The sequence below is a fragment of the Lepidochelys olivacea genome (genome assembly GCF_965140295.1).
Source record: "Lepidochelys olivacea isolate rLepOli2 genome assembly, chromosome: 5".
NCBI classification, from domain to species: Eukaryota; Metazoa; Chordata; order Testudines; family Cheloniidae; genus Lepidochelys; species Lepidochelys olivacea.
Window position 1 is genome coordinate 30,431,190 of NC_140415.1, and position 288,358 is coordinate 30,719,547.

At 43.6% G+C, this 288,358-nt stretch overlaps 6 protein-coding genes and 1 long non-coding RNA gene across 15 annotated transcripts; 3 read left to right on the forward strand and 4 right to left on the reverse strand.

The window, feature by feature from the left end:
• Positions 1-253: 253 nt before the first annotated feature.
• CCDC152 (coiled-coil domain containing 152) lies at positions 254-34,986 on the forward strand (the record flags this gene model as incomplete). Its single annotated transcript, XM_084629598.1, has 9 exons — positions 254-316; positions 2,852-2,957; positions 10,095-10,163; positions 18,786-18,850; positions 19,327-19,429; positions 29,921-30,071; positions 30,321-30,324; positions 31,089-31,175; positions 33,776-34,986. The coding sequence occupies 9 exons, from the start codon at positions 254-256 to the stop codon at positions 33,896-33,898; spliced, it is 771 nt and encodes a 256-aa protein (XP_084485724.1). The 3' UTR covers positions 33,899-34,986.
• SELENOP (selenoprotein P) lies at positions 34,026-46,898 on the reverse strand. Its single transcript, XM_084628218.1, has 5 exons — positions 46,744-46,898; positions 45,005-45,220; positions 40,997-41,209; positions 39,645-39,762; positions 34,026-35,866 (listed from the first exon to the last, which is right to left on the reverse strand). The coding sequence occupies exons 2-5, from the start codon at positions 45,205-45,207 to the stop codon at positions 35,513-35,515; spliced, it is 888 nt and encodes a 295-aa protein (XP_084484344.1). The 5' UTR covers positions 45,208-45,220; positions 46,744-46,898; the 3' UTR covers positions 34,026-35,512.
• Positions 46,899-86,256: 39,358 nt separating this feature from the next.
• Positions 86,257-127,487, forward strand: ZNF131 (zinc finger protein 131). Of its 3 annotated transcripts, none has more exons than XM_084628842.1 (8): positions 86,257-86,899; positions 97,927-98,080; positions 100,840-100,978; positions 101,981-102,082; positions 102,647-102,791; positions 106,591-107,279; positions 116,802-116,932; positions 125,706-127,487. In XM_084628842.1, exons 3-8 carry the CDS (start codon positions 100,855-100,857, stop codon positions 126,372-126,374), a joined length of 1,860 nt encoding a protein of 619 aa, XP_084484968.1. In that variant the 5' UTR covers positions 86,257-86,899; positions 97,927-98,080; positions 100,840-100,854; the 3' UTR covers positions 126,375-127,487. The 3 variants fall into 3 exon arrangements, with proteins under 3 accessions (XP_084484968.1, XP_084484969.1, XP_084484967.1); XM_084628843.1 differs by lacking the exon at positions 97,927-98,080 and having other exon boundaries at positions 86,258-86,899; positions 106,591-106,954; positions 107,057-107,279; XM_084628841.1 differs by lacking the exon at positions 97,927-98,080 and having other exon boundaries at positions 86,258-86,899.
• A 5,644-nt stretch (positions 127,488-133,131) lies between these two features.
• Positions 133,132-220,267, forward strand: NIM1K (NIM1 serine/threonine protein kinase). Of its 3 annotated transcripts, XM_084628593.1 has the most exons (7): positions 133,132-133,237; positions 166,274-166,344; positions 185,036-185,265; positions 202,077-202,212; positions 202,913-203,289; positions 214,588-214,856; positions 216,231-220,267. In XM_084628593.1, the coding sequence occupies exons 5-7, from the start codon at positions 202,998-203,000 to the stop codon at positions 216,978-216,980; spliced, it is 1,311 nt and encodes a 436-aa protein (XP_084484719.1). In that variant the 5' UTR covers positions 133,132-133,237; positions 166,274-166,344; positions 185,036-185,265; positions 202,077-202,212; positions 202,913-202,997; the 3' UTR covers positions 216,981-220,267. The 3 variants fall into 3 exon arrangements, with proteins under 3 accessions (XP_084484719.1, XP_084484717.1, XP_084484718.1); XM_084628591.1 differs by lacking the exons at positions 133,132-133,237; positions 166,274-166,344; positions 185,036-185,265 and adding an exon at positions 201,862-201,919; XM_084628592.1 differs by lacking the exons at positions 133,132-133,237; positions 166,274-166,344; positions 185,036-185,265 and adding an exon at positions 201,862-201,919 and having other exon boundaries at positions 202,938-203,289.
• On the reverse strand, positions 180,102-211,224 carry LOC311520801. Its single transcript, XR_014711700.1, has 5 exons — positions 211,118-211,224; positions 205,756-205,976; positions 191,728-193,923; positions 191,398-191,511; positions 180,102-180,444 (listed from the first exon to the last, which is right to left on the reverse strand). It is a non-coding gene; the product is annotated as an uncharacterized lncRNA (long non-coding RNA).
• A 684-nt stretch (positions 220,268-220,951) lies between the features above and the next one.
• On the reverse strand, positions 220,952-240,221 carry HMGCS1 (3-hydroxy-3-methylglutaryl-CoA synthase 1). Of its 3 annotated transcripts, XM_084628588.1 has the most exons (11): positions 232,363-232,441; positions 231,776-231,974; positions 228,865-229,322; positions 227,696-227,821; positions 225,269-225,433; positions 224,438-224,606; positions 224,131-224,301; positions 222,621-222,727; positions 222,119-222,244; positions 221,647-221,810; positions 220,952-221,241 (listed from the first exon to the last, which is right to left on the reverse strand). In XM_084628588.1, exons 2-11 carry the CDS (start codon positions 231,874-231,876, stop codon positions 221,149-221,151), a joined length of 1,680 nt encoding a protein of 559 aa, XP_084484714.1. In that variant the 5' UTR covers positions 231,877-231,974; positions 232,363-232,441; the 3' UTR covers positions 220,952-221,148. The 3 variants fall into 3 exon arrangements, with proteins under 3 accessions (XP_084484714.1, XP_084484716.1, XP_084484715.1); XM_084628590.1 differs by lacking the exons at positions 231,776-231,974; positions 232,363-232,441 and adding an exon at positions 240,093-240,221; XM_084628589.1 differs by lacking the exon at positions 231,776-231,974 and having other exon boundaries at positions 232,363-232,461.
• Positions 240,222-247,100: 6,879 nt separating this feature from the next.
• On the reverse strand, positions 247,101-265,025 carry CCL28 (C-C motif chemokine ligand 28). 3 transcript variants are annotated; one of them, XR_014711666.1, is made up of 4 exons: positions 264,369-265,025; positions 254,791-254,920; positions 248,810-253,043; positions 247,101-248,023 (listed from the first exon to the last, which is right to left on the reverse strand). XR_014711666.1 is itself a non-coding variant. In XM_084628355.1 (3 exons), exons 1-3 carry the CDS (start codon positions 264,430-264,432, stop codon positions 252,881-252,883), a joined length of 357 nt encoding a protein of 118 aa, XP_084484481.1. In that variant the 5' UTR covers positions 264,433-265,019; the 3' UTR covers positions 250,107-252,880. The 3 variants fall into 3 exon arrangements, 1 of the variants encoding a protein (XP_084484481.1); XR_014711667.1 differs by having other exon boundaries at positions 247,103-247,647; XM_084628355.1 differs by lacking the exon at positions 247,101-248,023 and having other exon boundaries at positions 250,107-253,043; positions 264,369-265,019.
• Positions 265,026-288,358: the final 23,333 nt, after the last annotated feature.

Sequence of the window (288,358 nt, forward strand, 5' to 3'; positions counted from 1 at the left end):
TAGGTGCTGGAACTTGGGGTGTGGGGGGTGCTGCAGCACCCCGTGGCTTGAAGGGGTTTCCATTACATACAGGATTTACAGTTTGGTTCAATGATTCTCAGCACCCCCACTATAAAAATTTATTGCAGAACCCCTGAATGAGGGAAGAATTTGGTTCAAGTAGTACAAATTCTTAAATCAATGTTAATTTTATATATAATAAATACTGGGTGATATTTTCTAGAAACAAATGAATCACACCAGTGAAGCAAATATGAAGAAAATCAGCGTGGCAAATCTTGATAAACTTTTAGATGACTTCTCACAGATAGAAAAGGTAGGTAACAAAATTAAGCTGAAATGGCTCTTTGTTAACACTTTGTGACATCTTTTTAAATGCTTTTTTTAGTGAAATTGTCTTCAGTGTGGCATCTGCAGTTGTCATACTTGTGGAATGCGCCCCCTAGTGCCACAGAACTTCAAAATCTGTTGCAAAGTAGTGCCTATTTGTACCACACAATATCCTCTCTCATCACTGAATGTTTGGAGCCAACGCTGTAAAAAGGCTGTCGTACAAACATAATCCTGGATCTGACAGTGGATCAGACATCTGCCCTGCATAGCAATAGAATGGGCTATCTTCAGCTTTAAACCGAGCAAGTCAGGGATAGCTGGCACCAAAGACTTCAGAGCCAGGTATATCAGATCTATAGCTGTAAGGCCAGATTTCTAAAGATATTTGAAAATCCCACTCGTAGCCTATCTGCATATTCAGGTGCCAAAATACCTTTAAAAGTCTTGTTCATGGTGCTTTATTCACCAATGAGCATCAAGACCTCATTGGCACAGGGAACACCTCAGAGAAGCGGCCCCTCTGGTACCAAAACTTTATCAGTGCTGAGGCCACTTTGGCTTCTAGATAATATGACAGAGCAGCTCTCACCAGCACCAGTTGCTAATATTAAGTAAGCACTTACTGGTGTGTTGGTGCATTGGTGCTAGACTCCTTCAGTACCAAAGAGCTTTTTCCGTTGGAACAAGTCATGCAGATACTTTTTCCGTGCAGGAATTGTCCAAGGAAATTGCAGCAACAGTGAGGACCTCTTTTAAGTATGATCTCCTAAGCATCAAGCAGTTCATTTTAAGGATGTATCACTTCCTCAAAGATTGCACACTTTCAGAGATATTACTGCAATTTTTATTTAATTAGAACGACTCAGCCCAAATTCCTAAGGGATTGTACTGCTCACTAGATTCCCACAGTGGGAATATGCAGAGGCCACCTCAAGAGAAAATAATGATTTTCCATAAAAACTGTGGTTATACAACAGTGTTGTCTCTGCATATTCACACTACCTGCCCACCTTGACTCTTCCTCAGAATTCTACTCATATGGGGCCTTCGTCAACTCCACTGAAATTAAGAGGGATTCCCATTGAGTTCAATGGGAGCTGGATCTGGCCCATAATGTTCTGGAGTTTAGTGGAAGAAATTGAGTCAGTAGAGCTACACTACAGTACAGCCCTTTTATAACGACTGTCATTATCATTACCTTCCTCTCCTCTTTTCCAACACCAAGGTTGGATAGGGCCAAGATTATGAGCAGATGCTGTCCACATCAGTTTTGAGTTACTATTTTAGTCTACTGAGGGGGTTGCCTGGATGGTTTTATATATACCACTCTCTCCTGGGACATCCATGGCTTCTTTCACTATGCACTCTTCCATAGAGAATAATTTTAGGGTGTCAGTATGAGGTTATTTTAGCAACATCTCCAACTATTGTAGTTGGCACCTTCTGATGATTGTATTTAACTACTGCACTTTGAGTCTTCTACAGATGTCATCATTAGGCATGACAAGGTTAAGTAGACAGGTATGGCACAGGCCCCTCATTTTAAATGTGTGCAGCTTTTACTCCAGACACTTAGTCTGTACCCATGTTTCCTAATTGTAAAGTAATGTGGACACATGGGTGTATATAATCTGGTTTTAGCTGTCGTGGACACTGATTTAAGATTCCAATTGTTTTTATTCAGGCACACAAACATTCTGCTGGCGTTAGCAATCCACTTGTTGATGTCATCATCCTAATAGCTGTCATGTATTATGATGGAGATCAAGTAGCAAAAGCTGTCCACTTGGTCGATGTCTACACCAATCATGACTAGTGTAGCCTATTTCTTTGATTTTTTGATGTTACCATTAGTTTGGTCTTTTGTCATTCTTTTTTAATCCCCGTTCTCTGACTGCTGTGTACAGGTTGGTTGCAACTTTTTGGTTGTATTCCTCCAGAGGCATTATCACTACAATATCGCCTACAAGGTCAAGGTGATTGATAATTTCCCCCCATTATCATCCAACTTCCATCAGTACTACCAAGCGTGTTGGACAAGATGTTTTCTAAATATAGAGCAAAAACCTTGGCTTGAATATTTAGTTCTGCAAGAAGGAGCTTACAGAGCCCGAATGGATTCTGCTTCCCAAAGATTCCCACAGCTCTGCAGCTTGGACGGGGACATCCCTAAGCTTGAATATGAAGAAGCAATACTCTGAAAGACCATTTCCATAGTAACCATTATCAGAGAGGAGCCTAAACCTTTAATTATCTACAATGCAAGCCTCTAACACCTAACTTCATTTCTTTACGGCTAAATCATAATGGCAGTATAATAGACCTGGGAGGGAGGCACTGAACTATTCTGTAAACCTCAGCTCAATGTTGTTGGTTTTTTGTTTGGTTTGATTTGGGATTAGTTTTTTGTTTGGTTTTTGTAACTTTCACTTGAAAAACCAGAGATTTAGATTGAAAATTTAGAACAAAAGGATTTAATTTAGCATTAACCTACAGATATTTCAATATTTTTTTGAAGAAAATATGTGAAATTGATGGAAAGAATAGCCTTCTGGATCTTCAGCTGGAAAAATGTAATAGGTTATTAACATTAAGCCAATCGAAGGAAGACTCAATAAAAGAGGGTAAGCATTATTTTAATGCTTAAAAATACAGTTGATTCCATTCTTGTATTTGACAATTCAAAAAATAATTCCACTATCTTCCATCATAAAATGTACAATAATAACTTAGTAAGGAACGTAAGATATCCTATTAATAAAGCAATTTTCTACAAGACTTTGGAGCCAATCCAGTCAGATGTCCTATTTAAATGTATGGTAGACAAGAATGTTGATTAATTCATAACAGACTCAATATGAAAGGTAGAAGGCCAAGGGGAGACGATTACAGTAATCATGCCAAGGCATGGACAAGAGTTTTAGCAGTACAGATAGTCAAGAAAGGTCAGATTTTGGTAATGTTAAAGAAGCGGTGACAGAATTTGGAAAGAGGGTGGATACAGAGGAAGAAGTAAAAAGAAGAGTTGAAGATTACTCCAAGCTTTCAAGCCTGGGAGACTGGAGGGGCTTGTAGCAAAGGAGAAGGATCTGGAAGAAAGGTAATTTCTGGTTAGGAAAAGTTTGAGAAGGTGGTGGGATGTTCAAGAGGAGATTTTCAGAGACATTTGGTAATGGTGAGAGTGGAGAAGGGGAAGATATCAAGGGTATAGACAACAGACGTTAGCTGCTCCCCTGATAACTAGTGAAGCAGCAAACATTTAGCACAATATTGCTTTTTTTATGTAGGCAAAACTCCCAGTGGGCCCACAGTTAATTGTCAAGGTGTTTTGTTTGTTTTTTTTTAAATCAATCACACAGGTATAACCATATGGAAAATTTGTCAAGATATGTCTTACAGACATGGTCACATTAAGGCATAATTCTTGGGATTGGGGATTCTTAATCACAAGTGGTTTACATTCAAATAGGGGTGGAGCAGCAAGCATTGGTTCAGTCTGCAGCTAGTTTCTCTCCACTGCCTTGCCTACTAGGTATACTGACTGGGTTGCCTCATTTGTGAATATCACCAAGGATTCAAAATGAAAGGAAGACAAGAGCCGTCCAGGGGTGTTGGAAAAATATTATTAAAATATAATAAAAATTTCCACAAGATGTATGCAGCAAAGGTTTTCAAAATGTGCTTGGACTAGAGCCCTGCACGGGACTTTTTAAAATCCTACTTCCACCCGCTCCTGCTATTATGGCAGCGAGTCCTGCTGGACCCATGGGATCCCAGTCCCTCTGAGGGCTCTACACTAGTCTTGTGCAGGACTCTACCTTGAACCTAAAGGATGGTATATGGGCAACAAGTTTCCATCATTCTGAGTGGAGAGGCAGAACCAGTCACTGAAAATGGAGGTAGGAGTAAAGATGTGGATGCTCTCCCTCTATGGGTCATATTTGAAGAAAGTTGGTTTTCCTTGGGTCCTAATCATAAAGCATTGAGATGCAGTATGTAATCTATTTTTTAGCATGAATAAACATTATTTCTGAAAATAAGTCTGTAGGACACCCAAATAAGACATAATTTAAGGGACTGGGATTGGAAGTAAGTAAAGAAGAATTACATGATTCCTGAATAAAGAATGCAATTGTGTTCTGTAAATTATAGGTGGAGCTGAGAGCGCCACCTATTGTTAAGATCACTTGACACTAATTATGAGACCCTGTTTTTACTTGCTCTGCCAAACTTACTGTGTGTGTTGAAATTTTCCACGTAGTGTGTCTGCCTCGGGTTGAATTCTTTTAGAAATTTTCAGCAAAAATGGTTGAGCTCCTTCTCAAAATAAGGTGAGGGGAAAACACATAACTTTAGACACATTTAAAAAAATCTTACCACCTTTTTTGGTGAAAAGCTTTGTCGTCTCCATGCTTTGGAGCAGACACTTCAAATTTGGCAGTGGGGGGTATCCTTTAGCATCAGAGGTGTGCCTTTTGTTGTCTCTTTGAAAATTCTCCAAAATTTGGCCAAATTATGAGACTTGGAAGTTTGACAGGTAATTTTTCTGAAGAGTCCTTCTGTACAGAGCATATTCGAGTCTGGTACTGTAGGCGCTGAACAGGACTTTTCCTGCAATTACTGCTTCTGGCTTCTGAGGATGCTGTGGTAATGGGCACAAGAAATGAGAGCAAGGAGATTAGCTGTCTTTCCTGTGCTCTCTATGCTCCCCGTACTGGCCGCCAAGCAGTGTGAAGAGGAGGATGAAGTAGCCTACTGAAATGCAGGGGCTGGAAATTCAGAGGGGTAACGGAGGGAATAGATTGGGTGAAGGAGCCTAGGGGAAGACTGGGAGAGGAAACTGGAAGCTTAATCTAGCTCCTTGTGTACATCGTTGTTAAAGTCTTTGATTTCATGATCACATACTATTTGTTTCCACACGACCCCTACTTCATTCAGTGCAAAGGATGGATGATGCTCTGGAGTTGTATCAGGATTGTACAGTGAATGAGGTTTTGGTCTGTTGGACCCCCTGCCTTATTTGTTGCAGATGTTGGAAGATATACTGCGAATGACAGAGGATTGCAGGAAAAGAAAGGATGGCCTCAGACACAGGCAACCTTTATTCTAGCATTTCCTGACTTCTGAGTGCTTGGTTTTGCAACCTTAATATTCTTTCAATGTAGTTTTCTGTGTGTAGTTTCTAAACAGTATGAGTTTTTTAAAAGAGGCATGCACACAATATCTAATGAGGATTTTATATTTTAACATATTACAGGAGAGCCATCTTGTGTTCACATGTTAATATTGCAAATGTTTGCAAAAACTGAATAATTTTTTGCTTATAAATATGTTCTAGTTTCTGAAATTATTTACCAATAAGAAATGGCCAGTTTCCCAAACAAATACAAATTGTATTTTCATAGTGGTTTTATTTAAGATGCTGTGATGGGGTATTTAAACCTGTACTAGCATGGAAGAGGATAAGGAGCTACTTTGGGCTGGAGTAGCCCTGCCCTGTCACACCTGCAAATGGTGCCAGGACTGGAGGAGGAGTTAAAAAGAGGTAATTCCACTCAGATGGGGAACCCTGGAATGGGAACAGACTGTTGAGCTTTTCCAGCCCAGGAGAGGGGACTGACAGCTTGCAGGGCCCCTGCCCTCCAAGAAGGAGGGTGCAGAAATCCTGAGTTGAAGGAGAAAAGAACTGGAGCCCAGTGAACTCTAAAGTAGATACTGATACTCCAAGGGCCCCTCTGAAGTAAGGGAGGTCCATATGCTGGAGGGAGCTGCTTTACCTTTCTCTTGTTTAACTCCTTTTGCTGGCTATGGGCTGTTTAGTGGCATCACTTGGGACACAGAGAAGGGATCAGACAGTCTCAAGGCCCCAGTAAGAAGGTGAGTGCTGACATGCTAAAAAGATGACCTGCGACACCTGTTGGGATGGGGGTGGAGTAATTGACTTGTGTGTGTGCACTCCCCATGTAGCCTAAAGGGGGTGCTCACCACAGAAAGATTTGTAACAGATGGAAAACTGGAACAAAGTACAGAGCTGCATACTCTTTGAATTTCTCCAACTTTGGTCTGGATTATAAAACACATGTTAATATCTGATATCCAAAAGGGGAAAAGAGAGATTGGACAATAAAAAAACCTTATGTTTATTTAGGAGCTATGTCTAAATTAATCCTCCTTCACCTTCTACTTAATAGCCAAATTTAAATTCAATTAAGAAGAAATGGAAGAATATCAGAAACAATATCTCCATTTAAAATAAATTTGATGAAATTTGAAGATGCATTTAGCCTTCATCTGTTGGTATTTCCAATAAAATGTGAGACTTAGAACACACAAAAACTATATAAATTATCAAGGTACTGGTTCCTCTCGTCCTGTAATCTTCAGAATTAATAATCCCACCAGTGTCATTGTATATTACATTAAAAAAACTATATTAATTAAACATTAAGGTTGCAGAGTCAAACACTAAAAGTTAGGAAATGACAGAATTCGAATAATAGCATCATAGAAGTGTAGGACTAAAAGAGACCTCAATAGGCCATCTAGTCTACTCCCCTGCACTCAAGGCAGGTCTAAATAATAACTAAACCATTCCTGACAGGTGTTTGTCTAACCTGTGTTTAAACATCTCCACTGATGGAGATTCCTCAGCCTCCCTAGGCAATTTGTTTCAGTGCTTAACTATCCTGACCACTGTTCCCTCTAAGCTGTGTGTGTGTACGTGAACACAGATGCTAAACCCCATGCGCACGGCGAAACACCGTGCGCACAAAAATTTGCACAGAAGAAATTTTTTACGCAAATGGTCTGTCAAAAATTTGAGGGAACATTGATCCTGACAGTTAGGAAGTTTTTCCTAATGTCCAACCTAACCTTCTCTTGCTGCAATTTAAGCCCATTGTTTCTTGTCCTATCTTCAGAGAACAGTTTTCACCCTCCTCCTTGTAATAACCTTTTATGTACTTGAAAACTGTTATGACGTACGTACGTCCTGTCCCCCACCCAGTATTCTTTCTTCAGACTAAACAAACCCAATTTTTTCAATCTTTCCTCATAGGTCATTTTTTCTAGACCTTTAATCATTTTTGTTGCTCTTCTCTGCAAAATGGGAATAATAACATCTTACCTCACAGGGGCGTTAATATAAATTAATTAATGTTTGTGAAACACTCAAATGCTACAGTAACGAGTGCCATAGAACAGTCCCTGAGAAACTTAATAATTCTGTACTCATAACAGGGCTTGAATGATGTGCAATAATGCAGAATGGAGCCACAAACTGAATGATGAGAAAATGAAATATTGCATAGCTGCTCCTTCAGTGAGCACCATTCATCCTGTGCACTGAATGAAGGGGCCGCTTTAAAAAAAAATGTGAAAATGTAATTAAAGACTGTATCATAATGCATATGCACAAAGCAACCAAATTAAGATTTTAAGGTTACCTTAATTTTGTCATTGCTTTGCTGTTGGGTGCTTAACTTCACAACCTTAACATTCTTTTAATGCAGTTTTTGTATGTAATTTCCTAGGTTTAAAAAAACCCCTGAAAAAACAGAAATTCTATCATGTTAGCACCATATTTACACCCACTTGGTCCATCAGCAGGCTTGGAACCTTTAGATCTAAAGAAATCTCTGCTGCTTAATCTAACAGAGTAACTGGTAGAAGTAGTAGGTTGTCATTGTTTTATGTGGGTCAAGCACTAGTTAAATGAGGCACACGTTTGCCAGTGGATTTCACAGGTATTTATTGACAGCAGAGGAATGTTGACATTTAAGGAGCCTTGTTCTGTTCAAGAGTTTGAGGGCAGCATACTTTAAGAGTTGTAGGCTCTTCGTCCTTGGCCTTCCATTATGTTTTTGTCCCAGTCTTTGTCCTCCACCCCCACCGCACTTTGGCTCCTCATCTAAGTCTCATTCCCCTTCCACCAGCCCCCTTGATTCTGTGTCCCGGTCCCCTGGTTTAGGGTCCCATTCTTCTCCCAACTGCTGCCTCTTGGTTCACAGTTTCAGTCCCTCCCTGGTTTCTCATCCCACTTCCCCCTCTACCTACCCCCGCCTAAGTCTCCACCATGGCACCATGCCCCAGTTTACCTCCTCCTCTACATTCCAGTCCTCCTCCTCCTTGCTGCCTAGGCTCCAGCAGTTAGAACACAGGACAGACAGCCTTCCTGCTTTCACTTCCTGTGCTTGATGCCCCAAGAAGCCCCTGGTATTGTGAATAGTTCTCTGAAAACATTCAGTCAATGTGCAGCAGCAGTCAAAAAAACTAACAAAATGTTGGGAATAATTAGGAAAGGGATAGATAATAAGACAAAGTATCATATTGCCTATATATAAATTCATAGTATGCCCACATCTTGAATACTGTGTGCAGATCTGGTTGCTGCATTTCAAAAAAGATATCTTGAAATTAGTAAAGGTACAGAAAAGGGCACAAAAATGATTAGGGGCATGGAACAGCTTTCATATGAGGAGAGATTAATAAGACGGGGACTTTTCAGCTTAAAAATGAGACAACTAAGAAGGGATATGATAGAGGTCTATAAAATCATGACTGGTATGGAGACAGTAAATAAGGAAGTGTTATTTACTCCTTCTCATAACACAAGACCTAGGGATCACCAAATGAAATTAATAGGCTGCAGGTTTAAAACGAACAAAAGGAAGTATTTCTTCACACAGTACAGTCAACCTGTGGAACTCTTTGTCAGAGGATGTTGTGAAGGCCAAGACTATAGCTGGTTTCAAAAAATAACTAGATAAGTTCATGGAGGATGGGTCCATCAATAGCTATTAGCCAGGATGGGCAGGGATGCAAAACCATGCTCAGAAGTGTCCCTAGCCTCTGTTTGCCAGAAGCGGGGAAAGGGTGACAGAGGATGGATCACTTGAGGATTACTTGTTCTGTTCATTCTCTCTGGGGCACCTGCCATTGGCCACTGTCAGAAGACAGGATACTGAGCTAAATGGACCATTGGTTTGACCCAGTATGGCCATTCTTATATTCTTATATTGCAAAGAAATTCCTGTTCATCCCTGTTTGGATTATGCCCCATGCAAATAGAATCTTCAGAGAATTTAGCTGCCAAACTCTAAAAGGTCTCTACTGAACATGTGCAAATTAAGATTTTCAGAGGCTCAAAACTTGGCCAAGTTCAGGGAGATTTTCACAGGAATGGCAATAGGCACATCCCTAACATCAGCATGACCCCCCACTTCCTGGCCAAATTACAAGTCTCTGTTCTGAAGTAGGGAGGTGCTAGAGCTTCTCAACAAAAGAGTTGTAAGAATTTTTTTAACATGGCAGAAAACAATGTATTCTTCCCTCATTTTGTTCTGAGAATTGTCTGAACTATTTTTACTGAAGTTTTCATTAAACAGAATCATACTGAGGCAGACACCTAGTGTGGAAAATTTCTGTTCAAACACTTAACATTTGGCAAAGCTTTAAGTGACTGAAAACAGGTTTGTTCTTACAATGGACAGTGTCGGGAAACCTGACTATAGATGTCATTGCCTGTACTACCTCTAATAGGTATAACATGGATTTGTACATTTGGAAAAGTCTGTAACTGAACACTGAAATAGTTGTAAGATTGTTTTTCCTTGAAGTACCTGCTACCTGTTACAAAAGACCACTCATTGTTAAATAAGATATTTATGGTTGTTTTCAGTTCTTAGAGTGGAATCCTAAAATGAAAATAATGAAAAAATTATTGAAAAATAATATATTTATATTTCTTTTTGTTTGTTTAGAATATGCCACTCTCCAGAATGTGATAAAAGGTCTAAGACAAACAATTGAAAATCAGTGTAACCTGAGAGGTAAAAAAAACAAACACACAAAATCCTGTAAAGTATATTGCATTATATTTTAGAACAAATATGCATCTACTGAATAAACAAGGAGATTCCTAATTCACATGTAATCCTTTTGTTAGACCAATCTTTAACTGCCAATCAGAAAACACAACAAAATTAAATTTAAAAAGAAACAAACCTATCATTTCATATGTACCTAAGTTTAAGTGTGTGATACACAATAAAGGTCTTTTCCTGCAGTTCTACACATACAAAAATTGCTTTATCTTCAATGGGAGTTTTGCCTGAATGAGGATTTATATCCTGAATTTGTGGTTTGTTTTTTATTTCTTAGCAGTGCAAGAAATCTTGCAAGAAATCAAGGTAGTGTAAATCACTTTTTTTAAGTGCTCTGTAATCCAGCAAAGCACTTAATCATGTGCTTACACATGCATTAGTGCTTTCCTGGGTCAAGGAAGCCTAGGCTTTAGTTTGATAATGTTCTTAAAATGCAGCTATCATCCAGAAATACTTTGATCTAGGTAGTTATTATTAGATATTATTTTGAAATTAAATGATAAATATATTTGTAATGTTTTGTCTTATTTTTGATACACATCATAATTAGAAGCAGACGGTTATACTCATAAAGATGTTGATTTCTGTGAAATCTCTGCTTCTTCTGAATTGTTACTTGTGAAATTCACCCTTTATGAAGGGCCAGCAGAAACTATGTTCTTGTTAAGTGCTCCTTGAGCCTGTGCATTTAAGTGGTACTTAGGCCTTGTGCTGGGAAGTGAATTTTCCCTAGAATGAATGCCATCTCTCTTTCACTTATTAGTTTCACATTAATAAAAGTATGATATCCAGTTCTAATCAGCTCATCTTGTATTCTGTCAGTTTGCCCAATATTTTGCATTTACAGGTTTAAACTTTGCTTAGTTCTAATTATCTGCTACTGGCTTATAAACCATCTATTCTATGTTAGTACGTCTGAATTGTTCAATACGGTTTTTAATTTTTCTGTGATATTGACAGTCTTAGAGACATTTCCTCCATGCTTTTTTCTCCTTGTGTTTACTTCATGCCCTCTCCCCATATTTACCCTACAACTTTGTTTATCTCTAGAACCTTGATATCATCGGCTATGCCCATTCCAAATACTCCCCCAGCTTCTCATAATGCTAATAAAATATTACACCCCTTCAGGAAAATGCTGATAGAATGTATATCATGTAAATAGACTCCCTGAGGGAGTACTTCTGCTGTCCTTCAGAAATGGTGATTTCTTTCACCCATTTTAGAAATCCTCCTTGTGCTGTTTTAACTAAGACATCCTGCCTAATTCATTTACTGGACAGTGTCAATCTTGAAGAATAGAATGCAGTGAGAGAAAATTGTCCAAATTTGAATTTTTGCCAGTCATACATTAATGTCACAAATTTTACTACATGTGCATAGTCTTAAAAATGATTGTGTGTGTGTATTGAGTTTCTTAGTTTCTTTCTGTGTACTATTTTTATGGAAAGATTTTTTTTGAAAAAAGACTCCACAGTTTTCAAATGTCCTTGTAGTCTTAGTCTCTGGTCTCCAGTTTGATGACCTTGATTTGTTTCCAGTATCAACTTTTAGCAACAAAAATGTCTACAAGTATGAAACCAAAAGCTAGAGAAAAGTATTAGCAGATGATTTAGATCTAACAACCCCTGCCTTCTAAAAGAATCATGACCATCCAAATTTGTGAATTTTTGAATACATAACTCATAATGCAGCGTTTTATGTTGATGACAGCTAAGCAAAATAGATTAAAATATACATATATTATATATATAAAAAAGCTAAGAGTCTGCTCAATGCACATCAACTAATAAGAAAGGATCAAATCCTGCAAGACACTGCGCCATCTAATTTCCATGGGAGTCAGACATTTAAACACCTTTGAGGATCTGGGCCTCTGAGTGTCTCCTGTCAGCTACTGAGCAACCTCAACTCACGTTAGCCTCTATGGGAGCTATGAGCATTCAGCATGTAAAAGGAGGTGCTCTGCACCTCTGCCCTGTTCCTCCATAATTCCTACTGAAATCCATGGGAATTTTGTGTGGGAAACAGCATTAGGACTGGTGGCTTAAAGGGCTTTCATTACCCAAGTGAAAGTGATTCAGCTCCCCTTATTGAAGCTTTACTGTCCCATTTACCATCTGTCTGGGAGGTAGGTTGGCCCTCTTTTTAACAAATGAGCCAGGACTCTAAAGTACTGATTCTCATTTGTTCTAAAGCCACTTTACACCACTCCAGCAGTGTAAAGGACCTTAAAAGGGTGTATATATAATTTACTCCCACTTTATGGCTCCTTTACACTGGTGTAAAGTGGCAATAGTATCTATGAGAATCAGCCTTAAATAAAAAGAAAAGGAGTACTTGTGGCACCTTAGAGACTAACAAATTTATTTGAGCATAAGCTTTCGTGAGCTACAGATCACTTCATCAGGTGCATGCAGTGGAAAATACAGTAGGGGGATTTTATATAACAGAGAACATGAAACAATGGGTATTACCATACATACTGTAACGGGAGTGATCAGGTAAGATGAGCTATTACCAGCAGGAGAGAGGGGGAGAAAAAAAAAACAAGAAAAAAAAACCCTTTTGTAGTGATAATCAAGGTGGGCCATTTCCAGCAGTTGACAAGAACGTGTGAGGAACAGTATGGGGGGAAAATAAACATGGGGAAATAGTTTTACTTTGTGTAATGACACATCCACTCCCAGTCTTTATTCAAGCCTAACTTAATGGTGTCCAGTTTGCAATTAATTCCAATTCAGCAGTCTCTCGTTGGAGTCTGTTTCTGAAGTTTTTTGTTGTTGTAATATTGCCACTTTTAGGTCTGTAATCGAGTGACCAGAGAGATTGAAGTGTTCTCCGACTGGTTTTTGAATGTTATAATTCTTGATGTCTGATTTGTGTCTATTTATTCTTTTACGTAGAGATTGTCCGGTTTGGCCAATGTACATGGCAGAGGGGCATTGCTGGCACATGATGGCATATATGACATTGGTAGATGTGCAGGTGAACTAGCCTCTGATAGTGTGGCTGATGTGATTAGACCCTATGATGGTGTCCCCTGAATAGATATGTGGACACAGTTGGCAATGGGCTTTGTTGCAAGGATAGGTTCCTGGGTTAGTGTTTTTGGTGTGTGGTTGCTGGTGAGTATTTGCTTCAGGTTGGGGGGCTGTCTGTAAGCAAGGACTGGACTGTCTCCCAGGATCTGTGAGAATGATGGGTCGTCCTTGATGATGCATTGTAGATCCTTGATGATGCGTTGGAGAGGTTTTAGTTGGGGGCTGAAGGTGATGGGTAGTGACGTTCTGTTATTTTCTTTGTTGGGCCTGTCCTGTAGTAGGTAACTTCTGGATACTCTTCTGGCTGTGTCAGTCTGTTTTTTCACTTCAGCAGGTGGGTATTGTAGTTGTAAGAACGCTTGATAGAGATCGTGTAGGTGTTTGTCTCTGTCTGAGGGGTTGGAGCAAATGAGGTGGTATCGTAGAAGCCTTAAATAAGAATCAGGTATCTTCTGAGATTCACTGACAGGATATGGGAAGGGAAGGTCATGCCTGACTAATCTAATCGCCTTTTATGATGAGATTACTGGTTCTGTGGATGAAGGGAAAGCAGTGGATGTATTGTTTCTTGACTTTAGCAAAGCTTTTGACATGGTCTCCCATAGTATTCTTGTCTGCAAGTTAAGGAAGTATGGGCTGGATGAATGCACTATAAGGTGGGTAGAAAGCTGGCTAGATTGTCGGGCTCAACGGGTAGTGATCAATGGCTCCATGTCTAGTTGGCAGCCGGTATCAAGTGGAGTGCCCCAAGGGTCGGTCCTGGGGCCGGTTTTATTCAATATCTTCATAAATGATCTGGAGGATGGTGTGGATTGCACTCTCAGCAAATTTGCGGATGATACTAAACTGGGAGGAGTGGTAGATATGCTGGAGGGGAGGGATAGGATACAGAAGGACCTAGACCAATTGGAAGATTGGGCCAAAAGGAATCTGATGAGGTTCAATAAGGATAAGTGCAGGGTCCTGCACTTAGGACGGAAGAACCCAATGCACAGCTACAGACTAGGGACCGAATGGCTAGGCAGCAGTTCTGCGGAAAAGGACCTAGGGGTGACAGTGGACGAGAAGCTGGATATGAGTCAGCAGTGTGCCCTTGTTGCCAAGAAGGCCAATGGCATTTTGGGATGTATAAGTAGGGGCATAGCGAGCAGATCGAGGGACGTGATCGTTCCCCTCTATTTGACATTGGTGAGGCCTCATCTGGAGTACTGTGTCCAGTTTTGGGTCCCACACTTCAAGAAGGATGTGGATAAATTGGAGAGAGTCCAGCGAAGGGCAACAAAAATGATTAGGGGACTGGAACACATGAGTTATGAGGAGAGGCTGAGGGAGCTGGGATTGTTTAGCCTGCAGAAGAGAAGAATGAGGGGGGATTTGATAGCTGCTTTCAACTACCTGAAAGGGGGTTCCAAAGAGGATGGCTCTAGACTGTTCTCAATGGTAGCAGATGACAGAACGAGGAGTAATGGTCTCAAGTTGCAGTGGGGGAGGTTTAGATTGGATATTAGGAAAAACTTTTTCACTAAGAGGGTGGTGAAACACTGGAATGCGTTACCTAGGGAGGTGGTAGAATCTCCTTCCTTAGAGGTTTTTAAGGTCAGGCTTGACAAAGCCCTGGCTGGGATGATTTAACTGGGAATTGGTCCTGCTTTGAGCAGGGGGTTGGACTAGATGACCTTGTGGGGTCCCTTCCAACCCTGATATTCTATGATTCTATGATTCTATGATATAATCTCAAAGCCTTGGTGGCTATCACTAAATTCTTTCTAGGAATTAAGACACTATCCTTAGCTAAGAGATTTGCTGTCTAATTAAAGGCAGACTGAGGGCCAGAGTCCTATTTTGTAAAATGTTCTCTAAGGCTCTAGGATCTGATTGCCCCAAGCAAAAGACATGTTAATTAGCTATCAGGTTTTTCTAATCTTCTGTCATACAGTTCCCACTATAACATCTTTATCCATAAAAATAAGTGTTAACATCCAGAGGCAATGAAACATCTTAGAAGGGCATGACATTTTAGTAAGGTTTGTTTTGCCAAATAAAGTTTAGAAGTCCTTTCAACTTGGCAAGTGTTCACTAATTCCATCAAAAGGGATTAATTCAACAAGATTTACTCAATACTGCTGAAATAAATAAGGCTTAATAACATAATGAACTATTAAATCCATATCAATTATAAGGCTTGAACTCATAAAGTGGACCTAGAAGATCGCTGAATTGATTAATAGGTGATTATAGGGTCTAGAATTTCTGGCAAAATAACATGTATCATCCGTATGAAGAGTCAGTTTGTTATTTCTCTTGCCTGTTGAAACTCTATGAAAATCCTTTGCCTGTATTAGGTTTTTAATAATGGTTTGTGCATAAATCCAATGATACGGGGCATAGACAATCTGAGTTGTGATTTTCCCCAGCCTAAAAAATACTACTGAAAATATTGGGGAAAAAACAAGGTTTTCTGAGGTGAAATATAAATCGCTTACACTATATGATTCACTTCAGAAGCAATCCCTAAGACACAAAAAGGAACACATACTATTCAAAATGCAAAGATTGCATTTCTATAAGTAAAACAAAAGTATGCTATAACTGAGTCCCTAGCCAACTAAGTAGTTAGGCCAATCACTCTTTTGTGTCTGTCCTTAAACATTACTATACTTTTACCAAAATAATTTGCTCTTTCAGCACCTATGCTACTAAGTTTGAAACAAATTTGTTCAAATGGAAAGGTACCATGCACAAGTTCTGAATTTTTCAGTTTTGCCTTTGTGTGGTTCCCGTTCTTTGTTGTTAAGCAAATGAAGCCAGATTTCCAGAGACTGTAATAATAGTGTTCTTTGCCCAGTGGTTCTCAAACTTTTGTACTGGTGACCCCTTCACATAGCAAGCCTCTGAGAGCGACCTCCCTTATATAAAAAAAGTGTTTTTAGTTTATATTTAACACCATTATAAATGCAGGAAACAAAGCAAGGTTTGGGGTGGAGGTGACAGCTCGCGACCCCCCATGTAATAACCTCATGACCCCCTGAGGGGTCATCCCAGTTTGAGATTCTCTGCCTTAGCCTCTCATCTGTCAACTCTCTCCAAAATTTCCAATTGTTTTTGCAAATTTATTCCTTCTTTGTAGAATCCTTTGTTCTGCAGAATGTGTGCTGTATTTTGATCAAAAACCTCTTCTGTTTCATAAAATGTCAACAGACTTACAGTAGTTGGATGCAAGTGTAGAGACACAATATTACTGAGAGTTCCAACAACAGTTATTGGGAAACTCAGTAGTAATCTCCCCTTTTTCAACCAACCAACCACCCACAAAGTTGATGATGGTTGCAGAATTTCTGAACTTCCGCACTGTGCTTTAGGATTGTGTTAGGTGTTACTTCTTTCTCAAGAAGGTTTAAATATTGTGCTGAACATTCATACCTCAGAAGTTTAGGACAATTGTATCTGAGAGGTTCCTTCATTATTTTAATTTTATTTTGTTGTCTGAGCAAATGGCAAAGAGCTTCATGTCGTACTTTTGTTTGTATTCTTGGATGGCATACTCTGCAATTTGGACAATATTCTGCAGTTTTCATTTTAGATGTAGTAGAAACAATAATGTTACATATGAATGCATTTTTCCCTTTATGGATGGTTGAAACCATTGTTGGGTCATTTCCCATATTTGACCAAACTTCCTGTATTAATGTCAATGTTGATTCTTTTAGTTTTCCATTTACTATTTCTTCTAGTTTTTCACCTGCAGCATACAGTAGCAGACCTGTGAGTTCACATCTGTCAGGAGGAATACATTCAGGGTGAAATGCTTCAACCATTTCTTTATACTACTCATTTTGTGCTATGTCGAAAGCAATGTTGTCATAAAAGTGGGTTGCAATTTTCTTTTCTAGTTCAAGTCTTTTCCTTTCTGTTTCCATAGGTGTCCACTAATTGTGTGTTCCTCATTTGCTGCAAACCCAACCTGAGACATATACAGTCTGATTTTCAGAAATTCTGAGCACTCATGATTAAGGCTACAATTTTGTCATTGAGGTCATGGAAGTCATGGAATCCATGAGTTCCAGAGACCGCCGTGACTTCCTTCCCACAGTGGCTGGGAGCTGCAGATTCTCCCCGCTGCCCACTGTGGCCAGGAGATGTGGGGGCCCCCCAGAGCTCCTAGCCACCACGTGTGGTAGGGATACCCCGCAGCCCTCGGCCACCACGGGCAACAGGGGCTCCCGGAAGGTCCAAGCCACCGCGGGCACCAGGAGACCCCACAGCTCCCGGCCTCCACAAGAGGCAGGGGGGACCCTGCAGTTCCCAGCCACTGTAGTCAGCAGGGGGGACCTGGGAGCTCCCAGCTGTGGGCAGCAGGGGGACCCCGGAGCTACGAGCCACAGGCGGGGAGACCCTTTAGCTCCAAGCCCCCATGGGTGGTGGGGGGCCCTGGAACTGCCCAGCCATCACTGGGGACTCTGCAGCTCCCAATTTTCTCATGGATATTTTTAGTAAAAGTGACGGACATGTCACGGGCTTCCGTGAAGTTTTCTTTATTGCCCGTGATCTGTCTGTGACTTTTACTAAAAATATCCATGAGAAAATCTTAGCCATACTCATGATTGCAACTGAACTCGAGGGAACTGCAGATGCTCAGCACCTCTGAAAAATCAGGTCCTGGATGCTTCAAGGCACCCAAAGTTAGTGGGCACTCTCTGTACCTTAGTTTTTCATCTGTAAAACTGGGATAATAATACTTCTCTACCTCACAGGGGTGTTGTGATGATAAATTCATTAATTTTTGAGAGGCTCTGAGATGGAAAACTGTGAGGAAGTTTATAATTCTGTATTCAGTGCAGGATTTGGATGGAGTTTAGTAAGTAAAGAATGAGGCCACACATTGAATAATGCGGGTAAAAAGAAAGCTTGAACAGTTGCTTCAGTTCACTCAGTCCAGTCCAGTCTGTGCACTAAATGACACAAAAATAGGATGAGCACGTGTAATTAATGTTTGTAAATGAATATGTACAAGGGGGCAAAAATAAGGTTACATGGACAACCTTAATTCTGGTATTTCCTAAATGTTGAGTACTTAACTTTGCAACCTTAAAAATGTTCTTTTAATAGTTAATTTTTATATGATTTAATACAGCAGCACCCCAGAGGTCACACTCAGTACTGGGGTCCCACTGTGCTAAGTGCTGTACAAACATCTGTAAAGACTTCATTCCTGATCCAAAGATTTTAGCATCTAAAATTCTGATCAACTAAATCAATTATTATAAGGTTCTTCCAAATTAATAAGACTGAGACAAATACTATAAATAAACAATAATTGTGCTTTTAAAAAAGTTTTAAAATGTATTAGAAACCACAAAGATGTAATAAAGGGTGTGGTAATGGAATCTACTACTAAATAAGAAGTTTTATTTTAAGGTTCAGATGGATAATAAAACTACATACAAAAGTATTTCCTTATTCTGACTGTTGTTCAAAAAAATGAAATCTCATCAATTCCATCTGATGCAATATTTTATTTATACAGATGAAAATGAAAGGCTGAAGAATAATACCCGTCTCTTGGAAGAGAAATTAAAGGTTCATGAACAGGTGAGACATGACTGGGCAGTCTGTATTCAAAGCAATAGGGCTTATATATCTATATTTCCCTTGACTGGAGCATCTCAAGCAATGGTTTACAGGTTTTCATGTTCTCAGGGGCATGGTATTGAACTTTGGGGAAATTCTATGGCCTCTGTTATATGGCAGGTCAGACTAGGTGATCACAATGGTCCCTTTTGACTTTGGAATCTATGAATCATTCCTGAAAGGGCTGTGGCTGAACTGAATTATTCTTTTAATTTATCTTATTATTGCTCTTCTGAAGCTGATCTTGCACATAAAAACAGATGAGCAGCTGTTTAAAGGTCAGATCAGTACAGATAAGAGGTGATGTTTTGGAGAGCCAGGGTAGGTCTTGTAAGGTGCTGAGCACTCTGGCTCAGTCCAGCAAAGTACTTAAATATGTGCTTTCCTTTAAAGGCACTTAACTTTAAATTCAAATACTCACATGTTTAAATTTACAGGAATATAAGAATCAAATTGACAAACTTGTGACAGAAATTAAAAACAAAGAGGAAGAATACAAAATGGAATTAACAAAGGTTCATTGTGACATGAGCAGAAAATGTAAGTTTTCTGAATGCTGCACTAAGTTTTAATGATGCTGAGATATGACATATCCAAATCAAAATCACCAGCTGTTTATATATGTTCTGTATCTCTTTTTCACTGTTTCATATTGTTCAGGAAACTTATAGGTAGCACATTTTGTACCTATTTGAGACCTTTTTGTAGGTAATTTAAAAGCAAAGTTTCTATAGACGTCTAAGACCCTCTGAAAAGATATTCCTGCCTACAATAAGGGATAAGGGTGAGTTCCACTTAACAGATTATATTTATTTGTTTAATTTGAAATGTATTACTTGTAAAATATTGAACTCTGTGTGTGTGTGTGCGTGTATACATGTAACCCTTCTGCCCATCAGAGTTGGCAGCAACAAAGGCTGGGTTCAATATCTAGGGGTTCCATTCCAATAACACAATGCAAAATCGACTTGAGCCCCCACCCAGTGACCTGAGACAAATATATACCACCCCCGCTGGGTGCCTCTAAGAGGCAATACTTCCCCTCTCGCAAGCACAGAGTCTGAGTGTAGCAAAAAGCCTTTTAATAACAGAGAGAAACAATGTGCCATTATATTGGGGAAACACCTCCAACAGGATTCATAACACAACCCATGAGCAAAAACCCACCCCAAGCAAATTGGACCATGTCCTTTCCCTTTGATTCTTGAGTCCAGCAACCCAAGGGACACTCAAGTCCCAAAAGTCCAACAACCCAAAAGTCTGCCCCTAGTCAGTGCAGCCCCAGAGTTCAGAAGTTTATCTGCAGAGTTTTACCTCCCAACCTGGGTGGGGATGAAGAGCTAAGGGGCACCTTACGTGGTCGGAAGCCGACTGCCCCACCTCTCTATGGGGCTCTGCTCCACTCTACCAGCCATCCCACGAATCGCTTTGCTCTGCCAGCCATCCTGTGAGCTGCTCCGCTCCACCAGCCACTCTGCTCTGCCAGCTGTCCCATGAGCCGCTCCAGTTGTCCAAAGAACTGCTCCACAATATATCTTCAGGGCCCCTCCCCACTTAACACAACAATCAGTGATTTCAGCTCTTAGCAATTTTAGCTCTTTTGTAATTTCAGCTTGTAATAGGGGAGCCTCAGCTTGTAGTAGGGTACACCATTAGCCCAAAGTGAATTCAGCTCAGTAGCCTGTAACTAGACTCCTAATAAAATCAAAATTAACTCTGATATTCTACAGTGGAAAGAAGAGAAGATACAACTAGCATACAGAGCCCATACCACAAGATATGAATACCTGTCCCTAGCCTCTGTCAATTCACTGAGTTTTGGAACCCATGTCCCTTGCCTAGCAAGTGCTACTTAGTTGATGGCGAGTCCCTCAATCATAACAAAAGGCCAAGTACAGTTCCACTGTCCTTGATTCACATAATCAGGATAATAACAATTTATTCTTTCTGCCCCAATAACAGAGAAACTGGGGATCCCACAGCAGCCAAAGTGACCATTTGGGCAGCTATGGGCTCATGCGAGACTGGGTGGGTGTGCCTATGCAAATGAGATCAGCCCCTGAAATTATTTTCCACAGCTTGCCACAACTCACCACCAGATGTCAGGGTGGAGCTCATCCTGACTCTGCTTACAAATAGCAGGGGTAGGCAAACTATGGCACGTGTGCTAAAGGTGGCACACAAGCTGATTTTCAGTGGCACTCACGCTGCCTGGGTCCTGGCCACCGGTCCAGGGGGCTCTGCATTTTAATTTAATTTTAAAATGAAGCTTCTTTTAAACATTTTAAAAACCTTACTTACTTTACATACAACAATAGTTTAGTTTATATATTAAAGACTTATAGAAAGACACCTTCTAAAAATGTTAAAATGTATTACTGGCACATGAAACCTTAAATTAGGGTGAAAAATGAAGACTCAGCACACCACTTCTGAAAGGTTGCCAACCCCTGATATATAGCAATGGTAATTATTATCCTTTCTCAAGGTGAGGTTCACAGCTTCTTAGGGTATGTCTACACTATGAAATTAAGTCAAATTTATAGAAGTCGGTTTTTTAGAAATTTTTTTATATAGTCGATTGTGTGTCCCCCCCCACACAAAATGCTCTAAGTACATTAAGTGTATTAACTCGGCAGAGTGCTTCCACAGTACCGAGGCTAGCGTTGACTTCTGGAGCGTTGCACTGTGGGTAGCTATCCCACAGTTCCCACAGTCTCCGCCGCCCATTGGAATTCTGGGTTGAGATCCCAATGCCTAATGGGGCAAAAACATTGTTGCGGGTGGTTCTGGGTACATGTTGTAAGGCCCTCCCTCCCTCCCTCCCTCCCTCCGTGAAAGCAAAGGCAAACCATCGTTTCGCGCCTTTTTTCCTGAGTTACCTGTGCAGACACCATGCCACGGCAAGCACGGAGCCCACTCAGCTCACTGTCAGCATACGTCTCCTGGGTGCTGGCAGATGCAGTACTGCATTGCTACGCAGCAGCAGCAACCCATTGCCTTGTGGCAGCAGACGGTGCAATAGGCCTGATAACCATCGTCGTCATGTCCGAGGTGTTCCTGGATGCCTCGGTAAGGTCAGTCAGGAGCACCTGGGCAGACATGGGCACAGGGACTAAAATAGGAGTGACTCGACCGGGTCATTCTCTTTAGTCCTGCCAGCAGTCCTATTGTACCATCTTATGGTGAACAGGCAGGAGATGAAGATGGTCAGTAGTCCTGTTGCACCATCTTCTGCCAGCCAAAGATGTAAAAGATAGATGGAGTGGATGAAAACAAGAAATACACCAGATTTGTTCTGTATTCATTTGCTTCCCCTCCCTCCCTCCGTGAAATCAACAGCCAACAATCATTTTGGTGATGTCTGTCAGGGGCACCTTGAAAAGTTTAAGGGAGATTCAGTCCTGCCTGAAATACTAGGGGGAGAGATAGCTCAGTGGGCTGAGCATTGGGTTGAGCATTGGCCTGCTAAACCCAGGGTTTTGAGTTCAATCCTTGAGGGGGCCATTCTGTGTGACAGTTGTTTTTGTTTCTCCTTGATGCAAGGCCACTCCCTTTGTTGATTTTAATTCCCTATAAGCCAACCCTGTATGCCATGTCGTCAGTCGCCCCTCCCTCCGTCAGAGCAATAGCAGACAATCATTCCACGCCTTTTTTCTGTGCAGTCGCCATACCATGGCAAGCATGGAGCCCACTCAGATCACTTTGGCAATTAGGAGCACATTAAACACCACGCGCATTATCCAGCAGTATATGCAGCACCAGAACCTGGCAAAGCAAAACCGGGTGAGTGGGCAACATCAGCGCAGTGACGAGAGTGATGAGGACATGGACACAGACTTCTCTCAAAGCACGGGCCCTGGCAATGTGGGCATCGTGGTGCTAATGAGGCGGGTTCATGTGGTGGAATGCCGATTCTGGGCCCAGGAAACAAGCACAGACTGGTGGGACCGCATAGTGTTGCAGGTCTGGGACGATTCCCAGTGGCTGCGAAACTTTCGCATGCATAAGGGCACTTTTATGGAACTTTGTGACTTGCTTTCCCCTGCCCTGAGGTGCAAGAATTCCAACATGAGAGCAGCCCTCACAGTTGAGAAGCGAGTGGCAATAGCCTTGTGGAAGCTTGCAATGCCAGACAGCTACCGGTCAGTTGGGAATCAATTTGGAGTGGGCAAATCTACTATGCGGGCTGCTATGATACAAGTAGCCAACGCAATCAAAGATCTGCTGATATCAAGGGTAGTGACCCTGGGAAATGTGCAGGTCATAGTGGATTGCTTTGCTGCAATGGGATTCCCTAACTGTGGTGGGGCCATAGATGGAACCCATATCCCTATCATGGCACTGGAGCACCAAGCCGGTGAGTACATAAACCGCAAGGGGTACTTTTCAATAATGCTGCAAGCACTGGTGGATCACAAGGGACGTTTCACCAATATCAACGTGGCATGGCCGGGAAAGGTACATAACGTTCGCATCTTCAGGAACTCTGGTCTGTTTCAAAAGCTGCGGGAAGGGACTTTATTCCCAGACCAGAAAATAACTGTTGGGGATATTGAAATGTCTATATGTTTCAGAGTAACAGCCGTGTTAGTCTGTATTCGCAAAAAGAAAAGGAGTACTTGTGGCACCTTAGAGACTAACCAATTTATTTGAGCATGAGCTTTCGTGAGCTACAGCTCACTTCATCGGATGCATACCGTGGAAACTGCAGCAGACTTTATATATACACAGAGAATATGAAACAATACCTCCTCCCACCCCACTGTCCTGCTGGTAATAGCTTATCTAAAGTGATCATCAGGTTGGGCCATTTCCAGCACAAATCCAGGTTTTCTCACCCTCCACCCCCCCACACAAATTCACTCTCCTGCTGGTGATAGCCCATCCAAAGTGACAACTCTTTACACAATGTGCATGATAATCAAGTTGGGCCATTTCCTGCACAAATCCAGGTTTTCTCACATCCCCCCCACCCCCATACACACACAAACTCACTCTCCTGCTGGTAATAGCTCATCCAAACTGACCACTCTCCAAGTTTAAATCCAAGTTAAACCAGAACATCTGGGTGGGGGGTAGGAAAAAACAAGAGGAAATAGGCTACCTTGCATAATGACTCAGCCACTCCCAGTCTCTATTTAAGCCTAAATTAATAGTATTCCATTTGCAAATGAATTCCAATTCAGCAGTTTCTCGCTGGAGTCTGGATTTGAAGTTTTTTTGTTTTAAGATAGCGACCTTCATGTCTGTGATTGCGTGACCAGAGAGATTGAAGTGTTCTCCGACTGGTTTATGAATGTTATAATTCTTGACATCTGATTTGTGTCCATTTATTCTTTTACGTAGAGACTGTCCAGTTTGACCAATGTACATGGCAGAGGGGCATTGCTGGCACATGATGGCATATATCACATTGGTGGATGTGCAGGTGAACGAGCCTCTGATAGTGTGGCTGATGTTATTAGGCCCTGTGATGGTGTCCCCTGAATAGATATGTGGGCACAATTGGCAACGGGCTTTGTTGCAAGGATAAGTTCCTGGGTTAGTGGTTCTGTTGTGTGGTATGTGGTTGTTGGTGAGTATTTGCTTCAGGTTGCGGGGCTGTCTGTAGGCAAGGACTGGCCTGTCTAAGATTTGTGAGAGTGTTGGGTCATCCTTTAGGATAGGTTGTAGATCCTTAATAATGCGTTGGAGGTGTTTTAGTTGGGGGCTGAAGGTGACGGCTAGTGGCGTTCTGTTATTTTCTTTGTTAGGCCTGTCCTGTAGTAGGTAACTTCTGGGAACTCTTCTGGCTCTATCAATCTGTTTCTTTACTTCTGCAGGTGGGTATTGTAGTTGTAAGAAAGCTTGACAGAGATCTTGTAGGTGTTTGTCTCTGTCTGAGGGGTTGGAGCAAATGCGATTGTATCGCAGAGCTTGGCTGTAGACAATGGATCGTGTGGTGTGGTCAGGGTGAAAGCTGGAGGCATGCAGGTAGGAATAGCGGTCAGTAGGTTTCCGGTATAGGGTGGTGTTTATGTGACCATTGTTTATTAGCACTGTAGTGTCCAGGAAGTGGATCTCTTGTGTGGACTGGACCAGGCTGAGGTTGGTGGTGGGGTGGAAATGTCTATAGTTATCCTTGGGGACCCAGCCTAGCCCTTAATGCCATGGCTCATGAAGCCATACACAGGCAGCCTGGACAGTAGTCAGGAGCTGTTCAACTACAGGCTGAGCAAGTGCAGAATGGTGGTAGAATGTGCATTTGGACGTTTAAAAGCGTGCTGGCGCAGTTTACTGACTTGGTTAGACCTCAGGGAAACCAATATTCCTGCTGTTATTACGTCTTGCTGTGCGCTTCACAATATCTGTGAGAGTAAGGGGGAGACGTTTATGGTGGGGTGGGAGGTTGAGGCAAATCGTCTGGCTGCTGGTTACACACAGCCAGACACTAGGGCGCTTAGAAGAGCACAGGAGGGTGCAGTGTGCATCAGAGAAGCTTTGAAAACCAGTTTCATGACTGGCCAGGCTACGGTGTGAAAGTTCTGTTTGTTTCTCCATGATGAAATCCGCCACCCACTTGGTTCACTCTACTTCCCTGTAAGTTAACTACCCTCCCTTCCTCCCTTCAATCACCACTGTCAGAGGCAATAAAGTCATTGTTGCTTCACATTCATGCATTCTTTATTTATTCATCACACAAATAGAGGGATAACTACCAAGGTAGACCGGGAGGGGTGGTGGAGGAGGGAATCACCGGGAGAGGTGGTGGAGGAGGGAAGGACAAGTCCACACAGCATTTTAAAAGTTTAAAACTTATTGAATGCCAGCCTTCTGTTGCTTGGGTAATCCTCTGGGGTGTAGTGACTGGGTGGCCGGAGGCCCCTCCACCGTGTTCTTGGGCGTCTGGGTGAGGAGGCTATGGAACTTGGGGAGGAGGGCTGTTGGTTACACAGGGGCTGTAGTGCCAGTCTGTGCTCCAGCTGCCTTTTCTGCAACTCAACCATATGCTGGAGCATATTAGTTTGATCCTCCAGCAGCCTCAGCATTGAATCCTGCCTCCTCTCATCATGCTGCTGCCATCTTTCAGCTTCAGCCCTCTCTTCAGCCTGCCACTTACTCTCTTCAGCCCACCACCTCTCCTCCCCATCATTTTGTGCTTTCCTGCACTCTGACATTATCTGCCTCCACGCATTCGTCTGTGCTCTGTCAGTGTGGGAGGACAGCATGAGCTCAGAGAACATTTAATCACGAGTGCATTTTTTTCGCCTTCTAATCTTCGCTAGCCTCTGGGAAGGAGAAGATCCTGTGATCCTTGAAACACATGCAGCTGGTGGAGGAAAAGAAAGGGACAGTAGTATTTAAAAAGACACATTTTATAGAACAATGGGTACACTCTTTCATGGTAAACCTTGCTGTTTAACGAAAGCACATGTGCTATGTATGTAATGTTACAAGGTCGCATTTTGCCTCCCCCCACCACGTGGCTAGCCCCTCACCCCTCCCCACTCCCCGTGGCTAACGGCAGGGAACATTTCTGTTCAGCCACAGGCAAACAGCCCAGCAGGAATGGGCACCTCTGAACGTCCCCTTAAGAAAAGCACCCTATTTCAACCAGGTGACCATGAATGATATCACTCTCCTGAGGATAACACAGAGAGATAAAGAACGGATCTTGTTTGAACGCCAGCAAACATACACTGCAATGCTTTGTTCTGCAATGATTTCCGACTACGTGCTACTGGCCTGGCGTGGTAAATTGTCCTACCATGGTGGATGGAATAAGGCTGCCCTCCCCAGAAACCTTTTGCAAAGGCTTTGGGAGTATATCCAGGAGAGCTTTATGGAGATGTCCCTGGAGGATTTCCGCTCCATCCCCAGACACATTAACAGACTTTTCCAGTAGCTCTACTGGCCGCGAATGCCAGGGCAAAAACACGCTTGCTTTTAAACCATGTATACTATTTAAAAAGGTACACTCACCAGAGGTCCCTTCTCTGCCTCGCAGGTCTGGGAGGCAGCCTTGGGTGGGTTCAGGGGGTACTGGCTCCAGGTCCAGGGTGAGAAACAGTTCCTGGCTGTCGGGAAAACCGGTTTCTCCGCTTGCTTGTTGTGAGCTATCTACAACCTCATCATCATCATCTTCCTCGTCCCCAAAACCTGCTTCCGTGTTGCCTCCATCTCCATTGAATGAGTCAAACAACACGGTTGGGGCAGTGGTGGCTGAACCCCCTAAAATGGCATGCAGCTCATCATAGAAGCGGCATGTTTTGGGCTCTGACCCGGAGTGGCCGTTTGCCTCTCTGGTTTTCTGGTAGGCTTGCCTCAGTTCCTTAAGTTTCACGCGGCACTGCTTTGGGTCCCTGTTATGGTCTCTGTTCTTCAGGCCCTGGGAGATTTTGACAAATGTTTTGGCATTTCAAAAACTGGAACGGAGTTCTGATCGCTGTGTGGGGAGAGGAATCCATGCTATCAGATCCTGTACCTCCCTTTTGGTCCATGCTGGAGCTCTTTTGAGATTCTGGGATTCCATCATGGTCACCTCTGCTGATGAGCTCTGCACTCACCTGCAGGTTGCCACGCTGGCCAAACAGAAAATGAAATTCAAAAGTTTGCAGGCCTTTTCCTGTCTACCTGGCAAGTGCAAGTGCAAGAGTTGAGAGTGCTGTCCAGAGCAGTCACAATGGAGCACTCTGGGATAGCTCCCGGAGGCCAATTCCATCTAATTGCGTCCACAGTACCCCAAATGTGACCTGGCAAGGCTGATTTCAGCGCTAATCCCCTGGTCGGGGGTGGCGTAAAGAAATCGATTTTAAGAGCCCTTTAAGTCAAAAAGAAGGATTTCGTCGTGTGGATGGGTGCAGGGTTAAACTGATTTAATGCTGCTAAATTCAACCTCAACTCCTAGTGTAGACCAGGGCTTAGTGTGGGTCAATGCCTGTCTGTAGCTGTAGGGGGCAGAATCAAAGCATTGAACTGGGGACAAGGGACTAGCCCCCACCCCACCTTCCAGAGAGGACCCCCTCAGTTACTCTTTGTCTCCTGTAGCTAGGGGCAGGGCAGGGAATCCAGCACTTGCTGCAAGAGAGAGAATTTTTTTAAAAAACCTGAAGGTGGTGGGTGGCCGCCTGCCTGCAATTAGCACAGTCCCTCCCCCTGCCCTGACTGTTCAGGTTATAGGGTAGGAGGATGGTGGAGGGAGACCAAGGCTATGCTTCTCCTGCGCTGTGCCCCTGCCAGAGGGTACAGAAGAAGAGGGTTGTGCCTTGTGCAACCCAGTCGCCTCATCTTCTCAGAAAGGTTTCACTTTGGCTGACTCCCACAAACCCCTGAGCCAGTTCCCCAGGAGTTCCCCACTAGTGAGGGAGGAGTCTGACAGTCAGAGACCACAAATGTCTCAATGGGTGGTGGAAAAATGAAGAGAGCACTTGAGCCACCAGAAGCAGTTACATCAAAGGGCAGCGGCCCGGCATAGGAAACCATAAGCCAGTTGTCTGAATCCACCACAGACAGAGCCAGGAGCGGCCAGTAAGACCATTTTGGGTGCATGCCGTCCCATGGCTCAGGTCTTACCATCCCTCCCTTGGTTCATTGGGCAATTCAGTCTCCTCTTAGCCTCAGGGAAGTCAGGAATTCTGCATGAAGTGGCGAAGAAGGAAATCAGTCTCCCCCTCAGAAAGAAATTTCCTCTTGGGCTAGGGAGTTCTTGGATTTGGCACAAAAAGCACCTTTACCTCAGAGGCCACCGTCTTGTGAGCCCCAGCCAGAGGCTGCAGTATCCCCTTACGGGCTTTTTATCCACTCTCAAAAGGACAAAGATAAAGAGATACCTGCTAGCAGAAGAGGTTCCCAGGACTCCTCATCTGACTCAGGTCCCCAATCCCCACCTCCTTTAAGAAATCAAATTATAAAAGGGGGAAAGATTCAAGAAATTAATTCAGAAACTTTGAAGAAAACTGCCCTGTTCTTCTTGGGATAGCAGTTCCACTGACACATCACCAGAAGGACCCAGAACTAGAGGCTCTGCTCAAAGTTTTCATACAGGGAAAGAAAAACCATAATAAAGGGAATACATTGTTTAAGCATCTGGTTCTTCATCATTATCATTTAATTAACCAGTTCAAAATCTGAACCACACATTCCCCTTTATATCTTTTTGCAAAAAGTAATAAAGGCTGAATGGGGAACATCAGCAAAGTGTATGAAATTGTCCAGGTGTGCCAAAATATTCTACAACACAAACTGTAGCAAACCAGTTTTTGTCTCTTTTCCCAAAGTGGACGGGGCAGTCTCAGCACTAGTCAAAGACACTGCTACCCCAACTCTCTGAGGGCTTCTGCAGCAATGCATTTTGCAAGAGCAGAACTGGCCTGGACTGACAATTTGGCAGCCAGACTGCCAAGAAAAAGGGCTAAGAAATCATTGAGGTTAGGTTTGGAGTTAAAAGAAAATCCCAGTGGCTTCAGCATTCATAGCCAATGCTACCAAGGATTGCTTTGATGTTTTCAGCACATGCTGTGGCCTCCAATGTGGTGACCAGATTGCACCTCTGATTATGAGTCTGGAACAGTGAAGTACAGGCCAAAATCATGATAGTGGCTTTGAAATAGTCAGTTATTTGGGGAGCCATTAGACCAGTGGTTCCCAAACTTGTTCCGCCACTTGTGCAGGGAAAGCCCCTGGCAGCCAGCTTCCAGCAGCTCCCATTGGCCTGGAGCAGTGAACCGTGGCCACTGGGAGCTGCAATAGGCTGAACCTGCGGACGTGGCAGGAAAACAAACCGGCCCGGCCCAACAGCGGCTTTCCCTGCACAAGCGGCGGAACAAGTTTGGGAACAACTGCTTTAGACATTTAAAATAACCATTTTTTATTCCAAACCAAGAACAATACATTTTTAATATGTTAGTGTTCCCCTTTTTTCAGTTTGTGTTTTTAGTTGGTTCATGAATTTGTCACATTACAGCTTCTGCTGCTTTTGAAGTTTTCTCAGCTAATAAAATTAATTTTCTTGATAATTACAATTTTATATTATTATTTTATTGTTATTAGTTGAACTAAAAGAAGAAGAGCATAAAGAAAAGCTAGAGAAAAAAGAGCTGACAATATTAGACTTAACCAGACAGCTGAGAACTCTAGATAAAGAGAAACAGAATGAGATAATCAAACTGCAGATCGAGGTATGCACTACTGGGAAGAGAGGGTTTCATAAGTTTAAAGACCAAATAGACACGCACCTTGGATAGATTTAGAAGAGTCTATGTAAAGAAAAGGGTTGAGATTAGCATTTACTAATGTAATTTGGATCCTCACAGTTTTAAAATTTAAAGAGGCAGATCCACAGGTGGTGTAAATTGTCATAGCTCAATGAGCTTTTCATCTGAGCTGAGGATAAACCCTCCAAAGTTGGCCAGTACAGAAAATGTTTATAACCTATTATGTTGTTTTTGAGAAAGGTAGAATTGTTTTAAGTACAACTGTTATGCCCTCTTTGAAAATTTTGCCCTATATGTTTTTGAGCACCTAGAGGGATGAAAAAAAAATGCTTTTGTTTTTTGCTTATTTTTTCAAATGTTTATAGTTCCTGTAATGTTTGGAAGATGTCTTTATTTAAAAATGTTGAGAGCTTGAGGCCCTGATCCAGCAATGCACTGGCAGCAGCCCACTGATTTCAGAGGAGCGTTGCATAGGTACTGTAAGCTTCAGGACTGGAGTTTTATTTAACCGCTGAGGTTTTAAAGCCACTGCACTGCTACTGAAAAACTAAGCAAAGATTTCAAATGCTCTAAATGTTAAAAATAATAATAATAATAATAATAATAATAATAAAATAGGGGATGAATCTCTGGTTGGGATGAGCTCTCCTCAGGACCCAAACTTGGGGCTGGTTTAATTAAGAGTATGCAGAGCCTTCTTTTGCCCAGACACACTCCCTACAGTTGGGGAAAATCCTCAGCTGGTTGGCAAACTAATATTATGGCCCCTCTGAACCACAAGAACCAAGGGCCTGGGCCTATATTTTTAAAGGGACACTGTCAACTTGTAATTGTATTAATTTTTAATTTTAAAAAACTAATTGGCTCACCCTGACCATTTTAATTTTAAGGTACAACATTATGGTGCAAAAACATGTGGAAATTATGCCTATTTTTATGAAAATGTTTTCTTCTGTTGGGTCAGTGTAAATATTAGGGATTTTTGTCCTTTCCTTTTGTTTCAGTTCAATGCTAAACTAGCAAGAGTTCAGAATAAAACAACAAAATCATATCCAGATACCACTGTCTTGCCTCAAAATATCTACAGAAGGGTATGTGTTTTAATAGCTTTTTCCTAAAAATGTCTGTGGGTTGCAAATACTGTTGCTATAGAGTACCTAGCTGGTATTTCTGTATGATATGCAAGGTTTTAAAGTGCAGCTTGCTTTGAAAAGTGACTTTGTAAAAATGGTAATGTGCCACTCCTTGTTTATTGTGCCACCATGGCTCCAAACCATATTGCTCATTTACCAAGTAAAACAATTATTTTTCTATGTATCTGAAAGTGAAGCTGTGATCCTTCCAGCTCATGTGTCATCCCCAGCACTAAGGATTCTAGGGAACAGATTCTATCATCAGTTACTCCTATACAACCCCAGTGTGTTTAGCGGAGGCTCCAAAGAGAGGCATAATTTGCCTCAATCACACCACCAGTATCCTGGAAAACTGTCCAGAAGGAGGAAGCAACAACCAGTGGATTTAATTGCAGTGTGCATCCCCCAACAAAGGGCCTGATCCAAAGCCTATTGAAGCCTGCTGACTCTTTCTATTAACTTCAATAGAGTTTGGATTGAGCCCTAAATATTCCTGTATATAGCTGTCACATGTTGGCAGCTATGCATGACATGCAGCCCCACCATGGTCTTCCAGCTTTCATTGATTATGCTCTTTCCAGTATGATGATGTCACGGTTACTACAGAACCATTCTGGTGCCAGCTTATGGAGGTCAGGGGTTAGGGTTGAGGATTTACTATTATTATTATATATCTTAAAGTGTATGTAATAATAATAAACTCTGAAAATTTTAAACATAGCACCAGGTGGATTTTTTTAAGTATATGCATGATCCCTTGCTTCAGGGACTTAATTTTACTGCCATTTGCACATAACCTTCAAATAAGCTTGAATTTTTTTGTAGATGTTTAAATATATTTTGTTAAAATAATACCCATACACAATCAAACATCTACTATTGCTTTCATTCCAGTGTAAAGTGAGGATTGTGGGATTTAAGATTGGCCATGTACCAACAAAGCACTTAAGCACATGTTTAACTTTACCTTGAATAGTCCTATTGACTTCAATGACAGTACTTGTATGCTTAAAGTTAAACTTGTGCATTGTGTACATGCTTTTCTAGATTAGGGCCATTAAGCTGTCAAAGAAAGAGGATTTTGTGAGACTTATCCTTGTAAAATACATATTATTATGTTCTCATTATTGTACTTAGGATAATTTTTCATTAGTAGCATCATGTTGTGTTGATACAGTGGAGTTGCATCATACGCGCATTTAATTTATGTGAATTCAACTATACGCATGTGGCAAAAAAAAAGAAAAACAACAATAACTCACGGCGGTGGAGTACTGTACAGGAGTAGACGGGAGAGCGCTCAGGGGTCTGCCTGCCGGTCCGGTGAGCATCTCGCTGTACTGAGTGTGATTCTAGTGTTTAAAGATACGTATTTTTTTGCACAACATTACCCCTAAACGCAAGCCAACTACTTCATCTGGTACTCAACCAAAGAAACAGCGATCTGTTCCAATGCTGGAGGAAAAACTGGCTGTGTTGGACTTATTGAGAGACGGTATGTTGGTCTCCAACGTGGCGCATAAATATGGCCGCAACAAATCTAGCATCCGTGCCATCAAAATTCGAGAGAGAGAAATTTGTCAAGCCGTGGTATCAAGTGCTCCAGTAACTGCTAAGGTGATGAGCCAGGTGCGTGATAAGACTTCAGTGAAGACTGAAAAGGCATTAAACTTATGGCTGGAAGACATGAACCGTAAACCTGTGCCTATCGATGGCAACATGTTGCGAGAAAAGGCTCTTAGCCTCTACGCGCTGTTCATACCTCCCAACAAAGAGGGACAGCCTTCTGATGAGAAGGAATTCAAAGCCAGCCAAGGTTGGCTTAACAGTTTTAGGAACCGCTTCAACCTCAAAAACGTGCAGACTACTGGTGAAGCTGCATCTGCCAATGAAGAGGCAGCAAAAGCCTACCCCGAACAATTAAAGAAAATCACAGAAGAAAAGGGCTTTCTTCCCAAACAAGTTTTTAATGCTGACGAGACTGGGCTCTTCTGGGAAAAAAATGCCCAACCGCACTTACACTTCGAAATCAGAAAGACAAGCCCCTGGCTTCAAAGCAGTTAAAGACCGTGTGTCTGTGTTGTTTTGTGGCAATGCAGCTGGGCATTTAATAAAGCCAGGCTTGCTTTGGAGGGCTGCAAATCCCCATGCCTTAAAAGGCAAGAACAAAAATCTCCTGTCTGTGTTCTGGCAATCAAATAAAAAGGCTTGGGTGACAGCAGCAGTATTTCTGGATTGGTTCCACAAGTGTTTCATTCCAGAGGTCAAGCGGTACCTTGAAGAGAAAGGACTTGACTTTAAAGTGTTGCTGATCATAGACAATGCTCCTGGCCATCCTGAGGCACTCCGGTTTGTGCATAATGACATTGAAGTCATCTTTCTCCCTTTTTTATTCTTTCATTCTTCCGTCTCTCTCTCTTTTTGACTATACACGATTTTCGCCTTACGTGCTGTCTTTAGAACCTAACCCCCATGTAAGATGCGACTCCACTGTACACCTATGCTGTATTTCACTTCCAAATTTTAATTACCAAAACATTTTATTTATATTTCTATAGAAACTTCAGCATCTCCAGGAAGAAAAAAACAAGGAAATTGAAATTCTCCGTAACACTATTAAAGACTTAGAGCAACGACTCAGCAATGGCCCAGATTCCCTCCTCAAACGGAGGCGGTTTTGAGAGTAACTTTGAACATGCAGTACTGAAATGGTTTCTTGACTTAATACAACTGAAAAATACATTATAAATGCAATAGCACAAGCTATGTACTTGGAAAGTGAAAACAAAATATAAGGCAACGCTGGAATGCCATCTATGTTTTTATTGAAAACTCCCTTATCAAATATACCATACATCTATATTCTCCTTATATTCAGTACTGCTTTCTTGCTTATTAGCATTCACCATAAAAGGATTCAGGTTTTGTAGGAGACACAGTTTCCCTATTAAACCATCATTAACTATGGCATGTACTTTCAAAGCATTCACCTCTATTCTCTTTTCTTTCTTCCATGATCCTTCAAATTAAACACTACGTTGTTTTCAGTTCAGCTAAGATAGTCAAATTGTAAGAATAACTACACCAAGAGAGACATTATACTAGTTTCATTCGTAAGTTACATTAATAATCTATATATGGATAAATTTAACCCTGGCATAAATAGGTGCAATTCAGTGAGAGTTGTATTTGCTTATACCAGGATTGAATTTGATTCATAACCTTGTTTCATGCCCTGATTCCACATCAAGATCTACTAACACTGCCCCCTGTGCCCATGCAGAATCCTATTGTCTTCAGTAGGGCTTCACAAAGGTACAGGAGTCCTTGCTAATGGATCCTGATACAGGATCTGGTCCTTAAACTATAAGACTATCAAAGAGTACAACAATTATTACTTTTGAACAATGCAATTTTTGTCATATAGTTTACAGCTGAAATTAAACATTGTTATGGCAAGTTGCTCTTGAATAAACTTTTCGTGTGCATCAAAAACAATATGGTTGGATCACTTTCATAGCTCCTTTTTTAATTGAGAAAAAAATTAACTTTTTAATATTTCGTGTTCTTCAGAAATAAGTAGTAAAACATTATTAGAATGTCTTTTCTGGCTTTCTTCTATTCTTGGTTGCTAAATATCAAACAGAAGCCCCTAGGTTATAGTTTATGCTTCTGTCCTCATTAATGCAAGCAGAATATTAGGAGAGAAACGAGAAAGACAAATTAACCAAATACTGTAGACACTCTTCAACTAGCACTGAAAAAACAAACTATGGCTTAGGTAATTTTACTTTTTAAAAAACCCAGAAAAATAACCCTCTACTAATGGTATTGTAACACACATCAAATTGTTTTCAGTGTTATATTTTAACTTCTGTACGCTTTTCCATTTCCTGTCTAGGGTATTAATCTGATACGTTTGAAGTTTGTTATTACAAGTTGTATTACAATTAAATGCATTAAAATTGAAGGGCTCTTTCCTGATGTTAAAATGTTTAGTTTGCTTTTCATGCTCAGTTTCCTGTCTTTCCATCTCACTGTCAGGTGTCAGATGTTTCATGCTCACTTGCTGCTGGTGAACGTCAAGCAGCTGTGGGCAGACGTCACTGTCAAGATTCAGTGATGTTCTCTGCTAACAGCTGGCCATGTCACCTGCAGGAAGATGGGAGTTCTTCCTGACAGTGTCAGGTGGCTGCATTTCCTGATTCTTCAAACAACAGGTGTCGGCAGTGTCAACATCAGCTACTAGAAATTGACTGTGACACTTTCTGCCAGTTACAGGTTAACTGATTGTTTCAGCTGGCAGTTCCTTTTTTTCAAGGCCTCTTAATTTGTGTAGGAACCTTCCCCACTTCTCTTTCTGGGGCAGTTTCTACATTTGGTTGATTACCTTTCTGACCCTGTCTATTATGACCCACAACCCTATTATAACGTTGACTGCTCTGGTGGGAATGATGTCTTGGAGCTTGACCAGCATCCTGTTGAGTCTGATCTTCTGAAAGCTGGTCCCCTTCCTGGTGGTGGTGTCCATGATGTCTATGTTGACTGTGGTGGTGTGAATGGTTGTTGTGTGGCTTCAGTGCTTCTTCAGTTGTCTTTTTGTCTGCTGTCTGAGATATGTTTTTGCATATATCTTCAACGACTGGTGTCTGGAAAATATACGTTCATACAATAAAAATGCACTCATCTGAAGTAAACAGGGTTAGTTTTAAAATCTCAATTAACTGATGTCATTATTACAGTAACTGAAAACAAAGGCTTAATCAAATCAACATAAAATATTGTCATTGCTTAGGTATTTTTGTTCAAGTTATCCCTTTTAAATATGTTTTTGAAAGCCATGACTGTAACATGAACAAATTAAAGGCTAGATTTTGATGCAGTAGGGCAACGTGCATTGCAGATCCCAGCACTCATGGGAGTGCTGGAACTATGCAAAAGATGCTCTCACCAGAAGTAAGTTGGCATGGGGAAGGAGAAGCAGGTCAGCTGGCTGGGGGAATTTTTCAGCATCTCAAAGGGTATCATCAAGTGCTGCTCCCCATTGCAGAAGGGGAGCTGGGGAGGAATTGTGCCTCTGAGGGCTTTCTCTGAGGCACAGTGTCTCCCTATGTTCCCCAGGTGCATTATGCGTATACTCTGCCACTTACTTCAGGCTGTGTCTTAATGGCACAATTTAGCCCTAAATAACTATGCCAGCAGAGCAACTATGTACACTAGGCCACATGGCTAAAGTTGTATTTAGATTTCCAGCTAAGCTAAAGAGAAACTCCTTTATTTGTAACCTGCAAAATATTATTTCAGAAATTTGTGAAGGACATGAGGTTTAAGAAAAAAAATCACTTCTGTTATCAAGCTGCTTTGTGCTACCAGGTGCATATTCACATGAAACAGAGTAATTCAGATGTTTAAAAAAATGAAGCTGAGGAAACTGAATGCCTCAACTGACTAGTAACAGAATATGAAAACGCTCTCTTTTTCACAAGGTCATTGATTTCAATCCAGCCCATTTTAGTAATGACTTAATGTCATACTGTTTCAGTGGATTATTAGCAAGACAAGGTGGGTAAGGTAGTATCTGGTACTGGACCAAAGTAGGTTGGTGAAAGAGACAAGCTTTTGAGCTACACAGAGCTCTTCTTCAGGTCTGGGAAAGGTTCACTGGGGGCACATCTACAGTGCAGAGTAAGCCCAGGGTGAGCAGAACTTGAGTAAGCAGCCCTGGGTTTGTTAACATAGGGTTTGAGTATCTACACTCGTTTGTATCCCCAGGTTAGGAATTGTTGAGCCCTGGGTCCCAACCTGGGGCTCCTGCATTTATACTGCATGATGTGGGCCCAAGTCCAACCACCCATATCCCAGACTTCCTAGTGCCCTCCCAAAATGTGGTTGCTCTAACCCTTTGTTCATGGTGCAGTCTCGCAAAACTTGATGGTCCACCAAACTTGTCTTTGTCTGTTGACAAAGAAAGTTGGCCTGGGGGTTGTGGAATACTTTTGGCAGACTCCCAGAGCACTAGTTCAGTGGGACTGAAAAGCAACAGTGCTTGAACCCTGGATCCTGGCTTGATTCAAGCTTGAACCATTCACCCCCTGGAGCCAAGCCCTGGATTAGCAAGAGTTGTGTGTAGATGGAACCGGGGTTAAGCTTGAGCCTGAGTTTGAATCCTGGGCTTACTGTGCAGTGTAGACATACCCAGAGTGTCACAGCTAAACACAAAGTGGAATAGATTGTTTGGCATAAGTAGTTAACACATATTGTATCAGACCATTCAATGTGAAGTGGCCTGTTAACACTTTTGCAGTAATCAGACACAAAAATGAGGGTTAGTGGGTAACAGATTGTTATAATAAGCCATAAATCCAGTATCTTTATTAAGACCATGATTTTTGGTGTCTAGCAAAGTTATAAATTTAAGCATCTAGGTTCATGTTTTGAAGATGTTGTGCAGGTTTCCTTTGAGGACAAGGACAGAGAGATCTGATATGGAGTGATCACTTTGTGAAAAGTGCTTCCCCATTGGTGATATGGTATTTTTTGTCTTTTATTATTTTTCTTGTCTCTCTAATATCCTGGCACCAACATGGCTATAACTACACTGCAAACATCAATGGATTATGTGAAACTTTATGGAATGCTTGTAGGATGCTGCATGTATTAATCCTACTTATAATAATTGTATTCCATGTTATAAGGTAATGTTTAAATGCTTTCTCTGTAATTATACATATGTTTAAGACACTAAATTTCCCACAGTCGGGGAGAAGAATTACCAAGTGTGAAACATTAGTTTACCCCAAGAGGTGTTATCTCCGTCAGGAAGGATTATTGAATCCAAATGGGCTATTGGGGGAACAAAGACTTTGTCAATTGCTCCCCCCCAAGAAGAGGTTATATGCAAGAGTGCTCATCTCATCAGCTTGGATTCTGGGGTGAAGGGGAGAAGGAAGGGTGTGACAAGGAGAAACTGGATCTTTTAGACTCTGGACTCTCAGTGGAAACATTCTTAAACATAAGGGAGAGATCCCCAAGTTGCTTGGCTTGGGTTAGCCCCAAAGGACATAAAAATTTACTTATTTATAGAAGCTTCTATTACCTTTTGAACTTAATATTGTACCTCATTTGTGTGTGTATGTTCATCTGCTTTAATCTTCTATGTAAGAGAGTTATTTCTTTTCTTAGTTAATACATCGTTAGTTAGTTTATTAGAGGATTGGCTTCAGGTGTTGTCCTGTGTCCCTGTACAGTGTGGCCAGGGATTGCTTGAGTACAAACCCGCCCGGACTCCCTGAGTATATACTCAGGCGGCTAGCCCAAGCTGCTGCCCATGCTACCCTTGGCTCCACTGCTATTTTTAGCATGCTAGCTTGAGCAAAACTAGTTTATTTCTGTCTGCCTGAGCTGGGAAGTATTCTCCCAGCTGCGGTGTAGGCATACCTTCAGGGCTCATAAAGTGGACTAGTGAAAAGCTGTAAGATAAGAAAACAAAAGCAGCAAGGGATTTTTGTGGTCAGCACTAGTAAATGCAGTAAGCAGTCTAACGTATTGTAAACTGCTAAATGCTTCCTGTTAGTTAATTTTCCCAATTTTGTGAATTTTTCAAATCCACTATAATTAACTGGTGGCAGTTATTTCACTCTGATACGGCCCAATTGCACAGCCCATTGGTTGGCTTCATATTCCCCAGATGAGAAGAATAGGCACTTGCCCTTCTGCTGCCTATCAACTAGCAGCACGAGCAGTGGTTGTATTATGCATATCAGCAAATCACTAAGGTTAATGGGTAATATCCTGGCCTCATTAAAGTCAATGACTTCACCGAGACCAGGATTTCACCCAGTATGTACAAATTACACATCCAACCTAATTGCCATTGACTTCAATAAAGCTAGGTTTTCACCCATACAATTCAACAGTAAAACTATCATTGGCTTCAGCAGGACCAAGATCAGGCCCAAAGGCAAATTCAGAAGTGCTCAAAATAAGTCAAATGTGACATTTTATAGTTTACAGAGGTATTAATGATCATTTCAAAAGTTAGGAAGTATCTAGAGAATGAGTCACATTAATTAGAAAGACAAGAGACTCAGAACTCTGTTGGTTTTCTGTTTTGCTGATTATACACACAACTAAGTAAACAGAATTGGCAGCCAAGCCAGGATTTAGATTTCTCAAAATGATTCACATTTTTACACAAGGGCAGCAATTTAGCCCTTATATTTCAATCTTTTCTGAGCTCAAGTTGATCCATTTTGAAAAATGTGTAACAAATTACTTAATAATTGAGGAGCCATAAAATGGCCAGGTTGGTGAACAATGGCTTTTGGGATTAATCAGGTAGAAACAGTTCCTTTAAACATCAGTCAATCTCACTTCCCCTCCCAATATATTTATATATATAAAAAAAGAATAAAATTAGGAAAATACCATATAAGAGCAGTTTCCACACTTGTATTCACAGTATGCAGTCTTAATAGATTCTTCCACATATGGGAGAGTCAGGAAGCTATAAGGCAGACCAAGATGATACACCAGACGGCCACACCTAAGAAGAGAATGAGATTTACAGTTATACAAAAAACCCAGAAAATATCTATTACTATTATTCTTTGTGTTAGTGTACTGCCCAGGAGCCCTAGTCACGGACCAGGACCCCACTGTGCTGTACAAGCATAGAACAGAAAGATGCTCCCTGTCCCCAAATGTTTACAATCTAAATATCTATAATGTGCAGTTTCAACATATTGCAAACGTAAACTTAATTCTGTAAAAATAGAACTCTTCCTTACACCCAGCTCTGCCTGAATAAAGACTATGGGCCATATCCTAGGAATGCTGTTTACAACAAGACAAAAGCAGTTGTCAATCTGATACATGGGGGTGGCGAAGCAACAGCAACCGAAACACCATGCACACGTTTCTCTCCAGGAAAAAGATCATTGCACAAAAAGATCATTGCACAACTTCCCAGAGGGAGGGATTGTGGACAAGCTACGGGTGTAGTTGGTGCATCCATGCATTGCACTGGGTGAAAACTCCATATGTAGATAGGAGCTGTGAGCTACACCTGCTTCTTGTTTCCATGCTGCATGAAATGGCACAGACAGGGTACTCAGATGGGGCTGAGGTTTAGTTCATCAAACCTAGGATGTTTTCACATGAGGAAAATATGTTTATTTGGACTTTGCTCTATGCTCCAGGATTTGGCTGTAGATAAGGACATTGACCTTCGATACTGTTAACTCATCTACATAGTTATTTCTTTTTTAAAAAATCCTATTTAAGCAACACAAATATTTTCTTTCTACTCAGTAAACCCACAAATGTCTAAATGGATTTACCCCTCCTTTTCTCACACAAACAGCCTTTTAGGCTCAGATTAAATATGCTAAATAAATTTTCTGTGTAAATCAGACTCAGAATCAGATGTCCTAGTGTTGTGTAAATATAAAAAATGAGCAAGTGTGATTGGAATCCTCGACCAAATTCTGCTCTGTTACTCTGATCTAAATCCAGAGTAACTGCACTGAAAAGAATGAAGCTATTCCAGATTTACACTGATTTAAATAACAGCAAAATTTGGTCCATATTAGTTCTTCTCTGGCTGTAAAAGGTGAAAAAGACTTTGCTTAATGGCATTTAGAAAAGCAGAATATGATGCACTTGTTATGAGATAAAGGGCTTTTGGCAAGCAAATGAGAAAATATTCTGTTGGGTTACAAAATACAACACTGTAAATTAATATAAATCATTTCCTAATTTCTCCTTTATATACAGACCTGTCATAGATAAGAAAATCATCTTTGTTTCCATTTAAGGTAGTCCAGACATCAGTTTGATTCTCATCCTGCTGGTATACAGTAATATTCTCCGATACCTTCTCCTTCAGTGTGTGAATTTTCAGTTGGGAATGGATTCCTTGATGATTAACCACCAAGTATGAGATATTGACCAATCCTTCATTCTCTAACTTTACTCTCAGGTCTTCCAATCTGATGGAGATTTTAAAAGAAAAAGACCATTAATCAGGCAAGAATCAACTTTATTTCTTGATAAATAAAGTATGTTTTTTAAATGGACATTTGCTTTTATGGATCAATGATTTGCCTTGATCTATCTGAGAGCTAATAATTCCAATTCTTCCATTGCAATCATTGATTTCAAGCAGGGTCATTAAAATCAATGGGAGCGTTGACATTGTCATCAGTGTCCTTTGTATTATGCCCAGGATTGGATCCTATAAGAGTACACAGTGTAGCTAAAAAATACAGTATCCTATCCTTTAATATATTTTACATACATAGGTAAAGCAGATTCATTCATTTAATTGATCTTTCCATTTCAATTCCTTTGTTTCTTTTACTGATATAGATTTAGATATTTAATCTAACGGGTGTATTTGAGTGATAATTGATTAATGACCAAATACTGGTGTGACATCTGAGTGCATGTACAGTCCAAACACAGCAGAAACAGTGCCTCACTATAGATGATCAAGAAGGGGTACTTACAACGAAGGGCTGCTAACTCTCCCACTCTTTTGGATGATATAACAGCTACTCAATAAGTCAGAAAAAGGATATGGTAGCCATTGGAATAAAAGGGGGAAATAAAACTTATGCAGTATGAGGTTGTGTTACTAATGATCTTCTTCAAGAATTACAGGATAAGCAAATTCGGTTCCCTAAAATTGGCAATGCAAGAGTTCCGACTTTGATACATAGCAACAGCGTGGTCATACTTTCATACCCTACTGAAGTGTTCTTTAAATGCATTTGCTCTGTAAACTGAATGAATGTATTATTAACTACCATACAGTGAAAATTCTTCATTACCCAGAACTTGAAATCCTCTGGTCCATTATAAAATTTGGTTTTCTAGGGTCAGAGTCTACTCCATTGACGTTAGTGGCACAACTCCCATTGTCTTAAACTGGGCCAGAATCCCATCCCTAGTTTTTCAAATCCAATTACTGAAAAACTCATAAAGACCATTGTAATATTAGCCCAGTGCAACCTCTAGAAGGGGTTTAAAAGAGTCAGGCTGTGAAAGCAGCTCTGTCCGTTTTCAACTCAAAGTGATTTCATAGCTGCAACAGGAATCCAAGTTCTGAGCAGGGGGGAGCAACTGCTGCTTGATTCCATCCAAAAGAATTGTCTGACTCTTGCTGCTGTTGATTTTTTTGTATTCTGGTAGGGTCCACAGGCTCCACCCCATTGTGCTAGGTACTGTATGAACATGTAAAAAGACAGTCTCTGGAATCCTTGGCCTATCTCCTTACTCACAAGTTGACCCTTACTCACATGGGGAAAAATACATTAAAAATACCAGCTTTCATGTGTCTTTTTCCATTAGAATTTGAATAAAGATTATTTATCTTGAATAAAGAATATCCATCCTACTTATGCTTTTACGGACAGTAATTCCTCACTTAAAGTCATCCTGGTTAACGTTGTTTTGTTGTTACATTGCTGATCAATTAGGGAACATGCTCGTTTAAAGTTGTGCAATGCTCCCTTCTAACATTGATGGGCAGCCGCCTGCTTTGTCCACTGCTTGCAGGAAGAGCAGCCCATTGGAGCTAGCTGGTGGGATCTTGGAACCAGGGTGGACCGGCAGCCCCCCATCAGCTCCCTGCTCCCCTAAGTTCCCTGTGCAGCAGCCACCTGGCAAGCTATCAATTACCGGCAGTTCAGCTGTCCCTCCCCCCACTGCCATGTGCTGTTCCTGCCCTCCGCCTTGGAGCTGCTCCCAGGAGCCTCCTGCTTGCTGTGCGGGGGGCCTAATGTCAGGGTGTCCCCCTCCCCGCTGCTCCTGCACCCCATTTATGCCATCTCCATGGGGGTGGGAACGACACAACAGGGCTCAGGACGGAGGGAGCTCCCTGGGAGCAGCTGCTGTCTCAACTTGCTGACCTACTTAAAAAGGCAGTGCACTTAGAGTGGAGTCAGCCTACTTAAAGGGGCAATGCGCTGTGTGTCTCTGTCTGCCATGCTGTCTCCCCTCCCTCAATTCATGCTGCCGTGTAGAGTGTGAGGCTACATTAACAGCAATGGGTTAACCCTTGAGAGCTCAGCCAAAAGTTAGTTCATCATTTAGCAGTAAGGCATTCCCTGGGAAATATCCCACCCTCTTCCACCCTCTGACTTCACCACCTCAACCAAGCTTCACAATCATCATCACTGGGTACAGTATTAAACTGTTTGTTTGTTTAAAACTTATAGTGTGTGTGTATGCCTTGTGAAAAAAATTTTCCTGGAACCTAACCTCCCCATTTATATGAATTCTTATGGGGAAATTGGATTCACTTAACATCATTTCACTTAAAGTTGCATTTTTCAGGAACATAACTACAACGTTAAGCGAGGAGTAACTGTACAGCTTACCTCTGCTGATCACAAAAAAGAGAGTGAAACATATAAAGATCTCTCTATTTCAAGTAGTCTTTTACATATGTGAGAAATATGATTTTACTCAGCTTCAATAGCTCTGCCAAATTACTAACTAAAGAGTCAGAGATAGTGGCAGTTTGAAAGAACTAGCGAATCTCAGGTCATCCCTTTATTTTTTCTTTTATCAACTCAAGAAAACATTCTGTATTTCAACCAGCTGTTTACAATGAAATTCAGCACTGCCTGTGTTCGACCCTGATTTCTAGCAATGAAAGACCTGACCACAGGTGTAAATGATGACTATGCAAGGAGCAAGGCACTGGAGAATGAAGCCCACTGATGATCGCCTTAACACAGACGGAAGGGTATGCTCATAAATGGATGAATCTGAGCATGCATTGCAAATGAAATGGAGACCCTTGAATGTTAGGGCCAGGATTTGCAAAGGAGCCTGAAGGCATAAGCAGCTTTGAAAACCACATCCCACAAGACTCACCTTTAGCTTCATTCTGATTTCAGATGGATCTTTCTCTTAGGGACTGGTTTTGCAGTGAGAATAGGATCAAGCTCTTAAAAAGTAGCGAGTCTGGCTTACAGCTTCCGAATGTATTGCCATTTTCTTTTGTATTAGTTTGTTTACCATTACTGATCTAGGGACTACTCTTGGTAATGAGTAATGCTTGGAAAACTCTGTAGGATCAGGCCCTAAATCACATCTCAGTGCAGTAGGTCTCAAACTTTTGTATTGGTGACCCCTTTCACACAGCAAGCCTATGAGTGTGACCCCCCTAATATATTAAAAACACTTTTTTTATATTTAACACCATTATAAATGCTGGAGGCAAAGCGGGTTTGGGATAGAAGCTGACAACTTGTGACACTGCACACACCCCCCGGTAATAACCTCGCAACCCCCCCCCAAGGGATCACCACCCCCAATTTGAGAAGCCCTGTCTTAGTGGGAGTATAGCTCTGGAGGAACAGTTTCTGCTGGATTTGCTAGGGTTCATTTGCATTTGTGTGGCCTAAGATCTTAAAGGTCTATTTTGGTTTTGGTTTTATTAATGAAGAGTTGGTTGTTGTTTATATTTATATGGTGGTAATTGGAAGATGGCAAGACTTTTAAATGGTTGCTTCATCTACCAATGAATACTGAGGCAGTGATTTAAGAATCTGAGTCACAGGGACGGATTTGTCCATCTAGGAACTCAGTCAATGGAGCTGCACCTGTCACGGGTCCTGTTTGATACACAAGCAGGTGAGGAAGCCATAAATAAGTGACCATATCGATCTATAATATAAAAGCTTTGCATACATGTTGTAATTAAATAGCTGAGTTTTAAAAACTGCTCTGTCCCATTTTCAGATGTACATGGAAGAGACAAATGTCCTTACCTGGAAGCCTGCAGCAGGCACAAATATCAGCTGGCTTGGAGGAGCGCTACCACTGTGACTGAGCCCCTAGAATTCTGCATTGGACTGAGCTCCTGGATTTGCCATTCTGGTGGTTCTTTACAATGGGCTCTTGAACCCTGGCTCTCTGTCCCTCCTCCTGGGAGGAGACAGAGAACCAGGGCCAGACCCAGCACTCCCCACATGGCTGGGCTTCAGCTGCAAATGAGAGAAAACAAAGGAAATGAGATACATGCACAGAGCAGTTCCAGTTGCTGAAATTCTCATAACAAAACCAGCAGGCCGTTAACTCTCTGGGGCTTGCACAGAAAGTAAGCTCAGAATTTGGCCCACTATGTTTATTGCTATTGGCAATATTCCTTTGATTCCATGGAAAGCACTAATGGATAACCTTGATATTTTCTTAATTGAAAACAGGACAATCTAAGTATTCCAACCAGTTGGGTGACCCTTTATATTAACTAAACAAATTGAGTTGTTCCCTACTCCTATTTCTTCTTCTTATCAAACTGCAATTTTAATGACTACAGAACTGACTCCAATTCTGCTGCTTTTGACTTATTTGTGCATTGACGTCAATGGTGCTATGCCAGTTTACACCAGGTAGCGATCTGGATCATTGGTCCAAATCAATCTGGGGTGCAATTCCATTGACTTCAAAGTAGTTGCCCCAGGGGTATATGTTGGCTCATAGCAACTACTATACAAACTGGGAGCAGAATAAAAGAGTCCAGAATTTTTAGAAGATTTTTTTTTTCAAATTTGGACCTTAGCCAGAAAAAGCTCTAAAGAAGGCAGACACCAGAGACAACTGAGTAACAAAGAAAAGGAAATGAAAAATCCAAAATTTCAGGATTCCCTAAATCTCACAAAACCTCTTGCATGCACCCAGGGCATCTTATATTTGTGATCATCATAAAACATAGAAATATTGTAAAACCTCTTTTTCTCCCAATGATACATTAACATAACACCCTTTGGCTTTTTGTGTTTAGAAACCATGCATTATCTAGGAAAGAAACTGAAAAACTACTCTTTTCCCCCTCACAAGCTGCAAGATTGTATTGCATATCCCACAGCCACATTCACAACAGAATCTGATCAGACGCACCGTTGTGCTCTGTGATGTAATAACATACATAATACATGAAACTCATATACATAATATACGTTTTCATCAACCCCAGAGCATTCCAATACAAGGAAAGTTTTGTATTACCGATCTCAGGCAGACAGACGAAATTGCTGCAAGCCAGCCTTATTGTCAGACTCCATATTTCCTGACTTTTCTTTCCTCCAATTCTGTAGAAGCAATCTGGTAAAATACTTTAGGGATGAAATTATGGAACCATTGACTTCAGTGGAGCCAGAATTTCATTCCAGGTCTCTGCACACACTTGGAGAACTGCATTCCGTTCATGTGATTCTCTTGCAGACATGTACAAAACTTCAAGACATGCCAGGATTGTTCCATGACTTTAGCATTCTGCAGTGTTGGCACACAATGCCCAACAACAGTTTGCCAAGCCCCACAGACAGGAAATAAGTTTCGTTCTGAATTACACTTTCTTCTATATTTCAATTTTTTTAAACAGCCATTTGAGTTAGTTTCAAATGGAATTTTCTAGCTCCCCAATCAATCTCTACAACCAAAGAAACAAAGGAACACTTTGCAGAACCAGAAATCAAGATGATATTTTATAGCAAAACAACACACTTACCCTGTTTTCCCCTTTGGTTGGCTGCTCTGCTTAATTCCGCTTTGCAGGAGTAAACAGCCTCAGCAGCTGCTGCTCTCTAGTATTTATACTTGCCTTGTTTATCTCACTTCTCCGATGTGGTTCAAAGTTCGGGGAACTCATTGGAAACGACCTTGCAAGCAAAGCAAAGCCAAGCCTTTTAGCTAAAGCAGCCAAATCCTTTCTTGATTAACTCACTGAAAGTAGCAATCATTTATCATTCAGCAGGGAGGTATTTTTATACAAACATGAATATCAGGTTATGAAGTTTGCCAGCCACCCCAGTGACATGGAGGCAGTGGTACAGTTGAAGAAGGGGAATGGGCTTGAAAGCCACATTCTTTACCTAACAGACTACAGAGGGAAAATATATATACACATTTGCTGAGCCAGCAAGTTTTTGCTCTCATATCCTTTAGCCCTTATTTGTCTTAGACTGTGGTGTACCCTGCCCTAGTATGTGTAGAAAGGTAACCTTCCTTGTGAACAACTGTTGTCAATTACTTCCATTTGCTTTTAAAATTGTGTTTGTGCATATAAACAACACTTTGTGTTGCTTTTATATTTACTCCTGTTGAAGGAGATGGGCCAGATCCTCAGCTGATAGAAATTGTTGTACATCCATTGAAGCCAGTGGACCTATACTGGTTTACAACAGTTTTCTGTTCTATATAGGTTCTTGTACTGCCCTTATCACTTTAGGATCTGAGCACCTTCTGGTAGTGCATTAAGTGGTGTGACTAACAACTGTCACATGTGGTTCTTTCTCTCTCTCATCTTCTCCCCAGGGCAACAGTTGTGTGCACCATTTTGTTTTGGTAGAGTATTGGGTTTGGTTTTTAAATATTTGCATTGTTCTGTGTCTAGGTTAGGGAAGGCAAGGTCAAAGAAATGTGCCTTGAACTTAGCATGGAAGGTGGTGAGGTTTGTGTTGGTCCTTAGTTCCTGGGGGAGTTCATTCCACAACCTCGGACCAGCCCCCAAGAAAGCTCTGTCTCCAACATAAATCAGCTTTACTCTTATGGTAGAAAGTTCCATTGTGCCAGAGGAGCAGCTTTATTGACCACGGTCTTTATCCCCGAGCTTTAGACTCTCTTAGATAGCTTGGGCCCAGGCCACTGAGCACTTCGAAAGTAAGGGCTGAAACCTTGAACTTGACTTGATATTGTCTGGGAAGCAAGGGGAGGAAGAGTCCGATGTGCTCCCAATAGCTTGTGTTGCTGAGTAGATGTTCTGCAGCATTCTGCAGGGAGCTGGCCCCACATACCTGTGATGATATCACTTGGTTGTTATTTCTAGAGACAGTGTATTCACTAAGCTGAATACTTCATCAAAGCTTCCTACCTGGCAGGGGTGTTGTGTGAGGTAATTAGTGTTTGTAAAGCCCTTTGAGGTTCTTGGATGAAAGACACTACAGAAGTTCAATAGTAGGGTTAATATTATGTGCACAGCTGGTCAGTCTGTTGGGTAAATCATAGAATCATAGAATATCAGGGTTGGAAGGGACCTCAGGAGGTCATCTAGTCCAACCCCCTGCTCAAATGAGCACAGCAGCTGCAGAAAGCAGTTCAAACTAGAACTGCTTAGAATCATAGAATCATAGAATATCAGGGTTGAAAGGGACCTCAGGAGGTCATCTAGTCCAACCCCCTGCTCAAAGCAGGACCAAGCCCCAATTAAATCATCCCAGCCAGGGCTTTGTCAAGCCTGACCTTAAAAACTTCTAAGGAAGGAGATTCTACCACCTCCCTAGGTAACGCATTCCAGTGTTTCACACCCTCCTAGTGAAAAAGTTTTTCCTAATATCCAACCGAAACCTCCCCCACTGCAACTTAAGACCATTACTCCTTGTCCTGTCATCTTCTACCACTGAGAATAGTCTAGAACCATCCTCTTTGGAACCACCTGTCAGGTAGTTGAAAGCAGCTATCAAATCCCCCTTCATTCTTCTCTTCTGCAGACTAAACAATCCCAGTTCCCTCAGCCTCTCCTCATAAGTCATGTGTTCCAGACCCCTAATCATTTTTGTTGCCCTCCGCTGGATGTTTTCCAATTTTTCCACATCCTTCTTGTAGTGTGGGGCCCAAAACTGGACACAGTACTCCAGATGAGGCCTCACCAATGTCGAATAGAGGGGAACGATCACGTCCCTCGATCTGCTGGCTATGCCCCTACTTATACAGCCCAAAATGCCATTGGCCTTCTTGGCAACAAGGGCACACTGTTGACTCATATCCAGCTTCTCGTCCACTGTCACCCCTAGGTCCTTTTCCGCAGAACTGCTGCCTAGCCATTCGGTCCCTAGTCTGTAGCGGTGCATTGGGTTCTTCCGTCCTAAGTGCAGGACCCTGCACTTATCCTTGTTGAACCTCATCAGATTTCTTTTGGCCCAATCCTCCAATTTGTCTAGGTCCCTCTGAATCCTATCCCTACCTGCCACCGTATCTACCACTCCTCCTAGTTTAGTATCATCCGCAAATTTGCTGAGAGTGCAATCCACACCATCCTCCAGATCATTTATGAAGATATTGAACAAAAACGGCCCCAGGATGACCCTTGGGGCACTCCACTTGATACCGGCTGCCATCTAGACATGGAGCCATTGATCACTACCCGTTGAGCCCGACAATCTAGCCAACTTTCTACCCACCTTATAGTGCATTCATCCAGCCCATACTTCTTTAACTTGCTGACAAGAATACTGTGGGAGACCGTGTCAAAAGCTTTGCTAAAGTCAAGAAACAATACATCCACTGCTTTCCCTTCATCCACAGAACCAGTAACCTCATCATAGAAGGCGATTAGATTAGTCAGGCATGACCTTCCCTTGGTGAATCCATGCTGACTGTTCCTGATCACTTTCCTCTAGTGTAAGTGCTTCAGGATTGATTCCTTGAGAACCGGTTCCATGATTTTTCCGGGGACTGAGGTGAGGCTGACTGGCCTGTAGTTCCCAGGATCCTTCTTCTTCCCTTTTTTAAAGATGGGCACTACGTTAGCCTTTTTCCAGTCATCCGGGACTTCCCCCGATCGCCATGAGTTTTCAAAGATAATGGCCAATGGCTCTGCAATCACAGCCGCCAACTCCTTTAGCACTCTCGGATGCAACACATCCGGCCCCATGGACTTGTGCACGTCCAGCTTTTCTAAATAGTCCCGAACCACCTCTTTCTCCACAGAGCGCTGGCCACCTACTCCCCATGCTGTGTTGCCCAGTGCAGCAGTCTGGGAGCTGACCTTGTTCGTGAAGACAGAGGCAAAAAAAGCATTGAGTACATTAGCTTTTTCCACATCCTCTGTCACTAGGTTGCCTCCCTCATTCAGTAAGGGGCCCACACTTTCCTTGACTTTCTTCTCGTTGCTAAGATACCTGAAGAAACCCTTCTTGTTACTCTTAACATCTCTTGCTAGCTGCAGCTCCAGGTGCGATTTGGCCCTCCTGATTTCATTCTTACATGCGCGAGCAATATTTTTATACTCTTCCCTGGTCATTTGTCCAATCTTCCACTTCTTGTAAGCTTCTTTTTTATGTTTAAGATCCGCAAGGATTTCACTGTTAAGCCAAGCTGGTCGCCTGCCATATTTACTATTCTTTTGACACATCAGGATGGTTTGTCCCTGTAACCTCAATAGGGATTCTTTGAAATACAGCCAGCTCTCCTGGACTCCTTTCCCCCTCATTTTATTCCTCCAGAGGATCCTACTCATCAGTTCCCTGAGGGAGTCGAAGTCTGCTTTCCTGAAGTCAAGGGTCCGTATTCTGCTGCTTACCTTTCTTCCCTGTGAACTCGACCAACTCATGGTCACTGCCTCCCAGATTCCCATCCACTTTTGTTTCCCCTACTAATTCTTCCCGGCTTGTGAGCAGCAGGTCAAGAAAAGCTCTGCCCCTAGTTGGCTCCTCCAGCACTTGCACCAGGAAATTGTCCCCTACATTTTCCAAAAACTTCCTGGATTGTCTGTGCACCGCTGTATTGCTCTCCCAGCAGATATCAGGATGATTAAAGTCACCCATGAGAACCAGGGCATGCGATCTAGTAGCTTCTGCGAGTTGCCGGAAGAAAGCCTCATCCACCTCAACCCCTGGTCCGGTGGTCTATAGCAGACTCCCACCACTACATCACTCTTGTTGCTCACACTTCTAAACTTAATCCAGAGACACTCAGGTTTTTCTGCAGTTTTGTACCGGAGCTCTGAGCAGTCATACTGCTCCCTTACATACAGTGCAACTTCCCCACCTTTTCTGCCCTGCCTGTCCTTCCTGAACAGTTTATAACCATCCATGACAGTACTCCAGTCATGTGAGTTATCCCACCAAGTCTCTGTTATTTCAATCATGTCATAATTCCTTGCCTTCACCAGGACCTCCAGTTCTCCCTGCTTGTTTCCAAGGCTTTGTGCATTCATATATAGACACTTGAGATAACCCGCTGATCGCCCCTCATTCTCAGTATGAGGTAGGAGCCCTCCCCTCTCAGACGTTCCTACCTGTGCTTCCTCCCGGTATCCTGCTTGCCCACTTACTTCAGGGCTTTGGTCTCCTTCCCCCGGTGAACCTAGTCCAGCTTCACTGGAATGGGAGGGGTTCAAATTAACCCCTCCCCCACCATGAACTGTGCAGGGGAGATGACCCTCCCCCCACTCTAAGAACCCTGCAGCCATGTGGCCTTTGGGAAAGAATTGCAGGGAGAAGCAAGTCACAACCTGACTTGCCATTTGCCATCATCACTTTACATGTATGTTTTGTGCCTTTCCCCTACCATTTTCCCACCTTGTCTGTGTAGACTGTAAGCTCTTCGGGGCAGGGACTGTCTCTCCTTGTGTTTGGACAGTGCCTCGCGCAATGGGACCCCATTCTCAGTTAGCCTCTAGGCACTACTGTAATAAATATGAAGAATAATAACAACAGCAAATGAGCAAATTCGCTCTGTGGAATTTGTGTTTATTTAGTGATATGTAAGTGATATATTTCCAGGAAAATTGACTGGTTGGTTGCCAGTTATTGCAACACAGATTGAGACATCAGATGGCCAACTTTCCATAGCCGTCACTATTTCATTTACCAAGAAAGAAGAGTGGGGTATTGGTTTGGAGGTGTTCAATGTATGAGGCCTGTATATATTGCCACTGAGCATCTAGAGAACAGTAACTCTGGTTTAGGGATGAACACGGAGTCTAGATGAATCAATCTTAGAACTGCAAACTTATCATTCAGCTGTGAACACAAAGACAGGTTTAGAACAGAAAGGCACGGTGGCTTTCGTTAAAAAGTCATCATTTGCCAACAGTTACAATGGAGTGGTATTTGAGATACTAATGATTCTTCCTGTCCTAGGATAGGAAACAATTGTGGTTACTACATTGTATCTGATGGCAAACTTTTATGTATTTGTGACTAAATGTTAAAATGTGGACTTTGGCAATGTCTACAGTTACAATCACAGACATCTTGCTTTAAAGTGTTCACTTTTTCTATCTAAACTACTGCGATCATTACTTTATGCTCCCAAGAGATGTTTTTAAGCTGACCTAAACCCAGTATAGACATCTTGGACCTAGCTGCCGCCTCTTGAGAGGGCAGATTTACTACAGATATGGAAAAACCTCTTCCGTTGCTGTAGCAAGTGTCTGCCCTACAGCAGTGTAACTGCAGTGCTGCAGCTGTGTTGATGTAGAACTTGTAGTGTCGACATACCCTTAGTTTAGGGGGAAAAAACACTCTCAAAGCAACTGACAGAGAAGTACTAGAAAAACAGCTGTGGGAAAGGCTAGACAAACCAGGTTGTATAAAATAAGTATCAACTCCAAGCTTTGCCCAAGGTTCAATCTGAATCTAAACCCTTTTTGGGTAAGAAAATGTTTGGATAAATAGCCTCTACTACTAAACAAATTTACACAACCTTTTATAAAATAAAGATTTATCTAGAATACCCATAAAGTCTCAGTGTTTGCTCTCTGAACACTCCTATTGTATGAATAGCACCATAACCAAACTAATTACAGAAGAATGTCCAGACCATTCTGTTCCCCTCATTCATCCCCCTCAAGCATGCAAAATTGTCCTAGTCTCCCAGTTCCTCTACTGTAGCTTCCTAAGCAGTACTAGCCTTAAACCCTAATTTTGGCCTCTAGAGTAAGTACTTATTAACATCAGGCCATGTTCCTGTTTCACAGCAGGCAGCAGCTGTCAACCCTAATCTGGAAAAGCTTTTATTTTCAGGCAATAATTTTTCTAATTATTGCCCTATTTCCACCCTCTGTATTTGGAGGGGGAGGGTGAAGCCTTTGGTGGATGTCATGGCACCCCACTTATTGGACTTAAAGGTAATCGGTTTTATGAGATGCTTCAGTCAAACCTTCAGCCATGTCATAGCCCTAAAGCTGCCCTTTCCTTAGGAGGGTAATGACTTAGTAGTTAGGAAGAAAGCTTTTGAGCACTAATTGGCTTAATGCCGACGTAAGCAATGGAGGCAAGAGTGTAGGTATCTGACTTTTTCCTTTTCATTGTTTTCTAAATGTATGAATCTTCTAATGACACATTGGAGGGGGAAATGTAAACTACTTCTACACCTTACAGGGTTCTAAATGAACTGTATCAACTCAAGAGAGCAACCTAGGCATCATTGTGGACAGCTCAATGAAGATCTCTGCTCAATGTGCGGCTTCAGTCAAAAAAAACCTCAAAAAACCAAGATATTAGAGTGCATAAAGAACAGTGTGGTGAGCTGGAGACTGTTATCATGCCTTTATATAAATGCCTAATCTGCAATCCTTTGTGCAATACTGGTCCCCCCATCTCAAAAACTAGAGAGAGTTCAGAGAATTGTGGTGAGAATGATCAAAGGACTGGGAAAACTCTCCTCTGAAGAGCGATTGAAAAGACTGGGATTGTTTACTTTAGAAAGGAGACAGATAAGACGGAACATGATAAAAGTATATAAAATAATTACTGGATTAATGAAAGTAGATTGGGAATTTATCTTCTCCCTGTCTGATAACACAAGACCAAAAGGACAAAATTTCAATAAAAGTAAAAGGTATGACATTTAAAACTGATAAAAAGAAATACTCTTTCACACAATGTGGAATTAAACTGCTGAATTTATAGCCACTGTAAGTCCTGGAGGCCAAGAATTTAACAACATTTAAAAAGTGGATATTTCTGTGGATATCAATAGTATCCAGAGTTACTATAAAACAAAACAAATTTTGGGGAAAATATATTAAATCTTATGCTTCAAGTCTTAAGACAATCTCTAAATCTGAGAGATTGGGATGATGATAACTAATGTAGAGGACAAGATTACTACACAACTATCTCCTATTGTGGGTTCTTACATCTTCCTCTGAGGCATTTGGGGCAGGCCATTGATGGAGATGGGATACTGGATTAGATGGACCTTGGGTTTGATCCAGTCTGGCAATTTCTGTGACCCTACAAAGCCAATAATACTTGCCATTTATATAGTACTATGCGTTCAAACTGCCATAAAGGCATCATCTAATTCCTTACTAAGTAAATAGCAGAATGTCTGTGGAACTAAATTCATCTGGGCTGGGAATGATCATTAGGAAGAATCACACTGCAGAGCCAGTTTTCTTACATTTTCAATACCTCTTGGAAATCAGTGCCTTTTTTTAGTCTCTCGTTCAGTTTTACTTATCTCATTGGCCCCAAATCTAGACAGGTGGAAGAATTCAGACCCAGGTGTTTTTAAGACATTTCCATCTGAAGATCGATGCTTTGATAAATCAGGTGGGAGCAAACTTGTGAAACTTACCTCTTGAGTGAATACCTCAGAGGGTCGTGTGCTGGGATCTGAGCCCTGGCTGGGGACGGACTTTTGAAATCAGCTGTTTGTTTGCTGCTATTTTTGTAGCCTGGAGTGCCACATGAACGTTTCTGAAAATTTGATATGAACAAGGAATGGGAGGCTGTCAGCACTTCTGCTTTGGTAAAAGGAGCTAGACTATAGCGATGACTTATAATACACTGGTTCGTGAGATCAATGACGGAGAGGTGTCAAAAGATACTGAAATCTAACAATGGTTTGTGAGAACTGGGATTTAAAATCTATTGGTAAAGTCCTTAAGTAATTCCTCAGAGCCTGAGTCTCCTCTTTATTTAAGATGGTTTTTATATCAGTGTAACCTTTTGACCACAATGGAGTTACTCCTAATTTACTCTAATATAAATTAGAACAGAATCAGACCCTTAGATTTTATTCAGTCCTTAACCAGGTGAACGCCCATTGACTCACGGGGCCTGATTCTCTTTTCTCAGTGGTGTAAATTGAGAGTAACGCCTGTAAAATCAATGGATTTACACCTGTGTAAAACTAGAGTTAGTGAGATCAGACTCAGGACAGTGAGCTCAATAGCTGAAGTAACTCCTGAACAAAGCAAGTGTCAGTGTGATGGAGCAACGACGCTACAGTCCGGGAGATCTCAGCCAGAGGTCTACACCTGGCGAGGTGATAATTAAACCATGGCGTTGAGGCAGCTGCACTTGGAATGCTGCGTGCAGTACAAGAAAGATGTTAAAATACTGGAGGGGATCCAGAGAAGCGTAACAAAGGTAATCCAAGGACTGTAGAAACTGACAACTAAGAAGAGTTAAAAGAACCATAATCCTCAAAAATATTTAGGTGCCTAACTAATGGGGCCTAAACACCTGGGAAGGTCTTGGCCTAAGGACCTGATCTTGCAAGGTTCAGAGAGCTGTACACTGCTGCTACATCTTGCAAGATCAGGCCATGAATGGACCATATTTGTCCACAATTATATGCACACAACTCCCATTGGAGTTCATATACCAGATATTTCTCGTCTCTCACTAGGTTCTCCTTGAAGAAGAGCTGAGCTGTGATGAAATATCAGCCTACCTGGTTTCTGACTCTAAACGACCACAAAAAAAATTTTTTTCTTTATGAATTTATTTGTCTGTTACCTCAGCCCTCATGCTGCTTAACTTTCCTAGGTGCACAACCTCAAACCAAAAGTTCACCCTCTGCAATGCAGACTGCAGACTTTAGGACCAGATCTTCAAAGGGTGCAAACTGGAGCTTACATGTGAAGTTAATGGTGCTCCATTGATTTGACACCAGCTGAGAATCTGCCCCATATGCACTCTCTATTGGATGCTGGTTTTGATGGTGTTTCCCAATTAACTGAATATGTCATCATCTAGAAGGCTGCATTCATGCCAGAAACGAGTTCTGTGTGCCTTTTCATAGGGTAAAGTATGTGCATCCGCAAGCAGCACGAGCGATGAAGCCATAGCCAGAAACAACAGGCCTTTTGGAGTCATCTGTTAGTCATGGGCAGTTCAAGAGTACCTGCTGCTTTGGCATCAAAACACTGTCCAGCAGCAAACTATTTGTGCTGCATCGTGAGCTGCTGAACCGCTTTGTGGATGGAGCACAAAAATAAATAAGCCAAAATTAGCTATCAAAAGCAGCACTCCATGCTAGTGCAATGCTCATCCAACAAGCATGGACCCACAACCACCTATTCCAGCTGTAATTAAGACAGACCTCCTAATACCGTGATGGCCTCTGAACTTAAACCTGACATGAATGGTAGAGTTCTGCTGTGCAGAATCAAGGACAACTCAAAGATTTACTCTACAGTTCAGACTTACAGTGGGAACATTGAACTGTGTGTTAAAGGGAACACTTTTAACCCTTAGACCCCTGCTTTTTAGAGCACACGAGTTCGCAAGCTCACTTCACGGAAGGGTAGAATTTGAGCAGATTGAAAGAGGCTTCTGCTGCCAATAGGCCAGATCTTGAGAGTTGCTGAACACCTGCTGAGCAAACTTGGTTGTGACAGACCCTCAGCTCATGTAAATGAGCATACCTCTACTGCCATCATGGGAGCTATGCTGATTTTCACCAGCTGACTTACAAAACCTCAATCAGAGCTGTGGTGCTTAACATTTCTCTGGATTTGGCCTGTGTTAACAAAATAATCTTGCCTTATACACTTTGCCTCTGATGGCAATACCCTGGCAAAACACAAACAAACCCCAACAATTAAAATATGAATCTTTGACAAGTGGCTGCATGGTGTCTGCATTTTTCACAGCTATCAGCACTTGTAATACAGAATGGGCACCGCTCTAACCAGATAGATAGATAAATATTTAACATTTTTACAAGGTGTGCTATTTATCTGATAGAATGCAATAGCTCTGCCTTTTGGGTACATAATACATATTTGATAAGTTTGTACCAAATAAGTGACTGATCTGAAGCCCAGTAACAAGGCTCCCATGGGCTTCACTGGGCTTTGGAGTAGAGCCTAAATCAACAACTCCAGACGGTGGGTCTCTATTCAATAGCTTGTCCCTGGTCCTACTGGAACTGTTAACTAATGTGTATTTGTTGAAAGCAGTGGATGTATTGTTTCTTGACTTTAGTAAAGCTTTTGACACGTCTCCCACAGTATTCTTATCAGCAAGTTAAAGAAGTATGGGCTGGATGAATGCACTATAAGGTGGGTAGAAAGTTGGCTAGATTGTCGGGCTCAACGGGTAGTGATCAATGGCTCCATGTCTAGTTGGCAGCCGGTATCAAGTGGAGTGCCCCAAGGGTCGGTCCTGGGGCCGTTTTTGTTCAATATCTTCATAAATGATCTGGAGGATGGTGTGGATTGCACTCTCAGCAAATTTGCGGATGATACTAAACTAGGAGGAGTGTAGATATGCTGGAGGGCAGGGATAGGATCAGAGGGACCTAGACAAATTGGAGGATTGGACCAAAAGAAATCTGATGAGGTTCAACAAGGATAAGTGCAGGGTCCTGCACTTAGGACGGAAGAACCCAATGCACCGCTACAGACTAGGGACCGAATGGCTAGCAGCAGTTCTGCGGAAAAGGACCTAGGGGTGACAGTGGACGAGAAGCTGGATATGAGTCAACAGTTTGCCCTTGTTGCCAAGAAGGCCAATGGCATTTTGGGATGTATAAGTAGGGGCATAGCCAGCAGATCGAGGGACGTGATCGTTCCCCTCTATTCGACATTGGTGAGGCCTCATCTGGAGTACTGTGTCCAGTTTTGGGCCCCACACTACAAGAAGGATGTGGAAAAATTGGAAAACATCCAGCGGAGGGCAACAAAAATGATTAGGGGTCTGGAACACATGACTTATGAGGAGAGGCTGAGGGAACTGGGATTGTTTAGTCTGCAGAAGAGAAGAATGAGGGGGGATTTGATAGCTGCTTTCAACTACCTGACAGGTGGTTCCAAAGAGGATGGTTCTAGACTATTCTCAGTGGTAGAAGAGGACAGGACAAGGAGTAATGGTCTTAAGTTGCAGTGGGGGAGGTTTCGGTTGGATATTAGGAAAAACTTTTTCACTAGGAGGGTGGTGAAACACTGGAATGCGTTACCTAGGGAGGTGATAGAATCTCCTTCCTTAGAGGTTTTTAAGGTCAGGCTTGCCAAAGCCCTGACTGGGATGATTTAGTTGGGGATTGGTCCTGCTTTGAGCAGGGGGTTGGACTAGATGACCTCCTGAGGTCCCTTCCAACCCTGTTATTCTATGATTCTATGTTTTGTTTAAGTGTTTAGGATATATAAACTGTAGAGAATGTAGAAATATTAGCCATATTTTGATGGTGCCCCTCTCCCCTATCTTTCACATGTCTCCGATCTCCTGAGACCTGGGGCTGTCCATGGACCAGTCAGAGTAGTTCCCAGTGTGCGTTACAGCAGTTTTACACTTGGTGTCAATGGCTGTCTGTGGGGCTGCAAGAAATTCCAGAAGCAAGGCCATGGTGTGCACATGCCTATATTCAGAGGAAGCAGCTGTGGTACTCCCTGTAGTCAGACAGGGAGGGAGACATTTAACCCCTTCCTGGCAATCTTTGGTTGAGGTGTACACATGCCATCACACTTCCCCATGGGACTCACTAACCACTCCTACACACACACCACTGTGGTGGTTAGTAATCACCAGTGCTCATCACCCCAGGTACATAGCCTTTCTTTAAAATCTTGAAACACGTAAGTGAGCATTTTAACTTTCCTAAGGATTCCGAGTGTGAGACTGTCTCATATCCTCTCCTCTGCCTACAGATGAGTAGGGTGAATGCCTCTGTTAGATCTGCTCACCAACCCATTCCTATGGCATCAGCTCAACTTGAAGAGCTTGAACAGTAGCTGATGTCCTGCCCTGAAGAGGAACAGCAGCAGCATGGAGTACCCTCGCAGAGTCAATGGCTACTTTCATAGCTGCCCACCAATCTTTCCTGACCCAGTCAGACACAGGAGCATTTATAGAGCTGTAGAAGATGCCTGTGTAACTTGCTGGCCTGAAGAAAACAGCAGTGCCATAATAAGCCCTACTCTGCTCATCCCATTCTAGTTTTCCTTCCAAGTACACACAACCAGGAATAGAGTAGGGATGCCAGTTAGAAACATTCACTTGCTATCTCTATAAGTATCAGGCATATAATGTTCTTTAATGTCTCCCAGTCAACTGGTAACCAGCTTGTGTCTGCAAAAAAGCCCCAAGCTCACAGCTGTGGTTTTGAACTAGTTTAAAGCTGCATTTCTCTGAACTTTTGCCAATCAGCAAAGGAAACAAACGGAACACAATTTCTGCTGATCCTGCATCATGGGGTCTTTGCCAAACTTCCTGTCAGGACTTGTGGGAGGGAAATAAAATCTGTCTGTGAAATGAACTGCTTAAACAAACAGTGAGAGTAAAATCACAGGCTGTTTGCGGTACAATTAGCAGCCATCCAAAGGGTGAGATATACCACAAAACTAAGTACATTAGAAATCATATTACTTTATTAATAGTAATAATTGCATTTATATTTCTCCCTTAATTCCAAAAGATCCCAAAGGTCTTGATGCTGAACCCATTGAAGTTAATGATAAAACTCCCATTGATTTTAAGTACAGATCTGGTCCCAAAGTGCATTACAAATGCAAATAATATATTACAAACAGATCATGAGGGAATTCAGATTTCCTGATGCCAAATGTATGGTTAGGTCCTGCAGCCTTTATTCAGGCAAAACTCCCTGTGCAGTCAGAGGGAGATTTGCTTAGTGAAGTCTGCAGGATTGGGTGCATACTTCATGTAGTCAGGAACTAAATTCAGCCCAGGCTTAATATCACAGCTCCCATTGACTTCAATGGATGGTGCATCTCCTTTCACCAGGACTGGACTTGGTTCCCTGGAGTTTACTGTTCCATGGAAAATTCTGACATTTTGAAAAAAAAATTCACTCTGAATTGTAATGAAAGCCCAAAATGTCCTGTGAAACAAAAATTCTGAAAAACTTAATCCAAAACTAAAATTTTTCAGAATCATTTCATTTTGATTTTTTAAAAAAGTGTTGATTTACTAAGGTAAAATGTCTTATTTCAGAGTTGTATCCAGTGTTATTGTAGCCATGTTGGTCCCAGGATATTAGAGAAACAAGGTGGGGGAGGGTAATATTGGACCAACTTCTGTTGGTGAGAGAGACAAGCTTTTGAGCTACACAGAATTCTTCCTCGGGTCTGGGAAATGTACTCAGATTGTCACAAGCTAAATCCAAGGTTGAACAGATGGTTTGGTGTAAGTAGTTAGCACATACAGTAGAACCTCAGAGTTACGAACACCTTGGGAATGGAGGTTGGTTGTAACTCTGAACTGTTTGTAACTGAACAAAAAGTTATGGTTGGTCTTTCAAAAGTTTACAGCTGAAGATTGATTTAACACAGTTTTGAAACTTTAGTATGCAGAAGAAAAATGCTGCTTTTAACCATCTTAATTCAAATGAAACAAGCACAGAAACAGTTTCCTTACTTTGTCAAATCTTTTTTTAAACTTTCCCTTTATTTTTTTATAATTTACATTTAACATGGTACTATACTGTATTTGCTTGGAGGGTGGGCAGCAGAGGTTGTCTTTGCTGCTGCCTGATTGCATACTTCCGGTTCCAAATGAGGTGTGTGGTTGACTGGTCAGTTCATAACTGTGGTGTTCATAAGTCTAAGGTTCTACTGTATTCTAAGGGATCATTCAAAGTGAAGTGGCCCATTAACTACCGTGCAGTCCTAGGATAAAAAGGGAGCCGATAGTGAGTTATAGATTGTTGTAATAAGCCATAAATCCAGTGTCTTTATTAAGACCATGATTCTGAGTGTCTAGCAAAGTCATTAATTTAAGCTCCCAGGCATGACTTTTGAAAGTGTTGTGCAGGTTTTCTTTGAATCAGATATAGAGTGATCACTTTGTGAAAATTATTCACCAACACATGATATGATGTTTTTGTCTTTTATGATTATCCTGTGTGAGTTCATTCGAGAGAGTAGTGATTGTGTGTTTTCACTGACACAGTTATTATTAGCAAAAAGAAAAGGAGTACTTGTGACACCTTAGAGACTAACATTTATTAGAGCATAAGCTTTCGTGAGCTACAGCTCACTTCATCAGATGCATACAGTGGAAAATATAGTGGGGAGATTTTATATACACAGAGAACATGAAACAATGGGTGTTACCATACAGACTGTAACAAGAGTGATCAGGAAAGGTGAGCTATTACCAGCAGGAGAGCGGGGGAGGGGGGTGGGGGAAGAGGAACCTTTTGTAGTGATAATCAAGGCGGGCCATTTCCAGCAGTTGACAAGAACAGTAGGGGGGGAAATAAACAAGGGGAAATAGTTTTACTTTTTGTAATGACACATCCCCTCCCAGTCTTTATTCAAGCCTAAGTTATTGGTGTCCAGTTTGCAAATTAATTCCAATTCAGCAATCTCTCGTTGGAGTCTGGTTTTGAAGTTTTTTGTTGAAAAATTGCCACTTTTAGGTCTGTAATCGAGTGACCAAACAGATTGAAATGTTCTCCAACTGGTTTTTGAATGTTATAATTCTTGACATCTGATTTGTGTCCATTTATTCTTTTACGTAGCGACTGTCCGGTTTGGCCAATGTACATGGCAGAGGGGCATTGCTGGCACATGATGGCATATATGACATTGGTAGATGCGCAGATGAACGAGCCTCTGATAGTGTGGCTGATGTGATTAGGCCCTGTGATGGTGTCCCCTGAATAGATATGTGGACACAGTTGGCAACGGGCTTTGTTGAAAGGATAGGTTCCTGGGTTAGTGTTTTTGGTGTGTGGTGTGTGGTTGCTGGTGAGTATTTGCTTCAGGTTGGGGGGTTGTCTGTAAGCAAGGACTGGCCTGTCTCCCAAGATCTGTGAGAGTGATGGGTCATCCTTCAGGATAGGTTGTAGATCCTTGATGATGCGTTGGAGAGGTTTTAGTTGGGGGCTGAAGGTGATGGCTAGTGGCATTCTGTTATTTTCTTTGTTGGGCCTGTCCTGTAGTAGATAACTTCTGCGTACTCTTCTGGCTCTGTCAATCTGTTTCTTCACTTCAGCAGGTGGGTATTGTAGTTGTAAGAATGCTTGATAGAGATCTTGTAGGTGTTTGTCTCTGGCTGAGGGGTTGGAGCAAATGCGGTTGTATCGTAGAGCTTGGCTGTAGACAATGAATCGTGTGGTGTGGTCTGGATGAAAGCTGGAGGCATGTAAGTAGGAATAGCGGTCAGTAGGTTTCCGGTATAGGGTGGTGTTTATGTGACCATCATTTATTAGCACCGTAGTGTCCAGGAAGTGGATCTCTTGTGTGGACTGGTCCAGGCTGAGGTTGATGGTGGGATGGAAATTGTTGAAATCATGGTGGAATTCCTCAAGGGCTTCTTTTCCTTGGGTCCAGATGATGAAGATGTCATCAATATAGCGCAAGTAGAGTAGGGGCATTAGGGGACGACAGCTGAGGAAGCGTTGTTCTAAGTCAGCCATAAAAATGTTGGCATACTGTGGGACCATGTGGGTACCCATAGCAGTGCCGCTGATTTGAAGGTATACATTGTCCCCAAATGTGAAATAGTTATGGGTGAGGACAAAGTCACAAAGTTCAGCCACCAGGTTTGCCGTGACATTATTGGGGATACTGTTCCTGATAGCTTGTAGTCCATCCTTGTGTGGAATGTTGGTGTAGAGGGCTTCTACATCCATAGTGGCTAGGATGGTGTTTTCAGGAAGATCACTGATGGATTGTAGTTTCCTCAGGAAGTCAGTGGTGTCTCGAAGATAGCAGGGAGTGCTGGTAGCTCCTGAGGAGGGAGTCTACATAGCCAGACAATCCTGCTGTCAGGGTGCCAATGCCTGAGATGATGGGACGTCCAGGATTTCCAGGTTTATGGATCTTGGGTAGCAGATAGTATACCCCGGTCAGGGTTCTAGGGGTGTGTCTGTGCGGATTTGTTCTTGTGCTTTTTCAGGGAGTTTCTTGAGCAGATGGTGTAGTTTCTTTTGGTAACCCTCAGGGGGATCAGTCTGTATGGTAACACCCATTGTTTCATGTTCTCTGTGTATATAAAATCTCCCCACTATATTTTCCACTGTATGCATCCGATGAAGTGAGCTGTAGCTCATGAAAGCTTATGCTCTAATAAATTTGTTAGTCTCTAAGATGCCAAAAGTACTCCTTTTCTTTTTGTGGATACAGACTAACACGGCTGCTATTCTGAAACCAGTTGTTATTAGGGCACTCAGTGCACTGGATGAGGTATACCACATTGTGATAGGCATGTCTTTCTTATTTCATATTTATCATTTTGAATCATTTTGGTTTTGATGTTTATATTATATGAAAATAACAAACATATATGTGAAATATAATATTGATATTTCATAAAATGTAAAAGTCCAAAGGAAATGAATCAAAATGATAAAAATAAACAAAATTGTTTTGACTTTATTGAAACAAACTGAGAAAGATGAAACCATTTGTTTATACTTTTCCCCATCAAAAATGTTGTCAGAATTGACACAGCACCACAATATATAGGTGAAACATCATTTTTCAACAGAAAACTGGTCAGTTGAAATTTTTTCAGCCAGCTGTAGCAGAACCAGCACCAGCAAACAAATATCAGCAGAAGTTTTTGTAATCAGGGCATTCAGGATAGCACTTGCATCACTTGGCAGCAGATGGTACATTGTGTTAGATGAGAAGGGACGCTATGTTCAGACTTGTTTTGTTAGTGCATTTAACTGATATGTAGCACTGTGTTACTGTTGTGCATTGCATGATTGACAGATAACTAAGAAATTAGGAGTAAGAAGCACAGAATGCTAAAATAAATGTAGACACTGCAATTAAGGATCCCAATGTAACTAAATGTGGAGTGTTGCCAAGAAAAATCTATGGAGTAGTTACAAGTCTGATAGTCACTTTACTGACTTCAGTGAAATTAGTCAGAGGGAGTTTTACCTGTGGATTATAAATCCTTTCTTAACATTAATATCATAACCCCTTTGACTCCAGTCGGAGCTGCAAGTGCTCACTATCTTTGAAAATTACACCGGGGATCTTAAGTTGTGCACGCTTAATCAGTGGTCACTTTTGGACCTTAATCTTGCATTGTCTCAGTTTCCCCATTGTAAAATGGAAATAATCATATTTTCCACTCCACTCAGGTGTTGTGAGGCTAAATTTACTAATGTTTGTGAGGTACTATAGAAAAACACCTATAAATTATTACAAAAACAACAAGGTAATTAGATGTTTGCATTTAAGCACAAGGTTAGTACAGTACAAGTCTGAATCTGTGGTCTTTTACATGCAAGGAGCAAATATTAGGCAACAAAGGAAGGGAAGAGAAACAAAACAAAGGGAATCAAGATGAGCAGGACACAGATTAATGCAAAGTGAAGAGAAAGGGACAACAAAAATACAGAGCAAGCTACTTGATGGCTAGACCTTAACTGGATTATAATTTATAATACCTATGATTTAATTTTCTAAAAGTGCAACAACACACTGTCAATAACAGTCATGTTGCATGGAAGAAGGACAATCTAGTGCCCAGGGGTGAGCAAACTTTTTGGCCCAAGGGCCACATCAGGGTTGCGAAACGGTATGGAGGGCTGGGTAGGGAAGGCTGTGCCTCCCCAAACAGTCTGGCCCCCCACCCCTTATCTGTGCCCTACCACTTCCTGCCCCCTGAATGCCCCCCTCAGAACCCTTGACCCCATCCAACCTTCTCTGCTCCCTGTCCCCTGACTTCCCTGACCCCTATCCACACACACACCCTGACAGGCCCCCCGGAGCCCCGACCCATCCAGTGCCCCCTCACTCCTTGTCCCCTGACTGCCCCCTCCCAGGACCCCCATCCCTCACTGCCCCCCCCAGGACCCAACCCCCTATCTAACTCTCCCTGCTCCCTGTCTCCTGACCACTCGCCCCAAACCTCCACCCCATCCAGCCACCCCCTGTCCCCTGACTGCCCCCCCGCCCGGGACCTCCTGCCCTTATCCAAGCCCGCTCCCCCAGCCCCCTTACCATGCTGCTCAGAGGGGCAGGACAGGCGTATTGTAAAGCCTGGGAGGTGGGCAGGCACAAGCTGCACTGCCCACATGGCAAAGTGGCTGCAGGGGAGGGGCCGGGGGCTAGCCTTCCCGGCCGGGAGCTCAGGGGCCAGGCAGGATGGTCCCGCAGGCCGGATGTGGCCCACGAGCCATAGTTTGCCCACCTCTGATCTAGTGGTTAAAGCACAGCATTGGCACTCAGGAGTTAAGGAGTTCCATTTATAGCTCTGCCACTGACTTGCAAATTGACCCTAGGCATGGCAATTAGCTCTCCACCCTGGAACAAAGGGGTAACACCACCTCCCTACTTCAGAAGGTGGGGATTATGAAGCTTAATATTTAATGTTTGTAAAGCACTGTGCTTTTCTAGAGTTTTCCATAAGAAGATCTTAAATATTAATGATCAAAATAGAAATTTATAAATAATTAGAATAATCACTCTGAGGCAAATCTTAGAAACTGCACACAAGCCAGGAACATGGCTGTGTGCAGGAATCCCCCACTTCCTCCAGGGGAAGGAATCCAGCCCTCCAGGCTTGTGAGCAGCAGTGGGTAGTGGGCAGGTATGTCGAGGCTGCAATTAAAAACCCACAGCTAGCCCATGCCAGCTGACTTGAGCTTGCATGGCTCAGGCTAAGGGGCTGTTTAACTGTGGTGTAGATGTTTGGGCTCAGGCTTTAGGACCCTGTGAGGTGGGAGGGTCCCAAAGCTTGGGCCTGAGCCCTGTGAACACAAGTTAGCTGTCACAGGCCAGCTGCAGCGCTTAATCGCAGTGTTGACATATCTGAGGTAGTTAGTTGGCAAGTCATTGAACCAAAACACTTTCCATTCCCCTGGCTTATCAAGTCTCTTCTTATTACTGGGGTGCATGCAGGTGCCCCAGAGCTGTGCTCTGGCAATGTGCATTGGGTGCAGTCCCACTTAGGAGCTCCCCACATCCTCCTTCTCATCCCAGTTCTGTTGCATTCAGGGCTCTCCGCACCAGCAAGTTGTGGGCAAAATTTGCCCATATGGACCTAATCAGTCCTTATTTGAGCAAATCCAAATTGCTTCCAATGTGAATACTCCATTAATATTAGGTCTGGGCCCTGCAACGTTCAATATAATGATGCCATGCCCTCGTGCTTGTTCACAAAGAGCGCACGATACCCACAACCCCTATGGTATGAAGAATATTTCAGCTCTGTCTCCCAGCTCCTCCGCCTCTGTGACCCATGGCTCCAGGAAATGAAAAGTTGTTTTTCTCTGCTGAAAGCAGCTTTTCACTTCTGGCAGCACTGCCCTGGTTGAAAGGTGAATGTTTCCACCTCATAGTGAAAATGGCAACAGTGAAGCCACATTTACTAAATTTCAGATCAGGTGCAAAATATGTCATTTGTTTGAGAAGCAATTATTTCATGAACGTATTCCTCACCTTTTGGCATGATGCTCATTTGCCTCACTCTGCTTTATACTGAAAGTGGAAAATACAAAGGTATTCTGACTCTCACAGGGAAAAGGCATTTCTCAACTACGTCCAGTATCTTTCTCCAAAAGGATTTTCTGACCTTCACCTCCCATGCAGCATTTTGTTTTATAAATGTAAAATTCAATAATGTTGAGAGAAACGTTATACAGCAATACATATGGATTATAGAGGGGTTTCCTGCTGAATAAATTGTGGTTCTGTTGAATTCGCTGTCAAAGCTGCCATTGGTTGGAAATGTTTATTGTTTTGTATGCACTGTTAGGGGGCTTATTCCTTCACCCGCTTACTTTTCTGGTCTTTCTTGCATGAACAGAGAGCAACAATACCTGAAGTCCGAAGGTGGAAACAATTTGATGTTTATTGGGGTGAACTTTTAGTAAGCAATTATTTTAATTTTCTTCCTTAGTATCCCCCTTCCCAGCTTTGACACCACAGAGCCTTGCCTGTGACCCTGTTCCCATTCCCCCCACTTTAGCGAAACATAATTCCAATTCCCCATCCCCATTCCCTGTTCCTATTTCCTCCCCTTACTTTCTGATTGACTGCAGACTATATAGTAAAACTTGAGTTCAGCTTAGCTATACCTTAACCAATCATTTTACTAACATTTAACTAACCAATTCTAACATATTGTGACATAATTTAACCAATTATATTCCACCCTCTTAATTAGTTTACACCCAGCAAAGTTAATTATACAGCAAACAAAAACAATCACAAAACCAAACAATTTATACAAACAAACAATAGGAAAATGAAAACTAAAGTAATAAAACAAAACAAAATAAAAATTTCACATCCCAGCTATTAATGAGTAAGTTTTTGCCAAACAAAATGCTATCAGACTAAGTTTCCTTTTACATCTTCTAGGCTCTTCCCTTTCTCTAAAGGTGATAGGCATTATTAAAACAGAATTGTATTCTTAACAGCCCAATAGCACCTTATTTTAATGTAATTAGTTTAAAATGTAAGAATGTAACCATACACTTCCCAGCTTATGGCTGCTTCTGCTGCTTAGCCTAAGAACAGGGCCTCAAACTGTCACAGTAAAAAAACGCCCTAGAAGCAGGCGAACTATGATTTTAATTCTTTCTTTTATACCTCTATAACTAGCTAAGTAATAAAAATACACCTAAATTCTTAAAGTATAGGCCTTTGCAAACAGACCTGAATATCTACATCCTAATATGCACTGCCTGTGAAAACTGTTTAGGTTTCTAGCGTAAATAAGGTTCTCTGTGAACTGAGTCCCTGAGGCGACATCCTGCTCCCCCAAACCCCTCATGAACAACACCCCAAACACTGAAGAGAACATGGAGAACTCCCCAGTCCCCCATCACCACAAAGCAGTGCCCTGGGAGCACTCTCTCTGTGAACCGGTGGAACGCAAATTTGTGGGCTGGCCAGGGAAAGGGCATGGGCAGTATATCACACAGCACAGATCCACTGGCCTAAAGCCTTACATGTGTGGGAGGAGGCTGTAAATCGCAGCCCACATGTACTGTGGTACAGAGGAGAACTGGGCTCTACTTGAAGCCTTTGGACTGGGGCTTCGGACAGGGAGTTCTGGATTTGTCCTTGAGCTGTATATGTCTACTTCTTATTAATTGCAAGCCAAATCTACTTGTGAAATCTTACTCTGTTGCCTGTCTCCCAAAATTGGAATTCTCAGGTTCCAAAGTCAGAGTTCATCCATAATAGTTATTTTAAAAATGTAGCAGTCAGACTTTATCTCTACTGGTTGATATTAAAGTCCATAGGCCAATGAGTTTCTAGTTAGGTAGTAATGCAGTCACTTGGCCTGAGAGAAAAGGCCGGGATTTAAGATGAACTATTAGGTGTCTGCATGTATAATGTGTGAAATGGCAGAGCTGACAGACAAATACAGTAACTCCTTGCTGAACGTTGTAGTTATGTTCCTGAAAAATGCGACTTTAAGCAAAACGATGTTAAGCAAATTCAGTTTCCCCATAAGAATTAATGTAAATGGCGGGGTTAGGTTCCAGGAAAAAAATTTTCACCAGACAAAAAACATATATATACACACACAGAGTATAAGATTTAAACAATTTAATACTGTACACAGCGATGATGATTGTGAAGCTCGGTTGAGGTTGTGAAGTCAGAGGGTGGAAGAGGGTGGGATATTTCCCAGAGAATGTCTTACTGCTAAATGATGAACTTTTGGCTGAGCCCTCAAGGGTTAACCCATTATTGCTAATGTAGCCCCACACTCTACAAGGCAGCATGAATGGAGAGAGGGGAGACAGCACGGCAGACAGAGACACACACCTTGTGTGTGTGTGTGAGAGAGAGAGAGAGAGAGAGAGAGATGTGCATTGCCCCTTTAAGTACGCTGACACCACGGTAAGTACATTGCCTTTTTAAGTAGATCAGCAAGTTGAGACAGCAGCTGCTCCCAGGAAGCTCCCTCCATCCTGAGCCCTGTCGTGTCATCCCCACCCCCATGGAGATAGGGTAAGTGGGGTGCAGGACCAGGGGGGAGGGGGACACCCTGACATTAGGCCCCCCCCGCACAGCAAGCAGGAGGCTCCTGGGAGCAGCTCCAAAGCAGAGAGCAGGAGCAGCACATGGCAGTGGGGGGAGGGACAGCTTGATAATTGATAGCCTGCTGGGCAGCTGCCGCACAGGGAACTTAGGGGAGTGGGGACCTGACGGGGGGCTGCTGGTCCACTCTGGTTCCAAGCCCCCACCAGCTAGCTCCAACGGGCTGCTCTTCCTGCAAGCAGTGGGCAAAGCAGGCATCTGCCAAACGACGTTAGAAGGGATCATTACACAACTTTAAATGAGCATGTTCTCTAACTGATCAGCAACGAAACAACGTTAACCAGGATGACTTTAAGTGAGGAGTTACTGTAGTCCAAAGCCTTTCCTGCACCCTAACCTTCACATCATAAAATAAAGTAAATATCATAAGGATTAAAATTCCTTGCCCCGTTATTATCTGAAATGACAAAACTGGAAGATATAAATTTCCTAGTTCAACTACCTTTTTGCAGGCAGTGTTTCTGGCTCTGGAAACCTTTGTTCAGAAAGGGGGACAGCATTACAAAAGTTGTGGTGTAGTCTTACTAATGGTAATTTATCACATTTATCACTATCTAGTCAAATTTTAGGATTTAAAACAGTCTTAAGAGAATCACTTATATAATAACTGATGAGGATTCCTCACAAAACTGCAGATTTCTTCAATTCATTGCAGAGAGAACTATAACGAGCTTCATTTCCTAAAATACTTTGTGCAAGCAACCAAGGACAAAACCATTCTGCCATCTCCAAAACTGCAAATCCTGGTGTTGTCAAAGAAGCTCCTTGTGAAAAATCTTATTTACCTCTGAAGATGCAATATTGTATGTTACAATTCATGATCAGGGATTACAAATATACACAAGTATATATTACAGTGAACACACACATAAAAATGCCATGTTATCTATGTATCTTATCTGAATTAGCTATGTCCTTTCTACACTGGGTGGGTTTGCTCTAAAGGTCTACCATCCACACAGTGACCCACCCACTGCCCTCTGAATTTATAAGATGTGTTAATAAAAGTAAATAACATGAAAATGTTTAGCATTTACTTTGACTTCAGCACAGAAGGCTGCAGACAGCCCTTTTCAAACACTAAAACATTGCATTGTTCCTTTTTTAATGGTCTCATGGTTGTACAGTATTTACATTGTTCTTAGCCTTTTTGTCTTTTTCTGGACTGACAAGACAGAAAAAAGGATCGTTTAAAAGACAATACCATCCTCAGGAGAAAAATGCTAGAATTGCTTCCTCCTCCTCCCTGCTTCGTGAGCACAACTGCTCACCAAAGGAAATAAAAATAAGAAGACACAATGTTGACCTCACTTACACCAGTATAAATTGGGAGTAACTGCACTGATGTCAGTGGAGTTAACGAGTGTAACTTGTATATGGGAGATCAGGATCTCACCCAGAGTTTGAAAAACAGCAGAAACAACTGAGTAAATGTAAATGCATATCTTTGCTAACCACACCTTTCCTTTGAAAACTCTAAAGATAACAAAAGAACATGTTGACTCCTTTGCCTTACAGATGTAGCAGTTGATAATAGCTTTCTCAAACAATTCAGTAAATAAGCCTGGTCAACACTAGGAGTTGAGGTCGAATTTAGCAGCGTTAAATCGATGTAAACCTGCACCCGTCCACACGATGAAGCCCTTTTTTTTTACTTAAAGGGCTCTTAAAATCGATTTCCTTAATCCACCTCTGACAAGTGGATTAGCACTTAAAACGGCCTTGCTGGGTCGAATTTGGGGTACTGTAATACTGACGCAATTAGATGGTATTGGCCTCCAGGAGCTATCCCAGAGTGCTCTATTGTGACCGCTCTGGACAGCACTCTCAACTCAGATGCACTGGCCAGGTAGAGAGGAAAAGGCCCGCGAACTTTTGAATTTCACTTTCCTGTTTGCATGGTCACCTGCACCTTGCCACGCTGGCCAGAGCTTATCAGCAGAGGTGACCATGCAGAGCTCATCAGCAGAGGTGACCATGATGGAGTCCCAGAATCGCAAAAGAGCTCCAGCATGGACCAAACGGGAGGTACGGGATCTGATCGCTGTATGGGGAGAGGAATCCGTGCTATCGGAACTCCGTTCCAGTTTTTGAAAGACCAAAACATTTGTCAAAATCTCCCAGGGCATGAAGGACAGAGGCCATAACAGGGACCCGAAGCAGTGCCGCGTGAAACTTAAGGAGCTGAGGCAAGCCTACCAGAAAACCAGAGAGGCAAACGGCCGCTCTGGGTCAGAGCCCCAAACATGCCGCTTCTATGACGAGCTGCATGCCATTTTAGGGGGTTCAGCCACCACTACCCCAGCCATGTTGTTTGACTCCTTCAATGGAGATGGAGGCAACACAGAGGCAGGTTTTGGGGACGAGGAAGATGATGATGATGATGATGAAGTTGTAGATAGCTCACAGCAAGCAAGCGGTGAAACCAGTTTTCCTGACAACCAAGAACTGTTTCTCACCCTGGATCTGGAGGCAGTCCCCCCCGGACCCACCCAAGGCTGCCTCTCGGACCCACCAGGCGGAGAAGGGACCTCTGGTGAGTGTACCTTTTAAAATACTATACATGGTTTAAAAGCAAGCATGTGAAAGGATTAATTTGCCCTGGCATTTGCGGCTCTCCTGGATGTGCTCCCAAAGCCTTTGCAAAAGGTTTCTGGGGAGGGCAGCCTTATTCCACCCACCATGGTAGGACATTTTACCACACCAGGCCAGTAGCACGTACTCAGGAATCATTGTAGAACAAAGCATTGCAGTGTATGTTTGCTGGCGTTCAAACAAGATCCGTTCTTTATCTCTCTGTGTTATCCTCAGGAGAGTGATATCATTCATGGTCACCTGGTTGAAATAGGGTGCTTTTCTTAAGGGGACATTCAGAGGTGCCTGTTCCTGCTGGGCTGTTTGCCAGTGGCTGAACAGAAATGTTGCCCGCTGTTAGCCGGGGCGGGGGGAGGGGGGTGCAAAATGAGACCTTGGAATGAAAGCACATGTGCTGTGTATGTAATGTTAACAGCAAGGTTTACCGTGAAAGAGTGTAGCCATTGTTCTAGAAAATGTGTCTTTTTAAATACCACTGCCTCTTTTTTTTTTCTCCACCAGCTGCATGTGTTTCAATGATCACAGGATCTTCTCCTTCCCAGAGGCTAGTGAAGATTAGAAGGCGAAAAAAATGCACTCGTGATGAAATGTTCTCTGAGCTCATGGTGTCCTCCCACATGGACATAGCACAGATGACTGCATGGTGGCAGGCAATGTCAGAGTGCAGGAAAGCACAATATGACCAGGAGGAGAGGTGGCGGGCTGAAGAGAATAAGTGGCGAGCTGAAGAGAGGGCTAAAGCTCAAATGTGGCAGCAGTGTGATGAGAGGAGGCGGGATTCAATGCTGAGGCTGCTGGAGGATCAAACCAATATGCTCCAGTGTATGGTTGAGCTGCAGGAAAGGCAGCAGGAGCACAGACGGCCGCTCCAGCCCCTGTGTAACCAACCGCTCTCCTCCCCAAGTTCCATAGCCTCATCACCCAGACGCCCAAGAACGCGGTGGGGGCGCCTCCGGCCTCCCGGCCACTCCACCCCAGAGGATTGCCCAAGCAACAGAAGGCTGGCATTCAATAAGTTTTAAAGTTTTAAACTTTTAAAGTGCTGTGTGGCCTTGTCCTTCCCTCCTCTACCACCTCTTCTGGTGCTTCTCTCCTACACCACCCCTCCTGGTCTACCTTGGTAGTTATCTCCCTATTTGTGTGATGAATAAATAAAGAATGCATGAATGTGAAGCAACAATGACTTTATTGCCTCTGACAGCAGTGATCGAAGGGAGGAGGGGAGGGTGGTTAGCTTACAGGGAAGTAGAGTGAACCAAGGGGCAGGGGGTTTCATCATGGAGAAACAAACAGAACTTTCACACCGTAGCCTGGCCAGTCATGAAACTGGTTTTCAAAGCTTCCCTGATGCGCACCGCGCCCTCCTGTGCTCTTCTAAGCACCCTGGTGTCTGGCTGTGTGTAACCAGCAGCCAGGCGATTTGCCTCAACCTCCCACCCCGCCATAAACGTCTCCCCCTTACTCTCAGAGATATTATGGAGCACACGGCAAGCTGTAATAAAAATGGGAATATTGGTTTTGCTGAGGTTTAACCAAGTCAGTAAACTGCGCCAGCGCGCTTTTAAACGTCCAAATGCACATTCTACCATCATTCTGCACTTGCTCAGCCTGTAGTTGAACAGCTCCTGACTACTGTCCAGGCTGCCTGTGTACGGCTTCATGAGCCATGGCATTAAGGGGTAGGCTGGGTCCCCAAGGATAACTATAGGCATTTCAACATCCCCAACAGTTATTTTCTGGTCTGGGAATAAAGTCCCTTCTGGCAGCTTTTGAAACAGACCAGAGTTCCTGAAGATGCGAGCGTCATGTACCTTTCCCGGCCATCCCACGTTGATGTTGGTGAAACGTCCCTTGTGATCCACCAGTGCTTGCAGCACTATTGAAAAGTACTCCTTGTGGTTTATGTACTCACTGGCTTGGTGCTCCGGTGCCAAGATAAGGATATGGATTCTGTCTATGGCCCCACCACAGTTAGGGAATCCCATTGCAGCAAAGCAATCCACTATGACCTGCACATTTCCCAGGGTCACTACCCTTGATATCAGCAGATCTTTGATTGTGTGGGCTACTTGCATCACAGCAGCCCCCACACTAGATTTGACCAGTCCAAATTGATTCCCGACTGACTGGTAGCTGTCTGGCGTTGCAAGCTTCCACAGGGCTATCGCCACTCGCTTCTCAACTGTGAGGGCTGCTCTCATCTTGATATTCTCGCGCCTCAGGGCAGGGGAAAGCAAGTCACAAAGTTCCATGAAAGTGCCGTTACGCATGCGAAAGTTTCGCAGCCACTGGGAATTGTCTCAAACCTGCAACACTATGCAGGCCCACCAGTCTGTGCTTGTTTCCCGAGCCCAGAATCGGTGTTCCACGGCATGAACCTGGCCCATTAGCACCATGATGCCCACATTGCCAGGGCCTGTGCTTTGAGAGAAGTCTGTGTCCATGTCCTCATCACTCACGTTACCGCGCTGACGTTGCCTACTCGCCCGGTATCGCTTTGCCAGGTTCTGGTGCTGTATATACTGCTGGATAATGCGCGTGGTGTTTAACGTGCTCCTAATTGCCAAAGTGATCTTAGCGGGCTCCATGCTTGCCGTGGTGTGGCGTCTGTACAGAAAAAAGGCGCGGAACGATTGTCTGCTGTTGCCCTGACGGAGGGAGGGGCGACTGACGACATGGCTTACAGGGTTGGCTTACAAGGAATTAAAATCAACAAAGGGGGTGGCTTTGCGAGAAACTGAATGCCCCCCTCAAGGATAGAACTCAAAACCTCAAGGATAGAACTCAAAACTGGGTTTGGCAAGCTGTTGATTTCACAGAGGGAAGGATGGAGGGAGGAGAAAATGAATACAAAACAAATCTGGTCTATTTCTTGTTTTCAGCCACTTCATCTATCTTTATACATCTTGCTGGCAGCAGACTGTGCAGTACGACCGCTAGCCGTCATCATCTCCTGGGTGCTCGGCAGAAGACGGTGCAGTATGACGACTAGCCATCATCTTCTGCTGGCTGGAGGTTAAAAGACAGTGCACTGCCAGTAGGACTGAATCGCCACGAGACGAAACTTAAAAGGGAAACGACCTGGCTGAGTCACTCCCATGTTTGCCCAGGCGCCTGATTAAAAGAGCACCCAGGACTACGTCGATGACAGCTACCAGTCATACTGCACTGTCTGCTGCCAAAAGGCAATTAACTGCTGCTGTGTAGCAATGCAGTACCATGTCTGCCAGCACCCAGGAGACATAAAGTGACGGTTTGCTGAGCGGGCTCCATGCTTGCCATGGTATGGCGTCTGCACAGGTAACTCAAGAAAAAAGGCGCAAAACGATTGTCTGCCCTTGCTTTCACAGAGGGAGGGAGGGAACGGGAACCTGATGATATGTACCCAGAACCACCCACGACAATGTTTTAGCCCCATCAGGCACTGGGATTTCTACCCAGAATTCAGATGGGCGGCGGAGACTGCGGCAACTGTGGGATAGCCACCCACAGTGCAACACTCCGGAAGTCAACGGTTGCCTCGGTACTGTGGACACACTCCGCCAACTACATGCACTTAGAGCACTTGTGTGGGGACACACACAATCGACTGTATAAAACCGCTTTCTACAAAACCAACTTCTATAAATTCAACCTAATTTCATAGTGTAGACATACCCTAAGTTACAATTTTCTGAACATTTCATTTTATAAGCATAATTTTGACTATCGCTAATTCTACACTTCTCTCCTCCTCCACTGAAACAGAAAGCACAGATGGTGGAGGGGAAAGTGAACTGAGACTGACCTCCTCTCTCCCCCATCACTAACACTGTATGAGGCATAGCTCACACAAGTCTCTTATTTCCTTCTGTAAGCAATTTAACCTGCAATCTGAAACCTGGAATCTCTTCACTATAAGCTGTTATTGAGGGGGTTTACAAAAAAGGATTTCCTCTTGCTTAACAGCATATGTCTGGTTTGCACTGGGAATGAAAATAAAGCCATATCAGCCACAAAACAGCAATTCCAAGATATGCATGCGACTATCTTGAGCTTTCGGATAACAAAAAGATTCATCACAAGTCCCTGAGCTCACTGCAAGGGTAACTGAGTAAAATTCTATGGCCTGTGTTATACAGAAAGTCAGACTAGATAATCTAATGCTCCCATCTGACTTTAAAATCTACTAATCGCTGCTGCTGGGAAGTGATAGCCATGAAATTCTAGACCACAAATTGAACAGGGCTTCTAATTCAGTTCATTAATCCCTCACATATCCTTAGATCAGAGAATTTTTGGCAACAGCTACATCAAAATAAATAAGGGGAACTATGGTTACAGTTTTTCTCCCTGTTACATAGATCATACAAGTAGAATGTTTAGGTTGCTTTAAATGTTCATAGTTAGCACATGAAACAAATCAGTGGTGAGAGATATCTGCCACCCAATGGGAAAGGCTGATCACACTCAATCCATATACTTTCTTCAGTGTTCTCAGAATCATCTTGCATCTGGAGGCAAAATCTTTCCTTACTGAGGATTGATATATTTCCAAGATCCAGCTAAGTCCAGCTGCCCAGGAGTTTTAGTGCATCATACAAATGAATACAGCTTTCTCTGGACTTTTGCTGATGGCAGTTGTGGAGGGGTCATATGATGCTGTAGTAAGAAAGGAGTGATAGAAAAATATAGAAGTGGTTAATGGTGACAAAAGTAGCAATGGTACTCTTTCAAAAGGAGGCAATGGATGTTGGAAGGGGGTTCAATGAAGTAGGCGATTTTGTTCATATAGGTATAGAATAAACTACTGAGCACAAAGAATAATGAGGTATTTCTCAGAGTTACAGTTAAACTATATTGGCTTCTAACAAACACGATAAAACATAAAATATATTTAAGCACTGGCTCTGATTCTCAGGTGCTGTCAAGCTATAAATAGCCCAGGACACAAGGAGGGGCAAAGGTGGCACAGTGTACCTCAGTTATTCTTGGACCAGCCAGAGGCTTGGCTATTTATAGCTTGACCCCCCGTGCCAGTTAGAGCAGCTTCAGGGCCCAAGGTCTCAATGGGTCATTGCTACCCTGAGGAACCGCCAGAGATAGGTGGCACTTCAGCCACATCCTCTTTTCCCCAACGATGTCCGCATCGCTGGCTGTGAGCAGGATGGCATAGAGATGTACACTGTCTCTACACCATGCAGGGACTCCCTATGTTAGGAGGAGTCCCCAGTGGCTGGATCCACCAGCTTTATAGGCCCATTGTGCTGATGGAGCCGGTGTCAAAAAGATTGCAGCTCAACAATGAATTGTGCCCAATATCGTATATAATTAATTAGTATTTGCTTGTGTCTATGATTTTATGGGCTTTCTAGTAAACTAGGCAGTGGGACTTGACACCTATCCTTTAGCTTTCTGGCCCTGGTTCTCCATCTGGGTCAGCCTCAGTTCAGCCCTTTTCTGGGTGTGTGTTGGGGGGGGAACACTTCCACGTACAGTCCCTTCCCTGGGCCTGTCTAAATTCCCTTTTCTCGGGGCATAGCCATTTTCCCAGTGGCTGTTGGGGGGACCCCCCCCCCCAAGCCTGCCCATTACTCTGGGCCCCAACCCAGGGACCCTCTGAATTCCAGCCACATGCCATGCCCCTTTAACATGTGTTTTCTTGGGCCACTTCCCCGCAGCCCTTATCTTTGTCAAGTCCCAACAGGCAGCCAGGAGCACCTTCCTTGTTCTCCCAGCAGACTGAATTCACTGTGGCCCCTTTATATGAGCCTGCTGGGCCCTGATTGGCTGCTCCTATAGCCTCTTTTCTGATTGGCTGTGTCCCACGCAGCTGCTCTAGGGAACTTGGAGGACCCTCTCCACTGCCCATTTTCTGGGCCCCGTGGGCCAGCCTGTATTCAACTTTGGTTCCACAGCCTGCCAGGTAAATCAGCTGGCAGCTCCTTCACGGAGCTGCCACAGGCGTGTACCTGGCGCAGTTCATCTGCATCCCCAATACCTGTCCTTTTTGAGGAGTGAGGGAGACCCTGGCATATGTTGGTTTGAAGTGTGCTAGGTACAGCCCCCTTTTTCGACTCCTCCAGAACCTTCTCCTAAGGTTTTCCCCACATTTCCTGATCTATGCATATCCAGTCCGTAGCCCCACGACGTCATGAGACCTCCTCATCAACTTCCTCCTGGTGTTCGCCAAAGTGGCCATATAATACCAGGAGGGGGATGCTGGGCGAGGGGGGTGCTCTGTGACTGTGGGGCCTACTTTCATTCCTCCTTCGGCTCTTATATCCGGGCAGAGTTCCTCTGGGCAGCATCTGTTGGCTCCCTAAGACACTTTTGAGGAGAGGTGGGTGCTGTCTGAGGTTCTCTATGTAAAAACAGCCATACTGGGTCAGACCAAAATTAATAGGCAGCAGGTTTAAAACAAACAAAAGGAAGTTGGTTTTTTTTCACACAATGCACAGTGGAACTCCTTGCCAGAGGATGTTGTGAAGGCCAAGACTATAATGGTTCAAAAAAGAACTAGATAAGTTCCTGGAGGATAGGTCTGTGATGGGTTGTCACCCCTGGGACGCAGTCTTGGCACTGTGGGAACCGCTGGGCCCCTCTAACCACTCAGTTGGGTTGGCCCTACTCATACCGCTTGGGGACACAGCCAGCCTAACCCAGGTCCTGTTATCACCCAACACAACAGCAGGTGGCGCCACACATCCAAACTGAGCTACCAGCTTCACCCAAGCCACTCAAATAAATGCAACAGACAGCAGCCAATTTCCCCGCTTTCCAGCCATTACTTGGAGGCTTTCTGTAGCGTTTTCAGGGAGGCTTCCCAAGTGGGAGATAAGCTTCTCCTAAGGCCTATTGTTTTTGTCTATTGGCCCATTGGCCTGAATAGGCCCTTCCCCACCCACTATCTAGACTGAATGCATCTTGTCTAGTGGGCATTACCCAGGTGTAACTACATTTGAAATATAGATGCATAGTCTATATTCATAACTTCAGATACAAAAAAGATACATGCATACAAATAGGATAATCGTATTCAGCAAATCATAAATTTTCCAATGATACCTCACATGACTTATCTTGCATAAAATACATTATAATTATGTCATAATCATATCATCATAATATCACTGCGAAGAACATGGGATGCAGTGTCACAAAGACCATTAATGGCTATTAGCTACATTGGGAAGAGATGGTGTCCCTAGCCTCTGTTTGCCGAAGCTGGGAATGGGTGACAGAGGATGGATCACTTGGTGATTACCTGTTCTGTTCATTTCGTCTGGGGCACCTGGCATTGGCCACTGTCAGAAGACAGGATACTGGGCTAGATGGACCTTTGATCTGACCCAGTATAGCCCTTCTTATGTTCCACCCCATCACAGGGTTCTAAAGGAATTCAGTAACAAAATTAGGCAGCTCTAAAGATAACGCACCATAAAGATAGTTTAAAATTGATTAGCTACCAATAAATAAAATAATTATGTAATGCAAAGATAGTCAAGTGGATATAGCTTCAACCTTATCTGTTATACTCACTGCAAAGGACAAGTACCACCTGCGATGTTCCAGACAATAGTAAGGAACATTTTTTGGAGGACAGTGGGGAGTATTGCAGGGGATGGCAGCTGCGTGGCTTCTGATTTTCTGGAAGTGCTTAGATTTTTTGAACATGCCTGGAAAAAAGTTGGCCCATAACTCTGTCACCAGAGACAAACTAAGACCCTTACATGGAGTAGCACCTTACCTCACAAATAGTCCTATTCATTTCTGTGGGACTATGCCAAGAGTAAGGTACTTCCAAAAATGAGTAGTATCAAAAAGAAAAGGAGTACTTGTGGCACCTTAGAGACTAACCAATTTATCTGAGCATGAGCTTTCGTGAGCTACAGCTCACTTCATCGGATGCATACCGTGGAAACTGCAGCAGACTTTATATATACACAGAGAATATGAAACAATACCTCCTCCCACCCCACTGTCCTGCTGGTAATAGCTTATCTAAAGTGATCATCAGGTTGGGCCCTTTCCAGCACAAATCCAGGTTTTCTCACCCTCCACCCTCCACACAAATTCAGGACAGTGGGGTGGGAGGAGGTATTGTTTCATATTCTCTGTGTATATATAAAGTCTGCTGCAGTTCCCATGGTATGCATCCGATGAAGTGAGCTGTAGCTCACGAAAGCTCATGCTCAAATAAATTGGTTAGTCTCTAAGGTGCCACAAGTACTCCTTTTCTTTTTGCGAATACAGACTAACACGGCTGTTACTCTGAAACCTGTCATTAGTATCAAAATGTGACCCAAAGTCTGATCACAGTAGCTGATGATGCCTGAGAGTCACAGTAGCACTTTGCGATCTTGTTTGCATATTGCAACTGAATTTAAAAATCAGTATTGGGTGAGTAAGGGTCCTTTCAATAGTTCCTCTACACTGCAGCACAAATGGATAGATCTTCCCTTTAATCCACTCCCCAAAATAAATAAATAGCCAGACAGCATGTCTTGAGAGAGGTCTGTCAGGTCCTAGCCCTGCTCTCATTCTCCTAAATTAAATTCTATCATGTGGGTGGACTGGTATAAACATCCATCATCCAGCTGTCCCCAAATGGGGCAATTAGGAGGGTAAAGCAGGAGGTGAGAAGGAAAGAAATAAAAGCTACGAAAGATGGGGAGGAAGAGGAAAAAGATAGGACGACAGACAAAAATATAGACTAATAAATAACAAACAAACCTACCAAGATAGGGAGAAGGTGATGAGATTAAACCCTTTGTGGGAATGGTCAGTACTTCTTAATTGTTATACAGCATTTTGAGTCCACAGTACTAGGTGCCTTAGTTGTATTTCAGTCAGCTTGATTACATGCCATTCAAAATTCTGTTCTTTCAACAAGAATTAGACTCATAGTGATATTGAACAAACCTTTAGCTGCATTTTTGTAAAAAACAACTGAGTGCTATCATGAAAGGACTCATCATTCCTAATGCAATTCAGTAAATTAGAAAACAAGAAGGGGACGGTAGACAATTTCTCAATCTTCTAGTCTAACCAGATCTATTAACAAGATATTATTGAATTTCATTGCACCAGGAAATCCGCTGTGCAATAAGAGAGGAAACAGAAGGAACATAAATTTGATTTTGAATCATAAAGGATCCAGGATATCTCTGGATCAAGAACTGAAACTAGCAGTAATTACGAAAATAACTTTATTAAACAAGCTCAGCAGGAGTTTTGGTTTGGTTTCAAGTTTGTAGCAGGGAAAAGGAGAAATGATGAAGAAAAGGGAGGGGTAAAAAATTAAAATTTCTTGGCTGAAGAGATGTAACTGCTCAACAGATGTAACTTGGCCAAATCTACAGTGTATGTGAATTGACACAGCTCCAGTAATTTAAATAAGCTTATGCCAGTTTACACCAGCTGAAGATCAGGCCTTTCTGTTTTCCGCTGACCACATCTGAAAATTAATGAGTCAGAGTTTGATTCTTCACTGCTTTCCACCTTTTCTGGTCATTTATACCTGTGACAAGTGAGTGCCCAGAGGGTGTAAAATACTCCCCAGTGAGAACTGCATGGACACCAGTGGTGGTATTGCACCAGCATAAAGAGGTGTAATTCCACTGAAGCCAATGACAATGATGTTAAATGTATATGGTGAAGTGGTGTTAGATCAGAATCTGGCTGTGGTGGAAGTGGGGCTGCTCTGTAATAATTTATTAATACTGTACTATGACCAGGTTATTGTAATGTTTACTGTATGAATATGATGATATAACTGTCTGTTGGGAAAACAAGCAGGAAATGGGAAAATATCTTGAGAGAGACACCCTTCTGCCAAAACTTAAGGGACAATGCAAGAGCTATTCGCTTTGATGTTCTGCCACTGATCCTCTGCAGAACTCACCTATCTGGTTTTGGGCAGCAGGGTCCAATCCTGGGAAAGTGAGAAGACAGAGGACTTCTGAGTAGACAAAAAGGTGACCCTTTCTCTGCAGGGAGGGAGTCTTGGGAAGCTGTTTGAGAGGCAATAGACTGACAACTGCAGACACTGCTGGGAGTGTCTGAAGAACCCTTTCTAGAGTGAGGGCTCCCATCAAAGGATGGTAGGGCTTTAGGTACAATAGATAATCATAAAAAGAAAAGGAGTACTTGTGGCACTTTAGAGACTAACCAATTTATTTGGTTAGTCTCTAAGGTGCCACAAGTACTCCTTTTCTTTTTGCGAATACAGACTAACACGGCTGTTACTCTGAAATAGATAATCATGTAGATCTTTTGCTGTGTGAAAATACTTTTATCATATTATGCCTAGTTCCTACTGTTAAGATTAATGTAAGCAGTGTCAGGATGAGCTCCACCCTGACATCTGGTGGTGAGGTGTGGCAAGTTGTGGAAAAGAACTTCAGGGGCCGATCTCATTTGCATAGGCACACCCACCACGCCTAGAATGAGACCATAGCTGCCCAAATGGTCACTTTGGCTGCTGTGGGATCCCCAGTGTCTCTGTTATTGGGGCAGGAAGAATAAATTGTTATTACCCTGATTATGGGAACTGTGCTTGGAACTGTACGTGGCCTTTTGTTATGATGGAGGGATTCACCATCAACTAAGTAGCACTCGCTAGGCAAGGGTCATGGGTTCCAAAACTGTGTGAATGGAGAGAGGCTGGGGACAAGTAGTAATACTTGGTGGTATGGGCCCCTTGGTGAGGGCCTTACATGCTGATTGCACTTCCTCCTCTCTCCACCGTAGAATATCAGAGCTAATTTTGATTTCATTAGAAGTCTAGTTATAGGCTGCTGAGCTCACTTTGGGCTGACAGTGCACCAGCACTGGGGCTCCCCTGCTATAAGCTGAATTCACCTAAGAGCTGAAATCACTGAGTGTTGTGTTAAGTAGTGGGGGAGCCTGAAGATATATTGTGGAGCAGTTTGGGGGACGGCTGGTGAAGCAGTTCGACGCGGAGCAGTGTGTGGATGGCAGGAGCTGCTTGTGGGCCGTGGAGCTGAGCGAAGGAGTTCGTGGGGCGGCTGGCGGAGCGGAGCGCAGCTGAGCGAAGGAGTTCGTGGGGCGGCTGGTGGAGCGGAGCGCAGCTGAGCGAAGGAGTTCGTGGGGCGGCTGGCGGAGTGGAGCGCCGCTATGGAGCTATGGGGTGGTCAGCTTCAGATCACGTAAGGTGCCTCTTACCCCCGTCCCATTTCCACCCAGGTTGGGAGGTAAAGCTCCGCCGATAAACTTTCGAACTCTGGGGCTGCCCTGACCAGGGACAGAGACTTTTGGGACTTTGGGTGATTTGGGGTTGCTGGACTCAAGAACCAAAGGGAAAAGGGCGTGCCCCAATTTGCCTGGGGTGGGGTTTTTTTTTGCTCATGGGTTGTGTTATGAATCCTGTTGGTGGTGTTTCCCCAACATAATGCCACATTGTTTCTCTCTGTTATTAAAAGACTTTTGCTACACTCAGACTATGTGCTTGCGAGAGGGGAAGTATTGCCTCTTGGAGGCGCCCAGCGGGGGTGGTATATATTGGTCCCAGGTCACTGGGTGGGGGCTCGAGCCGGTTTGCATTGTGTTATTGGAATGGAACCCCTAGATATTGAACCCGGCCCTTGTTGCTGCCAACTCTGACGGGCAGAAGGGTTACATTAATCAATACTTTGGTTTATGAATGCTGTCTGGTCACAGTATTCACTGCTGGTTACCGAATCCTGAAGGGAAGAACCATAGATACCAAATCCAATTGAACCTGTTAGGGAAGCACAGTTGATCCAGAGTCCGATGTCAGATGGGAGAATCGTGGGCTTCCACCTTAGGACAGACAAAGGCATAAGGCCTGAGTAGGGTTACCACCTGTCCAGGTTTTACCCTGACAGTCTAATTTTTTATTTACCTGGACAGTCCAATGGCTTGTGTCCGGGTGCCATTTTAGGGTTGCCAGATGCCCGTTTTTTTACCGGAAATTTCTTGAAGAAAAAAGTCTGGTCGAAAATGGGACCTGCCAGTGTCTGGTCAGATGTATTGACCAGACCAAAAGCCCGGTTACTGAGGGGTGGGCACGAGGTCATTAACCTGTGCCAGCCCCTGCTCAGCTGGGGCTGCTTCCTATTGCAGGCAAGCTCCTTGTCAGGCTGCAGCCGCTCCCGTCCCAGCCCCAGAGCAGAGGGAACCCAGCGGGAGCTGGGGAAGGGAGGTGGAGACAATCCAGCAAGCGAGGGCAGAAGAGGAGCGAGCAATGGGGGCAGGACCTTGGGAGAAGAGACAGAGAAGGGCGGACCCTTGAGGGAAGAGGCGAAGCAGGAACGCAGCCTTGGAGAAAAGGTGGGGCAGGAAGTGGGACCTCAGGGGTCCAGTTATGAACAATTAGAAAGGTGGCAACCCTAAGCACTCTGATAGACTAGAGAAGGTACTAGGTAGGCCTGTAACCATAAGACAGGGTAAATTTGTTTTAAAACATCAACAGCCACAGAAAGGTAAGTGGGAAAAAAGCAAACACATTTATTTAGCTGCTGTATTTTATGTCATTTCTAATTACTCAGGAAAGCAACTACATTTGTTAAGTCATTTCCAGAAAGACTGAATTGTTTTTCTTTGTTTGTACATGTATATGTATAATGTGGAAATGACATATACAAAATAATGGGGTGCTTTTCAAAACTGAATCCTACTTTATGAGAAGCTATTTGTAAAGTACCAGTGTCAATTTAGTTGCAGTCACAAATTGTATACAATAATTTGATCATCTGGAAATGATCAGAGGCCATAAAATCATTTCCTTATGGTTGAACTATTGCTGGTTTCACATTTTTCCCAGTACAGTGCCAGGAATTGCATCTCTCCTACTGAAGGTTATTAATTTGACATTAAATTACAATTAATTGGCACAAATAAAGCTACGGCAGCCATTCTGTGTTTTTATGTTATAAACAAAACAAGCTATTGAACAGCTGCTGGAAGCTTTGAATACCTAGGAATGCAGGTTTTGCCAAGGACTATTTAAAAATATTCAATTGAATTTCACTGAATTTTCATTTTGTTTGCTGTTAGTAGGATTTGTTCACTAACACACACAGTTAAAGTACAAGCAGTTATTCCATCTATGAACGAGAAGCGGAGCCCCAAGATAAGGGAGCCCAGGCAGCTATGGCCCTTGGGAAAGGAGCAACAGCCAACTGGCCATTAAAGATGAGCTCAGTAACATCAATTTTGCAAGTGAGCACATACGAACCTGTCATAATAGTCACAAGTCTGTGGGAAAGCTTATGAATGTGCTCCTTTTTTGCTAATATCCTAGACATGCGGCATTAATAGCTAGTTTCACATTGCTGGGATTGTGACAGGGTATAGGAAGGTTGGTTGATTGGTGTTGATAGTGCCTGTGATATTGCAATCCGGTGCAGTAGCTTCGGGGACCACTGCAGTACATTTATGAATTATTTGTATATGACTGTGTTCTACTCCACGGGGGAGGATTACTGCAATGCCACAGGGATTATTAAACAACTCAAGAGAAGCACCACCCTTTGGAGTAGTTTATATATACTGGTTCAGACTGGGTTTTCCAAAACTAGGAAACAAAAAAAAAAGGCTTTTGGTATAATAGGATGACCTGGAACTGACTTGCAGTCTTTTGATTCAGCAGACAGGACCTTTGGTCTTAAGCAGACCTCAACACTGAAGAGCTCGAAGGGGTGTTGGCTTCCCAGATTCCCCACGTGGAAGTTGCGTGATTTCTGGTATGTTTAGTAAGAGTGCAAGAACTTTTTATTGTATTTATGTTTTCTCTGTATGAATAAATATACTTTGCTCTGGAAGAGCTGTGTGGTAACTTGTAATGGCTGACCTACACTGGTCATTGTCCTCAGAAAAAGCACATCCCAGAGCTGGTCTTTAGCAGACTAGCTTCCTGAGGCTTTCACAGTGTGTGGGAGGGGGGCTGTGCAGCCCTTAAACCCCAGTCAGAAAGGACTGGAACATAGGTCCCTGCTGAGAGGCAAGTGACTGCTGGAGGCTTGAGACCCAACTGGGCACTCCTGGAGGGGAAAATGGTAATACACATGTTCTTACCCTAAAATTGTGAAATTGTCATCTCGTTTTTCCCCCTCCTGGGCATTGAAATGTTATATCCTTTTGAGTCATCTAAGGCCTGGTCTATACTAGGAAATTAGGTTGATATAAGTACATCACTCAGGGGTGTGAAAAATCCACGTCTGAGCGACAGCTAAACCAACCTAACACCAGGCACAGACACCAGGCACTAGGTTGACAGGAGACCAAGCTACCACTTCTCGTGGAGATGAAGAACGAAGCCCTGCAGCTGCACTGCTGCAACATTTTGAAGTGCAGACAAGCTTTGTCAACAAGGCTCGTAGTAGACGCACCTCGACTAAAACCTCCTTCTCCTGGAGGAAGGATGTGCTGTTAATGGGCGTGGTGCTACAGGGGGAGGATTAGGCACAGATGCCCGTGTTGGTAGCAGGATCATGGCCGGCCGGCCGGCGAACTTGGGGAGACTAGCCCCCTGCCTTGCCCCGCCCCTACCCTGGCCTGAAGGGGGGGCGGGCGGGGTGGCAAAACAAAATTAAAGGTAAAAAACTTCAGAGCAGGACACTTGAAACAAGCTGGAAATACTGATCACGGGGAAGGTTTTCGGCAGTGTCAAGCCTGCGACCCGAGCAGCAGGCCGGAGGCCTGGTCGAGTGGGACTAGAACCGGCACTGTGCCCTGGGATGAGACACGTGGGCCCTCGCTAGGGAGCAGACAGCAGCCTCTGGGGCACTTCTAGCCGCCGCCCCGCTTCCGCAGAGCGGAGACCCCCGGCACAGCGCGGGCCGAGCTCCCGCTTCGGCAGCCGCGGTAGAGTACGCCCGAACTTGGAGAGCCCATCCCGCGGCTCCCCCCAGAATGCAACGCGCCGCGCCACGCCATTCCTGACGGAGACTACGACTCCCAGCGTCCCCCGGGTCAGTTGGACCCAAGCGCCCTGTGGTGCTAAAGGTCACCGTGCCGTCACTTCCGGTACGCGGTGCAGGCCGGGAATGCGAGTCGCGATTGGCCGGCGCCCTCCCCGCTTTTCGGCGAGCTGGGGGAGCAGGAAGCGGCAGAGCCGGCGAGACGAGGCGAGAGGCTCCTCGCGGTGAGTACCAGGCGCAACGTCCTTCCCCCGTCGGGGCGCGCGCGCGCGTCTCCGGGGTGCGACCCCGGCCGGGAGGGGGATTGAAAAGGGATCGATTTAATGCGCGCTTTGATGACGTAATAACGACTACAGGGCCCGAGGCGCCGCCAGGTGCCTGGCTCAGGCTGTTCCTTCCGCCCGCCTCACGGTGGGGGCCTGGCCGCGCCAAGTCCCCGCTCGTAGCAGCCTGGTAGCCCGTTGTTCTGTCGCCGAGTTATCCGACACCCGCGGGCGCGCCACACGTCTAGGCCTTCCGCCTTCCCTAGCGTCTGGCTCTTAGCGAACGTCCATTGGCTCGTGTCCTGCCTTGGTGTCACCCACTTCCTTGCAATTGGCTGGAGTGTATTTGATTGGCAGCAAGTTTTCCCTATTGGGGTCGAGAGTTGAGGTCATGTGACCAGCTTGGGCTGGGGCGCTGAGGTTCGAACCCGGAGAAGCTGCGCTCTTTGGGCACGTGGCAGCCCCGCCTGGACCTGCTGGGCGTAAGGCAGGGGGCGCCACGTGCCCACCCCCACTGTGCTCCATGCTGCAGGGGACGCAGAGGGGACGGGACACTACCCACCCCGTCGTGCTTCTGGGGGTGGTCACGACGTGGAGGGCGTGAGACGTGTCCTGCTCCACCTTGCTCCATTCCTGCTAGGCAGTCACTGTACTGCGTCCCTGCTGCAGGGTCACAACGCCATGGGGACCTAACACATCCCACCCTGTCTCATGCTCCATCCATGCTGTGGGGTTGCCACGCAGAACGGAACATTATGTGTCCTCTTCCACTTCACCATGTTCCATCCCTGCTGCAATGGGACAATACGAAAAGGGAACATAGTGAATTACCAAATCTAATGGCAGATGATGATGCAGAGAGAAAAATATCTCTTGGGGAGATGCTGAAAAAAGGAGCTGACTCATGTCATGGAAGGGATATGATCTAGTTTGCCTTGAATGAATGCACCATAGAGAGAGGATGAGTGTCGTGTCTTGGCACAGTGCTGCAGAGGAGACTGTAATGCATTGCACACTACCATGTGCTTTCTTAAGGGTTTGCAGGAGGGAATATGGCCTTGCATATGATAATGCTTGACCTGTCTTCTGGAATTGAGCCACATACTATGCTCGGATGAGGATGGAACAATGAGCTCAGAGTCATGGTGCTTACATAGGGTGACCAGATGTTCCGATTTTTGGGGCCTTTTCTTATATAGGCACCTATTACCCCCCCATCCTGATTTTTCACACTTGATATCTGGTCATCCTATGCTTACATGAGCTGTATGTTTCCATAAAGTAGAGGATGGCTGCAGTAAACTGTTCTAGGTTAGCTTGACACGGTTCTTTGCTATTGTGACAGCATACACTGGGCAGTTTGGTGCAATGTTTCCTTTCTGTTGATTAGCATACAGCTCTTGGTGAATGACAGAAGTTCAAATAGATCTATGATTAAAAAATATTTTCTTATTGCTAAAAGAAAAGGAGTACTTGTGGCACCTTTGAGACTAACCAATTTATTTGAGCATAAGCTTTTGTGAGCTACAGCATCCAATGAAGTGAGCTGTAGCTCACGAAAGCTTATGCTCAAATAAATTGGTTAGTCTCTAAGGTGCCACAAGTACTCCTTTTCTTTTTGCGAATACAGCGTAACACGGCTGCTACTCTGAAACCTTTGTTATTGCTGACAACTTGATTAATGCTGCACATGTATCCTGGCTTTTGAGCTAATAGATAACATAACAGGCTACATCTTTATTTAGTGATCACAAACTGATTTATCCTGCCATCATTACTTCTGTGACTTTTATTTTAGCAGTTCCTACCTATGTGTATTTATAGATTGCTTATATCCCTGTAGTAGCTAAACCAGGGGTCTCAAACTCCCGGCCCGAGGGCCACCTGCGGCCCGAGAACCTCCGCAATGTGGCCCGCGGGGTTTCAGCAGTTTTGGGGCCAAGTCTCTCCCTTGGCCCCACCTGCCGCCCTGGGCGCTCCCACTCGCCCCCCCCCCCCCCCCGTCCCCTGGGCGATTTGCAATGGTCCGGGACCCTGCCCACCACTGGCAAGGGAGTTGAGTGGCTTCCTGCCAGCTTGCTCCATGTGGTTGCCAGCCGCTTCCTGCGGCTAATGGGACACTTTGGGGGTGGTGCCTGGAGGCAGCAGTGCATGGAGGCCCCCCACCCGGCCCTGCCTTAGAGCCCCAGGTAAGCGCTGCACCCTCCAACCCCCTCTCAGAGCCTGCACCCCCTCCCCACGTACCCCCTCCAGCCCCCAAACTCCCTCCCAGAGCCTGCACCCCCTTCCCACACAACCTCTCCCACCCCTCCTCCCTCCCAGAGCCTGCAACCTCAACCCCCCCTGCAGCCCCACCCCCTGTCCCAGCCCAGAGCCTGCACCCAGCACCCAATCTCCAGTCCAGAGCCTGCACCCCAGACCCCCTCCCCCACCCAAACTCCCTCCCAGAGCCCAATCTCTCACTCCTTCTGTACCGAAATTCCCTCCCAGACCTCCTCCCCACCCAAACTCCCTCCCAGAGCCTTAGGCAGGTGCGGGGGTGGAGTTTTGGGGGTCCAGGTTCTGGGCAGCAAGAGTGACATTATTGGCCTGCTGGGAGGATTTGAAGATTGGCACTGGCCCTAAGGTAAATTGAGTTTGAGACTCCCAATCAAAACATTGAGTTTCAACTATTTCTTGTAATAATGCTGTCCTCCTATCTTTCAATTTATTGAGAGATTTGTTCTTTGGATTTTTTTTTTATTTTTATTTTTTTTATTCCACTTTAGCGTATAAATATTCTAAAACTATGAGTCTTAGGGAATGAAGTGAAATATACAAAGCTCTGTTCTTCTGTGATTTAGAGAATTTGCCTTCAGAAAAATGAGCTGTGGATAAGTCCAGTTTGGAAAGTTCTTTGGGGCTTTCAGACATTTTTGAACATAGGAGGCATTCTACCTCTTACCCCCCATTCTGGAGAACAATTACTGTTCTTTGTTTCTGGGGATTCTTTACATATGTTCTGCATTTTTGCACTTTGGTGTCACTTGGGGATATTTTTCATATAGCTTGAACTTCCACAAGAGAAAAACATGGTGCAGCATGTAATGGACAAGAACCTTCCAAAGCATGCAGTGAAGCATGGTTCCTTTGAGGTAAATTCACTGCTGATCTAGGTTGGTGAAACTCCATTAGTTTCAGTGGAGCTGAGATTGCTTATGGCAGGAATTAATTTCATGGAATCATAGACTTTAAGGTCAGAAGGGACCATTATGGTCGTCTAGTCTGACCTGCACAAAGCAGGCCACAGAATCTCACCCACCCCTGCGATAAACCTCTCACCTATGTCTGAGCTCTTGAAGTCCTCAAATCATGGTTTAAAGACTTCAAGGTGCAGAGAATCCTCCAGCAAGTGACCCATGCTCCATGCTGCAGAGGAAGGCGAAAAACCCCTAGGGCCTCTTCCAATCTGACCCCCCTGGAGGAAAATACCTTCCCGACCCCAAATATGGCAATCAGCTGAACTCTGAGCATGTGGACAAGATTCACCAGCCAGATACCCAGGAAAAAATTCTCTGTAGTAACTCAGATTCCACCCCATTTAACATCCCATCACAGGCCATAGGGCCTATTTACCATGAATAGTTAAAGATCAATTAATTGCCAACATCATGTTATCTCATCATACCATCTCCTCCATAAACTTATCGAGTTTAATCTTGAAGCCAGATAGGTCTTTTGCCCCCACTGCTTCCCTTGGAAGGCTGTTCCAGAACTTCACTCCTCTGATGGTTAGAAATCTTCGTCTAATGTCAAGTCTAAACTTCCTGGTGGCCAGTTTATATCCATTTGTTCTTGTGTCCACATTGGTACTGAGCTTAAATAATTCCTCTCCCTCCGTGGCATTTATCCCTCTGATATATTTATAGAGAGCAATCATATCTCCCCTCAGCCTTCTTTTGGTTAGACTAAACAAGCCAAGCTCCTTGAGTCTCCTTTCATAAGACAGGTTTTCCATTCTTCGGATTGTCCTAGTAGCCCTTCTCTGTACCTGTTCCAGTTTGAATTCATCCTTCTTAAACATGGGAGACCAGAACTGCACACAGTGTTCCAGATGAGGTCTCACCAGTGCCTTTTAAAATGGTACTAACACCTCCTTATCTCTACTGGAAATACCTTGCCTGATGCATCCCAACCCTCTCTAGCTTTTCTTAAGGCCATATCACATTGGCGGCTCATAGTTATCCTGTGATCAACCAATAATCCGAGGTCTTTCTCCTCCTCTGTTACTTCCAAATAATGCGTCCCAAGCTTATAACAAAAATTCTTGTTGTTAATCCCTAAATGCATGACCTTGCACTTTTCACTATTTAATTTCATCCTATTACTCCAGTTTACAAGGTCATCCAGATCTTCCTGTATGATGTCCCGGTCCTCCTCTGCATTGGGAATACCTCCCAGCTTTGTGTCATCCTCAAACTTTATTAGCACATTCCCACTTTTTGTGCCAAGGTCAGTAATAAAAAGATTGGTCCCAAAACTAATCCCTGAGGAACTCCACTGGTAACCTCCCTCCAGCCTGACAGTTCACCTTTCAGTATGACCCACTGTAGTCTCCCCTGTAACCAATTCCTTATCCACCTTTCAATTTTCATACTGATCCCCATCTTTTCCAATTTAGCTAATAATTCCCCATGTGGAACCATATCAAATGCCTTACTGAAATCGAGGTAAATTAGATCCACTGCGATTCCTTTGTCTAAAAAATCTGTTACCTTCTCAAAGAAGAAGATCAGGTCGGTTTGGCATGATCTACCTTTTGTAAAACCATGTTGTATTTTGTTCCAATTACCATTGACCTCAGTGTCCTTAATTTTTTTCCAAGACCTTGCATACTACAGATGTCAAACTAACAGGCCTGAGGTTACCCAGATCACTTTTTTTCCCTTTCTTAAAAATCGGAACTGTGTTAGCAATTCTTCAATCATACGGTACAACCCCTGAGTTTACAGATTCATTAAAAATTCTTGCTAATGGGCTTGCAATTTCATGTGCCAGTTCCTTTAATATTCTGGGATGAAGATTATCTGGGGCCCCCTGATTTAGTCCCATTAAGCTGTTCGAGTTTGGCTTCTGCCTCAGATGTGGTAATATCTATTTCCATATCCTCATTCCCATTGGTCATGCTACCATTATCCCTAAGATCATCATTAGCTTTATTAAAGATTGAAGCAAAGTATTTGTTTAGATATTGGGCCATGCCTAGATTATTCTTAACCTCCACTCCATCCTCAGTGTTTAGCGGTTCCACTTCTTCTTTCTTTGTTTACTTCTTATTTATATGGCTATAGAACTTTTTACTATTGGTTTTAATTCCCTTTGCAAGGTCCAACTCTACTTGACTTTTAGCCTTTCTCACTTTATCCCTACATGTTCTGACCTCAATAAGGTAGCTTTCCTTGCTGATCCCTCCCATCTTCCACTCCTTGTGGGCTTTCTCTTTTTTCTTAATCACCTCTCTGAGATGCTTGCTCATCCATCTTGGTCTACAACTCCTGCCTATAAATTTTTCCCCCTTTCTTGGGATGCAGGCTTCTGATAGTTTCTGCAGCTTTAACTTGAAGTAAATCGAGGCCTCCTCCGCCTTTAGATCCATACGTTCTTCAGTCCAATCCACTTCCCTAACTAATTTCCTTAATTTTTTAAAGTTAGCCCTTTTGAAATCAAAAACCTTAGTCACAGATCTGTTTTTGTTTATCCTTCCATTTAGTTTGAAATGAATTAGCTCATGATTGCTCAAACCAAGGTTGTCCCCTATAACCATTTCTTCTATGAGGTCCTCACTACTCACCAAAACCAAATCTAAAATGGCAAATCTAAAATGGCAACCCCTCCTGTTGGTTCAGCAACTACGTGGTAAAGGAATCCATCAGCTATCGCATCTAGGAGAATCTGAGCCCTATTATTGTTACTAGCACTTGTCCTCCAGTCTATATCTGGGAAGTTAAAGTCTCCCATGATCACACAATTCCCATTAGTATTTACTTCATTAAAAACATTTAAAGAGGTCTCCATCCATATCCAAATCAGATCTCAGTGGTCTATAGAACACCCCAAGCACTGTCCCAGGGAAGGCTCTAGTAGCTTTCTTCCCCAATGTGATTTTTGCCCAGACAGACTCTTACCCATTCCATCACTTCTTATTTCTTTACAGTCTACCTCATCATTGATATACAATGCTACTCCGCCACCTTTGCCTTTATTTCTCTTTCCTAAACAGCACCTTCAATACCTTCCTTCAATACCTGTTCTCCTGTCATGACTACTATTCCACCATGTTTCTGTTATCCGTATAATATCTGGTTTCGCTTCCTGCACCAGTAGCTCTAGTTCCTCCATTTTGTTATCTAGGCTCCTCGCATTAGTGTACAAACATCTTAATTTTTGCTGTTTGGCTTCGCTCACATTCTTTACCTGATTAGGCACAGACATTCTAATGCCAGTATCACCTATTAGACTGGTATCTACACTACCCTTCCTCCTGATGTCCATTCTCCTACCCACGGCTGTATCCTTTCTTACTTGGCTTTCTTCTCTCTTGATGTTAAAATCTGGCGTGGAGATTACCTAGACATCTCCCAACCATCTCTCCCAAATTCCAAGTTTAAAGCTCTCTTAATCAGTTGTGCCAGTCTCCATCCTAGAAGTCTATTTCCCTCCCTACTCAGGTGAAGTCCATCCCAAGAGAACAGTCCTCTGTCCATGAATTCCTCCCAGTGGCCATACATCCCAAAGCCCTCCTTATAGCATCACGGCCTGAGCCATCTGTTGATCATCATAATCTTGTCACACCTTTGTTGCGGTTCTCTGGGAACAGGCAGAATCCCACAAGAGATCACTTGAACCTCGATTTCCTTAAGCGTCTTCCCCAGCCTGGCATAATCTCCCTTGAGACGTTCCAGCGAGAATCTAGCCATATCATTTGTTCCCACATTAAGGACAATCAGTCGATTCTTTCCCGGTCCCGTTAGGATCCTCTTCAGCCTCGGGCCCACATCCCGTATCTTAGCACCCAGCAGACAGCACACCCTTCTGTTCTCTGGATCAGCTCTGGTTACAGGCCTGTCTGTTCTTCTCAGTAAGGAGTCCCTAGTCATGTAGACCTGCCTTTTCCTGGTGATGGTGCGATTCTCTGCTCTATCCCCTGTTCCCTCTGGCTGCAAGTCCTCTCGATTCCTATTTTCCCTTGCAATCCTCTGCAACCCATCCTGTATCCTCCTGGGGCTCATATTTGGTGTTATCTCCATTGCCTCTTCCCCTCTTCCTATAGGACTAGCTGCTCTCTTCTTCCTTGCCCTCTCACCTTCAGTGACCCCTGCTGTGCCCCTTCTTCATTTTCCAACTCCTCAAACCTATTCCTGAACTCTTTCTCCTTCACTAGCTCGTCTTTTCCTTTGCCTGGTTCTCTTAGTCACATGCTTCCACTTTCCTCACCCAGCAGTCTCCCTTCAGAGCTCTTTGGTCCTGCTTCCATCTGCAAGTCTGAGCTTTTCCCTTCAGCCTTTCATGTCTTTGCTCCATCATCTGCTCGAACCCCCTTCTAAACTCAACCAGAGTTTCCACCTCCATTTCCAATCCTCGGATCTTTTCTCCTATCAGCTCTATCAGGCGGCACTTCATGCAGACGAAACACTTTTCAGGTCCCCCCTCCAGGATCATGTACATGCCACAGCTTCCACATCCAGTCATCTTCATTGTGTCTTCCACTGCTTGGGTCACTACCACTGCTGCCTCTGTGTCTGTCATAGCCTTCTCACCTAAGTCCTGTTAGTCTGGGAAACACAGACCAAACCAAAACACTACCACCCACAGCAAAACAAACCCCCAACGAGCACCAAAACGCTGCCAGACCACCACACACTCCCTTCACTCGCCTGTCTGTTCCTCTGCCTGGTTTTCCTCGTCTTCCCCCCCAAAACTCCCCAACAGAACTCCCACTCAAATTCCCCCGTTTACAGCTCTGTTTGCTGGGTCCTGTGCCGCTGCATTTGTTCCCATCACTGCATTTTTTTCAGTTTGTAAATCTCTGCCGACCTGCAACTATAAAGATAAAAAAAAATCCAAATGAGTTATAATAGTGATCTGATTCCATATGAGGAAAAGAACGTTGTCATTACTGTCCACTCAGGCCAAACATAAGGCATTACTCTTGTGTTCTCTGGAAGTAGTAAAATATGCACAGAAGTAAGGGAGCAATGGTGTTAAAAAGGGGTTATATTACCTGTTATCTGAGTACAGCAAAGGGACCATTTCTTATTCACTTATCAAGCTGTCAGCTTCCTCCTCCAATTGACCCATGATGCCAACCTATATTGCCCACTTGCTAAATTTTCAAACAAGAATCGCTGTGCTTTCTCCGATGCTGCCCCTTACACTTGAAAGAGCTTCCCAGATCCATGTGCAAAGTTACTCCATTGTCCTTCAAAACCCTCCTTAAGTCTCTCCTTTTCCATGATGCCTGTGGGTGTGAGACCCGTCTATCATGCTGACCAATATTGTTTCCTTCTGTTTCCCCATCTGTCTGCATCCATCTTTTGGCTCTTCTTTTAAACTTAGATTGAATTCTTTGGAGCAGGAATTGTCTGTTCTGTTTGTACTGTACCTAGCACAATGAGGTCCTGATCCATGACTAGGGTTTCTAGTAGTAGTAGTAAATAATAATAATAATAATTAATAATAAAAGTGTTTATAAATTTACAACAGCACATATATATTTGACTATAAGTATTTACTTACGTTATTCTGAGGTGGATTTGAACTACCAGTTACTACAAAAGATCTTCAGTCCTACTACTTTGTGGTGAGATTTGATCAGATCATACAAGTTAAGTAGTAGGTACTTGTTTGGGAGACTTCCTAGGAAAACTTGGGTGGGGAAACAGAGTAGTTGATACTCTGAGTAGTTGATACTCTGAGTATCAACTACAACTCAGAGTAGTAGAGGAGTCCGTACACAACAACGTGCTTTGGAGTCAGTACTCAACACCATGCAGCTTTGTTGAGGAGATACTGCGCTGCTGGAGAGGCTTCTGGAGGTGATAGAGAAGAGTCATTAAAGATTCCATCATGTGTTTTGTAGCAGGAAGCACTGATATGCACCGTATATCAAATAGGCTAATTTAAATCTTTATTAGCTGCATATGTAGTGCGATGTATAAGGCCCAAGGAGACTCCTGGTAGTTTGACCTGCAAACTTCAAAGCCTTGTAGCGGCAGCCTCACTAATTGGAACTAATTTCAATTTCTGAGATAACAGAGAGAGTAAGGTGTAATCCCTGTGTAATATACACTGCTGCATTTTAATAAACAGTGAGAGGGAATCTTAAGCACTTGAGTCATAGAATTAGAGATGCAACTGCAGCTGGCAGGAAGACAGAGAGCTGCACCCTAAAACAGGGGTGGGCAATTTTTTGGCCTGAGGGCCACATCGGGGTGTGAAACTGTATGGAGGGCCAGGTAGGGAAGGCTGTGCCTCCCCAAACAGCCTGGCCCCTGCCCCCATCCACCTCCTCCCACTTCCTGCCCCCGACTGTCCCCCTCAGAACCCCTGACACATCCAACCCCCCAGGACCCCACCCCCTATGCAACCGCTCCCTGTCCCGTGACTGCCCTCTGGAACCCCTTGCCCCTTATCCAACACGCCCCAGCTCCCTGCTCCCTTACCATGCCACTCAGAGTGGCAGGAGCTCACAGCCACGCCGCCCGTGCTGCCCAGCAGTGCGGCGGGCCAGAGCGCGGGCGGCATGGCTACGGCAGAAGGGGGACAGCGGGGGAGGGGCCGGGGGCTAGCCTCCCTGACTGGGAGCTCAAGAGCCGGGCAGGACTGTCCTGCGGGCTGGATATGGCCCGCAGGCCGTAGTTTGCCCACCTCTGCCCTAGAATAATCTCCATTTACTACATAGACACCCCAAGCTGTATAGAAATAGGATATTTTTAGCACCATTACTTAGTTTTTATAGGTTCTCCATTGTCTCCTTTGAGTCTGGAAAATATTTGTGTCACAAAAACCACTGTCACAATTGGCACTAGTTGGCACCCTTACTGGCAGTGTCAGCAGTTTGTAAGGATTGAAGGGGCATGGAGAATGGACTAATCTCTTACTCTGAGAAGTAGTCTGCCTGATGTGAGGGGTAGCTTTCACTCCCACTATGCTTACTGGACATGTTCTTTGGATAAATCAATGGCTTTTGACTTCCAGGACTATCAACCTGACACCTCTCACATAAACTAAATTCACACTTTTTTCTTTTTTGTAATGTATGAGCTGAGTTTTGCTGATTATCTGTACTTCCTTTCACAGGAGTGGGGACAAAGAGCATAATTTTAGTTTTAGCTTTAGCTAGCATTTTAGTTGTATATTCCCACCCCTCTACCTTGGAAAAATGAATGATAATTTCACCCTGTCAGTTAATTCCATTTCTGTTAGACTATGATCTAACAAGAAAAACTGCTGTTTGGAGAATAAATATGGTATCTTTGGTGTCCTGCCAAAATTTCAGCTTTGATCATTAATTTTGTCTACCTCAATTCAGTGTTTTCCCCTATTGGTACACTGAATACTTCATTTCGTATTCCAAAGTTTTGTTGTTTTGCTGTGTGCTTGATATAGTGTCACTGTGCTTCAACTCGGAGGTAGCATTTCACTGGTATCATTTGGCATTTGGGATCTTTCAGGATAAAGGTCACTCTTATTAGTTTATCTAAATCTTTTCAGGATTCTGTCTGCTATGTTTTTGAGTTTACCTGTGAGACACACAATGATTTATGAAAGCCACAACAGACACATTGTTAATGAGGATTAGGAATAATCCAAGTCTTTTTTCCAAAATAATTTCAAAACATTGTATTACTTTATGATAAGTTAACGCTTGCTATCAAATGCATTTCAACCCATGGAAATAAATCCTTCATAAGGTGTGAGTGTGATCACCTGGCTTATGTAATTCACAGGAATTGGGGCACTCCTGACAACTCTGAGAACTAGTAATGGAAGTATGGAGCTTACTTGTCAGACTGATTCTTAACCGTTGAGGCTTGTACTGTTACTCCATGGATGAGGAAAATGCAGCAATGAGGAAAAGTTTGGAAAAAGGAATTTCTGGAGGTTAAACTGCTTTTGAATATATGGAAGTTATAAGAGCTGGGATTTGGGGGGGTTTTCCTTTGATTTTATATTAGCAGAATCCTTAGGGAATTTTACCTGTAATTCCAAGTTGCCTGTCTATTTATTATGTATCTTAGTTTCTACTTCTTATAGTAGACATAGTGATGGCAAACAGAAATAGATTTCTTTAGGCAAGCATTTTTATTTTTTCTGTTTGGTGAGTTGGACATATTCTAAATAGGGCATTTTCCTTAAACAAACATACAAACAAACAACAACCCAAGGAGGGATCTGTTCTATGGAGAAATAGGATAGCAACAGCTTTCCACCAACTTGGCATCTGTAAAATCTAATCCTATGCCTAGAGACAAAATGTCTCCTTATCATAACAATAGAGTTTTTTCCCCAGGCTTCCACTCCACCTTTTTATTTCCACCCCACACCAATCCAAGACACAAGCATGTTAAATACTTCCTTACCTCCAACAGCCACATATGAGGTCTTGTCTACGCTTGAAAAGCTACAGCACTTCAGTGTAGACACTACCTGTGTCAATGGGAGGGGTTCTCCTGTTGCAATAGTTCTCAAACTGGGGGTCATGACCCCTCAGGGGGTCACAAGGTTATTACATAGGGGATCACGATCTGTCAGCGCCCAACCCCGCTTTGCCTCCAGCATTTATAATAGTGCTAAATATTTTAAATATATATTTTATAATAAATATAGGGTGGGGGTCACACTCAGAGACTTGCTGTGTGAAAGAGCTCACTAATACAAAAGTTTTGAGAACCACTACAACAGGTAATCTGCCTCACCTAGAGGCATTAGCTAGGTCAATAGGAAAAAATTTCCGTTGACCTAGTGCTGTCTACAAGGGGGGTTAGGTTGGCTTAACTCTGTAACTTGGGTATAAATTTTTTGCACCCCTAAGATGTGTAGCTGAGCTGACTCTATCTTCTTAGTGTAGACCTGAGAGTTAGCAAGCTTGGTAATGTCAGATGGATAGTAGTGGATAGGTTCAAGGGATCGGCTCATGTTCAAAGGAGGAGGCTCTCTGATTCTGGTTGAGGAAAACCAGGCAGTTAGATTAATTATGAAGACTTTGTTCTAATCTTTCATGGAACTCTGTGGATTTCCACTTCGTGCACCCACACCATACGCTTCTGTTACTGCAGCCACCATGATAATGCAGCTGGCAATGCATCTCTAATTTAATGTAAGATACTCTCTCTTCTGTTGTTCTCCCACGTGCTATTCCTCCACGTACTTAGTACCTAAGTACAGATTAATCACTAACTATAGATATGAAATTTCATGAAGGAAACATCTTTGATGTGACTATTGCCTGGCACCCTACCGCAAGCAGGAGAAAAGGTATAAAGATACATTCAACCCTTTCTTTGTCGTCTTTGTCTGGAACCAATTGTTCTTTGAGCTAAATTAAGTTCACTCAAAAGACATTAAGCTCTTGCATTGTTCAGATTTACTTCCAAAGAAAGTTTGGGTCTGCAGCAGAGGGCTTTCTTTTCGACATCCTTCAGTAGTGGGAGTCTTCTTCTGAACTCCATTTTATACAGTTCCACAACTCAGAAAAGCCCTAGGTTAGGTGCAAAGTCTTATTCCAAATTTCTTCGCTGCTGTACCCCCACAGAATACTTCTGCTTAAATAGAGCCTTAAGGGACTTAAGAAGGAGAGTCTCCTGTCAGATTCACCTGGTTGAATTGAGCACAAGGATTTTATACTTCTAACATATGAAGAGCTCCTATTGACCTCTGTGTGAGAGCCACACCTGTAGGGGGAATAGAACATCAGAGATGGGTACTGCCATGCAGATCTGAACTTAGGCAAAATTCTTCTTTATTTGAGTGAAATGCTTGCAGTTGTAATTATCTGGACTCTCTCTCCAAAGGTATTAACGCATACCCAGCAGATTAACATCCGTTGTCCATGTTTTAGGGTAGATTTTTCATGATTTTTTCTGGTGGTAATCTCTTAAAGTCAAAAACTTTCACAGCCCTCTTCCACTTACTATAAAAGTTTCAGATAAGCCTGTATGATTTATTTGTGTGTGTGTGTTTTGAGAGGTTGACAGTGACTAGTCGATCCTGAAGGGAAAGGTTGTGCGGGAACTAGGGGAATGAGATTTTCTTTGCTTTAGATAGTAACAAAATTTTCACTCCTTTGCAACTCCCCTGAACTCATAGGTGAAGAAACACTTCCTTGGTGGATACCTACTTCCTTCATTCCTCTACCTTCTTTAAACATCTTCTCTTCACTGAATAGAAAATTAACTTAATCTGTGAGAGTATTGAAGAGCCATTCTGTCATCAAATGGGTTAGCAGTGTTCCTCAAAGTAACCGTATCAAGATGCTGATATTATCTTGCCAAATTTTTGTTGAAATTGCAATAATTAGTTATGTTTCCACCATTTCTGATTGCTTTGAGGGAGGCAAAATTCTTTCCAATTTATAGAATAAAGAAGTAGGCTTGCAAAAATTTTAGTCTCTGTCTATAATAAAGCCATGTTTCTTTTTTGTTTTACTCTAGCACCTCCTGTTAGCTAAATTGAGGTACACCTATTGTTGATCTAATTTAGTATAGTTATTAACAATCACATTACTCTATTTCATGGCCCTTTTTTAAACGCTGAATTTAATTAAAGCATTATGCTAATTAGTTAATTTTTTTGTATGGCGTACTGAAGATGTTAAACGTTGAGTACTGCAGTATTCTTACTTCATTAATAATCTTTTGTAGACTAGTCCATTCACTATGGAAGCTGAAGAAACGATGGAATGCATTCAAGAATTCCCAGAACATTATAAAGTTATTTTGGACAGACTGAATGAACAGCGTGAGCAGGATCAATTTACAGACATCACTCTGATTGTAGATGGTACGTACTGTCATACCAAATTAGCTGATACACAGATGCTTTGGAATTCTTCATTTTGATTGCCATAGGTCAGACAACTGAAAATAAAGAATCAATGTATTTTATTCTCAATCTGGGCAGAACACAAACTAATGTCTTCCAGTTTTATATAGAAGTACTACAAATTCCAAGAAGACTTTCATCCTGAATGATGTAGAAGATGGAACCTTTCCCTAATTTTCAGTTGTTATGCTGAAATAGTCAGCAACATTAAATAATAGTGGTGTTTGTTTACTAGTGTTCACAGCAAAACAGAAATTCAAAATTGAATTTCTTAATGCTTTGTTTAAACCAGCCTAGGCAAGAAGACTTACGCTCACCATCAGCAGATGTAGACAGAACGGGGGAAATAGCAAAGCTCTTGTGACCTCATTTCCCATCTTAAAAAGGACGGTCTGCTTGAACTCAGTTCTTTTCCTGTCCCTACCAGGTGGAGATAATTCTCTGTTACCAAAGAACTAAGACTTCTTTGTTTTGTTTTTCTACCATCTTTCTTTTGGTGAATTCCCTGCCTATAGCCCAGTCCTTTTCTATTAGGATTAGGGCTTTATAGTGAAGTATTCAGTTTAGGGTTTTTTCCTTGTCTCCCCCCCCCCACACACACACACCCCTTTTTCACTCACCTGAGCACTCTGAAGGGAGGAGGCTGCCTAGCTTTGGTGTGTTTGGACTCTTAGTTACCAAGCAAAAATGGTCCCACATGTAAACAGTCCTTTGGTTTTGATGTATCCTAATACTCATCATTCATACCTACATATTCTGGTAATTGGAACCAGAAGTGAAGGCCCAGGAAAATGTCTGCAGTAGCATGCTATGCAACAAAGGGCAGGCTCAGATTGCACTCTGCTACAATGTCTTCATGTACTGAATTCTATAGCTTCCTTTATTCTGAACCCATTAGCATCTAGCATGAGCAAGTGTATGTTGACTTAAAACATTTGATTTTTATCTCTTTCCTTTTAGGTCACCATTTCAAAGCTCATAAGGCTGTCCTTGCTGCCTGCAGCCAGTTCTTCTACAAATTCTTCCAAGATTTCACTCAGGAGCCGTTGGTAGAGATAGAAGGTAACCTGTTGATATGACTTGTATGACCAAAATACTTATATTTCTGTAATGTTAGTGATACAGATTGATATGCGGGCTTTAGTGGTACTAATCTCCTTGTCAAGACCTAGCTCCATGGTGGTTGTGAGGTAGCTAATGCCACCAGAAGGCAGCTTCTTTCAAAGATAACATCTGAAGGAACAATTTTGAGTAGAGGCTTTTTTCAGTGGCAGTAGAAACACGATGGAGACTGCTGTCTCTCTAAACTTCAGTACTAGCCACTTTAGCAGAAGGGGACTAGCAGCCTTTCCAGTGATAAAGATGATATGTTTTATATTATGGGACACATAGTTCTACTATTAAAACATGGCACAAACCTGAAGAAGCTGCATGCAGCAGTAGACTTTCTAAAGCCTATGAGAACATCTCATGAAGGTGATCTGCAAAAGCCAATAAGCAGGACATTGTGAACAAAAATCTAAATGGTAAAAGATTTGTAAGCAAAATTTACTACTTATACTTGTAAAATGTAACAACTAAAATCTGAAGAACTGCAAAAAAAAATGTATATTTTCTTCTAAACAGGTGTAAGTAATATGGCATTTCGACACTTAATTGAGTTCACCTACACAGCAAAATTAATGGTCCAAGGTGAAGAAGAAGCAAATGATGTTTGGAAAGCAGCTGAGTATCTACAGATGTTAGAAGCCATTAAAGCACTTGAAATCAGGTAAGCATGCAGATTTTTCATTCATCTTCTAGAAACATGGAATACATTATCTGAGGAAGATTCTTGCCAGGCTTGGTTGTCAATATTGTGCGGAGCTGTTTCTTCTCCTCCTGGAACCTGAGTAGAAGCTGTAGAGTCCTCATCCACTTCTTCTTCCCAAAGTCTGTAATCTCCTCCAATGAGGGTGGGATGGAAACCATAAAGGGTAAAATTGAGCCTCAAACTCTGTGTGCTGGAACTTTGTGTCAGGGGACATGGCTTGCAAGCCTGAGCAGATGTGAGAAAAACAGAGCACAACCCTTGGGTGCCTTTCCCTTCTCACTGCTCTCGGGAGGACCTTCTCTGCCTTCCCATTCTTTGAGTTCTGCTGTAATCTTCCCTTTAGCTATGCAGTTTCTCTCTCCTTATGAGAAGGAAGCCCATGACAGCCACCCCTACTTCCCATTCTGGAATTCACACAGGAGTTTCTGCAAGCTTGAGGAACATGAAGGGAAGCTGCTGTTTCCTTCCTATCCCCTCAAAAGGGCCTTTTCCTCACCAGATAACATGTTCCTTAACATTCAGCATAGTGGAGAGCAGACATAGGCCTATAGTACTTACAGTAGTAGTATAGACTTACTGTATTACTTTGCTTTATTTAAAAAAAAAAAAAAAAAAAGCTTCGTGACACTGCAGACTAGAAGCAGGGTTTTCAATATCAATATTTATTTTAAAATATTTGCCCTATGCTTAAACTTTGCTGCCAATAAATATAGGGGAAAAGTATGGTCTTGTGGTAGTAGCAGGGACTGGAATCAAGACTGCACAACTTCATTCTTGGATTGAAAAGACATGATGAGGATAAAAATACACATTTAAAAAAAGGGCAAAAAAGTTACTTATTGCAAATAGCTGCCGAGTTTATTCACACTGAAAAAAGTATAAAGCTAATATGATTACAGTAAAACCTCAGAGTTATGAACACCACAGTTGTGAACTGACCAGTCAACTGCACACCTCATTTGGAACCAGAAGTATGCAATCAGGCAGTAGCAGAGACCAAAAAAAAAAAAAAAAGCAAATACAGTACAGTACTGTGTTAAGCGTAAACTAATAAAGGGAAAGTAGCATTTTTGTTCTGCATAGTAAAGCTTCAATGCTGTATTAAGTCAATGGTCAGTTGTAAACTTTTGAAAGAACAACCAGAACATGCTGTTCAGTTACAAACATTTCAGAGTTATGAACAACCTCCATTCCCAAGATGTTTGTCACTCTGAGGTTCTACTGTATTTACAGTTCCTTTACTTATTACAATTCTCTCAGCTTGGAAAATGGAGAGAGTACAGTTTTATTTAAGGCCAGTTTCAGGATCTAAGGCACTAATGTAATGTTACAATAATTTGGGTTGCTAAAGTTGCAAGGAAATAACTATTTGCTTTAAAAAACAAAAAACTTGTTTAGTAGTTTTTCGAAATATTTTAATTAATCTTGGATTTAGTTTCTCCAAAAATAAGCTTTTTACAACATTTTGGAGCTAAATTTAACTGGACAGTGTCCATTTAGTTTAGCTGTTTACCCATCTCTAAACAAGATGTTGAGGCAAAAAGTATATAATGCTACTAAAGCAGGGCAGAATTTTTCAGACGAAATTTTTTTTCGCTGAAAAATATAGATAAGGGATCGATTTAAAAAGTTTTGAAAAATCATATACATTTTGGCAAATTGTTCCAGCTAAAATAAAAAAAAAAATTGGGACTGTTGAAACAAACCATTTCAACATCAAAAAGGAACATTTTGATTTTTCAGGCTACATTCACAAGGGGATTTAGGCCTATTGATGGAAGTGACATTGTACTCCTTATGCCATATATTCATTGGAGCAGGGATGGAACATGGATATTCCCCCTCCTCCCAGGTGAATGCCCTAACCACAGGGCTGTTGGTTATAAGGACACCACCACCATCTCCTCCTCTGTTTTTTGAATTCCTTTGCATTTTATTAAAAAGGCCCAAAACAAAATGTTTCTGACTTCCAATTCAATGAAAATTCTGAAAACATTTTGGTTTTCATTCAACCTGAACTGATTTTTTTTTCTGAATTTTCAGAATTGCCAAAAATCCATTATTCGCACAGTTCTAAATGTTACTATGAGCTAAACTCCTTTGGCTCAAATGGGAGGGGATTGTGGAGAGGGGATGCACAGTGAGTTCCTTACCTCACAGATCTGCTAGAACCTGCATTTATTGAACTTCAAGTCATACTAAGAAGCTCCTATTTTCTCAGGCATTTCTAAGATATTGTTTTCAATTTTATATGGATTTTATTAGTTAAATGTTATATCAAATGAAGTGCATTTAGATTCTCAAATGAAATACGCTATATAAATGCATCATATTATGGTTTATGCCCTCATTAACGTTTTATATAAAGGGGGAAGGGATAGATTGGCCTTCGCTCTTCACTACTCTGTAAGAGAGCTGGATACTCTTCCTTATCCTGGCTTCTTACTCGCAGGCTGGGCTGCCAGGAACTAGGATTGTGGTAAGGAAGTACCACTTTCTCTCCACCATGCCAGCACTTACCCTATGTTATCCTTCTGTGGACTTGGAACCAGGACATAACCCCTCTCCTCCCGCTGCAACCAAAATAGTTGAATCGGTATGCAACTGAGTGTGGACCAATCCTAGACACACACAAATCTCACCCAGTTCCTATTTTGAGAACTAAAGTCCTTGAGCTGGCCCTTTGCAAGGGGTGAATTTCACATTTTGTGCTGGAAGGCTTCAGTGCTTCGGTATAGTACGATGGGTTTTGTACTACAGGCCTTGAAAACCAAATCCCACCACCACCATCTCCTGCTTGGTCCTTTTGGCTTCTCCACGTGTGTTCGTCTACAGCAGCCTGATGTTCCTGGGATCCAACACCTTTACTCATGGCCCCGGACTGAGCAGGGTGTAGTTTTCACAAACATCTTACCAGTTGCAGTGTTTTCTTCTCCTTTGGGACAGAATGCATGAAATACGCGCACAACAGTAGTTCTCGTTAAAAGATGACTTATTAAAATAGAGAGAAAAGTGGAATTACAGTGTTTGCTCAATATCTCTAGATTTACACTTCATATAACCTAAACTAGATAAGGCATTCTCAGCTCAGTTACAGAGGAGATGGACAATCTTTTATGTTTAAGACAGTTAAACACTCTGACACTCTGTCAGAGACTCAACCCCACGTTGTCTCCAAAGACAGACAGACAGTGAGTTCCCTCTCCTCACCTCTTTTTCACATATGTGGTCCTGGGGTTGGTTCATTGCCATATCATGTGAGGTGGTCACCTTTTTTCCATTTCCCCCATTGGAGTTTCTCTCCACTGAAGCCTCAAGTGCAGCATTTTCCAAGGTCTCTGAATTTCTGTCTAACCAGTGAGGCTGGTTGGTTTTTGATGGGCCTGTCCATTCATTGTTCTTGCAGATAGGTATTAGATCAGTCCAGAGTGGGTGGAATATTTAAAATCTAAAACAAAACTTTGGTCATCTCACTTAGTTATAAAATAGGGGCGGCGGTCCAGATTCTCCATCCCAGGCCACACTCCATTAGCCCTGATGGTTCAGCAGTAAAGAGTATGGATTAAGGATTGATGCATTCCTGAATCTACAATGTAACCATCTGCATGGTATTTCAGAACATGCATTCTCTTCAAACACTTTATTACTGATTTATTACCTATTTTGAATGATCTCATGTGTAAATTCAGTATATTGCAGAAATTATTATGTAGGTGGTTTTGGATCCTTACAATGTTCTATTACACACACTTTACAGGAACAAAGAAAATTCGGCACCACTAGAATCAAATAAAACACAAGGTAAAAATAAAACCAAAAAGAGGAAGATAGCCGAAACCTCCAATGTCATCACAGAAACATTGCCATCTGCAGAATCAGAGCCTGTTGAAATTGAGGTGGAGATTGCTGAAGGGACAATTGAAGTGGAAGATGATAGCATTGAAACCCTGGAAGAAGTAGCTTCTGCAGAACAGTCCATAAAGTATATACAGACTACGGATACGTCAGACGAGTCTGCTTTGGCTCTTTTGGCAGATATCACCAGCAAGTACCGTCAGGGGGAAAGAAAATGCGAGATCCAAGAAGAAGGTGACAATGCAACTGATCCTACATGCAAACAGGTAGAAGGTATTGAAATTGTGGAACTTCAGCTGTCACACATGAACAATTTATTCCACTGTGAGAAATGTAACCGTTCGTTTAAATTGTTTTACCATTTTAAGGAACACATGAAAACACACTCCACTGAGAGTTACAAATGTGACATATGCAATAAAAGGTACCTTCGAGAGAGTGCCTTGAAACAGCACCTCACCTGTTACCACCTTGATGAAGGTGGAGCCAGCAAGAAGCAAAGACCTGGCAAAAAAATACACGTATGCCAGTACTGTGATAAACAGTTTGACCACTTTGGACATTTTAAAGAGCACCTTCGGAAACACACAGGTAACGTTTCTGTATTTCAAGTATACATCTGTTCCTTTGGTTTTGTGTTTGCCTGTTTTGTGGGACTGGGGGAAATAAGAGGGGAGAGTGTGCAAGATTTGTTGCAAATATTTTTCTAAAGCTGTATAGTAGTGGTTCCCAAACTTGTTCCGGCACTTGTGCAGGGAAAGCCCCTGGCGGGCCGGGCCGGTTTGTTTACTTGCCGCAACCGCAGGTTCGGCCGATTGTGGCTCCCAGTGGCTGTGGTTCGCTGCTCCAGGCCAATGGGAGCCGCTAGAAGCGACAGCCAGTACGTCCTTCGTCCCGCACTGCTTCCAGCGGCTCCCATTGGCCTGGAACAGCGAACCGCAGCCACTGGGAGCTGCCTTTGGCCGAACCTGCAGACACGGCAGGTAAACAAACCGGCCTGGCCCGCCAGGGGCTTTCTCTGCACAAGCAGTGGAACAAGTTTGGGAACAACTGCTGTATAGAATCGTGAGACTGAAGAAAGCTAGAAATGCTGGGCTTCCACTATGACAAAATGTGAACAATTTATTTACATAGCAGTGAATGTAGATCTTAATGAATGCAACTTACTTAAAATACTGACTCACGAATTTCACTTAGCCACCTACTGAAAAAAAGCCTACTAAAGAAATAAATGTGTTTTTAAATTTAGTATATTGTATTTGTTTCAAAAAAACAACATACAAAGAGTGACACTCATCTGAAAAACAAGTATCCAATTCAGGAATAAACTTGTGGAACCAAATTAACTTCCAGTTCGTCAAACAAAGTGATATTCAGTAGAAAATTCATCTGAAAAAAATAAGTCCACTAAGCAAACCTACCACACTCTATCATAAACCAGCAGAAAATTCTTAAACAAATGCCTATTAATATAGTAGTTTGGGTAAGCAAGTTATGCAAATATAGGCAACATACAGTAAAAAATTAACTCTTTTGATACTTAGTATGTGATTACTTAACCCAGTGGAGTTACACTGATTTTAAAAAACCCCTATATGACTGAGATCAGAATAAACAACGAGGAGTCCTTGTGGCACCTTAGAGACTAACAAATTTATTTGGGCATAAGCTTTCGTGGGCTAAAACCCACTTCATCAGAGCTTATGCCCAAATATATTTGTTAGTCTCTAAGGTGCCACAAAGACTCCTCATGGTTTTTGCTGATACAGACTAACACAGCTACCACTCTGAAACCTGAGATCAGAATGTTGCTTTTAGACTACAGTGGATCATTACAGGAGGTAACTTTTGCTTTTTAAATTACACTGCTTCATTTTTCCCCTCCTTATACAGAGATCGTTAAGTGCCTCTACCATGCTCTCTGTGGTCCTGCTGTAAAAAGAGTTACATTTTTATTACTTTACCATATTTGCAGTATTAAGCACCATACAAATACTTTATTAGCCCTGAGAACATGTGACAGTTCGCATGGGCCCTGGTCCTTCAAACACTTAAGCATATTTGTCACTTTACCTAAGTGAGTAGTCCAGTAACACGTTAGTGGGTAGATGTGGGGTAGCAGCACAGGTCTTCCAAGGCTACTATGCTAGGTTCTGAACTAAAACTTCTTTGCACCCATATGTGAGTTTCCTGGCCACGGGAGCAGTGGCCCAGCTCCTGTCTACTTACAACTAATGTAGAAAGGTTTTGGAAAAACCTCTTCTGTGTCCAAGCAGTATAGAGAGGGCTTCCGCTGCATGCTCCATCTACACCCTTTTTGCCTCCACCCACTGCTGAGCAGAGACGTCAGTGGGCTTGTGTAGGTCCCTGTGTAGTGTGGTAGATTTCATCCATTATGACCAAGCTATGTATAAACTTATTATAGGTTTCTCTCTTAGAAAATGTTCATGACAGCTTTAAGGACAATATTTGGTCAGATTGCCAAAGTAGCTGGTATGTCATTACGCCTAGGTTGGTGTTCCAGCAAAAGGGCTTAGTTTAAGGCCGTTATATTGCAAGTATGTAGAAGGCAATTCCCATTTATTAATTGCTGCCATATCTTTTTGAATTGTTTCACATTAATGAAATAATTATTAGAAGGAAAGCAAAATTGGAATGTAAAAAAGAGGCAAACAAAGTAAAAGTAGTTAAAACCTTTATGTACGTTGGGCTCAACTGGATAGAGCACTCCACTATTATTGTTCATTGAGATCAGTGAAAAGACTCCCATTGATTTCAGTCATCTTTGGATCAGGCCTAGTATTTGGAGAGTACAGTGTAGCACACAGTGTAAAAACTGAATTTGAAGCAGAAGATGTAATTTTCTCCCCAAGTATTTAACACTAATAATGTTGTGCATTAACAATGACAAGATAAATGCATATGTAATCAAGTGACAAATTGACTTCAGTTGTTACAAATTAACAAATTTCCAATTAGTACTAATAACTGCATACAACTTAATAATAGGAAAAGCTTTTCCTTTCTAGCTAAAGTTATAAGGCCAGCCATCAGCTGTCTTTGTCATAAGCTTCTAGAATGTGCTCTGTGTCTCTAAACCTAAATTGTTTTTGTTCAGATTAATCCTGTGAAGTACTAACTTCCAAAATTGTCATCGTAACTTCCCAGACCAGGAAAAAGAATCCACTCACTCATCTCCTCTTTTATCATGATTTCTGATAATAAAGAGAAAACAATGAAATTTCAGTTGCCCATCATAAATTGCAATGGAATAGAATTTTACTGAGCTAAATTAAAGCAATAGATGTATGTATAGTCGGGCTAGTTTGGTATTACTCAGAATAAGAACAGTAGTTATTTATTTAGATGAAAAAATATAGCGCTTGTAACTAAGAGCAATTAACTCACTGTATTTGCCTAAGCATGATCTTGCGGCAAAACATTAGGGTCAGCTAACAAAAGGAGGGACTGAACACGTACAAGTCTTACTGCCTTTACTGGGAATTATGGATGCTCAATGTCTCTCAGCATTGGGATCTTTCTGAATTTTTAACAAAATAAAATTGGTGGGCGTCTCTAAATCAGTTTATCACTTGATTAACAAATGATATTACATTCAGTGCATCTGACTATTTAACTAAGATTGAAAGAACTTTTTGGAGTTTTTTTTTTTTTTAGGACTTAGACTATTTGAAAAAACTAAAAGAAATTTTTAAACGAGCCTCTTCATATCCTATATCTATGTACAATAGCCTTCTAAAGGATTTTTATATATAAAACACTCCATAATTTTTAATGCTAATAATTGGGTAGGGCAAAAAAGTTAATGCACAAAATTGGGGAGGAAAGAAAGATAATGCACAAAAATAGGAAATGAGATTCAGAGAAGCTTTATAAACTTCTAATCATGGTGAAAATATTAAAGGCAAAAAATAGGTCCTGGAGAAGTACCGGAAGCTGACTTATTTTGCTTGCTCTGTGGCAGTGGTGGGCAACGTGTGGCCCACGGGCCGCACACAGGGCAATCGGTAATCCGCTGACATGCCGCGAGTCAGTGTTTACATTGACCATCCACAGGCACGGCCGTCTGTAGCTCCCAGTGGCCACGGTTCGCCGTTCTTGGCCAATGGAAGTTGTGGGAAGCGGCGGCCAGTACGTCCCTGCAGCCCGCACCGCTTCCCGCATCTCCCATTGGCCGGGAGCAGGGAACTGCAGGTGGCCATGCCTGCGGATGGTCAATGTAAACACTGTCCTGTGGCCCACCAGCAGATTACCCTGACAGGCCACAGGTTGCCCACCACTGCTCTTTGGGGAAATAGATCATATTCAGGGAAAGCTGGTGGAGAGGGCTAATGATACTGTAACAAAAGTTAGACTTATTGAAGTACAATAATCAATTTCTGTTTCTACTTCAGTAGTGAATCTATATAGTAGTCATAGTTCACAAGGAGTACTCTGTCAAACCTGGGTAAGATTGTCCATAAAAGCATGTGGGGAAAACTGACATTTTGTGAAAACTTCAATTAATATTCCTAGAAACTCTACTTTATAAATAGTGTCGGGTATGTTTATGAGAAATCCGAAATAACTGGGTTTACTAATAACTTTCCACTATCTAGACGTTATTTAAATATTAATGCAGTAACTTACTGGTTAAAGATGCATTCCTTTGTATTTTGTAATCTTAAACAAAAAGTCAATGTGTATAGCTACTTGCTTGGTTCAGTTTCGTCCTGGTGATGGACAAATATCAAGTGCTGACTGAAATCTATCGGCTGTCTTTGAATGAGAGCTGATTTGCTCAAGCTCAGTCTGGATACGACTGAAGTATGCTTGTGTGTTGGTTGAAGGAATAGAAAGAAATGACAGACAGTCATATTTACGGAAGTCTGGCCACTGTTTTTGTTACTGAGATTTTCAGCCCTGGGGATCGTGTTGACTCCTTGACTGTACTTGGAGCTCCCGGTAGCAGCAATGAGCAAGAGCACTGTTCTAGTTTCACATGACAAGCAGGTTGTAAACTTTTTAGGGGGGTGAGGGGGCATCAGACTTTGCCACAGTTGTCCATGATGTTGTCATCTTGAGATTATTACTGCAATGTGCTGTACATAAGAATATACCTGAAGACTGTTAAAGAACTTCCCAGCAATAATAGAATGAGACTGCCCACTTATTGAGCAGTGGTTTGCTCCAGACACACGTGTAAATGAGTCCTGGATTCAGATTGGATTACCGATGAAGTTTAAAGTGTGGGTTTGGCCTGATTTGATTTTGGTCTTGGTCTCCACTCTGGGACTTACTCTCCTTTCCCACATACGCTCCTGACATTGCTTCCGCAAAGCCCAGAATTGTTGACCTGCAAGATTGATGGCAATTTGCTGCCAGGAAACTGCAGTGGAGCAGAGGTCTCCCGGTGCAGTCTTGGCACAGGGCCAAGGCATAAGTTATCGCTGACCCCCAACTCATCCCCTACAATACATATAGCTCTTTGGGCTGAGGATGAATAATGTGCAGATTGTTGGGGTCAGTTCCTTGTTTCTCTGGGGTTTCCAATCCCCCTGCATAAGAGACTATTTGGGCTAAAATTCATGTGCCGAACTCTTTGTGTCTACTGCCATTCTTGTCTAAATATTAGAGATCCTGGGATTTGGATTGTATGTTGATGGTGAATAGATTCCAACAGTTCCTTTGAATTTTCTATGCTCATTAACATTTTACTCTTTAATATTTCACTATTTTTACTTAATGTTTTCCTTCTGATTATTATTATATTTTACTGTGGTTCTCAATCCCATTTTCAAAAGTGAGTTAGGCACTCACTGGGACTTGCACGCCTAAGTCACGTAAGCACTTTTGAAAATTTTTGCTGAGTGACTGACGGCCATTTAAATTTCTGTCCTAACTAGAATAACTACAAGTGCTGTTGTACGTGTCAATGTCTTATCCTCTTTGGAATTTTACTGAACAATTTGCTTCAGATATTATAGAATCATAGAAATGGAGGGCTGGCAAGGACCTGTGAGGATATCTAGTTCAGGGGTTCTCTCACAAATTTTTTGGCAGCCCCAGAGTGTGGTGACCAACTCCTGCTGGTGGCTGCGCTGACAATTTTTTTCCTAAAATACTTAATTAACTTTATGTGGATATTTATTTGTTATTCCTATACATATCCAAATAATTGTAATTTATTTATGTATGGTGGTTGTTTTTTTGAAGACTCAATAATAACAACAATGTGCAGTTTAGCCTCTGAGTGCAACCCCCCCCATATAAATTAAAAACACTTTTTAATATATATTTAACACCATTATAAATGCTGGAGGCAAAGCGGGGTTTGAGGTGGAGGCAGACAGCTCGCGACCCCCCATATAATAACCTCGTGACCCCCCTGAGGGGTGCCGACCCCCAGTTTGAGAACCCCTGCTCTATTCTTTCCTGGATCTAAACAGAATAGAAACATAAATAAGGTGCTTTGTCTTTTTTGTTGTTTTCTGTTGCCTTTTTTGGTTGCTTATTATTTTTAGACTTGCTAGCTAGTAAGTCCGCTGCTGTGAAAAATGATATTAACAAACATACAAATCTAACTTTTTCACAGCAGACTTACTCAGCCATGGCAAGCCCGGGGAGAAATTAAGCCCTGGATCAGGAGGTGGATAGGGAGGCATTGGGGGCCAGGGCAATGGAGGGATGGATGGGAGGACGGGGGACGCAGCAGGTGCCTGGGGTAATGGAGGGGTGAGCCCTTGGCAAGCCCTTGGCAAGCACCTGCTGCCATGCGGCTGGGGTTGAACCCGAAGCCCCGTGGCCAGATCCTGGGGCCCGATCCCGAAGCCCTGCAACTAGATCCAGGGCCAAGCCTGAAGCCCTGTGACTGGATCCCAGGGCTGGGGCCGAGCCCGAAGCCCTGCTATCAGGAGACAGAGCCTGCCACCACATGGCTGAAACCCGGGGACAGAGAAGACAGCAGGGGCCAGATAAGATGGGGGAGGAGAGGTGAGCCCAGGGTTTGAGCCCATTGCCAAGGCGAAGGATGGAACCTGAAACCCCACAGATGGAATCTGGGGCCTGCAGCAGAGTCAGAGGCCCCTGGCCAGAGCCCAAAGCCCCAAGGATGAAGGATGCTCCTAGGAAGATGAGGAACTCGCCATCTGCCTGCTCCTCCAGAGCTTGTGTCTCCGGGGGGGCAGGGCCCAAAGCCCTGCTGGCAGCCCTGAGGGAGGGGCCACTGCTTTTCCCCCACCCCCCAATCATCACTCAGGAGGCTGTGGCCACAAGAAAAGTTGCTGGTGGACACATGCAGTGGCCATATTTGAGAAACATTCTAGTTTGGGGGTGGCCAGCCTGAGAAGGAGCCAGAATTTACCAGTGTACATTACCAAAGAGCCACAGTAATACATCAGTAGCCCCCCATCAGCTCCCCCACCCCTGCTCCGAGAACCTCCCACCCACCAGCAGCCCCGCCGATCAGCGCCTCCCCCTCCCTCCCCGATGAACTGTTTCATGGCGTGCAGGAGGCTGGGGTGGAGGGGAGCGAGGGCACTGCAGGCTCAGGGGAGGGGACGGGAAGGGGTGGCGTGGGGGCAGGGCCTGTGGCAGAGCCAGGGGTTGAGCAGTGAGAACCCCCCGGCACTTTGGAAAGTTGGCGCCTGTAGCTCCAGCGTCGTTGCCTGTACAGGTTTCAGAGTAGCAGCCGTGTCAGTCTGTATTCGCAACAAGAACAGGAGTACTTGTGGCACCTTAGAGACTAACCCATTTATTTGAGCATGAGCTTTCGTGAGCTACATCCGATGAAGTGAGCTGTAGCCCACGAAAGCTTATGCTCAAATGAATTGGTTAGTCTCTAAGGTGCCACAAGTCCTCCTTTTCTTGTCGCCTATACAGGGAACCGCATATTAACTTCTGAAGAGCCGCATATGGCTCCGGAGCCACAGGTTGGCCACCCCTGCTCTAGTTCATCCTCCAGCACTGAGGCAGGACCAAGTAAACCTAAACCTTCCTCAATAGGTGTTCGCCTAACCTGTTCTTAAAAACTTCCAATGACAAAGATTCCACAACCTTCCTTGGAAGTCTATTCCAGAATTTAACTATCCTTGTAGTTAGAAATTTTTTTCCTAATATCTATCCTAAATTTCCCTTGCTTCAGATAAATCCCATTACTTCTCCAGGTCCACTAAAGATAGAACAAGAACAATTGATCGCTGTCCTCTATATCAGTGTTTCTCAATGACCAGTCTGTGGGCTGGCACCGGTCCCTGAGATTTCCCTGACACAGTTTAGGAAGGCAACAAGCCAGTGCTTGGTATCAACAAGGTTGAGAAACACTGCTCTGTGGAACAGCTGTCAACTTATTTGAAGACTATTATCAGGTTCTCAGTCTTCTTTTCTCAAGTCTAAACATGCTCAGTTATTTTAGCCTTTCCTCATAGGTCAGGTTTTCTAAACCTTTTGTCATTTTTGTTGCTCTCCTCTGGGTTCTCTCCAGTTTGTCCATATCTTTCCTAAAGGGTGTTGCTCAGAACTGGACACACTACTCTAGCTGAGGCCTCAGTGGTGCTGAGTGGAGTAGAACAATTACTTCCCATGTCTTAGGTACGACTCTCCTATTAATACACCCCAGAATGATGATATTCTTCACAACTGCATCACGTTGTTGGCTCATATTCAGTTTGTATGCACCATAAACCCCAGGTCCTTTTTAGCAGTACTGCTGCTAATGAATTATTCCCCAATTTGTATTTGTGCATTTGATTTTTCCTTCCAAGTGCAATAATATGCACTCCCCTTTGTTGATTTCATACCAATTCTCTATTTGTCAGGGTCGTTTTGAATTCTAATTCCATTCTCCAAAGTGCTAGCAACCCCTCTCAGCTTGGTGTCATCTGTAGATTTTATAAACATACTCTCCCCACCATTATCTAACTCATGAATGAAAATACTGAATAGTCCCACTCCTAGGATATAGACTCCTGCATGACCCCACTAGATACATCCTTCCAGTTTGACAGTGAATCATTGAAAACTAGACTTTGTCAGCAAGTGTCATGGGTGGATTATCTCTTGAATTTCAGAAAATACTTTCTTATTTTAATTTTAAAACGTTCCACTTTTTAACTTCATTTCATGCATATAATTTCATTTCTGTATGATGAGAGAGACAAATAGGAATTCCTGATTTTTACTTTCATTGAGACTGATGTTCTTTTTGTACCTCAATCCTAGCTTCTGTAATTTTTTTTGTCCTTTTCATGCTGAATAAAACAGCCATCTTTTGAATCTCTCCTGCTGTGCAAGTCTCTAATCATGTTTTTATTCACTGCTTCTCACTGGACTTTTTTTCTGCTGTATCTGGTTGGAAATGAGCTGACCAAACTGTATGTAGCATTGAAGGTTAGGATGACCCATTGTGGAATTTGTTGCTCTTGTTGTTTTCTCCCCCTGCGCCCCCCAAATGGTCTCTGCTGCCTTCTCAGTGTATCTTATGGTCTTATTTTCTGATTATTGCTGCATGTTGAGAGATGTCACTCAGTGAACTGCCCATGACAGCAGCTATATCTCTTTCCTGGAAGGTTTCAACTATTTTTTAGGAGGATCCATACTGACTTCCTGTAACTCTAAAACAAAAAATAGTCTTCACAGTTCTTGGTACATGATGAATATTTCTGTATGTTAAACTGGACATGAGTGAGTAATGCAGAGCTCTAGTCATTGCTCTAGTCATTAGTTCCAGTCATTGCTTGTATTTCCTCTCAGCAAATCAAGATAATACTTGAATGTAACCAAGCTCTTATCAAAAATGAGTTTTTCATTAAACTAAAGATTCCATTTAAAATGTAATCAGCAGTTATGTCAAAATCATCATAGCTCCCAGCTGTGGAAAAATTAATCTACTCAACCATTGTTTTCTCTGCCCTTTTGGTTTCTATATAAAATGTATTAAATGAAATGGCTGTTTCTATTGGAACAATCCCAGTGACTGCCTCTTTAAAAGATTATATCTAAATCTTTAAATTATATTTACCAAGTTACTAAAATCTATATACACAACAAAAAACCAACTCCAGTAGAATTGATTTGTTTTCCTATACCTCCATAAATTCTTATCTGTCTTAACAGGTGAAAAACCATTTGAATGTCCAAATTGCCATGAACGTTTTGCTAGAAATAGCACACTCAAATGTCATTTGACAGCCTGTCAATCCGGTGCTGGAGCTAAAAAGGGAAGAAAGAAGCTGTATGAATGTCAGGTATGTAATGGAAGCAACAGGAGGAGAGAGTCTTGGTGGGAGGGAGGGGAAATTTAAAAAACTGTTGGATGCCAAGTAATTTTATTTTTAAAATTACTAAAATTGTTTAGTTTAGCGAAGTAAGAAACAGTAGGCATTGTTTCTCTTACTGCCAACAGAAGGGTGTGGCTCCCACTGTTTAAGTCACAGGAGTTTTTACATACCTTAGTGGATACCATTCATAAGACCAAGACAAGCCATCACAGTTATTAACCATGGATCTTTTATTATTAAAGAAAGGAAAAGAAAACGTTAAATAACTCACATGACCGAACACAACTGATTAACTGGTTACTTCCATTACAATATCTACGGTATGTCTCTCTGTAGAGACCTTTTAACAAAGATTATGTCCTTGAGAGTGAACCACTTCTGGGGGGGTGCTTTTTCTCTTGGTAAGTTAAGACCCATGTATATTGTTTCGCAGAACTATTTTAAATGCATTAGTGATATCATTAAATAGGCAAAAGAATTTTATTTCCGTGCTTGCAAACTTTTTGATTATTAATAAATAACCAGCCTGTTTACAGTTGGTAAAGTAAGCAATCTTAACTACATCCTAGGAAATAAAAAAAAGTATTTAAATCAGTTACTTAGAATAAGCCATTTAAGGAGTTGTTTGAAAACAAGCCAGTTATGAATGTTAAGGATCCTAAATCTAATTGAATCCCCTGTTTCATCTCCTATTCAGGAATACATGGTATAAACAAAAAGAAAAGGAGTACTTGTGGCACCTTAGAGACTAACCAATTTATTTGAGCATGAGCTTTCGTGAGCTACAGCTCACTTCATCGGTATGCATATGATGAAGTGAGCTGTAGCTCACGAAAGCTCATGCTCAAATAAATTGGTTAGTCTCTAAGGTGCCACAAGTACTCCTTTTTCTTTTTGCGAATACAGACTAACACGGCTGTTACTCTGAAACATGGTATAAACATTTGATTAATGTGAGAAACTGCTAGCATTTTAAGTTACAACAGCATTTTAGTATTCCAACAAAATCATCATACGAGTTTTAAATTAAATCCTTTGACAGTTTCTTAGTTAACTTCCTCTCACCAATCCACACTGAATTCTAGGGGAGCTTTTCCTTGGGTTGGTTTCATCTTTACTCCTGAGGGCATTCTGAGCCAAAAAATTAAAAATTCTCACAATATTTTAAAATTCTGCAAATTTTATTTGTCAAATAAATGTGGAGGCTCCAGCATAGAATTGGGGAGCATAGGCCACTGGCTGCACAGAGATGGGAATCACCCTGCATCACCCCGCAGGACACCCACTCAGTGGTGAGGCTGCACCCAGCCCTGACGCAGCGCAAGGACTAGGCCTGCCCTGCCCGTGTCCTGCCCTTCTGCACCAGGTGCACTAGGTGTGGGGCAGGCAGGCTCAGCAAGGCAGGATCCAAATGTGGAGGGGCTTAGTTTGGAGAGATCCAGGTGTGGGTTGAGAGGGTTCTGTGTGTGGCAATCTGGGTGCAGGCAGCTCAGTGTTATGGGAGAAATCTAGATTCACAGGAGCTTGTTAAGGGGTTCTGGTTGCAATGGTAATGGAACTCTGCAGGGGGGTCCTGGTGAAGGTGGTTTGGGCTCATCAAGGTGGGTCTGGGTGTGAGGGGGATGGAGTTTAGCAGGGGGGTCTGGGGTGGTGGGCTCAGTGGGCGGAGGTCCAGATCCAGGAGAAGTGGGGCTCAGTGGGGTGGGGATCCAGGTACAGCTGGTTGGGACTTGGTGGGGTGGGGATCTGGGTCCAGGTGCAGGAGAGTGGGACTCATCAGGGGGGCTTCTAAGTGCGGGGGGTTGAGGCTCCGCAGGAGGGTCCGGGTGGATGGGGGAGCAGCTCCCTGTAACAGGGATCCTGCAGCTGAGGAGCAGTGGGCGCAGGAAGCAGGCAGGGGGAGTTTGCAGAACTTCCTGCTGCTGGGGGAGAAATCTGAGGGTGGGTCTGACCCGGCCCTAGACACCATGCAGGGGAAGAGGAAGCCCTGTCCTCCCCAGCCCTGCTGGGAATAGTAGGTGAGCCCGGCACAGAGTAGGAGCTAGCAGCTGGTTCTTCCCCAGTCCTGGTCCCTGCCCCACAGTGATTTATCTCTCTGCCGGCTGCACACGGAACATACTGCTGGGGAGGATCGCATGACTGCTCTTGTGGCTTTCCCAACAGAAAGTCATTTTTCTGCGGAGAAGCAAAGAAATCTGTGGGGGACATAAATTCTGAGCATACACAGTGGCGCAGAATTCCCCCAGGAGTACATCTTGAATCTTCTCTGTTTTTCTTATTTGTGGGTGGCAGCTTCCTTGTGGAGTACACTGCTGTGCTTGAGTAGGGTAACTGGTGGGATGTGAGGGCTGCTCACTTCCGAGTGTTTGGAGCACTTTGGAGTGCTCTTTCTATTTCTACAAAATTATAGTAGAAAAATCCTCTTTCGGACTTGTTTAAATTCAAGATTGGTTGCTGTCACCCTTTGATTGTCTTGATGCCTTCATTAATGGCTTAGGTGACACATTCAGCTCCTGAATATGCAATGTTTCTTTAATTGCCTTTGTTCTTCTTGTGGTGGAAAAGAGTCAGGTAACTTTTTTTTAAATTTAGTTTTGCCTTTTCAGTCAGTCCATTTTCACAGAGATTATTTCAATTTTTTTTAAGAGTTACCCCGGAAATGAAATTCTATTTTCGAAATGTCCAAACACTCCTGTTCTTTGTATACGAGTTTTTAGTCCTCAAAACAGATTTTAAAATTAAATAACTTTTAGAATATCTTGAACTTGAGTTTTGACCCTATCTAACAAGTTTTGGAATGATTATTTTCTTTTCTTGCATTAGGTAAGGGTTTGTTTGTGCACTGCTATAAATTAGTTCCCTAATAATATAAACATTCTATACTTAAATGGTTTCTTATATTAGCAATTAATTTAGCATCAAATAACCTTGCTGTATTTCTATATAAAACATTTTACTCTTCTACTCCTGGTGGAATTCTGTGCCAAAAAATTAAAAATTCTGCACACAATATTTTAAAATTCTGCATATTTTATTTGTCAAAATAACACAATATAATCACACCAATTTCAATTACTTTTGGTCATTTATTTCAAAATACCTGTCAGTAAGTATGTCTGTAACAATGCAGACAATAAAAAAGATTCAAAAAATGTTTTTTGACAAATAGATTCCTTACTAGGCATATTAATACAGAACTCTGAGTAATAATTTATTTAAACTACAATACAGAATGGTATTTCCCACACCCTTCAGAAGTAGTGCAAAGTCTTGGGGGAGTCAGGGTAATGGAAGGGTAACGGAGAGAAGTAAATTGCTGGGAAGGAGCCTGGGTGTGAACTTGGAGAGCTGTTCGGTATGTGTGGGAAAAGTATGGAACAAGTTTTTTTTGGGGGGGTGGGGTGGAGAGAGATTGTTAGGGAGCTTCCCCCATGCAGACCCTGGCTGACCTCTAGCCTCTCCCATTCAGTCAGGCACATCTGCCCCCATCACCATGTGTCTCTGTGCCCTCACCCAGTCACTCCACTGTCCCTATGTAGCTCTTCCACACCTCCCCCTGTGTCTCTGCATCTCCCTCCCCCTGTGGTCCTGTGCCTCCACTCCCATTCAGCTGCTGCCCGAGTCTGTCCTCCCCCACTAACCCTTATGAGCCCCTGTCTGACCACACCCAGCACCCCACAGCCCCTGTCTCCTGACCTGACCTGACAAGCGCTGCAAAGGCAGCTCTCTCTCTCTCTTCCCTCGCTGGCGGGTAGCTGCAACTTTGTTCTATCCCCACAGCACCCTCTGGTGGGCAAAAGGCAGAACTGCAAAAGTTATTTTCTGGGCGCTGCTGCTGTTCTTGAACCACATTGCCCTCGGCTGGGCAAAAGGCGGAACTGCAGCAACATTTTGGCAGAAGTTTTTTTTCTGCGCAAAAAATTGGAAATCTGCAGGGCTCATTAAATGTGCGCGCGCGCAGTGGTGCAGATTTCCCCCAGGGGTACTATTCATATAACAATGATATCAGGTAGTTACTGTATGAAAACTTTCATTTAAATACAAAATATTTGTAATCTGGAAAAAAGATGCTTATGCCATCTTAAGAAACAAGGAAGGCTTTCATCTTTTAAGTGGAATGATGAGTTGGAAGTATTCAGTATTTTCTATAAAACGCTTCCTACTATACATGTTCTCCAGGTTTAAAGAGTGGAGACTTTAGTGTGTTTACAAAAGAAATCAGTTTCAGTAAGGCAGTTTCTTGAATACCTTGTGTGAGTTTAAACGCAGGTTTTTCTTTGAAAAGAGGGGTGAGGAGAGCTGGTATAGGCTCACTTTACAACCTAGATTTGTGGGTCTTATAACACACCTTACATTCCTTTTTACAATTCGGTTTCTTCCTAAAAGTGTGTTTGAGGTTTGTGTGCTTGATGTTTGCTTGTCCTTGAGAGACAGAAGCAGAAATCCTCTGGAATTTCTTTGATTAGGTTTAACATTTGGTAATATGCCTAGCTAAATGTATGTATTTGTTGTATTTCCAAGCATCCTGGCTATAACATTCTAGTAGCTATAGCTTAATGTTCAGTACATGTACAAACCAATTTTGTAACAACTTAATAAAAATAAGTTTTATAATTTATTAATATTTTTGCATCAATATTGAGTTCTCACCCCCCCAGTCTGAAAACGGTCACTTGGTTCGTGAGTTGACTGAGCTCAGAAGGTGGGGAAGGAAATGGGAGAGGGATAGCATATCTCAAAGAAGTACTTCAAGTAAAATGGATACAGGTGTCATGATATTCAGACAAGAAATGTCTAGATCCATAATAGTGTCATTTTAAAATGAGAGTACTAATAAGGAGCTTTGTAAAGATGTATTAATCATCACAGCTCTCACGAGAGGTAGGCTAAGCATTATCCTTTTACTGAAGAAGAGGCAGAGAGATCAAGGCCCTGATCCATCGAACCAGGCCCTCTCCACTTAAGCACATGCCTCACTAAGTACTTGTAGTGTCCTGTTAAACTCATGAAATATTGCTGAACTTTTGTTGCTGTCCTTCCTGTTTTGCTGCTGTCCTCTTTAAACATACAGTTTACTGATTCATTGTCTACTGAGTCTTACCCATGTCACATAAACTTACAATAACCGCATATGCTATGTATGCAGCATAGGTAAAAATGCTGTTAGATATGCTCAAGGGTCTTAGCTACCCATTTATATTACATATGGAAAAAAACACGATAAAGCCCTCAAAAGTTAGGAAATGCCAGAATTAAGGTTGCCCATGCTATCTTAATGGGCCCCATATGCATATGCATTATGATGATCACATAATTTTTCCACAGGATCCCTGCCTCATTCAGTGCATAAAATGATTGTTGCTCACTTAACGAGCAGCTATTCAATATTTAGTCTTCTCATTATCAGTGTTTGATACTAGGCCTTATTTACTGCACACTATTCAAATAAACTGCTCTGAATATGAAATTAATACATTTCTTCATTGGGTTTTCTATGGCGTTCACCACTGCAGTATCTGAGTGCTTCCCAAACGTAAATCTATTTTACAGCACCCATGTTAGGTGTGGGGGTTGTATTATCCCTATTTTACAGATGGGGAGCTGAGGAAAAGAAATTAAGGCCAAAAATATGATATCCATTAATTTTGGGTGCCCAATTTAAGACTACTAGGACCTCACTTTTCAGAGTATTTAGTGTTACACAGCATTTTAAATGTTCAAAGCACAGCTCCCACTGACTTCATCTGCAGCTCTGTGTGCTCAGCACTTCTGCAATCCATCTCCAGGATATCAAGCTGGGCACCCAGAAAGTGAGGAACACAGTGACCGCTCATGACTAGTCCGGTTTAAGTGACTTGCCCAGCATTTCATAGGAATGCTGGTGTAGTCAGGGTTAGGATCCAGTTCACAAAGGCAACATTAGACTGCCTTAGACCATCTTTTCTTTTACTTCAATCCCTGACTCATTCAGTATACACCTTCCAACTTCTATAACAGATAAGCTAGAGAGGTCCTACACACAACATTCTCCTGTACTATATGACCCTGATTCATCCCCAGACCAAGTCCATCCGTGGCACTAAATGAGGTTGGGGTCCTGTTGTGAAAATAGTGTGGGATGTAATTAAAGGCCATGTCATAATACATTTGAACACAGGAGCTGAATGAAGGTTGCTTGTGCAACCTTAACTCTGGCATGTCCTAACTTTTGAGTGCCTGACCTTTTTTTTTTTTGATAAATTGTGTCGCTAATTGCTTGGCCACTCTTTAGTTTGTTATGAAATCTATTCAAGAGCCCAAATAACCAATATCAGTCAGGTTTATTGGTAATAGCCAATAAGAGGCTAGTACAGGGAAAAGTTTCAGTACGATACCAGTCTCCAGGAAGCTATCTTGTGCAGCATTGTTCTATTCATCTTACATAGGAGGTGTGCTCCCAGAGTTACACCCCTAAAGCCGTCTTTTTATACCCTACATGGTTACAAGTAAAAGGTACTGTGTACATCAGTGATGGGAAACCTGTGGCCCGCGGGCTGCATGCAGCCCATCAGGGTAAGCTGCTTGCAGGCCGCGAGACATTTTGCTGACGTTGACCGTCTGCAGGCACGGCCCCCTGCAGCTTCCAGTGGCCACGGTTCGCTGTTCCCAGCCATTGGGAGCTGTGGGAAGCGGCCAGCTGCAGGGACGTGCTGGCTGCCGCTTCCTGCAGCTCCCATTGGCTGGGAATGGCAAACTGCGGCCACTGGGAGCTGCAGGGGACCATGCCTGCAGATGGTCAAATGTCAGCAAAATGTCTCGTGGCTCGCAATCATCTTAACCTGATGGGCCGCAGGTTGCCCGCCACTGGTGTGCAACATCGGAAATGAGCTTTAACCTATCAACTTTCAACCATGATTTTTCTGATACTGTGGTCTACCTCTTTGTTCTGAACATAGGCATTCCCAGTACCAAGGGGCATGATGGCACCTCCTAGGTTTGTACTAGGGTAGAACAATCGCATGTCTTGTCTCTTCCATTGGGGCATTCCAGTAGTGGCCTGTGAGAATAACTGCCTGCTTGTTACTCTGGTAAAATAATCATATGTCCTTCTCCTGACAACTTGCCTATCTACTTAAGCCAAAGCTTACTTCAGCTAATGCAAGGTGTTATGGGATAATTTAGGGTATATAATTGTTATAAAATCTGTGCTTAATGTTATTTGTGCTTAATGAATGTTAATTTTATATATATTAGTGCAGATATCATACACATTCATAATACGATATATAGATGTATGCTAACCAGCATATATTATTGGTCAACACTTTACAATGTTCTTTTAGTGTAGTTTTTGTGTATATTTTCCTGTCTTGTAAACTAACTGAAAAAAAAACAAAAAATCCACTATATAGCATCAGTTGACACTCCAATGATTCATCAGCAGAGTTGAAACCTTTAGATCTACTGCACAGACCTCTGCCTCTTGAACAAATGGAATAACTGATACCAGTAATAGGTTATCATCCTCTTCTATAGACCAGCACGAGATAGGGATGGGACGCTTTGCCAGTGTGTTTCACAGATATTTGCTGATAGCAGAGGAATGGTGAGACTCAAGAATCTCCTGTCCCATTCTCTGCCTACCTAGTCACAGTCTCTACCTCTCGGGTTTCTGCTCCTGGTTTACTTGCCGAGCCAGTCCCAGTTGAGAGGGTAGAGCGTGCTCAGATGCCCTGGTGATGGTGCATGTGCAGTCTGGTCAGTTTTAGCAGCTGTGAGAGGCTTTAGTGTGCTCAGTGAGGATAGAATCTTCTTTGATTTTTAGCTGTTAAAATGAAGCCTCTGCTGACCATTGGTGAATGGTGACTTTTTTTCACAGTCTTACAACTTGGCCAAATTTGTGCAGATTTACATGAGGATGACAAAAGCCACATCCTTGACACACAGGCCACCCCCTGCCAAATTTCAAGTCCCTGCTACAAAGCGTGGGGGTGATAGAACTTCTCAAAGGAAAGGTCATTAGAATTTTTAAACCTGGGCAAAACAACATACTTTTCCGTTGCTGCATTCTTGGAAACAGCTGAACCAATTTGGCTGAAATTTTCCAAAAAAGTCAACCAGCAACGGCTACCCGGCATGGAAAATTTTAGCCCAAATGGTTAAAGTTTGGCAAAGTTATGAGCAACTGAAAACAGGATCTTATGATGCAAAGTCTTGGGCAACCTTAATAATGCTGCCAGCCCTGCCTGTAATATCGTTTTAGAAAAAGTGCAACATGTTCACTCTGTGTGGTAACTTTCACACATAACATGTGTACGTATCATTTCTTCATGCAGTATTATAAAACAGATAGCCAGAGCTCTAACATAAGATCTTTGAAGGGGGAGGTGCAATTCAATATAAGAATTGTACATTTTTGTTAAACTGAGGAACATTAAAAACACAGTACCAATCCATAAATGCCAAGGTTGTCTGCATCTTTATGTATATGCACAAGGCCAGAATTAGAGAGGCACTGTCAACTTGAAATATAATCACTTAAAAAAAATTCAGGTACTAGACCTAACTCTGAGTTCTGCCAATTTTTTTTTGTTATTTAACAAACTGGATTTTTTTGGCTGATGTCCATGTAACTTGTTCAGTCATAATAGCAAGAAACTACATGGTAAGCGTTTGTAAGCTTGATCCAGAATATACAATGTACTTTGCTTTATCAGATTTTTATTGACATTATTTAACATATTACATCTTGTTGTTTCAGGTATGTAATAGTGTGTTTAACAGCTGGGATCAATTTAAAGATCACTTAGTAATACACACAGGCGACAAACCCAACCATTGCACCTTATGTGATTTGTGGTTTATGCAAGGCAGTGAACTGAGAAGGCATCTCAAAGACATTCATAACATTTCAGAACGAATAGTGACAGAGGAGGTTCTTCCAGTGGAAGCTGTGGAAACTGAACCAGTGACATCAATGACTATTATAGAACAAGTGGAGCAAGTCCATGTTCTACCAGTAATTCAGGTACAAGTGGATCCAGCACAAGTAACTATGGAACAGGTGCATCCGGATCTGATTCAAGATAATCAAGTGAAAGGTGCACAGATGGACGATCTACAAGAGCAGGTACAGATTAGTTATGTAGAAGTGGAACACATTCAGACTGAACAGGGTGCTGATGTACATATGGAGGAGCTACGTGTTGAACATGTAAATCAGATACAAATGGAAGAGGTACGGGCGGGACTTCTAGATGAAACAGATCTAGAACAAGTGGAGTCTGAAAACATTAATCAGGGAGAGCTAGAAGAGAGTGAAACTGGTGAAATAGGTGATGTGGAGACAGTTAAAGAAGATCATGAACAAGCTGAAGATTTAAAAACTCAACAAATGGTGGACACACAAGATGAGCAAGTGGATGATTAGGACAATTGACTGTACTGAGCAGGTTTAGGGATGAAATACCAAATTATTTTTGTTAATTTCTACATTGATTTTTATACCAACAGTGGTCTGCTCTCCAGCATCGCTGTCCTTAGGAAACCAGACAGGTGGACCAAATTTAGGATATTTCATATACAATTAAAATCATCCTATTGTACTTTAAAAAGAACTTTTCCCCGTTCGTGTAATGCCTTGGAGCAAAAACTATCCCAGAGGTCAGCAGCTTTATGAGAAGTGTAATAGTTGGTTGAATAGACTGCGTCATTATTAAACCATGCCCCTATGTGTGCAGTTGTCGCTGAGAGACTCCTCACCCCCCCCCTTTTTACAAGCCCTTGATATATGCTGGCAGAGGAAGAGGGATGGGTGTGTTTGTGTGTGTGAGAGAGAGAGCGAGATGGTAAAATGCTAGAATATGGGGATTCTAACGTACGCATGGATATTTGAGGACGGTTGATTGACCCACTTAGAAAAGACACAGATGTTTGTCATCCAGCAGCAGTTCCTTAAAATAGCAGCAATTCTCAATATACTTTTTCCTAATCTGAACAGCCTTCTTTCAGCCTAGTTTGAAAATGTCAGACCGATGGCGACAAGTGCTGTCACTAAAGTTCTTGGAGTGCAAAAAGTCTTGTGCCTTTTCAGAATTGACTAAATTTCCACAAAGCTCCTAGAAAATTTAAGAAGCTAGTGCAGTAAAAGGCAATGTAGATAATGCTATAGTGCTTTATATTTTTGCTTGTAACTGTCAGCTACCAACTCTTGCTTTAAAATTTAGATGCAGGGTAGAATGGAGCAAATTACACATTGTGACAGTTGTTGAAAGGGCCACTTACAATAGGAAAAAATTAACTGAATCCATGGTAAATGAAGCGGCTGAAAGATTGTACCATCTTACCACTTTGTATTAAAAATGAATGCATTCAAAAACAGAGGAAATGTGTGTATGATATATCAGGTTCCTGTTTTGAAATGAAATTTTCTCTGAGACTTGACATAAAGATCTTTGTGCTAAAAAGATTTAAAGCCATAGGTATGAGTGCTAAACTGTGGATTTAAAAGTAGGAGTGTAAATATTTTAATCAGTATTATTGAACAATAAAACAATACCAACCACGAGCAAAATGTGACATTACTTGCTTCAGTCACTATATTAGGAAACAAGTGTTTTAGTTTGAGTACTTGTACCGTACAATGTACACAGCAGGTAACAGTGCAATTCAGTTTAGCTCTAATGTAAAACATTCCCTCTCTTTGCAATAACTGTTGGCTAGACTGTGATCTTGGTAATGACAATGGAGTTAGTGCAGATCCACTTTGACAGAGTAACCCATAATGTTGGCCTGACTTTTCAAAGGTGATGGATACTTTCAGTTACCAATGCCTTTAGTGAGATTTGGCACTTCTGAAAATCAGACCACTTTTTCTCATAACTGAAAATGAAAACTTATACAGATGATTTCTCACAGAATTCTAGCAGTCCTGCAGACCCCAGACCTATCTTGTTCATTTTCCTGAAAGTGCAGAATTATTCCCTGTAGTATGGCTCTCAAGTGCTTTATCTAGTCTCAGTCTAAATGCTTGCTATCTGCCACCATTTCCCTTGAGCAACTATTCCACAGTAAACATGGATAGATGTAAGGTTCTGAAACATAACTTGAGACAACATATAGTGGGTATGCTCTTTCTATGTATGCTGCTTTACACCCATAACATTTTAATTGTCTCTCTTTTTTTAAAAACAAAATAATCAGTGAGGTTGTGTAGATTTAACTGAGGGCAGAACTTGGCTTATTGCGCTTCACAAAAGAGTAGAAACAGGAGTCAAACAAGTGTTAATCTCCAATTTAGGGTTTCTGTCAAATCACTGCAACCAGCTTCTATTAATTTTTAACTGAAAGTATGTCATTGATTTTCTAATGTAAATATTAGGAATATTAAATCTTAGAAACATTAAATAGGTAAGCAGTTAAAACAATCTTCAGAAGTTATCTTCTTGTCAGGATTTGTTAAAACACACAGGTGCAGGAGCTTTTAAAATTGTTTTCTAGTAACCACCTGAAGAAAAAAGAACCACAGTAAAGAGACACAAATGAATATTTATAATGACGGCCTAAATGTTGATTTGTTTTGTAGATATTTATGTGCTAGCGCCCATGATCATGTAAAAATGGCAAATGTTCTACATGATCAGCATGTGCAATCTAAGGAGTCTCCTACTACTGCAAACAAGAATTGTTTGTTTTTAATTAATGACTACAGTAGAGAAGTGTGAAATGAAACTAAAATGAATTCAGGTCAATTGTTGATCCAGTGTAGATTCAAAAGGTGTACAGTATCCAGCAGTGAATTTTGGGGAAAGAGCCTACAGAGGTAAGAGTTGTGGGGAGGGGATTGTCATACACAGAAAGTAACACGAAGTCCAGAGGTAAATTCTGCATGAGAGAGAGTAGTGTGTATCCACCTGTAGCAGGCATCTTATGGACACCCACCAGCAGCAGATAGTTTACTAATTTACAGAAACCAAAGGCTGGTCTTGCATTATTTTGTCAGATGTGTAAAAATGACCAGGGCTGCTATCTCTTCCCCAGATCATATGATGCCACCTACCTGCAGTAACTCCCCACTTAACATCCTCTCGCTTAATGTTGTTTCGATCTTACATCCCTGCTCAATTACAGAACATGCTCCATTTAAAGTTGTGCAATGCTTCGCTGTAACGTCATTTGGCTGCCTGCTTTGTCCACAGCTGGCAGCCCCCCTATCACCTCCTCCTGCCCGCGGCAATCAGCTGGCTTGCGGTGTTCAGGAGGGAGGGGGGAGGAGCGAGGACTTGGTGCACATGCTCTCCCTCCCTGCCCTGCCTCTTGAATGCCACAAACCAGCTGATTGCTGTGGGCAGGAGAGGGAGGGGGGAGACTGCAGTCCGAGTACTCACTCCTCCCTCCTGCCCCCTGAATGCTGCAAGCCAGCTGATGAGTAAAGGGGGGGGGAGAAGAGGTGGGTTAAGGGTGGGGGTTTGGGGGAAAGGGATGGAGTGGGCAGGCCAAGGGTTGAGCCCCCCACCCTGGTGCTTGCAGAGTAGGGGAAGCTGTGCAACGTGCTTCTCCTAGCTTACAGCACCTTCAGCCTCCTTGCCTGCCTCATCTCCAGTGTCAGTGGGCTGTGCCTGTGTGGGGTAAGGGGGGGGGCACCTCCCAACTGTAGTACTGTACTGTATGGCAAAAAAAAATTTCCCTGGAACCTAACCCCCCATTTACATTCATTTTTATGGGGAAATTGGAGTCACTTAACACTGTTTCACTTAAAGTCTCATTTTTTAGGAACATAACTACAACATTAAGTGAGTTACTATATGCCCTTCACTCACTCCTGCTCTCTAGACACACATTGCTCTCATTCCTGTTTATCCCCCAGCATATGTTCTTTGCTAATCAACATGCTCCCGCACAGGGTAGGGAGCAGACCTCCAGTGGGACACCCTGAAATACCTGATTCAGTGGTGGTGAAGCAGTTCTCTAGCACTAGAAGCAAGAATCAGAGGGGGAAGAAGAAAGGGACTGGTTTGGATGGGGAAAATTTGAGTGTATAAATGTACAGAACAAAGGGTACTCCTACTTACATTTTTTCATAATATAAGGAAGATGCATTAAATAAATGCAGCTAATATTCAAATTAAGAAAAGGAAACACACTTATGTAATGCATAACTAGTATGGGGAACGCATTGTCACTAGAGTTGCATTAAAGAACCTAGTAGAATTCATTCGAGGTTAATTTGAAAATAACAGACCACAGTCATATTTGGCTAAAACTAAAATTAAGGATATAAAATCTCATCCTGTAGATCGAAAGCTGCTAATTGAGGGGAGTAGGAGAAGGTTCACTTGAGGGAAGGTTAATCCATCACATCCCTCTGTCAGGTTTCTTGTATCTTCCTGCAAAGTTACAAAATATCTATACTGACCACTATCAGAAATAGGGTACTCAACTAGATGGACTATAGTGCGACCCAGTATGGCAATTTGTGTTACTACGTAGGGACAAGGGAAGCTGGGAGAAAAAAATCTTCAGAGGTTCCTACCTCAGTTTAAAACACAAGTGATTTCCTCCCACTTCCCTCAATCAAACTTAACATAGATACAACAGGAGGAAGGGGTGGAGAATGTATGTATGGAAAAAATAGCAGGTGATCATGTAATTAAAGATCATTGTAGCGCAGAAGCACAAGGAGTTTGAATTAAGATTGCACAGACAACCTTAATTCTGGTATTTTTTAACTTTTGGGGGCTTGACTTTGCATCCTTGATGTTCTTTTAATGTAGGGTTTTCAGGTTGGTGGGTTGGGTTGGTTTGTTTTATGTAACTTCCTAGGTTTTTAACAAAGCAAATAGAAATTCCATCATAGTAATACCAACATGGTTCTACAGCAAGGTTGGAACCTTGAGTTCCACAGCACAGACCATTGCCTGGTGAAATAAGAGTACTGCTAGCAGCAGTAGGCTATTATCCTCTGTGTGGGCCAGTCACTTGAGGGCGAGGAGAGCAACATTTTTCCATTGAGTTTCATAATTGTTTGTTGACAGCAGAGGAATGTTGAGACTCAGAAAAGCTGGGTTTCAGTCCAGTTCTGAAGGCAGTGTGTTCTAGGGGTTACAGACTCTTCTGCCCCATCCCTCCAGCCTGTTCTTTTCACACCCAGAGCTGTCCCTTGGGTAGGGCAAATTGGGGCAACTGTTCTGGGCCCCATGCTTTGGGGGGCCCTAGGGGCTAGTGTGATTAGCCAGTGCGGTGGGTCCTGGAAGAGACTAATCCATCGCTTCCACCCTGGGCCCCTAGGGATGGCCCTGCCCACACCCTCTCTAGCTTTTTGGCCCAGCCTTCCCCACAACCCTACTCCCAGAAAAGGCTTCTCACAGCTCTGAATTCTGGTCACGTTGTTTCCTTGCTGCTCGGGCTAAGCAGATTAGCATTGGGAACACAGGACAAAAAATTTCCCTGCTTTCAATTCTTGTGCCCAGTGCTATAGCAGTGCTTGGCTGTTAGGAGGAAGTCCAGGATAACTCCTGCTTGGCCTCTGCAACCATAGCATGGAGTAAACTGAGCTCCGATGGAATCCTCTGCGTATTTAGCTGCCAAACTCTTAAGTCTGAGCATGTGTGAACTGAAATTTTCACAGGGTCACAAATCTGGGAGGATTTTCCTGGGCACGGCAAAAGAGCCATCCCTGACACCAGGGCACACATACCCCTGCTCTTCCACATCACAATCACATGTCAAGTCCCTGCTCCAAAGGATGGAGGCAGCAGGGCTTCTCACTAAACTGTAAGAATTTTTCTAATATGGCAAAACTAATTTTCCCCCAACATTGTTCTGAGAAACAGTTGGCCTGTTTTTGCTGAAATTTTCCAAAAATTTCAATGTCATGCAGACACTGAGCATGAAATTCTAAACAGACAGGAGACTGGTGTATTGTTCTTTTCTTTTAACCTCAAAGCTTAACAAATTTACCAGCAACTGAAAACAAGGTCTGAGGTGTTGGACAACTTTAACTGGAAGCATCACTCCCTGCTTCACCTATAATATATACGCTCCCACCATTTATAGAGCCTCTGAGCAATTTGGGCTTCAAACTGCAGCCGATGCCTGTTACCAGAACCCCTAAAGCTATGCTAGGGCATATGGCTTTGGGGTAGGAATCAGAGAAGAATGATGGAGTTACAAGACTTCTGCAACATAAAACAGTCACTCTTTTGTGGGTGCAGTCTACACCTTCTATTGTATTGCAAACACAAAGTGAAGTATATGCACCTGTAAGGATGTAATTTGTAGCGTTAGTCAATCCTGCAAGAATCCTGATTTTGAATACAATATAATCAAGTGTGAGTGCCAATTTTGTAACCACAAGCGGGCCACAATTTGGAAGAAAATTCCCTTGGCCTGAGTTTCCTTATCTATAAAGTCGGGCAAATGCCTATTTATTATCCATGTTATGGGATTGTTGCCAGGATGAATTAATATTTTTCTATGAAAATTTATTCTTAGACTGTTGGGATGTTTTGGGTTCCCCCAATCAATGCTGATCTTCAGTCCTAGTCTCTGACACGCTTGATCAAGCCTACCGAGTTCAGTGATCGCATTCCCATGGCTGCCGTGTTCCCCCTTGCCGGGAAAACCTTGCCTGTGTCATGTCGAGAGAGCTAGCGGAGCTGTCCAAGGTTGTAGAGGAAAACAGCGGCTCGTTGGCTAATTGCATTGTCGTTTTTAAAGCACCTGCCCCCCCCCCCCCAGTAACTCTGCCCTAAAAAAAGATGCCCCTAATCTTGGTCCTTGAGTCCCACGCGTTTCGCCAGCTGCCCGCCTGTAGCTAGCGGGCTCCCCGCGCGGCGAGCGGCCCGCAGCCCTGCAGTGCCCAGGCGGGCTGTGTGTGTGGTCGGCTCCTAGCCCCATCTCGCCGCGCCCAGCCCGGGGGCCGCCTCCCGCTGCCGCCAATCAACGCCGAAGGGCCCTTCCCACCGCCGAGCGGGCGCAGAGGCGGCTGGCTCCCCGCTTCCTGGGCAGCGGGGCTGCTGCGCGGTGCCTCGCCGGGCTCCGCTTCGCCGTGCCCCGCGCGCGGCCCTCCGCCTCCGCCGGGGGCTGCTGCTCTCGCTAGCCCGGCCTTCCGCGGCCCCGGCGGCCCGCCCTCCCCAGGGCCCCGCCCCCCGGAGCCCCTTGGCAGCGCAGGTCCCCTCGCTCCCCGCGCCCTGCGAGCCAGCCGGCTGCCCGGGGCTGCAGGGGGCTGCCATGAGTGCCCCGCGCAGAGCCCCGCCTGGGGCCGCCCTGCAGCCGGGCACCCGCTCTCAGCAGGTAAAGGCGGCCGGGAACGGGGCAGCCGCCGCGCTCCGTTAACCTGAGATGAGAAGGGAGGGAGGCTGGAGGGGGCTGGGGGTGTAGGAGGGGGGCTGGGGGTGAGGGGGACGGTGCTGTGGGGTGTTTGTGTAAATGGAGGGGCTGGATACGTTTGGCGTAAGGGCAGCAGAGGCTGTGGGGAAGCTAAGGGGATGCCTGGGGAGATGCTGGGATATAGGAGGTGTAGAAGATTGGGATGGGGGTTGGGGCACTGAAGGGAGAGTTTATGGTGCATCCTGCCAAACTTTCAGACGTATTTTAAACAGTCCGTTGTTATGTGCTAGCATATTGGGATGTAATTTAAAAGAAAAAAAAAAGTTTGCTGCCCTTAGGATGCCCAGACATCCCAATATTAGGGGCTTTGTCTTATAATAGGCAGCTATACCGCAGAAAAACAAAGTGTCCCGGTTTTTCACACTCGCTGTCTGGTCACCCTAGCTGCCCTTACGGTGCTTGCTGAGGTCGTTGCCTCTAGCATCCCTGACTGCAGCTTGTTCCACAGCCTGTATACCAAGCCAAGCATTCCCAGTGTTTGTGGGGTCAGAGGGAGACAAGGTAACATCTTTACATTGGACCAGTGTCTGTTGGTGAGAGAGAGAAGCTTTCAAGCATACACAGAGCTCTTCTTCAGGTCATTTGTGAAGTCATGTTTTGCCAACGGAAAACTTAAAGGAGACTGTTGGCCTGATATTGCTTTAGTTCTACAAAGCATTTTTTGAGACGTTTATTCATCTGCAGTCTAGAGCCCACTTGCTCTGGTGGAGTATGGCAGCTGCTTTGCACTGTCCCCCCAGTACAAAGCAGCCTAAAGCTGGCAAAGCCAACCCAGGCGGGAGGGTGGAATGTCTCCCCAGCATAGGGGGAATTCTCTGATGGCATCGAGCTGGCATAGTTGCTGCTGTCCTGTCCTCCTTCCCTGATGCTGACATCAAGGGCATGATCAAGGTTTTCTTACTTCCCACCAACTCCCTGCTGCAGTATGGGATCCATAGAGTAGTTATGGACTCTCCCAAATGATGACAAAGATTTTGAACCAGCACTCAGCCAGCCTAGTATTGGAGGAGCGCAAAGGCCGCCTTTTGCATGCCCTCCTCCTGAGCTGAGCTGTGTGTCCCTCAGACATAGTTGAGGATCTGAGCCTAAAAATGTATCAAAGAAGAAAGATGTGTTTATGTTGCAGCAGGGGTGTCTGCAATCATTGTAGTTAGAGTTATTTAATAGTTTTCATTCTAAATCTCTGTCTTCACCTTACCCCGTCTCTGTAAATTGAACATTTGGGGCTGAAATATCAGGGCATCACCTCTGCCCCCCATTGATTTTCTGTGCAAACTATTTGAGCAAAAACAGATCAGCTGCATCTGAAAATGAGAATGAAAATACTACTTTCCTCACTATTAAAATGGAACAGTACTACATTTGGAACCTGAACCTGAAATGTGACATGCAAATAGACCGGCTTGAGCAGAAATGCCTTTGAGTGCTCCTGTGAAATTTGGTTTTGATCAAAAATTGTTTTTTCATGTGACTGAGTTAAAACCCTTTTAAGATCACATCCTGCTCAAGAACATGTTGGCTGTTTCTTGTTTGTTGGCTTTTCCTTTGCTAATCTTGTAAAATAAACATTTGAGGAAGCAGGCTGTGTGTTCTGCATGGCTAATTTAGCTGCCTATTGAAAAGAATATTAAATTTATACATAAACTAAGCAAGGAGCTCCACGTTATCCCTTTCTCCAGCTCCTTGTGCAATGCCTTGCTAAAGTGCACCATAAGGGAGTGAGCTGCTGTGGTCCCTCGCAGCTTTCCCCCTGGAGTAGGATCCTGTCAACAGGACTTGGAACTCCGCTGGACAGGCACTTTCTTGCAAGAGCCGCCCCATTCCCACTGTCTCCTCATTATATCTCACCATAGGGAGAGTTCCTCTGGTATTGGCAAGGTGAGAATTGATTGAGGGAAGGCTTTGGGCACCTTATAAGGGGCACTGGATGAATCCTTGCTCTGCCATACCTTAAGGTTTCTCCATCTGACAAAGGCATAAGGCTCCTTGAATATACAAGGGAGGGGCTCTCCCAGGCTGTATGGGACAGACTGTTCCAGCAGGCTGCTGCTAACTTGTTTCAGATTGTGGATTTTACCCACACTATTGTCAGTTTTCACTGACCCAATAGAGCTAGTCAGTTTTGAAAATCCTGGCCACAATACATGAGTGTTTATGAAAATATTAATGTAAATACCATAGAAACAAGAGAAAGTATCTTACACAAAGTTTAAGTCAATAATGACATAGAGCAGGATTATGAGAATGAAGCTAATGAAAGAAGAATGAAAAACAATTGCAAGATAGTATTTGTGAGAATCTACAATTGGAGGGAAAGTGGCACTATGTATGGTATGTGATGCAGTGTGTGATTTAATCAAAGGTTATACTGTAATGCATACAAGGGGGCAGTGACTTTAGAGTGCTTAATTGTGCGTCTTGAATGGTCTAACATAGTATTTTTTTTGTATGTAATAGCAATCCTTCCCCCTACGTTTCTCTTTTAATTTTCTTAGTCTTGTAAAATAACTTAGGGGGTGAACCAAAGCTCCTTGAAATGATTGGAAAGATTCCCATTCACTTAAATAGGCATTAGATCAAATTCCTTTTGTCTGTACATCTGGAGACTCTTGACAATGGAAATACTTTGTTGTTTTTTGTAGTTTTTTTTGGTGCTGTCATAAAAAAAAGAAAGATCTGTAGTAAAACCTTTTTTCTAAAGGGTACCTAACAATTTTATGTCAAATTTCTAATGACTCACATAAGACTACCTTACTCCAGAAGTAGTCCTGCTGATTAAATGGAGCTACTTTATGCAATAAGGTGGCAGTCTAGTTCCCAGATTTTTTCTTTCACAACTCTGAGGTTGTGTCATGAATCCTCCTTATTAGGCAGAGCAGGATTAAAAGTAAATATTGTCTAAAACAAACTGACAAAAATATATTTCCCTTTGCCCTATGCCAACCTGAGTTTTAAAAAACCTGCTGCAAAGAATCTGGCTATGAGGACTTAAAAAAATCTGTACAATATATTCCCACATGCTGTGCTTAACTCTAGAATCCAGTACTATAATCTATAATAAACACATTTCTAGTTTGCTCAGTTTTCATCTACAATCTAAGTATTTTGGGGTAGCATTCCTTTATCTCTTATAGAATTACTGATCTTTGGCCCCTGTAAACCAGATAAAATGATTGTTCCGCTGACAAGATTTGCCTCTTCTGTTTCTACAAGGTGACTGGTATATACATTTCCTTTGTATTACAGTACATATCATAATGAAATATTTCTACATTATCCATTTGTATCCACATTTATCCATTTATGATGGTTATACTGTCTCTGCTTGAGTCTTTATCCAGCACTTCAATTCCCTTCCTGCTTTCTTGCCCTTGACACTTTCTGAGTTACAGAACAATTTACGAGACTGGCCAGTTGCATTCAGAGCATCGCTTCATTTGCAATTGTCATTCTGAAGAGACATCTACGCAGCTTTCTTTGATTGATTACCTTGCTTTTACTGCTGTTCATATGGAGAAAAAGGAAGTGCACCCCGATCTCTTCAAGCTACCTTTGATGTAATATTCCAGAGAGTTGACAGAAATTCAGGATTTGTCATGCAAGTACAGTGTTCTGATGTTTGGAAAAAAAACCCTGCTATTAAAAATGAAGATAAAGGGACAATGTCAAGATGGTGTATATTAAAAATATTTCTTAAACCACTGCATATTATTAAAAACTGAAATATTTTTTTAAATTGAAATGATTCTCCCCTCACTTATGCTGATTGTAAATCAGAAGTAACTGCATTGAAGTTAATCAAGTTATATTGGCATAAAAATGATGTAAATGAGGCAGAATAGGGCCCCCAGTTTATGCATTTAGGCCCCAAGCCATCAAAGTACCTATGCACATGCTCAGCTTTAATGATGTGAGTAGTTCCATATATGTTAATGGAACTAACAACATGCTTAAATTAAGCACATGGTTAAATGCTATGCTGGATTGGGGCATTATTAATATTTTATATAGTTTAATTGGTGTATATGGCAGCATCTGATAAGTGCAGTTATTTTCAAGAAAATAACAAATCCCTGCCCCAAGAATTTTAAAATCTAAGGCTCTAATCCTGCAAAGACATACACATAAATTTAACTTTACATACTATGAGTAGACTCATTGAAGTTGCTTGCATCTGTGTGTGTGTGTGTGTGTGTTTAATAATTTAATTTTCCCCAGGGTAAGTAAGAGGGAAGATACAAGAGGGTACAATATTATATTAATACTATACATTAGATACATACAAAGAATATAATTTTGTAACAACAAACATTATTCAATCAAATAAAATTTACTTTTAGTCATACATACAGACATCCTCTCACACTTCCTATCAGTACCGATTCAATGGCACACCTCCAAAAAGCAAGACCTAGTTTCTTGATTTTTTTTTTTTAATATTTTTTCACTTTTCTTAAATGATTTTTTTATTCTTAAATAATTTATCGTCTAACATTTTCTGAGATTCAGAACATTTTCAGAGACTGATCAGTCCAGCTGCTGAAGTTGGGAGAGAGTAAGTTTCCACTATTCATTTACCCTGACATTTGTAAATATTATGGTCCAAACTCTGGTAGCTTTTCTCCCATTGAGAGTTCTTCAGTAAGGACTACTTTATTTAAAAATAGTCCCACTGACTTCAAGCAACACAAATGATGATGCCAGTCAGTGAGACTATTTGGGGAAGAAGGTACTACTCATTGTAAGGGTATCAGAAAATGGGTTTATATAAAAAAAGGTCTCATGAAAGCTGCTATTTCTAGATTTTTATGTACTAGTTTAGGTATTGTGACTTTGGAATCTTGTTGTATCGTATTTAAAAACTGCAGAAGTAATCTGCTGCTAGGTTTGTTTAAAGTTTTCTTTAAATAATATCTTTGGGGCAGGGACTATCTTTTTGTTATGTGTTTGTACAGCACCTAGAACAACGGTGCCATGATCCATGATTTGGACCTCAGCGTGCTACTGCAGTGCAAATGAATAATTATGATAAACTATGTTGAAGGCAATTAATTTACACCAGGCATGAATTCACCTCACTTAATGTGATAGCATCACAAGAAACTGATTGAATAGCCTTTTGCTTCCAAGGTCAGGTTTTTCTGTGGGCCCTATCCACACTATTGTAGAGTTTTCTGGACTCTAAAATAACATGTCCTCTTGAACAAGTATGTCAGCATTTCCCACTACACAACGTGATGTAAGGCATAGGCATAACCAGATGTGACATGTCATCCCGAGTGAAGTGCTGAGCCGGCAGGAAATAAAAACAAAACAGTGGATTATTCTGAGCTGTATTTTAAAAATGCTTGTTTTCATTGGAGCAAATATGAACAGGAGCTTATAAATTGTGGCCATACTAATAGGGGAGAGTCCCATACAGCTGGGAACAGCACAAACAGCATCTGCATGGACAGTCTTGGCCTCTGGAAGATTACTAAGATTCAAAAATTTGGGGAATTGCCCCCCCCTTTTGCATTTTTAGAGGGGACCTAAACCATACCCCTGGTACTTGCCTCCAACAATGGCATGATCTTGTAGAAATTCTATGGGGAGAAACCTACAATTTCTCATTCCCTACGTGGGTTTTCAGTGTGTAGGACCAGAATATTCCTTAGTGCTTATATAGTGCTTTATTATTTCAAAGCACTGTACAGTTATTAATGAATTCAGTTTCTCGACACCCGTGTGAAGTAGGTAAATATTTATTATCCTGTACCAATGTGATAACTGAGGCACAGACATATTAAATGATAAAGATTAAATTAAAGCTCTCCAGGGAGTCAGTGGTGGAACTGGGAATAGAACCTGGCGTCCTGACTCCCTTCCTATGGCCTATGAACAAAACCATCCTTACCTTCAAGGAAGCCAGGTTATTGGAAGAATTAGAACTCCACTCTCTAGTTCTCTGAGTGGAAAATAGATACCCTTGTCCCCTTGTTTGAATAAGCAAGGTGCACCTCTTTCCTCATCATTTATGTCAGGAGTACTGTATTATTTCTAGGGCTGTCAATTAATCACAATTATTTTTTAATCTTGTGATTAATTGCAATTATTTTTAATTTGTTTTGTGGCCCAATAATTTGTTATTACTAGTTATTTGATTAGACTTATAAAATGATAAGAGCCTGTCTGAATGCTCTATTTCAAAATACGAATAATCTCATGGAAGTGAATTATAAATATACATTTCAAATAATAACCAAAGATCTCTCTTTCCTTCCAGTTTTGATCTTCTCACTGATTGTTAATTGCAGTGCATTTGCAAGTACTTTGCTATTTATTAAGATGTAAAGGGAACTACAGATTATACCTATCGAGGTATCTGAAATAAAATCATCCTAAATATGTCAGTGCTGGTGATAAATCCTGTTAATGCTACATGGAGACAGATCTGTTGAGAGAGGATTAGCAGGATACATTTTCTATTGGTTGTCTTGACAACCATGACTCCATGCAGCTGTAAAGCAGCATGTTAATCCATGCAGGTTAATCTAGTTTCAAGATTAGCTCATCAATATCAAGCCACTAAATAACAGGGGGGTTAAATGCCTTTTATTCTTTTTCTTAAAAAAAAAACCAAAACCTATACAGATAAATAAATTATATGATCCAGGAAAGTATTTACACATTGAATTAATTTGTTGATCCAAATTATTATTATTATTATTAATTAAAGCAGTAACCAAAATGTGCTAGGTATTGTACATATATATATTCTTCCCACCCCCAAGGAGTCCAGGGATGGGAATATGGATACAATCTACTAGCAACATGGTGAGATAAATGATGACTGGTTTATGTCTTCTTACTACCACGGTTGCCTGTTGTTTGTTTTGTTCAGTTATTAGATTTTTCATAAATGAATGTCTGGCTCATTTCTTATAGATGTCATGGCAGAAGTGGATGTTGAAAAACAATCTGATATCCTGATACAGCACAGCACATAAGCAAATGCTTAACTTTAAATTTGTGAACAGTTTACTTCAATGGGACTACTCACATGCATAAAAGTAAGCATATACTTAAGTGCTTATTCAAGGATGGAATGAGGAATGGCCTGGTGTATAAGCTCTGGAAGAGTGTTCTGTTCATAATGCTAGTGGAGAAAAGGGGGTGGCAGGCAACACAACAAATACGGTCTAATCAATAGGATGGAGCAGAGTTATGCAGCACCTGGAAGGCCAGGACAAAAAACTTCAAGTAAAGTGGCTCAATTTATGTGATGAAAATTGAAAATTAAGCACTTTGTTTCCATGTGATGCAAAAGAAAATAAGAGTGTGAGAAAAGGTTCTTAGACTAATTAGTCTGGTGCTTTGGCAAAGTTGCGGGCTTTGGCAACGTTAGAACAGCCATCTAGGAATCTAGATTCTTGGGTTTCTTCCTGTCTCAGTCGCTGGCTTGCTTTTTATCCTTGGACACATCACTACGTTACAGTTGCTACAGCGGCACAGCTCTGGCACTGTACCTATGCCACTATAGCACTGTATTGTAAAGGCACACTACAGCGACGGAAGGGATTTTCCCATTTCTAGAGTAACTCCACCTGACCTAGTGACGATAAGTGGGTTGGCTGAGGCATTCTTCAATTGACCTAGCCGTGTCTACACTGGGGGTTCAGGGTCTTTATCTATGGTGCTCAGGGGGTGTGGATTTTTCACACCGCTGAGCATGGTACCTATGTCAAGCTGAGTTTTTCAACGTAGACCAGGCCTTAGTAGCTCAATTTCCCCATGTGTGAAGTGGGTGTATTAATACTTACTGTACCTCACCGGAGTGTTTTAAGACTTTATTAATGTTTACAAAGCTCTTTGCAATTCTTTGGTATAAAAGACCCTGCAAGGTCCCAGACAACAAGGGCCCAGATTTTGTGTGGCAAAATGGCCACTTTATGCCATCCCATTGGTGTAAAGATGCCATAAGGGACCCCCACAGAATACACTCATTGTAGCCATAGGGCAGTTCTCCATACAGTGTAGAGCTGGCATAACAACTCTATGCCAGCCCTTCCCCAGGGCTGCTCTAAATTGTCCAACTGGTAACTGCCCTGTAAGGCCTGTTCTGCCAGCAAAGAAAAGGTGGATTATACTGCCTTCCAGTCACACTACCTTCAGCCCCCTTCTACACTGGTGGTGGGGGACAGTGTAGAGCCATTGTGCCAGCTGTATGCTATATTGAGAACCACCCTTTGATGGAGGGATTCTGCAAGGACCATTTAAGCCCTCCTTTTATGGCCCCTTTATATGGTGGAGTGTCTGTTTTGCCATATTAAAACTGAGCCCTTGTTTTCCTGTCTTCAGACAAAAAATTTAATTTCACTGAAGTGAAGGTTGAAAGTATTGTCAGTCCAGGAGATGCAAAATAGGAACAGAGCACTGCAGAATTTAGAACAAGGTCCCTGCTTGAAAGGGACAACTCACTGTGGATAAGGGTGGCACAACTGTGTCCATGGGGTGTAGATCATTTTCCAACATCAATTAAATTAATTATTACCTTTTTTGACCCAAGTAGGTCTTCTGGGTTGGTACTGTTAAGTGGAGAAATTGATGATGGAGTCAAGTATTTCTTTGGTACAATCCTGTTTATTACAAAGCATGTACAAAGTCCTGTTTCCCTGAACAAATCAAATGCAGGAGACTGTTTCTTTGCTCACACTTTCAAGCCTCCCAAACCAGCACTCTACCCAAAAGCTCTCTCTCTCTCTCTCTTAGCTTCTTCTCAGGTTCATGGTGAAAGTGGTTCTCCAGGGCTTCCTTGCTTTCTTCTCTGTGGGCTTCTGTGGTGTTTCTGCTGCTTTTCTCCACACGCATCCAGCCACTCTGCCTTTGCATTCAACCCTCAGTGAAACCCCTTTGCCTGCGTAGCTGAGATTCTTCACCACCCTTGCACGTGGCCTGTATTTTGTGAGAGGGCTCCCATTATCTCAACTGTCTGTTTCATAAAGAAGCTTAATTGTATTTTTACATTTATCCTGAATGACAACTGGTTGTGACACACCCCAGCTTCAGCAAGGTTTCACCCAACCCACAGCATAGGAACATAAGGATGGCCATATTGGATCAGACCAAAGGTCCATCTAGGCCAGTATCCTGTCTTCTGACAGTGGCCGATGCCAGGTGCCCCAGAGGGATTGAACAAAACACTTAATCATCAACTGATCCATCTCCTGTCGCTCATTCCCAGCTTCTGGCAAACAGAGGGTAGGGACTCCATCCCTGCCATCTTGGCTAATAGCCATTGATGGACACAGGAATATATTTCCGAAGGCACATAACTTAAAGCCATAGAGTGAAATGGGAGTTTTGCCATTGTCCTCAATAGGGCCAGGATTTCACCTATAATTTATTTTTTTGCCATAGGAGCAAGGCTCAATGTTTTATTTTTTAATGGTTTATGTTTTCATAATCCAAAGGTATTGTAGAGTCATTTTACATACAGTACAGTTCACACTGATTGCATCCGATGAAGTGAGCTGTAGCTCACGAAAGCTTATGCTCAAATAAATTTGTTAGTCTATAGGGTACCACAAGTACTCCTTTTCTTTTTGCGAATACAGACTAACACGGCTGCTACTCTGAAACCAGTTCACACTATATTACTCTTTATCATTTCAGACATGTTAGTATAGAATTTCTTAATTTTCCATCAGTTTTACTCGAACAGAATTGATGCTCAATGCAGGTTTCAATGATAGGTTTGATCTCTGATAAGGTACCTCCTCTGTTAAGTGACTGTACCTCAGGGTATGTCTACACTACGAAATTAGGTCGAATTTATAGAAGTCGGTTTTTTTGAAATCGGTTTTATATATTCGAGTGTGTGTGTCCCCACAGAAAATGCTCTAAGTGCATTAAGTGCATTAACTCGGCGGAGCGCTTCCACAGGACCGAGGCAAGCATCGACTTCCGGAGTGTTGCACTGTGGGTAGCTATCCCACAGTTCCCGCAGTCTCCGCTGCCCATTGGAATTCTGGGTTGAGATCCCAATGCCTGATGGAGCTAAAACATTGTCGCGGGTGGTTCTGGGTACATATCGTCAGGCCCCCGTTCCCTCCCTCCCTCCCTTCCTCCCTCCGTGAAAGCAAGGGCAGACAATCATTTCGCGCCTTTTTTCCTGAGTTACCTGTGCAGACGCCATACCACGGCAAGCATGGAGCCCGCTCAGGTAACCGTCACCCTATGTCTCCTGGATGCTGGCAGACGCGGTACGGCATTGCTACACAGTAGCAGCAACCCCTTGCCTTGTGGCAGCAGACGGTACAGTACGACTGGTAGCCGTCATCGTCATGTCTGAGGTGCTCCTGGTCGCCTCTGTGAGGTCGATCAGGAGCGCCTGGGCAGACATGGGCGCAGGGACTAAATTTGGAGTGACTTGAGCAGGTCATTCTCTTTAGTCCTGCAGTCAGTCCTATTGAACCGTCTTATGGTGAGCGGGCAGGCGATGCGGACTGCTAGCAGTCGTACTGTACCATCTTCTGCCGAGCAGCCATGAGATGTGGATGGCATGCAGTCCTTCTGCACCGTCTGCTGCCAGCCAAAGATGTAAAAGATAGATGGAGTGGATCAAAACAAGAAATAGACCAGATTTGCTTCCCCCCCTCCCCTGTCTAGGGGACTCATTCTTCTAGATCACACTGCAGTCACTTACAGAGAAGGTGCAGCGAGGTAAATCTAGCCATGTATCAATCAGAGGCCAGGCTAACCTCCTTGTTCCAATAACAACGATAACTTAGGTGCACCATTTCTTATTGGAACCCTCCGTGAAGTCCTGCCTGAAATACTCCTTGATGTAAAGCCACCCCCTTTGTTGATTTTAGCTCCCTGAAGCCAACCCTGTAAGCGCCCCTCCCAGCGTCAGAGCAATGGCAAAAAATCGGGCATCTGAGACTGCTGTCCAGAGCACTCACAATGGAGCACTCTGATGGGGCTAAAACATTGTCGCGGATGGTTCTGGGTACGTGTCGTCAGGCCCCCGTTCCCTCCCTCCCTCCCTCCGTGAAAGCAAGGGCAGACAATCGTTTCGTGCCTTTTTTCATGAGTTACCTGTGCAGACACCATACCACGGCAAGCATGGAGCCAGCTCAGGTAACCGTCACCCTATGTCTCCTGGGTGCTGGCAGACGCGGTACGGCTTTGCTGCACAGTAGCAGCAACCCATTGCCTTCTGGCAGCAGACGGTGCAATATGACTGGTAGTCGTCCTCTTCGTGTCCGAGGTGCTCCTGGCCACGTCGGCTGGGAGCGCCTGGGCAGACATGGGCGCAGGGACTAAATTTGGAGTGACTTGACCAGGTCATTCTCTTTAGTCCTGCAGTCCTATTGAACCGTCTTATGGTGAGCGGGCAGGCGATACGGACTGCTAGCAGTCGTACTGTACCATCTTCTGCCAGGCAGGCAAGAGATGAGGATTGCTAGCAGTCGTATTGTACCATCTTATGCCAGGCAGGCAAGAGATGAAGATGGCTAGCAGTCGTACTGTACCATCTTCTGCCAAGCAGCCATGAGATGTGGATGGCATGCAGTCCTTCTGCACCGTCTGCTGCCAGCCAAAGATGTAAAAGATAGATGGAGTGGATCAAAACAAGAAATAGACCAGATTTGCTTCCCCCCCTCCCCTGTCTAGGGGACTCATTCTTCTAGATCACACTGCAGTCACTTACAGAGAAGGTGCAGCGAGGTAAATCTAGCCATGTATCAATCAGAGGCCAGGCTAACCTCCTTGTTCCAATAACAACGATAACTTTGGTGCACCATTTCTTATTGGAACCCTCCGTGCAGTCCTGCCTGAAATACTCCTTGATGTACAGGCACACCCTTTGTTGATTTTAGCTCCCTGAAGCCAACCCTGTAAGCCGTGTCGTCAGTCGACCCTCCCTCCGTCAGAGCAACGGCAGACAATCGTTCCGCGCCTTTTTTCTGTGCGGACGCCATACCAAGGCAAGCATGGAGGCCGCTGAGCTCATTTTGGCAATTAGGAGCACATCAACCACCACACGCATTATCCAGCAGTATATGCAGCACCAGAACATGGCAACGCGATACCGGGCGAGGAGGCGATGTCAGCGCGGTCCCGTGAGTGATCAGGACATGGACACAGATTTCTCTGAAAGCATGGGCCCTGCCAATGCATGCATCATGGTGCTAATGGGGCAGGTTCATGCTGTGGAACGCCGATTCTGGGCTCGGGAAACAAGCACAGACTGGTGGGACTGCATAGTGTTGCAGGTCTGGGACGATTCCCAGTGGCTGCGAAACTTTCGCATGCGTAAGGGCACTTTCATGGAACTTTGTGACTTGCTTTCCCCTGCCCTGAAGCGCATGAATACCAGGATGAGAGCAGCCCTCACAGTTGAGAAGCGAGTGGCGATAGCCCTGTGGAAGCTTGCAACGCCAGACAGCTACCGGTCAGTTGGGAATCAATTTGGAGTGGGCAAATCTACTGTGGGGGCTGCTGTTATGCAAGTAGCTCACGCAATCAAAGATCTGCTGATATCAAGGGTAGTGACCCTGGGAAATGTGCAGGTCATAGTGGATGGCTTTGCTGCAATGGGATTCCCTAACTGTGGTGGGGCTATAGACGGAACCCATATCCCTATCTTGGCACCGGAGCACCAAGCCGCCGAGTACATAAACCGCAAGGGGTACTTTTCGATAGTGCTGCAAGCTCTGGTGGATCACAAGGGACGTTTCACCAACATCAACGTGGGATGGCCGGGAAAGGTACATGACGCTCGCATCTTCAGGAACTCTGGTCTGTTTCAAAAGCTGCAGGAAGGGACTTTATTCCCAGACCAGAAAATAACTGTTGGGGATGTTGAAATGCCTATAGTTATCCTTGGGGACCCAGCCTACCCCTTAATGCCATGGCTCATGAAGCTGTACACAGGCAGCCTGGACAGTAGTCAGGAGCTGTTCAACTACAGGCTGAGCAAGTGCAGAATGTGCATTTGGATGTTTAAAGGCGCGCTGGCGCAGTTTACTGACTCGCTTAGACCTCAGCGAAACCAATATTCCCACTGTTATTACTGCTTGCTGTGTGCTCCACAATATCTGTGAGAGTAAGGGGGAGACGTTTATGGCGGGGTGGGAGGCTGAGGCAAATCGCCTAGCTGCTGGTTACGCGCAGCCAGACACCAGGGCGGTTAGAAGAGCACAGGAGGGCGCGGTACGCATCAGAGAAGCTTTGAAAACCAGTTTCATGACTGGCCAGGCTACGCTGTGAAAGTTCTGTTTGTTTCTCCTTGATGAAACCCCCCGCCCCTTGGTTCACTCTACTTCCCTGTAAGCTAACCACCCTCCCCTCCTCCCTTTAATCACCGCTTGCAGAGGCAATAAAGTCATTGCTGCTTCACAGTCATGCATTCGTTATTCATTCATCACACAAATAGGGAGATGACTACCAAGGTATCCCAGGAGGGGTGGTGGAGGAGGGAAGGAAAATGCCACACAGCACTTTAAGCACAGCACTTTAAAAGTTTACAACTTTAAAATTTATTGAATGCCAGCCTTCTTTTTTTTGGGCAATCCTCTGTGGTGGAGTGGCTGGTTGGTCGAAGGCCCCCCCACCGCGTTCTTGGGCGTCTGGGTGTGGAGGCTATGGAACTTGGGGAGGAGGGCGGTTGGTTACAGAGGGGCAGCAGTGGCAGTCTGTGCTCCAGCTGCCTTTGCTGCAGCTCAACCATACACTGGAGCATTCTGGTTTGGTCCTGCAGCAGCCTCAGCATTGAATCCTGCCTCCTCTCATCACGCTGCCGCCACATTTGAGCTTCAGCCCTGTCTTCAGCCCGCCACTTACTCTCTTCAGCCCGCCACTTACTCTCTTCAGCCTGCCACCTCTCCTCCCAGTCATTTTGTGCTTTCCTGCACTCTGACATTATTTGCCTCCACGCATTCGTCTGTGCTCTGTCAGTGTGGGAGGACAGCATGAGCTCGGAGAACATTTCATCGCGAGTGCGTTTTTTTTTCTTTCTAAGCTTCACTAGCCTCTGGGAAGGAGAAGATCCTGTGATCATTGAAACACATGCAGCTGGTGGAGAAAAAAAAAGGGACAGCGGTATTTAAAAAGACACATTTTATAAAACAGTCGCTACACTCTTTCAGGGTAAACCTTGCTGTTAACATTACATACATAGCACATGTGCTTTCGTTACAAGGTCGCATTTTGCCTCCTCCCACCGCGTGACTACCCCCTCAACCTTCCCCCCTCCCTGTGGCTAACAGCGGCGAACATTTCTGTTCAGCCACAGGCAAACAGCACAGCAGGAACGGGCACCTCTGAGTGTCCCTGAAGAAAAGCACTCTATTTCAACCAGGTGACCATGAATTATATCTCACTCTCCTGAGGATAACACAGAGAGATAAAGAACGGATTTTGGTTGAATGCCAGCAAACATACACTGCAGTGCTTTGTTCTACAGTGATTCCCGAGTACGTGTTACTGGCCTGGAGTGGTAAAGTGTCCTACCATGAAGGACGAAATAAGGCTGCCCTCCCCAGAAACCTTTTGCAAAGGCTTTAGGACTACATCTAGGAGAACCGCAAATGCCAGGGCAAAGTAATCCTTTCACATGCTTGCTTTTAAACCATGTATAGCATTTTAAAAGGTACACTCGCCAGAGGTCCCTTCTCCGCCTGCTGGGTCCAGGAGGCAGCCTTGGGTGGGTTCGGGGGGTACTGGCTCCAGGTCTAGGGTGAGAAACAGTTCCTGGCTGTCGGGAAAACCGGTTTCTCCGCTTGCTTGCTGTGAGCTATCTACAACCTCCTCATCATCATCATCTTCTTCGTCCCCAAAACCTGCTTCCGTATTGCCTCCATCTCCATTGAAGGAGTCAAACAACACGGCTGGGGTAGTGGTGGCTGAACCCCCTAAAATGGCATGCAGCTCATCATAGAAGCGGCATGTTTGGGGCTCTGACCCAGAGCGGCTGTTCGCCTCTCTGGTTTTCTGGTAGGCTTGCCTCAGCTCCTTCAGTTTCACGCGGCACTGCTTCGGGTCCCTGTTATGGCCTCTGTCCTTCATGCCCTGGGAGATTTTCACAAAGGTTTTGGCATTTCGAAAACTGGAACGGAGTTCTGATAGCACGGATTCCTACCTGTGCTGATGAGCTCTGCATGGTCACCTGCAGCTTGCCACGCTGGCCAAACAGGAAATGAGATTCAAAAGTTTGCGGTTCTTTTCCTGTCTACCTGGCCAGTGCATCTGAGTTGAGAGTGCTGTCCAGAGCGGTCAGAATGGAGCACTCTGGGATAGCTCCCGGAGGCCAATACCATCGAATTGTGTCCACAGTACCCCAAATTCGAGCCGGGAACGTCGATTTAAGCGCTAATCCACTTGTCAGGGGTGGAGTAAGGAAATCGATTTTAAGAGCCCTTTAAGTCAAAATAAAGGGCTTCACTGTGTGGACGGGTGCAGGTTTAAATCGATTTAACGTTGCTAAATTCGACCTAAAGTCCTAGTGTAGACCAGGGCTCACTGGAGTTGTGATGTGCTGGTCAGTGTAGTGGCCAGCCCCTGTGCTTGTGTGCTAGCTGGAAATCCTGCCCTGATGCTGTACTCTTCTCCCTCCATCCCTTCTCCATAACAGAGTAAGATTTAACCCTAGGACTCTTATGTTCTTGTTACAATTTAAGCAAATGTGACTTAAAGGGGCAATCATATTACTACTTACATCTCTTTCCAGTTGCTGTAGGTTATTAAAATTTCATAGCCTTAGGGCCCAGTTTTGTGATTTCCTGTTTATTGCTTCAGGGTAGCACTCTTTGGAGAGAGCTCTGCATGCCTAATTGCTTAAAGAGCAGATAATTTGGGCAATAGTTTTCTTTCCTTTAAGGCACTATATTTATTAATGATTTAATCCATTTCTGCATATCTATTCTGCCATGAGTGCAGAGGACTGGGCTAAATGACCTCTCGAGGTCCCTTCCAGTTCTATGATTCTATTGCTAATAAATTAATCATGTTGACATTATATAGATGCATCTGCACAGACACCATATTTGTTTCTTTTATGTTTTGTATTTATGACATTTTAAAATATACTAAACACAATCCAGGGTCTAGTAATCTAGAAGTTTACCCCCACCACACCCTCTCTGCCTCAGAAAAAGTAATGATGAGAAGATGCAACTATCCATTGCTTAATGACTTCAGTGTTCAGAGATAGGAGTTCAAGAAAGAAAATGTTTACCTTTTAGAACAGGGAGCAAGGGGTGGAAGGGAAAGGGGTCGTCTACATTGAGTTTATTCTGGGCCTATTTTATACTCTTCAGTAATGCATATAGCCTGGTTGGATAGAAAGCTGTTCTTCCGTACTAATGGGCAAGTACCTCTGCAATATGTTCTCTCAGGAAGCATGGACTTAAGATGAGTCAGCAGTAAATCTCTTGAGTGTTTCATGGATTCATAGATATTTAGGTCAGAAGGGACCATTATGATCATCTAGTCTGACCTCCTGCACAATGCAGGCCACAGAACTTCACCCACCACTCCTGCAAAAAGCCTCACACCTATATTTGTGGTATTGAAGTCCTCAAATCGTAGTTTAAAGACTTCAAGGAGCAGAGAATCCTCCAGCAAGTGACCCGTGCCCCATGCTACAGAGGAAGGCAAAAAACCTCCAGGGCCTCTTCCAATCTGCACTGGAGGAAAATTCCGTCCCTACCCCAAATATGGCGATCAGCTAAACCCTTTTTTTCTCCATAGGATATCATCTAGTCCAACCCCCTGCTCAAAGCAGGACCAATCCTCAATTTTTGCCCCAGATCCCTAAATGGCTCTCTCAAGGATTGAACTCACAATCCTGGGTTTAGCAGGACAATACTTAAACCACTGAACTATCCCTCCCAGAGTGTTAGTAATTACTCTCTTAGCTGTGTATCAGAATTGACCTTTTTGCTGCTTAAACATGCTTAAGACATAGGGTTATGGCAATTTCATCATGGTTATGGGAATTTTTCAGTGTCTCTTTCACTGTGATACATTTCATTCGAATGCCCAGACTTCGCAGAGCTAAAGGTCATACTGGCAAGTTGCCAGGAATCCAAAGTCTGCAGCTGATTTACATGTAAATGCATTGCACACTTATGGCACCATAAATAAACACTAAATAATAATTGCACTACATGTGCAAGTCTTTTTAAAAATAGCTAGTGCTCATGGGCATATCCTTGAACATCCCTGACAGAGCAATACAAACTTCTTCCTGTTTGAATTCACCAACAATAAACCCTCACCCAACACTGTGCTGTTACAGCACAAGGAAAGCTGCAGTTCTCATTTTAGGATGCTGCAAGCCATATTTGTCACTCGGGCTGCATTTGAGCAGCCCTAATCTAGGGCCTGATCCTGCAGAGTGCTGAGACCTGGAGCTCCCGTCAGTTTAAAGGGAGTGGAGAGCTCACAACATCTCTCAGGAGGTGTTCAGTAGCTTGAAGAATTGGCCACCTAATAAACATCAAAGGCAAGCATCTAAAACACATCCTAATGTAAACTTTGTGCTGCCACCCATTAGATAAGCAACTCTCTGATTTATATCATCTTAATTTTGAAGCATAATCAGAGCTTCATGTGAGGAGGAGTTTTTCTTAGTAGCAATTCACTGGTAATTAACTCTGACATGTTCTTGCTTCAGTACTAAAGATTTCCTTGTCTATTTTTCTCTCAGGCCTTCCCACCAATTCCCACCCTGCTCACCATTTTATCTCCCTGCTTCATTTGGCTGCTAGATGCCATTGAAACAACTGATGTCCTGCTACGTTAGGAGAATGATGCAGGGACTCCCTCTAGAGTCAAAAAACCAGAGCTCTTGTAAGAGGTAGGGTTGGCAACTTTCCCAGACACAGATTACATCCCCTCTTTGGTGTTCTTGGCCTCTGGTGACCCAGTATTTGATGAGCTTCTGAATGCTTGTTCGGCAGAACAATGAAAGTGCTGATTTGCCTGGCCACCACAAACTGGCCCCACATTTTACATGAAAATAGAGACTTCAAGAAAAAATACAGTATATAAATGAAGGTTGTGAGGCAGGACTAAGCTGGGCATTGCTAATATTCATTATACATATTGGACATATCAAAAGAAGCAAATTACTGATTTAGTTTTATTTCTAAATAGGTACTGGGATCATCCCAGCCCATATCCTCACAGAGAGCCCTTCTTGCAGTCCTTTGGCTGCAGGCAAAACTCCTGATGACTTCAAAGGGAATTTTTTTATGTGAGGACTGTAGAATCTAGCCCATAAATGCTGCTGAAGAATTGTTATAATTCTATTGAACTGAAATCAGGTGATTAGATCATGCTTTTGGAAACTGTCTCTGATGTCTGGAAAGAAACAGGCTTGTGTGTGTGTGAATTACAGTAAATCACAGCACATAACATAAATCACAACATGAATCAAAGGCACATAAGCTCTCTTGCTTCTTTTTCACTATCCACAGGGAAAAGGCAGTCACACTTCCAGTATAGGCAGCATCTGTCAAAGAATCAGAGAATCATAGAATCATAGAATATCAGGGTTGGAAGGGACCTCAGGAGGTCATCTAGTCCAACCCTCTGCTCAAAAGCAGGACCCATCCCCAATTAAATCATCCCAGCCAAGGCTTTGTCAAGCCTGACCTTAAAAACTTCTAAGGAAGGAGATTCCACCACCTCCCTAGGCAACGCATTCCAGTGTTTCACCACCCTCCTAGTGAAAAAGTTTTTCCTAATATCCAACCTAAACCTCCCCCACTGCAACTTGAGACCATTACTCCTTGTCCTGTCCTCTTCCACCACTGAGAATAGTCTAGAACCGTCCTCTCTGGAACTACCTCTCAGGTAGTTGAAAGCAGCTATCAAATCTCCCCTCATTCTTCTCTTCTGCAGACTAAACAATCCCAGTTCCCTCAGCCTCTCCTCATAACTCATGTGTTCCAGACCCCTAATCATTTTTGTTGCCCTTCGCTGGACTCTCCAATTTATCCACATCCTTCTTGTAGTGTGGGGCCCAAAACTGGACACAGTACTCCAGATGAGGCCTCACCAATGTCGAATAGAGGGGGACGATCACGTCCCTCGATCTGCTCGCTATGCCCCTACTTATACATCCCAAAATGCCATTGGCCTTCTTGGCAACAAGGGCACACTGCTGACTCATATCCAGCTTCTCGTCCACTGTCACCCCTAGGTCCTTTTCCGCAGAGCTGCTGCCTAGCCATTCGGTCCCTAGTCTGTAGCTGTGCATTGGGTTCTTCCGTCCTAAGTGCAGGACCCTGCACTTATCCTTATTGAACCTCATCAGATTTCTTTTGGCCCAATCCTCCAATTTGTCTAGGTCCCTCTGTATCCTATCCCTGCCCTCCAGCGTATCTACCACTGCTCCCAGTTTGGTATCATCCGCAAATTTGCTGAGAGTGCAATCCACACCATCCTTCAGATCATTTATGAAGATATTGAACAAAACCAGCCCCAGGACCGACCCCTGGGGCACTCCACTTGACACCGGCTGCCAACTAGACATGGAGCCATTGATCACTACCCGTTGAGCCCGACAATCTAGCCAACTTTCTACCCACCTTATAGTGCATTCATCCAGCCCATACTTCCTTAACTTGCTGACAAGAATACTGTGGGAGACCGTCCTTTTGTCATAAGGTAGCAAATCTAGGGGTTGGTCCTGGTTCTCTCTATATCAAGTTCCCAGTCTATGCCCTGGTCTACACTTTAGGTCGAATTTAGCAGCGTTAAATCGATGTAAACCTGCACCCGTCCACACGATGAAGCCCTTTATTTCGACTTAAAGGGCTCTTAAAATCGATTTCCTTACTCCACCCCTGACAAGTGGATTAGTGCTTAAATCGGCCTTGCCGGGTCGAATTTGGGGTATTGTGGACACAATTCAACGGTATTGGCCTCCGGGAGCTATCGCAGAGTGCTCCATTGTGACTGCTCTGGACAGCACTCTCAACTCAGATGCACTGGCCAGGTAGACAGGAAAAGAACCGCAAACTTTTGAATCTCATTTCCTGTTTGGCCAGCGTGGCAAGCTGCAGGTGACCATGCAGAGCTCATCAGCAGAGGTGACCATGATGGAGTCCCAGAAACGCAAAAGAGCTCCAGCATGGACTGAACGGGAGGTAAGGGATCTAATCGTTGTATGGGGAGAGGAATCCGTGCTATCAGAACGCTGTTCCAGTTTTCGAAATGCCAAAACCTTTGTCAAAATCTCCCAGGGCATGAAGAACAGAGGCCATAACAGGGACCCGAAGAAGTGCCGCGTGAAACTTAAGGAGCTGAGGCAAGCCTACCAGAAAACCAGAGAGGCGAACAGCCGCACTGGGTCAGAGCCCCAAACATGCCGCTTCTATGATGAGCTGCATGCCATTTTAGGGGGTTCAGCCACCACTACCCCAGCCGTGTTGTTTGACTCCTTCAATAGAGATGGAGGCAACACGGAAGCAGGTTTTGGGGACGAAGAAGATGATGAGGAGGAGGAGGTTGTAGATAGCTCACAGTAAGCAAGCGGAGAAACCGGTTTTCCCGACAGCCAGGAACTGTTTCTCACCCTGGACCTGGAGCCAGTACCCCCCGAACCCACCTAAGGCTGCTTCCTGGACCTGGCAGGTGGAGAAGGGACCTCCGGTGAGTGTACCTTTTAAAATACTATACATGGTTTAAAAGCAAGCATGTGAACGGATTACTTTGCCCTGGCATTCGCGGCTCTCCTGGATGTACTCCCAAAGCCTTTGCAAAAGGTTTCTGGGGAGGGCAGCCTTATTGCGTCCTTCATGGTAGGACACTTTACCACTCCAGGCCAGTAACACGTACTCGGGAATCATTGTACAACAAAGCATTGCAGTGTATGTTTGCTGGCGTTCAAACAACATCCGTTCTTTATCTCTCTGTGTTATCCTCAGGAGAGTGAGATCTAATTCATGGTCACCTGGTTGAAATAGGGTGCTTTTCTTCAGGGGACACTCAGAGGAGCCCGTTCCTGCTGGGCTGTTTGCCTGTAGCTGAACAGAAATGTTCCCCGCTGTTAGCCACGCGGTGGGGAGAGGCAAAATGTGACCTTGTAATGAAAGCACATGTGCTATGTATGTAATGTTAACAGCAAGGTTTATCCTGAAAGAGTGTAGCCACTGTTTTATAAAATGTGTCTTTTTAAATACCGCTGTCCCTTTTTTTTTCTCCACCAGCTGCATGTGTTTCAATGATCACAGGATCTTCTCCTTCCCAGAGGCTAGTGAAGATTAGAAAGAAAAAAAAACGCACTCATGATGAAATGTTCTCTGAGCTCATGCTGTCCTTCCACACTGACAGAGCACAGACGAATGTGTGGAGGCAAATAATGTCAGAGTGCAGGAAAGCACAAAATGACCGTGAGGAGAGGTGTTGGGCTGAAAAGAGTAAGTGGTGAGCTGAAGACAGGGCTGAAGCTCAAATGTGGCGGCAGCGTGATGAGAGGAGGCAGGATTCAATGCTGCGGCTGCTGGAGGACCAAACCAGTATGCTCCAGTGTATGGATGAGCTGCAGCAAAGGCAGCTGGAGCACAGACTGCCACTACAGCCCCTTTGTAACCAACCGCCCTCCTCCCCAAGTTCCATAGCCTCCACACCCAGACGCCCAAGAACGTGGTGCGGGGGCCACCGGCCAGCCAGCCACTCCACCACAGAGGATTGCCCAAAAAAAAGAAGGCTGGCATTCAATAAATTTTAAAGTTGTAAACTTTAAAAGTGCTTTGTGGCATTTTCCTTCCCTCCTCCACCACTGCTCCTGGGCTACCTTGGTAGTCATCCCCCTATTTGTGTGATTGAATGAATAAAGAATGCATGAATGTGAAGCGACAATGACTTTATTGCCTCTGCAAGCAATGATTAAAGGGAGGAGGGGAGAATGGTTAGCTTGCAGGGAAGTAGAGTGAACCAAGGGGCGGGGGGTTTCATCAAGGAGAAACAAAGAGAACTTTCACACCGTAGCCTGGCCAGTCATGAAACTTGTTTTCAAAGCTTCTCTGATGCGTACCGCGCCCTCCTGTGCTCTTCTAACTGCCCTGATGTCTGGCTGCGCGTAACCAGCAGCCAGGCGATTTGCCTCAACCTCCCACCCCGCCATAAACGTCTCTCCCTTACTCTCACAGATATTGTGGAGCACACAGCAAGCAGTAATAACAGTGGGAATATTGGTTTCGCTGAGGTCTAAGCGAGTCAGTAAACTGCGCCAGCGCACCTGTAAACATCCAAATGCACATTCTACCACCATTCTGCACTTGCTCAGCCTGTAGTTGAACAGCTCCTGACTATTGTCCAGGCTGCCTGTGTACGACTTCATGAGCCGTGGCATTAAGGGGTAGGCTGGGTCCCCAAGGATAACTATAGGCATTTCAACGTCCCCAACAGTTATTTTCTGGTCTGGGAATAAAGTCCCTTCCTGCAGCTTTTGAAACAGACCAGTGTTCCTGAAGATGCAAGCGTCATGTACCTTTCCCGGCCATCCCACGTTGATGTTGGTGAAATGTCCCTTGTGATCCACCAGGGCTTGCAGCACTATTGAAAAGTACCCCTTGCGGTTTATGTACTCGCCGGCTTCTTGGCTCTGGTGCCAAGATAGGGATATGGGTTCCGTCTATGGCCCCACCACAGTTAGGGAATCCCATTGCAGCAAAGCCATGCACTATGACCTACACATTTCCCAGGGTCACTACCCTTGATATCAGCAAATCTTTGATTGCGTGGGCTACTTGCATCACAGCAGCCCCAACAATAGATTTGCCCACTCCAAACTGATTCCCAACTGACCGGTAGCTGTCTGGCGTTGCAAGCTTCCACAGGGCTATCGCCACTCGCTTCTCAACTGTGAGGGCTGCTTTAATCTTGGTATTCATGCGCTTCAGGGCAGGGGAAAGCAAGTCACAAAGTTCCATGAAAGTGCCCTTACGCATGCGAAAGTTTCGCAGCCACTGGGAATCGTCCCAGACCCGCAACACTATGCGGTCCCACCAGTCTGTGCTTGTTTCCTGAGCCCAGAATTGGCGTTCCACAGCATGAACCTGCCCCATTAGCACCTTGATGCATTCATTAGCAGGGCCCATCCAAAGTGACAACTAAGAGTTGGATGGGCTATCACCAGCAGGAGAGTGAATTTGTGTTGGGGGGGTGGAGGGTGAGAAAACCTGGATTTGTGCTGGAAATGGCCCACCTGATGATCACTTTAGATAAGCTATTACCAGCAGGACAGTGGGGTGGGAGGAGGTATTGTTTCATATTCTCTGTGTATATATAAAGTCTGCTGCAGTTTCCACGATATGCATCTGATGAAGTGAGCTGTAGCTCACGAAAGCTTATGCTCTAATAAATTGGTTAGTCTCTAAGGTGCCGCAAGTACTCCTTTTCTTTTTGCGAATACAGACTAACACGGCTGTTACTCTGAAACCTAATTGCTAAAGTGAGCTGAGTGGCCTCCATGCTTGCCTTGGTATGGCGTCCGCACAGAAAAAAGGCGCGGAATGATTGTCTGCCGTTGCTCTGACGGAGGGAGGGGCTTCTGACGACACGGCTTACGGGGTTGGCTTCAGGGAGCTAAAATCAACAAAGGGAGTGGCTTTACATCAAGGAGTATTTCAGGCAGGACTTCACGGAGGGTTCCAACAAGAAATGGTGCACCTAAGTTATTGTTCTTATTGGAACAAGGAGGTTACTCTGGCCTCTGATTGATACATGGCTAGATTTACCTCGCTGCACCTTCTCTGTGAGTGACTGCAGTGTGACCTAGAGGAATGAGTCCCCTAGACGGGGGGCGGGGGGAGAAGCAAATGAGTACAAAACAAATCCGATCTATTTCTTGTTTTGATCCACTCCATCTATCTTTTACATCTTTGGCTGGCAGCAGACGGTGCAGAAGGACTGCTAGCCATCCTCATCTCTTGCCTGCCCAGCAGAAGATGGTACAATACGACTGCTAGCCAGCCTCATCTCTTGCCTGCCCGGCAGAAGATGGTACAGTACGACTGCTAGCAATCTGTATCACCTGCCTGCTCACCATAAGACGGTTCAATAGGACTGACTGCAGGACTAAAGAGAATGACTTGATCAAGTCACTCCAAATTTAGTCCCTGCGCCCATGTCTGCCCAGGCGCTCCTGGCCAACGTTGCCAGGAGCACCTCGGACATGAAGATGACGGCTACCAGTCGTATTGCACCGTCTGCTGCCAGAAGGCAATGGGTTGCTGCTACTGTGTAGCAATGCAGTACCGCGTCTGCCAGCACCCAGGAGACATAGGGTGACGGTTACCTGAGCGGGCTCCATGCTTGCCGTGGTATGGCGTCTGCACAGGTAACTCAGGAAAAAAGGCGCGAAATGATTGTCTGCCCTTGCTTTCACGGAGGGAGGAAGGGAGGGAGGGAGGGAACGGGGGCCTGACGATATGTACCCAGAACCACCCGCGACAATGTTTTAGCTCCATCAGGCATTGGGATCTCAACCCAGAATTCCAATGGGCAGCGGAGACTGCGGGAACTGTGGGATAGCTACCCACAGTGCAACACTCCGGAAGTCGATGCTTGCCTCGGTCCTGTGGAAGCGCTCCGCCGAGTTAATGCACTTAATGCACTTAGAGCATTTTCTGTGGGGACACACACACTCGAATATATAAAACCGATTTCTAAAAAACCGACTTCTATAAATTCGACCTAATTCCGTAGTGTAGACATACCCTCAAACTAGGAAATAGCTCCCTTTACAAGGATGTTGCAGAACATAGTTTGCTTCAGAGAAAACCCTGGTTTGGCAGTTCTTTATTCTTCTTTGACATCTTTTGCTATCCTGTGTTATCTGAGAGCTTCTGATTTTACTAGTTAAATTCTACTTTGCTCCTTCTTAGAGAATCTTGTGTGAATTGTAAATCCAAAATCAGTTGTATGGTTCCTTGAATACTTGAAAGAGCTGCATACATGCTGAGCTTTATTAGCCCACTGTGACAGAATGACCTTTAATGAAAAGCTGCTGTAACTATAAATGCCACAAAATCCTGGGATTAGTAGTATAGCATTTTTCACTAGTAGAACTCAAAGTGCTTTAAAAAGGAGGTAAGTATCATATCCCCATCCCTCACTCCCAGTACTCAAGTGAAGAATGATCATTCAGAAGCTCTGGCAGGATCCATATTTTGACATCACCCGCCAAAGGGAAGGAAACTGGGAAGCTTCATTCTTGATTAGAGACCGACGCAGAAGGAATCCCAGCGGATGCCATCTTTCCATGATTGGTGGCTTTCCTTGGCCGTCATGCACGCCTATGTATAAATCTGGGTATCTAGACAGTAAATTATATATGAATTATATTCATGAATTATGTATCATAAGTTTTTTAAATTAAAATTTAGGATTGAAATAATGCATATTTTAAATACCTAAAAACCAGAACTGTATACAGGTATGTTTAAAAAAAAAAAAACCTGACCAAGAACTCTCTGTCACGGCCTTTCTACTGACTCACCAAAGGACTAAAGATGTCATATGAATCAGTTAATGCTGAAATAAAGGGAGCATGCACTTTTATTGTGTACTGTATTTACACTGGAAAGAGCTTTCTTTCAGCTTGCTGTTGTCATTTAGGACATCTTATAGATGATCAATTGTTTATTGTCAAACAAGTGTAATTGACTGGAAAACTACATGAGAAAGCAAATGATCAGATAGTCTGTACTAGTTTGGGAACCCATATAAAGGCAAAACTAGGGCTGGGCAAATGGTTCAGCACAGAGATGAAGTTGTTGCAGGCTGGAGTTCAGCAGATTGTAACCTGTCATAGGTCTGTGTTGTGATATGATGTCAATTGTGTCATTACATCATCTCACTGGAACAGCATCCCACAAGAGCCTACACTCTCAGAACTGAGCCCTAAAGCATGAAGAGAGGAAGTCCCTTCCCCAGGCTGCATGCTTGCTCGACCCTAGAGCTGAGATTTAATGGGTAGGCATTATGACTTCATGATAGTTAGTCTGCACTGCATTATTGCAAAGGGTATTGTACACTTAAACCAGTTTTCAGTCAGGATTTCCTGAATGCTAAACCTGGCTTGGATACTGATTCTCTGCAGTCGTGGGCAACTCTGTTAATCTCACTACCTCATTTTCCCTATCTGTAAAATGGAGATAACTAACATCTGCTTGTAGTGCCAATCTGAGGATTAATCAGTGTGTTTTAAAGTATTTCAGTACCTAAGTGCTAAGTGGTATGAGGCGGCACAAAAGCATGCTTACATGTTATCTGATTCTCATAACAAACACATCCTTCCAAATAACTGGATTATCTGGTGGGCCCATTTAAGAGAGGCTGGGGGAGGGGAAGCCCTCTCTTTATTTTTTATTAGGCATTATTTTCATTATTCTATCTTGCTTGAAATGGTATTTCAAAAATGCCCAACATTTAATATACTTTTTTTTTTATTTCAAAGAGACCTTTGCTGAAACTCTTAAGGCTGGGATTCCTAAAGAGGGGCTGAGGGGGCGAAGGGCCCATCTCCCACTGAAAGTCAATGCATGTTAGACACCCAGCTCTCTTTGGCCCCATTCAAAGTCCCAGTCTAAATGCTTTGGGACAACCTTAATGGGATTGCAGTTGGTTTCTAAGAAAGCCCAGGATTTACTTTTAAAATAGAGTGAAGCAGCCAACATTAGCAAATGTTGCCAGGCCTCATTGACGTTGAGATACGTGCAAATGAGATTTATATGCCAGTGTTAAAACAAGTTACTCAGGGAAAAGGTAAAGGGATTTCCTTCTCCTAAATAATGAGACTGTGTCTATGAGCCAGGTGTCAAACTAGTAACCTTATGCTCACACTCTGAAGATTAAGGAGCCAAGATCTACATGATAGTCACAGAAAGGGTCTAAAGTTTTTTATATATATTTGCAAATGGTTCACTGAAGCCATTATTATAACCTAGTTATTTTTCTGGAGGTAAATATGTTCAAACAATTTTTGTCTGGATGAAAGCATGTATTTTGTTTTGCTGGAAAGATATCTGAAAACACAAAAGCTGACTATGTTGGAAGGAAGAGAGAGCATCAAGTGAGGAGAAAGTTAATATGCAAACTCACATAAAACCCCTAAAAAACAGTAACCATCTCTACAATCACAGCTGTGCACCTTGTTAGCATGAAACCCTTTTTCAGTGCATTCCCTTCAAGTGAATCTGATCAATATGCATGTACAGAAATTGCATCTTATCTTCTTTTCTAAGAAACAAGACAATATAAGCTTTGGGATCAGATTTTTTTTCTGGTTTCACCTGAAACATATACCCTAGTTTTCTAACTCTAGGGTTGATTCATCAGTGTGTTATTCCGGTTTTACATTGGTGTAACTAAATTTAGTACAGTCAGGATACACAGAAGTCAAACTTGAGTAATGCAAGAGTGAAGCAGATACTATGCTTCTACCATACTTACTTAACAATAGGTCAAAATAGAAAAGTGCAGAAAGAGAACTGTTTAATTCCTGGCATATCTCCATCAACTAGAATACAAGGGATTGGATTGAGAATGGATCCGATGTCCACTAAATTCAAGGAGACTCTTCTCATTGACTGCAATGAATATTGGATTTGACCCTAAGTGTGTATGTAGTGACTCCATAAAGCAAGAAACTAGCACAATGTGGAAGCAGGCATTTTTTTTGTTTGTTTGTTTTTGTGAAGCCTACAATCCATAGAAACTTCCAGTTCTGTTAAGTATTTAGACAAATTCTTCTGAGTTATCCATAAAAAGTGTGATCCACTGCTCCAGATTTGACACTGAAACAAACCTCCACAATAATGGTTTCACATTTCTCTGGTTTTCTTTTTTAATTCTCCCTCTCACTTTTTAACCTGTAATCACTCATGTATGTTCTCACTGAGAAACAGAATTCCCATGTTCTGTGCTATTAACATCAAAACCTTGCCTAAATTGGAAACAGAAATTTAAACTTATGCTAAACCAGACTGTCTTTCCTTTAATCCTGTTGCATGGAAAACAATAGGACTCAGCAAAAGACAGCACAACAAAAATGTTTCTTAACTTTTGATTAAAACACAGTTGCCAGAGTAACTGTTGTTCTTTGATTGGGTTGTTTGTATGGACCTACACTCTTGGGACAGATGCAGCTAGGCGTAAAAACTCAGAATCATTTAGAAAGTAGTGCCCCTTCGTCCCTTGTGTAGGTTTCCAAGCATATGAAAAGGGGGAATGGGAAGTTGTCCTAACTGCCTTCCAGTTTCTTTCATTAATTCAGGCCTTCATAACCCAAAGCTCCAAAGAAATGGAAAAAGTGGATCGCTACAGGTCATAATCTTGAGAGCACGACAGTTGCTATCTGTTTCACAGAGTTTTATGGCCAGAAAGGGACCGTAAGATCGTCTAGTCTGACCTCCTGTATATCACAGACCATTAATTTAACCCAATTACCCCGGTATTGAGCCCAATAACTTGTGTTAGGTTATAAAGCATTTCAATGCTCAGGAGCCTAAACTGACAGATTCAGGAGAGACCAAGGTGCCACGAGTGCCCAAGGCCCTGCAGGTGAGGTAAGCCTAGATGATTCCAGCAGGTGATCCATGCCCCCTGCTGCAGAGAAAGATGAAACCCTCCCCCCAACAAGATCCCTGCCAAACTGACCTGGGTAAAAATTCCTTCCCAATGACAAATCTGGTGATCAATTTGATCCTGAGCATGTGAACAAGACCCACCAGCCAAGTATCTAAGGCCTGGTCAAAACTAGTAATTTACTTTGGCATAGCTACGTCTCTTAGGGGTGTGAAAAATCTACACCCCTGAGAGAGACAGCTATACCAACCTAACCCCCAGTGTAGACCAGCGCTGGGTCAACAGGAGGATTCTGGGTCAACCTAGCTACCATCTCTCAAGGAGGTAGATTACCTACACCGATGGGAGAGCCCTGCTGTTGGCATAGGTAGTTGGCAAAGGCTGTGCCTTTGCAGCATTTTAAGTGTAGACAAGCCCTAAGAAAAAGGATTCTCTGTGCCAACTCAGAGCACTGGTCAGACCCAGCAGACCCAGGGAATTACAGACCAGCCAGCTGAATGTCTGTACCCGAAAAGATAATGGAGCAAATAATTAAGCAATCAATTTGCAAACACCTAGAAGATAACAAGGTGATAAGTAACAGCATGGTTTTATCAAAAACAAATCATGTCAAACCAACCTGATAGCTTTCTTTGGCAGGTTAACAAGTCTTGTGGTTGGGGAGACACGGTAGACGTGATATATCTTGATTATAATAAAACTTTTGATACTGTCCCGCATGACTTTCTCATAAATAAACTAGGGAAATGCAACCTACATGGAGCTATTATAAGGTGGCTGCAAAACTGGTTGGAAAACCGTTCCCAGAGAGTAGTTATCAGTGGTTCAGAGTCATGCTGGAAGGGCATACATAACAAGTGGGGTCCCACAGGGATCAGTTCTGGGTCCAGTTCTGTTCAATATCTTAATCAATGACTTAGATAATGGCATATAGAGTAAACTTATAAAGTTTGCGGATGATACTAAGGTGGGAGGCGTTGCAAGTGCTTTGGAGGATAGGATTAAAATTCAAAATGATCTGGACAAACTGGAGAAATGGTCTGAAGTAAATAGGATGAAATTCAAAAAAGGACAAATGCAAAGTACTTCATTTAGGAAGGAACAATCAGGTGCACACATACAAAATGGGAAAAGACTGCCTAGGAAAGAGTGCTGCAGAAAGGTATCTGAGGGTCATAGTGGATCACAAACTAAATATGAGTCAACAGTGGTCTAGAAAATTAGTCCTCCCACAAGTGCAGGGGACTGGACTAGATGACCTCCCGAGGTCCCTTCCAGTTCTGTGATTCTGTGACCCAGAATTTGCGAACCGCTGCCATAGACCTTCAAATCAAGTTCAAGGTCTCAGTCCTTATCTTGAAAGTGCTCAGTGGCTTGGGCCTAGGATATCTATTAACTTGGGTTTGAATAGAGACTGGGAGTGGCTGAGTCTTTATACATATTGAATCTATTTCCCCATGTTCAGTATTCTCACACCTTCTTGTCAACTGTCTAAATGGGCCATCTTGATTATCACGACAAAAGTTTTTTTCTCCTGCTGATAATAGCTCATCTTAACTAATTAGCCTCTTACTCCACCTTTTCATGTTCTCTGTATGTATATATATAATCTTCTTACTATATGTTCCATTCTATGCACCCGATGAAATGAGCTGTAGCCCTTGAAAACTTATGCTCAAATAAATGTGTTAGTCTCTAAGGTCCCACAAGTCCTCCTGTTCTTTTTATGGTCAACAACTTCACTTCTCTGGAACAATAGAACTTTTTCTACAGTAAGAGTAAAGTAAAGTCTCTCTATCCATGCATCAGAGGGTGGAAAACTTACCAGCAGCCAAATGGGCCCTGATAGTTCAAAACAGTTTTGACTCTTTCAAATGTAATAGCTAATCTATTGGTAGTGATGGAAGATGGGCTGGGGTATACACCCTTTTGATCTGTCTGGATGGAGAATTCTTCCAATTCATCTAGTAGGTTCATCTCCCCAAAAGTTTCTGCTTTCTAATAAAAAGAAAAGGAGTACTTGTGGCACCTTAGAGACTAACCAATTTATTAGAGCATAAGCTTTCGTGAGCTACAGCTCACTTCATCAGATGCATATGGTGGAAACTGCAGCAGACTTTATATATACACAGAGAATATGAAACAATACCTCCTCCCACCCCACTGTCCTGCTGGTAATAGCTTATCTAAAGTGATCATCAGGTGGGCCATTTCCAGCACAAATCCAGGTTTTCTCACCCTCCACCCCCCCACACAAATTCACTCTCCTGCTGGTGATAGCCCATCCAAAGTGACAACTCTTTACACAATGTGCATGACAATCAAGTTGGGCTATTTCCTGCACAAATCCAGGTTTTCTCACATCTCCCCCACCCCCATACACACACAAACTCACTCTCCTGCTGGTAATAGCTCATCCAAACTGACCACTCTTCAAGTTTAAATCCAAGTTAAACCAGAACATCTGGGGTGGGGGGTAGGAAAAAACAAGAGGAAACAGGCTACCTTGCATAATGACTTAGCCACTCCCAGTCTCTATTTAAGCCTAAATTAATAGTATCCAATTTGCAAATGAATTCCAATTCAGCAGTTTCTCGCTGGAGTCTGGATTTGAAGTTTTTTTGTTTTAAGATAGCGACCTTCATGTCTGTGATTGCGTGACCAGAGAGATTGAAGTGTTCTCGGACTGGTTTATGAATGTTATAATTCTTGACATCTGATTTGTGTCCATTTATTCTTTTACGTAGAGACTGTCCAGTTTGACCAATGTACATGGCAGAGGGGCATTGCTGGCACATGATGGCATATATCACATTGGTGGATGTGCAGGTGAACGAGCCTCTGATAGTGTGGCTGATGTTATTAGGCCCTGTGATGGTGTCCCCTGAATAGATATGTGGGCACAATTGGCAACGGGCTTTGTTGCAAGGATAAGTTCCTGGGTTAGTGGTTCTGTTGTGTGGTATGTGGTTGTTGGTGAGTATTTGCTTCAGGTTGCGGGGCTGTCTGTAGGCAAGGACTGGCCTGTCTCCCAAGATTTGTGAGAGTGTTGGGTCATCCTTTAGGATAGGTTGTAGATCCTTAATAATGCGTTGGAGGGGTTTTAGTTGGGGGCTGAAGGTGACGGCTAGTGGCGTTCTGTTATTTTCTTTGTTAGGCCTGTCCTGTAGTAGGTAACTTCTGGGAACTCTTCTGGCTCTATCAATCTGTTTCTTTACTTCTGCAGGTGGGTATTGTAGTTGTAAGAAAGCTTGACAGAGATCTTGTAGGTGTTTGTCTCTGTCTGAGGGGTTGGAGCAAATGCGGTTGTATCGCAGAGCTTGGCTGTAGACGATGGATCGTGTGGTGTGGTCAGGGTGAAAGCTGGAGGCATGCAGGTAGGAATAGCGGTCAGTAGGTTTCCGGTATAGGGTGGTGTTTATGTGACCATTGTTGATTAGCACTGTAGTGTCCAGGAAGTGGATCTCTTGTGTGGACTGGACCAGGCTGAGGTTGGTGGTGGGATGGAAATTGTTGAAATCATGGTGGAATTCCTCAAGGGCTTCTTTTCCATGGGTCCAGATGATGAAGATGTCATCAATATAGCGCAAGTAGAGTAGGGGCTTTAGGGGACGAGAGCTGAGGAAGCGTTGTTCTAAATCAGCCATAAAAATGTTGGCATACTGTGGGGCCATGCGGGTACCCATAGCAGTGCCGCTGATCTGAAGGTATACATTGTCCCCAAATGTGAAATAGTTATGGGTAAGGACAAAGTCACAAAGTTCAGCCACCAGGTTAGCCGTGACATTATCGGGGATAGTGTTCTTGACGGCTTGTAGTCCATCCTTGTGTGGAATGTTGGTGTAGAGGGCTTCTACATCCATAGTGGTCAGGATGGTGTTATCAGGAAGATCACCGATGGATTGAAGTTTCCTCAGGAAGTCAGTGGTGTCTCGAAGGTAGCTGGGAGTGCTGGTAGCGTAGGGCCTGAGGAGGGAGTCTACTTGGGAGCCAGCTAGTCTCCCAGCTGGAGTACCCCACTCACTCCAGAGTGACAGCCCAAGCTGTGAGCCTGGCTCAGGCTTCACAGCATGGAGCCTACCAGCCTTTCTTGTCAATTTCACAGCTGCCTCTAGCTCAGAGCAGCAGTCTAGCTCACACCTGTGAAATTGACAAGAAAGGCTGCATAGGAACCATGCTGTGAAACTGAGCCAGGCACCAGGCTCACAGCTGGGGCTGTCACCCAGTGACTCCAGCTGTCAGCCTGGTGCCCACTGGACAGCTGGGGGGGGGGGGGAGCTGTGAGCCACATGCTGGGCTCAATTTCACAGTAGGGAGGCTATCAACCTTTCTTGTCTATTTCAGGGCTCCAGCTTTGAGCCAGGTGCAGCAGAGCTGAGCTATGAAATTGACAAGAATGACAGCCAACAGCTGATGTAAGTAATGCAGTGTCTACAAGGACAGGGCTTCGCCCTAACTACGCCAACATAAGCCCTACACCTTTTGTGGAGGTGGAGTTATGATGTTGGTGCAGTAGGGCATTTACATGGGCAGGAGCAAGGCTGTAGTGGAGACACTGACATAATTAGGTCCATGTAAGGCAACTAACTCTGTACTGAAGACCAAGCCTCAGAAGGAAGAACACCACCTACTGAATTACAAGCACCACTACTTGGAGCTCCCAGATTATGCTTAGAAGTTCCTCATCTCGTTTGATCTCGTTGGCCTTGTGTGACCCTACTTAGCTGTGAAATGTGAAGGGGTTATCCACCCCTATTTTCCAAACTTTTACCTGTTCAGAGATTCAACCGAAAATGCTGATACATGTTTACATATGCAGCCATTGCTGGAAGTACTGAAACGAGCATTGCTTTTACCTCCACCACAATAAGTGGTTTCGTTCTTTGCTTTAATATTTAAAGAAACAGAATTTCCACTAGTATTCTTTATGTTGCTGTGGGCATGTAGCTTTGTGTGAATACATTTTAAACAGCTATACTATTCCTCTATGACCTCAGCTACACCACACCTATGGCTTTCACATGTTGTTCTCCAGTTTCTAATTTAGTAAATTATAAACATTTTTTAGTGTTGTATGTTTCTAGACAGTTGCCACCATGGTAACTTTATATATCTTTTTAATAGTATGATTTTAAAACCCACATGTTAAAAAGTATATAAAAAACTAGCATGTATAATTGCATTGCATATTTTGTCAGATTATTTTCTCAGAAACTAAAGTGAAACTAGAGAGGTTTTCTTTCTTGATTTTTGTTTTGTTTTGTTTTCCCTTACAACTTCTCTCCATCTAATTCTGCTCCACTCGTGCCTTTCCATGTGTTGGTGGCAGGTTGTTTTGAAGAGGCACAGCATTAAGGAAATCCAGGATGGATTAGTCAGTGAATGAAGTGCCAGAAGCACTGTTAATATCTATGTAAAAATAGCTTTGGTTATTTCAGAACTTCCATCAAGCAGTATTAGCTTGTAGATTCTATTGCACTTAAAAGACTGTACCTCAGTTCTCACAATTTCCTTTGAAGTCTGGATTCTTAGCCACAACTTTTATTCAAGATCCTGGGGAGGAACGGAGTCCGAGTGACTTTTTTTTTAAAGATTTTTACACCGACTTTTGATATTGGGCCTGTGGTACTAGCAGTGGTTCTACAATTATGAAGTATTGCATATAACATCATCAGGTAAGTGCAAATATCAGCAAGAATAAAATGTAGGGATCTTGAGTGTTTGTAGAGGAATTGGAGGTGAAGTATGGTAAATTTAAACATACTAGTGTGAATTTCTCTGACCCAGAACTCTAAGTGTATGTCATTCATAGGCTGATCAATAAGAAACTGTAGTCTCCTAAAAATAAAGGAATGATTTTGATCTCACTTGTAACTCCGTAGATTCAGTCAATGGATTTACTCCTAATTTACACTCTTGCAAATGAGATCAGAATCTGGCCCCAAACCTTTGGGAAGAGATTGTATTTTATTTTCAATGTAAAAGTTTAAACAGGTATAATCTGTCCTACCTTCTAGAAGAACATACCTTCTGGCTGTTTTTATTGTTTTCTTTTTTGTGGCAGTTCAAATACTATATTGTACAAATTTAGCAGCTCCAACATCCTTTGGAATAATATACATAATCTATGTTTTTAATTAGAAATTGCTGGTCTCCTACAAATTACCCCATTATTGTCAGATATTCAGGCTAGTGTTGCTCTTTAAGGATGTAAATGTGTAGGAGTCTTCAGTTTATCCAAAAATATTATTGGACCTTTGAGTTTCTAGGCCAGATACTCAGCTGTTGAAAATACCTGTAGCTCATTGAAATCAATAGAGCTGCAGCTATTAATAGTAACTGAGTATCTGGCACTCTGTGTTTTGTTTGCTTAGGTTTTTTGGCTGTTCCTTTTTATTGTTAATCAAAAAATCTCATTCAGATCAAGCAAACTGTTGTGTTGGGCTTTTTAAAGTGTGACATGGGGAAACTGGATGTCTGTAGGGATAGGTACTGGAATATGGAGCATTTAACCTTTAGTTACTACTCTAGTTTATAGGTGTATCTAATTGTATGCCATTCTACCTTATAGTTGTACCTCTGATTGGTACTTTCTGATGATTCATCTTTGGCATCTGACTCTTTGGTGGCCAACAGAGAAAACGTTTTTGACGCTCCTGCCCCTACCCCAGAGCTGCAGAGGAGAAAACACATGCACACATACCTACGGCGCCCCCTGAAAGATAGCGCCCAGAGTGACTGCTCTGGGTGCCCACCCCAAAACCAGCCCTACCTGTCTAAAGTAAGTTTCAAGGTCTCAGTCCAGCCAGCAGGTTCTACATCACAAAACTCTTGACATTTAATTGGAAGCTTTTGGAAACTGAGCTGGGCTGAAACCTTCCGAAATGGTCCTGCCAGGACAGAGTGGAGGCACAGTGGCAGGGCAGTGTGGGCAAGCTTTCATCGCTGCTGCATGTGCAGAACTTGTTCTGTGAACACATGTAGGTCTCCAGGGCTATCAATTCAGCATCTCTTCAAAAAGAAGTAAAAAATGTCAGATGTGAGGCTTCTGTTGAACTTCTGACAGAGGCATGTTATATATTTCAGTATTTTCCTAACACTGGAAAGTATAAAATTAATGTTTACATCCAATATGATTAAATGACCTCTTGGAGGTCAAACTGTGTGTGAAATTATATATTTATCAATGAGAAGGTGCAGTGTTTGATCTCCCTGCTTGGACATTATTAGAAATTAAATGGGGAGGTTAATCTAATTCTTTGATAAACGGAATTTATATTATTATATCATAAATGGTGATCAGATTCTGATAATCTTTTCTCATGTTGAATTATTCCATGAATAGCCCCATTGAAGTTAATGAGTCAAATTGCGAGGCCCTTACCCACACTGATGCTAAGTTATTCAGATGTAAGCAAGGGGCTTACTGTCTGCCCGCAAAGTTATTTGCTGCGGCCTGCCAAGCTCCCTGCACCCGCCCCCCTGAGTTATTTCCTGCGACCACCAAGCTTCCCTCCCCTGCTGCCTCCCGCCCAGCCCGCTGTGTCCCAGCTCCTCTGCCTACCTGCAGGCGCTTCCTGCAGCCAAACACCTGTTTGGCGGTGCTTAGCACTTTCCAGGAGGGAAGAGGGAGAAGCGGGGACCCGCGCGCTCAGGGGAGGAGGTGGAGAAGAGGCGGATTTCATAGAATCATAGAATCATAGAATATCAGGGTTGGAAGGGACCCCAGAAGGTCATCTAGTCCAACCCCCTGCTCAAAGCAGGACCAATTCCCAGTTAAATCATCCCAGCCAGGGCTTTGTCAAGCCTGACCTTAAAAACCTCTAAGGAAGGAGATTCTACCACCTCCCTAGGTAACGCATTCCAGTGTTTCACCACCCTCCTAGTGAAAAAGTTTTTCCTACTATCCAATCTAAACCTCCCCCACTGCAACTTGAGACCATTACTCCTCGTTCTGTCATCTGCTACAATTGAGAAGAGCCTAGAGCCATCCTCTTTGGAACCCCCTTTCAGGTAGTTGAAAGCAGCTATCAAATCCCCCCTCATTCTTCTCTTCTGCAGGCTAAACAATCCCAGCTCCCTCAGCCTCTCCTCATAAGTCATGTGTTCCAGTCCCCTAATCATTTTTGTTGCCCTTCGCTGGACTCTCTCCAATTTATCCACATCCTTCTTGAAGTGTGGGGCCCAAAACTGGACACAGTACTCCAGATGAGGCCTCACCAATGTCGAATAGAGGGGAACGATCACGTCCCTCGATCTGCTCGCTATGCCCCTACTTATACATCCCAAAATGCCATTGGCCTTCTTGGCAACAAGGGCACACTGCTGACTCATATCCAGCTTCTCGTCCACTGTCACCCCTAGGTCCTTTTCCGCAGAACTGCTGCCTAGCCATTCGGTCCCTAGTCTGTAGCTGTGCATTGGGTTCTTCCGTCCTAAGTGCAGGACCCTGCACTTATCCTTACTGAACCTCATCAGATTTCTTTTGGCCCAATCCTCCAATTTGTCTAGGTCCTTCTGTATCCTATCCCTCCCCTCCAGCGTATCTAGCACTCCTCCCAGTTTAGTATCATCCGCAAATTTGCTGAGAGTGCAATCCACACCATCCTCCAGATCATTTATGAAGATATTGAACAAAACCGGTCCCAGGAACGACCCTTGGGGCACTCCACTTGATACCGGCTGCCAACTAGATATGGAGCCAGTGATCACTACCCGTTGAGCCCGACAATCTAGCCAGCTTTCTACCCACCTTGTAGTGCATTCATCCAGCCCATACTTCCTTAACTTGCTGACAAGAATACTGTGGGAGACCGTGTCAAAAGCTTTGCTAAAGTCAAGAAACAATACATCCACTGCTTTCCCTTCATCCACAGAACCAGTAATCTCATCATAAAAGGTGATTAGATTAGTCAGGCATGACCTTCCCTTGGTGAATCCATGCTGGCTGTTCCTGATCACTTTCCTCTCATGCAAGTGCTTCAGGATTGATTCTTTGAGGACCTGCTCCATGATTTTTCCAGGGACTGAAGTGAGGCTGACTGGCCTGTAGTTCCCAGGATCCTCCTTCTTCCCTTTTTTAAAGATTGGCACTACATTAGCCTTTTTCCAGTCATCCGGGACTTCCCCGGTTCGCCATGAGTTTTCAAAGATAATGGTCAATGGCTCTGCAATCACAGCCGCCAATTCCTTCAGCACTCTTGGATGCAGCTCGTCCGGCCCCATGGACTTGTGCACATCCAGCTTTTCTAAATAGTCCCTAACCACCTCTATCTCCACAGAGGGCTGGCCATCTCTTCCCCATTTTGTGATGCCCAGCGCAGCAGTCTGGGAGCTGACCTTGTTAGTGAAAACAGAGGCAAAAAAAGCATTGAGTACATTAGCTTTTTCCACATCCTCTGTCACTAGGTTGCTTCCCTCATTCAGTAAGGGGCCCACACATTCCTTGGCTTTCTTCTTGTTGCCAACATACCTGAAGAAACCCTTCTTGTTACTCTTGACATCTCTGGCTAGCTGCAGCTCCAGGTGCGATTTGGCCCTCCTGATAACATTCCTACATTCCCGAGCAATATTTTTATACTCTTCCCTGGTCATATGTCCAACCTTCCACTTCTTGTAAGCTTCTTTTTTATGTTTAAGATCCGCTAGGATTTCACCATTAAGCCAAGCTGGTCGCCTGCCATATTTACTATTCTTTCGACTCATCGGGATGGTTTGTCCCTGTAACCTCAACAGGGATTCCTTGAAATACAGCCAGCTCTCCTGGACTCCTTTCCCCTTCAAGTTAGTCCCCCAGGGGATCCTGGCCATCCGTTCCCTGAGGGAGTCGAAGTCTGCTTTCCTGAAGTCCAGGGTCCGTATCCTGCTGCTTACCTTTCTTCCCTGCGTCAGGATCCTGAACTCAACCAACTCATGGTCACTGCCTCCCAGATTCCCATCCACTTTTACTTCCCCCACTAATTCTACCCGGTTTGTGAGCAGCAGGTCAAGAAAAGCGCCCCCCCTAGTTGGCTCCTCTAGCCCTTGCGCCAGGAAATTGTCCCCTACGCTTTCCAAAAACTTCCTGGATTGTCTATGCACCGCTGTATTGCTCTCCCAGCAGATATCAGGATGATTAAAGTCACCCATGAGAATCAGGGCATGCGATCTGGGGAAGGGGTTGGAATAGGGGCAGGGTGGGGGCAGAGTTGGGGTGGGGACTTTGGGGAAGGGGTTGGAATGGGGGCAGGGAAGGGGTGGAAAGAGGTGGGGCAAGGGCGGGGCCTCATGGAAGGGGTGAAGCGCGGTTAGGGGCGGGGGCAGCCGTGGGAGGGGTGTCAGTGATGTGGCCCTCAGACTAATGTGCTAGTCCTCACGTGGCCCTCATGGTGATTTGAGTTTGAGATCCTGGTCTGGACCATTGGGACTATTTGTGAAATCAGAGACTACTCAGCATGAGCAAGGCTATCAGAATCTGGCCCCTAAGAACTGAAAGGCAACAATTCAAAAAATGTAGTAGAAATCATCTTCACACATTGATACTCACCAGATAAAGTTATAGTTTCTTCTTTCAACCTCCATTCACTTCACTTCTTTCTTGTTTTGAATATTACTCATTATTTCCTTTCCTCACTCTCCTTAAAGAAGGTTTGCAGACAGGTCAATCGGCTAGCATAGCAGTACATTGCATAGTGCCAAGAAGAGCGACTCTAAAGAACTTGGAGGTAACATGGCATTACTTGCAGGGAACACTTAAATATTTAACATACACCCACATTAAGTTGCACAGTTATTATTCATTGTTAAACTAGTTGCTGCTTCTGGGGAGCAAAGCAAGTTATACCTTGGTTTGCTCATTTTAGGGAGTGTTTTTCATTGCCACATTAAAAAGATTCTAATCAGATTTGTTTTCACCAGCCCAAAAGTTTCCAAGTATAATCAAATCTCAAGTCATGGACATAGAATTCCTTTGAAATTAAACTGCTTCTTTGGTATTTGTTTTGTAGGCTTTTAAAAATGTACAGAATACCTAACCATGATAGGGTCTGAACTTTTGTTTTTAATCTCTTATTATTATATTTTATTAAATATGTCTAAATGTAGCTCTTGAGAGAGGGCCTGGGGTGTGAAGTCCTCTGTTAATCACAGAAGAGGTACAGCCTGGGTATTAGCCGCACAAGCTTCCCCTCACTACCTGTTTAATGTGTCCCAGCCCTGCTATAGAGGCGTTATCTGTAGGGATGAGATAACAGTTCTAGCTAGCTAAGGTACTTAGGTGGATCCCATTACTGTAGTACTGGAACTTTTAACAATCTTTTTAAGATATATATCCTCGCTATGCCCCTGTGAGGTTGGGAAGTACTGATGTGCCCATTTCACTGGTGGGGAACTGAGGCACAGAGGGACAGACTTTGAAAGGTATTTAGGCACCTTAGGATGCAGTTAAGGGACTAGTCAGGTTTTCAAATGGGTGTTTAGGCACCTAACTCCCATTGATTTGAAATCAGTGGGAGTTAGGCACCTAGGCTCATTTGAAAATCCCACCAGGTACCAATCAGTATCTTTAAGCACCTAAATACTTTTACAAATCTGGCCCAGAGAGACTCCAATTGAAGTCAGTGGGGCTTAGGCACCTCACTTGCTTAGATGTTTTTGAAAATCCCACTAGATGCCTATCTGCATCTTTAGACACCTAAATACCTTTGAAAATCTGGCCCTAAATGTCTTGCCCAAGGTCGCACAGGAAAGTCTGTGTCAGAGCAGGGAATTGAGTCCAGGTCTCCTAGGTTCCAAGCTAGCACCTCAGCTACTAGGCTATCCTTCCTCTCTGTTCAGTCTCTATAGCCCCTTCAGCCTTTGGACTCCATATTGCTACAGGTTGCCTGTTAGTGCTAAGCACCAAGCATGGTGATGGTTATTGTGATTTGTCCACTAATAAGTATTGGTCTGAAACCACCAACTCATTTTGTGAAGGCTTCTGATAGGCCACTGTCCACGTGGAGGTTAAAACTCCTATGGCATTGTAAAAAAAGAGTGGAGGGTATCACTGGTGGCCTAGCAAATATTTCCTCTCTAAGTGAAACAGGTTCTGATGCCCCAGGCCATGCCTGTGTAACAGGGTTGCCAACTTTCTAATTGCACAAAACTGAACACCCCTACCCCACCCCTTCTCTGAGGCCCTGCCCCTGCTCGCTCCATCCCCCCTCCCTCCATCGCTCACTCTCCCCCCACCCTCACTCACTTTCACTTGGCTGTGGCAGAGGGTTGGGGTGCGGGGGGAAGGGTATGGGCTCTGGGCTGGGAGTGCGGGCTGCAAGTGGAGTCAGAAATGAGGGGTTCAGGGTGTGGGAGAGGGCTCTGGGCTGGAGAGGGGGTTGGGATGCAGGGGTTGAGGACTCTGGATGGGGGTGCAGGCTCTGGGTGGGGCTGGGGATGAGGGGTTTGGGATGGAGGAGGGGGCTCAGGGCTGGGGCAGGGTGTTGGGGTGTGGGAGGGGGTTCGGGGTGCAGGGTCCTGGCAGCACTTAACGTGGCTCCCAGGAAGTGGCCTCCAGGTCCCTGCAGTGCAGCTCCTAGGCACAGGGGTGGCCAGGGAGGCTCCATGCACTGCCCTTGTGCCCACACGTGCTGCTCCCGCAGCTCCTATTGGTCACAGTTCCCAGCCAATAGGAGCTGTGGAGCTCGCACTGGGGTGAGGGCAGTGCACAGAGCCTCCCTGGCCACCCATGCAACCACAAGGACCTGGCAGGCACTTCCGGGAGCCGTGTGGAGGTAGGGCAGGCAGGGAGCCCCCGCTGTGACACCAACTGGACGTTTAACAGCCCAGTCAGTGGTGTCAACCGGAGCTGCCAGGGTCCCTTTTTGACCGGGAGTTCTGGTTGAAAACCAGACCCCTAGCAACCCTACTGTGCGAGCTATTGTTGGTTGCATGATACCTCTACCACCTTTGGTCTACAGTTTCAACACTGCCAATATGTTATTGCTTTGTAAAGCACCTTGGGAATTTATAGTGTAATAAGTGTATGGTCAACCCTGAGTACAGATATCACACTTGTCGGCTAAACTGCGCACATGAAATATAGAAAATAGAGCAGGTCTGAGCCAGTCCAGTAGAAAGCAATGTCATACAGTCCCTACATCTTTAGTATGAATGGTGCTACATGAAATGATATTCAGGATTTTTTCAGTTCCAGTGTTACCCGGGGTTATCTGAACCCAACGCTATGGTAACTAATCTGTTTTCCAGGCCGTTTCAGGAAATAAATCAGTGGGGGACACAGCACCCCTGTCTGGTACACACCAGAGTGCTTCCACTTGTTTCTATTGAGTACAAAGCACATATCAAAACTAGCAATACTCTAGAACAGGGATAGGCAACCTATGGCACGCATGCCAAAGGCGGCATGTCAGCTGATTGTCAGTGGCACTCACGCTGCCCAGGTCCTGGCCACTGGCATGGCCTGGGGCATCAGAACCTGTTTCACTTAGAGAGGAAATATTTGCTAGGCCACCAGTGATACCCTCCACTCTTTTTTTACAATGCCATAGGAGTTTTAACCTCCACGTGGACAGTGGCCTATCAGAAGCCTTCACAAAATGAGTTGGTGGTTTCAGACCAATACTTATTAGTGGACAAATCACAATAACCATCACCATGCTTGGTGCTTAGCACTAACAGGCAACCTGTAGCAATATGGAGTCCAAAGGCTGAAGGGGCTATAGAGACTGAACAGAGAGGAAGGATAGCCTAGTAGCTAATTAAATTCATTTAATTTTAAATGAAGCTTCTTAAACATGTTGAAAACCTTGTTTTCTTTACATATGACAATAGTTTAGTTATATAATATATAGACTTATAGAGAGAGACCTTCTAAAAATGTTAAAATGTATTACTGGCACGCGAAACCTTCAATTAGAGTGAATAAATGAAGACGCAGCACACCACTTCTGAAAGGTTGCCGACCCGTGCTCTAGAAGCACATTCAGTTACCCAAAGTCTGAGGTGGTGTCAAATGACAGCAAAAGGATTCTAGTGGCCTGCCTTTCTCCTAGCCACTTGGGAGTTTGATGCCAGTCTCCTTGCTTGTAAAAAATCCAAACTTCTGCAAAGTACAGTCTAACTAAACTCTTTATAGATTTTCTCCAAACCAGGCACACAACTCATAATGGCCCCGATAGGCTAACAATCCCCTAGTAACAGCAAATAAAAAATTATTATTCTACTCATCAGGAAAGCAACTTAGGCACCCAGACCAAGGGTCAGTTTTTCACCCCCGCCCCATGAATCTGTCCTTTTACTGTATCTATCCTGTTAGTAATACTGCAGCTTTGTGCAGCTGTTTTTGTTCTGTCTGCCTAAGCCAAGGCCAGATTTTCTGACTCTGTGGCATCCTTGCTTCCAGTTTTAAGTGCATAAGATGGCTGCAAGTTATGTCAAATCCAATTCTTTCATTACACTGATAGCTGCCTCTATGGATCAGAAAATAGTCCAGTACCAGTGCACAGTTGCCATGGTTGCTCCATCCACTGTAGATCCAGGGACACTGCTGAGCCACAGTGTTCCCATTGCTATGCTTCCACGGGAATTGTAAACCTTAGTTTCTCCTGTGAGTGGGTTTTCAATTTCCTGCTGATCCAGAGCATATGTAATGGAGCTGCCTTACTGGAATTGCATTATGTGTAACTGGAGGAAAAAATCAATGCCATCAGTAGAGAAGCTGATGCGTGTCCTTGATGTCTGAACTCCTGGAGTAGGCTATTTATAAAGTAAAACGTTCTCCTGAGACTTTTGAGAAAATACAGAATCCTGCTTGGGGCTTCATTGCTCAAGTTACATGTGTGCTGTATATTGATTCAGAGGGGAGAATATTTGTTTTGTAAGACTATTTAGTCTAAAGATTTTTAATATTTTATGTCTCTTATTTCGTCCTGTTTGGATTGTTGTTGAAGATAATATGGGAGTCCGTAAGCATGCTTTGTATAAAAAGGCCATTTCTATGAAAACGATTGGGTCTTCGTAAAACTATACTGTCTGGTGTTCTAAATCCAAATAATTTCAAATTTATCTCCATGCCTCTCACCACCACCCTCCTGATCTGACTGTTTTTAAACGGTTTTGATCTTTCATGCTTCAATAGCTCAGAAATGGCTAAATAGATTTTCTTCAAACTTTACAAAACAATTCCAAGCCCAAAAAAATCTCAGTCCGAAAGGTAATTTGTGGAGAAACTGATGAAACTGAAAATCGGGCTTGAATTTAACGTCCCATCTTGGTTGTAGGCATAGTGTGACTTTCTGGTAATTCCTGTGGAATAATCCATTGTATTGTTTTCAGCCAAAACATTTTTATCCAAGCGAAAAGGATAATATGTTTTGAAAATCAAGACAAGAAAAGTACTGAGAATTTATGCTACACAGGGAAATTAAACTGCAATGCGGTGATACAGTCAATGTATGAATGGCAGCAGGGTAGCCAGCAGATTCAAATGTGTATGTACACCCTGGCTGATCCATTGTCTTCAGGCACTCATCAGAGTATATCTGTAGTTTTCCAGGGTGGGTATACTGTTGTGTACAATGTATGAAATTCACCCTCAGGTAGACGACCCACACAAGGGTCTATGTACCATGTAAATCCTCAAAGTGGGATTTAATTTGTTCATAACTAGATCTCAATGAAATTTTTTGACTGAAACTTTTTTGGCAAAAAATGCAGATTCAGCAACCTGTCTGGGCCAGCAGGAGCATGCAGCTGGCCTTTGTGGGGTAGAGGATGTAAGTGTCTGGGCCAGGGAGGGCCCCATGGCTGGGCTCTGGGGATGCGGGGGTGTGAGTGTCTATGCCAGGGAGCGCCCCATGGCTGGGCTGTGTGCGGGAGGAAGGGTGAGTATCTGGCCTCCCCAGGTGGGCTGTGAGGGGGTAGAGGCAGAGAAACAGGAACTGGGTTGTCATAGGAGTTTTTTTAAATTTCTACTCCTGGGGGGAAATTTGTGTGTGTCTGTATTGTTAAAGACATACTTGTTGACAGGTATTTTGAAATAAATTACCAAAATAATTGAAACTGGTGTGATTATATGGTGTTATTTTGACAAATTTGTGTGCAGAATTTTTGATTTTTTGGCACAGAATTCCTCCAGGAGTAACATTAGCAGTTTGTTAATGCACTTTGATCTAGTCCTGTTTCAAAGAGGACCAGATCAAAGCACATTAACAAGCTGTTAATACATGTCAGCAGGGTCTACATGGACAGTTCGTCCTTGGCAGGCTAATGCTTGAGATGTCTTGTGACACAGTGTCACTGGAGTGTTCTCTCCTCTAAGTTGCTTTGAAATTTTCTGGTAGGTAGGAGTTGTCTTCTAATCTTGACCTTTAACAGCATATTGTACTGCTCTGGCACTGGTGTCTGCAAGCTTCTGCAGCCTACTCAGCTCACAGAGCTGAAATAACGTTTGGGTTGGCTGGGACCTTAGGGTCTTCACCACATAGTTATTTAAAACTATTTAAATTTTTTTGCATCAAGTATCCTCAAACTGAACACTCATGTAAAGAATGTGACTAGTTTCCCTATACGTTTCACTTAGAGAATAGAGTCCTAGTCAAAAGTTTGAGTCTTCAGTGGATAATCTGTGCAAACCAAGGATGGTGCAATTTTATCTGCCTTCCAACCCCCATGGCCATCAAAATGACTCAGAAAGGTCTGATAGTAGTGATATCTGAAGTTAGGCAGGAAAAGCAATTAAAACCAGTGTTTATCCTGTGTTTAAAGTGATCTTAAAGAGCTGCCAGTCATTTCCTACCGATGGAATTTCATCTGTTTGTAACACTGTTAGGGCTCCAATGGCTTGTTTAAACTCATGTGTAATGCTTCCTCACCAGCAATGAGTTGGTCTAACACCCACCTCAGAGATCTCCATTTATTTTCCCTGATGGCCCTGTGACCCTGTATGACCCAGTCTACTTTCAATCTTCCATGAAAGCTCAGAGCCAATTTGCCAGAAATCAGTAAAGATCAGACAATATCTGACTCTACCTTGAGTGGCCTCCACTGCAGTCAGAGTTTTACTAAATAAGACAAATGCCGTCCCTGTTTCCAGACGAGAGAAAGAAGTTTTGAAGAAGGGTTTGTCCTTTATGTGATGTCAGAGTCTAACATCACTGTGCAACTTAATATATGGAGAACTTTATGCCACTGCTGCCCTTTGTCATATCAGCAGCTGACTGATTTCAGCACACTTCTACCATTTAAAAAGCAAAAGGGATTTTGAGAAGCAGATTAGTTTTAATATATCCTCTCACTAATTCACATTAATTAAGGAGGAAGTATTTTTCTTTTTTGGAAGGATGGGCAGATCATTTAAGAAGATTAGACTTTTATGCCCACTGTTGTGTCTTCTGCTCTTTACACAACATATGTTATATGAACAGATTACTAAGTATATATACTATACAAGGACAACCTATGTATACACACTGCTTCTCTGGCAGGGTTTGTGTGGCTTCTGAAACATAGTGAGGGCCACTAGAAGGCTCACAAACTATTTAAAGAGACACTAACCAATTCTTTATACACTGCACCAGCCTATCAGTTGTTTCAGACAGGCCTTTTGCCATGCTTGAATATGTTTGGAGCAAGGAGGGTGCTTTAAAAGTGTATGCCTCTGTTATATAAAGTTGATACAAAAATTAAATTGGGAGCAAACATGATGAGGAAGACCTAAGCAAATCTCACCGGGGATGGCAGCCTGTGACCTTACCCAGAGTACAAGCTGGACTGTTCTCCAACCTGGGGTACCTTTTACATTGCTTTGCTATGAGAGCAACCACTCCTGGCCTGTTCACACACAGCTCCCAGCATGTTCCATTAAATTACCCCTAGCTAGATTGCAAGAGTGCTTCAGGCAGCCAGCCTGCCACCCTTGAATTACACTGCAGAGTAACACCAGCAAATTCTCAGCCCCAGACTTTCCCCCAGAAATGTGTGTCTTGTAGTGCCCAGTGCCCTCCCGGGCAATGCAAGCTCATATAAAGTGCATCATTTCATTAATAGAAAATGATATTCACAAACCTTGTTATTGCAAATGGAGTTCCCCAAACACTTCAGTCCAAACATACTCTGGCTTATGTAAAACAATAAAATATGTTTAATAACTACAGAAAGATAGATTTTAAGTAATTACAAGTAATGAGGCATAAAAATCAGTATTTGGTTACAATAAAATAAAAGACAAAAATGCAACTAATAGCTAATTTAACAAGCTAAAGTGAATTCAAAGCAGAGGATCTCTCACCACATGTTCTAGCAGTCTTACTGGCTGAATCTTTCAGCCAGGACCACCCTTCAGTCCAATGATACTTCCTTTGTCTTTCAAGTGTCATTGATGCCATGAGTAGAGATGAAGGGAGAGATTATTGTGTCCTCTGTTCTCAATTTTTATAGTTATTTTCTTCTTTGAAAATCATCTGCAGTTGAGGTTCAGGAGACGGAGAGTCTATTTGTACAGGAATTTCCAGCTGTTCCATTGCCAAAGAATGCTTTTCCTGCCAAAGAATGGTCGCTTAAACAGGTGATAGTCCATTTGATTTTGTTGACACTTGGTTGAGGCATCAGTTTACCTTGTCTCTGAGGAACTGGTCTGAGCCTGCTTTTCTAAACTTGGAATATGTCTCAGTAAAGTCCTACAGTAGAATCTTATAACTTTATATACAAAGTTGCCACACATATTTTACCAGGACAATAATGACCAGCAAATTATGAGTTTTCAGATGATACCTCATAAGGCATACTTTGTCTTATAAAAAGGGTGAACATAAAAATACAAACTGTCACACAGCCCCTGATAAGTTCATCTTTAGATGGAAGGCCAGTGGGAATAGTGTGTGAGCCAAATTGCACTGGACCAGTTTGGTAAGATTTTAAAGGATCTGTGGTCAGATAGGACTTCAGTTAACACCTTAGCCACCCCAAATCCACAGAAGTGAGCAGGGATAGAGCTTCTGTCCTTCTGCTAACACACAGGCTCCTAACACAAGATCTAAAAATGAATCTTATTGAGGATTCAATCCTGCAAGGTGCTGAGCAGTCTGGCCCTGGTCCAGCAAATCGCTTAAACAAATTTCCCACTGTCTTCAGTGAGATCAAGAGGGGCCCTTTGTCCAGTGGTGATGATACTTGGTTTACTGAAGGGGCTTCTCATTTGTCTAGGTTTGCTATTAATTGTGTTATTAAAATATCAGTGGCAAGAAAAACAATCTAGGGAACAGAATACATCCTTCTAAAAATGAAGGGCCTGGTCCTGGCTGCAACCAAGGAGCATTGTGAATTGTTGGTCTTTTTTTTTTTTTTTTTGGTAGATTCATAGAGTATAAGGCCAGACAAGACCATTGGATCATTTAGTCTGAACACCTGTATATCACAGATTGTTAAATCTCACAGTTCCCCCTGTACTGAACCCAATAATTTGTCTTTGACTAAAGCATAACTCGTATTTGCCAAGCACATATTTTCCAGAAAGGCAGCCCTTCTTGATCTGAAGACATCTAGGATGGGGAATCCATCCTTTCCTTTGCTAGCTTGTTCCAAAAAAATGTGTGCCCTATTTCTAATTTGAATTTGTCTGGCTGCAGTTTCCATTACATCTGCACAATTACCTTAATGAACCAAACTTGTAATTTCCTCAAAGAATGAAATCAGGTTTGTTTGACAAGACCTAGTTTCCCTATGTTGACTGGATTTATTATATTTCTATCCTTTAATTTTTCATTAATTGACTCTTATATCCTCTTTTCCATTATTTTGCCTAGGAATGATGTCAGGCTAACTGGCCTGGTTATTCCACTTGTTTTAGAATATTGACACAATATTAGCACTCTTCCAGTCTTCTGGAATTTCCCTGGTATTCCAAGATCTATAAACTATTAATATCAGCCGGCTAGAGAACTTATCAGCCAACTGTTTTAGGACTCCTGGGTTCAACTTATCCAGGCATCCTGATTTTAAAAATGTTTATCCTAGTAGATGTTGTTTAACCTCCTCCTTGGTTATTAATGGATTGGAAAGTATTTCATCTTCATGTGATAAGAGTACATCCTCCTGCTTCTTTCCAAATACAGAACAGAAACATTTACTGAACACTTCTGTCTTTTCTGCATCATTATTATCAATTTTACTATCTCCATCTAGTAATGGATCTATACCATGCTAGGATTTGCACCCCAATATACTTTAAAAAATCCTTTTTATTGTTCAGAACCCTGCCAACCATGGATTTTCCCCTTGATGTCTTTAGCATCCCTTATTAATTTTATACACTTAATAACTTCTAATTTATATTGATTTCTATCTATTTCTACTTTTTTCCATTTGACGTATATTGCTTTTTTATTTCTAATTGCTACCTTCACTTCACCAGTGAACCAGGATGGGATTTTAGCCAAAGACATCCTATTTCTTGAATGTGGAATCATGGTTTTTTGGCCATCTAATAAACTCTTCTTAAGGAACTCCCATTTTTCATTCACATTTTTCACTCTAAACTATTCCTCCCAATCAACTTCACTCATTTTCACAATAAGAAATTAGCTCTCTTGCCCATTGCACTCCCCCCCCCCGCCCACCTCTGATTGGAACTGTCTTCTGTTTGCCCATATTGAATGTAATATTACTGGTCCCTTGGCAACCACCAACTTCCAGTCCAGCGATTAATTCATCTTCATACTACTTGGCACAGCTCAGAAGGGATGGCACAAAGATGTTCTTATTGTTCCCCTAATTCTAGGTTGTCCAGGTGCCAGAGTGGGTCCCAGCATGAGTTAGGACAGTCTGAAGGCTGCTCTAATTTATGGAGGCTATTAACAGCCCAGTGGGTTTTCTTTTCAGCCATGGATTGATGAGGCACGGAGATGGACTGTGCTCCTTTCCCAATTTTTCCAGGAAGGAGTGACTCCCATTGAGCATGCTATGAACTAATAAACAAGACAGTCATGTACTGTACATATGACATATGCTGTGAAAAATACACAAGATCAGAGTAACTATCAGGAGATAAAACCAGAAAATTCCCACTGAGAGGCTCCAATTCAAGGACACAGAGATTAGCCAAAGCCAGGTACTCTGCTAATCCTCCATTAGCGTCATCCATCTTATTCTTGGATAAATTCTTTGCAAAACAAATCATAGGTAAGTGGACTAATGAATCTGCTTATTAAGACATTTCTTTCTGACATGCATGCCAAATGTTTAGGATTTGCCGCTTCCTGAATTAGGAAAACCATCATTTTATATTTTTAGTGATCTGGGTTGCATTGGATAGTGAAAGATGGGGTGGGTCCTCTCCAATTACAGCAGGCCAAAGCCAGTTTTGGAGCCCAGGGCACAATACACATAGCCAGACTATGCATAGGGATCTCTGTGGGACCAATGGAAAAAGGAATCATCTTCCTCCAAGCCATGAAGCAGCAGGGAAGCCACCCCATGATCACTACTGCATCTTCAGGACAGCAGTCTGTCTGCATGCCCCCTATATGGGAGAGACTGGCTAACAGATCTCCTTGGCCATGTGGCCACTCTCCACTCCATGCACTGTGTTTGCAAAGGGCAATTCTGTTTATCCTGAGAGGTCTGCATCAGAATATTCAATACACTACTAGTAGTTTCACTTTCTGTTAAGTCACAATGTTGAATTTCCTTGAGTTACATCAGTGAAAGCCAGGATTAATGTTACAGGCTGCTTTAAAGCAGATCCTGCCAACAACATCCAGAGATTAAAAGATTGTCAAAGAGAGATCACTTGAGGTTTTAATAATTGCTATATGAAGTCTAGACAAAATAATGGCTATTTTTCTTAGTATTTTCACAGCTGCGTACAAGTGGATAAAAACAAGTCACAAAAGAAAGCTCAGTTTTCTTTGATTTTGATTAGTTTTCTGACTACATACTTGTTTCTTGAAAATTGGAGTGAAAGAGCACACAAATCAATATGGGCAAAATTACCCTTTCCAGCTTTTACATAATCTGCATCCAATCTGAATTAAATTCACCATGTCTGTAGAGAGTCAGAACACGACCAGTACACCACTTTAGCCCTTAAATAGGTCTTATGTGTGGTGCATAGTCCTTGCGCTGTTTGGTTCTCTGTACCTTCAGCCCCCAATTAAAACCTCTCCAGCGCATCATCAAAGATCTACAACCTATCCTGAAAGACAGTCCCTCACTCTCACAGATCTTGGGAGACAGGCCAGTCCTCGCTTACAGACAGCCCCCCAACCTGAAGCAAATACTCACCAGCGACCACACAACAAAAACACTAACCCAGGAACCTATCCTTGCAACAAAGCCCAATGCCAATTCTGTCCACGTATCTATTCAAGTGACACCCTCATAGGACCTAATCACATCAGCCACACCATCAGGGGCTCGTTTACCTGCACATCTACCAATGTGATATATGCCATCATGTGCCAGCAATGCCCCTCTGCCATGTACATTGGCCAAACCGGACAATCTCTACGTAAAAGAATAAATGGACACAAATCAGACATAAGGAATCCATAACATTCAAAAACCAGTAGGAGAACACTTCAGCCTCTCTGGTCACTCAGTAACAGACTTAAAGGTGGCAGTTTTGCAACAGAAAACCTTCAAAACAGACTGCAACAAGAAACTGCTGAACTGGAATTAATTTGCAAACTAGATACCATTAACTTGGGCTTGAATAGAGACTGGGAGTGGCTGGATCATTACACAAATTGAATCTATTTCCCCATGTTAAGTATCCTCACAACTTCTTGTCAACTGTCTGAAATGGGCCCTCTTGATTATCAATACAAAAGTTTTTTTTCTCCTGCTAGTAATAGCTCATCTTAATTAATTAGCCTCTTAGAGTTGGTGTGGCAACTTCCACCTTTTCATGTTCTCCGTGTGTGTATGTGTATATATATATATATATATATATATATATATATATATATATATATATATATATATATATATATATATATATATATATAATCTTCTTACTATATGTTCCATTCTATGCATCTGATGAAGTGGGCTGTAGCCCACGAAAGTTTATGCTCAAATAAATTTGTTAGTCTCTAAGGTGCCACAAGGTCTTCTGTTCTCTTTGTACAGTGTGAATATCCCTATCTGTAGGCAGAAGTGCCATTGACACCAATGGAAGCCGCATACATGGAACAAGTGCTGAGGAACATACTCTGCAGGGATAAAAAAATTCTCTACAACAACAACAACAACAAATAATGATCCCAGCCTGTGCCCCATGTCGAACCAGCTGATTTGCTGATTAGATTATTCCTGGTCCTGACTTTTGGCAGCAGTCTTTTTTAGACAATTGTAGTAAGGTAAGTCAAAGAGCGATTTAGTGGTACACCAAATGTAGACCGGTTTTGCCTCACGTTTTAGTCATTTTCCTTTGAGGAAGGTGTCTAACTCATGTTTAGCACTTGTGTTGTGGAGGTGGAAGATGCTCAAAACTGTCTTAGTCACAGCTGGTGGATAAGCTGCTCCAGGACTTTGAAGACGACACACAGCAGAGAGATTGGTCAGTAGCTTGCCTCATTGTATGGGTCCTTTCCAAGTTTTAAAAGGGCAATCACTTTTTTTGACATTCTCCAGGTCCTTGGCTGGTCACCCTCATTGACAACTTAAATCAGGAATTTGGATAACCATTGATGGACATTGTTTCCAAGGTGGTTCAGAAATTCTGGTAAAATGTTGTCATATCTTGCTGCCATTCTGAGTTTGATGTTGCTCAGTACAGTGTCTAATTCAGCACTTGTGAATGGTGCTAATTCAGCAATTCTGGACAAAGCCAGAAGTCATTGAAGGCCATTTGTTTACATCCAGCAGCAGAATTTGGCCTAGAGTCAATTAATATGCAATAGTCACAAAATCATGTCTATAGACTTATTTTAAAAAAAAAGTGTCTTCCCATCCTCTCCCCCAAATGTAAGGTTTTCCTGTGCCCTGATGTGTGCTTGTGGTACACCTCTACCCCGATATAACACGAATTCGGATATAACGAGGTAAAGCAGTGCTCGGGGGGAGGGGGCTGCACGCTCCAGTGGATCAAAGCAAGTTCGATATAAGGCAGTTTCACCTATAACGCGGTAAGATTTTTTGGCTCCCGAGGACAGCGTTATATCGGGGGTAGAGGTGTACTTGTTAATGTATGGTACATGTGCACATTGAGGGTGTGTCGATACTGCAATGTTCAGGCTCAGGTTACAGGCTGAGCTCTGGGACCCACCGACTTTGCAGGGTCCTGGAGTCTGGGTTCCAGCCCAAGCCAAAATGTCTACACCACAGTCGCAGTTAGCCCAAGCCCAAGTCAGCTGGCAGGAGCCAGCTGTGGGTTTTTAATTGCAGTGTAGACATACCCTAAGGGGCTAGCAGACTGCTTTGATTTGACTCAGTGTTTGGGTATGAATCAGAGAACTGTTGTTTGATGTTAGGGTCTGTGTATATGACTAAGCATAGTTGTTCTAGGAGGTTTACAACTTGACTGGGAAAAGCATTAGTTAATCGGCTGTAAAGATCACTCCTGCATGGACAGGGCAGAGGAATTCCAACTCCATTTTTTTTGTTATTCTTTGATTCTAAGGGGCATAGTCATGCTATTAGGTTTTTAGCAAAAAGATAGTGTTGCTATCTTGTAGTGTGGTAGCACCCAGAGGGCCCCAGCCAGGGATCAAGGCCACCATTGTGCCAGGCGCTGTGAGACCATGGGAAGTTCTGCTTAAAAATTAATGGTACATTCTGGCCCATAGTTGCATAAATGTTGTTATAAACCTGATACCTGAGTCTGTCAGAATTGCAAACATATGTTCAATTATATAACAGGAGAGTGAATGCTATAATGCAGTGCACATGACGTACATCATTATAAATTAATATGGCACAAACATTGTGTTGACCAAGTAGACTTACACGAATTACTGAACAAGAAATGAGAATAGAGCATGTGATCAATCTGCTATAAGAGGCTTATCTCCCAGGTCACAACAGTCTAATTAATTCTTATATTCACCTGGCATGACACACCTATAGTATGGATAAAGGTTCGTGTTTTTAAAAGCTCTATGCTATTGTCTTAAATTGCATTACCCATTAGGCATGTCCGCTGTGTATATTAACCTTATGTACGAGGAAAGCCAATGATGGTTTGGTTTTGGATTTTTTAAATTACAGGGCCTCATCTGTGTCTCAGCAAACATTGAGTTACAGAGTGATAGCTCTGTGCTAAATGTAAAAGCAGTACTTATTCTGGGATGTAGTTAAGTTGGCAGCATGTGGACCTGCGCAAAAGAGCTAGTTTAGTTATTGCTGTAGGCTCTTCCAGCTGCACTCAGGACATTGTAAATATTTTCTCCTACTTGGGTTGGCAATGTAAAGCAATCTGAGCTCAAAGGCTGAAGTTGTGCCCACCAAACTGTCTCCCTACCCCCTCGTTTCATCTCTTGCATTTGGGATGTTACCTTGGAGCATCCCAACGGGCCCCGAGGTGTTTCCTGTTGCTTGCATTTTTCGGATTTAAACAACGTGCTTAGCAAAGTTTGAGGACAAACATTCAGCAACAGGAAGTTTATGTGGCTTGTTCTGGCTACTTCAACCATGAACTGAACCAATATAACACAAGAAAAAGAGCAAAATTGGGCTGCTTAAAATACTTTCCCTCTGCTTAGAAGAACATGCTGTGCAGTAACACCAGAGAGGTTTTGTGGTGCTTTCAGCAGATCTGGTACCTCTGCTAGTGTGCTGTCACCTTCTGTCAAAGCTAGGCCTTCAAAAATAGAAACAAACTAAGACATCAGTATTTTCTTTTCAAATCTGGAATGCTGAATTTGGAAAGTGGAACCAGTGTTTTCTTATTAATCCCATCAAAAACTCCTATTTGGAGTTCAGTTCAATTCCTAATTTAGTTCACAGTAAATAGAGGAACAACTTCTGCAGTAGTAGAAAGAAGTCCATTCGATAGGGATCAGATAGCTAAATCTTAATCTCTTGCTGTCTGGGAAATACCTCCAGGATCCTGCTATCTTTAGAGATTGTAATGAGGGACACTTGTGAAGTTAGCCTTCAGACCTGTGATCTCTGAAGGAGGGGAGCCAATCACCAGTGACCTCCTAAAGATCTCTAAAAGAAAAGGAGTACTTGTGGCACCTTAGAGACTAACAAATTTATTTGAGCATGAGCTTTCGTGAGCTCACAAAAAGCTTATGCTCAAATAAATTTGTTAGTCTCTAAGGTGCCACAAGTACTCCTTTTCTTTTTGCGAATACAGACTAACACGGCTGCTACTCTGAAACCTAAAGATCTCTGTGGCACCAAAAGCCTGTGCTGTATTTGGCCATCTTGTGTGTTCTTCCATATTTACAGTTTTAAAATATATCTGTGGAGAAATCGCTCCATTTTCGTTATACAACATGCACTTTACATGCTGTGAAATTAAAAAAACAATGACCAAAGTTTTCAAACTGGGTGTGACAGATATGGCAATTTCTTCTTCTAGTGCTTGCTTATGTTGATTCCGTTTTAGGTGTGTGTGCACCCATGTGCACAGTTGTCGGAGATTTCTTCCTTAGCGATATCCGTAGGGCCGGCTGTGGTGCCCTCTGGAATGGCACTCCCATGCGGCAGTATATCAGCCGCCGCCAGCCCTGTGCCCTCTCAGTTCCTTCTGACCGCCCGTGATGGTTAGTTGGAGCACCTTGTCTTGCTTCGCAAGAGGAGTAGCGGTTTTTCCATAGACTTCATTTTGTTGTTATTATACATAGTTTCATTGTAGTTAGTCTACAGTGTTAGTTAGTCAGTGGAGTCCTAGTTTGACTCGGCCCAGCACCGTTCCATCTTGCCGGCACCAAAGAAGAGGAAGAAGAAGCAAAGCCCCTTGGCACTGAAGGACAGAGGGGCTTCAGGCAAAGGACCTACGTCAGGCCATGCATCTGCTACGGTGCTTCACAGGGGTACCACTGAGATCGGACCCCCCAGCCTGGCCAGGGACCTGCACCCCACCCTAGGCAGGGGCAAGGGCTCCAAGCCACTTGTGGGGCCTTCAGTGCCCGAAGTGGTTCCGGCGGCTAAAGAGCAAGGCCAATTGGCATGGCAGGTGCCAGGCCAGGTGACCAAAATGGCTAAGCTTGCAGCACCGAAGGGGAAAACCACCGGGCTTCTGTAGTAACATAGACTGGCGGAACACCCCAGGTCACGGACTGCAGGTGCAAGTCCCCGTCGCTGCAACCTCAGACCCCAGCACCGCAACCTAGTTCCCCAGCCAGAAGGCCTAGGTCTCCGTTAAGATCCCCTCCTACTAGGTGAGGGACTCCAGACTCATGGCACCGCTCCCTGTACCATTGGTACTGGCGACCATCTAGTCATAGGTCACCAGACGCTGGTCACGCTCTCCCAGAAGGTCTCCTTGTTGGTCACTGTCCCGGAGGGGTTGTTCAGGATTTCGGCCTAGTATGCGCTCGCCCCAGTACCATTCCTCTGGCAGGCGGTGCTACTCCCAGTCTCCCTGCCAATCACCTACCAGGGTCAGTAGGAAAACCCAGGCCGCAACAGCCCTGCTGTGGTCACTGGAGGGACAGTGGTCAGGGTCGGACTGTGATTTCAGCCCCTTGCCAAGAAGGGGCGACTTCCCAACAACGCGGGAGACTGGGGCAGCACCAGCCATGGTGCTGATGCAGCAGGGACAGTGGCCCCCCAAAGTGGCCATACTGGTACCTGTTGGGGGTGCCGGTGATACCTGTCCAGTACTCCCATGCCACATATGACAAACCGGCCAGGGCACCGCCAGTACTGCAGTCAGAACACGGCACCAAGGAGGAGGCCTAGCCTGCGCACCGTACTCCGGCACCGAGGGAGCCCTCCCCTGACAAGGAAGGGGATAACACATTCCCTCAGGTGGCCCACACCAGCAGTCCTCTGAATGATTTTCAGGAGCACCAGGCCCTCCTTAAATGGGTGGCTGAAAACCTTGGCCTGCAGATCCAGGAGGTTGCTGAGGAGGCCGACAACTCTTCAATGTCATCTCAGCCACCACACCGGCAAGCATTGCATTGCCTGTCAACCCAGGGGTGCTCAGGATAGCCAAATCTTTGTGGCAAACCCCCTCTTCTATTCTGCCTATGTCAAAGAAAGCAGAAAAGAAGTACTGTGTCCCTGCAAAGGGCTTTGAGTATCTATATACTCATGCCCCTGCATCATCGCTGGTCATGTCTGCGGTGAATCAAAGGGACAAACAGGGCCATGCCAGCGGAACACCAAAAAGTAAAGATGCCAAAAGGCTAGACTTGTTTGGCAGGAAAATTTATTCAATGGCCAGCTTACAGTTTAGGATCTCTAGTTACCAGGCCCTGCTGGGACATTATAACTCTAACCTGTGGGACTCCCTTAATAAGTTCACGGAGGCCCTCCCACAGGATCATGCCCAAGAGTTCACCGCGTTGGTGAGCGAAGGCACGGTGGTGGACAGGGAGTTCTCCAGATGGTTGCATTGGTGGTGGCCATGAGATGCAGCTCCTGGTTGCAGGCTTCTGGGCTGTCCCAGGAGAAAGCAGGCCACTATCCAAGACCTCCCATTTGAGGGTTCGGGGCTCTTTTCTGAGCTGACTCCAGACTCCAAGGGCTCAAGGACTCCCGAGCCACTCTCTGCTCCCTGGGCTTGCACACCCCAGGAAGCCGTTCCGGCCTCTGCCTCCTCCTCCTCCAACACAATCTAGGTCCTGGGGGGGTCCCAAGTCAGACTCCTACAGGCGGAAGGACAAGGACAAAGGGCCTCAGAGATGCTTCCTGTCCTCTTCCCATTCGGCTGCCCAACCTGATCCTCCCAGAAGTCAGGGAGGCCAGAAGCAGTCATTTTTAGGGTGCGCTCGAAGATGATGCCCCTGCCAATGTACTGGATCCACTCCCCTCCTTCCTCAACTGCCTTTGGCCTTTCCAGTCAGCCAGGTCCCATATCACCTCAGACAGCTGGGTGTTCGATACAGTTTCTTTGGGTTGCATCCTGCAATTTATAGCCAACCATCCCTCCCAGCCCCCTTCCCCATCCCTCGTCAGGGACCCTTCTCGTGAGCAACTCCTCATTCAAGAGGTCAAAAACCTCCTGTGTGTAGGGCCAGTGGAAGAGGTTCCTCGGAACATAGAAGGAAGAGGATTCTACTCCCTCTACTTCCTAGTTCCGAAGTCAAAGCGGGGCCTCAGACCCACCCTAGACCTGCATTGCCTCAACAACTCTCTCAAGAAGTTGAAGGTTCATATGGTCTCCCTGGCCTCCATCATTCCATCCCTGGATCCGGGAGACTGGTACGCCGCCCTCGATTTAAGGAACGCATATTTCTATCTTCCCAGGGCACTGGCGCTTCCTCCATTTCATGTTGGGCCACCGCCTCTTCGAGTTCACAGTGATGTCTTTTGATCTCTCATCAGCCCCGATAGTCTTCACAAAGTGTATAGCGCCAGTGGCCGCTTACCTGCAACATCGGGGAGTCCAAATATATCCGTACCTCGACGACTGGTTGATAAGGGGCCGGTCCCCAGATCAGGTGTGGAGGCATCTCCATCTGGTCTGTTCCCCCTGTTGCGACCTGGGATTGATAATAAACAAGAAAAAGTCAACCTTAACCCCAGTGCAATGCACAGAATTCATCGTAGCGGTCCTTGACTCCAGTTGGGCCAGAGCCTTCCTCCCCGAGACTTGGTTCCAGGCTATAGCGGACCTCATATCGGGCCAATGGACCCACCCACTCACCACCATCCACACATTCCTGAGACTGTTGGGCCACTTGGCAGCATGTACTTACTTGGTCCGGCATGCACGACTCCGCCTCAGACCCATACAGGCATGGCTGGCGTTGGTCTATGTCCCCAACCGGCACAGGATGGACTGGATGATCAGGATTCTGGACAGCATACTGTCATCTCTCATCTGATGGCAGGATCCCATGTCGGTGCTGGAAGGCGTTCCCTTCGCAGCCCCGGCCTCGTCGGTAGACCCTTGTCTCTGATGCCTCCAACCGGGGATGGGGAGCACACGTGGGCAATCTCAGTACTCAAGGTTGTTGGTCCAGATCGTTCCCTGCATATCAATGTCAGGGACCTCAGGCCGGTTCGATTAGCCTGCCAAGCCTTTCTACCCTCTGCACTCTGCCAGGAAGTGCTCTGGCTCTGGGATTTCTGTCCGCTGCACATCCATCTCGTAGCTACTCACCTTCCAGGGGCCAAAAACACTTCGGCAGATTGCCTCAGCGGGGCATTCTTGTCTCCTCACAAGTGGTCCCTTTATCCGGAGGTGGTCGGTTCCATCTTCCACAGGTGAGGAACTCCCCAGATGGACCTGTTTGCTTCCAAGCAGAACAGAAAATGCCACATCTTCTGCTCGATTGGTGGCATGGACAGAGAATCCCTGTCAGACGCCTTTCTGCTCCTGTGGTTGGGGGCTCTGATGTACACCTTCCCTCCGGTGCCGTTGCTGCCCAGGGTCCGCACGAAGATCAAACAGGACAGGGCCAGGGTCATCCTCATAACGCCGGCTTGGCCACGCCAACACTGGTTCAGCACGCAGCTGGGCCCGTCGGTGACAACTGTGTTCCAGCTACCGCTCAGGTCGGACCTGTTGTCCCAGAATCACGGCAGTCTTCTACACCCCAACTTGACGGCGCTACATCTCACAGTTTGGCTGTTGCGTGACTAAATGCACAGGAACAGCAGTGCTCAGCTGAGGTTCAGTGAGTCCTGCTGGGGAGTAGGAAGCCCTCCACCAGAGCAACCTACCTGGCCAAGTGGAAATGGTTCACCTGCTGGATTGTAGACAAAGGTGTTTGTTCTGAGTGGACTTCGCTGCATCATATTCTAGACTACCTCCTGGATCTCAAGCTCCAGAGCTTGTCTCTCTATTCAGTCAAGGTCCATCTAGTGGCCATCTCACCCTTCTACCCACCGTTTGAGGGCAGGTCAGTTTTTGCTCAGGATATCACAGACAGATTCCTTAAGGGCCTGGAGCACCTCTACCTGCACATCAGGGACTCCATCCCTCTGTGGGACTTGAATCTGGTGCTGTGGCAGTTCACAGGTCCTCTCTTCAAGCCTCTGGCTTCCTGCTCTCTCCTTTTCCTCTCTTGGAAAGTCAGATTCCTGGTCATGGTGACTTCGGGCACTCACCTCAAAGCCGCTGTACATGGTCTTCTATAAGAACAAGTTCCAGCTAAGGCCACACCTGGCTTTTCTTCCCAAAGTAGTTTCAGTTTCATTTGAGCTAGGACATTTACTTATGAGTCTTCTTTCTGAAGCTGCATAAGTCGGAGGAGGAGTGCAGGCTACGTGCCCTGGATGTCTGGAGGACTCTGGTCTTCTACGTTGACAGGACCAAGCCATTCTGTAAGTCGACACAATTATTCGTCGCTGTGGCTGACAGAATGAAGAGTTGCCCGGTATCGACTCAAAGAATTTCTTCTTGGATCACTGCTTGCATTCTCTTTTGCTATGATCAAGGAAAGGTGCCTCCCCCGGTGATCATCACCGCCCTTTGTACCAGGGTGCAGGCCTCTTCGGTGGCATTTCTGGCCCATGTATCTATTTAGGACATCTGTAGAGTGGCCACCTGGTCATCTGTCCAAACCTTTATGTCCTATTATGCACTGAGCCAGCAGGCCCAGGACGATGCTGGCTTCAGTAGGGCAGTACTGCAAGCCGCTTAACTGTGAACTTCGAGCCCACCTCTGTGGATACTGCTTGTGAGTCACCTAGAATGGAATCGACATGAGTAAGCACTCGAAGAAGAAAAAACGGTTACCTATCTTTTGTAATTGTTGTTCTCCGAGATGTGTTGCTTATGTCCATTGCATTACCCGCCCTCCTGCCTCTCTGTCGGAGTTGTCAATAAGAAGAAACTGAGAGGGTGTAGGGCTGGAGGTGCCTGATATACTGCCGCATGGGAACGCCACTCCAGAGGGCCCTATGGATACCGCAAAGGCAGAAATCTCCAACAACTGTGCACACACCTAGAATGGAATGGACATAAACAACACATATTGAAGAACAATAGTTACGAAACGGTAGGTAACCGTTTTTTCCTGCAATATCCTGGACAAACATTATTGAAATAAGTTAAACCTTATTGGATTAAATTGGTGACTCTGGGAAGCTCATTGTATTAAAAATGCAAAGGCTTATGTGTAGAACCCTCCGCAATAATTTACTTGTATCCAATTCACGATCTGTGCTCCACCTTTTATATGTATCAGCATCCGTGCGAGAACCCTCTAGAGCAGCTGTTCTCAACCAGGTGTAATGAAATGTTGTTATCCTTATTGCATGAGTAAAGGGAAGCAGAACTGTACTTAGCTTGTCCTGACTGAGGGGGTCACCCTCAACTGAACTCACTAAGCAGGGGGTTCGGATGCCAGAGCCCAGTGGAGAGAGAGAGGGTGGGGACAGGTGTTTCTGCCTGGTCTTGTGGGCTCTACCTAAGAGTCATAGACACTATCTGACCTGCCCCTCTCTACTGTTCAGAGAGAGAGCTGATTAGGCTCCATCGAGAGTCTTTTGTTTTGTTAAGTGATCACTAGAGCTGAAATCACCGATAATTAGGTCTAAGGCCTCAGACAACGTTTTTGCGGAAGCACCTGCCTAGTCTGCACTAGCAATGAGGTTCCCACATTAGCTGCTGAAATCACTGAGAGCTGGGTGGAACCTCAAGAGACGACTCACCGAGGTCACAGTAGAGAGGCAGGCGGCTGCAGAAAGGGCCGGTGCAGAGCCATCGGCACCGGCACAGATGACGGTGGGGTAGAGTGAACGGCGGCACGAAGGATGACCGCCGCGGAATGAATGATGGCACAGCGGCAGCAGCAGGCAGTGACACAGAGCGAATGGCAACTGTGAGCCAGTTGTGGTGGCAGCGACGCCTGAGACATTGCTTGATGTTTCTTCCCCCCACATCCCGGGTGGGAGGTGAACTCACATGAACACACCGCTGAACTCTGGGTCTTCGCTGACCAGGGACAGCAGCTCTGAGTGGGGTGCGGTGAAAGGAGAGGGGAGTGGCATGTGAAAGGGACATTCGTTTGTTGGACTACCACACTGCAAAGTGAGAAATGGAGGCAAAGGACACTGCCCAATGTACTATGGTTGGGGGGGTGAGGTGGGGGACTTTTGCTCAGGGTCAGATGTGTTCAAATCATGGTTATGGTGTTTTCCCAAATTAATGCCAGGTTCCTTTCCCCTTTTTATTAAAAGTTTTCTCGCTATACACAGACTCAGTGCTTGCAAGTGGGGAAGTATCGCCTCTTAGAGGCGCCATGAAGTGGTGTTTAATTTTCCCAGATTACTGGGTGGGGGCTCGAGCTGGTTCTGGACCCCTGGATATTGAATCCGTTCCTTTTTGCTGCTAACTCCACCTAGCAGAAGGAATTACAGATGCCAATACATGGATTTAGAAGCTTACGTTATGCATCAAAGTCTGAAAAATATTGACCTACATTGTATTTGCAGGTTAAAAGTATTCTCATTCTTGGCTTTCTCCTTCTTCCTTTCATTCTAATGTGTGATGTAAGGCTTGAGCCAGTGGCGTCACTGATGGAGGGTGTAAATGTTTGAATAATGGGGTCAAATATTTTCTCTTGCTGGTGGCTCTAATATCACTAGTATTGGTTTTTTAGCAATGAGCTAAATCAGACAGACAGCAGGCTGGCCAACTGCTGTGGGTCACTAATAAGACAGGTGAGTTACAAAACTGAAGCACTTTGGGACATAAGCTGCCTTTCAGTACATGTGGCTCCTGGTTGTATCATAGAATATCAGGGTTGGAAGGGACCTCAAGAGGTCATCTAGTCCAACCCCTGCTCAAAGCAGGACCGATCCCCAATTAAATCAACCCAGACAGGGCTTTGTCAAGCCTGACCTTAAAAACTTCTAAGGAAGGAGATTCCACCACCTCCCTAGGTAACGCATTCCAGTGTTTCACACCCTCCTAGTGAAAAAGCTTTTCCTAATAGCCAACCTAAATCTCCCCCACTGCAACTTGAGACCATTACTCCTTGTTCTGTCATCAGCTACCACTGAGAACAGTCTAGAGCCATCCTCTTTGGAACCCCCTTTCAGGTAGTTGAAAGCAGCTATCAAATCCCCCCGTCATTCTTCTCTTCCGTAGACTAAACATACCCAGTTCCCTCAGCCTCTCCTCATAAGTCATGTGTTCCAGTCCCCTAATCATTTTTGTTGCCCTCTGCTGGACTCTTTCCAATTTTTCCACATCCTTCTTGTAGTGTGGGACCCAAAACTGGACACAGTACTCCAGATGAGGCCTCACCAGTGTCGAATAGAGGGGAATGATCACGTCCCTCAATCTGCTGGCAATGCCCCTACTTATACAGCTCAATATGCCATTGGCCTTCTTGGCAACAAGGGCACACAGTTGACTCATATCCAGTTTCTCGTCCACTGTCACCCCTAGGTCCTTTTCTGCAGAACTGCTGCCGAGCCATTCGGTCCCTAGTCTGTAGCGGTGCATTGGATTCTTCCGTTCTAAGTGCAGGACTCTGCACTTGTCCTTGTTGAACCTCATCAGATTTCTTTTGGCCCAATCCTCCAATTTGTCTAGGTCCCTCTGTATCCTATCCCTACCCTCCAGCGTATTTACCTCTCCTCCCAGTTTAGTGTCATCTGCAAACTTGCTAAGGGTGCAATCCACACCATCCTCCAGATCATTTATGAAGATATTGAACAAAACCGGACCCAGGACCGACCCTTGGGGCACTCCACTTGATACCAGCTGCCAACTAGACATGGAGCCATTGATCACTACCCGTTGAGCCCAACAATCTAGCCAGCTTTCTATCCACCTTATAGTCCATTCATCCAGCCCATACTTCTTTAACTTGCTGGCAAGAATACTGTGGGAGACCGTGTCAAAAGCTTTGCTAAAGTCAAGGAACAACACGTCCACTGCTTTCCCTTCATCCACAGAGCCAGTTATCTCGTCATAGAAGGCAATTAGATTAGTCAGGCATGACTTGCCCTTGGTGAATCTATGCTGACTGTACCTGATCACTTTCCTCTCCTCTAAGTGCTTCAGAATTGATTCCTTGAGGGCCTGCTCCATGATTTTTCCAGGGACTGAGGTGAGGCTGACTGGCCTGTAGTTCCCAGGATCCTCCTTCTTCCCTTTTTTAAAGATGGGCACTACATTAGCCTTTTTCCAGTCATCCGGGACCTCCCCCAATCACCATGAGTTTTCAAAGATAATGGCCTATGGCTCTGCAATCACATCCGCCAACTCCTTTAGCACTCTCGGATGCAACGCATCTGGCCCCATGGACTTGTGCACATCCAGCTTTTCTAAATAGTCCTGAACCACTTCTTTCTCCACAGAGGGCTGGTCACCTCCTCCCCATGCTGTGCTGCCCAGTGCAGTCGTTTGGGAGCTGACCTTGTTCATGAAGACAGAGGCAAAAAAAGCATTGAGTACATTAGCTTTTTCGACATCCTCTGTCACTAGGTTGCCTCCCTCATTCAGTAAGGGGCCCACACTTTCTTTGACTTTCTTCTTGTTGCTAACATACCTGAAGAAACCCTTCTTGTTACTCTTAACATCTCTTGCTAGCTGCAACTCCAGGTGTGATTTGGCCTTCCTGATTTCACTCCTGCATGCCCGAGCAATATTTTTATACTCATCCCTGGTCATTTGTCCAATCTTCCACTTCTTGTACGCTTCTTTTTTGTATTTAAGATCAGCAAGGATTTCACTGTTAAGCCAAGCCAGTCGCCTGCCATATTTACTATTCTTTCTACACATTGGGATGGTTTGTCCCTGTAACCTCAATAAGGATTCTTTAAAATACAGCCAGCTCTCCTGGACTCCTTTCCCCCTCATGTTATTCTCCCCGGGGATCTTGCCCATCAGCTCCCTGAAAGAGTCAAAGTCTGCTTTTCTGAAGTCCAGGGACCGTATTCTGCTGTTTTCCTTTCTTCCTTGTGTCAGGATCCTGAATATGACCATCTCATGGTCACTGCCTCCCAGGTTCCCATCCACTTTTGCTTCTTCTACTAATTCTTCCCGGTTTGTGAGCAGCAGGTCAAGAAGAGCTCTGCCCCTAGTTGGTTCCTCCAGTACTTGCACCAGGAAATTGTCCCCTACATGTTCCAAAAACTTCCTGGATTGTCTGTGCACCGCTGTATTGCTCCCCCAGCAGATATCAGGGTGATTGAAGTCTCCCATGAGAACCAGGGCATGCGATCCAGTAACTTCTGCAAGTTGCCGGAAGAAAGCCTCATCCACCTGGTCCCGTGGTCTATAGTAGACTCCCACCATGACATCACCCTTGTTGCTCACACTTTTAAACTTAATCCAGAGACTCTCAGGTTTTTCTGCAGTTTCATACTTGAGCTCTGAGCAGTCATACTGCTCTCTTACATACAGTGCAACTCCCCCACCTTTTCTGCCCTGCCTGTCCTTCCTGAACAGTTTATATCCATCCATGACAGTACTCCAGTCATGTGAGTTATCCCACCAAGTCTCTGTTATTCCAATCACATCATAATTCCTTGACTTTGCCAGGACTTCCAGTTCTCCCTGCTTGTTTCCCAGGCTTCGTGCATTTGTGTATAGGCACTTGAGATTAACCTGCTGATCGCCCCTCTTTCTCAGTATGAGGCAGGAGCCCTCCTCTCTCACGCACTCCTGCTCGTGCTTCCTCCCAGTATCCCACTTCCCCACTTACCTCAGGGCTTTGGTCTCCTTCCCCCGGTGAACCTATTTTAAATCCTCCTCACTAGGTTAGCCAGCCTGCTTGCAAAGATGCTCTTCCCTCTCTTCGTTAGGTGGAGCCCGTCTCTGCCTAGCACTCCTCCTTCTTGGAACACCATCCCATGGTCAAAGAATCCAAAACCTTCTCTCCGACACCACCTGCTTAGCCATTCGTTGACTTCCACGATTCGACAGTCTCTACCAGGCCTTTTCCTTCCACGGGGAGGATGGACGAGAACACCACTTGCGCCTCCAACTCCTTTATCCTTCTTCCCAGAGCCACGTAGTCTGCAGTGATCCGCTCAGGGTCATTCTTGGCAGTATCATTGGTGCCCATGTGGAGAAGCAGGAAGGGGTAGCGATCCGAGGGCTTGATGAGTCTCGGCAGTCTCTCCGTCACATCCTGAATCTTAGCTCCTGGCAAGCAGCAGACTTCTCGGTTTTCCCAGTTGGGGCAGCAGATAGATGACTCAGTCCCCCTGAAGAGAGAGTCCCCGACCACCACCCCCCACCTCCTTCTCTTGGGAGCGGTGGTCGTGGAACCCCCAACCCAAGGACAGTGCATCTCATGCCTTCCAATTGGTGGAGTCTCCTTCTGCTCCCTTCCCTCAGACATATCGGTCCACTCCCCCCATTAGTACCTGTGGAGAGAACATGAAAACGGTTACTTACCTGTACCGGCGTTGCTGGTACATGGACTTCCCCTTTTTGGTTCTGGAGGTCACATGATACCAAATTTCTTCACCGTCCTCCTGTCCCCGATGTGCAGCCTGCTCTGAATCTTCAGAACCTTGTGCCCGTAGAAGCATATTCTGACGTCTGTCCAGGAAATCTTCAGTTTCTCTTATGTAACGCAGGGTCGATACCTGTTGCTCCAGACCTTGAACCTTCTCTTCCAATATGGAGACACTGTGGTAATGTCAATCTCTCCAGTCTGTCTGTCTCGCTTTTGGAATTAGTATTATTTATTTACAGGCTTCTGTGAAGTACCCTTCACCACAGTATTTGGGTGCATTCTACATCAGTGGTTTTCAACCTGTGTTCTGCAGACCCCGGGGGGTTTACAAACTATGCCTAAAGGTCCATGAAAGGTTGCCATTACCATAGAACAGTGGTTTTCAACCTGTGGTCTGCAGACCCCCTGGAGGTCCGCAGACTATGTCTAAGATTTCCAAAAGAGTTTGCACCTCCATTCAAAATTTTTTGGAGGTCTGCAAATGAAAAAAGGTTGAAAACAACTGTTCTGCATGATTTAGATTAAAGAGTAAGACCACATTGGCCACAGCTGGAGAGCATATACTCCATTAGCTCCTGCAGCACTGAAATAGCTCATGTTAAAGGACTGAGGAAACCTAGCCAGTGGGCTAAGTGCCAGGAGATTCCAGGGCCTGCAGTTAGCGGGAGGGTTGGAAAAAGAAATTAATCTTAGGCTGTGTTCTAAAAATGGCCATCTTTGGGCTCAAGCAAATATTTGGTAGGCGTAAATTCCAGAAGGAAGAATGCCTTGACCCAGTTTCCTCTTTGGACAGACAGATCTGGATTAAAGCATTCTCATAGCCGTGATATTGAGCTTCCACAGCTGGCCTCTCTTTGCCCATAATCAACATTACACAATGACTGTTCACATAGGTCTATCTGACAGGCCGCAAGAAGGATTTTCTTCAGCCCTTTTGTACAGCTGATTGGTGCAAAGGCATAGGTAATTCTTGCAGAAGACGGCCTTAACTGTTGAGTATCCTCTGTGTGCCCAATTAGCATAAGTAGGCTGACTCTTTCACACCGAATGAGCTGACAGGCATAATGATGAGTTAGACTTCTGTGGTTAATTTTCTTTCACTAAGGTAGTGCTCATGGCAATCTGTTTTTTGCATTTCTGGTTTCTGCTCTCTGACTCCAACAAACATAACTTTGACAGCAAAGCAGAACTTCATGTTGGCAGCCGCAGATCACAGAAATATCCAGGGTAGAGCCTGGGTGCTGAGGGGAGCATACTTAAAATGGTTTTGCGCCTTTGTTTAAGGGCCCAGTAAGTGCTTTCTAAAAGGGAGCAAGCCCTACTAGTGCACCATATGCTCTGTTCCCAGCATCAGACCTACAGCTGATTCTGGGGGGGCTTGGCCCTAGTTATGCCCCATCTAGGGTATGTGTACACTGCAATTAAAAACCTGCAGCTGGCCTGTGCCAGCTGACTTGGGCTAAGGGGCTGTTTAATTATAGTGTAGATACTTGGGCTCAGGCTGGAGCCCGTGAGGTGGGAGCTCCCAAAGCTTGGCCTGCAGCCCAAGCCCAAATGTCTACACTACAATTAAACAGCCCCTTAGCCTGAGCCCACAACCCAAGTCAGCTGGTACAAGCCAGCCATGGGTGTTTTATTGCAATGTAGAGATACCTCTAGTCACTCCTCACTCAGCATACCGTGTTAGCTTATGCCCTCTTGTGCTCCTGAAGTGCAAGCCTCAACACCCGTCTGCTCCCATAGCACTTGCACAAGAGAAGGCAGGGTGGGTTATCTGTGCCCTCTCACCACTCTTGTGCACCCATGCTGGAGAGCCAGAACCTAGCAATGAATAGCACCTATACTGTTGTGATATAATAAAGACTTTGGTTGGGTTACTGTCAACCCAAAGCAGTTTAATTAAATAATAATGCTTAGCTCTTACTGCGCATTTCAACTCTTTTCAAAGGAAGGTGAGTATCGTTTCTGGGGCACAGAGAGGTGACGTGGCTTTGCCTAAGGAACAGCAAAGCAGGAAGAGAAACCAGGTCTCCTGACTCCCAGTCTAATGCCTTATCCACAATACCTTCCATTTCTCCACCTATCCCCAGTGGCACAGGGAACTTGTCTTCAAGCCAGCCAGCATCATCCTGCAATATATGCAGGACATGAGTGGTAACACCCCTTAAAATGTGATACCTTAGATGACTATCTTCCAAAGCTTAAGGCCTGAGTCATTGGGGTGTCCTCACCATCTTTACGTACCTCACGGACTCCACATACTTAAAGTGATAATCATTTTGTTGGTCTAATTCTATTTAATCAGTTATGTAAGAATATTGCTCCTGTGTCTGTGCATGGGCGAGGTAGGCTAGAGGCAGCAGCTTCTTTAACATCTCCACGCCTTCTGTGCACAGACTGGTACTGCTGGGTACAGAAATGATTAAGAGTGTCTGATAAAATTCCTCTTCCTGCACAGTTATCAGCAGGTAGAGAGGAAAGAACATCTTACTATTATTGTGTTAAGTGACTACTTGTAAGTATGTTTTAGTACAAGCTGTAATTTGTATGTGTGCCAAAACCAAACAGTGTGGAAATAAAATTGGTAAATGATCTAATCTATCATGTAGCTCAGTGAAACATGAGGCGATTTATATAAAGGGTTTAATGACTTTCTTCATCTCTCTTCTTAGGAAGACAACGCATCTGGCAAAATTTTGAGAAGGCTCAAGGCTTTAAAGAAGGCTCGTCTAAATAAAGGAGGGTTAAAGTGACATTGCAGTTACTTAATCCTGTGCTTTCCTTCCATGTGACTCGAGCAAGACTGAGGTACAGCTTTTCTTTTTCCTAGGGCACAGATTACACTGCTCCTAGCATCCTCCAGCAGCAGTTCTGTACATCAGAGTAGCTATGGAAATTAAACAAAGCAGTGGCAAGCATTTTACAGCAGGGCTGCAAGGTAAAGGTCAGGCATTTCCAAATCACAGTGAAAACTTTGCTGGCTGAAAAATGAATCCAAGGAAAATTCAGCTTTTGGACTGAGCCTTGAACCAAGAAGGACTGCATCATATCCTACCGAAGCTGTTCGAAGTGATCTGAAAGCTTTTGGATTTATTCAAAGTAGTTATTGAGCTATCAGTCTGATGTGTGCCCATCAGTGTTTTCAGGGCAGCAAACCAGAACCTGAAAGTTAAAGAAGTGTCAAATGTATTGCATTTGTTTGCACTCCATTGAAAATGGACTCCTTGCTTTGTATGTGTACAGTTTACAGCTTTAATTAGCAAGACTTTTTTATCTTACAGATAAGGATTTAAAATTGCTCGCTGGAGATTAAAAGCCAATTGGCTTTTAATTTTACTTCTGATTTTGCATAGAAGCAGCAGTATATTATATATATATATATATATATATATATATATATATATATATATATATATATATATATATATATATATATATATATGATGGAAAATTTGGTTTGTAAGTCATTTCCACATTGATCTTTGGACCTCTGGCAATTTTTGTTCAGGTTATCACAATTCTGTTATGTCCAGGATTGTATTCCACTGGAACAGCTTGCTAAACCAAATGGAAATGTGATCACTCTGTGGACTATGACAACAAGCTATATGAATGGCGGAGGTCTTGGAAACCACCGATATACCAGGTGGAATCGTGAGGACAGCGGAGAGGACTATGGGCGGGCTGAGTGCTATGGAGAAGATGAGGAGGGCAGGAAGCGCAGGCTGACCCCGTTGGAGAAGCTAACCCAGGATATGTCCCAGGATGAAAAGGTGGTGAAGGAATTAACTCTGGGGAAGAGGATTGGATTCTATCGAGTCAGAGGGGAAATAGGGAGTGGAAATTTCTCACAAGTGAAGCTTGGAATTCATTCTCTAACCAAAGGTAGGCGATGCTATTTGCAACACGTTATGATTGTGGTGGTGCTGTGTATATATATGGTGCAGGGTTCTTTGGAATGAAAGGCACTGTGTGAGTCCTACATACCTATACAGTTGTGGCAACATGTATTTATAGGCAGGGACACAGGTAAATGCTTAGGACTAGATTATCCCTTTCCTTTGAACAGGGGAAGGATCATTTCCCTATCTAGCACCTCCTGTGCCAGATTCAAGGAAAATTGCAGTCTCTGTGTTCCAGGGCTTGCACAGGCTGCATCCCTTGGCTTCCAACCACCACAGATAGAATGAAGCCTTGGGCCTGCCCCCACATCACACAATAAAGCTCATTAAAGGGTGGTTCTGTGTGCACATACCCCTGAATTCCTTGGCGCACTTGGAGGGGTTGTGCCTCTCCCCAGGGTCCTCAGCCACATGGCAGCCTGCACTTATGGGATCCGGCATGCCAGACTGAGGCTCAGACCACTCCAAGTGTGGCTCACTTCGCCCTATCATCCCAGATGCGACAGCCTGAACTTAGTAGTCACCTCAGCAGATCGTTCCACAAATCACGAGTGATCCATCCGACCAGATGTCATAGAATCATAGAATCATAGAATATCAGGGTTGGAAGGGACCCCAGAAGGTCATCTAGTCCAACCCCCTGCTCGAAGCAGGACCAATTCCCAGTTAAATCATCCCAGCCAGGGCTTTGTCAAGCCTGACCTTAAAAACCTCTAAGGAAGGAGATTCTACCACCTCCCTAGGTAACGCATTCCAGTGTTTCACCACCCTCTTAGTGAAAAAGTTTTTCCTAATATCCAATCTAAACCTCCCCCACTGCAACTTGAGACCATTACTCCTCGTTCTGTCATCTGCTACCATTGAGAACAGTCTAGAGCCATCCTCTTTGGAACCCCCTTTCAGGTAGTTGAAAGCAGCTATCAAATCCCCCCTCATTCTTCTCTTCTGCAGACTAAACAATCCCAGCTCTCTCAGCCTCTCCTCATAAGTCATGTGTTCTAGACCCCTAATCATTTTTGTTGCCCTTCGCTGGACTCTCTCCAATTTATCCACATCCTTCTTGTAGTGTGGGGCCCAAAACTGGACACAGTACTCCAGATGAGGCCTCACCAATGTCGAATAGAGGGGAACGATCACGTCCCTCGATCTGCTCGCTATGCCCCTACTTATACATCCCTACTTATACATCATACATTCCATCTTCCAAAGGTGGGGGTTTCCCCAGGTCGATCTGTTCTTCACCCGGAGCAACAGAAAGTGCCCAATGTTCTGCTCCTTCCAGAAACACAGCCCCAGCTCAATCACGGATGCATTCCTGCTACCTTGTGGGGGGGAACCACCTGTTGTATGCCTTTCCCCTGATCCCTCTCATGTGCAAGGGCCCACTCAAGGTCCCCTGAGATGGGGCAGAGATAATTCTGCTGGCACCAGCGTGGCCTTGACAACACTGATACACCACGCTCCTGATCCTTGCCACTCCTCCCCAACCTGATCACACAGGACCACGGTTGTCTTCATCACCCCGACCTCATAGAATCATAGAATATCAGGGTTGGAAGAGACCTCAGGAGATCATCTAGTCCAACCCCATGCTCAAAGCAGGATCAATACCCAATTTTTGCCCCAGATCCCTAAATGGCACCCTCAAGTATTGAACTCACAACCCTGGGTTTAGCAGGCCAATGCTCAAACCACTGAGCTATCCCTCCAGTTCCTCCGCCTCACGGCCTGGAAGCTTCATGGCTGAACCCCATGGAGCTTCTGTGCTCTAAACAGGTAAGGGAGATCCTCCTCGGCAGCAGGAAACCCTCCACTAGAGCCACATATCTGGCAAAGTGGAACAGGTTTACTTGCTGGTGTGACCAGCATTGTACATCCCCACTTCAGGTGTGTATACCTTCATCCTAGAATACCTTCTGCACCTGAAACAGCAAAGCTTGGCAGTGTCATCCATAAAGATACACCTTGCAGCTATCTCGGCTTTCCACCCAGGAGCATCTGGACGTGGGACCTTAACTTGGTCCTCTCCAAATTAATGGGGCCCCCGTTTGAACCACTGGCGACTTACTTCCTTCTCTACCTGTCATGGAAAGTAGCCTTCCTGCTCGCCCTTATCTCCGACCCACCTTATACGGTTTTCCACAGGGATACGGTACAACTCAGGCCTCACCCGGCCTTTCTTCCTAAGGTTGTGTCACATATTCCTGCCTGTTTTTTATCCTAAGCCTCATGCCAATAGCCAAGAGCAGAGGCTGCACTTTCTGGATGTTTGGCAGGCGCTAGCCTTCTACATCGAGCTCACTAAGCCGTTCAGGAAATTGAACCAGCTGTTCATAGTGGTGGCAGACCGGACGAAAGGTCTCCTGGGCTCTTCTCAAAGAATATCTTCGTGGATCGCATCCTGGATCATGTGCTACGAACTGGCCAAGATACCGGCCCCGGCACTTACGGCACACTCCACAAGGGCACAAGCCTCGTCGTCAGTGTTCCTGGCCCAGTTCCCGATACAAGAAATCTGTAGGGCAGCAACTTGGTCCTCAGTGCATACGTTCACTTCTTATTATGCCATCATCCAGCATGCCAGAGATGATGCAGCATTCAGTAGAGCGGTGCTCCAGTCAGTGACTCCATAACTCCGACCCCACCGCCTAGGTAGACCTTAGGAGTCACCTAATTGGAATCGAAATGAACAATCACTCAAAGAAGAAAAAACAGTTACTCACCTTCTCGTAACTGTTGTTCTTTGAGATGTGTTGCTCGTATCTATTCTAATACCCACCCACCCTCCTACCCCTCTGTCAGAGTCGCTGGCAAGAAGGAACTGAGGAAGCGCCGGGAGCTACTAAGGGAAAACTTTCTGACGCCCGTGCATTCAGCGCACGCGCACCTAATTGTTCTCCTTAGCCACTGAGGACAGGACACAAAGCAATGGGCTTAAATTGCCACAAGGGCGATTTTAGGTTAGACATTAGGAAAAACTTCCTAACTGTAAGGGTAGTTAAGCTGTGGAAGCTCCATCAAAGGAGGTTTCAAAGAACAGGTTGGACAAACTTGTCAGCGATGATCTAGCTAATACTTAGTCCTATCTCAGAGCAGGGGACTGGACAAGATGACCTGTCGAGGTCCCTTCCAGTCCTACCTTTCTATGATTGTGCTTGTTGCAATGCTGAACATAGAGGAAGGTATGGTCTTTGTCTCAAAGAGCCTACACCTTGAGACACAGGCAATGGCTTCCTCAAGGCCCCAGGGGTGCTCAACTCCTCCCCCCCACCACCCGCTCCACTCTGCCCCAGGCCCCACCCCCACCCAACCCCTTTCCCCCAGTCCCCATCCCCTCCTCTTCCCGCCCAATTCTGCCCCCTCCTCCAAGCGCACCCCATCCCCGCTCCTCTCCCCCCCAGTGCCTCCTGCACACCACAGAACAGCTGATCGTGGAGGGTGGGAGGCACTGGGAGAAGTTGAGCGGCAGAGGCCCTGGGGGGTCCTAAGCACTCACTAATTTTTTTTCCATGGGTGCTCCAGCCCTGGAACACCCACAGAGTCAGCACCTATGCACTGAATAAAATGTCTTCATTGTGGTTCATCAAAGAGCACATAACCCCCTGTTAATGTAGATCTAAAACAGTCACTCAGAATGAGCAGTAGGGGCCAGATTAATCTGTAAACAAATCCTGCTTTTTTATGCTATTCCAGTGACACAAAGCTGCTGCTGTACTAAGTTTAACCAGGTTTCAGAGTAGCAGCCGTGTTAGTCTGTATCCGCAAAAAGAAAAGGAGGACTTGTGGCACCTTAGAGACTAATAAATCTATTTGAGCATAAGCTTTCGTGAGCTCACAAAAGCTCATGCTCAAATAAATTTGTTAGTCTCTAAGGTACCACAAGTCCTCCTTTTCTTTTTAAGTTTAACCAGGTTATCCATTTATTTATACAACGTGTTCACTGCGGTGAAGAAATGGGGGTCACAATGTACTGATGATACGTATGTAAGCATGGCTGCTTTCCATCACCAGAGTAGCACGAAGTAGCAGGAGCAGTTCATTGGTATAGTCCTACTTAGCAATAGGTACATGAACTGGTAGGTGGCTTCCGAGCACACTTACTGGATTGGGCCCCACATGTGAGTAAGGTAGACAAATGTCTATCTCCCTGGGCTTTGTGGATCACTCTGGGTTTCAGATGGAGACAGGCATCCAGCTGCCTGGAGTACGGTAGCAGTATGTATGGGCAGTGAGCACCTATTTTTGCTGTAAGCACCTACTTTGTTTGGTGGCAGCCAAGCAAGAATTTTGTGGCGCACAGTAGAGCCTAAATCTGGGACATAAGGGCCTAAGTACCTTTGTTTTCACTAGTTGAGTATTAAAGTTAGTTCTGTCCAGGTTATAACTTTACATTCTCCAGTCCTCAATCCACTAGGTAATCATTGTGGCTTCAAGCGGCTTCAGTGGAAAAAGCAGGAATTACAGCAATAGCTGGAGCATGGACAGCTACTGCACTGGAAATGGGCGGTGGAAACACCCCAGAGACAAGCTTGTTAAAAGCCTAACTGGTTGGGATGCAAACACCAGCAAAATCAATGATACTTGCTAGGGATCCATCACAGTCTCTTTCTGCTTATCGCTCTTTGTTTTGTCCATTGTCCATTCACAAGGGTGACTAACCCCTTTGGTATTTTGCACCTGCCTCAACAATGTATGTTATCATATGATCAGGTTGGTACAAGAGGCTAGAATCTTAGGGCTAAATTGACAAGGGGGGGTTAGGCACCTAACTGCCACTTCAGGCACCACTGGCATTCACAAAACCACCACTCAGCTGCTGCTACTCTCTGTAGGCACCTAAACTCCCTCAGGGCTGAATCCCTAAAGGGGCTTAGACTCAGCATTGCAACACCTAACTTTTAGATGCCCTGTGCCTAATGGAATCCACAGCCCTGAGTTTGTTGCCCAGCTCCCTATACAATGCATAGGGAGAGTTAGGTGCCTATAAATGGGATTCACAAAAGCCAGCATATTGAGCAGGGAGCCATCTAAGCTAATCAATAAGACATACTGTGGAGAGGGACGGGGGCCTAAGCCCCACCACGGAAATCTCCCTCGATTTGGGATTCATGCTGGAAACCCTCTCCTAAAGTTAGGCTAAACCCGATCAGTCCTTTCTCACAAAACCAAGGAGGTGGTGCCTTCCTTGAATGCAATAGCCCACTACTCAGAGCACTCACTCAGCATAGGGGAGACCCATGTTCAGACCCTTGCTGGGGAGCAGCAACTTGAACCCAGCTCTGCCACCTCTCCGCTAAATACCCAAACCACCAGGTTAGTGGGGTGTGGTTCTCTCATTCTTTCCTACTGTAGCTGTTCCACTTCGTATCAATTAGAGCAGGGGTTTGAACTTGGTTTTCCCCCATCATTGCTCAGTGGCCTAATCACTGAGCTATAGCATCATTTAACTTTGTTGTTGGCCCAATTACTATTTAAAGAGTCTTATTCACCCCTTATTCCCCCAGTCACTCCTCTTCTCACACCCTCTTTTGAGGACTATGCAGAATTTGAAAAAATGGATCATTATGGAAATTAAATCTGCCACTTTTGTAAGATAAGGTTACTTTAAGCTTGTCTGTGGTATCAGACAGCATCTAATCTTTGCTGCTGATGTAAATATCTGAAACAAAGCTTAGAATAGGCATGAAGGAATCACTTTGCAAAGCAACAAAGAAGCCAGGATGTACTTTAAGTGCAACTTTAGCCCCAGTCAATTAATTTTCTAATAGTTAATCTTCTTAAATTTTGAGTTAGGTCAAAAGTTAAAACCTTGAATCTTCATAATAGCTCCAAATCCTGTATGTAGGAACTCAGCACTTAGCAAGATGGATCCTAAGGTAACAGAAGTATCACAATTTTCTACATCTAGAAGCCCCTAGTTACTTCAATGGTAGCATGAGCAGGCCATTAGTTTGGTGGGGGAGGGGAGGTGCGGATGTGTGTGTTAATAAAGAAATCTGAAAAAACCACCTTTGTCTCAAATATTGCTATTATTGCAACATGCTTTAACTTCAGTTAAACATTTTAATATGTGTGGGTGAAATATCAGTCTAACAGATACAGATTTGTCACTGTACAGGTTAAGAAACCTCAACATTTTGCATCATTTATGTTTCCTAGTAATTTAAAATGCATAAAACCATCCAGATCTCAAAACTGTAATAATTAGTTAAGTTGATGCTTCTAAAAGATACTGCAATTTTAGCCCAACATATGAGGAATTTCTTTTAAGTGCACAGAACAAGTACATGCAACATGAGCCAGGGCAGGGCAAGCTTCCCCCCACTGCCCCATTAAGTCCTTTTTTGCTGAGCAGTCCAGCTGTGGTACTGGTGGTGGTTCAGTGATGTGGACACCTGCCCAGTCTGAATCAGCCAGAAATCACCAAATCATTTCACGTAAGCAACACACCAGTTATCCAGTGTTAACTTATAGTTAATAACAGCCTTGGCAGGTTTCAGCTTGGTGATCTAGATGTGAAAGGCTCCTTATCCTATTATTAATTGCCTGATCCATCCTGTCCCCAGTGAGGAAATATAATTATACATTACACTCACAAAAATGCAATTTAAAAATCCTAGTCTAGAGAATCCTGATTACTTTGGCATTTTACTGGGCAACAATTAAATCAACAGAAATACTGCCATATGCAAAGCTTACAGTATATTGTTTTTCATGACCAATATAAGTGTTCAGATACTATAGTGACTGATATTCTATTATAGCAGTTAAGATTGAAGTTTGCTTCTTATTATAAACTGATTTTTCAGCCTCTCTTACGACTTTAAAAAAAAGAAGTAACATCCCTCTGCACATTGCATGTGCCATATCTCATTACAGGATACACGTTTACTGAGAACACTGGTTAAAAAAAACAACAGAAAAGGCGTTTTAAAGCTGAAGTGCCTGATTCCTCTCTCACACTAGTGTAATTCAGACATAAACTCACTCAAGTTGCTGCAGTTACACAGTTGTAAAGTGAAAGAAGACTAAGCCCCACAGCGTTTTGAATATTTTCTGTCTTAACTTTTGAAAAACATCATTTTCTCTTTTGGGGGGTGGTTTTATTTTGGCTTCCCATACCTCCACACTTGCTTGGCTTATGAACGCCAAATGATCTTTTTTTGTTGTCCTAGCTGAGCAAAAGAACCTTTTAGGATTTTTTAACAGTTGGTGAAGACTAACATTATTTCCAATTTTAATAATGAGTGGAATTTCAAGAGGCAGAATATAATTAGAATTTGACCTGGACATCAGGGTAACACCAGGACTCTTACAAAAAGATCGTAAGAATTTTTATAAGCCAGTGCCACCTAACACCATGATGGCACATTGGTTCAGCAGGTGGAATTACTAACACCCCTTCTTGAAGCATGTAAGTGTTTTTGTGTTGGTCTCTCATCCAAATACTAACCTGATCTGACTACTTAATTTATGAGAACACATGAGCTCATAAGTAGAGTTACTTGAAAAATGCTCCTCCCCCCTGGAAAATGTTGACATTTCATCAAAATTTGTAACCCCCCCTATAGGATTGAAAATTAAAGAATGAACATTGTCAGCCAAAGAGAGCCAAAAAAAATCAGCTTTGTGGTGAAAAAAACCCAACATGTTTTAAGGAAAGCAGATTTCCCACAAAAAAATTTGTTTATTTGAACCCCCAATTTTCCATCAATACAAAAGTTCAGTGGAAAATTTTCAGCAAGCCCTATTCATAGGCCAACGTGATCTCTCTCCAGGATTCAGTAACATACATGCGGGCCCAGACCAACCTCTGACTCTGGTGTCCTCCCTGCTCCTTCCTTTCCTCGGTATTCCCTTTATTGCTGCGTGATTGATATTAAAGGAGATGTTGCTCAATGATAAGATACTGCTTCCCCTAAAAAGCAAACAATCAAATCAAGCAACATATCATGGGTCACATGTAGCAGATAGCTCTTCTGGTACCAGTGAAAGAAAATAGAACAAAAACCTCATGCATGGGGAAAGATGGAGGGTTTGCAAACCTTTAGAATATGTATGTATTCTATATATGTATAGCAAAGAGAAGAAGAAAAGGTCAGAGAGAGGGAAGGGCTTGGGGGCTTTAAAACATCTCTTGGAGTGGCTGGAGAGGGAATGCAGGAAGGAAAGGGCAGGGCCATGAGAAAGAGATGGAAATGAGGATCAAAAAGAGGAGAAAGGGATAAAAGGGCACAGGGAAAAATGGGAAGTCTTAGAGAGGGAAAGTGGTGTCGCTTCCCCTTGTTTTCAGACAATGGTAGAGTGAACTTTTTTTTATGAACATTGATTGAATCCTAATTGAAATTTACATGCGTGTGTCATAGGTTTTATACTAAAGTTGTGACATTCAGGAATCATGGTGAGAAATTTGTCTTTGTTTCCCTGCACCAGGCACCTGATACAGATCAGTGTTTCAAAAGATTCTTACCTCTGTCACATGGCAGAAATCAGTATCCACTGATTGTGGTCTCTAATCTTTATTTATTAGAAAGACTAGAAAACGACAATGAACATCGTTAACACCTGTTCTTTGTATATACTTCCATAATTTTTAATTTAAATACTGATGCAGTTTAGCATTTTTTTGTATCTCAGCCAATAAATGACTCCTGAGTGTGACTGCGTAATAGCCCCTAGTCCAAGTTTTCATGCAGCTGTTGATTTGGAAGTCATAGCATGGTGGCACGGTTCCACCAGAAGTGAATACTGCAGTATAAATGCTAATGATCCCCACCCACATTGCAGTGTGGGGGGCTGGTGAGGTTTGATTTTGCAATGCACAGCAGAGGATATTGTTCCAAGAAAACATATTAAAACCTGGGGCATAACTGATACTTGGGTGACATTCACCGAAGAACGTAAGGACTGTAGTAGGCCTCCACTGTAGCGGACTATGGTAGTTCTGCTCTACTGGATGTTGGCAGCTAGAGAGGGGACACACAGAGGGCCTCAGCACCCCTGAATGTAGCAAAGGTGGGCCCAGGGCCTGTTCTGAATTCACCATTGTGGACAGGACATTTAGGGGCAGGGTTACATAGATCCAGTGGACACAAACCCCTATGTTGGGATTGTGCAGAAGTCTCAGCCCCTAGTCCAGGCTAGGAATTGGAGTCACAGCTGAGGATAGGCTGCAGAGGGGCACTGTTTCCTTTCTGCCCCCCAGCCTTGCACAACACGACACTGATGCGCTCTTGTCTACTAAATACCATCTTTCTCAGGCCTGCCAGAACTGGGAGGAGGAAAGTGGAAGTAGAGCAGTGCAGACACAGCCTGGCAAACTGAATCCCCTTTTCTAAATCAGTGCACTCCACATGTATCCAAAGGTTGTATGCACCCAGACCTTGGCTACATTAGCAACAGGGTTCACTTACAACTTGCTTGAATGTGTCTCTAATAGTTTGTGGCTCATAATAGGATGGAGGACTGTAATTCCTTGGTCTAATTTCAGTTGTTGGGTTTGGTGTGTGGGTGCCAGGTAGTGCTGGTGGCCTGTGATTAAACAGGAGGTCAGACTAGGCAAACTCGTGGTCCTTTCTGGCCTTAACTTCTATGACTCTCTCCCTAAAGGCCTTTGAAAATAGGCATCATCCTGTGCACACAGAAAAGTAACATCTGCAAGACCTGCTGCACAACACATGCAACTGCGACCTGGACAGGCGGTGGGGCTTTTGTTGACATCGTCTTGGAACCCTGGGCCTGATGGTAAGCCCAGGGGGTCCAAAAAGGCCATTGTGTTGGAGGCTGCCACTGGGGATGCCATGCCATCGGTGTCTCCCTCCGTTGCTGGTCCAATCTGTGCCTACTGTGGCAGGAACAGAAGGAGTCCCCGTCAGAGTCGGATGAGACCCATCTCAACCGTGACGACCACGGTGGCGCCAAAGGTTATTGCGCTGGGAACCAACGATGCAGGGGAACGGTGCCGAGGTACCCTTGCTGGGAATCCATGAGCTCCTCTCACGGTGCTGGGGAAGGGGAGCATCGCCCCACTGGTGCCGGGGAGCCAAGCCTGGAACCTAGTGCCAGATAACAGTGTTTTGGCAACCATGATCGGGAGCGGCGCCGGGGCGAATGGTGCCGGACCGGCGATGGTGATCTCCTCAGCATGGCTGGCTTGCCTCTAGACAGTGCTGGATGATGCGGCACTGGAGGCTCATCCCTGACTGCCAGGGGCTGGGGTTCGATCATGGCAATGAGATCTCTGGCGGCTTCAGAAGTGTCCGGTGTGGAGGGCAGCTCTAGTTCCTCCACCTGGCACTGCTCTGGGGAGTCGCTGGACACCAGACTCAACAGTCCCCTCAGGGGAACCGAAGTCAATGGCACCAACTCCTGATGTTTGGGCACTAAATGCTCCTTCATGGGATGCACTGCCAGTCCTGCTGTCTTTGGCATGGGGAGCGCCCCCTGTTGGTCTTCCTATGCCACTTGTGCAGCACTGGTTAATGGGAGTGGTGCCGGGCTGAAGCTTGCAGTGCCGAGGAGCACCGGTGCTGAGGGTTTCTTAGACTAGAGTCCTTACTCGGCACCATGTCATGCGAGGCACTCTGTATGGACACGCTCGGTGCCGGGTCCTGACGATCAACGGCAGGCTGGGGATGAAGAACGGATTCCATCAGCAATTGTTTCAGTCAGAAGTCTCACTCCTTTTTCGTCCTGGGGTGGAAAGCTCTAGAGATTTTGCACTTGTCCGTTTGGTGCACCTCCTCCAGACACTTCAGACACGAGTGATGAGGGTCACTCGTTGACATAGATTTGCTGCAGGCTCCGCAGGGTTTGAACCCTTGGGCTCGTGGCATGCCCCAGAGCCCAGAGAGGGAAGGGTTAGGGATTGGGGAAAAAAAACCCATTCCCCAACCCTTATCACTATATACTAACTATTACTACTAACTAAGAACTAAACTACAATGATCAGAAATTACACTAAGGGAAGCACTTGCTAGGCAAGCGACCACAGTTCCAACAACTGTCACTAGTGGTAAGAATGAACTGAGGAGGAGCCGGGTCAGCAGGGGCATATATTCAGAGCCATGCAGGCACCACTCCAGGGGGCTCCACTGCTAAGGGAAAACTTTTTGACGACTGTGCATGCAGCGCACACACCCCTAACTGGAGTTTATGTGAGCAATCACTCAAAGAATTGAGATTTTAAAAAGTTTTCAGTTAAATGAGCATTGTTTTAAAGTAAGAGTGTCGATATAAATATTTGTTGTACTAATACATTCCAATACATTTTACTCTCCAGAAAAAGTAGCAATTAAGATTTTGGACAAGACCAAGTTGGACCAGAAGACTCAACGCTTACTGTCCCGTGAAATTTCCAGCATGGAGAAACTGCACCACCCAAACATTATCAGACTTTACGAAGTGGTGGAAACATTGTCAAAACTGCACCTTATGATGGAGTATGCAGGAGGTGGGGAACTCTTTGTTAAAATCAGCACAGAGGGAAAGTTAGCAGAAATGGAAAGTAAATTAATTTTCTCCCAGATTGCATCTGCTGTGAAGCACATGGTAAGTTGTTTTTCTGTAGGCCTAAATTACCCTGCATTACTTTAGCAGACTTCATGTATTTTTGTTTTGTGTTGCACCAAGTGAGAGTAGTGCTAATGAAAGGTTCCTGAAAGGCAGCTCTGGACACTAAAAGTCCCCGTAGAACAGATACCCCCACGTGCAGTGGCAATGTAGACTTCCCCACATCACTGTTCTTCAGCCTTTGTCTAGGGATATTGCTTTTAGGGAGAGACAGTACTGTTGTCTCCATGCCCATTCAACTCTTGGCCTCTCTGTTTAATGCCTAACTATGCTGCCTTTGCGGTGTGTTTTCTGATACTGTCACCTCTTCTTTGGGTATCGGACTGAGAACACAAAACTCATTTCACATAAAGCAACACACCAGTATGACAACTTTCCTTACTCTTGTGCAGCACTCTCATCCACATGTGAAGTCATAACCTAGGTGTTACATCTGTAAACACACTGAATGAGACAGTCTATATCATGCCAACTATTGGAACCCAGAATTAGCATGTTAGAGCAGGTTTCTGTTTTTGTAGGTAATGGAAGTGCTACAATGGGGAGGGAGAACGCAGCAGATGAGAGGGAACAGCATAATGGCACCTGTTAGCACTGCTGTAGTTTTAGAATAAATCAGGGTCTAAAAAGTGATGATAATCCCATTTAGAAGATGTTCGTGGATCAAATTCAACCCTGGCCTAAACTTCTAAAGAAGTCAATGGGCGTTTGGTCTGCTTTTTAATCAAGACTAAAGACTGCTGAGGTATCATCCACAGAAACATTCAAAAAGAGATCAAAGGATGTTTTGTTTGGATACAGGATAGTGCATAAAGGCCAATCACATGCCTTTTGGCATTAAATTCTAATCCCACACAAACATAGTAATAAGATGGAGGTATGGTTAAAAGTACTTATCAGTAAAGTAAGGTAAAAAACATGAAAGATATTGTAATTATTGCAAAGAGAGTGTTATAAACCCCTTAAAAGAAATATGAATATTAGGGTTAGGAAGTTCAGGTGCCTTTAACCGTACAACTATGATTAATGCATGTGTTGTTATGGTGTCAGATTACACTGATTTTTAAAGACACCTTACAGCTTTTTCTCCCCCACCCCTTTGGTGTTAACACAGGGAAAATTTAAGTTCATTTGGGCACCTTAACTGTGCATTTCCATACTTTTACATCTAGACTTTCCTAGTCCAACTATAGGGAAACAGTGGAGGATCTCAGATCCACTGTGTGGTAACTTGGCAAATGTTGACTTTTAAAAATGGCAACTTCTGTATAGCAAAGATAAAGAAAAAAAAATGAGCTGGAAAAGCCTTCTCATATATACTAATACTTAATTTGCTTTCCTTTTGCTCTACAGCATGATAACAATATCATTCACCGGGACCTGAAGGCAGAAAATGTATTCTATACCAGTAACACCTGTGTGAAGGTGGGAGACTTTGGATTCAGCACAATAAGTAAAAGAGAGGAAACTTTAAACACTTTCTGTGGGTCTCCTCCTTATGCTGCCCCTGAGCTCTTCCGAGATGAAAACTATGTTGGTGTTTACGTGGACATATGGGCACTAGGCATCCTTTTATATTTTATGACAACTGGTACAATGCCATTTCGAGCGGAGACAGTAGCCAAACTGAAGAAGTGCATTCTTGATGGGACATATAGCCTGCCCCCATACCTTTCAGACACTTGCCAGAAACTGATCAGAGGAGTTCTTCAGCCAGTCCCAACTGCACGATACTCTATTGAATGTATTATGAAGAACGAATGGATGCAAGGGATACAGTATCCAAAAGCCTTGGACCCATTTAAACTGGATCCAAAGTATTTAGCAGAGACTAGTACCCTCAAAGAGGAGGAAATTGAAGTGAAAAATACCTTGGAAGATTTGGGAATCACAGAAGAACACATTCAAAATAACCGTGGAAGAGATTCTCGAAGCTCAATAACTGGTATCTACCGAATTGTTTTGCACAGAGTGCAGAAGAAAAGAGCCCTGGAGACTGTTCCTATAGTCACACAACCAGAACCCAAAGAGCAGGACTTAAAGAAAGGTCACAGTTCGCACCGTGGTATCAGACATACATCCAAGTTGTGTTCAATTTTATGAATTGTATATAGCAGACTTTACATTCAGTAACTTTAACAAGGGGTTTTATTCATTTCACAGTAAACTTTGATGTTACATTTTTGTAATTTTTAAATAAACCAAAACTGCCTTAAATCTCAAAATGTATTAGTTCATCCAGAGGACTGGTGTGCTCAAACAGACTTGCTTGTGTTTGCACTTTGGCCCACAGACCTCACATGTAAAATGGAAGATATATTAATTGATTAACAAATACAAGTTGTTGAATGGATGTTTTTTAATAATTGAGTAGAATTACTCAATATAGTTGGGCTGATCTTTTAAGACAGCTATTTATAATATGTGGCCACTTGCAGAAATATTACTTTATTAGCCTGATGTTAAGTCACAACAGTACAGGAATCTAAATGACTGCCAATTCGCAATGGACAAAATCTGGTTATTTAAAGAAACTGATTCCTGAACAGCTGTGAATATTTATTTACAAGGAATCTATAACTATTTACTTAAGCTAAGACTAACAGGCATATGTGAGGTATTAAATGTTAGCGCTTCATTTTTAGCTATTCCACCTTGACAGATAAAGAGGCTCTAACCTTTTTTCCCTTTCTCATCATTAGTCCAGGATCAGCTTTTGAAAAATCCAGAAAATTGCTTCTGGTTTGTCTAGGTATTTCTTGCTGTAATGTATCACAAGTTATCCTATATTTAAAGTCAAACCCTAACATGCTGCTCCACTAACTCAAATCAAACATTTTGCACCTTTATTTTAGTACCACTGTGAGAAATGCTGCTACTCCTGGGTATTGACAGCTATGCTGCCATCTACTGGCCTTAGGATGGTTTGATCCTTGTGTGAATTAATAATTAAGGCTACGATTTTGTCATGGACATTTTTAGTAAAAAAGTCATGGACAGGTCATGGGCAATGAACAAAAATTCACAGAAGCCGTGACCTGTCCTAGACTTTTACTAAAAACATCCCTGACAAAATGGGGAGGCAGGAGGGTCCACCATTCTGCCCCGCTGCATGTAGTGGCAGGGAGCTGTGGCCCCTCACCCCTGCCCAGCGGCTAGGAGCTTGGGGACGGTCAGGGGGCGGCTGGGAGCTGAGGGGGGTCCTTCGCTGCGGCTGGGCGAGAGCGTCCCCCCGCTGGCAGCAGTGGCTGGGCTGCTGCAGGGCCCCAATGTCACGGAGGTTGGAGAAAGTCATGGAATCTGTGACTTCTGCTACCTCTGTGACATACTTATTAATAAGACCATGAATAGGGAGACGAGGTATCAAGAATGCAGAACTACAGCATACCCAGTCCTGCTCCAAATGAAGGCCATGGGCTATTGCTAACAGGACCAGACTCCAAGTTTATCTGGCTTTAGCTTCACTTATAGATTCAACATTAAATGTCCTTGAATAGGGCATTAAGGAAACATACCACAATGCAGTGCTTCAGCAGTAAAGATTAGCACCGAAAGCTGAAACAGTTTGTTTTTGTTTTACTTTTAATGGTCACTGGTATCAAAAAATCTACCACCAAATACCACAAACCATACACAAGAGCGGGACAGGGTTGGTTGGTTGTTTGCTTTGGGGTTTTTTTAATATTCTAGTCTCTTGTAATAGTGGTCTCCTTGCTTTATTCACATTGCTATGTCCCTTTTTAAGAGAGTTGCCCTATGCAATCCTTGTGTGTAAGGTAGGAGACAAAGATACCCCTACTTCCGCTTAAGTCGGAAGTTCTGGGCTCTGCTCCCCCCTACTATCAACTTAAATACAAACTGTAAGACTGTTTCCCCAATAGTTATACCACTATGAGCTGGCACAGTTAAAATGGCTACTTTGACAGCTAGAGGTAAGCCCCTGTTAGGCCAAGTAAAAATGGAAGTTGCACAGCTTCCGTTTGTATTACTAACAGACAACCAGAACTTAAGTTCAAATGCAGCTTTTCCATCTTTACACTGGCCTGGTAGAGTTTTAAATAGCTCTTTTTATACATTAAAAATGAAGTGGGGTGGTTCAATATTCCTTCATTTGCTTTTATGGAGTAAAGAGGAGCTTGGATTTAAAAAAAGTAACGGGAAACTGACTGCATCGTAGTCATAGATGGGTGCAGAGCAAGAGGGCAGTCAAGAAAAATTAAGCTATCAAGTCTTTCAAAATATTGAAGAAAAGGGGATGGGAATAGAATTGTTGCAGACTACAGCTGCATTAGAAATGGTTTGGGTTTAAAGAACAGGCTGTACATAATATTGAAATATACAGTCCTAAAACATGATTCTAAATATTTGTAGGTTAGAGTGTCAGCTAGACAGTCTGATTAATTTTCCTCTTAATATTCCACTATATAACACAAGAACACCTGCATAGCCTGGGTTCCCTGATCAGTAACCTGTATACTCTCCAGTGTTTGCTGGGTCATTAGATTTGTCCTAATCCATTTAAGAGATGTAGTCCACATCAGTTCAGCACTACACCAACACCGGTTTCAAATATCTCTAAAACTTTATTTACAAAAGCATCTGCTTCAGTGTTAGTGAGGATGGCAAGTTAATTTTTTTGTGCCAGTAGTTCTTGGCCTGTCCGTTGCCAGCAATGGACTTTATTCTGTGATAAATTTGTCTTCTGGCAACAAATTAAGTTGCTCTTATGAAACTAAAAACCCAAACACTTGCAAAGTATCTTCATGCCTCATTTCTCCATCACTTTCTGTAAAAGCACTTAGACCATTCGTCCACATCAGTTCATATTAAATGAAATTTTAGAAAGTTGACTGTACATGTCCAACAAAAAAAAAGTTACCAAATCCTAGTGAGTGACATATGGTGTATTATACAAACACTACGTTACACAAAAATCTGCATTTTGCAACATGTCATTTCTGCAAGTTTATATTAGACAATTAAGTTTTGAAGTGGACAGTAAAATAAAATTAAACAAGAGACTCAGTCCTGTACATTAGAACAATTTAAATATATTTTACAAGTTAGCAAGGCTCTTCATATCTCAGAATGGTCTCCCCACTAGTTTTGGGCATTTAATCCTTGCCTGATGAACAGATTTCAGACTGGAAGGATGGAAAAAGGTTTTTGTGTTTTCCTGCAACAGTCTTGTTATAGAAGTACAAGGGGAGTGTGAAACGAAGCCAATCATGAGTTCAGAGTTAAAAATTGTCATGAAGAAAAATACAGTAAAAGCAAGAGCTAGGAGTCAAGGACAAACTATTATATCTTTTCCCTTTGTGGGTTGTCAGTTTGATAAGCTCCCCATAGTATTTGGAAACTGAAGACTAGAAGTCTGCTCTCTGATCACTCTGACAAAAAAAATTAAAAAAAAAAAAGAGTATTAAACCTAAAGGCCTTTTAAAAGGTGCCAGATTGAAAGAATTATGGAACTAAACCCTTTATTTGACAGATATAGCTTTCTTCCCACTGCCCTGCCAAGAACTGCTCAGTGGAAGGACTATCCAACTTCATTCAGTCCTTGGCCTCTGCTAATGTTGCCAAAACAGTATAGTGGTGGGCTTTAAGGATGTGGATAAAAGTGATGCGATATGGACACTGGGAGTTAGACTGAGACCAAACCTATCTAGTGGTCACAGATTTTTGATCACTTAATACCTATTCCTAACTTATTTTTTTAAGCAGGGAAAGAAATGGGTATATTGTATTTAGAAAACTGACTACTTACTGTCAAGGCACTAGGGACCCCAACATTAAAAATCAAAGTGACTTCAGAAATTGAGAGAGAGAAAATGGCTTTTGGTCAGTTTGAGGAGAAGAGGGAACCTGTTCCTCCCTCCTCTGCACCTCCCCCCACCCCCTTTAAAAAAAATTTTACAGCCTATTTTAGAAGGTTTCACTAAAAATTTTGGGAAGTCAAGCAAAATTCCTGTTTTTCTGTGTCCAGTTACCAAGATCTTATAATTGGTACACCCATTCCTGAACCCTTTTTTAAAACAACACGAACATCCAGAGTTATGAAAGCCCACAGAACCTTTGCCTTTTTCTTTTCCAATACATTCATGCTTTAGTGTTATGATACCACATTAAACAAAGCCTCTCAAAGAGTTTAAACAGTTTTCCATGCTCCAATTAGAGTATTTCTGTACAGTGAACCTTAGATAATATTTAATCCCTTTTCCTTTCCCACCACACACCCATTTTGATTAATTTCGCACCTCACAGAGGTATATTAATGCTCTCCATTGGCAACAGAGACAGCAACAGCTTCAGATTCTTTTGTTGCAGGGATTCTTGGCACTTTCTTAGCAGGGCTTGGGATAAGCTGAGGAGGAAAAAAAAAAGTTTTAGGAAACACAAGTTTCCAGTTCCAGTTTTACTCTTAGATTGTATTGCTTCTTCCTAGACTCCCAACATTATCTCCCAGACAAAATTCATGCTACACTAGTTAGAAAGTTTGGTTTTAGGTATTCATGTCTGATTGGATGTTTCTGCAGTCTTGGTTTATATACAAACTGACTCCGTCTCTCTTGCACCAAAACATACATTCTGCATTTTTTTTAAATGTATATCTTTAATTTTTTGGCTCTTATTTTACCTTTTTTTAAACAAATTAGATGGAAAGAACTTGTCATCCCCGGGTCCTCCTTTTACAGGGGGTTTGCATAGCACCACCATATAGAAATAATAGATGTAAATAGCAAAACTAACAAAAATATAAAATGTTCACCTCATGAACTATGCTTGAATGGACAACATCAGCTCCTGCTTCTAAAGGCCCATCACCCAGCACTGGACGTCGAGCATAAGTTCTTCTGTGTTTTTCATCCACTCGCATTAGGTACCACGTTCCCTCAAAGAGATCATTCACTGAACACTGCGGAATGTAGTTGGCTATGAGGAAACCAGTAAAATACTGTTACCTGATTGTTAATGTTTATTGTAACATTCTCTGCCCCTTTCCAAATTGCAACAATAGCAGAAGAGCAAGTGTACTAATACCAAAGTCTAGCCTTCACTTCAGCTCAAATTGTGCCATGAATACTTAACTACTGCAGTGCTTGATTGAAATTATGTAAAAACTAGAAAGATGTGAAAGCCCCGGACTTCGACCCCTACCTGAATTCATGGATTTGATAACAATATCAGGAATTTACTTTGTTAAGCATATTGTAATTTACTTTATATGAAAATGCCTTTACCCAAGTGATGCGTTTCCTGTCTAATCTTCATGTTTTCAGCAAAGACATCCGGTGCAATACACTTTCTTGAGTCAAGTCTTGTTTTCAGATCAGATAGGCTAGCAGTTATTTTATCCAGAGAAGAACCTGGAACACACAAGACCTCCACTAAGTCAATGTTATCATCATACGTAAATGTCAATGCACTAATATTTCAAGAGGACTTTTGTACAAACTGGAAGACTATAGTTGTATTTTAATATGTAATTTCCATGATCTCTGGGACTCAAGATTACATTATTATAGCTTTAGTCATAAGTGACAAAAAGTTACAAAGCTATCCTTTTGGGAGTTAGAACATGGTGAGACAGCATCTTGAATTTTAGTCTTTTTCCAAGGGTACAGAAATACTTCCATCACTATTAGCCAGTCTGTTGCATGTCTGCTTATACTAATGTTTTACTGTAGCCAACTTTTCAGGTGAGCTGTTCAAATGAGAAATGTTATAGTTAAATTAACTTACCTGGTGTGGCATCCTGTGTAACTCTAATGGAGTAGAGTGTAGCAGCAAAACCAGAGCCATAGGAGAACACACCAATTCTTTGTCCTGCTAGCTGCTGTGGGGAGTATCTGTACATCAAGCAACAGTTAAGAAGAATTAAGAGAACTATGCTTAAGTGCCAATTTTAAATAACCAAGTGTGATATTTAGCTTCCAGGAAGAAGCCTGCTAAGACCAAAGTTGATTGGATCAGTGCAGCTCACATCTCAACTACAAGCCCCAGTTCCTATACATAAAACAAGTAACACAAAGAGTGCTCCTCACTTCTTGTTTTTTCACTTCTCATGGTGAGGCATCTACACATTGCATCGCCTGTATTAGACTGTATGCGTCTCAGGAAAGGGGTCTTCTCACTTTCCAGTGGGGAAGTGCCACATACATCTACAGCACTATATGATGACCTAGAAAACAAGATTTAGGATTCTGCAGTGCAGCTACCCTCAAACTAATTTAAATGGAATGGGGTTAAATAATGTCCAGAACATTACAATCCTCAGGGTATTTGCTTTTTCCATGCCTAAAGCGTATCACCACCTCTAAGAAAACTGGAGAGCCCAGGTTGAGAGAAAGTTGATGCTAAAGAGTGGACTTGCTAGAGTTCCCTTTGGTGCTGTCACAGTCTCAGTGGCTGCACCACAGCTGATGTAGCTGGAACTGTCTGCAAAGAAACAAATGAAATTGCTCTTTGGGTATGCTTGTTTTGGTGGGGAAGAGAAGGTGTCTTGATTTCTCTCCTCTTAACTTGTTTGGAGGGTGGGAGAGGGGTGTGCTAGTAAATGAGAAATTTAGTCAGTGACTAATTAGTTTGGATAGTAGGGAAGCAGCTATTTCTGGATGCAACTCATGAAAGATGGGCGGATGAAGTATGTGAGACAAGAGTAAATACAAATTAGTTACTGGCGTAGGCTGGTTTCACATTACTAAGTATGCATGCAGAATCATTTGAGCTGCAACCAGCCTCTAGTAATCATCTAATCAACCCTGCCATAACCTATGGCAGGTTAAGAAAGGCTTCTGATCCCTAATCCAGCAACCATGTGTGTGTGTTAAGACTGCAACCAGGTGGGGTGGTTGTTTTTTTGTTTTGTTTTTTACAAAGATCTAAAATGTTGTTTTGCTAATACTTGATAGATACTTGATGCACCTATGTTTATTCACCATCAATTGTTAGTATGCGGTCTTGCACAAGACAGCTATCAGGAAAACCCCTTCCCTGGAATGCGTACAGTCTGCTTTCCCACTTCCTTTGCATGACTAATGTATTTAGAGCACTTTGCTAAACTTATGTTTGGGTTTTAAAAAAACAAAACAAAAAAGAGATTGCTACCTGAACTTAATCCAAGGGAAAAGATTTTTTGAGGCTAGTTTGTTTTGGTTACAGTAAGCCTGTTGGGAAAAAGTTACGTTTCTAGAGCTTTTCTAGAGTTAACAGGTCAAGTCACAACTTCTTATTTTTCTGGCTTTATACTTACTGTGCTAGAAGAGAAGCAAGGCAGCCATAGACTGAAGGGGTGTACATGTTTCCATTTTGATTGGATACAAGTAAAGAAGCTTTGGTTTTCTGATTAAAGAGTTCCGCACTAGCTTTCATAAAGGCCTTCTCCACATCTCTGTCAAAGTAGGTATCCTCCAGTTTTACATCCCTATTTAAAAAATAATGAGGTTTAGAAACTGCTGCTACTCACTAAAACAGCTGAAAGGGAGAAGCATATAGGATGCATAGCACATTTTAGATTCCCTTCTTCCTTAGACTAATTAAGTGATAGTAGCAGTTCTCACCTAAAAGCTTCCAAGCCACTATAGATACCATTTTCTGTTTTAGAGTTCTGGTCACTAAGAAAGTCATTCAACAACAGTCGAGCCACAGATTTCTGTACAAGTTTACAGTATGGAGAATGGAAGATCATGAAGCCAAAGTCATTCAAGGTAAACTCTCTGTCACTTCCTTCTGGAAAAGGCAAAAAAAGGCACAGGAAGTTGTAACAATACATATACAATTGCTCAAATTAGCCACTTTTTTTAAAAAAGCAAGCTATAGTATGGCAGCATCCAGGAGATTACTGTAAAATCTAGCCTTGTGCTTCTAGTAACTTGCCAGCAATCGGTTATTTGCATTTCAAAATACAAGGTAATTTCTGGCAATCAAAGAATCTCTTCAGATAACAATTGGCAAGTTGTGCCTGTATCATAAATTGACGTATGACTGGGGTTCTACATAAAAAAAGCAGAACAGTATTTTGGCACATTGGTTAGATTTAGTAGTGGCAGGAGGTAGTTATTTATCTCCAAAACAGTGTTGCTCAATAAATATGAAACAAAATGCTTATATTTATTCTGTATAATTGTTGAACAATTTAATATAAATCTCAGTGTCACAGGATTAAGGGACCATTAAAAAAGCACATACACACTCACATCCCACTAGGCAAGGTACACGGGAGGTAGAAGCTAGCCAAAGTCCTGGTGACAATGTTGCTTCCCTGAGGTTTATTTAATATTTCCTTAGGCTGGATATGCGGTTGTACAGATACTGAATTCTCATTATGTGCTCTGGCAAATTGAATTTTAGATTGCCACCAATGCATGTAAACATTTTTCAGTAATACATACCTTTTTGCCACTGAGCACGGATTTTGTTGCGGTAGACAAAATAGCAGCGATCTAATGCACTGAGGTAGCACTGAATAGATAGTTTACCATCAACTATAGGATATTCAGATACCATATCTGGCTTATAAAAGTCATAGGCATGTTGCATATGGGTCCCACGCAGTCCTATTTAAAAAAAAAAAAAAATTGCTTAAGAAAATCACTTTATAAGTCAACCTGAATAAGTCACCCCAGGTTAGTGGCATACAGGTAAGATTTGGTGCTGGCCAGACAGCTTAGTTCTCTCACATCCATGGTGGTTTGACATACAGCTCCAGATCTCCCACTACCCAGGTGAGAGTGGAAGTGCTGGCAAAACACCAGGATAGATTCACAAAAGGATTTAGGTGCCTTAGTTCCAGTATCAGGCCCCAGTGTGATTCACAAAACTTTCACCTCAGCTGCTGCCAAACCCTCTAGATGTCTAAACTCACTTAGGGCCTGAATTTGTGTAGTAAAAGTTCCCTAGGTGCCTATGTTTCTGTTTGAGCATGTGAACTGCAGCCCACTCTAGACATCTTGACACCTAAGCCCCGGTGCGATTAATGAACTGGGGGAAAAATAGGCATTTCTCCACTTAACTCCCCTGTGGGGCCCAACTCAGCAGGTGTCCTCAGATCTCGCCTACCACATCAGGCCCCTATAAGCAGGCATACACCAAACAGGCATTGAGGATAGGGGATGACCTCCCTCATGACTTTTAGCCGAGTTAAGGTACTCACCTGGGTTGTCCCACCTCCACCAGAAGGGGAGAAAAGGGATTTGAATGTGGATCTGGTCCCTCTCAGGTGAGCTCCCTAACCACCGGGCTATTCTGATGTACAACTCCCTCAGTCTCTCCTACTGAAGGTATTCCACGGAGGATAAATAATTAGAATAATTGCTGTAGAGGGACTGGATGCTGGGTCTATCACCAGGCTACAGAGTCATTCTTATACTTAGCTGTTCTCTCTGGCCCAATGACTCTTATTTATCCAAACAGGAGAGACTGAGGGAGGCCCACATCAGAATATCCCAAAATGTAGGAGGTTAGGGCACTCACCTGAGAGGTGAAAGATCCCTGTTCAAATCTCTTCTCCCACGCAGGTGGAGGGAACTTCAACTGGGGGAAAGTCTCCACACTCCAGGTGTGTACCTAGACCGCTAGGCTAAGAATCATAGGACTAGAAGAGACCTCGAAAGGTCATCTAATCCAGTCCCTTGCAATCAGGGTAGGACTAAGTATTATCTAGAGACCACCCCTGACAGGTGTTTGTCTAACCTCCTCTTAAAAATCTCCAGTAATGGAGATTCCACAACCTCCCTAGGCAATTTATTCTAGTGCTTAACCACCCTGACAGTCAGGAAGTTTTTCCTAACGTCAAACCTAAACCTCCCTTGCTGCAATTTAAGCCCATTGCTTCTTGTCCTATCTTCAGAAGTTAAGAAAAACAATTCTTCTCCCTCCTCCTTGTAACAACCTTTTATGTACTTGAAACCTGTTATGTCCCTTCTGTCTTCTCTTTTCCAGACTAAAGAAACCCAGTTTTTTCTAATCTTTCCTCACAGGTCATGTTTTCTAGACCTTTAATCATTTTTGTTGCTCTTCTCAGGCCAATTTGTTCACGTTTCCTGAAATGTGGTGCCCAAAACTGGACATAATACTCCAGTTGAGGCCTAATCAACACAGAGTAGAGCAGAAAAATTACTTTTCATGTCTTGCTTACCACACTTCTGCTACTACATCCCAGAATGAGGTTTCCTTTTTTTACAAGTGTTACACTGTTGACTCATATTTAGTTTGTGGTCCATTAGGACTCCCAGATCGCTTTCCGCAGCACTCCTTCCTAGGCAATCATTTCCCATTTTGTATGTGTGCAACTGAATGTTCCTTCGTAAGTAGAATACTTTGCATTTGTCCTTATTGAATTTCATCCTGTTTACTTCAGACCATTTCTCCAGTTTGTCCAAAGGTGCCTAACCCAGGCTTTGTTAATCCCAGTAATTTTCTAGGCTCCTAGAAGTTGGGTGCGCAGATGCTCAGCGTCACTATGCTTACATTCCTTCGTGAATCTACCCTATCCTGCCTGTAACAAGTCAATTTTCATCATTTGACAGCGCCCCCTCCCCTTGAGAAAACTGCACTAACAGGCACTAGACTAGACAATGCAGCCCTTGTATTTCCACTGGTGAAAATCTGAAGGAAGGCAGGCAGTAACTCCTACTCTACCCGCAGGTGAATCCCGCCAGAAGCAGCAACAGGTCAGTCTAGACCAACAAGATAGAAGTTAATCTGGCTCCCTGAAGGCCTGGAATGATAGTAACTACAGTACAGGACATCCTGGAGATGAGGGTGTTCTGCAGGCCCCATATATGGTATTCGTTTTAAAATCTTTCCACGAGACTCACCTCTCTCAAAAATTAAAGGAGCATTTGGACCAATTAACATAGCAACAGCACCAGCTCCACCGGTTGGCCTGGCATTTCCAGTGGCATACACAGCTATGTCTCCAGCAACAACAAGCGCATAACGACCTGGAAAAGATAAGTAATAACTATGGAAAGAAGTCCCTGGGAAACTTTATTTTTAGCTTGCAAATGTTTAGTTTTTCAGTTTACAGGAAGAGATGGTTACAGGATTGTGCGAGCTGACAATCTAATCAGCTGACACTTCTCCAAATTTATTTCCGCCTTTTATTTTCATTCCTTGGAGCATTCCAGATTTCCAAGAAAAGATCAGCGATAAGTAGGTGTCTCAGAATCACTTTGTAAAGCATTCTAATTTCACATTTCCACAAGGTGTAACCTAGACGTGTAAGCCATCTTGAAAGAACACATTTTCTGTCTAGTACAGGGGCAGGCAAACTTTTTGACCTGAAGGCCACATCGGGTTTTGGAAATTGTATGGAGGGCCGGTTAGGGGAGGCTGCGCCCCTGCCCCCTATCCACCCCCTTTGCTTCTCACCCCCTCCCAGGACCCCTTCCCCATCCACCCCACCCCCCATTCCCTGCCCCCTGACCGCCCCATCCTTCCTGACTGCCCCCCTGACCCCTTCCCCATCCACCCCCACCCGTTTCCCGCCCTCTGACTACCCCAACCCCCCTCCCAAATCCCCCCCGCTCCCGACCACCCTGCCCCCTTACTGTGCAGCGCATAGCACCGGTGGCTGGCAGTGCTACAGCCAAGCTGCCCAGAGTGTTGCCTGGCTACGCAGAGCATTGCACTGGTGTAGTGTAGTAAATTGCTCTCCGTAACTGCTACCAGTAGCACATTCCTATGTGAGCAGTTTAATACACTACACTCGCAGCATGGCCAGGAGCTCAGGGTCCAGGCAAGAGGGTCCCACGGGCTGTAGTTTGCCCACCTCAGGTTTCCTGGGAAATATGCCAGACCAACCTCAAGTCCAGTGTCTGTTTTACTTAGCATTTTTTAACTACAGAAAAAGAAATCTTATAAAGTATGTTTAAAAAGCTTAGTATCCAAGCACAAAGTTATGTGCTTGGTATTTAAGGTGGTTACTAGGAAGACTACTGGACAAAGATGTAAGATGTAGCTTTCAAACAGACACCAAACTTACCATCCCAAGAACTGGACTCAACCCAGTTAACAGCATTAAAGATAGCAGCAGTGCCTCCATAGCATGCATTTGTTGTGTCAATCCCTTCTACATCTGTATTACCAGAATCCTCAAAGAGCTGCATCAGGACAGTCTTTACAGATTTTGACTTGTCAATGATTGTCTCTGTTCCAACTTCTAATCTCCCAATGCAATCATAGGAGAGACTGTTCCTCTCCATAAGCTTCTGTACCACAGTCAAGCAGAGTGAGTTGATATCCTCTCTATCTGAGCAGAATCCCATCTTCGATTGACCCAAGCCAATGGTGTACTTCCCAGCATCCACACCATCAAATGTTTCCAATTCTGTCTGGTCAACATACTGAGAAGGAAAATAGATCTCCAAGGCAACAATTCCCACATCTTTTGGCCAACAGGCTTCAGCATTCACAGGAAGAGACCCAGGCATTGTTGTAGAGCTTGGAGGAGGAGAAACAAAAAAAAAACAAACAACACACACCAAAGCTTATTTGGAAACATTCACTTTAATAAGTAATTGTGCAGTAGACTTCTAATTTCCTACAAACTCCTTGAAAAACTATTTCCCACATATTCTATCCAATGCTATTTGCTATCGTATGTCCTACCTGGTCATACCAATATGGAGTACTCATCTTCATTAGAGGTGCACTTCACAAACATGCTTAACTCCCCAATAGATATTATCTTTTTTTTTTTTTTAAAGTGTAACTAATTTTAAATTTAAGGGGGAAAAAAAAAATCAATGTTTCTATTTATGTACTGCTATTTATTTATTTTCTTCCCATTTTATTAGTGGATGCTTTGTACTTATTTCTTTGATTTTGTAATTGTCAGTAGAATTTCTGGTTTAACACCACTAAGAATTTTCGTAATTATTAAAAATTCAAATTTCGTCCCTGAGGATGCAAACACTTATGTGTATTAATAAGCCCACTGAAGTCAACTGGATGATTCATGCAAGGATGAGTCTACCAACAGAAGGTGGGTACCAAGTAGAGGTCTGCCAGATAACATTCACTTCTGAGTCATGGAAGCAGAAATTGGCTTTTCCTTTCCAGATTTATCTAATATTCAGGAAGGGAATCTAGCATCTGCCTTCCAGATTTGAACACCCTCAAAATTCAGGAGCGCTCAAGTTCAATTCAATGCTACTTCATTTCTCCCAAATCAAATACACTTATCCACTGTAATTTGTTGTACAAAAATTAGGATAAAATTGAGCAACAAATGCTGGCATCTTCCCAGTGCTAACGAGGGCTGGAATTGCTATTTTAAACAGCCATTATAATTTTTTTTAGTTTTGTTTAAAAAGACGACAGTAATATTGCATTGGCAAATTCCCCACAGAAACAAAGAGTGGAATAAAAGAACAAAGACACCTCAACTTTTCCTCATTTATGTAGGACAGTTTTATAATATGGATCCAGATATCCTCCAATCACACAAGCTGAAAATGGTTCCGCTTTACTGCGGTTTTGTAACCATGCAGGAACTAGTCCGGTCCGTGTTCTGTGCACAACCAAAATTCCTGCTGAATTCAGAAGTACTTTGCTTTTGTGACCATACTACCTGATCTTTTCAGCCCTTGTAAGCTAAGTAGGTTTACATTTAGTAATTGGGTGGGAATCCTCTCAGAAAAAGTTAGGTGTAGGAGGCGTTACTTATTCACTAGGTAATGTGAGACCTAAGATAAATCTGTGAGGAGTTTCCCCTGATCACTATGAAAGTTCTACTCACTGTGAACAATGGTAAACCCACATGGGTGTACAGCTCAATGAGAAAAACTAGGGGCTGAGGAAACTGTGTATGGCAACGCAGATAGTCATGCAGAGGTATCTGACCAAAATGAAAAATGTCTCTGAGATTCAGAACCGGGTATACTATGGCACCAATGGCACTGCCATACCAGGCCCACACTCGGAGCCCACAATGACGACATGGGGGCACACAAATATGTTTGACATCGGAGCCCACAGAAGGTTAGTCCAGCTCTGCCCATAGGGCAACTACTACATGTAGAAATTTTTGAAGTCAAATCTAGGTTAAGTAAACATGATACAGAATGTAATGATGCCGGCAGTCTACTCAGGAGCAGAAATCCTTTCAGTTAATCACCTCCTGAAGAATGAAAATCAGGGGATCTTTGCAGTACTGATGCCACCTTTATTGTTGAAAGTGTTTCCCTGTTAAATTAATAAAACAAAATAGTGCGCTGCAGTGACAATAGGTGCCAACGTTTAATTTGCCTCCTCTATAAAAGCCCCACTATTAATAAATAATTCATACCTAGTTCTTTTATAGCACTTTTTATCACTAGCTCTCAGAGCGTTTTACAAGAGGACTTAGTGTCATTATCCCTATTTTACAGAAAGGAGTACTTGGGGCACCTTAGAGACTAACAAATTTATCTGAGCATAAGCTTTCGTGAGCTACAGCTCACTTCATCAGATGCATTCAGTGGAAAATACATATACATAGAAAAACATGAAACAATGGGTGTTACCATACACACTGTAACAAGAGTGATCACTTCTGTAGCGATAATCAAGGTGGGCCATTTCCAGCAGTTCCTCAGATGTTCTTGTCAACTGCTGGAAATGGCCCACCTTGATCATCACTATAGAGGTCGCCCCTCTCCTGCTCTCCTGCTGGTAATAGCTCACCTTAAGTGATCACTTTCTCCTTACAGTGTGTATGGTAACACCCATTGTTTCATGTTCTCTGTGTATATAAGTCTCCCCGCTGTATTTTCCACTGAATGCATCCGATGAAGTGAGCTGTAGCACACGAAAGCTTATGCTCAAATAAATTGGTTAGTCTCTAAGGTGCCACAAGTACTCCTTTTCTTTTTGTGAATACAGACTAACACGGCTGCTACTCTGAAACCTACTTTACAGAGAACCTAAGGCAGAGTAGTGAACTTTCTTGCCCAAGGTCATCCAGCCCAGAGTTGCTGAGTCCAAGCACAGCGCTCTGCCCACGAGGCAACATGGCACTCAGACAGTCTCGTATCCACCCTTGGGGTCCTTCTGACTCAGGGTTACTTGGATGTCCCAAAACGGAGGCAACTCTCCCTCCCGCACTGCCATCTGCAAAGGGCAGAAAAGAACAACAGCTGCACAGCACCCGGCCGCCCCACCGCCTCCCGCTTCGCGCCCACAGCGTCAGGCCGCGCTCCTGCCCCGCAGCCATGCGGCAAAGCCTGCCAAGCCCAGCCGGGGCAACAAGCCACAGCGCTGCAGCGATCAGCCCGGCGCCCGGCTCCGCGCGGCACGGCCCATGCCCGCAGCCCTCCCGGCGAGCGCGCGGCCCAGAGCCGCCGGAGGGGGCCCGCGGTCTGAGACGCCCCCCAGCAGGGCCCGGGGGCTCCTGCGCACCGGGAGCAGCCCCCGCCTGGGATAGGAAGCGGCTCCTCAGCCACCCCCGGGGGCTCCCGTCGCCGATCGCCCCCCTCCGCAGCGGCCCCCGCTCGCTTACACGTTACGGAATCCCATAGCCGGCCCCCAGAACGCACCGGGCGGGCAGACCCGAGTGCGCAGGCGCGCACGCTACCGTCCCTGTGCGTGTCACCCAAATGCGCGCGCGCGCGCGCACGCTGTTGCCGCAACCCACGCGGCCGCCCCGAGCTGGCAACTCCCGCCTCCTGGTGCTGTGACGTAGCGCCGGTTTTTGCTGCAGAGTAGACGCCGTCCTGCCCGGCCCGCGCGCGGAGAGCACAGCCCCGGCTCTTTCTTGTGGGTGAGGGGCTGTGAGTGCCGGAGCCGGGCGCGCGCCCTGCTGCAGAGCTGCGCTGGGAGCGGGCACGGGCAGGGCCGTGTGGGCGAGAAGACAGACAAGCCCCAGCCCTGCCCGGCAGCCTTCCCTTCGTTCGGGGTCCTGGGACTAGAGGGAGACAATAGCAGCCGCCGCAGGGGTGGGTGCGGCGCACCAGACGTGGATTGAGTAGCTGTTACCCAACCACAGCTGGTATTTCTGCTGCAGCCTGTGGGTCATCACACCTGAATCCTGTTGTGAGGTGGGAGGGGATCCCCAGCTAGCTGAGGCTGAAGCTTTCCCAACAGTAGGAGCCAAAGTGGAGGAAGCCTTTTTATTGTCATGGAAATAGAGGCTACGGATGCAGCCTGCAGTTTCCAATAAAAAGAGTCATCCACAGGAATGACAGACAATAGCACCTGTGGTATGCCCACATGTTGAGTACTGTGTGCAGATGCAGTTACCCCATCTCAAAAGAGATATATTGGAATTGGAAAAGGTTCACAAAAGGACAATGAAAATTATTAGGGGTATGGAACAGCTTCTACCTGAGGTGAGATTAATAAAACTGGGACTTTTCAAACTTGGAAAAGACATGACTAAGGGGGATAGGATAGAGGTCTACAGAATCATGGCTGGTGTGGAGAAAGTAAATAAAAGCTAGGAATCACCAAATGAAATTAATAGGCAGCAGGTTTAAAACAAATAAACTGTTTCTTCACACAACGCACCGTCAACCTGTGGAACTCCTTGCCAGAGGCTGTTATGAAGGCCAAGACTACAACAGTGTTCAAAAAAGAACTAGATAAGTTAATGGAGGATAGGTCCATCAATGGCTATTAGCCAGGACAGGCAGGGATGGTGTCCCTAGCCTCTGTTTGCCAGAAGGTAGGAATGGGTGACAGGGGATGGCTCACTTTATTATCTGTTCTGTTCATACCCTCTGAAGCATTTGGCATTGGCCCTAGTATAGCCGTTCTTATGTATGTCCAGGATGTAGTGCTATGCTGTGAAGTGCAGGCTGCACCTGGATCCTACAGAAACATGGGGTGTAGATGAGCCACCGCTGCGTGTAGTAGGGGCAAGGATCAGCACGTTTTCCTCCTCCCCGGATTTCATTCCAAAAAGGAAATAGTAGCCTGACCTGAACAGGCTAGGATGTGACAAGGTGATTAGGCACTGTAAAAGTTAGAGGTAGGCTATGTCTATGTTTCTCAAGCTTTTTGATACCAGGGACTGGCTTGCTGCTTTCCTAAACTGTGTCAGGGAGATTTCTGGGACCGGCTTTGATCTATAGACCAGGTGTTGAGAAACACTGGGCTAGGTCCTTGACCACCTAAATAAAAAGGTGTGGTTGCTTCTGTGAGGCACTGACACTCCATTAGACAGAGAGGGCAAATAGGAATAAACAGGGAGGGGAAAGGCTGAGGTACAACACAGGTTACAACAAGATTTTTGTTTAGCTGAGGTGAATTTATCACACAGTACAGGTAGGTGTTACTACATAAAGGGAAGGCACAGACTTGTCTTTATGAGAAAGTTGCATGGATAGAATCCAATTTGTTAATTTAAACCTGTAGTGTCCCATTTAGGCTTAGGGTGACTTAAGCTGTTTCATGTTAACCTAGCTGTTGAAGTATCTTCACTTACATTTGGCTCCTGCCCAGGTAAGTGCCTCTCTACACTGCTTTAGAAACTCCACCTCTCCGAGCAGCACAGAATCACAGTCAAGATAATTAGGTCTAGACAATGTCAGTGTAGACACTGCATTGCTTAAGTCAACTGTTACTGGCCTGCAGAAGCCATCCTACAATGCCCTTACTGACAATACAATTGATACAAGCACTCCTGGTGAGGGCATGCACTGTGGATACAAAGAGCTACCTGTGCACACACAGAAGTAATTTAATACCTGTGGTGGCTGTATGCCGACATAAATTAGGTTGACACAATTTTGTCGTGTAGATATTGCCTTTGGCCATGATCCTGCAACCATTTATACAGGCTCTTATTTTGACTACTTAATTTGAATAGTCCCCTTTAAGTCAATAGTTCTACTGGAAATATGTGTTTGCAGAACTGGAGTTTTAGTTTAGAGTAAGAGTGCTTTGTGGTCTTGTTATACATAGACTGGGAGCAGGTTGAGTTAAATGACAAAACACAACACAAAGACTACTCAAACCAAAACAGGAGCGACCACAGAGGGTTTTAGAGAAAAAAAGGAAACAGAGTACTTGTGGCACCTTAGAGACTAACAAATTTATTAGAGCATAAGCTTTCGTGAGCTACAGCTCACTTCATTGGATGTATCGATGAAGTGAGCTGTAGCTCACGAAAGCTTATGCTCTAATAAATTTGTTAGTCTCTAAGGTGCCACAAGTACTCTGTTTCCTTTTATGGATACAGACTAACACAGCTGCTACTCTGAAACTGGATTTAGAGAAGTTACACTAGTTCAATTTACCCATTTAGTTGCTACCTAAAAGACAGATATAAATACTCAGATGCATTTATTACTTTGTAAACATGAAGCCAGAGGTTTGTTACTTAAGAACTGGTTGGTTTTATGATTAGAAGCAACTGCATAAGGATACCTGGAAAAGAAAGTGCATCAGGGCAAAGTTACTTTAAAGTGATACTAAGTACCAACTGTTTAATCGTGTTGTTTTCCACCTGCTAAGTTTGCTTGGCATGCATTTTGGGAGCACAAAAATAATTTAATAGTTATAACTTTTATGTAAGTTGCTAATCAGTCTAAATTACTCAAGTTTTATTCAATGGGTTTAAAATTAGTTTGTCAGTAATTCAGATATTGTTCCTTTAGCTTATCCTTGAAGTGCTTGCTAGTACTGCAGTAAACTCAGGTTTATATTTCTGAGTCCCAGCGAAGTGAAATGGGACACTGGCTTCATCTCAGTGAAAGATTTAAGTCACAATAGTGTCCCCTAGTCTGAAATATTAATTGGCATGTTTATGCTATAAGAATGCAAAGCAGATGTGGGTTGCATAAACTAATAAAAATCACTGTTTTTGTAGTATATCTAATCTGACAAACCCCACATTGAAATTAATAATTAATTAGGCTGTCTATCAGAACAGATTCTGAATGGATAGAGCTGACAAGCAAACTGGTTCTAGCCCATCCTCTAGTCAACTGAGGATGGCTAAACATTGGTTTGATTGAAACCTGCCACATAACAAAATGCCGTTTCCTCAGGTGTAACACTAGGTAGGAACAAGACTCCCTGAATAGGAAATGTCAGTGGTAAAATAAATTTCAGTTGCAAAACTGTTCGAATCAGAAGCAATGCAGTGACTATTAACAGTATTGCTGTCCTGCCATCTGAAGTGAGTCTATGCATTAAGTTATATGGTCATGGATAAAGAGCATTTAAAGACAAAACACTATACACAAGATGGAGCTCAAATAACTCCCATTGTTCTAGTTTAAGTTATCAAGATAGAAAAACAATCTTCAGCTAAAATGCTGTTTCATGTCAAAGACGAATATTTTGATACCAGAGTTGTTGCTATAACAATACCAAGAAAGCCTGCACATCTCAGATGATTGAAAGGTCATTAATCCAGCTTTCACTTCTGTTCAAATCCAACGTACATTGATAGTGATCAAAAAGTCTTTGCCATCTGACAGATCTGCAGTGGAAGAAACTGGCAAAACAGTCCATTTCCGGTTGCTGTTGCACAGATCTCCACATCACAACTGGTACCCTTATTGATAATATCAGCAAAGATCATAGGGCAGATTAACTATGGTGGTTGGCAAGTGGCCTGTGTTTTTCTCTGGATGGACACAACTGAAAAAAAAACAAATCATTTATAGGATAGATGGAGACCAGTGGAAATCTGTACCAGTGAAAAGTCATATCTAGTGTAACCTGCGCTTGTAGCATAGCATCCTGGCCCATGACCCAGACAGTCAACACTTGAAAGAGACCGAAGTATGAGTTATGGAAACTGAGCTACCCTCTAACTCAGGGGTGAGCAAACTTTTTGGCCCAAGGGCCACATCTGGGTATGGAAATTGTATGGCAGGCCATGAATGTTCACGAAATTGGGAGTTGGAGTGCAGGAGAGGGCTCTAGCTGTGGGTGCAGGCTCTGGGGTGGGGCCAGAAATGAGGAGTTCAGGGTGTGGGAGGGGGCTCCAGGCTGGGGCAGGGAGTTTGGGGGAGGGGGAGCTGGGGGTGCGAGCTCTGGGGTGGGGCTGGGGTGAGGGTTTTGGGGTGCCAGAGGGCACTCCAGACTGGGACTGAGCGGTTTGGAGGGCAGGAGGGGGGGGATCAGGCCAGGGGGTTGGGGCGCAGGGCATCAGGGGTGAAGGCTATGGGTGGCGCTTACCTCAAGCAGCTCCCAGAAGCAGCACCATGCCCCTCCTCTGGCTCCTATGCAGAGGCACAGCCAGGTGGCTCTGAGCACTGCCCTGTCCACAGGCACCACTCCTGCAGCTCCCATTGGCCATGGTTCCTGGCCAATAGGAACTGCAGGGGTGGCGCTTGGGGTGGGGCAGTGTGCAGAGCCCCCTGGCTGCCCCTACGCGAAGGAGCCAGAGTGGGGACATGCCACTTCTCTGGGAGCTGCATGGAGTGAGGCAAGCTCCCGACCCTGCTCCCCTGCTGGAGCGCCAGAGTGGGGCAAGCCCCAGACCCTGCTCCCTGGCGGGAGCTCGAGGACCAGATTAAAACATCTGGAGGGCCAGATGTGGCCCCCAAGCCATAGTTTGCCCACCCCTGCTCTAACTCCTACTACAAGCATTCCCTTCAGGAATGGAATGAGACCCATTAACAGGAAAGTATGGGGTGGGTAAATTATAGTGCTGCTTGTAATGTTCCTATTCTATGGTAGGAAGGCTTCATCCTTCATGAGTGAATGTTCAGCATCTTTCAGACCAGCTTTATTCACAAGGACAGCAATATTAAATTAAGTTTTGTATTAATAGGCCAGAAAGACAAGATGACATAACTCACACCAAAACTGATGCATGTAATAACCCTTAGAACAATTCTAAAAACAGGCAGCCAAACGAGTTCTGAGAAAGATTAATGCCATCAGTATCAAAAGGAATTTGTGGCATTGATGATAATTAGTTAGGTTCCCTCACACGACTAGAAGGCCTTTTTTAAAGAATCCCTTGGAGGCATAATGTGGCAAACCACAACAGTCCTTGCCTTGGTTGCAAAATGCTACTAGCTCAGTTTTTCCATAATGGGAGAGACATCACATGGTTGCATGCACTGTTTTGTTTTTTAAATTAGAGTGAGCTCCTCTAGTTTGCTTGAGATCATTCTCTAGACTTTTCAGATTATTTTTTTTAAATTTCTTTCTTTCACAGGACAGAGTCTGCTGAAAGCTACAAAACAGAATAAGAATTCATATCTTTGGTTCTTGCAGGCAACACAATTTGTCATTCACTTTTTTCCTTTTATTCCTGAAAAGTTTCATAAATAAAACACTCAAAAACTATTATTTTCATTTCTGAAGAAATACTGTTACGATGAATTTGATAATCAGTTAATATGCCCTTTAACTTAATGTAGTTCCTTTCTCCACCTATTTCAAAATACATTTACTTCATGTACATTGAATACAGCATGTACTACTAGCCACTGAACAGACCACCAATTGGTATTTCTGCCAAACATATGAAAAAGGTTATCTGCAGATATTCAAAGATTTTCAGAAGGCTGCTGCTAGACCATGAAGTGTTCATGAGATGCAGCACTCTTCTGGTTACAGTTCAGGTTTTAGGCAGCAGTATACATTCATAAAAAGAAATGCAGTGCATGTACTATTTCACATGTCTTTTCAAGCTCAGAAAATAATTAGAAAATAAGAATTTCTCAGAGAAATATTCTCTCTTCCCATAGCAGGTTTTACATTGCTAATGTAGCAAATACAGGATTTCAGTTATTAAAAAGCCCCTTGCATAGTAACACACAGGCTCAATTCTGTGATTGGGTTTGATCCTGCAAAGAGCTGGTCACTTGCCAGAGTGAGAAGAGAAGAAAGGGAGAGAGAGACTTAGTAGCAAGCCTACTACTGTATATGATCAATGGTAAAGAGGGCTGAAGTAAGGAGATGGAAAAAAATTGGTTTTGGGACCTGCAGTTCTGACCACAGTGAAGTGGAGCAATAACAAATGTATTTAATGCACACACAAAGCTAATACGATAGGAAGAGAGTCAGTGAAATTATCCACTAAGTCATGCCTTGCACTTATTCCGGCTTTTAGTTACCTGGTCAGTTCAGTTCCTGAATCACTGAAACTCTAGAAATGTAGCTGGCTTATGTAGAAGAGACATTTAGGGGGAAAAATAGTTAAGCTACATGTTTTAATGCAACTGATTTTCAGTAGGACAGTGCCTCCCAGTCCTTTGATTTATTTCTTTTTCTTTTTCAAGTCATATAAAATCCCTTCAACTTTCTGCCTCCAAAAGCCCCATACACGTGCAGGCAAAATTCCCAGTGACATCCTATGAAGTGAGCTGTAGCTCACCAAAGCTTATGCTCAAATAAACTGGTTAGTCTCTAAGGTGCCACAAGTCCTCCTTTTCTTTTTGCGAATACAGACTGACAGGGCTGCTACTCTGAAACCATTCACACCCAGGTGAATCAAAGATAGTCTATGGGAATCTATAGAGTTTTATCCGCGGAACAGCATTCTGTGGAGGTTCTGGCCGCACAGACACCATGCAGTAAAAGAGGGTCCTGTACCTTAAAGTGGCATCCATTGCGAATACTAGGGCAGTGACTGCTGTCCTAGGCGGCCGTACAAGCCTAGCACATTTTGTAGAGCACTATAATACACAAAAACCACCACCATAGCCTGGTTGGCATATAGCCCTTATTTTCATAGTATCTTTCTATAGCTGCCTTGTTCCGCTAGTGAGGCATAGTCTAAATCCACGAAGGATACCTGTTACTGACAAGTCCAAGGACGTGTGAACCTATCAGGGTACCTGGGCAGGGCAGGCACCGCGGGGTGGGGGTGAGCCATTCTGGGCTACCGGCTCCTTGGCACGCCAGACACGGAGAGCCACCCTTTAATCCAGGCACGGACCCCGCAGCCAAGCGCAGGGCAGCGCCCCCCGGTGCGATGCAGCTGGGCGCCCCTGGCCAGCCTTGCCCAATCCGGGCAGGCGAGGAGAGGCCACGGGGCGCTGATGGGTGGCCCCCAGGTGCCTGCACCCAGCCCACCACCGCAGCTCCGGGGCCGCTCGCTCCCCTCAGCCCCTGCCCAGCCCGCCGGGGGGCTGCTCTCACTGCAACGCCGGGAAGCCGCCAGCCCCGCCGCACGGAGCGGGACGGGGGCGCGGATGTTGCAGCTCCCCAGCAAGCCCCTGCGCGGGTCCCAGCCCCGAGCGGAGCCGGGCATCTCAGTCCCGCCCCCCGCGAGCGGCTGGGGTGGCGGAGGATGCGCCTCTGCCCAGCTCTCACCTGCGCGATGCGACGGTCCCGGCTACCCGCTTAATCCTCTCTCTCCCTCAGCCACTGGATGGGGCACGGGAGCAGGAGCGGGCCTTTAAACCAGCTCCGCCGCCCAAGCGGTCGCTTGAAACGTGAGCGGCAGCTCGTCCGCCCAATCAGAGTCCCCCGTCGCAGGGTACCCTTTTTGTCACCACTCCCAACCAGTCAGCGGACTTGGAGGCGGGTGGCGCTGGCGCATGGTGTGAGAACGTGACGCGACCTGGGCAGATTGCTGTTCGCCAATGGGAGCGCGGCTCAGGGAGAGGCCGCCCAATGGGAACTCGGCGCAGAGCCCAGCTGACCAATGGGAGGTGTGCTGCCGACTCCGGGTGAGGGTAGTGTGGCTGCGCTGGTCCCTGGCGCACAGAGGAGGATGTTACCTAGCAACGGGAGTGAGTCTCAGCCCAGGCAGAGGGAAACCAGAGCCTCAGGTTCCCTTACGGGGAGAGGCGCGCCTGTGGATGGTTAGGGGAGCTAGGGGAGCTCTAGGAGAGAGGCTGCTATGGGTGGATGGAGCTGCCATAAAGATGGATAGGGTCAGGAGGTGTCAGGCAGGGGGATGGATGGAGGGTCTCGTGGAGATGGATGGGGCACAGGCTTCCTAAGCGAAGGGATGAACCAGGGACTCCCAAAGGTGAGAGGAATAGCAGTGGGTGGGGGAGGAGGCAGGTAGCAAGCATAATTTATGTGAGTTTAACATTAGGGTCGTTAGGCACCTAAATGCCCTAAATCTTATAGGCACCTGTGTCCCAGTTTGGAACTGCAGAACTCTTGCCAAACCCTGTAGGTACCTAAAAATACTCAGAGCCTAAGTTTTTCAGAGCAGAAGTTCTCGCCTCTGGGCCTGTGTACTGCTGCTTCCCTCTAGGCATCCAAATGCCTAGATCCCTGTCTAAGCCCCAAAGTAATTCACAAACTGTGGGAAAACAGACATTTGGCTGCCTAACTCACATGCAAGGCCCAATCTGGTAGACGTACTTAGAGGTCACCTATCAGATCAGCTCCCAGTCATAATACCAGGGTGGAGGGGAAGAGGTGGTGTACACACCATAACTTTTATCCCAGCAGTTAGATCTTTTACTGGGAACGTGGGAGACTCAAGTTCAATTCTGCCCTTCTCTGCCTGAGTGTGTGAAGGAGTCTCCTGCTGAGCTACTTAAAAGTGCTGTCTAGCCATTGAGCTATGGGATATTCTGATGCAGAGTTCCCTCAGTTTCTCCTGTTGAAGCTGTTGCACTCTGGATATATAATGAAAGAGTGATTGGAACAGGGGGACTGGACACTGAGTTTCGCAACACCCTGATGGACTACAGAGTCACTTTCTCTCCCAGTGACTGATCCACTGTGGATAAATACTTAAATAATCATTAGGCGAGAGAAAGAGAATGACTCCCAACTTTTGCATCAGTGGTAAACATCCCTGCAAGATTCAGAATTTGTAATACCACTCTTCTCACATAAATTGCTTATCACCTAGCTGTTGCTCTAATATTTTTTCCAAATGCAATCTTCTGCTTCTTTAGTGCAAGAACTGAAAACAACTGAGGTGAAAGCTCACTGTGACACTAAGCACCCCTGTATTCACACACAACCCACTAATTTGTACAAAATATGCCTTGTATGGTATCATTTGAAAACTAACAACTCACTGATCATTAATATTCTTGCATGATGTATATACATGGTGAGTCTCAAGAGTTATGGAATATGCTGAAATTATGACTGAAATGTGTGAAAACCAGGTATGTCAGGGGGAGCTGCTAAACAGGTCCTCACTAAACAAAGACATGTGTTTTCCCCAGCTAGGAGTTGCTTCCAAAGTATTTTGAAGGACAAAGAGAATTTTTTTACATATTATGTAAACAGACTCATCAAGCTAACACAGGATGGAGGCAAACCTCAAACTAACACCTGGAGGAAAAGACAGCATGGCGTCTACACCCAGCAGGAGAGAGAGAAGCTTGGACTGGGTTTTACTTTTCAAAGGATGCATTGCAAAGGTTTCCTGGTCTAAAAAGACAGGGGAGGGCTGAACCTCAATTGATAAATGATTGTATACAATATTACTGAATGTATATACTTTTAAGCCAGATTTGGGCTGCAGACAAGCTCCTGGGGTCAGAGCTGCTTAAACAGGACTGTCTGGCATAGGGTTGCCAACCCTCCCAGTTTCGCCAGGAGGCTCCTGGAATCAGGCTCTATCTTCTGGAGGCTACCGATGCCAAACCGGGAGACTTTAGGCTGCTAAAAGTCCAGTGGCATAGCGGGGGTAAAGCCTACATGGCCTCGCACTGTTCCTGGAAGTGGGTGGCAGGCCCCTGGCGGGGACCAGGGGTCTCCACGCGCTCCCCAAGTGGTGACTCCACAGCTCCCATTGGCTGGGAACTTCGGCCAGTGGGATCTGCAGGGATGCTGCCTGCAGGCAGGGGCAGCACGCAGAGCCCCATGCTTCCTCCCCACCCCTCCCCCCACTGGGGCTGCGGGGACGTGCTGGCCACTTCCAGGAGCAGTGCATGGAGGGGGCAGCGCGCAGAGCCCCCGGCTCCATTTACCTCAGGCAGCTCCTGGGCGGCAGTGCAGTGGGGCTAAGGTAGGCTCTACCCCAGCCCCCTCCCACACTCCAAACCCCTCGGCCCCAGCCCAGAACCTGCACCCCCTCCCACATCCCTGCCCCAGCCTGGTGAAAGTGAATGAGGGTGGGTAAGAGCAAGCGACAGAGGGAGGGGGTATGGAGTGAGTGGTGCAGGGGCCTCAGGGAAGGGGCGAGGCCTCAGGGAAGGGACAGGGTAGGGGGCGGGGCAAGGTTGTTTGGGTTTGTGTGATTAGACTGCTGGCAACCCTAGTCTGGCACTCCAACACTCATGCTGGTTGTGAGCAGCCCAGGTTGGGAGCTACAGCAGCAAAGCATTGTGTTACAGACACAACCCCTCACTGGTCTGGGTTACGCCCTGCACTCAATTCTGTGATCGCTAGAGCTGAAATCACTGATAACCTACCAGGTGGTGACCCTTACACCTGCTGTGGGACAGCTTTGTAGTGAAAGAAATTGCACAGGCTGCACTAGCAGGGAGGTTACCCACTACCTGCTGCCAAATCAGCCTGGCAGAAGGTTTACATTATATTGCATTATTCTGTATTGAAACACATTTTGTTTGAATGGGCCCAGTTTACCAAATGATCCAGATCTTGCTGTATGACTGCACTAACCTCATCATTATTTACCTCTCCACCAATCTTTGTCATTCACAAATTTTATCAGCAGTGAATTTATATTTACTTCCAGATCAATGATGAAAATACTACAAAGTGTTAGGCCTACTACTGATCCCTGTGGAACTCCACTACTGTCATTCAATGATGATTCCCCACTGATTACTTTTTGAGATCTGTCACTTAGTCAGTTCCTAATCCATTTAACTCTGTTGATATTGTATGCTAGATATTTTAAATCAGAATATCATGCAATACTAAGTCAAATGTTACAAAAATCTAAGTATATTACATCTACACAGTTACCTTTATCAAACTTGTAATCTCATCAAGAATGAAACTGAGTTGTATGACATCTCCTTTTTTCCATAAAACCATTAATGATTAGCATAAATTATATTCCTATTGTCTAATTCTTTATCAATTGAATCCCATATCAGCTTTTTGATTTTTTTTCCCCTAAATTGATTTCAGTTTAAGCAGCCTGACATTACTATTTCCAACCCCTATGCTTTGGTCACTGAGGTTATATTATATGGTTCATACTATTTGCATGGCTGTAGAAGTGGATCTCTCTATTTGTCTTTGTCTAATCCCTGATAGTCACAACTCAGAGTGACTAATGCACTTGGAAAATCTTAGTACATCTGAGGGCGTTCCTTTACTAGGGTTCCTACTACTGAAGAAGCTTCAGAAAAATACTGTATGAACAGCAGGTTGAGAATTTGCCAGTGAAAGAAAGAATATCCATCTGACTCTTCTTTCTTATTGCTGAAAGCCTGCTCAATGACCATGTCACCTCTTATCTTGGTTTCTGTGATGCGCTCCTCTCCAGCCTCCAGGGCTCTCCTCTCTTCCTGCCCCAGCCTATTTAAACTATTACCAGCAAAATCATTTCCAGTCTCATTTTTCTGACCACATCCCCTCTTCTTGAGTTCCTTCAGTGGCTTCCACTTATCTTCAGTTTCAGGTTCCAGGTAGTCCTTATCCTCAAGGCTCTTCACAGTGTCTTCCGTACCTGCATTTCTTCTTTCATTTACTCCCTCTCCTGCTCCCTGCTTTTCACTTAGGTATCCTTCAATTGCTACTTTTGTTTCTTGGGCATTAGTCCCATTTTAATGCCAATCCCTAAAACTGGAATAGCTCCCAAATTAATTTATGTAAAGCACACTCCCTTTCCTCCTTCCAAAACTTCTGAAGATTCATCTATTACAAAGGCATTCTAGCTACAAAGAACACACCCATTATGTGTTTTGTTTTTTTCCACTATTGTATCATACTGTGTTGCATAACCCACTTAGGGTAATCAAGTCCCAAATGTCAGAGTAATAACAAGCCACCACAAGGTCAGGAAGGAATTTCTTCTCTCCCCATGTGCAGCCTTCTAAAATTAGCAAGGTGCATTATGTTTTTCATTTTCTTTGGTAGCATCTGGTATGGCCACTGGGCAGGAGTCAGGATACTAGACTTGATGGACCATTAGTCCGATGAGGTAAGACAAGACCTTTGTTTCTATGTAACTCCTATGAGTGTCCTAATTTTGGTGTTTGTTAAAGCCTACCCCGCAGAGGGAAGAGAGCAGGACTATCACACTTGGATAATACAATAGCTTTTAAAATAAATTTTAAGAAAACTGGACACTAAGAGATTTTCCAAATGTATTTAGAACCAGGTTTTTAAAGGTATTTACATAACAAAAGATGCACATAGGCACCTAGTGGAACTTTCAAAAGTAACTAAGGAGGTTAGGCAACTAGGCGTTATTGAAATCAATAAATATTTTTGCTCTGCATCAGGGAAAAAAAGAGAGATGATGTAGTCATCTGATAACACACTTTCCAATCTACTAATATCTCAGGAGGATGTTGAACAGCAGCAACTAAAGTTAGATATCTTTCAATCAGCAGGTCCAAATAACTTTCACCCCAGAGTTTTAAAAGACCTGACAGATGAGCTCCCTGGAGAATTAATGTTTTCAATAAGTCTTGGAACATTGGGGAAGTTCTAGAAGACTGGAAGAAAGCTAACGTTGTGACAATATTTAAACACAATAAATGGGATGACCTGGCTGATTATAAGCCTGCCAATCTGACATCAGTCCTGGGCAAGATAATGGAGTGGTTGATATGGGACTTGATTAATAAAGAATTAAAGAAGGGTAATATAATTAATGCCAATCAACATGGGTTTACAGAAAATATATCAAGTTAGTTTGACAGGATTTTTTGTGTGTGTGAGATTACAAGTTTGGTTGAAAAAGGTAACAGTGTTGATGTAATATACTTAGACTGCTTTGAGGCTTTTTACTGCGTACTGCACAACATTTTGATTTAAAAACTAGAATGACATAAAATTGACAAGATACACTCAGTGGAATAAAAGCTGGCTAACTGATGTCTCAAAATATAATAGTAAACAAGGAATGATCATCGAATAGATGTGTTTCTAGTGGGGTCCCACAGAGATCAGTTATTGACTCTGTGCTATTGAACATATTTATTAGTTACTTGGAAGAAAACATAAAATCATCACTGATAGTTTGCAGATGACAAAAAGTGAGGGGGTGGTAAATAATGAAAAGGACGGGTACTGATACAGAATGATCTCTGGATCACCTGGTAAACTGGACACAAGCAAACAAAATGTGTTTAAAATGCATTTTATGAACAAAGAATGCTGGCCAAACTTATAGGATGGGGGACTCTATCCTGGGAAGCAGTGACTCTTAAAAAGACTTGGGGATTGTGGTGAATAATCAGCTGAACATGAGCTTCCAGGGCAATACTGGCTAAAGGGGCTAATGGAATCCTTGAATGCATAAATAGGGGAATCTTAAATGGAAAGAATAGTAAAATAACCTCTTTACATTTGGCACTGGTGCATCTACTGCTGGAATACTGTGTCCAGTTCTGGTGTCCACAGTTCAAGAAGGATATTATCCTTGATAGACTGGAGAGGGTTCAAAGAAGAGGCATGACAATGATTAAATGATGGAAATTATGCCTTATAGCAAGGGATTCAAGAATCTCAATTTGTTTAGCTTCAAAAAGAGAAGTTTAAGGTGTGACCTTATTACAGTCTATATGGACCTACACAGGGAACAAGCATTTAATAATTGGCTGGCTCTTTAATCTAGCAAAGAAAGGTATAACATGATTCAATGGCTGGATGCTGAAGCTAGACAAATTCAGACTGGAAATAAGGTGTAAATTTTTAACAATGAGAGTAACCCTTGGAACCATTTACCAAGGGTCACGGTGGATTCTCCAGTCTTGGCAATATTTAAATCGAGATTGGATGTTTTTTCTAACAGATATGCTCTAAGAATTATTTTGGGGAAGTTCTATGGCCTGCATTGTACAGGAGGTCAGACTAGAAGATCATAATGGTCCCTTCTGGCCTTGGAATCTATCAATCAATGGGGGGAGAAGATCAAATGACGTTAAACACTTAAATACCTTTGAGGATCTGGGCATAGGTCCCTCTATGTCTTTTGAAAATCTAGCTCCAAGACCCTCCACTCAGCAGAGAAAACAAACACTGATAGGCTACAGGGGCCTCTTTTCCTCTGAAGAACAAAATGCAGAGACAACTTTACTGAAAGAAAACTATTGATTTAAATTTTGTTTCCAAGTAGGTAAATAGCAAAGGTCAAAAAATTACAAAGGAATGGAGAAAACTTACTTTACTTCACCGGACTCACAGAAGTGAGTGAGATTTATCGAACAGAGCATTTTGTTAGGAAGTGGACAAATGAGGTTTATCCCAGTGCTCAAATACTGTTTTAATAAATAACAAAATGTCTTACTCCAGTGGTTCACATTGGCATGTGGCATTTAGAGTTCACAATGTTTTATTTTTTACACATCTGTGTGCCACTGTTCAAGCAGAAATGAAACTTACTTCTTTTTGGGAGGGGAGGGGTTGTTGGGGCAGGGTGTAACTCAAGCTGTTCCGGCATTGTGCCCCCCACACCCGGTCAGCAGGCATGGGTTGTCCATGCTGATAGATTAATTTACACATAATTCCTGACCCAAACAGCATACATGTTAGACCAACAGACTCACACTTGATTACTGACATGTAACTTACACCACCTCACCTCTGAATTTGCCTTACTGAGTCCAAAGAAGACAGGTTGTAACTTATACTTAGTCTCAATTTTGAATTGGTTCTGATAAAGTTGCTTAATGGAGCAAGTACTGCTTAATGGAGCAAGGCCTCAGCAGACCTTGGTTCTATTTCCTATTCTGCTACTGGCCTGCTGGGTGACCTTGTGTTAGTCATTTCACCTCTCTGTGCCTCAGTTTCCCATCTGTAAAATGAAAATAGTTATTCGTAAAGCACTTTAAGATCTACTGATGAAAAGTGCTATATAAGAACAAGCTATTATTAAGGACTTAGCTCTGTGTGATTCTTACAATGCCAATGGCTTTGAAAATGTAAGTGCTCATGTTTTGTAACAATTCTAGTGACCAGCAAGGGGCAAAAGTGTGTTTAGGCACCCTCCCTGCAGAAATGTTGCTCAGCAATTGTCCATTAGATGGCTTTTCTTAAATGTTATAACACAGTTTTTGTTTCTAGAGTCTGTTTTATTTTGGAGAAGGACCAAGGGCAGAATTGTAGCAGATCCAGCTATGAATCAGTAATTTCTCAACACACAAGAATTCAGGAGATGAAGACAGAGGAATCTAGCGACAGAGGAGATACAACATTACCAGTAAATATATAAAGTACACAGACAATCACCTGTAACATCCTTTATCTGGCAGACCCTACTCCCCCACCTAGAACTTCCATTATAACATTGGGCCAAATCCTCCCATTGCATTTTGCCCTCAACACAGCAGAGCTGTTTTTGCAAAACCTGTGGGGATGGAGGCCCTCCCTCCCTCCCTGGAACAGGCCCTCTCAGGAAGGCAGATTCTAAACCATAAAAGAATCGTTGCACCCTCAAAGTGCTGAGCATGTTACCACTGATAAAAAAAGAACACTCCTGATGCCTAGCAGAGCGCCCCATGCCCCGTCTGCCAACCAGAACTTCATGGAGCTTCCCACAGGCCCATTTTAACCTCACCATTTGCTGAAACACCCATCACTCTTCTTCCCTCTCTGGGCAAGAGAATGGGAATAGCTGATGTTTGGGAAGGATCCTCTTCTTTTTTGCACTGCTACTCACCTGGATGGGACTGAATCTCCAGGGCATCTTGGGTGCGATCTCTCCCCTTGCTTGTGCGTTCCAAGACTCTACTCCAAGTGACTGCTGCTGTCTGCTGCCCCTGCTGAAGTTTCAGCTTTACCACTCCTCATCCTACCTCTACACCCCACCACTCTTCCCTTCTCTCATCAGCCTGCCTCTGTACACCCCTGGCTTTGATCAAGCATGCTTTCTTGGTTTGCGTGTACAGTGTGAGGATAATGAATGACTGCAGGGGAGGAAACAAATCAAATGGGCCCACTGAGGACCTAGGACATACCTGAACCAGCTTTGTGAGACAGGTGCGGAGGTCAGATCCTGTGAAGAGCTGAGCATCTCCTGTAGGACGTCAGTGGGAGATAAGGACACACAGCAGGAACAAGCCACTGGTGGAGACCATTTACTTACACAGATTGAGGGCCTGAAAGTCACCATAACCCTGGCCAAGAAAAGTGCCTAACTCAAGAGGGAAGAGCCCAAAGATAAGTGTGGTGATTGCCAGCAGAATACAGGCCAAGGAATACTCATATGACTGCGGGAACTAACAAGGTACATTATATAGGGCTCAATCATACATCAAAGTGAATAGGCATTGAGAGTACTCAGTACCTTGCAGCACTGGGTCCTACAGCATTGCTTTCATCTAATACGTTCAATATATTCAAGTAGTTATTCAGGGCCAGCCTTACGGGTGGGCAACATGCGCTACCTCCCAGGGCACCGTGATCAAGAGGATGCCGGTGCCTGGGCAGGTTAAGAGGTGAGACCCTGTCGGCTGGGCTCCACTAATGAGTGGCTTTGTTGGCCCACACAGTGTCCTGTCTCAGCAGAGGGGGCGGGCAGGTAGGGTCAGCTCCCAGCGGGGGAAGGAATGAAGTTGCAGGGGTGTTGTTGCAACTTGCAGCTGTGGAGGATCTGGGGCAAGCTGCAGGAACCCCAGCGGGAACAGGGGAGCACCTTGCAGGGCAGGCTGGGGCCAGGGTTGGCCTTGCCACTGGGGCTGTGCCATGTACCAGTCCACACTGGGCTGGGGGGTGAGGAGAGCACCAGGGAGAGACCTGCTTCTCCCTGGTGTCTCCTGCACTCACCCTGGGCTGCCTGGTGCAGCCCACCTGCCAGAGTAGCCACTCACCTGCCCCCAAATGCCCATGGAGCAGGAGCAGACAGGGCATATTGGGTGAGTGGTGAGCACTCCTGGGGGCATAGAGCGGTGTCCAGGGTTGGGCAGTGCTAAGGAATGGAGGCAACGGGGCTCCCTGGGCAGGTTTCTGGCAGCTTGGGGAAACAGACCCCATGCCGGGTGTGTGCTGTGCTGGACTTCAGTTTATGCCTCACAGTGCTTCCATCCCCCCAGCGCTTCGCATGGCTGCCAGCCCGGCGTTCTCATCGCTGGTGCCAGAGGCTCGGGTGCTACAGTGAGCCAGTGCTGAGCATATGGGCTGCCCGTGCCATTTGCGGTGGTCTCGGCTATAGGTGAACACAGTCCCTACTATAACTTAAAAGTTTCTCTAATAAACTCAAGGTGTGTGACCATACTGTGTATCGGTACTTAAACTCAAAGAAAGGGCACAATAATACAAGTTTGCCCAGGTTGCCATCTTCCCTCAGGCCGGCCCTGTAGTTATTTATTCAAGTCAACTAATGGAAAATGTATGCAACAAATCTGCTTTAGATCACATCAGGCTCACATCTGTATAACACAATATAATTTACAACATATATGGTTATGTCATTCATATTTACAACATATCCCATATTTGGTAGTCTCAAAATGGCATTTTAATTATATTTAGCATATACTGTACATGCTGAAAACATATTGCAAAAATAGCTTTTTCAAATCATGTACATGCTATGGCTGAGGCATTTTCCCAGGCCTAGGTCTGTGTTGTGGGCTCCATTTAAAAGGATCAGATTTCTAAAGGTATTTAGGTGCCTAAAGATGCAGATAGGCAATTCTGAAAAGCCCACTAGGTGCCTAACTCCCATCGAAATCACTGGGAATTTAGCATCTATGTGCTTTTTAAAAAGACCATTAGGCTCCTATCTACATCTTTTAAGCACCTAAATACCTTTCAAAACCTGCCCCACAGTGACTATTTGTACCCTGGCTAAAGGTTCACTGAGCCAGAACTTTTTGTTCCTTCTCTCTTGATAAACAAAGCTCAAAGTTTGTAAGTGCAAGATCCTCACCTCTGATAAGGATCCTCCTGAGGCACCTCTCCAGTGGTACAAAGGCTTTAATCGGACAGCTGAGGATTTCCCCAGCATGGTGGAATTCTCAGCTGGTGTAAAGCTGACTATGCCAACTTTACTCCATCTGCTCCTCGACCTTGGTGTAGAAGGTATCCAATGGGAAGCATTTCCAGGTGCATCAACGGTTGTAGAACAATCCTGGGCCAGTAGAACATTTTCTAGCAGGCATAGGTTAGAGCTAGGGCTGCTCTAAATAGTGCCAGAGGTGGATTCAGCCCTCATCTTCCTAGAGGACTGGAGGAAGAGTAAAGGTGGCCTAGAGCTTCCATCCACGCTGCCCCACCTGCCCTGAATTGAGGATCCAGTCCTTAGTTTTTTCTTACTTATTGCTATTTCAGGTGTGAATCAGTTTCTTCCATCATTGTGCATGTCAGCAGCTGAAGGAGTTGGGTTGTTATTTAGTGCCCCCACTAAACACAGCAGTTTTTATTTTGTTTTGGGGAGACTTGCTTGCTTCTTGTATCTACCATCCTACATGCTTTATCATGTGTTTGCTGTTATTATTTATACAAACAACTAAAACTACTTTGTACTTTACACAGTCCCTACCCTCAAAGAACTAACAGTCTGATTTTAGATGTGCTGCAGTGAGAACAGAAACAACTGGAGAAGAGAGAAAAGAGTTACAACACATTATGGTACTTTAGGCTTATTATAGGTATACCTTGATCAACATTGCACTCTTATGTGATTTTAAATCTGTATCTTCCTTCATTCATTACTTCTTCTCTCACATTTTGTTAGGGCAGAAAGTGTGTGTGACTGACATAGCTTAGTATTTGTAGGTTGTAAGTAGTAGAAAGTCTTCATGAGGGTTTTGAATGAGGAGGGAGAGGACCCAGTGATTTGAGTCTGGGAGGCTGCTCCACGCATCAGGAGGCAGCATGGAAGATGGCAGTGGGAGGAAGGACATGTAGCATGTAGCAAGGCTGGTATCGCTGGCAATACTAAAATGATGAGGTGGGACAAAAGGAACAAGATCAAAGGTGTAGGCTGAGGCAAACAGGTGCAGGCCTGTGATGGCAAGGATGAGAAGTTTGGTACAGTAGGTAGGAAGGGGCTGAGGGAAGCATTTAAAGAGGGGAGTAACATGATCCAAACAAAGAGTAATGAGACTGGACGTGATCTTTGCAGCAGAATCTTGGACCCCATAATTTTGATCCTGAGAAGCAGGGAGGAAAATGGTTTTACCAGCAATAATGAAGAAAGTTTAGAAGCAAAGAGAGCTTGAAATGGGGGGAGAGAGGTAATTTTTGGTCATCTTGAACTTGAATTGGTGGCAGGCCATCCAGAATAGGTCATGTCAGAAAAACTGTCAGATAGAATCATAGAATATCAGGATTAGAAGGGACCTCAGGAGGTCATCTAGTCCAACCCCCCTGCTCAAAGTAGCACCAATCCCCAATTTTTGCCCCAGATCCCTAAATGGCCCCCTCAAGGATTGAACTCACAACCCTGGGTTTAGCAGACCAATGCTCAAACCACTGAGCTATCCCTCCCCCACTGGGAAGGAGAAGGCAGGTCACATGAGAAGAAGTCAATTTGTGAGCCAGCAGCACAAAGATGGAGCTGAATCTGTGCAAGCAGAGGAGAATAAGGTGTAGAGAAGAGGAGAGTACCAAAGACAGGACCCTGAGATAAGCAGAGGAGGGGGAGAAACTGCCTAAGGAGATGTTAAAGCAGCAGTCAGAGAGTGAGAAGGATGACTGTGAAAGCCAAGGCAGGAGAGGGGGTCGGAAATTAGAAGTATTGAAGAATACAGAGATATCAGAGGATGAAGCGGAGTGGAAAGCACAAGATGTGGTCAGGAAGATATTATCATTCCTAATGCATCAACTTTTGCCTTTATCGGGCCAGGATGATTCCCAAAGTACAAGATCTTTTCAATATGCATATTAAAGGTGGTAAAGGATATGTATAACTGACATCTGTCACTGCTTGCTCTGGGAATTTAGACATTTGAAAAGCTATTTTTAAGCTGTAATTGCAAAATGTTGAGCAGTCGTATGTGAATTCCTAACCAAACCTTTGTCTATTGCAGAGAACACAATGCAGCATTCACAGGTAACTCTATTCTGGGTGTTGTTTCAGCAGACTACTGCTTCACCACAATTTGATTTTTCCTTGTGGTGTTCCTTTTCTTCCCAGAACGAAGATTTCCATTTCTTCTACGATTTTTGATTCTGTTCCTTTTCATCCATTTCTTAATGGTTTTATTATGTGAGCTTACGCATAACTTCTTGTGCTTTACATGAAGGCTGCCAGAAGAAAAAGAAGTTACTTTGTCTATTGCAAAACTCAATTTTTTAAAAAAAGAAGTAACTCTTAACAGGTAACCAGCCATATTTGAAAGCAACAAAACTACTCTGATCGCAGGTTTTGGGAGACCAACTTTTGATCACCATGATTTCTTACTTCTAAACAGAGCTATACAAATATCTGATTTTTTTTTCTGTTGGTTTGTTTGCTGTCAGTTCTGCAAAAATAAAAAATGTTCAGTTTGGTTTGAACCATACTCAGACATATTTGGCTAATAGAAGTAGTCCATTTCAGGTCAAATGCAACACTCCATTAGAGCTGAAATATTTTCTTTCTGGGCATTTGTAAAGGACTACATTTCAGGAGAATAAAGTGGTGGTGATGCCACCCTCCCATTCTAGCCCAGTAGTTAGGGTCCTCATCTGGGATGTGAGAGGCTGAGGTTCAAATCTCTGCTCTAAAACTGCTATTTGAACCCGGTCTCACCCATCCCATGTGATTGACCTAACTACCAGCCTACAGAGCCATTCTCACTTCTCTCTGGTCCAATATTATTCAAGTATTTTATCACAAGTAAGACATCTTCAATGGAGAGATTGAAAGACATCCATGCTGGAATACCCTGTATCCGGTGGGTAGGGCACTCAGCTGGGAGAGGGAGACCCAAATTCAAGTCCTTGCTTCAATGACTAGTAAATTCTTTATAAGAGGTAGAACAGCTTCAACAGCACAGATTGAGATCTACCCCAAAATAACCTGGTGGTTAGGGCAGTCACCTGGGAGAGGGGAGTCCTGGGTTCAAATCCCTGTTCCAGAGCACAGATTCAAAGCTGGGTCTCCCACATCCCAAGTGAGCGGACTAAAGGGATGGCGGGGGGTGCAAACACCCCATTTTGTGAACTGTGCCTAAGGACTAAAGGGATGGCGGGGGGTGCAAACACCCCATTTTGTGAACTGTGCCTAAGTCCCCTTGTGAATCTAGCCCCTCCCTACCTTTTCTGGCCAAAACTATTCAATGAATTCATAACAACTAGTTTTGGGTCAACCAAAACTGCATTTTTCAGTGAACAAACCATTCATCCAAAAAGTTTTGCCCAGCTTTACCTTCCAGTAATTGCATAATTACTCAGTAACTCCTGACCTGAAAAAGTACAGAACAGGAGGGAAGTATCTTTGCTGTGGCTGAAGATAAACGCAGTGCAAATTAGTGCATTGGGAATGAAGTGACGCAGTCAGGTCTGTTCAAGTGTTATAAAAACAAAAGACTTACAAAGCCTAAGATGAACAGGAATGTTTCCACGATTTTTAACTTAATTTAATTTATTTGGATTTTAAGCACTCCCTTGGGATATTACTAACCAAACATTGTTATTTTGCTAGTACATGACAGCAAAAAGTGAAACTGAGTAGGAATGACTACAAAAAAGAAGAAAATCTGATTTGATAATTTTATGCTCATTTTCCATGCTGAGTGAAGTGCAAAAGCAACAAAACATTAATGGTGAAATATAAATTAGATTTTAAAAAAATAATCCAGTTTTAACAATCAAAGTTGTAATGCAGGGAAGGAAAGTTTTTAAAATATACAGGGTCTGTTTCTCCACAGTTACATCAGTTTTTATGCCAAAGTAATCAATGGAGTGATAGTGGTATAAAATTGGAATAACTCACTAGAAAACCAGGCCCAATAATTTTTAACTTTTGACAATGTCTCTTTAATGTATCATCACGCAGAACATCACTTACATCACAGCTGGTATGTGGCATACTCCATCATCTTTCTGGATTTCAAATTTTAGAACTTTTCTTAGAAGTCTTCTGGGCACAAAGTGCGATACTTCCGTGCAACAGTTAAAGGATACCGGAAATAGAGTAGCTGAAAGAATTAAAGGGGAAAAAAGTCTTCAGTATTGAAATGAATGGGACATTGTGCTGCCTATCTTGCCAAAGATTAGTGAAAGATTGCAGTCTTTGAGATCAGTCAGTATTTCTTCCCCCTGGGTCTCATCACCACCTCTACCACCACTCCTGCAGCTATAGTGTTTCTTCCAACTATCCCTGTGGATTTGTATTTAAATACTATCATCAGGAGATTTAATAAATAGCTTACTTCTGGAGGGAGAACTCTGAAAGCAATTGTGATGCTGGTAAACCAAGTGTCAGTTCTGGCCAAGGCTATAGGTGTTAGCTAAGAACTGACAAATTCATTACTGGAAACCAAACCAGTTCACCTATATGTTAGTTTTGTGCAAAATAGGTATTAATCTTATAAGAATGTATTTAGTGTTTAGATTCTATGAAATGCTTGTAAATTGCTTGCATGCACTAATCTCACTTGTTATGTCTGTATTCCATGCTACAAGGAAATACGTACATTTTGCTTTGTAACTTTGAAAATATTTGCTCTGGACTTGTGAACCCAGTCACAGGAATCATCCCCCTGCCCATAGAGAAGGAAGACTAAAATCAGATGGGCCATAAAGGAACATCACAATGCAAATGATTGGTTAATGGCCCTGTCACACTTTAGAAACGCTATGTGCCAGGGTGGCAAGAGCCTGAGGACTGTCTGTGACTCCATAGTAAGACTGATATAGAGGTCCAGGAGTTCATTTTTGTTACTGGGTAGGTGAAATCTAATTATAGACCATACCACCAGTTTGGATGTCCGTCCTGCTCTAGACAGTCTGACCTGAGGTAGGCATTGACTGTTGTGAGCTACTCCAGACAGTGTGACAGCAATCACTAATGACCGTTTGGGTCTGATTTTAAAACTGGTCTTGCAGAGGCAAATCAGGATCAATACTTTCAGTCTTTAAGGCTGCCCACTGCTAGTACAACTTCTTTCGAGGGCTTGAAGCCCCAGGAATGAAGCTTGGCTCTCAGCTCTGGAGCCACCTTCTGCAGCTACTCTCCTTATCTCTCTGCCAACAGCTTCCCTTGCTGACAAACCATCTAAAGAGTCAGAAGAGGCTTGTTGATGGGAAGGTGAAGCATGTGTTCTTGCCCTAAAAAGATATATCTTGGAGTTATGACTAAGGGGGTGCAGTACTGGGGTAAGCCTGTATGCCCCCCCCCATCCTCCCCAGTATTTCCCTCTAATGCGGAGATTGAAGGGAGAAGGGGCGCTGAAAAGTGTTCAGGGGAAGAAGAGGAGATTGGGAAACATAGAGAGGACATGTAAAACACCCCCATTATGGCCTGCTTGGACTTGGGGAAAGTACTTCCCTTCCCCTCTCCTGGGGTCCCATTTATTCAATATCATTCAGCTCGCCTCAAGATTTCTTTCTGCTCACTCACAAGGTTTAGGGTCCCACAGTCCTCCTTGGAACCGTGGCTTTGAATTCTGGCCTCCCTGGCTCATAATTCACCCTTCCTCCTTCCTGGGCTGCATTGGTTGACTTCTTTCCTCCAGCCACTGTCTCTGACTGGGCTTGGAGCTTCCTTTTGATTCCCCTGCACAGTCATCTAGTCAGTCTTTTAATCCTTCCCAGGAGGGTCTACTATCTCCAAACAGCAGTCTGTGCTTGCTGGCAGAGTGGAGCCTTGCCCTACCAGGCCTTTAAGGAACACTGATCAGGGATGACTTTATACCTTCTGTCTCCCACACATTGTCTGCTCCCCAGGGCCATCTACTTCTCTCCCAATTACTGCTTCAGTTATTTTCTGGCCTGCATCTGCCTCCCTGCACACATGGAACGGGGGTATCTGGCTTCTCACATGACTGCCTCTGGCCTTAAAGGGACTATACCCATTACAAGGGAACATAGATGGCCTTCTAGCCTCCTTCACTCCATTCTCTCCACTAGATGATCACATATCTCCCCATTCCTCTACCTGCCTACCACTCCACAACATCATCACTTACCTGGTCTGCCGTAACATACACCCCTGTATTGCACTTCCCTATACTATGCAGCCCCTATTTAAAATCCAATAAATTCTTCTGTGAAAAGAACTTTATTATGCACCAGTTACAATGGTTGAGGGCAAAACACACCCACATAAAAATAAGGCGATAACAAGCTGAGGGAAACTTCATCACCACTTTTGCAAGGAACTTCCACCTCCAATAGGTAAACACATGTTAAAAACAACATACGTCTAATTTATGTTACAATGCCAATACTCTGCCCCTGTGCTTTTCCCATGAGCACACAAGAGATCAAACATGAACTAGTACAGTATGTAAATATGTTAATGTTGCTGAGGTCAGAGTTAAGGTTTCGCGTTAGAATGTGATTCAGTTGAAAGTGTTGTATATTTATCTGTTAGGGATATAATGGGAATTTCTTATGGATGTGTAGAATCTGTCAGTAAAAGTGCTCATTGAGTCTTTGTTAAAATACAATAAAAAATGTCCTCAATCATTTTCTTGCTCTTTGGATGTGTGTGTGTATTTTGCCCTAAAGCAAGGATAATGATAATATAGGTCAGATTATACCATACACTTGTATTGAGCATGCTACTACACGGAGCAGGGACTTGGCCAATGACAATGGCCAACAAAAAGACAGTGGAGGCTGCCCATCACAGGTGGGTGAGGAAGATATTACACAGTTCATGAAAAGACAAAAACAACAAATACAAGAATAAGGGAGCTGACAGCAGCGGCACCATTTCAGGGGTTTCTGGGGAGGAAGCTACCAGGGGAGGAAGGCCAACTTTAACCATGATTCCAGGGGTTACTTAGGCACCTGAAAACTCTATGGTGTTTTTGTTTGTTTGGTTGGTTGGTTTTTTTGAGTATAACAACTTAGAAGTTAGCTGACAGGTGCACTGTATCTAATTCCTCTAGTAAGAAAGCAAAATATATACAAACACCAAATAAAGCCACATTTTAAGTTTATATGTAGGTCTGGAAAAATCAGGAGATAATACAGCAAAATATTCCCAATCCCAAGCCTTGAGGTATCCGTTTTGGAGCCTTAACACAGAATCAGAAACACAAGTTTGGTACTTTGTACACTATCTTTAGTAGAGATAAATAAAATAAATAAAATCTGCTTCCCCCGGCAATTACTGTTGTGTATTAAATGTCTTATGTTCCAAATTGTGAAGAGGAGAATGAGACAGCTGTCCTTGAAGCTGCAACCATTAGTAGACATGATGGCTCTGGACCAGAAGGGTCTGTCTAAGACCCACTTAGCTGCACCTAGCTCCCCACCCTTCTTCAGCTCCCCCACCGTCAGGATCCTTGCCCCAGGGACTGTTCCCCCTCAGCTGCTCCTCTCTTATGCACTGCCCCTTCCCTCAGGGGACAACCCTATGCCCTTACCTCTCCCTTCTCCTGGTGATTAACTTCCCCTTCCCACCCCACTGCCCCTCCCCCAGGCTCCAACACACACCTCCCTTAGTGCTCCCCCTCTCCTTCCCACCGTCACCACGGGGAACCCTGTCCTCCTTCTGCTTCTCCTACCACCTGTGGGGACCCTCTGCTTCTTCCCCCAACTCCCACCACTGGGGACCCTGTACTCTCCCCCATTCACTCCCACCACAGGGTATCATATGCTCCTCCCACCACCACTGGGGACCCTGTGCTCCCCCCTCCCACCCTGACTGACCCCTTTCTTGTCTGCCCCACCCTCAGAGGCCCTGCTCACTACCCCTCCCAGGGGCTGACCCCCTTTTCTTTGCCCCAGACTGGTTAAGTCATCTCAGCTGCTGATTGGTAGAGCCAGACAAGGGGGCGGGACGGTTGAGCTAGCACAGCAGAGGAAGCTGACCGGGGGAGCCATAGCTGGAGAACCCAGCTCCTGGAGGAGGGGAGCTGGCTGCACGGCGCTGCAGGTAGGAGCGCCGTCTGGGGCTGGGGTGTGTGCCGTGAGCAGACCTCTGGTACGAAACTCAGAGGGGGCAGATACTCACCCTCCACCCACCCTAAATAGCACCCTAGGCTAGCAGAGCAGGACATGTTAGAAAATATCAGAGAAAGAAGGCTCAAGTGGTTGGGCCATGTACACTCTATAGAAGATGGAAGACGTGCTAAGCAAGCATTGCATTGGGTGCTCGAGGGAGGAAAGAGAAAGTGAGGAAGGCCAAGGAAGAACTTGCAGAAGACAGTGACAGAGGAGATTGACTGCACTGGCGTCACCTGGGAAGGAATACCACAGTTAGCAAGTACCACAATAATCAAAGGAGGAACTGGACCAATGTGACTGTATAGAAAGAAGGTACAGGAAGGACTAAGGTCTAAAGTAAGGTAATGGTAATTAGTGCTTACATTGGGGGGGGGAGTGGGGGGCAGAAATTTAAAGTAACCTGTCACTTTTACACAAAACTTTATTTTGTTCCATACAAAGATGATGTTAGTCCCATAACAGTTTGAAATTGATCACAAATAAAGAGCAGAATTGGGATTCCCTCTACTTCAGAAAATGAGGCTATGACTTTCACAATCTGAATTGGCAAAGGCACATTTGGTAACTAGTATCTTCCAATGTGCAACTGAGTGCTGAAAGAAAAGGAGTACTTGTGGCACCTTAGAGACTAACAAATTTATTTGAGCATAAGCTTTCGTGAGCTACAGCTCACTTCATCGGATGCACGAATGATCAGATCGGATCACGAATGATGCATCCGATGAAGTGAGCTGTAGCTCACGAAAGCTTATGCTCAAATAAATTTGTTAGTCTCTAAGGTGCCACGAGTACTCCTTTTCTTTTTGCGAATACAGACTAACACGGCTGCTACTCTGAAACCTGACTGAGTGCTGAAACTGTTTTTCCTAAACAGGGTCAGTAAATTCTCATATTTTCCCATGTTCCTTGTCCTACTCAAGTCATTTGTTTTCCAAGCTGAGTTTCCGTTGCTATTTCCATTCAAATGCTGCATTTGTTTTCAGGACAATACTAGATCTTCTTGAAGAGGGATCCACTTGCAGCATTCATTCAGAACTCCTCCAAATCCTTCAGGATTAAAAAGGATCATCTTCTGCAGTTAATCTGAGTGGGAATGCTGAATTGAAGATTTAGGGTTAGATCCTCTGCTTCATCAGTGGAGCTATACTGACTTACACCAGCTAAGGATCTGGCCCTTGAACTATTGGGGTCACACTGTGCTTTCTGCACCCCATGGTCCACACTGGTTCAGAAGAAGCCCTAGGAGGAATTCCGATGGATTCCTCCTGATGTGGTGGGGAGGAGCATAATGGTGCAGTAGCAACACCCCCTTGAAAGGATGCAATGCACACTTCTTCCCTTCCAAGGTTTGTTGGACTGCGAGAGTAAGGCCAAGATGTTGTCCTCGTCCCACCCCTATAGGATGGCTAGTGCCAGTGGCTGCAGAGAGACTTGTACCCTCTTCTTCATGCACCCAGGCAGGACCTGCCACAGACTTGACCTTGAGTGTGATTTTTGGTTCAAAGTCGAGTCCAATTGTTGCTAAAAGAAAACTGAAGTTTGGCCTGGCCATTTTCATTCCTACAGGCATTTCTCCCTCCTCCCCCTACCATGTTTTGCCTGCCTTGGTGGCTGTCAGCAGCACAGACAGCAATCCACTCCGTTACTGCTTCATCCAGGCCAGGATTTAGACTCAGTGTGGTAACACTGCCACAAGCTGCATTCCTCAACCAGCAAGCTAGAGCTAGAGGATGTGTGGGACTAGCAGCTGCAGTGGCAAATCCCCAGTGTCTTGCCTCCTCTCTGTCCCGAGAGACATCGCCCTGTTGGTGTCATTATTTCTACAGATATTATCCATGTTGATCCTTCCTTCTGCCTGGGGACTTTCACCAAGGAGACCTCAGCTGTTTGTTAGAGGCTTTGTTCCCTTTATTTATAAAGAGCTGAATCATCCAGTCATGCAGAAGACTCCACCAGAGGGCTATATGAGAAATTCTATGCAGTTCCCCACCATACAGAGCTCCTGACTTAGGATGCCAGGCCCATGGAGGAGCAAGGAGCCCTTCAACCACATCTACATCCCAAAATTTGCTGGAAAATCACAGGGATTTTGCACCATCCGGTTCCAAAGCAATATTTCCTGGCCTTTCCCATGGCAGCAAAACGCACTGGGCCATTGGCTTCAAGCCAGTCAGTACCTGTGGTCAATCTTCACCCATCTCTGACGGAGCTGAAAGCCACTGAGGGAGGTTTTCTCGTTCTGAAGTCTTGCTGGAATTACCAACTGGAATTCAGCACATTTTCCAGGGGATAACAACAAAGGAAGAAGCAATAGCTTCCCAGCTCTGGCCACCCTCCAGCTGCTGACAAGAAGCCACATTTCTGGGTGGGTCATGTGATGAAGGAGGAGAAAGATAAGCACAACCGAAGGGGTGAGGGTAAAGAAGCGGGAAGAGAAAAGCATGGAGTAAACTAAACAGTAGGTCAAAATATGGAAGCAAAAGAAGAGAAAAAAACCCACATCTCCTTCAAAACTCTGGTTGGACCCTGGCAGATCTCCCTGTGTGACCCCAGTAAAGCCATAGGAGTGGGAACCAACCCCCCCCCCAATTTTATCTTTGAATACATAACCCCTGATCTACCTCTTTTTGCAGATCCCACTTCTTTATGTGATTGAGTTACTTTTTGCCCGGGCAAGCATTTTCACATGTGATATATTTTTGTTCAGAGGTCGCTTTTAAATTTTTGCTTTAGAAAAGCGATTTAATTTTTGCGGTGCCCCAAATGTGCTAAAGTTCTTGCAAACACATATGGAGACCCATCCCTGCCCTGGGGAGGTTACAATCTGATCCTGCAAACACTGACTACTGAATATGACTTACTATGGGACAATGAGACTATAAACAGCACATTTGGTACAAGTAGGTGTTTGCATGATCTACTTGCATTACAATTAACTCAGTTGATTAATGACAGGTTTCAGAGTAACAGCCGTGTTAGTCTGTATTCGCAAAAAGAAAAGGAGTACTTGTGGCACCTTAGAGACTAACCAATTTATTAGAGCATAAGCTTTCGTGAGCTACAGCTCACTTCATCAGATGCATCTGATGAAGTGAGCTGTAGCTCACGAAAGCTTATGCTCTAATAAATTGGTTAGTCTCTAAGGTGCCACAAGTACTCCTTTTCTTTCAGTTGATTAAGTGTTTGCAGGATCTGGCCCTAATTAAAAACATACAGGGTCACTTAAGTAATTTCTAGTTTAAAATATAATTCTCCTCCCTTGCCCTTTCTTATTACTGCCCATTCATGTTTATTACCATTTGCTTAACTTTACTTGCTTAACTCACTCACATTGCTTTATGACTGGCAATTTGGTAGTAAACCCTTACCACTTATTTTTAACCCTTTCCTATTTTCAATATATTTGAGGGGGTGGAGAGGTAATTCTCATTTACACGATTTTTTAAACTTTTTTCTTTTTTGTGTCTTAATTAAAAATTAATTATTGTTCCCAGCCTTTACCATTCATCATGCATTTCCTAATCCTTAGCAAGTAATAGTCCCCCAAATGTCTCTTCCTTTGGCTGGGGCAATACAACCAGTGTCCTAAATTGCACCCCAGAATACCCAAAAGACACAACGAGCACTTCTTCAACCTGAAATTAAATAAACCAAATCTTAATCCACTACCTTTGAAATACTTTGGAGATTCCTTATCCATTAGGCTGCCTTGGTTCATGAGAATTCACAGGTATAATTTTGGCCACCAGAGGGCTCTCATATATGCCATTAAACAGAGGTCAAATATACAGAAAATCACAACGAAAAGAAACCCACATAAAATTGAATATTAAGAACCAGGTCTTATTCTTACATTTCTGCCACACCTCTAAAGTAAATGGAGTGTAGCAGAGGCAGAATTTGGCCAAAGCCCATAAAACTCCTACTGTATTCTCTAGTTCCAAAATGGGCTAGTATGTTTGCTAGACTTCATGAAAATCTGCCTTTAATTATTGTTTTGCTGTTAAATGCAGAGTGTGTTTGTCTTAGTCACCTAATTATTTGTCTCATACATACTGATCCATCTGGTATACAGAATAAAAAAACAAATTTAAGAAAACTCTCTCGATGCCTTATTTGAACACCCTACCCCCTAGCGTGCAAGCACATGCATGCCCAGCAAGTACACTCAGATTACAGCTCACACAAGCCTGTACCGTCCAACAGGTGCAGAGGCCATTTTGGTAGGGTAGAATTTAAGGCACATTTTACCCACTTGTGGCATGATCCTGCAAGGTGCTGAGGGCTTGTCTATACACAGTTAGTGCACAGCAAACCAGGGTATAAATCTGCAATGCCCTAGCTTGCTGGGCACTAACTGGCTGTGTGAGCCTGCTACCATGCACTAAAAGTTCTGTAGTGTGATTTGATGGATTGCTGTTTGAAACTCTACTCTCGCTGAAGTCAATGGGAGTTGAAAACACTCAGTATTTCACAGGATCAGGTTCTTGGATCTCTTCCTGAATTTGGTAAAGATTTTAACATCACAGTTTAACAAGATTATTTTGTAATATAAAATTACAAGGAAAACAATAAAATATTGACTATGAGGACGAGAAAAGTCAAACAAAGTATGTGGACCCAACTCATGTATGCACCTAGCACAGCTGTCAGTAAGCATGATGCAAAATGGGAGATTTGATCTATTGTGCAATTTGCTACAGTTAAAATGTGAGAAGATGTAAATAAGTTTTTCTACATTTTAGCTATAAAATCCTACGTAAACACGGCATCAATCATACACAGTATACATGACTTTAGAGAGTGCTAGTTAAGTCTGCAAGTAAAGTGTCCTAGAGACCCTCCTGCATGTGAGTAACTTCATTCAGATGAATTGTCCCAATTGCTCCAAAGTGCAGTTAAAATGGTAACATTTATTGTGGCAAATACCTTGTTGTACTGATCCTTTCTAAAGACCTGGCATTTCCTTGTTTAAACCATTTTACAAAAAGTTTCCCAGTCTAAATATCCAACTGCCCTTGATTTGACAAATAGTAATTAGCTAAAACATTTAGAGTGAAATCCTACCCCCAATGAAATCAAAGGGAGTTTTGTATCAGGGGGTAGCCGTGTTAGTCTGTATCCACAAAAACAACAAGGAGTCCGGTGGCACCTTAAAGACTAACAGATTTATTTGAGCATAAGCTTTCGTGGGTAAAAACCCCACTTCTTCAGATGCGTGAAGGGGAGTTTTGCCACTGATGTCAGTGGAGTCAGGATGTCACACTTAAAGTTCTCCCAGTTTTCTGTACAGAAATAAAAACCAAAAGTGATACTCTCCAATTACTCACAGTGTTATGGATCTAAAACAGCTCAAATTCCATACACAGACGCTTTGCCTTATGGTTGATTTTTTTGTTTGTTTGTTTTTTAAGAGAAACCTATTATAAATGTAGCAAATAAATAATGTACAGAATGACTTACCCTCAGATGTTTGGACAACCACAAATGCAAGAGCAGCAAAGAGAGTGACTAGCTTCAAATCCATTCCTTCCGACTGCTGCAGCACTTACTGTAACAGACCAGGTTGTAAATTACAGGAAACAAAGGTGATCCTACCTCCTGGACTGCAGTAAAAGAAACTAACTTTAAAGCCCTGCCCTTCACAGATGCTGTAAGTGGGCTTGAGCCTGCAAGGTACTAAGCACTCTGGCCCGATCTAGCAAAACACTTCAACACATGCTCAACGTTTTATTGACTTTAATAGGACTACCCACATACTTAACTTCAAGCATAGGCTTAACTACTTTACTGGATCAGGCCAGAGTATTCAGAATTTTGCAGGATCAAAGCCACTTCTGTGTTCTTACTTCTCTGTCCCTGTGATGGACCTGGCAGCTGCCAGTGCTTTGGCATTAAAGGTGCTAAATAGATGTGCTAAATGTGGGTTAAGAAGAACCAAAGAATTAGAGTTTATCATTGCTTTATATAATTCACATATGAGAGCCAAATTTTGTTGTCAGTAACAAATATGCAACTCCATTAAAGTAAATGGGCCAAATTCAGCTATGACATAAACAGGCACAACTCCAGAGAAGTCAGTGGAGTTGCACCAGTGCTGAATTTGGCCCATTGACTTCCAAGAGATTGTATGGCCATGTTAGGTGAGAAAAATTAAATATGAAGCAGTTATGCCAACCGAACCAAAGTCAGGCCAATAAAGATTGCTGGGAAAGTCCCTGAATGAGATAAATAGAATAAAAGAATACTTGTTTAAGTTGTAGGGAGTAAGAAAAAAGGGGAGGCCTGCATTCCTGCATTTTTGTACCAGATGTTCTGGGAACAGTTTGTTGAGATACGGAGGCACTGTTTTCCACTCCCTGTTCTTGTGTTATGTCTGTTCTTAACTCCTCATCTCCCGGTTGACACCCATACCGATAAGAAAGTTAGTGAAGCATTACAATTTGCTAAAAGTTATCTACAATAAGGGGGTAGAAGTGCATGCATAATAGAGAAAGAGGATTTTAACTAACATAGGGGAGGGGTGGGCTGCTTTATGAATATATCTGTGACGCGATGGGACTATCTATAAAAACCTATTAGTTTTACTTAGAGGCTGCCGGTTCTCTTTGGAGACGGGCTGCTCTCTGTTGTTGTGTGCACTCTTCAATAAAGAGCTTTGTGTTCGGTCCTTGCTGGTGTTGCTGGTCTCTCTCCGGTCAGACAACGAACCGTGCCATCTGGGGTTCGAGTCCTTGACAGCCATAAGTGAGAGCAGAATTGGACCGCCCCATGTCACCCTACCTCTTACTGCCTTTCTGAACTGTTAATAACAGCAGTAACTGAACTGGAGACCAAAGTTACACTGTAAGAGCACGTCTTCTCTGCCACCATAGAACCAGAGTATCCTGGGTGAAATTATACCTCTGACATCACTCTGTTCACATTCCGTGCATTCATCGAATCATAGAATATCAGGGTTGGAAGGGACCTCAGGAGGTCATCTAGTCCAACCCCCTGCTCGAAGCAAGACCAATCCCCAACTAAATCATCCCAATCAGGGCTTTGTCAAGCCTGACCTTAAAAATATCTAAGGAAGGAGATTCCACCACCTCCCTAGGTAACACATTCCAGTGTTTCACCACCCTCCTAGCGAAAAAGTTTTTCCTAATATCCAACCTAAACCTCCCCCACTGCAACTTGAGACCATTAATCCTTGTTCTGTCATCAGCTACCACTGAGAACAGTCTAGATCCATCCTCTTTGGAACCCCCTTTCAGGTAGCTGAAAGCAGCTATAAATCCCCCCTCATTCTTCTCTTCTGCAGACTAAACAATCCCAGTTCCCTCAGCCTCTCCTCATAAGTCATGTGTTCCAGTCCCCGAATCATTTTTGTTGCCCTCCGCTGGACGTTTTCCAATTTTTCCACATCCTTCTTGTAGTGTGGGGCCCAAAACTGGACACAGTACTCCAGATGAGGCCTCACCAATGTCGAATAGAGGGGAACGATCATGTCCCTCAATCTGCTGGCCCTACTTATACATCGCAAAATGCCATTGGCCTTCTTGGCAACAAGGGCACACTGTTGACTCATATCCAGCGTCTTGTCCACTGTAACCCCTAGGTCCTTTAGTAAAGAACTGCTGCCGAGCCATTCGGTCCCTAGTCTGTAGCGGTGCATGGGGTTCTTCCGTCCTAAGTGCAGGACTCTGCACTTGTCCTTGTTGAACCTCATCAGATTTCTTTTGGCCCAATCCTCTAATTTGTCTAGGTCCCTCTGTATCCTATCCCTACCCTCCAGCGTATCTACCTCTCCTCCCAGTTTAGAGTCATCTGCAAACTTGCTGAGGGTGCAATCCGCACCATCCTCCAGTTCATTTATGAAGATATTGAACAAAACCGGCCCCAGGACCAACCCTTGGGGCACTCCACTTGATACCGGCTGCCAACTAGACATGGAGCCAGTGATCACTACCCGTTGAGTCCGACAGTCTAGCCAACTGTCTATCCACCTTATAGTCCATTCATCCAGCCCATACTTCTTTAACTTGCTGGTAAGAATACTGTGGGAGACCGTGTCAAAAGCTTTGCTAAAGTCAAGGAACAACACATCCACCGCTCTCCCCTCGTCCACAGAGCCAGTTATCTCAACATAGAAGGCAATTAGATTAGTCAGGCACGACATGTCCTTGGTGAATCCATGCTGACTGTTTCTGATCCCTTTCCTCTCCTCTAAGTGCTTCAGAATTGATTCCTTGAGGACCTGCTCCATGATTTTTCCAGGGATTGAGGTGAGGCTGACTGGCTTGTAGTTCCCAGGATCCTCCTTCTTCCCTTTTTTAAAGAGGGGCACTACATTAGCCCTTTTCCAGTCGTCTGGGACTTCCCCGGATCGCCACGAGTTTTCAGAGATAATGGCCAATGGTTCTGCAATCACATATTCATATATTTCTGAACCAAATATAGAATTTCCATTTGGTGAGGCAACTACGGTGAGGGAGGAGAATATTTTGTGGCAGCAATAGAACATTCAATCTGAATAGAACAAAAAGTGGGGTTTGTTTGTTTGTTTGTTTGTTTTTTGGTGAATCACTTCAAACTAAATTGGGAGGCTAGTTGCATTCCATATTTCTGTGGGTTGCACGAAAGAAGGCCCTTTCCTGATCCTTGCACATAGAGAAAGTATTTGCCTCAGCAAACGTGTCCTGATGTAACTTTCTAGTATTTCTGGTGCACAAAATGTTCGGAAAATAATTTGAAGCAGTTCATGCTTAATCACCACTTGGGCAGAATGATATTACTGCACAAGGAGAGCAATGCTGCACCTACTCAAGAAAAATGCTTCCTTTCCCCCTTGCAATTAGAAGTTGCCTACTTACCCCTCCCTCTCAGGTCTTTCCTGAAACTTAAATTGAACAAGAACAACTAAATTTAATAAGATTCTTATATGGTGCCCGTCACTGGTCTACAAAGACAGGCAATCTGTGAAAAAACTGAAGAGGAAGTCTTTCCTACCTCCCTGTTAGTGCCTCTCCTCTGCTAAAATGTACCCACTTGCCAGTCTCTGTCCAGTCTTGTAATACCACCCTTCTCACCTCCCTGTGCCTCTACACCCTTGTTACAATAAACACTTCTAGCTTCTTAGGCTCTTCCTCTCATCACAGTGCTGCCATCTGCTTCCCAGCATCTCTTCTCCCCTCTGTGTTCCCACAGACTTCTTTCTTCCTCCTACACTCCCCAATCCCTTGCACTGCAGTAGCTCCAGGTTTACTTCTTCCTTCAAATTAAAAGACTGAGGTCACGAGAGCTGGTTGGAAGTTTCCCAAAAGAACGTTACTCCTGTCAGAAACGGACAATTAATTGAAAGCAAAAAGTTTCAGGTATAAGGGGACTGTTGCCCCCTTACAAACATTCAGTGGGGGTTTTTTAGTTCTAGCTCCCAGTACTAACAGGGGGAAGGGTCGATGGGAAACCAGGACCCTGAGACTGATAGTCCCCAGGAACAATTGGGAGAGGCCAATTCTCCAGGTCAGCCTGAATGACAGGGCAGGCAGGCTAATCAGGGAGTCAGGAGGCCAGGGAGGTCCCATCCTCCTCTGTCTGAGCTGGATTTGCCTGGGTCAGTCAGAGTGGGGCCGAGCTAAGGAGAAAGCAGGGGCCCAAGCTGAGCTGGGGAGCAGAACTGTGCCAGATCCAGAGGGACCAGAAAAGCAGCCCAGAGAGAGCAGACCCCGTGCTGGGAGCAGAGCTGCAGCCCCAAAGCTAGGGGCACAGCCCAGAGAGAGCAGACTTGCCCTGGGAGGCGAGCTGGGAGTGGAGTCAAAAAAGCAGCTTGCAGAGCAGACTGATGCTGGGAGGAGAGCTGAGTTATACCAATAAAATAAAAACTAGCAGGATCTTATTAAAGGGACAAGGCAAAATGCCACATTTATTGTAAAAATAATAATAAGAAGAAATATGTATAAAACTCACACTGTTGTATTGTTACTTATTCCTTACTTAACTATATATATATATATATTCATTCATTCATTCATAGCAGTTCTGCATAGGGGTTATAGTTACCAGCCTAGAAGTTGCTCGTGACAGAGTACTGGCCAGGTTGCCTGTACATGAGAGTGGAGCCAAGTCCGTGTCAGATGCACATCTGATGCTCCTGGAAGTTGGTTTGCAGAATCAGACCCCAAAGTTCTCACTTCCTAGAGTCCATTTTTATAGGAATTTCTTCCTATCCCAGTCTATGGGAATTGCTTCACCATGCTGTTGCTGAATCAATCAGCAGATGTCACATTCCTGACGGCTCCATGCTGCCAGATGTTATCTTGTTCTTTGGTTCTCCCATTCTTGAGGCTGTTGGGTGGATTCCAGTCTGCCCTCCGGGGGTCCTCTGGTTATTTCCAATTGACGCCTTCTTCAGCCAATGGACACTGGATTCTTAGGCTGGCACCTCCCTGATCATTCAGTTATTATCCACACCAAGCATCCATCCACATACATCCTCTATCTCTATTTTAATCACAATTGTTAACAAAGCAAGATGAATACAACAAAAGGGCGGGGAGTCTCTGGGTGCTGTTTCTATTGTTACGGAGTACTGCTTTGAGTCTCTCTCTGTGTGAGTAGTTGTTGTTACAAAGAATTGCTTTGAGAACAGACTCTGTCTTAGAATGTACTAACACAATTAGCAGCTTGCAAGTTTCACACAGAGAGGGAGAGAAACAGTACCAAAAACCAAGAGACCTCTTAATTAGTAATACCCTGGAATTTAAACTATGGGGAATCAAACTCATTTGAGATTTTAATACAGAACGTCTTTAATATGATCCAACATAATCCCCCTTTTGACACTAAGATTTATAATCGTCAGTGTCACTTTCTATGTAGCCTCTTCAAGAGAAGGTACTGTGAGGCCATTTGAGTTTGTGATTCCAATTCATCCCACATACATGATCCTAGTGATGTATCTTTACTGCAGGGTTCTGGGGAACAGGCAAGGTGAGGCACACCCACTTTTGAGGAGTCCATTCAGTACAACCTCTAGTGTCCAATAGCTTCCCTCCCTCCCCAGCCCACTGGCTCGAGGTCCAGGGTAGCCAGAAGGATCCCATGCGTAATATGGGGAGTGGGCTAACCTTCAATGTCTTTGCCTCCAGGGACTGTTGGTGTGCAATTTTGACAACAATTTCTCCCATTAATAAGTCTTTCCAGTATACTGGAAACGTATTGCATCCATTCCTACTGATAAGTGTCAAACAATGATCTCTTTCTTTGTTTTAACAAATGCCTCAAATCCTTAATATTTCCCAATATGACCCAAAACATTTTGTGTTCCGAAGTAGCTAGTGCAAGTATCTGCATTTCAGTGCATCCCATAGCTATGGCTGTGTAGTTTCCTATTTCTAAATTTTTTCTTATGCATAAATCATGTGGTAGTATTAAGCCATTTCCAAAGATTCCATCGGGCTTTTAGGTTAACCAGACCAATTTGGACCAAGTCTACATTGGCATGTACTTGTTTTTGTATCAGGCTGTCCTGTACCTGGGACAGAGAGCTTAATTTATTTTTAAGTACCTGCAGGTCTTCAGCATTTTTTTTTTTAACATACAACAGTGCTAGCAACAAGACAAGTCAAAACAGAACACAAAACACAATTTCTATTGTGACAGTAGATTCATGGTATTGGGTTGCTCTTCAGCTGGCATCAGCTTTTCCTGATTTTCTGAAAGACAAAAAGAACATGTTTCTACCCCTTTTGGGGTGGCAGATTATTGCTTAAAATATTTCTTTTACAAATACCCTTGCTGATTGCAGGCAAAACAGAGGAATTTCCCCCACATTTTCCTGTTTTTGTTCTATAGGCAGGCCAGGTTCCAATGGCTTGTCTTTTAAGGGTTATGGGGAAATTATCCCACCGTTTAGTCATTAAATTCATGAGGGGGGGGGAAGTACCTCAGTTTTCCTTCTTGTACAACAGACCAAGTTTATAACGTTTTTCCTGCTGTGTTAAGCTTTAAGTTTATTTACAGGTAATAGATGAGAAGCATCATTACCATATGACCTTAAATGATTTTTCCAAAAATCATACACACTATAAGTTGCTACAGGGGTACTTATTATCATTAAATTTATTAAAATTATCTTGTTATCCCATGCCTTTTATTTAGACAATTTGTTTGCTGACCAGGTGTGTCCTTTATCTGCAGCTCCTTTGTGCTGCTAGTTCTTTCCTTCCTTTATCATTTAGGTAATTTGCATTTTCACAGACACTTCCTGCTTTTGGATTTAAAGCCATCAGCAGCTCAGAGACTCTATCTTAAAAGGGACACAATCATCTTTCACCAGAGTTTTGATCACTTTTAACTTCTGCTTCCAAAACACACAGCAATCTGAAAGAGAAAACCCAACTTATTGTGGCTCCCTTTGGAGCCCTAATAGCATTTTAATTAAGTAGCATGGTATGTTTGCATTTCTTTTGCCCCTTCTACAATATACCCTGCACATGTTCTGGGGCAAATGCACATTCCTTCCATAGTTTAACTTCTTTAACATTATCCATATCAATTTTTACATAACTAATTTTTTTTTTTTTGCTTACAAAGTTTTCATGTACCTTTATCAAAGTGACAGTCTGATTACTCAGAGCCATTTTAAGACTCAGTGTTTCTGACATTGCTTCTTTTTGTTTTGTGCACCTCACCCCTGCTGTTGCTTCAGAGAGGCACTGTCTTTTTTTTAAATTTCTTATTTATTTTTTTACTACAGCTCCCATCTGCTATTTTGTTACAAAAACAAACAAACAAAAACCAACCAAACAAACAAAAAGAATCCAAAATTTTTTTTCTATTCTCCTGATTTTGACTGCCCTGCTGTAGTCACAACTTAAAAACATTTTAAATTTTGTAAAGGTTTAACCTTTTAAAGGTTAAATGCCAAATCCCAAAGCCAAACAACACTAATTACCTGTGTCTAGCAAAAATTACCTCTGTCAGTTTTGCAACTTTGAATTAAAAAGTCAAATGGATTTTTAGTGGCATTATTTAAAACAAAAACAAAACCAATTGGTCCTTAGAACTTTACATATTTACACACACACAGACAGATACATACACATTTTCTTTTCCTTAACATCCCTTCCACACTGCTCTGTTTTTTACATCTTACATTCCCTTTATACATTTGAGGCAGTTAAGCTCCAATAGAAACCCCTTATGTTCTTTTAGCAAATTTGACTAAATTGTCCAGTCAAATTATTTTAATCAGATAATTTATTTTTGTCTGGCTAATTTACAAACTTTCCTTTGGAAAAGGGCCCATTTGTCCTTCAGAATGGCTGCAAAGAAACCAAGAATGCTCTTTCTCTAACACTTTTCCTTTTTAACATTTTCACAAACTTTAGCTGCTTAATTCCCTCCAGCCTCTGCAGAGTTAACTTTTTTACTCTCTTTTCTCTTTGTAATTATGCCTGCAGGTGCCGTACATAGGACCTTCTCCCCCTTCACCTGCATCCCTCCAGCCTCTGCAGAGTTAACTTTTTCACTCTTTTTGTATTCCTGGAGGGCCTCTTTCACTATTTTCAGCTGGCTTTGGGTATTTGTAGCCAGCACCTTCCAATTGTCTGCTCCCTTTTCTGTTTGTGCCTTTTCCTCTTTACATGAGGACAAGCAGAGGTAAGAATCCTTACATGCCTCCCACAACAACCAAATTGCTGCTGCATCTCTTTTGGCAGCACTAGAAGGTTTGTACATGAGGATGTATTGAGCCAATCTATCCTCTAGGTCTGATATAGTACAGACATCTACAAGGGCTTGTTCAGTCCATGGATTATGCCCATATCTTTGGAGGACTTGTTTGAAAGGTGTAATTTCTCTAATGAAAGGTGAGGCTGGAGCTCCTTTTGGCTTCATTCCTCCCTCTACACCTGCTTTACCCTGTTTTTTCTTTAACATTCTAACAAATTTTTAACTTCTCGGTCACTCCTGATTTTATTCAGCGAGTGGCTTCTTTGTCTCCCCTGGTTTTACTCAGCTGGTGACACTGCCTAGATTCCCTGAACCTGCTACTCCTTATTTCACTGAGTAGCCTAGCCTGGTCTGTGGACCTTCTTGCTGTCCCTGATACCTTAGTGAGCAATAGGGCTTAGGTTTAGTAATCATAGGTTAATCTATGCATTTCTCCCCTGCTACCTTCCCAGAGGCCAGCAGGTCCGGTTAACCTGTTTTTCCCTACTACCTTCTCGGAGGCCAGCAGGTCTGGTTAACCTAATAGAAATGCCTAGCTCAATAGAGCTGGCGATGTGCACACCAATATTTACAATAACTGAGGTTTTTTACCAATATTCCCCCTTTCACAATTCTCCACCAAAATTTTATACCAATAAAATAAAAAAGCAGCAGGATCTTATTAAAGGGGAAAAGGCAAAATGCCACATTTATTGTGAATACAGAAAGAATCATAGTAAGCAGTTAGAAAAGGAGTACTTGTGGCACCTTAGAGACTAACCAATGTATTTGAGCATGAACTTTCTTGAGCTACAGCTCACTTACTTTGAAACCTGTCAGTAAGCAGTTAGTTATAGCTATAACATTCCATTCAATCTCATATTTATTCACACATTCATTCATACACACACACACACACACACACACACACAGGTTCTGCAAAGTTGTTATCACAGTTAGCAGCCTTAGAGTTGCTTGTGCCAAGCCACTGGCCAGGTGGCCTGGACACGAGGAGGGAGCAGGGCCTTCTCAGGTGCTCCTCTGATGCTCCTGGAAGTTGGTTTGCAGAATCAGACCCCAAAGTTCTCAGTTTCTAGAATCCATTTTTATAGGAATTTCTTCCTATGCCAGTCTATGGGAATTGCTTCACCATGCTGTTGCTGAATCAATCAGCAGATGTCACATTCCTGACGGCTCCATGCTGCCAGATGTTATCTTGTTCTTTGGTTCTCCCGTTCTTGAGGCTGTTGGGTGGATTCCAGTCTGCCCTCTGGGGGAGGTCCTCTGGTTATTTCCACTTGACACCTTCTTCAGCCAATGGACACTGCATTCTTAGGCTGGCACCTCCCTGATCATTCAGTTATTATCCACACCAAGCATCCATCCACATACATCCTCTATCTCTATTTTAAATCACAATTGTTAACAAAGCGAGATGACTACAACAAAAGGGCGGGGAGTCTCTGGGTGCTGTTTCTATTGTTACGGAGTATTGCTTTGAGTCTCTCTCTGTGTGAGTAGTTGTTGTTACAAAGAATTGCTTTGAGAACAGACTCTGTCTTAGAATGTACTAACACAATTAGCAGCTTGCAAGTTTCACACATAGAGGGAGAGAAACAGTACCAAAAACCAAGAGACCTCTTAATTAGTAATACCCTGGAATTTAAACTCTGGGGAATCAAACTCATTTGTGATTTTAATACAGAACTTCTTTAATGTGATCCAACAGCTGCAGCAACCAGAGCCAGAGGGGCCAGAGAAGCAGCCCAGGGAGCTGGAGGCAGAGCAGCAGCCGTACTGAGGCAGAGTGGGGCGGGAACTGGGGCTGGAGCAGTCCGGAGCCAGGTGTGGTGAGCATCTTGGGGATAGCAAGGGGGACCCTGGGCAGCAGGCCCAGCACAGGGAGACGCCTCAGCCAGGAGGCTCTGCAGGCCAGACTCCAGGGGACGGGCGGGGGATTGGTAACCCTGACAGGGCGGGGGCAATGCTGGGAAGAAGGCCCTGTCACCTAGAGCCTGAAAGCGTGTGGCCACCACCGGAGCGAGTGTCCAACCCACAGCATCCCTGCAGCACAGCCAGGGCCTGAGAAGAAGGCCTGGGACTTACAAGGACCAGACTGTGAACTGCCTGGACATTCCAGAGACACTGTTTGTGATGTTCCCTGCCACAGAGCAGGTTGATGTGTTTCCTTTAACCTTTCCCATTTTTCCTTATTTTTTTAAAGTTAATTGTTGACTAAATAACTTGCATTTGCTTTAAATTGTATGTAATGGTCAGTGGGTCAGAGAAGTGCCCAGTGCAGAGAGAGTACCCTGGAGTGGAGACACCCTGGCCCCTAGGTGACCACAGCAGAGTTGGATGTCGAGCCCCCCAGGAATCCTGGGCCGAGCCTTGTTGGGGTTACGTAGACTCCGCCAGACAGGAGAGTGGAAGGGGAGTCCTCAAGGGCAGGGAGATCTCTGGGTAAAGGAAGTGGGAGCGAGGACTCAAATCCTTTTCCTAGCCCACTTCACCGGGGTAGTGCAGAAGCCAGGAAAATTCCCCAAAATAGCGGGACTATTCCCCCGCTTACACATGGGAACGGATCAATTTGATGACATTTCATTTTGGAAAGAGAACACATTTGATTTTTCATTTTGAAATGACATTTTATATTATGAAAAAAATGTAAAATGTCAAAATTGGAAAAATATTTTGATTTTTTATTAAAACAATTTGATCTGAAATTTTTTTTCCTTTAGAATTTAATTTTTCAGGACATTAAATAATTGTTATTGTTCTGTTTCAGAACAAAGAACAGTCACATTCAGAGAATTTCTTATAGAACGGAAAATCCGGTTCCTGCCCCGTTCCAGGTGCTGATTTAGTAGGCAACCCCTATTGAGCAAGGCACTTAAGCACGTGTTGAAGTCCTACTGATCTAGTGGGACCGTCACCATATTTTACGTCTATAATATTAGGAGTGTCTTTCTAAAAGTTCTACTCTAGCTCAACCAGAAATTATTAATTTGACGCAGGAATCACTTGATGAATTTCTATGGCCTGTGTTATGCAGGGGGTCAAGGAGTGGCTCCCAATCTTTTCAGACTACTGTACCCCTTCCAGGAGTCTGATTTGTCTTGTATTCCCCCAAGTTTCACCTTACTTAAAAACTACTTGCTTACAAAATGAGACATAAAAATACAAAAGTGTCACAGCACACTATTACTGAAAAATTGCTTATTTTCTCATTTTCACCATATAAGTATAAAATAAATCAACTGGAATATAAATATCATACTTACATTTCAGCATATAGAGCAGTATAAGATGAATCATTGTATGAAATTTTAGTTTGTACTGACTTCACTAGTGCTTTCTATGAAGCCTGTTCTAAAACTAGACAAATATCTAGATGAGTTGATGTATCCCCTGGAAGACCTCTGTACCCCAGTTGAGAACCACTGGACTAGATGATCATAATGGCCCCTTCTGACCTTAAAAATCTGAGAGTCCTGCCAGCCTGTTACTGTGAGTATGGACACAGCCATTACATTTCCAGTAAAATTTCCAGAAGCACGGAATCATACTTTACTAAACTCTAGAGACTTTGTAGTATATCTACTATGTTCCTTTCCAACACTAATTTTGCAATTAAATACTAATAAAAATGTAGGTCTGGTGCTATGGATTTGTTTGTCATAATTTCCTAACCCTACTTATCATCACTCTTGGGTCATTAATCTTCCAGAACACGTCTGAGACACCAGAAGCACGCAAAACCTATGTGGAAATTTGTGTGTGTGTGGTTTTTCTTAAGAAGAGAGATACAATAGAGTGAGTGTTCATTTACTCTTGGCATGAAAGAAGTTACTTATGTGTTACTCAGCAAGTGGATATGCACAGGTCATGCACCTGCTCTGTAATACTGTTTGTGCAATAGTAAAGCCAGAAAGGGACTTAAAACATCTAGAAACCTTTGCCAGTATGCATCTGCACCAAGATAAGGAGTTGCAGCAGTGTTGTATACATGTTAGCTGTTCTTCACCATGACACACAGAGAAACAAATGACTGAATAAGAAAAAGAAATCCGATAAAAGTAAATGTTACAGCAGTATTCCCCAGGTTAGGAACTTGGTTGTAATAGATTTAAAAGAGGTTCTGTTTGCCAGCTGCTGGCCACAGAGAGGACCCTGCAGTGCTCTCTAGCTCACAGAATAACTAAACAGCCATGTCCTTACATAGGGTCGCCCATCTTGGATCAGGATCTGAACTTTGTGGTTCAGGCCCATCTTTAACGTTAATGCTAAGAATCTGCCCCCGCTCCTGTTGAAATCAATAGCAAAAGTCTGAGATCAGTGGGAGTGAAAACAGATACCTGCACAGGGGGTTGCAATGGAAGAAAGACAGTGGAGGACCATGTTCTGAACCACACACTTCCACATAGCATCAGATCAACAGTGTTTTCTGCTCATTACTCAGATATATGCACATCTCCACTGTGTTTTCAAGAACACAATTAACTGGTTTTACTTTTCTGCAGGGATACATTTTATTTCTGCTAACAGACATAACTGCTGCATGCAGAATAAAACCAACTGCTTCAAAAGTGTTTCCATGATTTTGCACAAGTTTCACAGTATTCATGTTCTTGCAGAGTTTGCAAAGCCATTTTTCTATATTTCCGGGAGCCAAAGCAAACAAAATGAGGTCCCTTCCAACTCTGATATTCTATGATTCTATGAAAATGTTTACTTGCTTCAACAGAAACATACAGGAAGGGAGATAGGGCTGGTTCAAACACAGAACTTTTTTTTAATCCTCTTTATAGATACTATATTAAGGAGCTTATGTTAGCAATTTTAAGTAGCGTAAAACTATTTATAGGTGGATACTAACTAGCAGATTTAAAGCCAACACAACCCATTCTTATGTCACTGAGAAATTTAAAAACAAAATCAGAACCAAGAAACAATATAATGAATGTGCAATAACACATTCTAACAACCAACTGTCACAAAAGAACATGTAACCAACACAACCTCTTTCCAGAATTGTGCTAATCTGGTATAGTGTTGGACATTTGATCGGTCCAAAAATAACTGGTCAACTGACTGGTCAAATATTTTAAAGCACTAGTTTATTAGAGTAGTAACCACCATAAAAACAACAAAAAAAGAGAGTCAGAGTTATGGTTTCCAATAGGTTTAGCCTTTAGATAGATACGGATGCCTAATTACAAAAACCAAGTTACTTAACTGAGCTATTATAACTCAGAAAAATGTGAAACAATGAAATGAAGCTCTAAAAAAAAAAAAAAAAAGAGAGAGAGAGAGAAAGAATAATTATGACCTTTTCAGCAGTTACATTAGTTTTTAAATGTGAACATTATTCAAGACTGAACAGTTACAAATGAAAATAAATTAAATTACACTGAACTAAAACAAGCACTTAGTAACTATGAAAGAAAAACACAATTTTAAAATGCATTTATGCTTGTTAGGCAGCAGGCGAACTCTTCAGGCAGCTTCTTGGCCATGCATATTTTGGTTTTGTGTTGGGTGAGGAGGTTAAATGGCTGTGACCCTGTGATATACCAGAGTATAATCCAGATTAATGAGTAGCTGTGTCACCCTTAGTCTGTTACCTCGGATGCCCTTTACAATGCCTTGCTGCTGTAGCCTCCAGCCTGGACTGCTCACAAACAGCATCCAGCATGTAAGTCACACCCAGCTATGTCAGTGTGTGTGTGCTACAGCCAGCCAGCCACACCTTGGCTCTTACCAGCCTTGGTTATGCTGCAGGGTGATCCCAACAAACACCCTGTCATGGATTTTCCTCCAGAAACATATATCCCATACTGCCCAGCCCTTTCCTGGAAAGTACAAGTAAACTGAGTACATTATCTCTTTAAAGGAATGATATGCACACAACTTGTTACCCCAGACAGAGTTATCCAGACACTTCAACTTGAACACGCTGCATTAGATAAAACAATAAAACAAGTTTATTAATTACAAAGAGAGATTTTAAGTGAATACAAGTACTGAAGCATAGAAGTCAGAAATGGTTACAAGAAAAATAAAGATAAAATGCTTACTGGTGCCTAACTTAACTCTAGTAGATTCAAAGCTAAGTTTTCTCATCACATGCTTTCAGAAGTCTTACTGAACAAACTCTTTAGGTCAGGACCCTTCCCCCAGAGTCCAATGGATGCTTCCTTTGTCTCTTCATGTGGAGTGAATGTAATGGCTCAGGAAAAGAAAGAGGGGTTCCTTGGGGTGTCTGTCCCTCCTTTTTATAGATTCAGTCCCCCTCTTGAAAAACATTTCCAGCTGAGACCCAGGAGACAAGAGTCTATGTAGAAGGATGTTCCACTGCTGTTTTTTTCACCTGTTTGAACTTCCTTTCTTGTCCCTTCCTGTTTGATGACTCTCTTTCCTGCTTAAATGCAAATTAAGGCAAGCACACATTCCTTTGTTTAGGACAGACCTGTCTGCCAACTTCTGTTTGGGCAGAGCTGTGGGGTTTGGAACATGTGTTAATAACATCATACAGGGGAATCTTATCATTTCACAATGCTACCACACATATTTTACTGCGACAATACAGATCAGCAAATTATGAGTTTTCAAATGATACCTTACAAGGCATACTATGTACAAAGATTATTACAATATGTACAAGGTGTGAATTCTGGGATATACTCTGTAACAGAACCCTCCTCTCCTTCCACCACTCCCTTCTGAGTTAAGTTCTGTATGTTTGTCTAGTCAATTTAGATTGTAAGCTCTTCAGGGCAGGGGCCATGTGTTTTAGCTTGTTTAATGTGCTTTGTAAACTGCTATGTACATTGATGGCCTGTCTACATACATACAGTTTGTTCTGCAAGATCCCTGCTGGTCAAGATGATCAGTTTTCAATGTATTCACCTTTTTCCCAACACTTGGCATTAGCTTATAGCAAAGTGAGTGATCAAGACATTTTAGTAGGCTTGCTAAACAGAAGGTACCATAAGGCAATCAAAAAGGTAGGCCACTGCCTACATCAGGGCATTTTTGTTGGAATATTTAACAATAATTGACTGTGCTCAAATACTAGGTGGTTAGTTGACATTATTTGAGTGGTCAGTTGACCAGCTTGCCAAGCCTAGGCTGGCAATGCTTTAGTTACAGTTTTGACTAAGGGGATGTAAATAATCTGTTGGTATGTTGGCTTGTGCGCCATACGAGGCTAAAAAAAAAAACACTGAATGGCGGACAAAAAAATCCAGCAATTGGCTTCTAACCTAGTATTTATAACAATTGCCATGAGGGTGGGGTGTGGGGGGAATGAAAAGCAAACATTTAAACTCTACATCAGTCCTTTTTGAAACTTTTAATATTGTGTGTGTGTGTGTAAATGGAGTGCTGGTGAGAAGGGCCAGATTCACAGCTCTTTGGGTCTGAAGCCTTTTCTCTTTTGTGCAAAAGATATAGCACAGGAAAAAGCAGCACAGACTTTCCCACGCTGCCACAGGCAATGTGCCTCAACTTGGAACTGCAAGAGTGAGATAGAATTATTAGCTGTGGGGCTGAACTATCTGTGGTCTCAGGCTTCCAACAAGGATGCTAATTAGTGCCAAACAGGATGTGGACTCTTGTGTACTGGGTACAAAACTGAAACTACCAGCTCATTTTAATGAGGCCATGAACAGCTGTCAAATGACAGTTTTTGGTCACTGCTAAATCAGGTAGGATCTGAACCAGTGACTATGAGAAGAAAGGTCCCAGATCCCATTGCCAGTCACTATTATTTCTCTACTTTACTGTCGTATTACAGCTAATGTTAATCAGCTAACTGCTCTCTTCATTTATGTTCCTAAAATTACTTAAAAGCAATGAGCAGACAGAGTTGTATAGCTTACAGCTGTGTCCTGCATTTCCCAGACAGTCCTACACTCGTTATCCCGCAACATGGGAGGGTTGTTTATTGTGTTCCAATGCAGCAAGGCACCTCCTGCAATCCCTTTGAGCTGTGCTGCCTCACCACCAATACCTACAGCACCTGGCGGAGTAGGGAGCTGACTGGAGGAGCATCACCAGCAATGCATGACAACAGGGAGAGTTCCCCTGCTCAGATGTTTCAGGAGTGTAGTTCTGGGTAGACGCCCTGCAGGAGCAGGATCCTAATGGCAAAGCATACTGTTTGGACACTGACAGAGACCAGAACTGGGGTGGCAGGAGCAGCGAAGGGAGGCTGCGGAAGTGATCAAGGTAAAAGCAATTGGGGATTAAGCCAGGAGGAAGGTAGAGAGGGAAAAACAGGTGGGGCTGGAAAGGCAAGGGATAAGAAAAAAGGGATGTATAAAGAGTACAGAGAACAATGGTGGGGGGAAGGAAGGATTGGAGGGGGCTAAGAGCATGTGGGATAGGAGAGCAGAGACAAGAATGGAGGATAAAGAAATAGCCTGTTCATAGAGGATTTTCATTGCATATCTACTCAAACATAAGCCCAAAATGATACAACCTGCCTCTCTAGTATCTATTCAATTCAAAGTCCGTAAGGAGTTGATATCTGGACTTTGATTAAATTTCAGTTCCTCAGACATGCTGGCAGCCTCACCAGCTCCCAGAACTCTAACCCCATGTTTCATCTCAAGGATTTTCTCAGTGTTTATAAGGAATATATAAGCACCTGCGAACTGGGACCTGTGGCTATTCACGTGAAGCAAAAAGAGAAATACTGGTGTTAGCTAAGAATGGGCACATCTCCAATCTGACATTTAAAAGCAACTCAGGCTGAGCTACTACCAAGCAGATTTGGAACAGAAGCTTCACTCACTGCATAAAAGTGAAGCAAAATGAAAACTGGAGATTAAAATAGCTTCTCAGTCATAGAATCATAGGATATCAGGGTTGGAAGGGACCTCAGTAGGTCATCTAGTCCAACCCCCTGCTCAAAAGCAGGACCCATCCCCAATTAAATCATCCCAGCCAGGGCTTTGTCAAGCCTGACCTTAAAAACTTCTAAGGAAGGAGATTCCATCACCTCCCTAGGCAACGCATTCCAGTGTTTCACCACCCTCCTAGCGAAAAAGTTTTTCCTAATATCCAACCTAAACCTCCCCCACTGCAACTTGAGTCCAAGCAAAGAAAAGTCCAAGCAAAGAAAACTCTCCAGGGTTACACAAAATGGCTGACGGAAACTAGATGAGAAAAAAGGCTTTGTCTCTGGTTCTAGAATCTGGAAAACCTACAGCTGAGTCTGGATCCCAGTAATATTGTTTCCCAGCTCCCACTATTTGAAGAACAATCACAAATTAAAAATGGGATGGTGGAGTGTGCTGTTTCCTGAAAGACAAAGGATTTGTGGGGCAGCAGAAGGAGACCTGGGTGATATCCTCTAAGAGTAACCTTGTCAATAGGCTCCAGAGCCATACAGCTGGCCTTGGAAAGAACCCAGTACCTGGATACAGGTCCTCACTATTTACAGGCAGAACCAAGAACACTGTAACTTATATTTCATAGTCACAAAAATGGACTATGAAAATGAAATAAAATTCAATAATAGCTACAAACTTTCCTATGATTTAAGGCAAATTCTTCTTGGTACCGTACCTGAAAAAGAATGTAAAAAGCAAAGAATGTAAAAAGCCCTGCCTGCATGAGTTTGGGTTTTGTTTCAGTAATCTGGACTATTTCTCTGAACTCTCCAAAAAGTGCTTTTGATAAGAATACATAATAAATAAATAAATAAATAAAATAAACCCGCAAGCAGCTGGGAAAAGAGACTGGACAAGGGACCAGGAGGGAGAGAGATATTGGATGAGAAGATAGGAAATTAAACATAAACAAACCTATGTTGAAAGAACATTACTAAGTTGCAACATCAAGCACTCAAAAAGGCATGGAATGGATGGTGCTCATTTAACAATCAGCTGTTCGATATTTTGTTTTCTCGTCATTGTTCAATGTGTGGCCTCCATGCCTTATTTAGAGCACATGATTCAGACTTTGCTCCGAGACAGAATCACTCATTTCTTCATGGGCTTTTCTAAGGTGTTCAACACTATAATATCTGAGTGCTTCACAAACAATCTATCTTCACAATACCTTTGTGAAGTGAGGATGATGGGAGCAGAGGCACAAGAAGATTACAGTAAAAAATATCCACTAACTTTGGGTCCCCCATTTGAGATGACTAGGACCTAATTTTTCAGAGTACTTAGCATTATATAACACTACATATGTTCAAAGCACATATCCTATTGACTTCATTAGGCATGGAGTGTGCTCAGCCCTTCTGCAAATCAGACTCCAGTGTATGAAGTTGGGCACCAGAAAATAAGAAACACATAAGGAGTAGATCTCCTGTGAAAAACTTGGTTTAAGTGACTTGCCTAGCATCACACAGGAAGTCTGTGGTAGAAGAAGGGATAGCATCTAATTCTCCTGGGCAGCATTCAGCTGCCTTTGTTAGAGGGCTTTCCCTTCACGCCCTTCCCTGGTTTTTGTCACGCAGACAGAAAGCAGAAGACCAGAAGTCCTAAGCACAGGCAATGCGATGTTTGCCTTGAACTAAAAACCCCAATAAACATATTCCAAAGCCTTTTGCACCAGTTGGGCTTATCTTTATAGGCTGATAGAGTTTTCCCCTTTCCCTCCCCCCCCCAACTACAGTTCTATACATTAATAGAACCTCTTCTTCTTCTAACACCTAGCTCCGCATGGATGGAGCTCCTTCTTCCCAGTGTTCTGTTTCCAGCTCTGATGCCACAGAGCATTTACCCTGTGTCCACCCTTCCCAGCTCTGACACTGCAGAGCCTTGCCTGTGTCCCTGTTCCTTATCAACCGATTCCCAGTCCCTCTCCCATTTACCATTATCATTCTCCTTCCCCCTCCCCCTCCTATTCCCCTTCCCCCTCCTTCTTCTTAGCAGGCCCAAATATACCTGCAATGCATGCCCCTAGTCACACCCCTTATAACTTATGGTCATGTTCCATTCTGGAGGGTCAGGAGTTGGGGTCTTCATCCCACCCCTTTTGTACCCCATGGGTGGGGTAAGGAGTGAGGTTGTGCTCTGGTCAGGGGCAGGTATTTCTCTGGTCTTTTAGTGTTTTACCTCCCTCCCACCCAAAAAAACCCCTCCTTGCCCCTCCCAACTGGTTGCCTGACCTTGCTTTGAGGTAAGGAGTTGAAGCAGTCAAGTGTGCGCTCATTTTTAAAAATTTTATTACAGCTAATGTTAAAAAAATTATATAATACATAGGTTGAGAAAAGACTATCTGTACATCTGGGCATAGTGCTTAGATTATCCACAAATACAAAGTTTGTTTTTAAAAGTCATATGATACATAGAGCACATAATTAGCAATAACCCACATTTAGGTGAATAGATTTAACAATACAGTTTAGATATTAGAATCTGAATACTCGGGTACATCACTCATGAAAAGTTGTATAGAGATTTGGTTGTGGAAAGCAAAATATAAATCAGTGGAGACTGTGCCTCAATAATTGAGAATTAGGTAGGTTGTCCATTTAGAGGAAAAAATAAGTCCATCAGGAAAGTATCTGAGTTGCTTTCCAGACTGCGCTTCTCATTGGCACTCCAACTCATCCCTCCTGGTATTGCTGATGTCCACTGATGCATTCTGTGTAGACATCCCTCGACTTCCTGATGGCGTCCAACATCATGAGTTGCTGCATCAGCCGAACGTAACATTGACCAACTCCACATTCTTTCAGCACTCACTTGTTACTGGGGTCCCATGCGCCCAGGGCTCCAACAATCAGCGCATGAGTTTGGACCTTGTAGTCCCTAGCTCTCAGGGTGTTGGCCAGAGGGGCGTATTTCTCCAGGTTTCAAGCTTGGCTGTCATGGAAGGCTGGAGTCCTGTTTTGAAAAGCACTGTGATCTCTACCATGATGATGATCTTCCGGTCCTTGCTGGTGATGACTATGTCCGGTTGCAGTTGACTGTCGGTTCCAGGGATGGCGGAGTTTACGGCAACCTTCCCCATGTTATACCAATAAAATAAAAAAACAGCAGGATCTTATTAAAGGGGAAAAGGCAAAATGCCACATTTATTGTGAATACAGAAAGAATCATAGTAAGCAGTTAGTTATAGCTAAAACATTCCATTCAATTTCATATTTATTCACACATTCATTCATGCACACACACACAGGTTCTGCAAGGTTGTTATCATAGTTAGCAGCCTTAGAGTTGCTTGTGCCAAGCCACTGGCCAGGTGGCCTGGACACGAGGCGGGAGCAGGGCCTTGTCAGATGCTCATCTGATGCTCCTGGAAGTTGGTTTGCAGAATCAGACCCCAAAGTTCTCAGTTTCTAGAATCCATTTTTATAGGAATTTCTTCCTGTGCCAGTCTATGGGAATTGCTTCATCATGCTGTTGCTGAATCAATCAGCAGATGGCACTTTCCTGACAGCTCCGTGTTGCCAGATGTTATCTTGTTCTTCGTTTCTCCCATCCTTGAGGCTGTTGGGTGGATTCCAGTCTGCCCTCCGGGGGAGGTCCTCTGGTTATTTCCACTTGACCCCTTCTTCAGCAGAAGGACACTGCATTCTTAGGCTGGCACCTCCCTCATCATTCAGTTATTATCCACACCAAGCATCCATCCACATACATCCTCTATTTCTATTTTAATCACAATTGTTAACAAAGCGAGATAAATACAACAAAAGGGCGGGGAGTCTCTGTGTGCTGTTTCTGTTGTTACACAGTATTGCTTTGAGAACAGACTCTGTCTTAGGATGTACTAACACAATTAGCTGCCAAAAACCAAGAGACCTCCCTCTTAATTAGTAATACCCTGGAATTTAAACTATGGGGAATCAAACTCATTTGTGATTTTAATACAGAACTTCTTTAATATGATCCAACACCCACAGGTGACGGTATGGTTCTGGCCAGGCGATCCTGGGTGGCGTTTTGTCACAGCTGCCAAGCTCTCAAATGGGGCTTGCAGCTACACAGGACATGGGGTAGCGTCTCGTTGGTGTAGCTGCACTTCCTGTACCACTTGTCCTGATTACCGTGGCGGATGGCTCCATTCAGCAGGATGCAGTTGAGCTGGGCCCAGTGAATGAACCTCCAGTCGGCAAATCGAGTGCAGCTGCCCTTGGGGAGGAAGTGGTTGCTGGCGTCCCACTTGAATGTCACCTCAAAGGCCTTGCCCTGGTCTGGCTTCCATTTCAGGTTTTCCACGTATTGGCAGCAGATGGCATCCTTCAGGGTCCTCTCCAGCATTGTTCTAGCTCTTGGAGTGATGATGGTGCGCTCTGTGTTTTTCACCTGTGGCACCAGGACTCCCAGCTCCTGGCATTCCTCGCACCACATCCAGTGGCAGCCGATACGCTTCTCCAGTTGTCGCGTAGCATTGTGGGCACGAGTTCAGAGCGAAGCAAAGTCTCCCCTGTCTCTTCCAAGTTTGCCTTCCAGTGAGCCACTCAAGTAGGTGGAAACATCTTGGTTGGAGAGGGTCCTGGCAATTTGCTTCTTGACGGCATCATGCAGAGCACTTTCTGCGATGTTTCTCACCATGGCGTCCGGGCACGTCGGAAGGTGTGAGCGATCACTGCAATGTCGCAGAGATCACCCATACGAGGGACGTTGGCACTGCCCTGCCTGTGTAAGATGTACACCAATTTATTGCTGGCCATCTGGGGAAGAAACATCCACTTCTTCACCAGGTGCCTAGTGGTGTTGTCTGCCTTGTTCAGAGGTACCTTCGCCATGGCAGATCCCCTCAGAACAAATGAGATATAGGGGATCAGGAAGGTGTTCAAGGCGTTGATCTTCTGCCGTGGTGTCAGTAGGGAGAAGCTGATCCTGGCCATATCTCGTAGGAGCTCCGCGACGGTATCCTCAGGTATCTGCTGGACACGGAAACCTGTCGGTGTGCCGAGATGTTGGTACGCTTGCCTGTCCTCAAGGAAGATCATGGGTTCACCCTGGATCTGAAATGGTGTTGCCTGGACCAATTCCCTTCTACTGCCATCGATATGCAGCGATGCGCACTTCCTGGCATTGAAGTGGAGTCCCATCCAGTTGGCAGCCTGGCTAGTGATGTCAAGCATTTGTTGGAAACTCTTGCGGTTGTCTGCGATCAGGACCAGATTGTCTGCATAGACCAGGATATTCACTCTGTTCTACACTCCCACCATACCCTGTAACACTTTTAGTTCCATCCCTTATCTGTCCCATTGTACGAAAAGCCCCATCTGATTGTGGGAAATGCAACACACAGCATCTTTGTCCTTCATACATATTAGTAAGGATGTAAGAGTATTAAAAATCAAACACAAAATACTATCTCAGGCTAACAAACAGGCTTATATGATAACAGCCTTAACCATGAATCCATCCTATCACTTTTTGCCATCCCCTGCCTCTTTCATGACACACCTTCCAACTTTTGCATAGAATCATAGAATATCAGGGTTGGAAGGGATCTCAGGAGGTCATCTAGTCCAACCCCCTGCTCAAAGCAGGACCAATCCCCAACTAAATCATCCCAGCCAGGGCTTTGTCAATCCTGACCTTAAAAATATCCAAGGAAGGAGATTCCACCACCTCCCTAGGTAACACATTCCAGTGTTTCACCACCCTCCTAGTGAAAAAGTTTTTCCTAATATCCAACCTAAACCTCCCCCACTGCAACTTGAGACCATTACTCCTTGTTCTGTCATCAGCTACCACTGAGAACAGTCTAGATCCAGACAAATCTGCAACAAATAAAGGGGGGTTCAACAGACAACAGACTACTTTACCTCACAACCTTGATTCATCCCCAGGGTAAGTCCATCCTGTGCACTGAATGAAGCAAGTGTGGAAAAACTAGTATGTGATCATGCAATTAAAGACTATCATAATGCATATGCACAAAAGGCTAAATTAAAGTTGCACAGCCAATTTTGATTCTGGCATTTTCTAACATTTGAGTGCTTGATGTTACAATCTTAATAATGCTCTTTTAACATAGTTTTTGGGGGGGTGTATATAGCATTTTACAAGCATTAATCAATTATTTCTCAGAGGTCTACTGAGAGCCAGGTAAGTATTATTACCCACCTTTTACAGTGAGAAGCTGAAGCAGAAAGATCAGGTAACTTGGCTGCGACTACGACTACATAGAGAGTTGGTATAAGAGCTGGGATTAGAGCACTGGCTCCCAGTGCCGTACCTCAGAGCACTGGACCATGGTTTCCTATTAATTTGTAGCCAGTGTAATAGACTTCAATAGGAATAGAATCAAGTGGTATGGCTGCTGTTGCTGCTTCACTGGACTGTGGTGTTTCTCACATAGCACTTACAAAACAACTTATTTATGAACATCCAGCTGATTTTCATTCATTCATTTTGCCACACACCTTCCCAGGTTATACGGCTCTATGTGGTACAAAGGACTGGCTTTTTCACAATCATTTATTATACCTCTCAGAGTTTTGGAATAGATGCATACCTCTTTGTATTATTTTCTTTCCAGTCCCTCTCTGAAGTGTTGCAAATCCATATCATACAAATTGGAATATGAATTTGCTACGGTCTCTCAACAACTCTTTACTCCATAGTTTTATCCAAATCTATCATATCAGCTGGTGAGAAGGTGAGAACTTCTGTTCAGGATACACTGGGAGATTGAAGGGATGCAAAAGGTCCTAACATTTGCTAGCAATTTACCTGAAGCTAAACAAAAACTAGCATTGCTTCCTTTGTTTTCAGATACATACACAACACATTTTCTTTTTAAACAGGTACATAGCCCAA

What these genes read in the sequence shown, in the direction of transcription:
- ZNF131 (XM_084628842.1), top strand. Translation starts at nt 100,855, where the DNA reads ATGGAAGCTGAAGAAACGATGGAATGCATTCAAGAATTCCCAGAACAT. An exon ending in CATCACTCTGATTGTAGATG is followed by an intron (nt 100,979 to 101,980) that starts GTACGTACTGTC and finishes CTTTCCTTTTAG; the next exon opens with GTCACCATTTCAAAGCTCAT. An exon ending in GCCGTTGGTAGAGATAGAAG is followed by an intron (nt 102,083 to 102,646) that starts GTAACCTGTTGA and finishes TCTTCTAAACAG; the next exon opens with GTGTAAGTAATATGGCATTT.
- CCL28 (XM_084628355.1), bottom strand. Translation starts at nt 264,432, where the DNA reads ATGGATTTGAAGCTAGTCACTCTCTTTGCTGCTCTTGCATTTGTGGTT. An exon ending in GGTTGTCCAAACATCTGAGG is followed by an intron (nt 254,921 to 264,368) that starts GTAAGTCATTCT and finishes TAATTCTTTCAG; the next exon opens with CTACTCTATTTCCGGTATCC. An exon ending in TGCCACATACCAGCTGTGAT is followed by an intron (nt 253,044 to 254,790) that starts GTAAGTGATGTT and finishes TTCTTCTGGCAG; the next exon opens with CCTTCATGTAAAGCACAAGA.
- NIM1K (XM_084628593.1), top strand. Translation starts at nt 202,998, where the DNA reads ATGACAACAAGCTATATGAATGGCGGAGGTCTTGGAAACCACCGATAT. An exon ending in AATTCATTCTCTAACCAAAG is followed by an intron (nt 203,290 to 214,587) that starts GTAGGCGATGCT and finishes TTTACTCTCCAG; the next exon opens with AAAAAGTAGCAATTAAGATT. An exon ending in CATCTGCTGTGAAGCACATG is followed by an intron (nt 214,857 to 216,230) that starts GTAAGTTGTTTT and finishes TTTGCTCTACAG; the next exon opens with CATGATAACAATATCATTCA.
- HMGCS1 (XM_084628588.1), bottom strand. Translation starts at nt 231,876, where the DNA reads ATGTTGCCTCGTGGGCAGAGCGCTGTGCTTGGACTCAGCAACTCTGGG. An exon ending in TCCTTTAATTTTTGAGAGAG is followed by an intron (nt 225,434 to 227,695) that starts GTGAGTCTCGTG and finishes TTTTTTAAATAG; the next exon opens with GACTGCGTGGGACCCATATG. An exon ending in CCGTGCTCAGTGGCAAAAAG is followed by an intron (nt 224,607 to 225,268) that starts GTATGTATTACT and finishes TGCCTTTTCCAG; the next exon opens with AAGGAAGTGACAGAGAGTTT.